Here is a 288,358-nt window from a genome sequence, read left to right on the forward strand (position 1 = left end):
TGCTTATTGTTAAGGACCAGAACATGAAAGTTGCCAATTGTACTCACTTGTGAGTCAGGAATTCTGAGGAAAGAGGCACAGAAGGCCAAGGTAATCAGTCTAAGCTTTATTAGGAAATTTCCTTAAAGGAGACTTTAGAGATAGCACCTCGCCTCAAGCAGCAAAGAACAGGGAATATATCCATGAAGAGACTTTGTTCCCAAGAAATAGATATACATACATACATACATACATACATACATAATACATACACAAACAAATAGGTGTATATGTAGATATGTATATGTGGGTGTGTTTTTTTAACCAAAATTACTTAAAGAGGGAGTGGATTATAAAAATTCAGAGCAGGGGAAGTTATGATTGAAATAACAGGATGTGTAAATGTTCAACCCAGACGTAAGTTGGCTGCCAGCCATACATCATTCTTGACCTAGCTAGAACATTTAAGAGTTTCTTACCCTTAACTGCAACTATGATCCATTTAACCCACAAATTCCCTAACTGAAACCATGATCCATTTAATCAACAAACTACTAGGTGTATACCCCAAAAGGATCAAGGAACAAGGAAAAGAACCCATATATACAAAAATATTTATAGTATCTGATTTTGTGGGAAATGGATGGAAAAAAATTATGGCATTTGAATATGAAGGAGTTCTTTTGTATTATAAGAAATTATGAAAGAGATAATTTCAAAAAAACTGGAAAGACTTGATTGATGTGGTTAGAACCACAAGAATAATGTATATAATAATAGCAATGTTGCAACTGATCATCAAAATGATCCACCACAGTTCCAAGGATTCATAATAAAAAATACTATTCAACCTAAGATAAAGATCTGAAGGACCCAGAATGTAGATCAAAACATGTTTTCTTACAGATAATGTTTTCTGAAGGTTTTAGATCGATACAGCTTATCATTTTAAGGAACACTCCCTTTATTCTTCTGCCCTCTAGTGTTTTTAATAGGAATGACTGTTCTATTTTGTCAGACTTTTTTTTGCCACTACTGAGAAAATCATGATTTCTATCATTTTTATTGTTGATATGGTCAATTATCATAATAGTTTTCCTAAGTTTTAACCAATTCTGCATTCCTTATATAAATTCCACCTGGTCATAGTGATTGATCCTTGCAATATATTACTGTAATTTCTTTATTAATATTTTATTTAAAATTTTGCATCAATATTCATTAGGGAAATTGGTCTATAGCTTTCCCCATTATTACTGACCCTTCCTGCTTTAGGTACAAATATTTATGCCACAAAAGAAATTTGGTATGACTCTTTCTTTTCCTATTTTTTCAAAATATATTAGTGATTTATATTGGGATTAGTTGTTCTTTTAATGTTTTGTAGAATTTGCTTGCAAATCCTAGGAAAATTTTTTCCTTAGGAAGTTCAATGATGGATTCTTTAATTTCTTTTTCTAAAATGGAATTATTTAAGTATTCTATTTTCCATCAATCTGGGCAATTTATAATTTTTAAATTTTCATCAATTTTGCTTAGATTGTCAGACTAATTGGCATATTATCAGGCAAAATAGCTCCTATTAATTATTTTAATTACCTTTCCAGTGGTTGTAAATTCACCCTTTTCATTTTGATACAATAATTTTGTTTTCTTCTTTCCTTTTTAAATCCAGTTACCCAGTGATTTATCAATTTTATTGGAACTTTTTTCATAAAAATAGCTAGTTTTATTTATTAGTTCAATGATTTTCTAAATTTCAGTTTTATTCATCTCTCCTTTTATTGTCAAGATTTCCAATTTAATGTTTAATTGGGGCTTTTTAATTTGTTCTTTTTCTATTTTTTAGTTGTATGTCCAGTTGATTGATCTTCTCTTGCTCTATATTATTTTTTGTTTGTTTGTTTTTTAAATTTATTTAAGGGGTAATGGGGTTAAGTGAGTGGTTTGTTGGGGGGGGGGGTTGGCAGTGATTTTTTGCAGTTTTTAAAGTGATTTGCCCAAGGTCACACAGCTAGGCAATTATTAAGTGTCTGATGCCAAATTTGAACTCAGGTCCTCCTGACTCCAGGGCCGGTGCTCTATCCACTGTGCCACCTAGCTGCCCCTATTTCTCTATTTTATTGATTATCTCTATTTTATTTATAGCATTTAGAAATATAAAATTTCCTCTAAGTGCTGCTCCTTTTGCATCCCAAAAATTTTACACTAGATGAAGAGGTGGTCACCATTCTCTAGGAAGAAGTTCCTGTGGAAGCCATAGGATACCAAAAAACTTCACAACTATAAGGGGGAGAGACACAGGATTCCTAGCCCCGCTGTTTTTCTATTATTATTATTATTATGGTCTCTTATTAAAAGATTTAGACTCCAAAGGTTAGCAATAAGCTGCCAATAATAATGAATATCTGAAATAAGGATTTGGTTGTCAAGATATGAAAGTGACAAATTCATAAACCATTCACACCACCCAGAACTCTACCCACTGAGATGAGTGACCAGGTCTTGCATCCATTACAAGTCTTTCCTATGCTGGATTGTATGGTGGTTACTTTCCTTTTTTTTTAATTGATATTTTATTTTTCTAATTATATGTTATAAATCTTTTTCAACATTCATCTACATGAATATGCATATTTTTAAGTTACATGATTTCCTTCTACCCTCCTTTCACACCCCCCACCCTTCAGTGGTGAATAGTCAAGTGAATATTGTACATACACATTCAAATTTAACATGTTTACAGATTAGTCATTTTCGGTATAAGGAATTAGGATTAAGGGAAAAGAGAAATCCGTGGGATAGGAAAAAAATATTTAAGAGAAATTTTTAACAAGTGAGTGTAATATTCACTCAGATTCTGTAGAGTTGGGGTTTTTTTTTTTTGTTTTCTTTCTTCAGGATGGGGATGGCATTGTCCATAGCTGTTTCCTAGGGTTTCACGAGCTTTCTGAACTGCTGAGAAGAGCTGCATCCATCAAGGTTGATCAAATCACAATGCTGTTGTTAAGGTATACAATGTTCTCTTTGTTCTACTCCCTTCACTCAGCATCAGTTCTTGTAAGTCACTCCATGCTTCTCTAGAGTCTGACCATTGGGGTGGCTAGGTGGCACAGTGGATAGAGCACTGGTCCTGGAGTCAGGAGTACCTGAGTTCAAATTTGGTCTCAGACACTTAATAATTACCTAGCTGTGTGGCCTTGGGCAAGCCACTTAACCCCATTTGCCTTGCAAAAAACCTAAAAAAAAAAATCTAGAGTCTGACCATTTATAATCATAAATTTCTTATAAAGCAATAATATTCTATTACAGTCATATATCATAATTTATTCAGCCATTCCCCAATTGATGGGCATTCCCTCAATTTCCATTTCTCTGTAGTGGTTACTTTCTAAGAGGGTATTACTTAGTTCCTAGGTTCTATACACAATCAGAAGACTTCTAGCTACTGTATACCACCATATGATATCTAATCATCTTTTTACTCCATCTTTTATATCTGTTATGCCCTTCTCATACTAAAGTATGAGTGATGAGAGATTTATCCAATTTGCTTATTTATTGGGATTACCTAATTTCTAACTAAGCCAAATAGTAGGACCAGGTGTAATGCCAAAATCTTGGTTTTATTTTGGGGTTTTTTTTTTGTTTGATTCAGAGATAAAAGTAGTCAACAAACAACTAACAAAAGAATATTTATTTAGACCAAATATAACAAAAATATGCAACAAAGATAGAGGGTCTCTTAGTTTCTATAGAAACAGCAATCCTTGGGGTAGCTAGGTGGTGCAGTAGATAGAGCACCGGCCCTGGAGTCAGGAGTACCTGAGTTCAAATCTGGCCTCAGACACATAATAATTACCTAGCTGTGTGGCCTTGGGCAAGCCACTTAACCCCCACTGCCTTGCAAAAACTAAAAAAAAAAAAAAAGCAATCCTTTTCTCTATATTTGAACTTGTTAATTAAGCAGGTCAGGGTGTACTGGTCCTTAGACATCTAAATCTCCCAAGTCAATGAGACTCAAACAACACTGCGGTAGAGCTTTTTATTTATTCCCCTAATCAGAGAGAGAAGGATCAGTCAGTTTCTTAGGACAGCTTTGTTAATGTTTAAGGAAAGCTACTCTCTGTTTAGAGCTCTGGTTCTATTACAGCATCCTAAAATAATGTGTCTTGAATTCTGAGCCTAAGCCTCAAAGAAAAGAAGTGGAAAATGAATAAAAAGGACAATTTCAAGCTATTCCTTCAAATAACCCAAGATAAAAAGTTATCAAACAGAAGTAGACCACTTTCAGATTACATAGAGAAATGAAATATTTATTTTTATGCGACAGGGGATAGAGAAAGCCATTAGTACAAGGTGGGATAGTCATTTGAATACAATTTTAAATATTTATTTTTAAAAACACATTTTTGAGAATCATTGAATGTCAATTAGAGCAGCAATGGACTAACAAGTCAAAGAAACAAAAGATAAAAGGTGAAAAATCAGAAGTGTAGGAAGATGTGAATATTTCAGGGAACCAAGAAGCTCCCTTTTCAAAGAGAATTGAATTCAGAGGTTCAAAGAACAGGTTAAAAAAAAGGAAAGTGTTCCCCAGACTCTTTTTTTTTTCAGGGCAATGGGGTTAAGTGGCTTACCCAAGGCCACACAGCTAGGTAATTATTAAGTGTCTGAGACTGAATTTGAACTCAGGTCCTCTTGACTCTAGGGTTGGTGCTCTATCCACTGTGCCACCTAGCTGCCTCCCCACAGATTCTTCTTGTAGAGCACTTCCCCCTGCTGTTCTTGCTGAGAATTAATTTATTTAGGCATAATTGCTAGAGCATTTTAGAGAAGAAAAGAAAAGAATAATAATGAATGAAAACAATTTACTGAGATGAAACTCAATAGAGATGAATGTAATGTCTTGTATTTTGAATACATAAAAAACTTCACCACTATAAGGTGGAGAGACATAATCCAGTTTAGAAAATGATTAAAGAATGAATATTCATTTATTTAACGAATAAGCATTTACTAAGGGCTTAAGTATAAAATACAGGGAATACAAATAAAAAAGATACTCCCTATTTTCAATAAGCTCACATTTTAGTAAAGAAGATTCCACATATGAGAAGAGTTGGTTGTAAATCATATGTAAAGATGCCATTGGGTCCTTAGAATTCAGCAGGAAAGTAAATGGTTTAGCAACTTCTTCAATGTAATTTCTCCTGATAAAATTTCAACAAGGATGACTAGTATCAGCCAATGAGAGACCAATCCTCATGAGCATGTGCAGCAACCTCTGCCTGATGCAATTTCTTTGTGGACTTGAACATGTGCAGACTTTGTTTTTGGATGGCTTACTATGTGAAAGAAAATGAGACTTTTTAATTGACTGCCAAAACAGAAAAGATCTTGCACCCAAAAGATACTAATTAGTCAAGGTCAGATTTGCTATAATTCTCTGGAAAGCTTTGGGTCCTTGCCATGTGGGATCTCCAGGTGACTCATGAAATATAAGCCTCTGTTATTTGCTTCTCTATATTATTTTTTCAGCAATTTGGATTTGGAAATAGCTATGATTTTATGAGTTTTAGAAGATTGAAATGACAAGTCACCAGAGGTCTGGGAAAGTGAATCCAAACTAGTTTTTTATGGCAGTCAAGGCAAGGAGGAGGTGAGATCTCTATGACCTGATTGAGATTTAAGTCAGACAAGAGGGAATAGCAATTCATCAGTGCCACATTCATCAATGAACTTGGTGAAGCAAATATCTTATTAGCAACCTCTTTAAGTTTTAGTACACTGTCCCTAGAGATCAAGAGGGAAGATAGGGGAAGATTTGCTTTCCCCATTCCCACCTCAGGTTTTGTGGGTAATATTTGTACTTCTATTTTTACACTGTCTTCTCAATGAATATCCCTTTGTAAAAGAAAATTGATGTTAATTGGTTAAATAACACTGGATCACTGGTGATTGATTTTGGGTTGTATATAACAAAATGGAGGAAAGACTTCATTCCTATCCTTCAAGGATACCCCTAAAATCCTGAAGGAAAGATATAACCTTGCTCAGAGACCCAATATCTTTATAAGATTGGGAGTTGGGAGAAGCATCCTTGAAGTTCATAAAGGACTTAATCAGGGAAAGTAAGTCCAAAAATGTTGATAAAATCATATCCACTTCTGATGTTGAACCATTTGAAAGTGCCAAGCACTTAAGTGACAAGAACTTACTTTTCCAAACCTTTAGTGGCTAAGACTATGAAGGAAATAAGTTGAAAGAATTCATATAAGTTGCCATTTTGCATTCCAGAATAATAGCTTAGAGGACTGGGCTAGAAGTATCATCTGTGGTCAGAGAACAGGTAGAAAGGATATTGCCAGTCCTGGAGCTTTTGAGTGGTTGGTGGTGGTAGTAGCAAGGAAGTTAGACTCCTTCTCCATAATGATTGCTCCTCTCAATGATGGTTTCAGGACCTGAATTGGAAGTCAGACCAGTCCTTGGGAGAATATGCTATTCTCAAGGTTCTTGGATTCAGGGTCCTGGGCTAATCCCCATTGAAGTATAAGGGGAGCTGGTACTGTAGGTAACAACAGTGGTTTGGCTTGCCTGGAATATGCTATCTCCCATCTCTTCCTTAGGATGCCTTATTACTTCCATCTGGAAGTAATGTATTTTTATAGACTTCAAGCTCAATATGAGTTCACACTGTGATGTAGCCAAAAAATCTAAATCAATCTTGGACTATATTAATGGAGGCATAGCTTATGGGAAGAGGAAAGTGACTGTCCTATCTACACTACTTTGTCATGCCCTCATCAGACCTCACCTGGAGTACCATGGTTTAAGAAAAACATTGATAAGCTGGAGAGGTGTCCAGAGGAAGGCAACCCATCTTGGAGACTGGAAGAGAAATCTAGTCCATGTCTTTGATTATTAGGAGAAAGACCACACTCACATTGTGTTCAGTAGTTGGGGGGTGAAAAGAGCTGGCAAGGTTCACATCTGCTGAACATGAGCAGTCTTTCTTATAGGTTTTTTTGGAAGAGCCTCTCAAATATCTATATCTAAGGGTTCTGAAACAAATCCTAACCGGTCAACTCCAAGTACTACTACTGTTGATTTCTTAGTATTGGAAATAATTTTATCATTCAGCTCTCTAAAGATACAAAGTTTAAAATCTTAAAAATTCCTTTCATACTGTTTCTTTGAATGGAGTCTTAAAAACTATTTTCTTTATCCTTTCTCTGAAACCTCTTAATCTCTCTCCAGTTATGATAGATAATAATGCCAAATGTTAACATTTTATCCCCTTTTATTTAAGATAATGTATCTGGGATGGTTTGGAGTGCTTCCCAGGGGGCCAAACACACACTTTCTTCCTTTTCCATAGGAACAAATCCTCATGCTTTTTATTAAAGTACATAAGTGATCCAGCAACTTCTGGTCATTTGGCTCTTGTGACTAGGGGGACTCATTGGAGGTGATTAGAAACTGAACCCAGAACCACTGATTCAGTAGGCTATAAAGAAAGATTTCCTTTTTTTTCTGACTATGCCAGCTCTCCCTTGGACTAATAGAGGAGATGGAAGATTTCTCATCTTTTCCCCTAGCAGCAGAAATGCCGGCCACAAATGCCACAGTATCCACAAACATTCTTGCTAGAAACTGAATCTCCAGCTGCTTTTATCTTTCTTATCTTAGCAGAGTTATGTGACCTGCATGCAAGGATGCTAAATAATGGGTGTTTTCAGCCTTAGAAGCTACTTTATGAGAACAAGAGTTCTTGGGTTCTGAGTAGATGCGAGCTGCCTAGCAAAATATACTTCCTACAACTATAGAATTTGATGGAGTTGAAGGCTTCTCCACTGACAAGATCATCCTAAACATGAATGGAAAAAGGAGTCATGCCTTGCTGGTGGGTAAGTTTGAATCTTATGAATTGCTTGTACTGAAGACCTGAGTAAGTTTTGAGGTGTCTTTTTTTTTTTAGGTTTTTGCAAGGCAATGGGGGTAAGTGGCTTGCCCAAGGCCACACAGCTAGGTAATTATTAAGTGTCTGAGGCCGGATTTGGACTCAGGTACTCCTGACTCCAGGGCTGGTGATCTATCCACTGAACCACCTAGCCATCCCTGAGTAAGTTTCTTTATCTTCCAAAGCCATTATTGAGTGGGTTTAACTAAATTGTAGCATAATCTCAACTGGATCCTACTGCAACAATTCAATTCTTTTACACCTCCCCAAATAATTCACTTTCCACACACCCACAATTTCTGTTCCTAATTTTTTTCATCCTCCTTCAAATTTGCCATGTTACCTTTCCCCAAATTTTCTCAGTTAAGGACCTTACCACACTACACTGTAAAAAACTGAGATCCAAGCTCTCTCTCTTCTCTCCTCCTCATTTCAAATCATTTAAAAATCTTTCCCCACTTCCTTCACTCCCAGCTTTCATGAAAAGATGACTCTTTTCCTTGAAAACTCCTCTACAAGCAACTTTGGACTTAGCTTATTATATCTTTCCTGGCAAGCAGATCCCCCTCTATCCTAGTCACTCATTCTCTAAATGTCAAATTCTCCCTATCTGCTGGCTTCTACCCTGTTTCTTACAAACATGTCTTTGTGTCCCCATTCCAAAATTCAAACCAAAGTAAAATAAGACAAAAATCGAATTAATTTAATCCTGCCATCCCTCCTAGCTATTGTCCTAGAACTCTCCTCCCCTTCCTGGTTGAATTCCTTGAGGAAGTCATCTCCAGTTTGTCCTTCCACTTCTTTCATTCACTCTTCAAAACCCTCTACAATCTGATTTCCAAACACCATTTCCCTTATACAGCTAATCTCTGCAGAGTCACCAGTGAACTATTAAAAGTCAAATCTTTTCTCAATCCTCATCGTTCTTAACTTCTCAGCAGCCTTTGGTACTCTTGATCATCTCTTTTCCTAGATGCTGTCTCCTCATCCAGAGTAGTGGAGGAAGCATCAGTCAGAAAAGAAAAGACAAAAGACATGAAAGAAAACAGCAGAAGGCAGAAGATGAGGGGTGAAGAGAGTTAACTAAATCTATAAACACCCTCAGTTCTTTTTCAGCTCCTAACATGGCCTGGGGAGAAACAGAGTTCATATGCCTCATAATGTGATAAATATTTGACATATGGTTTTATTCATCACTCAGTGTGAGTCGCACAGTGAAAGTTTAAGGCACACCCAAACCCAATTTAACTCAGAGGTACCCATGGAATGTAATATACTTCTAGTGTTCCTTAAAACACTTAGACATTCACATTCCCCATCCCTCCACCTTCCCATCTTCCAATTCAAATTCTCTTTTCCTCTCTTATTCCTTGTTCCCTTCTTTGTCTTAGCTTTAGCCAAAGTCACTATACATAATTAATAGGAAGCATTGATAAATGTTGATTTATTGGTTTCAATCTAACATGTCTCCTTTTAAAAAAATATACTTATAGAAAGTTAAGAGCTTAATCCTATCTTGATAAGAAGCACGCCCCCCACCCCCATATGCTCAAGAAATCTCTAACCAAAAACAAAAAAAAGGGAGAAGAGGGAAGGTCTCAAGAATTAAAGAGGAAAGAAGATACAAGAATTATTTGGCTAACAGATAGGAATGAAAGGAAAGAGAAGAAAAAAGAGAGGGGGGGGGGAAGAGATGCTTCAATATCTACTAAAGCCAGTGGCCTGAGGCAGAGAAGCAAACATGCCAGCTGACACACAAATGTTCTTAGAATTTATACTTTTTAGGAATACAATGTTTATTCACAAATGTGCATTTCTTTGCTCTAGATTGGTGTTTAAAATTTCAGAGTTTCCCTAAAGAATAGTAATACTCACAATGCAAGTACCCACCAAAAAGCAAAAAGCAAACAAACAAAAACAACTAAGAAGTGCTGTCTTGCATTAATTCCTGGAACACAAACATTACTGTGTTTCATAATACTTCCCTTTGACCCAGGTCACAGACTAGTTATTGTTATCCGACTTTCCAGATTCACATTAGGTGAGAAAAACAAAGAATAAAATTGGGAAGGGATGTAGACTTTAAATCAAAGAGAACATAAAGAGCTTGGAACATCAAAATGATCAAAGTAAAGGGTAGACCAATCTGGTTTTTTTTACCTAAAGTATACCATGTGACTAAAATGGCAGCGTCAGAATGGCTGCTTACAAAACTTCTCGATCCATGACCTACCCTGAATAATACTGCACACAAATGTTTATTATGTACCCATTGTGTATTAAATTAGCACTTTGCTGAGGAGAATGTGGAATATAAAAGTATTCTCAAGACACTTAAAACTCAATAGATGAAGGGGTAGCTAGGTGGCACAGTGGATAGAGCACCAGCCCTGGAGTTAGGAGTACCTGAGTTCAAATCCAGCCTCAGACACTTAATGATTACCTAGCTGTATGACCTTGGACAAGTCACTTAACCCCATTGCCTTGCAAAAAAACTCAATTGATGAAACAAGATAAACATCCTTAAAGTGGTCAAAAACATAAAATTAATATATAATTAAGAAACATTTGAAGTTAAATCTTAAGAAAAGAGCCAATATTAAAAATCCCTGATTTCAAACATATATATAATATACAAATACTCAAAGCTTAGACAGCATATAAGATGAACTAGATAAGCCACGATTGGAATTTGCTTCTGAATGAGTATATCTTGGGGGGGGGGGTTAAGTATAGCTTAAAAGGAGGTTAAGGCCTTGCATAGTATATTGAAATGTTACATTGATGTATGGAAATCCAAGAAAGATACTGGCAAACATGTTTTTTGTCCTTTGATCTCAAAGAAAACCTTGACATCAGGAAGGTGACACCATGACAAACATATAAATTGGATTTGAGTGAGGGGAGTTGGGCTAAGTCACCAGACTCTCCGAGCCATCTGGATCCAGTGGCCAGATATGAAACAGGACAACTGGAGATTACCTTGGAGATACAAGGCAGTCAGGGTTAAGTAACTTGCCCAAGGTCACACAGCTAGAAAGCATCAAATGTCTGAGGCTGGATTTGAATTCCCATCCTCCTGATTGCAAAGCCAATGTTCTACCCACTAAGCCACCTAGCTGCCCTAACATGGTGGATAATATTTGGGTGAAGATTAACGAAGGTAAAAATAGAATTGATTTTGTCATCAAAGTAAACTTCAGACAAACAGAAAAAGGAACTGGATAATGGGAGCTTTGAGAAACAAATTATAAGCCTGGTGCAGAGGGATACTATAGATGAGAAATTTCAATTAACCAGACATAGAGTCTTTGTATTAATCAAAAGCAGAGCTATAAGTAACTTTTTGACTTGCCTTAATAACAATATAATAATTTAATTCTTCAACAGGTAAAAGAATCATCAAGGAGAAAATTATAATGTGAATCTGATTCTCACTAAAATGGAGCTGTTTATTGAGATGAAAAGGTTGAAAACATTGTGGGAAAGTGACCACTCCCTCCTATAGTTCGTGATAGAAAAGACTAAAATCTGGCATAGATTGACATAGGCCCCAGATCTGGGAGAAAGCAAATTTCTCTTTTTTTGTTCTGTTGTTGTTGTTATTTTGGGGAGAGGAGAACAAATTTCAAAGGATTCAGAAACAAGTTAAGTAAGATCCCATGGATAAGAATTCTACATGGAAAAAACAGACCAGAAGAATTGGGGAAATCCTTTGAAGGAAATTTTCTGAAAAAACTAAACTCAGTATACCAACAATTCACCAACAAATTTCATTTTTTTAAAAAAAAAATACGTGTATATAAGTTAGAGGAAAATATCAAGTAGCAGAAGATGAAAAAAAAGTGAGAGAGATTTGATTGATTAGGAGTAAAACAAAGAAAGCATTTCAGCTTTATCCCTGAGAAGAAATCAAGCCTAGGGTCAATGTCTGCCTGGCCTTCCTGACACCTTTTTCTCAGTCCTTATCTTTCTGATACTCTCTGTAGCCTTTGACTCTGTAGATCAGAGATGTCAAAAACCTGGCCCAAAGACCCCATATGGACTACAACACTCCCAAGTACAACTGAACCACATTAAAAATAATTGGAAAATATTTAACAAAATCAATAAAAATACAACAAAACATAGATAATATGCCATTTAAAAAATCACAAAATGTTTCTTGATTATAGTGTATGATTATGAAGTGAATAAATTTATCACTGTTTTTACCAAGTCTTATTTGTTAGCATTGTTAGTGTAGCAATAGTTAATTTTTAAAAATAATTTTCCATTCCAAAGTATATAGTTGCTATTAGTAATTTTGGAGGAGGCAAGCGGTAATTTGCATGATAATTTGGTGGTTGTCTTGGAAGAAGCTCAGAGCAGAGTGGTAGGGAGAGGAATGTTGGGAGGGAAGCTCAATTTGGCACATGTAATGGAAATTGAAGATGTTTATAGCACATGGAAGGCAATCTTACATACAAACACACAAGCACAGTTCACAGCCAAGTTCCTGTCTTTGCAAATCACCATCTATTTTAGGTGGAAAATGTAGAAATAATGTTTCATTATAAAGAACTTCATAACATTTTTAGTATTTGAAGGGCTATTAGTAAAGTGTAGAAATGTCTATTATCTTTTGAACAGTAGCTATTATTATGGCACTATATATATTACAAATTTTACTTTCACTAAGCATCTTGTGATACACCCAACACTTAGTCATGCCATCAACTTCTTTGCATAGGTACTCATCTTCCTATGCAATAATTGAATCATAGGGTATGCGGGGTGTTCATGGAGGATTATGCACCTTTGGTGTCCACCTTATACTCAAATCTCATCTATGACCCCAAGAAGATATAGAATGCCCAGCGGTCACAGCCCAATAGAGCCACCTCCACAGATAGGGAGAGTTAGAGGAATGTCTATCCCAAGATTGTGAACACTTCCCACTATGGAATAGGCAGAAGAGAACAATCTGATCCAACAGTCATGAAGAGCACAAAGTAGGTACTGTGAAGTGTTTAGAACTTGATCAGACATCAAAGATCCAAGGTCATCTACTGAATCTTGGGCCATCACCAGGTGGTGAAAGCCATTGAAATTCTTTGTCCCAAAATAGTTACAACTCTTCAAAATATTTTATTATCATGAAACATTGTTGTGGAAAATATTAATGAAATTGCCAGTGATATCAGGGGAAAACAAGTCAAAACTGGAAAATTAAGTGATTTTTTCAATTGAAGTCAGTGAAAATAAGTATATTAATAGATGGACTCAAGTAGCCATATTTATTCATACATGTGACCAAAATCTTAGTGAATAAAAAATTTCTTGTTATTCTTTCTTTTAATGACACTACCACAGTTGAAGAAAGTACATGAACTTTTAGAAAAGTACAATTTAAAATTCTCAAAACATGTGTTAGGTTACAGATTATGCAATAGCAATGACAGAAAAGATAAATAGATTTATAGCTAAATTATTAGCTAAGCAGAATAAAAATGCTCCTGATAGAGAGTTTCACCATGTTCATTCTATGCTCAGAAGTGGTGGAAATGGAGAAGGTACAGAAGTCTGTTAATAAAACAGTGAATTCATTCATTCTCAAGGATTAAATCAACAAGTTTCTTTATTACTTTAGAAAATGAAAGTGAATAGAAAGATTTATTTCATTATACAAAAGTTAGATTATTTTACTATTATAAGATTTTGAAATGATTTTAACTATTTTGATTTTATTCAAAATGTTTTTAGAAATGAAAGGAGGGGCAGCTAGGTGGTGTAGTGGATAGAGCACAGGTCCTGGAGTCAGGAGCACCTGAGTTCAAATACGGCTTCAGACACTTAATAATTACCTAGCTGTGTGGCCTTGGGCAAGCCACTTAACCAGGTTGTCTTGCAAAAACCTTAAAAAAAAAGGATCAAGGCAGCTAGGTGGTGCAATGGATCGAGCACTGGCTCTGGAGAGTCAGGAGGACCCAAGTTCAAATTCAACCTCAGACATTTAATAATTACCTAGCTGTGTGATCTTGGTCAAATCACTTTAAAAACTGCAAAAAAATCACTGCCAAACAACAACAACAACAACAATAACAAAAAAAGAAATGAAAGAATTGTCACCAGAACCACTTAATAATAAAAAACTCAGGATCTTATTTTCATTATAGATATTACAGGACATTTTCACGAGTTGAATTCAATTCTATGCAATAAAAATTGCCCATTACTTCCTTTCTCTCCATGAGTTCCTCTCTATTCTTTGTTTGATGACTCTTAGTCATAGTTAGGAAAGGTGTTCCTTCCCTGTTTCATTAATTTATTTGATATGTGACCTTTTATATCTGAGTAACATATTCATTTGGAATTTATTGTGCTACATGATGTAAAGGGTTGGCATAAACCAAATTCTGCTCAACTTCCTTCCCATTTCCCATGAACAGTTTTGGTCAAATAGTGACTATTTATTGCCAGAAATTATGGATTTATCAAACACTGTATAGCTATGTTTGTTTATATCTCTGTGAATGATTAATCTGTTCTATTGATCAATTTCTCTATTTTTTTAAAACCATACCTAATCATTTTGATAATTACTGCTTTGTAGTATAATTTAGGGTCTGGTACTGCTGCAAATTTTTTCTTATCTTTTTCCCCCCCAGTATTTTTCTTGAGATTCTTCAAATTCCTCCAAATTAAATTTGTTCTTATATTTTGTGGATCTATTACATAATCTTTTATTTATTAATGTCATTCAATAAGTGAATTGATTTAAGTAGTTTTATCATTTTTACTATGGTGAAAGTCTAGTCATGAATAATTAATATCTCATCAATATTGTATAGCTATTGTTATTCTTTTTAAAAGTGTTTTTTAGATGTAGTTGTATAATTTTTCTATGTCTAGGAATATTCTCATATATTTTATACATTCTGCATAAATTTGAATGGTAATTCTATCCATATCTTTTCCTGCTAAGTTTTGTGGATAAAATATAGAATATTTAGTAATTTATGCAGATTTATTCTATCTGGGCAGTTAAGTGGTACAGTGGATACAGTACCAGACCTAGCGTTGAGAAGAGCTGTGTTAAAATAGTCTCAGACCCTTACTGTGTGACACTGGGGTAAGTCAGTTAACCCTGATTGCTTCAGTTTCTTTATCTGCAAAATGAGCTGGAGAGGGAAATGGCAAACCATTCCAATATCTCTGCCAAGAAAACCCCAAATGGGAACATGAAGTTGGACAGGACTAAAATGTATGACAATAAATTAGATATCTTGCTATTGTGCTAATTAATGTTCCAAATTATTTTGGATAAATCTCCAGACTTCTTTAAGTACACTATCATATCATCTGCAAAAAAGAAATTAATTTTTTACCTATACTTTCCCCCCATATTTATTGTGATTTTATTTTTATGGTTTGTATTTCTAGAAACAAGTAATAGTGGCGTTGATGGATATCTTTGTGAATCTCTGATCTAATTAGTGTTTCTCCATTAAAGTCTATGCTTGATAATGGTTTTAAAACTAGATAATATTTAACATAGTAAGAAGAGATAAATTAATATTGTTGTTTTTAATGTTTTAATAGGAATGAATATTGTATTTTTCAAAACCTTTTTCTATACCTATTTGATATAATAATGTGACTATTATTTTTATGACTATGATGTATTATATTTATAGTTTTACTAATATTGAAGCCCAATCTAGATATAAATTCAAACTAATCATGCTATATAATCTTTCTAATATGTTTTTGTAACCTTTTTGCTAACAGTGTATTCAATATTTTACATTAATATTCATTAGAGATTTTGATATAGACTTCTTTCTCTGCTTAAATATTCTGACTTCAAGATTATATTTGGGAAAAACTGAAAGAATTTGGATAGAATCATTTGTTTTACTTTTTCAAATTCTTTTTTAATGTTTTAAGTGTCTTTTTATTTATTTTTAGCATTCTTTTCTTTTTTAATTTTTGAGTTCCAAATTCTTTCCTTCCCTCCTACTCATTCTACCACCCAGTGAGAAGGCAAGCAATATGATATCAATTAAACATGTGAAACCAGGAAAAACATATTTCTGCATTAGCCATATTTTTAAAAAAATAAAGTAAGAAAATTATATTTCAATTTGCACTAGAGTTTGCTAGTTCTCTCTCTGGAGGTGGATAGTATTTTTTTCATCATGAGTTCTATGGAATTGTCTTCAATAATTTTGTAGATTAGAGCAGTCAAATGATCTTCCAGATCTTCTCACTTTACTCTGCATCAATTCATAAAAGCCCCCATGTTTTTTTCTGAAACCACTCCCCTCATCATTTTCCACAGCACAATAGTATCCTATCACAATCTCATACCACAATTTGTTCAGCCATTCCCCAACTGGTAAGTATCCCCTCGATTTCAATCCTTTGAACACAAAAAGAGCTGCTATAAATATTTTAGAACATATATGTCCTCCTTTTTCTTTTAGCTCTTTGGGAAACAGATCTAGTATAGTGGTGTTGCTGGGTCAAAGGATATATTATAAAGTTTTAAAGCCCTTTGGGGCTACTTTTAAACTATTTTCTAGAATGCTTGGACCAATTCACTACTCCACCAACAATTTGTTAGTGAACCTATTTTTCCTCAGATCTTCCAGGATTTGTCACTTCATGATGGGGTACTTTAGAATTATTTAAATTTGCTTTTCTCTAATAAATAGGGATTTAGAGCATTTTTTCATATGACTATTGATAGCTTTTCTTTTTCTGAAAACTGCCTATTTATATCCTTTGACCATTACTAATCAATTGGAGAAGGGCACTTATTTTATAAGCTTACATCAGTTCTATTCTCAGTAAATATACTTAAAATGAGACTTTTATCATAGAAACTCACTGTAAAACATTTTTATATATTTACTCCATTGTCTATGTTAATTTTTGGCAAATGTAGATTCACTAAGCTCTTCCTTGTTTGTCTGTTTTATGTGAAAAAATATTCTCCATTCTTCCTCTTCCTTCTTCCTCCTCCCAGTGCATCCCTCTTTCTCACCCCTTCAGATTTTTGGAGATCATTTCAAGAAAATCAGCTTATATCCATGTCATCTGTCTATGCAGACTCTTTCTAACTGCCCTGATAATGACAAAGTTCTTAGGAGAAGAAGTGTCTTCTTCTTATATAGGAAAGTAAGCATTTAACTTAATTGGGTCCCTCTTTACTGTTTGCCTTTTTATGTTTCTCTTGTGTCTTGTGTATGAATGTCAAAATTTCTACTTACCTCTGGTCTTTTCATCAGGAATGCTTGCAAGTCCTCCATTTCCTTGAATATCTATATTTTCCCCTGAAGGATTATACTCATTTTTGCTGTACAGGTTATACATGGTTGTAATATCTCCTTTGCCTTCCAGAATATCATATTCTAAGCCCTGTGCTTTTTGTAATGTGGAAGCTGTTAAATTTTGTAGAATATTGACTATCAATCTACAATATTTGAATTGTTTCTTTCTCACTGTTTAAAGTATTTTCTTTTTTTGCCTGGCAGCTCTGGAATTTTTCTGTAATATCCCTAGGAGCTTTCATTTTAGAATCTCTTTCACAAAGTAATCAATCAGTTCTTTCAATTGCCATTTGAGCCTCTAAATCTATCATGGCAATTCTCCTTGATAATTTCTTTAAATATGATAGCTAAACTCTTTTTTATCTTTGTCTCTCTTTAATATATTTTCCATATCAGTTGCTGTTCTGATGAGATTTTCTTCTATTTTTCTTTCATTCTTTTGTCTTCATTTTACTGTTTCTTGATGTCTCATAGTCATTAGCTTCTATTTTTCCCCATTCAAATTTAAAGGAATTATATTCTTCAGTGAAATTTCGTACCTCTTTTACCATTTGCCCAATTCTATTTTTTAAAATGTTATTTTCTTCAATATTTTTTGCAGCTTTTACCAAGCTCTTAATTCTCTTTTCATAATTTTCCTGCAACTCTCTCATTTCTTTCCCAATAATTCTTCTTTTCCTCTCTTTTCTTTAACTCTTCCAAAAATTCTTGTTGGGCTTAGATCCAAGTAGCATTTTTCTTTGAGACTTTTAATAGCTGTTTTTCACCTTGTTATTTTCTCCTGAGTTTATGTTTTGATCTTCCTTACCACAATAGTCAAAATTTTTTTTATGGTCAAATTTGTTGTTGTTGTTGTTGTTTGCTAATTTTCCAGTCTATACTGTGCTCACCTAGGGGCAAGGAAGCTCTTCCCTAGCTTCAGGCTTTTTCTTTATACTGTTTTCAGAGTTAGTTTTGGGGTCTGCAAGTTTTTGGTGCTTCCAAGATGTTATGATCTGGAGAGATGAGTGGTCATTGCTCTCCTGGTCTGTTTTCTGGTCTTACCAGGAATGGCAATTGATTCCCTAGCAACTGCAAGTGCTAGTTTTTTGTTTTTTATTTTTTTCTTATCTTGGAACTGTAACCAGAACTCCTACTCTCTAATGACTGACCTCTAGCACTCCTCCCTGCCCTGAAACTGCAACTCAGAACTGCAAATGGACAATAGAGTTTCCAATCAGTGCCAGTTGTACCCAGTACCAACAAAATATCCTCTGTAATCTCATTCTGACCAGTTGTCTGACCCCTTCACTCTCTCTGGAATGGGAGTTCCTGAAACTTCTGTTGCTGTTGCTACCACTTTGTGTTTGGACTCTGGACAAGCTTCCACCCTAGTGTCACAAGCTTCTGTCAGTCTCCTAAGAAGAAAAAATTCTGTTGACCTCCTTTTGTTGACTCTCCTACTCCAAAATTTAATTTCAGGCATTATTTTTAAGTTGTTTGGAGAGCAATGTTGAGAGAATTCAACTAGGCTATCTCTAACCTGCCATGTTCCTTAAATTATAGCTTAAGGAAAACCCAGACTCAGCATTCTGTCAAATTCTTTATGTAATATTGAAATAAATGTTCTTTAAAGGTTTGATAAAATTTACCTGTAAATCAATCTGATCCTGAACCACCCCCTTCCCCACATTAGGAATTCATTTCTGGCTTTATTTTCTTTTTCTGAGGTTATTTTATTTAAATCCTATATTTATCACTCTGACAATCTGTGTTTCTTGTATTTTCGTAAACATTCATTTAAGTTTTGTTGCCATGTAATAGACAAAATATCTTCTAATTTCTTTTTCATTTCTTCTTTTCCTGATTCTACTCCTCTTTCTAAATCTATCCCTCCCTTCTTCTAATTTCCTTGATGGTATTTCTACACTAAACTCTGTGTGGTGTGTGTGTGTGTGTGTGTGTGTGTGTGTGTGTGTGTGTGTGTGTGAGAGAGAGAGAGAGAGAGAGAGAGACAGACAGAGAGAGAGAGAGAGAGAGAGAGAGAGAGACAGAGAGAGAGAGAGAGAGAGAGAGAGAGAGAAAGGATTGAAAGAGAAAGAGATTCATTTGCCCAGTTCAGATAAAAGTGATTTGCATTCTCCCATTCTTGCCTTGGGCAAGCCACTTAACCCCATTGCCTTAAAAAACTGAAAAAAAAAATCATTAAAATAAGACAAAACATTGTCATGCTCTATGATTGAAGTAAGTCCTTCAATGAAAAGATTGGGTTTACAAAAACTCATCTTGCTGAGTTCAAATCTCCCCTCAGTATGTGACTCTGGACAAGTCACTTAAGTTTGACTGCCTCAGTTTCCTCATCTGTAAAATGAGCTGGAGAAGGAAATGGAAAAATCACTTTATCTTTGCCAAGAAAATCTCAGAAGTAGTCACGAAGAATCAGATATGACTGAATAATAATAATTTCATCTATTGGAATGGGGTCACAAAGAATCAGACATGACTGAATAGCAATAGCAACAATTTACCTTTGTAGGTTTCTCTTGACTCTTGTTTTCACATTTTATAATTTCTACTCAACTCTAATCTTTTCATCAGGAATGCACAATAATCCTCTATTCCATTAATGATTCCCCTCCACCACTCCACATATTTTTTTTCCTTCTGTAAGATCTAACTCAGTCTTTCAGGGTAAGTTATTTATATTTGTTAGGTTTTTATTTTGCTTTTGGAATGTTGTATTCTAATATATGAGGCTTAGATGACCTGAATTCATTATCCTGTACAGGTACTAATAGTAAAATGATGGGCAAGAAATTTAATGTCTCTTATTCTCTTATTCTTGGACTTTATGGCCTTTCTAAGATCCCTTCCAATTCTAAATCATATAATCTTAAGATTATCCTACCTTCATAGCAGTTAATTCTAAATCTTGTATGATCCTTACTATGGATTCTAGATACTTGAACTCTTTTCTCTCTCTTGCTTTGAACTGGAAGTGATTTTGGTTCTGACATTCCTGAAAATTTTAAACTGGGGGGTTTCTTTAAGGAGGTGACTTGTGGATTCTTTCTGTTTTCACTTTGCTCTCTGATTCTAATGGAATGAATATTTTTCATTTATGATTTCTTGGAATATGATATTCAAAATTCTTCCTTGGTCATGGTTTTCATGGAATCTGATGATTTTTAAATTTCCTTACTTTGATTTATTTTTCAGATCAGTTGTTTTTGATAGTTGAAACCTTCCATTTTCTTTTTTTAATCTAACATTTATCTTAGTTCTAATATTTCTACCTCCAAAAGTTGATAGTCTATTTTTCAAAAAGTCTACCATTTAATAAGTTTTCTTTTTTCTCTTATAAACTATTTTCCTACTAATTGAGTTCTTTTTTCCCATATATGATCCAGTTAACTAATTTTCCTAGAATTATGCCATATGCATTTTAATAAATATTGTATCTATCCCTGTGTCTCAGTTGGGGTTCCACATCCAGTGGAACTGACCACTCAGAATCTCCTACATGAACATAATTGACTACTTCTTAGGCTTAACCATTCACCCAGTTTTTAATCCATACACAATTCTCATCTCCCTGTTTTGGTCCCTTATGAATCATTAAGCTTAAAATATTCCCTATGTTTCAGGGTCTGGTTCAGAGCTCTAACTACCACAGACTTGCCCCTTGGTACTGACAACTGTGATAGTTAATGCTTTCTCCTTACTGTGATCTTGAGCTGGTCATCTCTTTGAATAATAATCATCCACTAACCTCTTTAGAAATGCTCTAGGAAAGGGCAATGAAGCAGCATTGGATGAGGAAGGAGTAAGAGGGCCTGCCCTCTTTCCCCTCATAAATTTACCCATAGTCAAACATTCTCTTTTGAAACCTATCTTCCAAATTCGCTGTCTTCTATGAGAGCACAAATCAGACTCTGAAGGATAGTTCTCCCCCTGCCCCTAACTGATTTGCTCTAGCTGCTATGATGTCTAGTTCCAACTCTCATTAGGATATAGTCTATTATTTTATTATATTTAATAAATTACTTCATTCTTTTGTAATATATAAGTTCCTTTATGAACTCTATTGTCTTATGTTTCTTCTTTTCATAGACCCAAATCTTGATCAATTAAATAGTCTTTCAACCAAGTTTTCTTCAAATGCCCAGCATGACGTGCCCTCCTCAGAGGGTGCTGTGTTCTATGAACAAGGCAGAATTGAAGCAACTCCAAAGAAATGTAAGAAGTGTAAGTTTAGAGTACCTACCTCAGATATTCATATGGACTATTTGTGCCTGACCTGTGGTAGAGCCTTCCAAGCTCATATTGTATAGTTGGACACACTATAACTCATCTCGAACATAGTGATGCCATGTTGGTTTTCTTTGATAACAAAGAAACAACCAACTAAGCAATATAAATATAATTATAATTATACACACACATATAATATATATATTTTATATATATATATATATATAATATATATATACACACATACTAGCACAATCTTTGAAACAAGAATTAATTACCCTGTTACAGCATTGTTTCTATATTCAAGGGAAATTCCAGTTTAGTCTATATATAATGCTATTTGCTATTTGAAATTCTCAGGAGGTATAGGGAAAGAGCTCCCAAAAAATGTATTTTTCCAGAAATAATAATAGCTTACATTCATATAAGACAATCTTGCAAGGTAAGTAGAGCACCTATTTATAGAAGAGGAAGCTGAAGGTCACAGAAGACCTACAATTCAAGGTCAAAGAAATATATAGACGATGGCAATGACTCTAAACTCCAAGACCTAAATAAAATTTGGTTTGGACTGCCCTCTTGTAAGCCAACTTCACTAATTCTTTTCTAAAAAAAAAAATTAGGCATAGATTTTAATTCACAGGTTATTTCAAAAGTTCACAGGTTAGAACCCTAACCCTAACCCTAACTAACTGAAAAAAAAAAGTTCACAGGTTAGGGGCAGCTAGGTGGCATAGTACATCAAGCACCAGTCCTGAAGTCAGGATGACCGGAGTTCAAATCCAGCCCCAGACACTTAATAATTACTTAGCTGTGTGAACTTGAGCAGATTTAACCCCATTGCCTAGCAAAAAACTAAAAAAAAAAAAATAAGTTCACAGGTTGCTGCAAAAAGTTCACAAGTTACTACAAAATGCTCATAGGTTAGGTTCTTTAGAAAGGTAAAGAGATTAAGTTTAAGCAAAGAAGCAACGGCTACAAGCTGGGCTGGGGAGAACAGCAAAGACTGTTAAGAAAGGGGAAAAAATGGAAAGGCCATGAGATAGGATTAGATCAACATGGAAAAGAGTCATTAAGTTTGGGGATGATACTCCCTCAGAGCAGAATGGCCTCCAAAGAAACAGGAGCAAGCTGGGGATAGGGGATAGTAAAGGGCATAGGGGAGTGAGAGGTTATTTAGGGAAATCATACTCCCCCAGAGCAGGCTGGTCTCCCAAAGAAGTCAAGCAACTCAACTGAGAAGTGAGCAAGTTTTTAAGGAGGACATGGGGAGATGTAGGTGGGAGCAGGTAGCTCAGAGAACAGAGATGTGATATTGAGAGATATGTTGATTAGGGACAGTAGCTCAAAAAACAGAGATAAGGTCATTAGGGATATGTGCCGAGAAGGCAGAGATTCATTGCTTATTGATAGAGGCTTGTTTTGTGCCTAGGGTCAGGAATTCATCAGAGTCCTTGCCAGGGAAAGGCAAGGGACTTTACTAAAAGTTCATTGATTTCATCTCATTACTTGGATCATGAAACGGCAGTGGTCATGGCATCTGTGTTAATGGAAGATACATGGACAGCTGTAAAGGGAACAGATTAATTATAGAACAGATTTTTCTTAACATTTCCCCCTACTTCAGTTTCTTCCCATTACTCTTGTATTCCTTGTGGTCAGTATATTTTTTTCTCTGATGCTCTACTTAGATTTCTTGTAGCATTATTCTTTTTCCTTTCAGATTACTGTTTATTTTTCTCTTAAGCCATGGTAGTTCAATATGTTCCAGCATTTTTTTCCTGTTAGCTAATATAATTAGCCTCAATTTCTCTATTGGAGCTTTGTATTTTGGTTATTCTCTATTCATTTCTCTTGTTTTGATAGATTGACAGGTCATGCTTAGTTCTGGATATTCTCCCTAACACTAGGCTCAGGCTTCTGTAGAAGTTTCTGGGTTTTAGCTCTACCTCCTGGAGACTCTACATGTATTTTGCCTTTGGTTCTTTCTTTGTCTCCTTCCCTGGTCTAGAGTTAATCCCTTACTGGGAATCTGACAAGCTTGGATATGGATGGGTACCCTCTTTTAAGATGCCAGCTACTTATCTCTCCAGGTGAGACCTGGGCCTTTTTTCCCTCCAGTTTCTGCTCTGGGGAGTGTCAGATCTAGTCCTGTTGCTGTTGAGGATACCTAGTGATGACCTATGTGAGTTTGGCTTGCTATATCCCCGGTTACCCTGTGTTTGGTCATAATGATAGAAAGGGTCCATCAATCCTGAGGAAATTGGAAGATAGAATTCGATTAACTTGCCTAGGCTGCAATGCAGCAGAACAGATTCAGACAGAAGATAGTACTATACATTAAAGTTCCATTAACAGGTCATTTTTCCTAACATTCCAGACTATAGTGAGGCCAAACAATGTCACAAAGTTTTACGAGACTTCTTGTTGAGGTCTGGAAGATCAAGCTTCGTTTATTCTAGTTGCATAAGAGACAGCCCCAAAGGGCAATCTTCTTAATGACAGGAAATTAATGATACTGTCCCAAAGATCAGGGTTATTTAAGTGGAAAAATTCACAACTGTCCCTAGAGGTTTAAAAGCTCAAATTTTTTAATTCACAGGCTTGCAAAGTTCACATGTATTACAGACCACAAGCAGTTTACAGATTTAAGTCATCTGGAAAGACATCAAGTTACTTGAAGACAGATTGAATAACAAGGTATAGACAAGAATGCCTGAGGGAAAGAGAAAGGGAATAGAAAGACAGCCATAAGAAATGACTGGGCTCAGACCCACGGGGGTCCAGCCCTGGAATTGAACCCATATTATCATATATGGGTCCAGAAAGAAGAAATTTCATTGAGAAGAGAGACAGAGACAGAGATGTGGGAGAGAGGTACAGATGAGAGAGAGACAGAGACAGAGAGACAGAGAGAGAGACAGAGAGAGAGACAGGCAGACAGAGAGACAGACAGACAAAAGGATGGTGGGAGGGAGGGAGGGAGAGGGAGAAAACATAGAGGAAAGGAAGTAGAAGGAAACAGCAGAAAGCCCAAGAGTGGAAAAGAGCAGAGCAGAAAAACTTAGAGATCCAGTCACATGGAAATGGGGCCAATATTGTTCCAGAGGAATAACCAGAGCACATGAGTCAGGCTTAGAGAAAGAGAAAGAGTGACAATCCTGTGAGAATCCAGAGAAGATTAGCATATGTTGGGGGGGGGGGGGGTTCAATCAAAATTTTATTTTATTTGTCCAATTACAAGCAAAGGTATTTTCCCCTTAAATTATTAAACCTCATTGAATATTCATATCATAAATTCAGGAGGAAAAAAGATAGGGATGATTTTATGGGTTCTCAAACACTGCTATGATTGTTAGGACCATATAATGATGCTTATAAACAAAAATAAAAGTCCTGATTAAATTCTTTTACAGTTAAATTATATATTATCTTTATGTATGTCCACTTAGCACACTAATTTAATATGGAGTGATGGGATTCAGCTGGGTTGCATTGATTCAGTAGAATTGATACCTAATTTTATATTGGGGGGAAAAACCACAGTTGTTAACATTGCACTTGCACCTGACAGCTGCCCAATGTGGAAATCACAAATCTCCATTCCTTGCTCTTTTTTATTCATCTATGCAACATCATTTTCCATGCACCCATAGTAATGTTTATTCTGTCCATAGGTGAAAAAAAAATGATGGAACTATTCTTGTAATTATCTATTTATTCATTTCTTAAAACTCATTATACCTTTCATGAAATACATTTTAATTCCTTCATTTTTGTTACTTCAATAAACATATAATGTATAGAGAAAAAGTGCCATACAACCAGTGGGTGACAAGCTGTCGTTTGTTTCTGCTCTGTGTTACACCCAAATTCCCTGAAATATTATGAATGCTCTGATGATGTTCCCCGAATGGTGAAATGAATGGTGAAAAGCTGGGATACAATAAACCACTATAAATATAGATTTCAAGGATTATTTTTATCACCCATTTCGAAAGCCAAGAAAATGTTAGAAAAACAGAACAGGTAGAATGAGTTTTGGTTCTGCATTTGTTCCAAGATTGGCTGCTGTGGTCATGTGTCTGCTTTTGCTTCATAAGGATACATTTGCTTACTATGGGTAATATAACATAATTTAGCTTTGTATATCTTTTTTATTCTTATTTGAGTATTAAATGCATGAAATATTAAACTACCTTTTGATATATCTTTTTGTATACTTAAAAAGGACATTTGCATTAGGGCAAAGAGTGGGTTTGTTACTTTATTTGAATTCTACCACTGCTGATATGGTATGTCATTCTACTGGGAATTGGGAAAAATTAGGAATTTTGAGAATTGGAAAAAGGTAATTTTCAATTTCTTAAAATCAGGTGAGTACTCAACTATATATATATATATATATATATATATATATATATATATATATGTACACACACACACACACACACACACACACTGTTTCAGAGATCAAGGACAATTCTGAGAGACCTGCTATGGATAATGCCATCATGTTCAGAGAAAAAACTATGGAGTCTGAATGTAGAGCAAAGTTACATTCATGTTTTTAAAAGTGAATTTTTTCTTTCTTTTTTGCTCATGATTTTTTCTTTCCCCTTCATTCTAATTCCTTTTTCACAACATGAGTGATATGAAAATATGTTAAACAATTTTACATACACAACTTTTACCATTGTTTGCTACCATGGGGAAGGGGGAGGGAAGGGAGGATGGTAGAAAAATGTGGAACTCATAGATCTGCAAATAGATAGATGCTGAAAACTACCTTTGCTTGTAATTGGAAAAATAAAATAACATTTCGATTGGAAAAAAACCCTAACATATGCTAGATATTCATTTTTATAACTATCCTTAAAGTTTATGTTAGGGAAAGGGAGCTATTTTCTGAATGTTGTAATACAAGACCCTTTGGATCAGATGTGTACAACCCATAGCCTCATTCAGCCCTCAAAGTTCATTCATGCAGCATTATTACTTTTTATTATAGTACTCTGGTAACAAGGATTACATTGCAGTCATAAACAAATATTAAATTCTATATGCGGTCCATGACAACTTTTTGTTGGGTTAGGCAGCTCTGAAGACTTAAAAGGTTGAACACCCAAGTTTTGGATCATTTGATGGATCATACAAAGAGAAAAGAGCCAAGGAATCACTAGGATTCCCAGTTGCAGCAGGAAGAAGAAAATTAAAAAGAATAATTAGTTTTAATTAGAGGGAACCCTGCTGACAATTGGAATTTCTGTTTGACACAGAGTTGAAACATAATAGCTTCTGTTTACCTTAGGGATTGGCAGGAATTTGTTAATTGCTAATCAAAGACAAATGAAAGTGTCATACCAAGAAAGGAAGAAGAAAGCGCTCCATCAATTAATGCACTTATTTAGGAGTCCCCAGCTTAGAAAACAAGTGTAGAAAATGGGCAGTTACAAATATACCCTATAGCAGAGATTCTTTACCTGGAGTCTATAAAATTTTAAATTTTTTTCAAATTAAAAATTAGATAACTGTATTTCAATATAAATGATTCCCTTTGTAACTCATTTTATTTTATACATTTAAAAGACTTCATCAGACCAAAATAGGTCAATGATAAAAAAGTTAAGAACCCTGTACTTTAGTAACAGAAACAAAGAAGTAAATGTCTTACTCCAAGAAATCATGAAAAGCAAGGGGAATTTTGTTAGTGGTAGAGAAAATTCTGTTTGCATTTCGGAAAATACCAAACAACAGTAAAGCACAGTTGGTTTCCATCTTAGATTAGGTGAAAGAGCTTTAGGAATGTATCTCTACCCTTAAGGATTCTGCTTTATTTTTGTTTGGACCTGTGATTTTAGATGCAGTGTGGAAACTTTCTATTTCCACTGGCTGGATTGACAAATCATCTAGTGTTAAAGTTTCCTGGGGCATTTAGAGGTTAAGTTGTTTTCCCTTAGTCACACAACTAACAAGTATTAGAAGCAACACTTGAAACCAGTTATTCCTACCAGCAGCACCTGCTGTATCAATGAAATGCCACCACAGTGCTTCTCACTCTTCAAATATTAGGATTCTTTCTTGTTTGAATGAATGAATGAATGAAAAAAATTTCAAGAGTTGAAAAAAAAGAAAAAAGTTGAATGACAAGAGGGTAAAATAAATTTACCAGAAGAAAGAAATGAATAAAGACTATTGAATTGAAGAGGAAGAATAAATCTGTCTTGGAGCAACTTTGATAATAAGAGAATAAATATTAGAAGAATATTTTTACAAAGACATTTTTTGTTCTGACATTTTCCAGTGGTGTCTGAATTCTGTTTGACTGCATTTGAGGTTTTCTTTTCAAAGATACTGAAGGGGTTTGCTATTTCCTTTTTCAGTTCATTTAACAAATGAGAAAACCGAGACAAACAAGGTTAAATGTCTTACTCAGGGTCACAGAGTAAGGACATTTATGAGGCAAAATATTTTAAAATGTAATACAGAGACTGTAAAAATTAAAATGTAAAGCATAGAAACTATGAATTATTATTATTAGAATCCTGATATTTGAATCTACACTTAAAAAATAAAATAAAGCTTGTGTCTTCTAGAATTGGCACACTAATTTGTGACTGTGACTTGGTCTAGTTTTTTGACAGAGAGGTTAGAGATTTTCAAGTCTTCGCAAAGAGTGAAAAGCGGCATCATTACAATAGAAGTAGTTTCTTATTCTTCAAAAGTTGATGAGTCAAATACATAGGTAGCAGCTAAGAGATTATCCAGGGATAATTGGAGGAAACAGGAATACCAAAATATTTATTTGTCAGGTTGACATAAATATCTTTCAGGAGTACTTGTAGAAAGTAAAGACTTCCTGATACTCATAAAACCTAATTATCATTACTTACTACTGCTGACTCATATAAAACATATTGTCTAAAGAAATCTAGAGAGCATCTCTAAGAATTACAAAATGATGTGAACTGCTCCAACCTTTCTGGAAAGCAATCTGGAATTATGTTCAAAGAGCAATAAAAATGTGCATACCCTTTGACTCAGCAGTACCACTATTGGGTCTGTATCCTGAAGAGATCATGAAAAAGAGCAAAAATTCCACAGGTACAAAAATATTTATACCAGATGTCTGTAGTGGCAAAGAATTGGAAATTGAGAGGATGCCCATCAGTTGGGGAATGGCTAAACAATTGTGGTGTATGAATGTGATGGAATACTATTGTCCTGTGAGAAATCATGAGGGATTTCAGAAAAGCCTGGAAAGACTTAAAATGAATTGATGTTGAATGAAATGAGCAGAACCAGAAGAACATTATACACATTAATAGCAAAATGTGGTAATAATCAACCATGATGGACTTCTTCATTTCAGCAGTAAAAAATCAAAGACAATTCTAAAAAGACATAATGGGAAATACTATCCATATCCTGAGAGGAACTGGATTTTAAATGAAGCTTGTTATTTTTAAAAGTTGTCCTATATATTGTCACCTTTTTCTCTCTTAAAAATTTTTTTCTTGGTGTGGCTGGGTGGCATAGTAGATAGAGCACTGGCCCTAGAGTCAGGAGTACCTGAGTTCAAATCCAGCCTCAGACACTTAATAAGTACCTAGCTGTGTGGCCTTTGAGCAAGCCACTTAACCTCCTTTGCCTTGTAAAAACCCAAAAAAACCCAAATTTCTTCCATTTGGACCTGATTTTTCTTTCACAACATGATTGATATGGATCTTTGTTTTTAGCATGGTTATAAATGTAGAGTCTATATCAGATTGCTTTCTGTTGGAGGAGGGGGAGGGAAGGGAGGAAGGGAGGGAGAAAAATCTAAAACTCAAAACCTTGGGAAAAAATGATTTGTAAGGATTAAAAAATGAGAAAAGCAAACATACTTTGAAGACCTTCATTACCAACTGTGGGTATCCAATAAACATCCCAAAATCAATATGTCCAAAACAAAATTTACCTTTCTTTTCTCTCAAACCCTCTTCCTAGCTTCCTGGCTTAATTATTATCCTTAAAGATACCACCAGAGGGGTAGCTAGGTGGCACAGTGAATAGAGCACCAGCCCTGGAGTCAGGACACCTAAATTAAATTACCTATCTGTATGACCTTGGGCAAGTCACTTAACACCATTGTCTTGCAAAAAACAATAACAACATAGGTATCACCAGCCTCTCAGTCACCAACTAGGCAAAAATTCCCTATTAAAAACTTGTAATCTCATTATCAAACAGAGAGGTTGATAACACTACTGGAAAGTGGTCTGGAAGAAATTAGTTTTAGACCAAAACTTAACAACATATTACACAAAACAGTTTAAAAGGATACATGGCCTTAATATTTTAAAATTTGTAAAATTTATATCTATCATAGCTATGGCTAGGAGATGTATTCTTAAGCAAATAAGATACCGAAGCTAAAACAGATAGCTGATTACTTGAAACCAAAAGTTTCAGCATGGTCAACATTAATGCATCTAGGATAAGAAAAAAAATCTTTGTACCATATTTTTCTCTAATAATGATCTCATATCCAAGGTACATAAATAATGAAATATAAATGTGTGTGTACACACACACATATAATATATGGAGAATGTGAGAGAGAGAGAGAGAGAGAGAGAGAGAGAGAGAGAGAAAGCAAACTGTCTAAAAATAGACACTAATTTAGTTTGCTGGTAACAAATATAAATCTCCCCATAACAATAACCACAGGATGGCACTGACATCCTGGAGGGGAAGGTTCCTATGCTTTGTGGAGGTCTTTAGCATACTGATAAGGCACAAAAGGACTGAGTCAGGAGGGGACACTCCTCCAGACCTAATGGAATTTCTGATTGCTCCTCTCCACCCTAAAGAACATCCCATAAAGCATGTCCTGAGTTGGCGCCTACTCCCTTGATGGGCGAGTCCAAGAGCAGCTTTATCAGATCTGGCCTTCTGATTTATGACTCTAGAGAACCAATAAACAATATGTTAATCTAATTTTGTTTGTTCTTTCTTAGAACCAATTTTAGAGGCTAACACATGTTAAACTAATTCCCTTTGTTCCTTATTAGGACAAACTCTGGAGGTTAACTCTATGTTAGTTTAATTTTTTATTAAAGCAAAAGTCATGAACTATATGTATATGTATGTGTATATATAAATATATACATATATTCTCAAAAGAAAAACTGTATAGTATTCACAGCACAGGAAAGAATGCTCCAAATCACTAACAGCAGAAGAAATTCAAATCAAAACAGCCTTGAGATTTCATTTCACAGTCAACAAATTGCCAAAAAAAAAAAAGGTAGCAGTTAATATAAGAGGGATCATGGAAGGATAGATTTACTAATACTTTCTTACTGGAGATATGAAATGGTCTAACCATTTTAGAAAGCAATCTGGAAATAAGCAAATAAAATTAATAAAATGTCCAAATCTGTTTAAAACAAATTGTTTTATTTTCAGTTCAAAGAATAAAAAGAAACTGCCATAACAGTATAATAAAAAAGATGATTGGATATGAAATTATAAATCTATCATGTACAACTTGCTATTCTCTCTAAAAATTTAACAAAATAATCATATAAATTTCTTTCCCCCCCTTTTTTCTTATCTCTTCCCACCCCCACTCTAGAAATGGCTGTCTTTAGGCATAAATAGATATGTGTAAGTATGCATATTTTATATATGTAAAATTATTCTATACATACTTCTGCATCAGTTCTTTCTCTGGATGCAGATATCTCTTTTTATATGTCCTTTATTTTTAATTTGTGCATTTATAATAGTCAAAATGACCTTGTTGCTCTAAATCATTATTCACCAATGTTGATTCTGGGAAAATGGTAGAGTAGGTCAGAAATTTCCAGATTCTGCAGATTTCCTTCACAGACAGAAAATCACCACTAAATGAACTTAGAGCAGCAAAAAATAAAGGAGTAAAGCAGTAAGATAACTTGAGAAGACATCAGGAAAGTCTCCAGGGGCAGTCTTGGTTTCATTGAAGTATAGTCATCTGGAGTTCTAATCCACTGAATCAACAAACAGTAGGCCCTGAGGAATGCAGCCTAGGGCTCGAGAAATTTCACCTCAACTTTCACATTATTCAGGCTCAAGAAGCTTCACCTCAAGAACTTTTATCTAAAAAAACAGCACAGAGTGAGGGAAGATGCAAGGAACCCTGACCAGACATTATCCTGGCCTACAGTTGTAGATGAGGAGGAGTGAGCACCAGCATGGTGAGTGTAGAGAACAAGAAAAATAATATTAAGCTTCTAAAAAATAAAATAAGACAAATTAAAAAATTAAAATGTGTAAGCCAAGGAAAAAGAACCTGTCCATTAGAGATACTTTTGGTATAAAATAATATCTGGGTTCATTTTCAGAGGAGAATAGTGAAAGGGGAAAAAAAGACCCTCCTAACTGGAAAAGTAATGGTTAAATGGTCAAAAGTCCAAAAAGAAATCTTAGAACTTAAAAAAGAATTTAAAAATCAAATCAGAGAAAATGAGGAAAAAATAGAAAAAAAGGAATTCAAGAATATTATAAAAAGAAAGTTAATCAATTGGAAAAAGAGATCTAAAACTGTGAGGAAGAAAATAAAAAGGAATCGAAAGTCAAATAAAAAAGAGAAAAAAATTGGAAAAAATAAAAACAATTCAAAACAATTATGAAATGAAAGTTAACCAATTAGAAAAGGAGATACAAAAATCTTAAGGTAAAAAAACTCCTTGAAAGCTAGAATTGGGCAAGAGGAATTAATTGATGTTATAAAACATCAAGATATAATAAACTAGAAAAAAATAGAAGAGAATCTGAAACATCTTATTAGAAAAACAATTGATCTGAAGAACAGATCAAGAAGAGACAACATAAGAATTGTCAGACTACCTGAAAGTTATGATCAAAAAAAGGATTGGGATGTAATATTGCCAGAAATTATTAAGGAAAACTGCCCTGAAAGTAAAGTAGAAATAGAAAGAATTAACTGATCATCACCTTGGAAAAGATCTAAGGAAGAAAACTTATAGGAATGTCAACCAAGTTTCAAAATTTCCAGGTTAAATAAAAAATATTGCAAGCAACAAGAAAAAGAACAATTTAAATGGTACAGAAAAGCAATCAGGATTTCACAAGACCTAGCAGCTTTTACACTAAAAAAAACTACGGACCTTAGAATTATGTTTTGAAGTACAAAGAAGTTAGAGCTATAGCCAAGAATATCTTATCCAGTAAAGTTGAGTATAATCTTGACTGGGAAAAAAAGGGGCATTAGATGAACTGAAAGACTTCCAAATATTTTTAACAAAAAAGACCAGAACTAGATAGAAAATTCTACATAAAAAAATCCAGAATAGACACTATTAAAGATTAATTATAAGGTACCAATTAAAGCCAAGCTGTTTACTTCTGATATATGGAAATGTTGTTAATTATCATATATTAATATTAGAAATAGTATTCTTAAAACTGTTAGCATTACTAAGGTAGTCTGAAAGAAAGATTGGGGCAGAGTTGTGAATGATGAAGTGATTCTAAAAAATAAAACTGGACAGGCAAAGGTTAAAAGGAGAAATTATCTAATGAAAACAGGACATGAAAGGAAGGGGAAGCAGGTGGCGTAGAGAGCTGGTAATATTGTAATCTGATTCTCATCTGGGTTACAGAGGTTTAGAAGTTTTCTGAATTTATAGGAAGGTGAGTAAACTGGGGGATAGGGGAGGGGAGGGACTTTTAGAAGGGTGTATAGATTAAGATTAGGAGTGTGGAGTGAATAGATAAAATAATAATAAGTAAGCACTTTTAAGAGGGATTGTAAAACAGGAGTAAAAGGATAAGGGGTGAAGATAAGGTTAACAAGGATAGAGTGAAAAGAGGTTATAAAGGAAAGTAGTGAAAAAAAAACTTGGCATAAACCAATATTTTACCATTTACCAAGATAAAATCAAAATGGAAACATGACCTATATATAAAGAGAAATTTTACAAGAAAATTAGAAGATCATGGAACATATGACTTATCAAATTTAAGAATAGGCAAATAGTCATGGATAGAGAGCAAAGTTAGGTGAAAATGGATAATTTCAATTACATGAAATTAAAAAAGATTTTGTATAAATGAGACAAATGTAGCCAGGATTAGAAGAAAAGCAGAAAATGGGGGGGGGGATTTATATATATATATATATATATATATATATATATATATATATATATATATATATATAGTTTATCAGATATCTTGCAATTCAAATATATAAAGAACTTAGTCAAATCTATACAACTATAATTCATTCACCAATTGATAAATATGCTGCTACTTGGTCTATTTCCAAAGATGATTAGGGAAAAAGGAAAAGATCGATATATGTATAACTCTTCTCTTTGTGGTAGCAAAGAACTTGAAAGAGCAAGGATGCCCATCAGTTGGGTAATGGCTAAACAAATGATTGTGATGGAGTAATGGCTAAACAAATGATTGTGATGGAGTACTACTGTGCTATAAGAAATGATGAGCTTAATGATTTTAGAAAATTATGAAAGACCTGCATGAAATAATGAGGAGTGAAGTGAGTAGAACCAATAGAACACTTGTATAAAGTAACAAGAATATTTTTTAAGAACTATATGAGACTATAAAAGATATATGGAGAAAGATGCTATCCAGGGAATGAAATGATAAACAAAAGTTTGTAAAGAATGATTTTACAAATATAAACCTATTTGAGTCTAATTTGACCTAGCCATCTCTAGGGTGGGTGCGGGGAGGGGAAAAATAAAAAGAAACTTATGTGATAATTTTCTTGTATATTTGAAAGGCATTGCAAGTTGTTCACAGTGGATTTGTATTTTCATACGCTACCATCTTTTTTATTGACTTGTTAAGAAATGTTTTATTGTACTATGCTATGGAAATTCCATATATCAAAAATAAAAATTTTAAAATATTGCTGTCTTCTTATCCTTTGAACCACATTCTTTGAAACCACTGATAAGAAGAAAATTTCCATGTATTCCAAAATCCTCATAGCAGCATTTTTTGTGATAGCTAAAAACTGGAAAGAAAGTAGATGGCTAAACAAATTATGGTACATGAACTTAGTGGAATATATTACTGCAATATAAGAAATTATGCATGTGCTGAATAAAGAGAAGGATAAACAGATCTATGTGAAATGATGAAAATTGAAGTAAGAAAATACCTATACAATACAACAAAACAAACATATATAAATGTAACAAAATTATAAAACACAGCTTAAATGAAGAGATATGAGAAGATACCCCCTATTCACCCCTTTTAAGTCTAAGCAATGAGATGAGGTCAATGAAGCCTGCCCCTAAAATATTTTGCCTCTCCCTGGCAAGGTAAATCTCTCTCCCAGGCATAAAACAAGCCCTTATCAACAAAATAATGAAAACCTTAAGTCTTTAACTTATCACCCTTCATCTATATATCCCTAATCTCTGCTCTCTGAATTACTGTACCCTATAATTACCTGTATTTACCTATAATAATATACTCTTTAAAAACTCATGTGCTGGGGCAACTAGGTGGCACAGTTGATAGAGCACCAACCCTAGAGTCAGGAGTACCTGAGTTCAAATCCAGCCTCAGACACTTAATAATGACCTAGCTGTGTGGCCTTGGGCAAGCCACATAACCCCATTTGCCTTGCAAAAACCTAAACAAACAAACAAAAAACAAACTCCTGTGCTCTCAGTTGAGTTGCTTGGCTTCCTTTGGAGCTTGGGTTGCTCTGCCGAAGTGTGACCCCCCAAATAACCTCTCATGTCCCTATACCTTTAATTACTACTAACCCCTGAATGTTCCTCTTCCTTAGAACAGCAGTGGAGGAATGTGATGACCCAAAATAACCTTTCATACCCTTATGTTCTTTACTACTTATTCCTTGATTGCTGCTTTCTTTGAGAGAGCAGCCACTAGTAGGGAGGGAGATTCCCTAGGTAACTTCTCATGCTCCTGTCCCTTTCCATACTGCTCATCCTCTCATGGCAGCATAGGTGACTTAAGTTGTTTAGGTTGATAGGAAACAACTTCCAACTACCTCTACTTTTCCTCTCCCTTAAGTTTCTGCTAATCACAGCAATATAAATTGTTGTATAAATATAAATATAAAATACAAACCTTTTAGTCTATAAAATTACTTCTGGGTCAAAGTCAGTCTTTAACTTGAAATTTGTAATGTTCTGATGAACCTTCAGCAACAGCAGCAGTGGATATGAAATAAATTAATAACTTATTCACTGTCCAATGAGTGTTTTTACTCTGCAGAAGGATATATCAAATGGTAGTTTAATATTTCATACATTTAATACTAAAATAAGAACAATAAAAGAGATACACAAAAGTAGATTATGTTTTTTACTCACAGTGAGCAAACATCCACATGGAGTAAAAGCAGCCATGTGACCACTGTAGTTAATGTTGGAACATATGCAGAACCAAAGCACATTCTACAAATTCTAACTTTTTTTTTTCCTTTTACTTCTATGGCTTCCAAAATGGGAAATAAGCTAACCTTTGAAATCTATATTTCTATTGGTTCATTGTGTCCCAGTTTCCTACTGGTTTCACCATTCAGGAAACACCAGCACACTCATAGTATCTCAGGGAATTTTGAGTTTAACACAAAGAAGGAACAAATGACAGCTTGTTACTCCCTGGTTGTTTGGCACTTTTTCTCTTCACACATCATATGTTTGTTTACTGAAGTTACAAAAATGAGGGAATTAAAATGTAGTATTTCATCAAAGGTATAATGAGTTTTAAGAAATGAATTACAAGCATGTAAATTTGTGATTTCCACATTGGGCAGCTTCTGAGACGCCCACCTTAGAGAAAACTCCGCTTATAAGTGCCTTTTTAACAACTAGTTCACTAAACTCAACATGAAATTAGGTATCGGTTCTGCAAAACCAGTGTGAACCAGCTGAATTCCACCACTGTTTAGCTGGCTATATATAGCATATGGTACATATTTTATAACATATCATATGTTTTATGGTACGATTGTTATATTTTTCTAGTGTATTTATGGGGTAGCTACAGTATAGTAGATAGAGCACTGGACCTGGAGTCATGAAGATCTGAATCCAAATCTGGCCTCAGACATTTGCTATGTTATCCTGGACAAGTCACTTAACACCTAGTTGCCTCAATTCCTCATTTGTAAAATGAGGACACACTGAAGGAAATGGAAAGTTTTGTCAGACATAACTAAATAATAAAACAACATATTTTATAGTATATGTAATATACCATATATTTAAGTTTAATATTTATGTTGGTACAATGGTATTTAATTTTATCTTCTTTTTTAAAAGAATGGGGAAAGTTCCATAGCTGATGGAAGTTTCTAGGATTTCAGCAAACTCCAGTACCTGTAAAGACCATTATGCATGAAGTCTATCTAACCAGGCAACATCACCATCTAGCGGTGAGAATCTTCAAATTTCAGCAAGATGTCAGTTATGGGATCTGCAGGGAGTGTCCTTAAAAATAGAAATATATAGGACCATAGCATTTTAAAAACAGAAGGGGTCATAGAGCTCATAGATTTAAATTTACAAGTACCTCATTTAACGCAGGAGAACTTAACATTTTTGTGTCATTTTTAATGCATAAAATAAAATATATAGGGTTGTGAAGGGAATAATTATATTAAAATCCAATTAGGAAAATTAAAAAAAAAACTAGTTCCAGATTTCTGAGTCACAAGATGAGCAAGATGGAGGACTAGATATTTTTTCTCATCTCCTCATTCTCTCAAAATCTCTCCAAAAGAGAAAATATTCCCCAAAGGTAAAACAACTGCAGTTATCTCCATGGTTTAGGACACTTAAATCTGAAAATAAAGCTTAAAAAAATTTTTTTTAAACCATGAACTGATGCTTATCCTAAGATTATTCATTATCCCTTTCTCCACTGAGAATCTTGCCACCAACAGCAAGACTTACACTGGTCAACTAAAGGACTCAACACACAAGGACTTGCAATAAAACCTAGCCCCAAACCTGGGGACCTCTAATCCTTTTTCTTCCAGTGGCTTAATGGAAGAGCCCAAAGTAGCTATCTTGAAATCTTTGCTTCCATGAAGAATATAGGGAAAAAATTGCTTAGAGAATTACAAAGGTTGAGAGCCAGAAAACGAGGTCTTGAAGAGAAGAGAAGAGAAGAGAAGAGAAGAGAAGAGAAGAGAAGAGAAGAGAAGAGAAGAGAAGAGAAGAGAAGAGAAGAGAAGAGAAGAGAAAAAAAGAAGAGAGACAAGGTCTCTCTGAAAAGGGGCACAAAAAAATTAAATTTAAATAAATAATATTTAGTACTAGTTGAAAGAGGAGAGACAAAGGAGAATCTATGCAATAATGAAAAAGGGGGAGGGGAGGCATTATTAAATAACCAGATAAAAGTATCAAAACCTTTCATTTAGTATTAGTTAAAAAAAAAAAAGAAGAGTGGAAAAGAGAGGATGAGAAACAATAAGTCTGTAAGTCAGCATAAACCGATAAAACATAAATTTCCTAGAGGAAAAACTCCTGGATTGCTTTTAAAAACATATTGCTGGAAAAAAAAACAGAAAAAATATCTAGAAGAAAACACACACTCCATTCCATACTGCATTCTAAATAGATGCACAACCTAAAAAATTAAAGACATGGAGATCACATACATCTTACTGCTATGAGTGGAAGATTCAGTATTTTTTATTTTTCTAAAAACCTATTTTAATGAATGTTTCTTTTTAATTAAATTTATTTATTTTTCCAATTTCATGCAAAGATAGCTCTCAACATTCTTTTTTTTTTTTTTGGTAAGATTTTGAGTTCCACATTTATTTCCATTCCCATCCCCTCCCCTTGACAGTGAATAATCTGATATAGGTTACATATGTATAACTATGTTAAGTCTATTTCCATATTAGTCATGTTATGAAAGAAGAATCAGAACAAAAGGGGGAAAACCACAAGAGGGGAAAAAAATACAGTATAAACAAATTTTAAAAATTTGAAATAGTATGCTTTTGTCTGCATTCAGATTCCATAGTCCCTGGATGGCATTTTCCATCACAAGTCCTTTAGAATTGTCTTTGATCATTGTACTGTTGAGGAGAGCTAAGTATCATAGTTGATCATCACAAAATGTTGCTATTAATGTATACAATGTTCTTCTGGTTCTGCTCACTTCATTCAGCATCATTTCATGCAAGTCTTTCCAGGCTTTTCTAAAGTCCACCTATTTATGATTTCTTACAGAACAACAGTACTCTATCACATTCATATAAATGGAAATGTTTCTATGCATTTCATTTTCTTAAAACAAGAATGATAAACATAATTTATCTTTATTTCTCAGAATCATCTTTATGGACATACATAATTATATTTTATTACATTGTATTACATTATATTTGTTATATTATGTTGTTATATTATTATACTTATTGTTATACTTTACAGAAATTCCATAAGAACTATTGAAGTGATTGATGCTAACTGTAGAACAGTTTCTTTCATTTTAAAATTTAATTTCTAAAAAAAAAAGCTTATATTTATTTTGACCTATTTAAAAAAAATATGTACTGAATGTTCTTCCTTCAGAGCCTCCCCAACTCATTGAGAAAAAAAATATAATGACCATTGTAAATGTGAAACATGCCAAAAATATTTCCATATTAGCAATATTGACCCCCAAAAGCAAGAAAAATAAAGTGAAAAAATTATTCTTCAATCTGTATTCAGACTTCATCAATTCTCTCTATGGATATAGATAGTAGTTTTTTTAAATCATGCATCCTTAAGAATTGTCTTGGATCATTGTTTTGATCAGAGTAACTCATTCAAAAAACATTACAATATTGCTATTAACATGTGAATGATCTCTTCTCACTTCTCTTTGCATTAAATTTCTTATAGCACAATAGTATTCCATTGGAATCATATGTGCCAGAATTTGTTTAGTCACCTGATTAATGAGAATCCCCTCAAGATTTTTCTTTGCCACCACAAAAAGAACTATAAATATTTTTTTTGTGTATATATATATATATATATATATATATATATATATATGAAGGATAAAAAGGAAAAGGATATATATATATCCTTTTCCTTTTGTTTTCTTTGGAATACAGACCTGAAATAGTGCCATAGTACCAAATTGTTCTCCAGAATAGTTGGATCAATTGATAACTCTACTTTAATGCATTAGTGTCCCTATCTCCTTCAGATTCTGTAGTTTTTCTTTTATGTAATAATAGCCACTCTGAAAGGTATGAGGTGTTACTTCAAAATTGTTTTAGTTTTATTTCTTTTATCAATAGTGATTTAGAGCATTTTTTCATAGGATTTAGATATGATGACATAGTTTTAATTCGGTGTTCTGAAAACTGATCATCTACCAGTTGAGGAATGGTTTTTATTTTTATAAATTTTACAAATTTAGTTCAATTTCCTATACATCTGAGATATTATTAGAGATGCTTGCTATAAAATCCATCCCATCCCACCCCCATCTTCCTCTTGTTCTAATCACTGCAATGATTTTGGTGGTGCAAAAACGTTTTTATTTCCCATGATCTTCTCTATCTGGTTTAGTTACAATTTTTTCTTAGTCATAGCTCTTAGAGGAAGAATTTTCCATGTGCCCCTACTTTGCATGCAATAATATGCTTTATAATCTAAATCATTTACCCATCTTAGTATTTGGTGAAAGATGCTGGTCTATCTATAGGTTTTGCTAAATTGCTTTACAGTTTTCTCAGAAATTTTTGTCAAATAATGAAATCTTATCCCAAAAGTTTGGATTTTTGATTATCAAATACTAAATTCCAATGATCATTTACTACTGAATATTGTATAACTAATCTATTCCACTGATCTATCATTCTGTTTCTTGGCCAGTATGAGGTTATTTTGAAGATCACTATTTTATAATAGGTTCTGTTTTTTGCAAGGCAGTGGGGTTAAGTGACTTGCCCAAGGTTATATAGCTAGGTAATTACTAAGTGTCTGAGGTTGAATTAAGACTCAGGTCCTCCTGAATCCAGGGCTGCTGCTGTATATAATATGGTCTGAAATCTGATACTGTCAGGTCACTTTTCCTTTGATATTATTGAGTTTTTGCTCTTTCAGATGAATTTTGTCATTTTTCTAGCTCATTACAATAATTGATAGTTTGATTGGTATGGCACTGAATAAGTGAATTAATTTAGGTAGACCTGTCATTTCAATTATATTGGTTTGATGTGCCCTAAGCAATTACTACTTCTAGTTGTTTGAATCTGTTTTTATTTGTGTAAAAGGTATGTTGTGCTTGCTTTCATATAGTACATAGATGGAGATGCATTATTAACAAGACATAGAGATAATTGGACAAGTTAAAATAACTGAATACATGAAGCTGCAAGTCTTCTGAACAAGCATAATCTATGCACCAGGGCTAAGAAATGAAATGAAGTAGTCTAGTTGGAAAAAAAAAAATGGGTGTGTGTGTATCTCTCCCCCCCTTTCCTTTTTTCTTTTGAATTTTTTTGTTGTTTTTGTTTTCTGTAGCAATCATTTGGATTTCTTTGGATAGCATGCCTCTGATAAACTTATTATGGAGAAATCGCATCATCTTGCAAGATCTAATCAACCTTGTTATTCATGCTTCATCAATACCCTCTGCCTCTCTGGAAGGTGGAGGCATAAATTCCTCCATTTTAGAAGGGGAACAGGATTAACAGATTCTTAAAAGAAGAATAACAAAGTATTCACAATTATGTGAAAGAATGCTCTTAATTAGTAATAATGAAGGGTGCAAATGAAAATAACTCTAACAATTTACTAGGTTTTTCTGAAAACATCCCATTTGTCATTTGTCATCAACCAATAGTAGATCCTGGAAGGGCTGTGGAATGATAGGCATACTAATATATAGGTAGTGGAGTTTCAACATGGAGAGGTTAAGCTAGAAAGCAATTTGGATTTATATAAATAAGATTGACTAAAACTTCTATACCCCTTGAACAAGAAACTATTGATAAAAAAAGAAAACCACAACACATACCAAAATATTTATGAGCACTTTTTGTAATAGAAAAGAATTAAAAACAAAGTGGTTCTAGTCCTTCATTATCAGAGACAAAATGACATCACTATGTTTGAGACAAATTACAGTGTATCCTACTGTGGCTGATCAGACCAAAACAAGCTCAGAATGCTCTTCCACAGGTTGGGCACAAATAGTCCATGTGAACACCTGGGGTGGTTACTCTAAACTTACAGATGTCACATTTCCTTTGAGTTGCTTCCTCATAGAGTGCTGCACCCTCATTGATGAATGCACGCTATGCTGGGCAGTCCTGTACCAGTAAAAATAAAGTAGACCCTTACTGACTCTGGTAAGGCTAAATTGTGGAACTTGAATGTATTGGAACATTATTTTACTGTAAAAATGATGTATGTGATAAATACAAAGAAGCATAGATGGAATCCTTGTGATGCCAAATAAAGTGGTAGGCAGGGCCTCCATTAGAAAGCCACAATTGCGGACAGCTAGGTGGCACAGGGGCTAGAGCACCAGCCCTGGAGGCAGGAGTACCTGAATTCAAATTTGACCTCAGACACTTAATAATTGCCTAGTTATATGACCTTGGGCAAGTCACTTAACCCCATTGCCTTAAATAAATAAAAAAAAATTTTTAAGTCACAATTGCAATGTAGATTTTTAAGTATGTTTCCATAAACAGGAGAATTTTAAACTGAGAGATTAATAACACACCTGTAAATGGATCCCTTCATCTAGTAGCAATAAACCCTTGTGGCATAAATGCCACCATTGTAGGGAATCCTTTCCTTACTTTCCCATTTTAGTGACTAAATGGATGATGGACTGGACTGGAGAGAATCTTGTGGAAAAAAAGAAAACAATAGAATATAATTGCCCAAGCATGAAGAAATAAGGAAAGAGATTTGATAAATGTAGCCTCCCTCTAAGAAAGTGTCTGAGCAGTAGAACTACATGATATGATGAATCAGATGGTCTCTCCAGATCCAGGCCATGGCCAGGAAGCTATTTCAAAGAAGCTGGGATCAATCAGGTTTCAGGGGAAGTATGGGATGGGGAGGAAGCTCTACCAGGGATGCCATTAGAAAGAGCCAAAGGAAGTTGTGTGTGGGGAAGATGGGTAAGCATAAAGGCATCTGTGGCATAAACCTTTTGGGATATAAGTTGATACTGAGGTTCTCATCCTACCACTGTCCTATCAAACTTCCCCCTCACTGAGACCTTCATTAAGGGAATGATACAAAGTCTTTGCTTCCTTAGAGACCTGTAAGGGGTTGGTCTTATCTTTTCCAGAACCTAAATAAATATTCTTCCTCAACTTCATCCAATGATTCATAATTACCACTGAGTCAACTAAGGTATCTCATTTCTTCTAAGTAAATACTTCATAATTATACAATAACAATTTCTCTTCCTTTGTGCTATTAGAAAGCAAGACATTCCCCCAAAATACCACCCCTTGGTATCCTAAGTCTTTTATGGAAAGGGGAATTGAGTCCAGGCCATTATGGAGTCCTTTGAAGGTCAGAACCTTGAGCCTGAAGAAGAGAACTATGTTCCAAAACATTCCATCAGACAAGTTTTTCTGGACACTATCCAAGAAACTACTAGTAGAGAGTACTCTTTCCACAGTAACATCTACTTGTCAAGAACGTGGCTTCTTGGATGTTGCTCTTCAGTGCAACCCTGTCATCCTCATAAGAAAGTTCGTTCCATTTTGTCATTTATGGACAGATTGAGGGTCACTTCAATCAGGAATAGCTGTCTTGTCCTTAGTGAAAGGACATATGATTCTGGGCCCAGCACAACATTGTATCACCACCCAAATGTCCAAATTGACACTGGACTCATTTCCCAATCTCTGTTACTCTATAATTTCAACCTGGTTTTTTAGCATGTCTCTGATGACAGCTGACATGTCTCACAAATAAACCTTAAAGAAAAGGTTACTGGGTAATAGTGAAAAGGGAAGAATCTGGAAGAGGCAATGGGGAACAAGGAGTATTCCAATTCTCCCACCTCAAATAGAGTTGAGGGGGAGAGAGGAAAAGTGCATTCAGTTCTAGATAGGAAGCTATGCCCTTGGTGGGAAGCAAGGACTCAGTGAGAGATAGAAAATGAAAGGAGTAGCAAAGCAAAAGATTTCAGATGAAAGCAAATTTCATCAGGTTTCCAAGCTGGTACAGTGGAAAAGGTGAATAGCTTTTGACTGGGTCTGTGGGGTGAGTGGGTTGAGGAAACAGGAATAAGGAATTGATGAAATGATGACCCACAGAGGTCCAGAATCACTGGACTGTGTAGAGTATGAGTGGGTGGGAGTTTCTTGTTAATCATTAAGTGAAGAATATCTTCCTTTTTTTCACCAGAAGCTAAAGAGGATGCAAGGAGCAGGGTCTGATAGAAGGCCTTGACATTATCTCTTTACACTCCTACTAATGGTTGGACATCAGGCAGAAAAGTCATCTCTCCTCTTCCTATAGGAGACTAACAGCACAAGTTGAAAGGTGCATAGGTAGAAATGGTCAGAGACCCCCCCCCCTTCCCAAATTCTCCTCTTCTCTTCCCTCTGGAAGCTAGAAATCAGGCAGGAGATAACTACAGCACAAGATAGAAAGCCTGCAGTCAGATGGAATCAGTCAGACCATCCCCCCTCCCCACCCCCCAATCCCACTCCTTCTCTGCAGAGGCCCATCCTTACATTCTTAAGAGGTTGAAAATCAGGAAGGATATAGGTACTACAAGATGAAAAGCTGCTTCTCTTCCTGCAGGAGACATCCACTCCAAGAAATGGAAGGCTTGCCTCCTCTCATCTTCCTTTATGTAAAGTATGATACCTATTCTTCAGAGACCATTCACTAGCTAATAAGCATATTCAGTTAGCCACAACAGGAACTTTCTACCTCATTTCATTCTATGGTTATTGTTTTCTATTGATTGATGAACAGGATTGACAAATTCTTAAAAGAATGTGAAAGAATGCTCTTAATTGCTAATAACGAGGAGTGCAAATATGATTCTTTATAAGTTGTTAACCAACTTCACGTAGTGACAAAATATCCAATCAAGTTCAATCACAGGTTTGAGATTACATGTGGGAAGAATTATTGGGAAAAGAGTAATATTGAAAATAAGACTTTGCATAAAAGCAAAAGAAATTTGGTCATGCAGCAGATGCCATCTATAAATTAATAGAAGGGAGGATGTTGGGAGTTTTGGGGGAAAGGTATGCTGATTTGTTTTTGCCCAAGTCCTGTCTGTAAGGGTCAATCTAAAGGTGGCTCAATGGGAGAGAACAGACATCTCCATCATCTCCTCTATTCTTCTACAAGGGAGACTGATTCCTGCCAGAAGGGCAAGTAGGAGGCTGAGGGCAAGGATCGGTCCCCCTACTCTCCTCAGAGAGAGGGGGCATCAGATTAGCATTATATCTAGGGGCAGCTAGGTGGCACGGTGGATAGAGCACCAGCCCTGGAGTCAGGAGTACCTGAGTTCAAATCAGGCCTCAGACACTTAATAATTACCTAGCTGTGTGGCCTTGGGCAAGCCACTGAACCCTGTCTGCATTGCAAAAAAAAATACCTAAAACCAAAAAAAAAAATTCAAAGAATTATATCTAGTCCTTTAACTTCCACAGGACTAGGAATCGTAATATTTTAATGTCATATTAATTTAAATGCAATATTAAACCAAACTGATTGATCTTCCTTAAGGAGGAAGGTGGGCTCCCACCAAATGCCAGCTCCACCATTGAATACACACAAAAAATAGAAAAATAAATTCATTTATTCAAAACATAGAGAAAATAGAAATAAGAAAAAATATAAATGGGAATATGTTATTAGAGTAAATAAGCTTTCTCAATGGGGGTGATAACTTCGTCTAAGAATCAAATCTCATCCAAAGAGAAATCTTCCTCAAGTCTGGTTATGTTTGCAGTTCTACATGTCAGCTTGCCCCCCCAAATCTTTCTCCTTTCATGGCTGAAATCTTGTCTCATTCTCTCCATGCTGGAAGCCAGAAGAAATCAGACCTCTCTCCTCTCCTTCCCCCTGTTCCTTTTTTCAGGTCTGGGGAGAGTCTCAGACTCGAGGGTCACCCTAGGTTGGAACAGGGATCATTCCTGGCACCGGAACCCCCTAGGATGGCATTCCAGGTGAACAGCAGCAGGAGGGGGTGAGGCTTGGCCCGGGCCTTCCCGCCTCCTCCACCCAGACCTTGGCCAGAGAGGGCCCGCACACACAGCGTCTGCGGGCGGCTGGGCACCCTCTGGGCCGGGTGGCCACCACTGGCACGTGCGCGCCATCCTTGGCAACATCTAAAGGTCTGGCGCCAGGAAGTGCCGGGTGCAAAGGGGGCTTCCTGAGCATCCCACACGTGCCAGGAAAGGCCTGATGGGGAGCGAGGCCGCTTTGGCTCACTCTCTGTCCATACTTGAGACCGGGGGGCTGTTTTGTACCCACTGAACAGCTTTGGCAATGGGGGCTGGTGGGAGCTGAAGGCGGGCTTTTTGAAGGAGGCCAAGGGGGGGGGGGTGAATGGCCTTTTCTAAAAGGCATTTATGGCTAAAAGGATCCAAACGGATAATCCCGCCTTCTCTGGGGAAAGCCCGGAATCCTTAAAGGGGAAAGAGGGGCGGAAGTGAGAAGGACTCCGAACGCGATTAGACAACAATGCCCGCGCCTTGGGGGCAGCTCTGCGCAGGCTCCGGGCGACGCGCGCGCTCCGGGGACTTACGGGCTCGTCCCTGAGGCCGCCCCAAGCTGCGCACGCGCGGATAGAGATGGCGCAGGGGGGCTGGGCCCCGCCACGTTTTCCTACTCCATCGTACCGACACGTGGGACGGGGTGCTTTCCGGGAGGTATACGAACCGGCCGAGGATACGTTCCTGTTGCTGGATGCCTTGGAGGCAGCGGCCGCGGAGCTGATGGGGTGAGAGAGTGGGAGCAGAGCCGGGGGCAGGAAGGAAAGGGAGGGGGAAGAAGGACTCTGCCGGAAAGGAGCGGCCCGGGGCGGAAAGCGGGACCGGAAGCGGAAGAGGTGACGTGGGCATGACGTGGGGGTGACGTGGGCGGCGCGGCTGGAAATGCCAGGTCAGCTGGCGGTTTACCTTCAGAATAAAGATAATAAGTAATATAATAGTGGGAAAAGGCTGACTTTGCCTATTTTAGCACGTTCTCAAATCTTGCGGTTCGGTTGTTTTTTCCCAGTCTTGTCCAACTCGACGGAAAATGGTCCGTGGCCCCGTTTGAGATTTTTTTGGGCAAAGATGCTGGGGCGGTATGTCCATTGGCTTCAACATTTCATTCAACTGAGGCAAAGTGGGTTAAGTACTTGCCCGGGGTCACATAGCTAGTAAGTCTGAGGCTGGATTTGAACTCAACCCCATTCCAGATCCGGCACACCGTGCCCCTGGCTCCAATTTGAAGTGTTCTTTATTAATGAAGGAGATTTAACAAAAAAAATATGTGTGTGTGTGTGTGTGTGTGTGTGTGTGTGTGTGTTTAAGCGCAATTTAACAGACCCCTGTGGTTTAGAATTTATTTTCGGTGTCAGAACCAATCTAATGATATAATAGGAGTGGCTATCCATGACTTTAAGTAATAAGAAGCAAAAAAAAAATGGAGATGGCCTGGATGACTAATCCTTTGTTAAAACTTTTAGGATTGGGGTTTGTTTAGTGTTAATGTAAATGTTGAGGTGTTTATAGTTAGCCTCATTAAAAAGCCCACCTTCAGCTCTCTCAAATCACCTACCACCTTAATCTCTTTTTTTTTTTAGTTTTTGCAAGGCAGTGGGATTTAGTGGCTTATTAAGTGTCTGAGGCGGGATTTGAACTTAGGTCCTCCTGATTCCAGGGCGGATGCTCCTTCCACTGCACCACTTAGCCGCCCCTCTTCTTTTTTTTAAAATTAAAATGACACTTTTATTTTACCTGGGTTTTTTTTTTGTTCACCCTAATCTCTTCTAATGAGCATTCTGATGATGTGATCTTTTCTTTGGCAATCACGACTTCAACAAATAATAATATCAATACTTAGCATTTATTATAGTGTTTTAATGTTTTCAAGGTACTTTACAAATATCTCATTTGATCCTCACAATCTTGGGAAGAACGTATTATCTCTCCATTTTAATTTATTATCAATTTTATTTTCAGTTACAAATTCTCACTCTCCCTGCCCATTAAGACAAGAAAATACAAAACTCAGTACAAGTAAGCAGTTGTGCAAAACATTTTCACATCCCAAATTATACTTAAATCTGCCGCCTGAGTCCATCAGTTCTCCATCTCAAGAGAAATAGCGTATTTTCATCCTGAGTCCTTTGGGATTGTGCTTGGGTTGTATTGATCAAGACTGCTAAATTTTTGGTTGGGTTGTTTTTTTTTTTGTGGGGCAATGGAGTTAAGTGACTTGCCCAAGGTCAGTTAGTTGTGAGTGGATGAAGTTAAATTTGAACTCAGATCCTCCTGACTTCAGGACTTCAGAACCAATGCTTCATCGAGGGCTACCTGGCTGCCCCATTGTTGGTTATCTTTATATTGCTATTTCTTTGTAAATTATTCTCCTAATTCTGTTCACCTCATTTTGCACCTGTTCATATAAGTCTTTACAGGCTTTTCTGAAACCATCCCCTTCACCATTTCAGCAAAGTCATGTTGTATTACATATATACATGTATATATGGGTATACACAAACACACACATATACTCACACACACATTATATAAAATATTTAGACAGTCTCAAGTGATGACCACCCTGTCAATTTTCAATTTTTTCCATCACAACAAGGGCAATATCTTTATATTCATGGGTTCTTTTTCCTTTTCCTTTGATCTCTTTGGGGTCCAGATTTAGTAGTGTGATTGCTGGCATTTTCAAAGAATATGCACAGTTTAATAGCTTTTAAGACATAGTTACAAATTTTTTTCCCAGAATAGTTGGACTAGTTCACAACTCCACCAACATTTTATAAGTGGACCTACTTTTTCACATTTCCTCCAGCATTTGTCATTTTCCTTTTTCAATCCAAATGTGAAGTGTACCACAGGGTTGTTTTAATTTGAATTACTCTATTAGTGATTTAGAGGAATTTTAATATAACTTGGGAGCTTTGACTTCTTCCTCTGAAAACTGCCTATTCATAACTTTTAGTCATTTCTCATTTGGGGGATAGCTTAGTTTAGATAGTTTAGTTCAATTTTCTGTATGTTTTAAAAATGAGACCTTAATCCAAGAAATTTGCTGCAAAAATCTCCCCCTTTCCCAGTTTTCTGATTGTCTTCTAGTTTTTAGCTGCAATGGTTTTATTTGGTTTTTTGTTTTTGTTTTTTTTTTTTAGATTTTTGCAAGGCAAATGGGGTTGTGGCTTGCCCAAGTCCACACAGCTAGGTAATTATTAAGTGTCTGAGACCGGATTCGAACCCAGGTACTCCTGACTCCAGGGAGCTTTATCCACAGCGCCACCTAGCCTCCCCTTATTGGTTTTATTTGTATATAGTTTTAATATTATGTAAGCAAAATTATCCATCCTCTCTCATGTGAATCTCTATAGCATGAGGTCATAACCTCTTTCCCTGATCATAGAACTTAAAAGGAAATTTTTTCCATGCCTCACTAATTATTTTTTTATGATTTTGACCTTTATATTATATATAAATCATGTGCCCACTTTCATTTCACTGAACTTTTATTAAGGCACTGGGAATACAAATAAGAAAAAGAGATAGTTCCTATAGTTAAAGAGATTAAATCTGGAGTAGGAGGTGGGGGCGAACATGGAGAGGTAGGTGGAGGGTGTGGAGACTATACCAAAGAAAGCAGATAAGGGGGGGCGGCTAGGTGGCGCAGTGGACTAAGCACCAGCCCTGGAGTCAGAAGTACCAGGATTCAAATCGGTCTCAGACACTTAATAATTATCTAGCTGTGTGGCCTTGGGCAAGCCACTTAACCCTATTTGCCTTGCAAAAAACCTAAAAAAACAAAGCAGATAAGGGATCCACAGTTTATCTTGGAATATGGTCTATTCCTACTTTCAAGCTATTGTCTAATTTCTGAACAGTTTTAATTAAATATGAGTATTTGCCACAATAGCTGGGATATTTGGGTTGATCATACACTGAGTTACTGTGCTCATTTGCTTTTGTATACTGTGTGCCTAATCTGTTCCATTGCTCCACTAGATATCATTTTTTTTCTGTTTTAAAAATTTATTTAGTATTTTATTTTTCTCCAATTACATGTAAAAACAATTAACATTTGTTTTTAATTGAAGTTCTGGGGGCGGCTAGGTGGTGCAGTGGATAGAGCACCAACCCTGGAATCAGAAGTACCTGAGTTCAAATCCTGCCTCAGACACTTAACCTAGCCAGGGGCAAGCCACTTAACCCCATTGCCTTGCAAAAAACAAAAAAAACAAAAAAACTAAAAAAAAAACATGCTTCAATCTGTATTCAGACACCATCAGTTCTTGTCTGGGGTGGATAGCATGTTTCATCTATAAGTCCTTCAGAGTTGTCTTGGATCTTTGTATTACTGAGAATTGCTAAGTCATTCACAACTGTTACTTTGCCTATTATCTTGCTGATATTTTGTACATAGTACATTTCACTTTGCATCAGCTTCTCTAAGTCTTTTTTTAAAAATTATATAAATATTTTATTTATTTTCTAATAATATACAGTAGTCGTTTCTAAATCATTTTTTGACAAGGTCTTTCCCTCCCGCTTCCTCCCTTCCCTCTCCCTCTCCCCCCATAGAAGGCAATCTGTTAATCTTTACATTGTTTCCATGATATACATAGATCAAAATTGAATGTGTTGAGAGAAAAAACATATCCATAAGGAAGAAAGAAAATATTAGAGATAGAAAAATTATGTAATACATAAGACAACTTTTCTAAAAATTGAAGATAATAGTCTTTGGTCTTCATTCAAACTCCACAGTACCTTCTCCTGCATACAGATGGCATTCTCTATCTTCACTTCTACATGTGTTGCTGAAAAAAGGTGGAGAAAATTATGCAAACTGTGACTGGGTCTATTACAAATTCATTTTACCAAACTCGATTTAGACCCTCACAGGCAATTCTATTCTTACCTCCCTTATCAATTCTCTATTCGATTCTTCATAGCAACTCTTTCAAACCTTTTCATCTTTCTCAAAAATTCTTTCTACTTTCTCTGTCGAGGACCAGTTGAGGAGTTGAGGATGAAAGCTAGGTTGGGCACCTGAGGGACTGGAAGAATAGTATTACCCTCTTCAATAATTAGGAAGATGGAAGATGATGGGTTGGTAACGTTTTCGAAGTAAAGAAGATAATTAGTGATAACTGAATACTTTATAAATAAAAGAACTTTTAAAATTTTGTAGATATAGTGAAATTTATATGCTGGAATTTAAACATTCATATTTATTTGTAATGAAACAAAGAACTGGGTTTCTTTAGATACATTTTGATTGGATGTGTTATCTTTTTAATAATAATTGTCTCTTATTCCAAAATATTTTAGAATTGCTTACAAATGTAAGCTGTATTTATGCCATGTAAGGAACTGATTTTCTTATTCTGATTATTTATGATGTTGTAATAGCTCAAAACTTCCAATAGGAGGTATAAATAATACTGCAACATGGTTTGATTTTTAAAATAAATAGGCTGGCATCACAGCAAAAAAAAAGTGCTCAGAAAGTATGCACAGTTATATTGTGAACAAAATTGAGGACATAAAATAATATTAAAAAGAAACAAAATAATATTAAAACTGTCAGAAGACCAGATGGTGATATTAAAAACTCCAATCTCAGAAAAGGAAATAGATCTAACTATAAAGGAAAAAGTCCCTGGACCTGAGGGAGAAGTCTGTCGAACTTTTAAAGAACAGTTAATACCTATACTTCACAATTTATCCTCAGAATTAAGGTCCTTACCACAATCCTTTTACTGAGACAAATAAGTCCTAATACCTAAAACAAAGAAATATAAAATATGGAAAGAAAACTGTTGGTTAATATAATTAATGAATATTGACTTAAAATTTTATATAAAATCCTTTCCAACAGGCTATAGTGAGTTATCTAAGAAATCATCCATCATGATCAAGTGAGACCGATAATCTGGGTATGTCATTCAACATACTATTTAAAGCCAAAATATTCAAAACCACACAATTAGCTTAACAGATGCAGAAAAAAAATCTTTGATGGAGTACAGTACTTTTATGATTAAATACCCAACAAATTATGGGCATAGAAGGATATTTTTTTAAATATCTTAAATAGCATCTGTCTAGAACCAAAACAAGCATCATAAGCAGTGGACATTCACCAGAACCTTTGCTAATAAAAACAGGCATAAAACAAGGATTTCCATGCTCTTCATTATATATAGTTCTGGAAATACTATCAATAACAGTAAGACAAGAAAGAAATTAAATAAAAATAGGTAAAGAGGAAATAAAAGTACCCCTTTTTGCTGATGATGTGTGGGTTTTCTTGGAAAGCAGAGGGATTCAAATGATAATTGCCCAGAAAAGTTGCAGTCTATGAAAAAAATCCTCAAAAATCTTATAATAAAATGTAAGAAGCAATAAAAGATAGAAAATACATTTTCATAGTATACTTCCTAATATACTACATAAAATATATAAAGCACTTAGGAATCAAATTCCCAGATTTATATAGATTCAATTACAAAGGGTCCCTTAAAGAAATAAAGATCATCTTAGAGCTGGAAAAAACTCCGTGCTCCATGGCTAGACCATACCAATATGATAAAGATGACAATACTGCTAAAATTAACTTAACACCTTTTGTGTTAACTTTTTAAATGTATCAATAAGTTGTGCTGATTTTTTTTTTTAACCTCTTTCTAAAGCAAAAAGACTTCACTCTTTGTCATATGGGATGGTTCTGGGGAGGGGAGGGAGAGGGATACACATAGGATACTTGGTGATGTAAGAAATAGAAAACATCAATAAAAATAATTTTTAAAAAACAATTATGGACTGCCTTCAAAAGGATGGTATGCTCCAGAGTTGATTTGTTTGTTGATGGATTTGGTCAAAATGTGTTTGTCAGTAATGATTGTATTGTAAAGAAAAACGACTTTGAAAAACTTAGGAAAGATTGGCACAATGACTAGCCACAATCGATTAGATACTACTCAGTAACTCAGTGTAGATTGAGATATTTTTTTCTTTGAAACATGACCGGTTGGTTTTGCTTGATTATACATGTGTGTAACATAAGTTTTGTTTTTCTTGCTTTTACAATTAGGGGAATGAAAAAAAAGGCTAAGCAAGAGAATGCAGATCTGAAAATGAAATAAAATTTAATTATAGGAAAAAGGTGGATATGTCCATAAGAGAATTACTCATGCCATCAGAAAAAGTTGATTTGGGGTTCTTGTTATTTCTAGATACATAATTTATATAGATAAATATAATAAAATAATTTGGAATTTATTTTAGATTCTGATTTGTAATTTCATATGATTTGGGCAACCTCTTTCTACTAGTGCAGAGGTTACTTTCTATAATTTAGATAGCCATAGGGAGTTGCTGGAGACAAAGAGCTCAGGTGAATTTGTCACTGTAATACACCAATGTATGAAGGGTAATTTTTCAAGTTTACAATTGTGCTCCTCTATCCATTACACCACATATCTCTCTTGAAATTAATATTAAGTTCTTAATTTGGATGAAAATATAAAAGTACTAGCCTCAGACATGCAAAAAGAAAAAATAGACAAGCAAATATTTCAGTGTTTCACCAAAGTCTGAGGCTCTTTACTTAACACCATGTAGGGAATTCCTTTGTCACTCTAAATTAGAACCAAGGATCCTTCAACTTTCTAATACACATATTATAGGGAAAAAAAAACTTCTAAAGTTTTTAAAAACCTAGTAAAATTAACATGGTAAATATTCCTATTTTGTCAAGGAATAAGTATCCAGTTGTATAATATTTTACTGAATTTATCTTAAAACCATCTAGAGATACCACAAATATACATAAGACACTTTTTGCATACACAGAATAATTCTGGAATTTTGAGCTTTACAGTATTAAGTATAAAAAGATTATGAGTATTTTTGCATATGCATATAATATTAACTTTCTATAGGGGGATGACAGAACAGTAAAGATTTATGCTAAAACTTGTGGGTCACATTATTTTATAACTAAATACAACATTTTCACTTCAGAGTAGAGATATGCCTTGAAATTGGAGCAGGATCTGGCATCGTATCTGCATTCCTGGCTTCAATTATTGGCCCTCAGGCTTTATATATGTAAGTATAATTTCACCAGTTATTCTGAAGAGTATATTAAGTAATTAATCATTAACATTTACAAGAGAACATATTTTTAATTGCAAAAGTTAAAACATGTAATTGACTCAAGATTGAATAATATAATATGCCTTTTCTGACAAAAATATATACATATATGTATAACATGAATTTGGGTCTAAATGATTCATCTATAGGTTTTTAAGAGAAATGATATATAAATTTCCTTCTCTTTCTAATATTCTGCAATTCTAAACAATTTTATAGTGATACCAAGTTGTCAGGATAAGAAAGTCACAAATGTGCATCTACATTTTCTTATACTTAGAAAAAATTAAACATTTCTTGATTTCTTTCGTCAGTTTGATTCTAAAAAGGTTATTTGTTGTTATTAAAAAGGTTATTACTTTGTTTTTTATCTTTTTTATAGGTGTACTGATATCAACCCCAAAGCAGTTGACTGTACCTTGGAGACAGCACTGTGTAATAGAGTTCACATTCAGCCAGTAATTACAGATTTGGTGAGAGTAGTCCTTTTCCTACAGTACAGTCCTATACTACTGGTATAAAATAAAAAATTCTCCCCAACTTTTAAAAAGGTATAGACTGGTACAGGGAGACATAAAGAGCCAATCACAGTGAATAGAATCAGAAGATCTGAGTTAAGATTTTGCTTTTGACACTTGACTGTGGGAGTTATTTAACTTATCTTGACCAAGTCAACTACCTCACTTTTTCATCTGGAGTCTTCTGAGTCCTGTGGCCAGATATGAATCAGGATGACTGGAAATGGCCCTGGATGCCTGGAGGCAATCAGGGTGAAATTGTTCATTGCTCCTGTCAACCTGACTCCCAAGGCCTGTGCTCTATCTACCTAGCTGAAATGAATTTATTGACTCAAAAAAGTCATCTTTTTAAAAAAATTTTCAATCAAAAAATAGACTGGATTTTAAATATTTATGAAATGCAACTATTTCTGTTTCCAACTTGCCATAATCTGGCATTTGCCTACTTCATTTTACAAAAATTTACTGACATGCGCAATCTGCATTGTTGAACATCAATAGCATACCCAAACATTTTATGCTTATTTTGATGAATCGGTTTCCATGTTCTAAAAAATTTATATTTTGTGCAAATTTATGTGAGATTTAAGATGAAAATGTGTGATTGGACAATGTTTTAGCTCCTGAGCCAGTTATGCTCTGCAGTACACTAAACACATCATTTCTTCTGTAAGAATACAAGTGACATTGTAGGCACTGACATTTAACCACAAAGTTCAGTTGACAATTTTGATTTGTATCTAGGCCAAAGGATTGCTACCAAGGCTATTCAGGAAAGTTGATCTTCTGGTATTTAACCCACCCTATGTAGTAACACCTTCTGAAGAGGTAAGAGCTATATAAAAATTTAAAATGACCATTATCTTTAGGTTTCTTAACATTGGCTAGTATTTAATGAATTTTATTATGTCATCATTCACATCTCTCCACTATGGGGTAGCATCAATGAAAATGGTACCTATACCTCCCTCCATCATTACATAGTTAGATGGATAAAAACTGCTGCAGAATGAACAAGTGTTGCTCCCAGTGCTGCCCCACATAGGTCCTGATTAGAACTGGTGGTAAGAGATGGAAGAATAAAGAGCTGACCCACTGCCAAATGCTCTCAGAGACTTTAGAACTCCTTTATTACAGGACCCACCATTTCCTCCTGGTCAGAGCGCCAATCCCTCTCATAAGGATTGTGAATGAAGTTTAAATTAGTGACTTCCTTCACCATTATGACTGTCATTGAACCTCTCATCCTTTGCTTCAATTAACTTTGTTGCTACTAGCCAATTCCCATCTCCTTCTGGAAGAAGTTAAACTATTCCTGTCATTTTAATCTCTGGTTCTTCACTGCTACACAGCAATCTGTTTATTCATTTATGAAATACTAGTACACACTTTATAGTGACTAAGCTACTTTAAACTTGAGTTTCTTCTCAAGACCCTAATTCTACCCTATTCAGCAGATGACCTTACCTTGATAAAATCAAAGCTATCCATGGTGAAGCTCTCTTAGTTTTTGGTTTTAGGTCTATTCCTAAATGTTTACTTTGTAAACATTCACAAAAAAAGTAGTGCAGCTTGGAGAAATATTCAGAAGGCTAAGTTATCCCCACTAAATTAAATTCTTCCTCCTCACATGAGGTTTTCATATATATATTTCATGGTTTTCAGAAACATTCATAAGATTCAGCCAGGGAATGGAATATAGTCTTTCATTTATCATACAGAGCAACAGTAACTTAAAATGTTGGAAGATAGGGGCAGCTAGGTGGCACAGTGGATAGAGCACCAGCCCTGGAGTCAGGAGGAGCTAAGTTCAAATCAAACCACAGACACTTAATAATTGCCTGTGTGACCTTAACCCCATTGCCTAAAATAAAATTAAAAAAAAAAAATGCTGTGCATCAGCCACTGCTGGATGCTGAGAATACAGACTCAACTGTGAAATCATTTCTATGCTTTGGAAGCTTCTATTGTATTCTGAAATGGGATTGGTGGCCATGAAGATAGGTCATGGCACAAGGCACCTCAGAGATGGTGAAAAGAACATAGAGTTGAGTAAGAGCAATAAAGTGCCCTCACTGTGTCATTCACTGTGCTGAATGCCTGTAGTTGGGTAATACTGGTCTGATTCATATTCTTAGTATCAAAAGATGAAATGTAGATAGGAGCGGGAATATGCATATGGCAAAAGGACATTTAGTAAAATCTCCAGAATATTATGGGATTTGAAGAATGGATTGGGGTTGTCAGGTTAGAGGAAAAAATAAACTAAGGGAGTTTCCTTTCACTTACTATTCAGGACAGTTTAGACAAGGCAGAATTTCAAAGTTTAGTGGACATGATCAGAAAAACATAAAATGTATTGTATAAATAGGTACAAAGTAAAGGATCAGAACCCACAATGGCTGAAGTAATGTGAAAATATTTAGGAGGTATTTTTACTGATTAATTACAATGACTAATCTTGATCCCAGAATGCTAAGATGGTGAAAATATGCCTTCTCCCCTTAGTAAAAAGGGTAAGATTAGAGGGATAGATACTGGTCAAGATACTGGGTCAAGTCATGTTCACAACTATTTGATGACATTTTTTTTTAAGGTTTTTGCAAGGCAAATGGGGTTAAGTGGCTTGCCCAAGGCCATACAGCTAGGTAATTATTAAGTGTCTGAGGCCAAATTTTAACTCAGGGACTCCTGACTCCAGGGCTGGTGCTCTGTCCACTGCGCCACCTAGCCACCCTGACATATTACCTTTTAATTTTTAAAGTTTTTTAGAAGTTTGAGATTGCCCTCTCAATTCTACCTTTTAGAATCCCCCTTTTCCCGCAAAGCTTAATAGTACCACCCCCTTCATGATGCCTCTCCTGATTCTATTCCCTATTTGTGCTCTCTTCCCTTCTCTGTTACTCCTTGAACTTTTTGAGCTCTCTACTCCTTTCACTCCCAATTCTGTTTTATTTTTTTGTTTATATTATAGGATGGAAGTTCTTGAAGTTATTTTTGTCTTTGTATAATATTGTGAGAATGATGTTTTGTATATTTTATTTGTTTAACTGAACTGCAGTGGGTATATGTTTCTCAAAGATCAATCAAATTGAGAGATTAGAAAACTACTACTAATAACCAAAGATTATATGTCCTTCAAATATTAAAGTTAAGTTAGGATTAGCCTTCTAGGAATTAGGTTTTATCCTAACATGTGACAGTCATAAAAATCTTGCTCAATAATAGAGGAAAACATAGGTATGGACTTTATAAATGACAAATACTGGAATTAAAATATTAGAACTTTAGAACTGGAAGAAACACATTGTGCTCCTTGCTTTACAGGTAAGGATACAAAGGTTCAGAGAATCATATTTTAAGGGACAGAAAAAGGCTCATCTTTATAGGGTTATTCACTACTGTACATAATAAAAATCACATTACCAGGGCAGCTAGGTGGCACAGTGGATAGAGCACCAGCCCTGGAGTCAGGAGTACCTGGGTTCAAATCCGATCTCGGACACTTAAAAATTACCTAGCTGTATGGCCTTGGACAAGCCACTTAACCCCATTTGCCTTGCAAAAAAACCTAAAAAATAAAAAAAAATTGATTCTTAAAAAAAATCACATTATCAATAAAGATAATCAACATCAAGTTCACAGCAATGAATTGTTTCTCTTCCTTGATCTTACAAAAGGCCTCACTCCAGCTCTAAATACTAAAGGTGGGGGAAAAAACCCCTTCAAGTCCCACCTATAACAGGGAATACCCAGATTGTGATACAGGATACCTGTCCACAAATAAATATAAATACCTAGATAGTGATTAATAAGAAGGCCCATTTTTTATCTCTCTTTGATTCAAAGGTATCGGTGATCATGGCAAAGTGAAGGTAAGAATTAAGGTAGACTTAACCTGAGATTGCTTGAGTTGTCAGATTCTGTATGGAGGATTTATAGGATAAAATGGGTAAAAACACACCAGATGAGAAAACATAGCTGAGTTATTAATCTGTGGGAGGGAACACCCACTTATAAGATCACACATCCACCAAAGTATTACCCCCATTTTTCTTTGCAACCTGGTAAACCATATCAATTCTGAACCCTCCACTATTGAAGGAACATAGCTGCTATCACAGCTCTTTAAGATTTTACCACCTTGATGATGATCATGGGTCATTTGTAATGTATCTGTTCAAACTTTTACTTCCAGAATCTAATAGTTGGGTCATCTTTGGACCTGAAGCAATAAGGATATGTTTTGGGGTTTTTTAAAGTGTATTTTTGCATATTTTCTTATACCATATCTGGTTTCTCAAGAGCAGGATAAATGTGTATAGAAGCTAATTTATATTCCCAACAAAGTTTTGCTGCTATTTACGTATTCTCAACAAACAATAAAAATCTAAGGTTAATTAAAAATTTCAGTAGTTTGGAGTTCCAGACATAATTTTAATTAAATAAAAATCAAAAGATTCTTTCCAACTGATAACACAGGTAGGAAGTCATGGAATTGAGGCTGCTTGGGCTGGTGGCAGAAATGGCCGAGAAGTCATGGACAGATTCTTCCCTTTGGCTGCAGACCTACTATCACCAGAAGGATTTTTTTTTTTAGTTACCATTAAAGAAAACAATCCAGGTAATAAAGTTGAGTTTATCTTTCAATGGTTTGCTTATCTGAAATTATATAACAAAGCTTTCAAACATAAAACAATGGGATATTAACATTGGAGAAGGACGGGATAAAGTAGGTTTTTAATGCTGTTTAATTGGATATATTAGGTAGTTTTATTTTACTCATTTTAAAAACAAAACTCATTTTGCCTGAGTTTCTCAAATATGTATACTGCTATTTAGTCATAAAAAAAATGTAACTTTTTCTAGGCACTACATCCTCATTACATTGAACTTCTCTAGTCATCCTGACTTCACTTATATATGTAACTGATCAGTTCTTGTTATTATCTACCCTACCTTTATTTCTATCTCCATAATTATGCTATTATGAATGACCATAGGTCAAGAATATCAAAGGAATCAAAGAAAGAATGTGAAGAAAGGCAGACTAGCAGTACCAAAGTTCAAATTATATTACAAAGTGGTAATTATTCAATACTATCTAGTACTGGCCAAAAAATACAGTGGTGAACCAGTGGAATAGATTGAGTATTCAATACACAGTAGCAAAGCAAATGGCCAGAGTAATATAATGTTTGATAAACCAAAGATCCGAGCTTTTGAAGCAGAACTCACTGTTTCACAGAAACATCTGGGAAAACTGGAAAACAGTCTGGCAGAAGCTAGGCATACATCAATTTCTCACATCACATATCAAGATAAGGTCAAAATAGGTACATGATTTAGATGTAAAGAATGATAAAAGCAAATTAGGAGAGCACGGAAAAATTTACCTCTCAGATGTAGGAATAAGATTAGAGTTCATGATGTAAAAAAGTAAGTAGTGGATAGAGCACAGGCCCTGGAGTCAGGACCTGAATTCAAATCCGGCCTCAGGCCTTAAAGAAAATTTAAAAAGTTTGGGAAGATGAAGTAGATAATTTTGATTACACAAAATTAAAGTTTTTGCACAAACAAAAGCATTGTAGCCAATATTAGAAGGAAATCGGGTAATTGGGGAGGAAATTTTGACCAAGATTCTCTGATGAAGGTCTCATTTCTCAAAAATATAGGGAACTGGGGCAGCTAGGTGGCGTAGTGGATAAAGCACCGGCCCTGGAGTTCAAATCTGGTCTCAGACACTTAATAATTACCTAGCTGTGTGACCTTGGGCAAGCCACTTAATCCCATTTGTCTTGCAAAAACCTAAAAAAAAAATATAGGGAACCAAGCCAAATTTATAAATATAACATTCCCCAATTGATAAATGGTCAGAGGATATGAACAAGTCAAAGAAATCAAAGCTATTAACAGTCATGTGAAAAAATGCTTTAAAGTGCTCATTGAAGAAATACAAATTAGAACAACTCTAAGGAACTACTTATCAGATTGACCAACAACATGGCAGAAAAGTGACAGACCCTGGAGGGGATGTGGAAAAATAGGTGTACTAATGCACTGTTGGTAGAGTTGTTAACTGGTATGACCTTTCTGGAGAACAATTTGGAACTATGCTCAAAGAGCTATAAAACTCTACACCAAGCAATACCACTACTAGGTTTGTAACCCTGAGAAATCAAAGAAAAAGTACATGTAGTGTGTGTGTGTGTACATATACAAATATATCAGTTCTTATTGTGGTGGCAAAGAATTGGAGGATGTCCACCAATTGGGAGTGCTTGAACAAGTGGTATATGACTGTGATAGTACTAGTGTGCTGTAAGAAATGAACATAGCTGTGTGACCTTGGGCAAGCCACTTAATCCCATTACCTTCAAAAAACAAAAAAATGAGTAGGAATGGTGTCAGAAAAATCTGCAAAGACTTATATGAATTGTTAGAGTGAAGTGAGCAAAACAGTAAATATCAACTGTGAAAAAACAACTATTGTGATCAATACAATGTTCCAAGACTGTGTGAAAGGACTAATAATAAAAAATGCTTCTCACCTCCAGAGAACTAACAAACTCTCAAATTGAAGTAAATTGTTCTTCACTTCCTTTAATAATGATGTTTTTTTAAAACAATATGGCTAATATAGAACTTCTCATGGAAAATGAATATCATATTGCTTGTCTTCTCAATGGGCAGAGAAGGATCTATTGTTTGGGGTGGTTGGGTTTTTGGGGTTTGTTTTTTTTTTTTGGTTTTTGCAAGACAGTGGGGTTAAGTAGCTTGCCCAAGGCCACACAGCTAGGTACTAAGTGTCTGAGGCTGGATTTGAACTCAGGTCCTCCTTAGAGCCAGTGCTCTATCCATTGTGCCACCTAGCACCCTGAAGGACCTGTTTTGATGGGAGTTTTCACACATGGTAAAATTTCCCATACCAATGAAATAGAGACCCTCACACTCTTGTCTCACAAAGTTGCACTTTTTTTTTCATATCTTGATTTCAATTTATGTTCCTTACATTTGAAATTAGGATCTCTGTTTCAATGCTTTTTCTTTTCTAAGGGTTCATTTCTTCAAAAACAAATATACATTCTATTCCAGTAAAATTCATTTTTCTATTATCAGAAACAAATGCTGTTTTCTTAGCACAGATATTGAACACTAATAAGGAGTCCAATTTACTAACACTAAACATTTCTTTACTATCATATTTTTGGTGTAATATTTGAATGGATCTGTGATCTCATCAATTTCAAAGTTCCCTCCAATGATCAAGATGTAATTCATCCTGTAACTGTTGTCCATCTTTCCATGCTATTCACCACAAGGGGTCCACTAACATTTTTGTTATATAATTGCATATTAAAATGAACATTTTAGATTAATAAACTATAAATATTTTTTACAAAATATAAATATATGCACACTTAACATGTTTACACATACATATTTATATAATTTTTATAGATAAGATGGTAGACTGATTGATTGATTGATTGATTGATTGCCTCTTTACTTCATGAGATGACCCTGGGTTTTTCTCAAAGGCTATGCCAGCAAAGCAAGAGTTTGCCAGTTTACAGTTTGGGAAGGCTTTAATAGTATGGCTCTAGCAAAAGAATAAATCTGTTTTTTGGGGAACAACGCAGCTAATATGGAGAGATTTAAAGGTAATTTAAAATCCTGTGATTATAATCTTGCTATATTTTTTTCAGCAAGTATCAGGTAAACATTACGAAAGTAGTTAATGTGATTTTATATTTAATTTCAATTTCAGATGAAATTATGGAAACAATGAAGAAATATGGTTTACAAGGCATAAGGGTACTTTCCAGACAAGCAGGAGGAGAAATTCTTTCAATCCTAAAGTTCAACAAGTTCTAAAAACGTTATATGAAATGTTTAATCACTGGTATACTTTTAAAGCCAAAGTTATTCCAAGAGCCAGGTAAAGAATTGGAGTGTGGTTTTTAAGTGTTGAAAACAAGTTAGGTAAACCAAGTTAAATCAGTGTTGGTTTTTTTTAGGTTTTTGCAAGGTAGATGGGGTTAAGTGGCTTGCCCAAGGTCACACAGCTAAGTAATTATTATTAAGTGTCTGAGGCCAGATTTGAACTCAGGGACTCCTGACTCCACGACCAGTGCTGTATCCACTGTGCCACCTAGCTGCCTCTCTGAACTATAAGCAAAGTCAGAGTGGTTTATTGAACATCGTCTAAAAACGTTAGGGCAGCTAGGTGGTGCAGTGGATAGAAACCAGCCCTGGAGTCATGAGGACTTAAATTCAAATGTGGCCTCAGACACTTAATAATTACCTAGCTGTGTGACCTTGCAAAAAAAAAGAAAAATGTATATTCCTAGCAAATGTCACTGTCACTAAGTAATGAAGAAGGGTTTGACAGTTGTTGTTAGATGATTCAATCATGTTAAGGTAAAGTATGATCCTATGAACCTATGAATCATAACAAGCCAGCCCCTTCTATGAAGGCTAGCTACTCCTTGCTAAGGGATTCTTGTCCAAAGTAGTATATGTAATGAACACCTGAATTAAATTTACATATTCCTGTTCATTAACAGTTATGCATTTTTGTTTTAAAAATCATTTTTAAATCTCTGCCAAACATATTTTTGCTCTTCTGAAGGAAATCACATCCTTTTGGAATTTTATTGTGGTTTTTCTAAATAATTCTTTTAAGGGATTTGAGTGATAGGACAAGGAAGGATAGGGTCTAGTATGATTTTTTATAGGGAACTCCAGAATGAGGATGAGGAAATTCAATGAATGCAGATTAGCACCAGAATTTTAAGACACTTAAACAAGCTGCTTGGAGTACTGAAAGATTAAGTGATTTTCCCAGGATCAGAGAGTGTGTCTAGTTGGATCTGAACGCAGTTCACCATGCCACACTAGTTCTCATTTAATCAATATGAATTATAAAAAATATTTTGTGAATGCTACATCATGATTTCAGGAGAACAAAAAAAATAGTATATTACTACCCCATCCTATCAGAAAGGTTATGGACTTGAAATTTAGAAGGATTTGGGTTTTTAAATTATTTTTATTATTATTGATTTGCAGAGGACTGGGTAAGAAAAAGGGATAAGCTAATTTAATTGGAAAAAAATACTAAAATTTAATTTAAAAAAATTTTGGGACAAATTTTTTCTAAAAATTGGCAGCATAGAATTGATGGCATTTCATGTCACTGATATGACAAAATGGCTTAATATCCACATATAGTATGTAGAATGTAATTTCCCACACCAAGAACATTTGTGTTTTACTTTTTTGAACTGTTTAATGGAACTTAGGTTATTTGTACAAATGCTTAATTAAGCACAATTATGAAATGTTATTCTTGACTAGAAAAATAACTTTATATCTTTACAGAGTGTAAGAGGATACACTATCAAATGATATTCTAAAAATAAAACTGCTACATTGCATTTATAACCATAAAAAGTAGGTATTCCATTCATCCCATAAATGAACAGCAGTGAACAGTGAATCCCAAAAAGTTATTTTTAAAAAATTCCTTTGGCTCCTGAAGTAAAACAAGATGAACAGTCATTCTAGAATAATTCTTCCATCATTGTGGAATTATGGGTATAAACATGCTACATAACTTATATATTTATTACCAGTGGGTAACATTTCAACTTTTGTAACTTAAGTATAATGACAGAAGTGAGATTGGATTTTTTAAGTCATAGTATATTCAAATATTTCACAAATGCCTGAAGACATCTTAGCACTTTGATTTTTTTTTAAGTTTTAACTAACTTATACTGCTAAAAGTTATTATTAGGGTTTTTAAAAAGTAGTTAAGAGAAAACTTGAGGGGCGGCTAGGTGGCACAGTGGATAAAGCACGGCCCTGGAGTCAGGAGTACCTGGGTTCAAATCCAGTCTCAGACACTTAATAATTACCTATCTGTGTGGCCTTGGGCAAGCCACTTAACCCCATTTGCCTTGCAAAAACCTAAAGAGAGAGAGAGAGAGAACTTGATATTGAAACACATTTTAGCACCTGTCAACTCCTTTTTTTAATCTTGGATTTCAAAAAGCTTCTTTAAATCCAATTAAAATTTTTAATTAAATACAAAGGAGATGAGGTTGAAAAACTGAATTCATTGTTTGAGAGAAACAAAGAATAGGTCATCTCTCAAACTAAGTGTCTGAAAGCAGTCTGCTTATTTCCACTAATAAATCTATTTAATCTATGAAATTCTTCCCCTCCATCAGTAAAAGAATTTAGACTAGCAAAGAAGTTTAAAATTTTGAAGTTGTATTTCTTTTGGTTCAGTTTTTCAGTCATTTGTAACCCTATTTGGAGTTTTATTGACAAAGGTACTGCCATTTCCTTCTCTAGTTCATTTTACAGATGAGACAAACAAATAAGTGTCTTAACCAGAGTCACAATCAGTATCTGAGGTGAGACTAGAATGGATTCCAGACCTGGCATTTCTATCCACTGTACTATCTAGTTGTCCCAAAACTAAATTAGCATAATTAGGATTATTACTTTTCTAATAATCTGTAATTCTTTTATGTTCCACACAGCATGCTATATATAATTAAACCATATACACATAAATTATTTATTTTCAAATTTATTTTTAAATGCAAATTAAAATAAACTGAGCTTTGTACATTGTAAATTTGTCAATATTTTATGCCAAAGAAAAGCTTCCAAATGTTTTACAAAACAATATAGAGGTAAGTAAACTTTATTTTAGGATCATCATAAAAATCAATGAAATTTTCTTTTAGATCCTATTCAGAAATAATGGTTTCTTTCAGCACTTAAAATGTTTGGGAGTAATAGAGCAAAATATCTTTTTTTTCAGAAAAATGTTTCCCGGCACAGTGGACAAGTAGATTTGTTGCTAGACGTAAACCATTTGTACTGCAAAAGATGATAAAATAAATATTAAAAAACATTTCAAAGACAACAGAACACCAAAGTTGCTTTCTTGTAGCAATAAGCCTATCAACTTTCATCTCTTATGTCAACCTCTTCATAAGCATACAACCAAAAAGATCTTTTCCTTGTTTGACTCTTTTAGACTAGTCACTTGAAATAGAGTTCAATAATATTCCTAGTCTACTAGGTAATACTGATAAAAATTTTTGCTTTTGTGTCTTAAGTATCATATATCCTTTGCATTTTTTTTCTAATCTTACCAAACAAGCTGAATGGAATTTTTTCTTGCATGTTCTGCAAGCTTTCTTGGGAAGAGAATAGTTGAAACCATGAATGACAGAAAAACAAATCATGCAATCTTCAACACCCTCAAAACGTTTGTCCACATTATTTTTCCATAATGCCAAACCTTCCATAATACTTCCATTCTAGCAAGAAAGGGAAAAAAAGTACAATATCAGTCAGAGAATGTGCTTTTATAACCAAAACTGTTTGCTTTTCAAATGTCTTCCCACTTTGGGGAAACCAGATAGTAGCTCTGATTTAGTTTGGAAAGCTAATCAATATTGCAGTTGAAACTCACCTGATGAGTGAGGTATGTGCTTAGCTGTAGCATCCAGTTACGCCACTGCTGAACTGCCACTCCAACTCTTTTTCCACTTTCCACTGTTATCGAGCCCAGTGGATAATTCAAAGGAAGCTGAATGATAAGTTCAATGAATATATCATCAACTGAATAAGTAGCAATGACTTCTCTTGTGGTAGAACGAGCTTTTACCTGGAAGAAAAAGAACAACAATCTTCAAACCAAAATTGCTATAGGAGTACTCAAAGGTTTTAAGAAAAACTGATACATAAGAATTTCCTATTTATAAATGTAGTCTTTGATAAGACTCGTATCAAGAAACAATTATGCTTATATGCAAGACACCATCCTAAGTGCCGGGGGAACAGAAATTATTAATACATAGAATTGTGAAGCTGGTAGTCTAGATATGAAGCACAAAAATATAGGGTATGAATGTCTTGCACACTGTACTCATATGAATGAAGGTACTGACTTCATTACAATCAACATTTTCTAGTCTTGATATACTCACAAATACAATCTTTCACTTTAAAAACAAGATAAAAGTAACATTCATAAAATTTTAATTTAATGATTTTTATATACTTAAATATAGTTTTGAAAGTTAAAAAATATACTAACCGTCATGCCATTAAATAGCTGTGTACTTGTTTGTACAGAAGAGATTTCTTGAAAAGATAGCATATTGCTCACATACTTGCTTGTAAATTTATCTACAACATTGAAAACACGCTTCTCACAGCTATTCCACCACAGTCTAACCATAGCTGGCAAATCTTTTAATGTGATTTGATAGACAGAACAAGCCAAGTGGGGAATCTGTGACGTAAGGGTTGCTGTTTCTGGGGGAGAAAAAAAAATCTTAGTTATCTGTGTATATCTACATGTGTACACACACACAGATACGCATATCACACACATATCTAAAAGATGTTCATTTTCCTTAAAATTCATTGGCAACAAAACCACCAAATGCAAAGAAGATCTAGCTCCCAGTGCTGTCAGCTGACTTATTTTTTTTTTGTCTTTCGCATGCAGAATGAACCATGAGCCAAATTTAGTTTTGGCAACTAAGAAGCAAATACTTTTATCTCCTAGAATTGCCATCTGTGTATAAATAAGACTCATCAGGTTTATCTACTAATTCAGAAGAACATTTCTTAGCTTAGTTTTTATACTGGGGAGTTCATACACTGGTAAAAATCACAGATCCATTAAGGAAAAAAGACTAGATTTTCATCAGTTTTAATGAAAGAAGCTAAATAGTTTAAAAGTGTCTCAATTTCTTTTATACTCTACATTTTAAATATGACTTGATTGCATACCAAACTGGTAAATTTTTTTAAATGGGTAAAAAAGTGAAAACTCTTTGTTAAGTGAGGAGACACAAGAATTTGAAATGAAAACACTTCCAATAGAGAAGTGAAATATTCTCTGGCACCTCATGTTCTCTTTTCTACCTAACTTAGTAGTTTCTTAAGGGACTATGCCTAATTTCATCTTTACATCTCTAATATTTAACATGCTTTTAAAGTTCCTTATTAGGCAATCCAATTTATCTTCATAGATCACTCATCTAGGCATATCTCTAGCTGAACGGGGGTCATTTTTAGCGTGTGTGTGTGTGTGTGTGTGTGTGTGTGTATTTATATATTTTGTAAATGGGGTTTTTTGTTTTTTTAAAAGATGGGCTGGAAATGCAGTGGCTGCAAATGGGCCCAAACTACTGATCAGGCAACGGAGATATGCTCCTTTTTTGACCTATGCCAGTTCTCCCTCCCTTAGGGTACCTAATTCAACCCCATATTCCCATCAGCTCATCATTTTAGTGCTGGATTTAATGCTAACACATAGCTCAATAAAAGTCAGCATTCCCAATCTCGAGATTTTGTGAGCATTAACCTCTCTGGAAGTAGGGATTTTAGGTATGCAAAACCACATCTAGCTCTTATCTACTAAAATCTTATAGGTTTATCATGCTAAAGAATTCAGAATTAACCATATTCAATGACCACTACAATCCCTGTTCTGTACAGAACCAAAAAAAATATGGTTTCTCCTTTCCTATTTGGATGAGAAATTCTGGAACATCTTAAATGTCAGTTTTCTGTCAGTAATTATGATTTCTCTTGACTTTGAGACTAAAGAAAAAGGTATCCCCCCCCCCCAAATTAAGTTCTTTCCCTGGAAGAATGTGTGTGTGTAGTGTGAAGCAGAGAATAAAAACAATTTACTGACCTCTGACATGTAAATGGAGCTCTTCTGTAAAGAATGTTTTAGTTTCCTTATTCGGGAGCTCAACAGCTGTCCCTACATAGGTGGGTATTTCTGGCATAAGTCTGAACAGGTGATAGAGCAGCTTATTCAAACTCTTTGTCCTTCTAAGGTACAATGAATAAAGAGCACGAAGCTGATGGAGAAAAAAGTCATGTTAGCAATTCTAGGTTAAATTATAATGAGAAACACAAAAAAACAGATAAAGCAAGGTATGAAAATGGGGGGGAGTGGGGTTCAAATCTCACCTCCAACTGACCTACCTATGTATAACCTGAGTCGGGTCATTTAATGTCCATGGACTTTAGTGTTCTCATTTGCAAAATGAGAGGTGCTGAGCTAGCTGTAAAGTTTCTTTGAATTCTAAATCTATGCTCTCATGAAGTAATTCAAAAAATGAGGATAGAAGCCTGAACAATAACTTAGATACTACTAAGTGAAATGATATTCCTGACTTTTTCAAAATTATTTTGATAACATCACTCCTCTAATTAAAAATCCTACCAGTTTTCAATTGCTATTTGCATCAAATATAATTTAACTTTGCACTATGATTATACATTGTCTTCCAGCTTACTCAAGCAATGCTGTGAACAGGGTAGGAACATTAGCAAATCCTTCCTCAGAGACTTAATAGCTGTATGTTGCTGGGCAATGACTTAACCTCTCTCAGCCTGAGTCTCCTGGTCTGTAAAATGGGACTAATAAACATAGTTATCCACCAGAATTGTTGTGTAAATCAAGTCAATATATGTAAAGTGCTTTGTTAAATATTGTAAGTATTATTATATATAGATGCTATGATACTTTCATCACCTCAACCTAGATTCTGAGGCAGACAGCAAACCTGCTTGTCTATTATTTAAAACTTATTTATTAATTTCCAAGTTTTCATTTGTCATGCACTTGCTTAGAAAGTTCTTTACACTAAACTATATCCTTTTCTTCTTTCAAATCTCTCATTACTACCTGTCTAGGCTGTTCGAATAGCCTCCTAATCCATATCCAGTCTTGCCCCATACTCCAATCATGTGACTTCATGTGACTGCCAGATTTACATTCCTTACATGCACAAATCTGATAATACTCTGCTTGAAACCCTTCAATAAATGTAGAATGAAAAAATTCAAGTTAGTCTGACATTCAAGGCCCTTCATGATTTAATGCCACCCTATCACATTCTATGCTCTAAACTGTAGTATTCAAAAATTCCCTGTATGTAGTTGGTAATTTCTTGTATTTTTGCTCATACCATTCCCCTGTATTAGAATACCATTTTTACCTTTAACTGTTTCTGTCTATCTATCAAAATCTTACTCATTCTTCAAGACCTAATTCAAATGTCACCTCCAATAAGTCTCACATAATTTCCCCAGTTGCTATGGATCTTTCCTCCTTCAAACTTTTCATAGTACTTTGTTACCTCTCTTATGTACTTATTGTTATAATTGTTACCTCCTCAGATTTTTCTGTTCAATAACCCCCCCTCAGAATGCATTATTTTTTAGAAGCAAACATTTACATGAATGCAAAATGTATTTTAAATGAATATGAAATGTATACAAGATAATTTCCTGGAGAAAGATATAGGTCTAATATTGAAGGGCAGTTCGTGAACAGAGTTGGAATTCAGGATGGCATACTGGGAAATTGGGGAAGAGTGGAACAGGTTATGAGGCTAATATGGAAGAAGAGAGCAGGGTAAACAATGAAAGGAGCTTCAATCTAGATAGATCACAATTCAGAAACAAAGAGATTTTCAGTGGTACCATAGCTGTAGGGCCAGCAGTATCAAACAAGCTGCCCTGCAATCCCAACACTCCTAAGTGTGGCAAATTAAGATTATAAGTGGGAAATATTTAACAAAATAAAAAATATAACTCAATCTAGATTGTGTGGTTTTCTAAGTCAAAGTTAGCCTGCAAGGGTTATTTTGGGTTTAGAGGCCCTGGTTCTTTCTGAGACCATTCCTAAAAAAGGTAATAAGATTTGACTGTCAATCCATGAGAAAGAGGGGGAATAAATCAGAGAGTGTGTTGTGTTGAGAGACCATAAGTATGGCTGCAGGTCAGATGTCCAGTTCCTGATCCTGACCATGGTAGAGAGATAAATGAAGTCCTGGACCAGATTGATTATAGAAGAGTGAGGTCTGTTTCAGGAATGACTGTCATAAGCCTCATCCTATGATGGAAGGATATACCCCATAAGGAAAGATAAAATTACTCACCCTTGTGCCTACCTTTCTCTGTCCCAGTCCCCCAACTATACTCTGTATATACATGCTACTTGTTTATTGAAATGAAAACAATGCTGAAATTCCTGCTCAAGCTCACTCATCCTGAAGCCTTCCCTGAATACCCTTCCCCCATCCACATTTGATCATATTTCTATTATTTACATTTACCACAATTTTATTTGTAGGTGTTTTTAAATATTTAAAAGATCAGGCTGAACTCTGAGAACTGGAATCGCAGCAGATCAATTTTCATAAACCCTACACTGAGATAGAGTGCTAAAAATATAATGGATGCTCAAAAGGGGACTTGAATAGTACAATTATCTGATTAAAATTTGGTTCCGAAAATTCCCTGATGGAAAAGTCAAAAGGAAAGAAAAACTGAACTCAAAATCCAAGAAACCTAGGTCTGGGTCTCAGCTCTACCATTTATGATCTGTGCAACTGGAATAATGACATTTACTTTCTCAGAGCCTGAGTTTTCTTATCTATAACTGAGGTTAATACCTGATGCATATGGTTGCTTTATGTTTCATGAATGTAAATAATTACTGTGATATTCAAGTTCACTGTTTTAGAAAATAGTTTTTCCAAAACTGGTGGATTGGACTTTTTGTTAATTGGGGAATGGGGAGGAAAAGGAAAGAATGGAAGAAGAGGAAAAAGGTTTTGTTCAGAGTTATTTGAATTTTGAGGTTTTTTTAAATCTACTGATAAACAATCAGGGTCAATTTGGGGCTGTCTGCAATGGAGAATACCATCTGTATCCAGAGAAAGAATTGTGGAGTTTGCTGGGCACATTAACTTAGAAAAAAAAACTATTACATTTTTATGTAATTTTGCTATCTCTTATACTTTATTTTTCTTCCTTAAGGATAAGACTTCTCTCTCATCACATTCAACTTTAGATCAATGTATACTATAGAAATAATGTAAAGACTAACAGACTGCCTTCTGTGGGGGTGGGGGAGGGAAGCAAGATTGGGGGGAAATTGTAAAACTCAAAATAAATAAAATCTTTCTAGAATGACAAAAAAAATCTTCTGCTAACAAAGATTGGTTGTAATCTTTCTTTTCAATGCCTCAGGCAACTCTCTAAAACTTAGGAACTAAGGTATGTTGGGAGAGGAAGCTCCCTGCACCAATGAAATTATGGTCTAGACCAAAAAATAAATACATAAAAAGCAAACTAAAACAGCAACAAAACCTATCACACAATTTCATTAATGTTAATTCTAGATCATTTTAATTGATTTCTTTGAACTATGATCACATAAACTAAATTTGATAAAATAAAATCTCAATAACAAATAAGTAGTTCAAAGAACTTATTAAAGATGAAAAAGAATTTTTGGTGGAAACTAGGTATTCACAGTCTGAAGAAAATAAGTCAACAAACTGATATAATAATGCAATGCATTATTATCATAGAATAAACAATAATGAACCTAAGGAACTCAGAAAAACATTCAAGATTTCTATGAAATGATACAGAATGAAGAATCAAAAGGACAATATTAACAGTGGATCACCAAAGTGTATAGGAAGTCACTAAAAAAATTGAGATTTAGATTAAATGCAGTAGTCAGTCTTGGCTCCAGAAAACTAAAAATAAAGCATACAACCTTCCTCTTTATTCCAAGTTGATAAAGGGGTTTAGAGTGTTTTATCAGTCAAGTTATCTGAACTTTCTATATTAAAATCAGCAAAGTGTTATTCAACCCAGCCATGTGGACTAGGGAAGGACACAATGTACATAGTAACATTTATCTTGAAGGAAAGGGGACTAATATCTATCTGGGATGAGTCCTTTCCCTCCAAAAGCTACTTGGGGCAGGGACTACAGTCTATTAAAAACAAATTCCACAGTAATTTGAAGGAGGCTAGGGCAACTCCTCAGGAGTATATACTCAAACAGGGAAGAGTGAGAAAGTGAACATGTATAATAAGGATGGGGGTGAAAGAAGGAAATAAGGAACGGGAGGTTGGAAGAATATGTAAGGAAGATTAAAAACACTAGGTTCAAAGTTATTCAGATAAGATGAAAATCCACTTTCCTGACTTTCTTTTAGTGGGTTATAAAGAATAAGAGGGGGCAGAGCTAATGACTTTGTACATACCTGAGATGTAGCTGCTTTGAAAAAAGTAAGTATTAATTTCCATGTCAGGAGGTACCCCAAAACATAACAGAACTCCTCACTCAATGGCTGAATGACAGCAAACTCTCCAACAGGGTAACATTCCAGAATATTTTCTAATAAATCTTCCAAGATGCCAAGAACAGTCATCAAAGCTATGGGTGGTGACCTAGAAATTAATAATAAATTATAGATTATGGAATATTTTCTAAAATTTAAATCTATCTTCAGAACCAATTTACTATCAAATTTCCCATTATTTAAATACTTCAGTCTCCTTAAATTACATTTTTAAATTCAAGATACAAGAAGGCAATTATGCAAACTGAAAGGAAATTTATGCAAGTAACCCAGTTCATTCCAAACCAAAACTTCTTTCACCTTACTAAGGTTATTTTCCTTTTTAACCATATAAAGGCTTTAAAAAAAAAGAAAATAGTAATTTTGGTACTTAAGTTCTTAAACAGTGCAAGCAAAACATTTTTTCTTATAATGATCATTTATACTGCATTATGATAATTATCAGAAGGAGAATAATATGTTTCACTTATATAAGGTTTCATGAACTGTTTGGTGCATATTCTTCTACTGATATTGAATATAATTTGTTGTAAAGTGTACTGAAGCTGTTAAAGTTACAAAGTTTATCTCTCTAAAAGCAACTTCATGATAAGCCCTCCAAAATTTAGGTTGGTTGGCCTTCATATGACAGACATGAAAACCATAACTAGATCTGTACAAAGAGCATTTCTAGCTTTCCCAGAAATGCCAAAGCTTGTAACCTATTTGCAATAACTCTAGAAAACCCATATCAGGACGAGGATTAGAGTTTTTATATAAGCTTATACATATGAAACAATTATCTAATATTTAAGAGAGAACAAACAGTTGGAAACGTTCTCAGATTTAATATTCATCAAGATTAAGAAAGATTCAAACTTTTATTTCTCCCAAAGATTAATTGTGGGTAAGTTAGTAGCAATGTTTTCTCATTATGAAAGGAGAATGGATGAAGTATATATATATTTTGTCCTATTCTTGGTTCCCATCTTCCTTGGTCTGTGCCACCTAGCCGCCCCAAGAGGACTGATTATTAAAAAAACAAGGGGCAGCTAGGTGGCGCAGTGGATAGAGCACCGGCCCTGGAGTCAGGAGTACCTGAGTTCAAATCCGACCTCAGACACTTAATTACCTAGCTGTGTGGCCTTGGGCAAGCCACTTAACCCCATTTGCCTTGCAAAAACCTAAAAATAAAAAAAAAATGTAAAAATTTAAACAAAAAACAAAAAAATAAGCCTTAAAAAAGAAACAAATTTATCGGGTAATTAAACTTTTCAAATTCATATTAGTCTATGTTCAACACATATTACTGCCCTCAAAGAGTCTAGAAGAAACATACAACATACACAGACGAATATATGAAATAGTTTGAAGAAGAAACCCGCCAAATCATATCTTAACTTCTATTTAAAGTCAATTCTTCTTGATTCTCATGCAACAAAGCTGAAGGCAGGATGTCCAAAAGGATGAGGTTTCTCTATGTTGAATCTAAAGGAAGTACACTCTATTTCTGTCCTTAGGATAATGCTTGGCATACAATAAGCAATTAATAAATCATTTTTCCATTCACTCCCTTTGAAGTCTTTTAATAAATGCCAGGATATCTAATTAAACAAAAAAGCATCTAAGTGGTTAAGTGCCTAAAGCCTTGGACCTTGAGTAAAAAAGACCCAAGTTTGAATTCAACCTCAGATACTAGCTGTATAACCCTGGACAAGTCACTTGACTTTTGTTTGCTTCTGTTTCAACATCTGTAAAATGGTGGTAATATTAGCACCTATATATAGGGTTGTTGTGAAGACTGAATTACATTAATATTGGTAAAGTGCTTAACACAAAATAGGCTCTATATGAATGTTTATTACCTTCCTTCTTATTAAATTGGAGATCATTTGAAGTGACTTTAGAAAAAGAAAATAAATCTCTCACTGAGTACTTGTAGGAACAGAGTGAGTCATCCAACCTCCATGGTCTTCTTCATCTCTAAAATTTTAGAGATCCCTAAAGTTTTATGATCCCTGAAGTCCCTCTCATTTACAGTCCTAAAGTTCCTTCTATGATCCTACAACTGTCTAGTGTTTTTACTGTTCATTAAAAAAACATAGTTGGCCTGAGTCCTTATTTTACCTATGTAAGTAGCTTACCTGGTCTTTGATGAAACTATAATCAAAATTTGGGAGAAAAAATTTCTAGACAAAAAAAAGAAATTTAGAAAGCAATATAATTTATAAATTAACTATTAAATTGTGTGGCCTAAAAACTAAGTTTTAAATGTCAGAGTCAGAGAAAAATTTCCAATGAGTCCTGACAACTTTAAAAGATGAAAAAAAAAGGCAAATTAATGTGATGGAAGAGCTAAAGACTGAAGCTAAAACCCGCCAGCCAGATTTCATGATTGGCTCCACTAAATAGCCTTTGGGGAAGTCACTTCCTTTCTATCCTCTGTTTCCACATCTGTAAAATGAGCAATCTAGACTAATGATTTCCTCAAATCTTTAAAATTCCATGGCTGTGCAACTCCTTTGCCAGGTCTTTGAGGTGCCCAATTTCGACATCTCTTATACAGTCTTCTATTATTGCCAAGGTAATCTAACCAATGGGAATAAACAGCACTGGCTCTAGAGTCAGAGAACCTGGGTTCAAATTTCACCTTTAACACTTACTGTATGACTTTGGCAATTCGCTTAATCTCTTTGGAACTCAAGATTCCTCATCTACAAAATGAGAGGATTATACTAGATACTCTATGAGGTCCCTTCTAGTCCTTTATCTATGATTCTATGAGGCTATTAGCTTACTCAATTCTCAGAAGTTACTTTCTAATTCACTGACAATTTTTGAACTTTTGAATTTTTGAACAGTCCCTTCTATTAATTCATATCCTCAGTATTAATGTCAGACAAACAGTAATTAATTAATACTTGTTCATTTGATCTAAGTAATTTACAATTAATAATGCATCCAGGAGATTGGTATAGTGAATTAAGAATTGACTTTGCATTCAGGATAACTTGGGAGTTCAAGTTCCAACTCTGGCACATATATTGGCTATATGACACTGGGTAGTCATGCTACCTTGACAACTTCTAAAGATGGCAGTTTGTTAGAAGACAGCCTAGCTGCATTGTTGAAGAGGATTTTCTCTGAGAAGAAATCCAGATTTATGTACTAAATGAAATCTCATGCCTTGAAATACAACAATAAAACCAAGCCAAATTTTTCCTAACCTTTAAGAAATTTCCGAACTAACTTAATTTTGCTTTTTAAGAAAAAGTTAAGTGTCACAGAGGTTCACAAAACCTTATACATTATACTGATTTGATTTATCTGTAAAATATTTAACAACTTATTGAATGGGAATTTTAAAAGTAATAACTATAAGCCATTAAAAAGAGCTAACTAAAATTAAAATTTTTAAAATCTCACAAGGCAGGTTCTTCTTCTTCATCAACATATGATTTAAGATCATCATCATCAAATCTTGGCAATTCAGGCATCAACCTAATGGATGAAGGAAACATTAACTTAAATTTTTTTTCCTGTATGCTCAGTTTTATACACACACACACACACACACACATAGGATTAACAACTTTTATTTTTTACTAGAAAATTAAGTTTAAATAATGCATGAGGACAAATTTTCTGAAACCATGTAAATGCATATATGTAGTTAAGCTATCATATAGCTAGAACTTATATGAAGTGATTTACAATGAAGCTGAATAACCCACATAATAATCCCATATAATTAACAAATGTGAATAAGGTCAACATTGAGAGACAACAAAATTGCTTTTTAACTTTGATGTTCAAGGACATTCCTCTTCCCCAAACCACCTACTCTCTTCTGCAAACAATAAAGCAGTTCACTTGGATTTTTGGGGGGTTAGTATCTGCTCTGTTAAAACAAAAATATATCAGTTTATTTTAAAATTAATAGAGAACAATTTTTTTAAATCATAAAAACACAACATTTTTACTACTAAATATTAACTCTGTCAATGTGAATATATTTTAAGGTCATGTATTTCTGTATTTGTTCATCTTTAACTTCACATAAATTTGTTTTCAAATAATTTGCTTAGAAATTTTTTTAAAGTAAGCAACAATAATTAAAAAGAAATAAATATGTGTTTGGAAGTAAGACTTTGATTTTAAATACCTCTTTATCAGTCAAATAAGGGTGAAGGACTAGATGAACTTTAAGACACCATCCAATTCTGTAATAATTCTATAATTAGTTTTATAAAATAATGCTATGACTTGAAAAAGTAGGTGTATCTAAGTGGTGCAGTAAGGAGACTGCTGGACCTTTAAGTCAGGAAAACTTTACTTCAAATTGAGTTTCACAGACTTATTAGTTGTATGACTGGAAAAGTCACTTATACATTAATTGAATACTTACTTATATAACATATGATAAACTGCAATCTGCACAGGTCTAGCTCTGAAGTGAAGTAATGGGGCAAGTGTATTTAACAAAGTCTGGAGATGTTCTGGAAGATTTGTCCTTTGGTCAGGTGTTACTCTAACAGCAAGTTTGTGATTGAGCAGTTGATCCTTTGAGATGTATGTTAGTGTTTCGCCCAAAGGTATCAGCACTGAATTCTGAAAAGATGTTTCAGATATATCTTTGCTTTCTTCTAATAAAGAAAAACAAAACAAAAAGATCCCATGAGGCAGTTACTAAAACTGATCCTTGAAAGAAAAATCAATGGATAGCTGTGGAATTGTATTAATACCAGGTAAATTAAATAAAGTGAGTTGTTTTATTACCTAGACATACAAATACAATATTATGGCCTTCACCTTTGTTTTTATGCTGTTGATTCTTTTTTTTAAAGTCTTCTATTGAGTTTAGATATTCTTACTATGTCTTCAGATGAGTATTATTATTCAACTTAATTTTGCAATAGTCTTTGGCCAAAAGAAGTATTCTGTCCTAACCTTCCTCTCTCTCCACAGATATGTGTGTGTGTGTGTGTGTGTGTGTGCACGCGCGCACGCATGTGTGTGTATTTATTTCCCTTCCCCCAATTTTTTTTAATTAATGGGTAGAAGTAATTAGGTCAGTTTTTTCATTGGGGTACATGAATGACAGTAAAAATTTAAATAGCACAAAGCTTTGTACCTAGAAAATGCTTCATTTGTATCTTTTAAAAGTCTGAACTTTGTTTTGCTCTCACCCCTACACTCTGTGGTTTTTGTTAATTTTATACACTTTATTTTTTCCTGAAATGTTAAAACATTTTTAAAATTTTTTTTAAGTTTTGGGTTCCAAATTCTATCTCTCCTTCCCTCCCTTTTCCTCTTTCCCTCTCCCTAAGACAATAAGCAATCAGATGATTACACATATGCAACTATGAAAAACATTTTCATATCAGTAATTTTGTACAAAAAAGTATCAAAAAAGTGAAAAATAGCATGTTCCAGACTACTCAAACATCATCAGCTTTTTCTCTAGAGATGGATAATATGCTTTATCATTAGTCCTTTAGTATTGTCTTAGATCAGTGTAATGCTGAGAATAGTGAAGTCATTCTGTTCACTTTACTCTGCCTCAGTTCACACAAGTCTTTCCAGGTTTTCTGAAAGCATCCTATTCATTTTTTATAGCACTGTAACATTCCATCAAAATCATATATATAATCATTTTTTTTGTCCTTGTCCAATTGATGAATGTCCCTTTGATTTCCAATTCTTAACCACCACAAAAAGAGCTGCTATAAATACTTTTTTGACAAATAGGTTCCCCATCCTTTTTTTTTTAACTCTGGGATAAAGATCTATAAGTGCTAACCTATTTTTTTAAGTATTCAATCTACTATCATTTTCTTCCCTCATTAACAGTTATAATTCAATGTTTCTTTTATTTAAAAAACAATCTAAGATTAGGCCTCCCTGATGTAAAAAGCAGAGGAATTTTGAAATTTCCTAAACAACTAAATGCCCATTTGCATCTTTGCATAACACCAAAGTTCCTTTGATTCAGATCATTCTCTATCTGTTTTTCTTTTTTCTCCACAGGGAACTTCTTAGAGGCAGCTAGATGGCACATTGGATGAGCACTGGCCCTGGAGTCAGGAGAACCTGAGTTTGGATCTGGCCTCAGACACTTAATAATTTCCTAGCTGTGTGACCTTGGGCAAGTCATTCTTAACCCCGGCCCTGGAGTCAGGAGAACCTGAGTTTGGATCCAGCCTCAGACACTTAATAATTTCCTAGCTGTGTGACCTTGGGCAAGTCATTCTTAACCCCATTGCCTTAAATAGATAAAAAAATTTAAAAAACTGGGAACTATTTATATACTATAGAACTCAAAAGAAAAAGAAATGGTTTGGGAAAGACTTTATATAATACACATAGTTACTGACTAGACTTTGATGGTAAGTGTTTTCACAGCACTTGTATTCCAACTGGCTCTCCTAACATGATCAACAAATTCACAGTAATAAGTGGCAAGTCAAACAAACTTTCTAATTAGAACTAAGGTTTGACTGTTTATGGCACTTTAAAAAAAGTTAAGTAGGAGAGGTAAATATTTTTGTCATATTAGGGAAAAAAAGGGTTTGTGTCACTACTGGGTCTATACCCTGAAGAGATCATGAAAAGGGTAAAAAAACATCACTTGTACAAAAATATTTATAGCAGTTCTGTTTGTGGTAGCAAAAAATTGGAAACTGAATGTTATGGAGCACTATTGTTCTATTAGAAACCAAGAGAGATGGGAATTCAGAGAAGCCTAGAAGGATTTGCAAGAACTGATGTTGAGCAATTTGAGCAGAACCAGAATACTATACACCATTAACAGCAACATGGGGTTGATAATCAAACTTGATGGACTTGCTCATTTCATCAGTGCAACAATCAGGGACAATTTTAGGTTATCTGCGATGGAGAATACCATCTGTATCCAAAGAAATAATTGTAGAGTTTAAACAAAGACCATTACCTTTAACTTAAAAAAAAGTTATCTTACTATGCAATTTTGCTTTCTTGTATTTTGTTTTCCTTAACGATATGATTTCACATTCAATTTTTAGATCAATATATAGCATGGAAATAAACTAGAGATTATCAGACTGCCTTCTTTAGAGGGTGGGGGGAGGGAAGCAAGATTAGGGAAAAATTTGTAAAATTCAAAAAATAAAAATATCACAAGAGAAAAAAGGTTTGTGAAGTGAGAGAATCAGGAGATTAATGTACACAGTAACAGCACTACTTTAAGGATGATCAACTATAAAAGACCAGACAATGATTCAAGAAAACTGTTGAAAAGTGTTATTCACCACTGCAGAGAAAACTACTTAACTCTGAGTGCACAGTGAAATAATTTTTTCAATTTCTTTTGGTCTTATATATATTGGATGATTTCACAGTGGGTGGGGGAGAACTGGAGGGAGAGAAATTGGAACTCAAAATTTAAAAAGAACATTAAATACTAAGTTTTAGGGGAAAAGAAAATAAAAGGTTTATTTCTGTACACTCTCTTCCTTCCTGCAAATGTTTTAGTTGGAATTTTCTGTCGAGTTCGTGTGTTCAACTCCTAAGTTATAAATTGTTATCATATTATCTGAATGCTATAAAAAGCAACACAGCTGCTACAATCTCTACTTTCAGCATTCTTTGACTCACAGCATTCTTCATCTTACCCTTTCCATACTTCAAAATTTATTATACCATTTCAATTTCTTTTAATTTCAATTTTTTATATGTTAATCTAGAGTTATGAATCTATAGATAATTTTACAGATAAATCTCATGAATAGCATGCTACCATTTCAAAAATAGGACACTATTTCACTTTTTACTTGCCTGTAATCTTCACCAAAAGAGGTAAAAGTAAATTGTGTATGCCTTCGGAAAAAAACTCATGCCATTCACTGATGAGGTTTACAGGAAGGTTGCTGCTTATGGAACTGAAATACGCACTCAGAGTACAAGCCAGATCACAGCTAACACAGGCAAACAGTTGCACAAGTGGAACAGAATACAGTGCATGATTTTCACTGGTTGTCTGGAATAAAAATCAGGTAGAATTAAAAGCAAACTTCTAACTATTAAAATCAGTCAAAATAATAGCAACGTATTTACATTCTACTTTTAAATATTTTTTAATGAAAGTTATTTTTATTTTATAGAAGAAATACCTTCAAAGAATACAAATGACAGAATCATAGAGGACCATGACAAAAAAAAAAACAACAGAGATGAATACTGATTATAACTTATTACCACAACAGAAGAGGATTCATTTCAATGGTCAGCTTCTTGGGCAGTTAACAATGATTATAGACACAGAAACAAATCCATTATGTTGCAATACACTGAATGAACCAACCTTTTAACTTTTTTTGCTTTTGATGGACATATTCAGGGTGTTTCTTAAATAAGAGTATTAACACTGAAACCATTACACTTAATCACTTTCTCCTTAGAATCATAGGGCAGAATATTCTTTGTTAGGTAACACAGTGACTGGGAAAATGAAAACTAGTAAAAGGACCATCTTAAGACTTTAGGATTCTATTTTTAGGCTGAGTATTCCTTGTCTGGAACATTTTTAGTGACTATACATTCCATTTAATGAGTGTGAAGCATGGTATGGCAAGTTTCACTATTTTAGCAACTGAGAAACAATGGTGTTTAACTTCTGAAAAATCATGGCTACCTCCTATCTTGTTTCAGGGATTCTGCTGCCATCACCTTAAAGGTTCCAGCTCTTGGCTTTTTTTTTTTAATTCTTGAGCTAGGATAGTCAGAGGACAGGATACAGCAGGGGTGAAGGTGGCTCTTCAATATGGTTAATTCCTGCCACAGACGCACAGTACCTGACCTATCTTCCTCACATCCCTGTTTATCATTTAACTAAATTTCCTCTCCTTGTTATGGTCCCACTGATTTGAAGAATCAACAAAACAGAGAAGGTAGAGGAAGGCAGAACAAAGGAGGGGTGGGAAGCACAAAACAAACCAGGTGAGTGAAGGAGTTACTTTTAAATATTATAAAACATTTCAGGAATATTATCTCATTCAATCCTTAAAATAATCAAATGAAAAAGAAAATGCACAATATTTCTTAAAAGTAGGAAAACTGAGGTTTAGAGAAGTGACTTACCTGGGATCACATAAACCATTTTTATAAATTATTTTTTTCAATCAGCAAAAAAAAGTACCTTTTCTCACTTCCCTCCCCTTACCCTCCCTTCCTCTCTTGCCTTCCCCAATCCAAGGCCAAGGCCAAAAGAAAACAAACTCTGTTAGAAATTACTAATATGGAAAGATGTTAAACATGATGGCACATGTACCACTTTTACCAGATTGCTAACTGTCATGGGGGGAGGGGGGAAGGGAAGAGAGTATGGTAGAAAAATGTGAAACTCATAAACTTACAAATGGATGAATACTAAAAGCCACCTTTGCATGCAATTGGGAAAAAAAATTAAAAAGAAATATATATATATATATATATATGTATACATATATACATACACACACACACACACACATATATATGGGGCGGCTAGGTGGCACAGTGAATAGAGCACTGGCCTTGGAGTCAGGAGTACCTGGGTTCAAATCCAACTTAAGACACTTAATAATTACCTAGCTGTGTGGCCTTGGGCAAGCCGCTTAACCCCATTGCCTTGAAAAATACATATAAAAAAATATATATATGTATATGCATATATATGTGTATATGTATGTGTGTGTATATATATATATATATATATATATATATATATATATATATATATATATATATTCAAGCAAAACAAATTTCTACATTGGCCATGTCTAAAAGGGAAAAAAAAACTATTTTACTCTGGTTCCTTGGAAACTATTCCCTTCATCATTTCTTAAACCATTATAGTAATCCATCATATTAATATATAATATTTTTTTCAGTCATTTCCCAATTAATGGGGACCCACTTCCCTCACATTCCTATTCTTTGTAACCTCAAAAAAAGTTATAAATAGGTATTATCCTTAAGAGTTTGCTATGCTCGGGATGAATGTTTCCTTTTTCTGCTCTCCAATTTCCCCTTCTCCTTTTCTCCTATTTTCCTGTTGAATAAAATATAGTACTGTGCCTAACACCTGTGAGTATTGTATGTAGTCTTTCTTCCCTCCTTTTGACTAGTTCAAGTAAGAATAAGGTTTCATGTGTCAGCTGCTCCCATACTTATTCCTTTAAAAAAAAACCTTTATTTCTGCTCACTTCCTTCTCCATTTAGGTCTTTTCTCAGCACATGGTATTCCACTACAATCATATATAACTCATTTAGCCATTCTCCAAATAATGATCACCCCCTCAATTTCCAATTCTTTTCTCCCACAAAAAGAACTGCTATAAATATTTTTTGTACATATAGTTCCTTTTCGTTTGATCTCTTGGGATACAGTCTTAGTAGTGCTATTGCTGTATATTGTTATATACAATCTTATTAATTCTTTGCACATAGTTCCAAACTGTTCTCCAGAATGGTTAAACCAGAACACAAATCCATCAACAGAGCTTTAGGGTATCTATTTTCCCCCTTCTCCTCCAACATTTGTTACTTCCTTTTCTGTCATGTTACCCAATCAGATGTGTGTGGGGTAGTACCCTCAAAGTTGCTTCTTCTGTTTGTCCTTCTCTTTTTATACTGTCCCTCTTCTAAAGCATGCTTTTCTTCTGACCATTGCTTCCCTGAATCCAGCCCTCTCTCTTATTCCTTTTTCCCTCCTATTTCCCTGTTAGGTGAGAACTCAATTTATTTATAATCTTCTCACTTTTAACTCATTCCATTGAGAATTAGATTCAAGTACTGAATGTTAACCACCAGCCCCCTTTCCCCTATATCTCCCTCCACCATAAAAATCTTTCATTTGTTTTGTTGGTGTTGCCAGCACCTAGCACAGTGCCTGTCAAGAAACAGGCAAAAATAACAAATACTTGTTAATGATTAGTTGATCACTACTAATATACTTCTGTAGAGTACTTGCAATTCCATTGTATGATATTTTGGGGAATATATACATTCCTAAAAAGCTAAGAAATATGATGTGAAAAGACTCTTGCTTTAAGGAACAAAGCTGAAAAGAAATTTCATAGCAGAAGGTAATGAGAAAAAGCACTTGAAGAGAAAAACAATAGCATCAGAATACGTGGTTTGTGAGCAATTTTTTATCCTTCATTTTATTAATTAATTGATATAACTGATGCATAAGTGAGAGAGAGAAAATAATAGAAATAAAATACATATGAAATAGGAAGTCCTAGATTTTAGTCTTTTTACTAGATTTATGAATTTTAGCAAGTCATATGAGAGTAACTTTCATTTGTAAATGAGAATACTATATATATTCATATGTATACACTTAACTAATAAACAATTATTTTTACACATTAGAGAATTATTTATGCTTATGTGGAAATAAAAGAAAACCTATTACCTCTAACCAAGCCAACATTGAGCACATGATGAAGTCCCAGTCATCATCCACCAAAAGAGATGAAGAATACTTCAGTAATATGGAAAGCAAGTGGATTATTTCTATATTTAAACCAAGCAGTTGAGGACTTGTTTCTTTCAAACAGCTGTAACAAAAACATGAAAGATTAAAAATATTCTTAAGTAGCAAAAAACTAAAGAAATTCATTTGAACTTCATCATTAGCCTTTAGATAACTATCTTGGATTTAATATTCTACAATATTATTAGTTTAACAAGTGATTTTTAGAAATGTATTTTATATACAGAAAAAAGAGAAATAGAATAATGCATGACCTACCAACTGAAAAGAAAAATATCTTCGTGGTCATTCTTCCATGACATTATAATTTTTAGAATTCCATAAAGTTTCTCTCTACCATCGATGCTTCCCTTTTTCAGACAAGAATTCAAAATGGAAAGATATCCAAAACTTCCTAAAGAAAAGCCAATGTAAAAATGATACAGCTATTATGTTATATAACATTTATTCTTTTAAAGAATAAATCTCTTCACTAATGAATAATTATTACAAGAAATTTACAGAGTACCTACATAGAGTCAAGCAACTTCTTTAGATTTAAGAATAGGAATAAAAACTAGACCAGAGAGCTCCTAAAGGAGAAAACTCCTAGAACTCATTCAGGTGAGCACTAGTGTCAAGAATGGAATGTTAGTCCAGTGGTCCTGATGTGGAGACCAGCTTCTGGCTCTCTAGTCTCTAATCCATGTTGATTCTCGATTTTAACTTCAAAATTAATAAGAAACTGATTTAGTTATATTCTATACCTTTGGAATTTAGTTCCTACTATGTCAAAGAAGGGGAAAATATCTAATTCTTTTACAAATGTGTTAATTTTAAAAATATTTCCTCTATTTTTCTCTATCTTCCAAATTTCATTTCCCTCTATATGACATGCATAAAAAAAACATACTTCATGGTGATTTCTATGTACAATAAATGAAATTTAATTGTTATTATTCAACCTAAATAATAGTACAGTATAGAGAATCAGTGAATCAATCAATGGAGTAGAGAAACAGTGAATGGTCCAAGAAGAAACACAGTATGTTTCTCTCTTCCTTCACATTATGGCAATTCATAGCTACCAAGGGAAGAGATGCTTTGAAGATACAGTGAGAAAGGTCTTAAACTAGCAATCAGGAGACCTGTACATTTAGAGCTAAAAAACAAAGTTTAATGCTCTGAGAATAATGATCAAGTTAAAAGTACTGCTAAGTGATCATGTTATAAGAGACAGAATAAAATGGAAGTGAGTGGTTGATAATCCAATGAGAAATGAGATTAACCTGATTTCAGGAATAGAGATTTCTTTCTAAATCATATACTCACAAAATAACAGAGATGCTCTCAAAGCTTATCAAAAAAGATGACTACATTTCTTCAATCATATGGGTACAAATGATCACTAGTCTTTCAACTCTTGAGGAATAATATTATATTAGACAATTTCAATTATCCAGATATATATACTGGAGTTCAAAAAGAAAGCAGCTAATAATTTCCTGATCTGAATTACTAAAAAATTCATCCTTCAGAAGGCAGAGAATCAAAAGGGGAAAATTTTCCTTTTGACAAACAACCTGGATGAGGATTGATGAAAATTTTGAGGGAAAATTTCAACTGCTTCCTAGAGCTTAGAATACATAAGAAAGCCAGTATAAGAAAGCCATTGATATATCCCCGAGATTTTCAAAGAGGAGATTTTAAAAGGTTCAGGGGAAGACTATGTAGAATTCTATGGACTAAAATTCTCCGAACAAAAGCAGGCCCAATGGGATGGGATGCTCTTGAATGAAATTCAGAAAACACAGGAAAATCTTACAATAAGGAGGAAAAGTTTGTCTGAAACAACCAGTGTGGATTCCCAGCAAACTCACATATCAACCTAAGCTATGTATACAACATGGAAATGAGAGTAAATAACAGAGGGTAAGCATAAAAGTGTGGAATGATACTGTATAAATATCAAGACCATTGTATGGGTTTGGCTAAAAGAATAAGTGACAAGACAAGGTAGAAAACTAATTTGTTCTAAATTTATTTCTCTGCCAAGGAGAATGACCTCTGAATGGATAAAAAGAAGAAAATGGCTAAGTGAAGAGATAATTAAGAGACTAATGGGAAAAATTCAGAGAAGCATGAAAAATTCTGGATAAACTGATAAGCAGAATCAAAAGGATTAGTAAATCAAAAGAATGCTAAAAAGGAAGCTGAAGTGTGGGTAAAAATTATGATGGTTCACAGAAAGAAGTAATGAAAATATATATTCTTTAGAGCAGAGAAGTATGAGGAAAGGTCCATTGGTCAAAATACTGAATACACTGTTAGATATGGTCATGTGTCAAATGCATTTGTTTAATTTCTTTATGCATTTCTTTGGTATGAGAAAAGTAGATTTTTCTATTTCCCCTTTTAATGGATTAATGTAAATATTAACTTAGATTTCTTTACTATACAAACACACACACACACACACTCACACACTCATACAGAGAACAGAGTGCCAAAGTTCAGAATGAACTAAGACTAGCAAGGAAATACAGTGACAACAAAAAGATGGATATTTTTGTTTTGTTTTGGTTTTGGGGTGGGAGGGAAGTTGTGTTATTGAATTGAGGGAAAAGAAACAGCTCAAAGAATGGGTAGGATCACTGTATGGGAATGGCTAAAAGAGAAAGTGACAAGACAAGATAGAAAATTACTTAGTTCTAAATTCATTTCTCTGCAAAGGAGAATGACCTCTGAATGGTAAAAAGAAGAAAATGGCTAAGTGAAAAAATAATTAAGAAAGAACCTCCACCCTTAACAAATTCAAATGTCCTATCCTAGATGAAAATATAAAAGATATAATCATAAAAGAACTGACAAATGATACTGCAGAGCCAATGTCAATGATATGTGAAAGATAGTAGAGAAAGGAAAGGGCAAAGGGAGATTCACTGGAGAGGCCAAATGTACTGGTTTTCAAAGAATAGAAAAGAATGTTTAGAATAGTAGAGCAGGGACAGCTAGGTGGCACAATGGATAGGAGCACAGGACCTGGAATCAGGAGAAACTGAGCTCAAATTCGGCCTCAGATTAATAGTTGCCTAGCTGTGTAACCTTGGGCAAGTCACTTAACCCCAATGCCTTGAATAAATAAATTTTTAAATAATTTGAAAAAAATAAAATAATAGAGCAATTTGAATGGAATAAATTCAACAAAGTATTAATTTATAGAAAAGGAAGTAATGATTATAAAAAGCAGTATAACTTCATCAATAATGTCATACCTTGGGGCAGTTGGGTGGCACAATAGATAGAGCACTGGCCCTGGAGTCAAGAGGATCTGAGACACTTAATAATTACCTCTGTGACCTTGGGTAAATCACTTAACCCCATTGCCTTGCAAAAAAAAAAAAGTAAAAAAAGTCAGACCTTACAAAACTTACTTCCTTTTCTACTAAGTTATTAAACTACTAAAGCAGAGCAATGTCATAGTTTGTCTAGATATTAGCAATGTATTTGTTTGCCATTTTCGTGAAAAAGATGGGAAAATGTGGTAAACTAAAAGGAATAGAAATGGTTAATGGTCAGAACTCTCAACATGATAGTACAAGTGAGCAGAACTTAAAAAAACAATTTATATAACTTTCATCTTATAAAGAAAAACAACTTTGAAACTGAGAACTCTAATCAATGCAATGATAAACTATGACTCTAGAGGGCTGATGATGAAGCACATCATTCACTCCTGACAAAAGTGACTAATAGATAGAAGATGCAGAACAGGGCATACATTTAAATTTTTTTCTTTTCCTTAACTATGTTTATTTCTTACAAAAGTATGGTTTTTCTTTTTCCAATGATGAAGACATGAAATTACAAAGACAGAAAAAAAGGGGTTTCTGGCATTTTTTTTTTCCTTTAAAGGAAGAAAACAGAATAGAAGGAAGCTGAGAAAGAAGCTATTTGGACACAAAAGCTACAGTTTTAACTCATATATTTGATAGTACAAGATGTAATCTGCAATTTTACATACAATCCTACTGTCAGCTCTAAGTATATGGAAATACCCATTTTATTTGGTATCTCCTAAGTTAGATGGAATAAGCCAGAATAAGTTAGACAATTTAAATCAGAATAAAAACAACAAAAACACCTGAGAGAACATGTCTAGTAGAATGCCTTAGGAATCTAGGCTAGAGTTTATGCTCTTTAACATTTTTGAAAGACAAGTGAAGATGTAAAAAAGTTTTGCCAGGTAAGAAAACTAGACTGAACAGAACAAAACAAAATTCAAGAGGGACAAATTTCAAAGTGGGTTCAAAAAAATCAACTTCAAGAGCATAATAATAATAATAATAATATAGAATATACACAATCAGATGGATAGTGGATTGTCTAAAAAATGATCTGGCGGGTTTGGTGGATTTAAGCTCAATTAGTTAAAAGGGTCAATATGGGTGTGAAAAAAGTTATGAAACTGGGCTACATTAAGAGAAGCAAAACTTTCAGGAATAAGAAGTTAAGAGATCCATTTATACCCTTCCTTGGTCAGAACATATCAAAAATACTGTGTTCTGTTCTAGGAAACCCAGTTAAAGAATAATATTTTTCAAATGGAGAACATAAAAAAGAAAACAAGAGCAGTAAAGGAATTCATGCCTTTAACTTATGAAAATTAGTTTACAGAACAGGAAATATTTAGCTTGGAGAAAGAAAAGATTTGAGGATAACATGATAGCTGTTTCAGAAAACTGTAAGCAATGAGCAGATAATGCAGAAGCAAACTTAGTCTGGATCTTAAGACAAAATGTCCTCACAATTATTCCACAAGTGGAATAGTCTGATGAAGCAATTAGTGTGCTTCCATTCAGTAGAAGTCTTCAAATAATGGTTGAATAACCAGGTGCTGCATGTGCTGCAGGGAGAATTCTTTTTTTGGCTATGTGTGGAACCAAAGAGACACTGAGATACCTTACAATTGTGAAATTCTGTGATTTTATCATCTGAGTTCTCAAAACCACTGAACAACTTGGCTTTCTTATCTATAAAATCAAAGGATTTATGAGCTAAACAAAAGGAATCTCCAAGTTATTCAATAATATTGTTAGGGTATTCTATGTTCATAAATGAAGAGCCCACTATAAGACTTCCTTATGATGGTATGTAGCAAAGGCACTCTTCTACCACAAAAATAATCAAGAGATCATCCAGTAATATACACTTTCCTGTTTCTTGTATGTCACATATTCTATTTCTTAATTAACTTTTAATCCTAAAAATAAATATTATTTCCAGTCATAACTACTCAATGGAATTCAGATAGACATTAATGTTTTAAAAATAACTTACCATCAATATTACAAAGATCTTTCTTTGTACATGTCATAAGTCTAGCTGTACAATGGTTAACCAGTTCTTCCTTATCTTCTAAAGGCAAAAATGGAGAGAGACTCTGAACAGTATGCAAACTACCTTCTGTTACTGGAAAAAACCTGTCCACAGAGGGGGAAAAATATGTAACAGAAAGAATTTTTAAAATAGCAGTGCTACTGTACATCTGTATAGTTAATTCAGAAAAAAATACCAAATATTCATCCCTCAATTCAAATCACATAATTCATCAAGAGAAATGCAACAAAACTCTGACCAAATACAATGGTTAAGAGAAAACACAGGATATATTATTCATTTCTGCTAACTGTTATTATCTTTTTCTTATTTATGTTTTGTTTTGCACTTTTTAGACAGTCTTCCTATCTCACCCACACCTGGAAGGAGAGTAACCCACTCATGGGTCCTCTAATGTATTGTTGTTATAAATCTGTCTGATTTGTACCCCCAGTAGAGAACAAATACCCCCTACAAAAGACATTCCTTGAAAAACAGCTAATACTGATTAGTATGAAGTTTATGATCAGTCTTATTTCCACCCTTATTTTGCAGCCTGATGGTCTCCCATTGCCACACTGCCATATTAGTTGTATTAGTTAGTTGTAATAGGGTGGATACCCTAAAAACATTATCCACTATATCTCAGATGAGAGCTCAAGCTATCCATTGGCCTCTATGTTCCTGGCTTCCCTCACCACACCTGGCATGAACTGACTGTTTTCATAAGAGATAAGAGGATAATGAGCAATCACTTCCAAGTAGGAAGGAGAGGAAAAGAGAAAAAGTGCTCTCAAGGAGGTCTTTGATTTGGGCCTTGAACAAAAAATTGGTATTTTAAACTATGAAATGACAGAAAAGATATTGGAAATTCCAGGTATTTAGAATGACTTGAGAAAATATGGAAGTGTAAAAAAATAAATCCCAGATTTATTCAGAAAACAAGGAGTAATTTGGTTTGGCTGGGAAAATAAAAGGCACAGAGTAGGTTAATCAAAGATAGGATAGGTGTGGAGTGTCCTGAAGATGAAAATCCAATAAGCAGCCTGAAACCATAGAAGGTTTCTAAGTAAGAATGATGCTCAAAGCTCTCCTTTAGGAACTCAGAATTGATAATGTTTGACAGATGATTGGAGACTTGAAAATGTTCTACAGACTACTGCAACAATGAAAATTAGAATCATTTAAGTTACTGTGCAAGAAGCAATAACGGCATCCTGTAGATCAATTCCAGTCCTCCTATCTGTTTTGCCCAGCTCCTGATCTAAAAATGGTTTTTATCGTTTAAAAAAAAATTTTACTCTATTTTTAAAATAAAGTTCCATTGTATTTTAAAATGTTTATTAGCTTATTTGGGGCAGGCCTTAGTGTATTGACCACTGGCTTAAATTATGGACAGTAGTAATAAGAATATAAAGTAGGTGATAGCTTTGAGAATTTTTGTATTATTATAATCAATAGAACTCAGCAAATGATAAACTTATCCACAAAGAATTTTGTAGTAGAAACCTTGGAGTGTGGGTCTGGAGCTTGGGAAAAAGTAAGTCATTCACTAAATAAACTAAATAACTAAAGCCATCAGAGCAGTTATCATTATCAAAGAGAATTTTTAAAAGTCAATAATAGATCCTAGAAAAAAATATGCATTAGGGAGGCAGAGGGGAAAAAAAGGAGAAAGAGTACTCAGGAGAAATAAAGAAAGAAACAGTTGAGTGAACTGTTGTGGTAGTCAAAAGAGCAATAATCAAACAGAAGGCTATGTGATTACTGAAACATTACAGAGAAGTAGAGGACAATAACTGTAAAAGGATCACAGAAGTTAGCAATTAAGTCACTGAAATCCTTGACAAAAAATAACAAATGTAGGTGTCCTGAAGTCATATTGTCAAGGATTAAGGAATAATGGCACTAATAGAAAAGGTATAAAGTAATGTAAGAATCAAATGGCCTCATTTTAATATGCTTAGTAGCTGTGAATGGGACAAGCCACAAAGTTGTTAATGAAGCTTTAGAACATGGTAGGTTAAGGGAAAGTCTTTCTTTCAAAGTATGGGGGAATACATGCTTATAGACAAAAAAGGAAGTTGCTGGGAGAGTGGGAAAAGTCAGATACAACAGGGGAAAAGGGATTAATATTAATGACAGCAAGATCAAAGGAGAGAAGATATGGAATGAAAAAGACAGATTAAAAAAACACCTTAAACAAGGACTATCCCCCTCTGAGATAGTAAAGAAGAAAGAAAATAAAGGAAAAAAAAAAATTCTGAGTTGGGGGGAACTCATATCAGAAGTTAGTACATTATACTATACTGAAACTAGCTAGCAAAGTGATTTCTTTAAATACTTGTGATAATAACAATAACACAAATGGGGACTTCAACATGTACCAAAAAACAAAAAGTTTAGCGCATGGTTAGCCATGCCTTAGGGCAAAATAATAAAGGACTTTAGAAAGGGTGGGAGAGAATACTTTAAATTGGGGCAATCAGAGAAAGGAGGTGATAATGATCTTTCCACTACATCACAGTTTGTTTGATATATTTGCTCTTCAATATTTTAACTTTTACATTTCATTACATTTCTTGGTATGTGACTAGAAAATATTTCTAGTCATAGAGTTTAATTAAGAGTTTAATTCAAAAGTCACTTAACAAAGTAATTCTAAACATTTACTGCCTAACTTTCTTAAACAGTTCCAAGAAAAGTTTATTTAAATACAGTGTTCTTTTAAGAGCAAAGGAAAATAGAGATCTGCTTCTGCTACTTTCATCAAGCCCCCGCCCCCCAATTCAGTCACCTTACCTTTAAAAAAGTAATACAGTCAATACAAAAACTGAGATGAGTTTTGGTTCAAAGAAATCAGACTCGAAATACAATGTTTATACAAGCAAAAAGTGATGGCAAAATCAAAAAATCACTTTCTCCAAAAAAGAATTCAGATGACATTTGAAAAAAAAAAAGAATATTCCTTATAAAAATGCTATATTTTTAAAAATACAACTTACCTTTCCTAAAACTATGTAAGTTCATTAGCTCATTTCAATAAATGGCACATGGAGATTTAAAAATGTTCCGCAGACTATTGGAACAATGAAAACTAGAATCATTTAAGTTACTGTGCAAGAGACAATAAAGGTATCCTGTAGATCAATTCCAGTCCTCCTAAGGAGGACCTAATTATAAAGTATAATAATTAAAAATTAAAATACCCTTCTGTTGTTTTATAAAGCTGTTTAACTTCATCTGGTAAAATGTTCTTAGAATGCATCAGTTTAGAAATAGTTAGAGCCCAAAGTGTACCAGTGTCCCTGGACCTAAAAGAAAACAATGAGAAAATTACAAAACAAAAAATTATTTTTCTAAAATTTATTACTGGTTTTTAAAACTGGCTATAAAAGACACCTTAATAAAATATCTCTTTCACAATACAAATAAAACAACTTTGATGCCTCATATTTTTTAATTTGGCAAAAGAAAAGGTCTACGCTGAAGAGGCTGTGAGAAGGTAGAAACAAATTCACTGCCAATAGAGCTGTTAACCAATCCAAATATTTTATAAACTCAAATGGAACTTTACTACAAAAGATACTAAATAATTTAAACTCTTTGATCAAATGATTCCCAATTGCCTATGTACCAAAATATACACAGCAGTAGTATTTTTAAAAGCAAAAAACTAGAAACAAAATGAGCTCAACAATTATAGAGAATGGCTTAATTATATGTAGCATATGAAAGTAATGAAAATACTGGCATGAATTAATGCAGAACCAGTATACAATGTACACAATTATGACAATAACATAAATGAAGACAATAAAATTCAGGTTAAATATAATAATGCGAGTTTAAAATCTGTAAAGTAAAGAATAGACTTTCCTTTTTGTTAACAAATAGTCAATTACAAAAACAAAATGGTTTGAAGTATTAGGCTGTTTTACTATTTTGATTTTAATGAAAAGGTTCTGTAGCAGATAGCAAAGTGGAGAAAAAATACCAAACATGTCAACTTAATGTTTTTCTTTAAGTTCTCCACACAGGGCATCTAATTACTCTATGTCTATATATCTGTATGTTTATTTATTTACTGCCAAAGTCAAAAGTATTATTTCCTTAAGCTTCTGGTATTCTCACTAGCAAACTATTATCTCTACTTTATATCACCTAACAAACTAAATTTCCAAAGGGATCTAGAATCTCCAAGTTGTATGGGAAGTAGTAGAATGGAAGTTAAGGTCAGGTTTAGGGATGTATTTATTACATGGGTGGCCACCAATTGGAGAATGACTAAACAAACAGTGTTACAGGAAAACAGTAAAATATTACTGTTACAGGTGAAATAAAGAAAAATATAGATTCAAAGAAATCTGGGAAATATTTTAAAAGAAATCATAGCAAATATAAAAATACATCTATATGTACGCACATACACACACACATATATATGTATATAGACATATATAAAACATCTCAATCTCACTCCAACTACAAAATAGATGTATATAAACTTTATGTGATTTTTTAAACAACACTGAAAGAGGCAATGCAAATCTTATTCTAATTTTTATTGAGCCTTGGGGATAGTAAGTGACTTTTCCACAACTGGAAAGCTATGATTGACTAAAGAAGACTCACATTTTACTACCTACACTGAAGTATTATCTTCAATACAGTTACCATCTTTCTCAAGATAAAGACATTTAAATCAATTCTCCTAGTGAAAAGGCAACAAATGAAGTCAGCTCCATATCTCCTGACAGCCCACATCATAGAGAAGTCAGGAACTATAATGTCTTCTTACCTGATAAAAATCAATTTTAGCAGTCCAGGTAGCTTGCTAAGTACACATAAATCATCATAAATAATACCCATTCCTTGAAGCATCTCACGAAATTCAATCAGCATGCTAGATGGATTTTCTAATTCTTCACACCACTGCAATGCATAGAGCAATTCTGCAACTAATGAAAAGGATAAGATCAAACTAAAAAATGTACAATTAATATTTCATAAATATTTCAGCTATTTCCATTTGCCCAATCGCACTTGCCAACACTGAGCATTTTGATTATTCCTATCAAAATATCATAAGGACCAGGGGCAGCTAGGTGGCCCAGTGAATAGAGCACTAGCCTTGGAGTCAGGAGTACCTTGGGTTCAAATCTGACCTCAGACACTTAATAATTACCTAGCCATGTAGCCTTGGGCAAGCTACTTAACCCCTTGCATGAAAAAAATCTAAAAAAAAAAACATAAGGACCATATGAAATACAAATACAGACCTAGAATAAGAAGTTTAAATGGATTTTTCAGAGCCACAGATTTAAAGATGAAGTCTTATTTTTGCATTTAGAAAAGTTCACTTGTTAGGCAAAGAACAAGTGCTAGGCTCTTACCCTTGCCCTGACCTTTTCACTATGAACAATTAGCTAGCTGTACCACTTATGTTTCAACTTCTTATTCCTTCCACAATACGTGTCTACTCTCCTATCAGTAATCTCAAAGTTGTGTGGGGGGAAAAAATGAAATTTTTTTAAAATTTTATCTTTTGATATAGTTTAAGTTCAAAATTGTTGTGTTCCTTTTTCTGCCTCCTACTCCCTACTAGATAAGACATATCTTAATCTACATCTATCTATATATCAAAACTATGCATGCTTCTATTTATCAATTTTTTTTTCTGGAAGTGAATAGAATCTTACTTCACAGATCTTTGGTAGATGATTTGTTTATAATACTAAGAATAGGTCAGTCATGCACAGTTAGTGTTCAAACAATATTGCTGTCACTGTACTTAATGTTCTCTTGGTTCTGCTCATTTCACTCTTCATTATTTCTTGCAAGTCTTCAAATTTTTCTAAAATTAACAATATAATTTCTTACAACATATCAATATTACATCACAACCATATACCATAACATAACCACTACAATATACCAGTCGTTCCCCAATTGATAGATTCCCCTCAAATTCAGTTCTTTGCCATACAAAAAAAGTTGCCATAAATATTTTAGAACATATAGATTCTTTTCATTTTTTGCCCATCACCTTGGGAAACAAGAATACTGGAAATGATAATGCTAATGAAAACTCTCTGGAAATAATTCCAGAGTGGTCTCCAAAATGGTTTCATAGTTTCATCAACAGTATATCAATGTCACAATTTTTCCACATCCTTTCCAACATCTTTCATTGTCCCCCTCTATCATTTTAGTCAATCTGATAGGTGAGGTGATAGCTCAAAACTGATTTGAAGGTTTTTTTAACTGAAATTTTATTTTTCCAATTACATGCAAAGGCGGTTTTCAATATTCATCCATTTTCAAATTTATGAGTTCCACATTTTTCTACCATCCTCTTTTCTTTCCTCCCCTCCCCAAGGAAGTGAACAATCTGGTAAAAGTTTAACATGTACAATCATGTTTAGCATATTGCCATGTTAGTGATCCATGTGAAAGAGGATTTAGAACTAAGAGAAAAAAAGAATGAGAAAGAAAGGAAAAATACAAAGTTTTTAAAAAGTAAACATAGTATGCTTTGCTCTGCATTCAGATCCCATATTTTCCTTCTCTGGATGTATTGTCCATAGCAGGTCTCTCAGAATTGTCCTTGCTCTCTGAACTTCGGAGAGGAAATGTATTAATCATAGTTGATGATCACATAATGTTGTTGTTAATGTATACGATGTCCTCTTGGTTCTGCTCATTTCACTGTATCAATTCATGCAAATTTTTCCATGCTTCTCTAAAGATCAACCATAGTTTTTTCTATACAGCTAGCTTTCAATTCTTCATCCAAAATCTGCCTCTTCATATCCTTTGATCATGTAGCAATAGAATTATTCATGTTTTTACAAATTTGAAAAGTTCTCTATATATCTGCAATGAGTTTTCTAAGAAACTATAAAACTTTTCCCCCAATTTTCTGCTTTCCTTCTAATCTTGGCTACATTGGCTTTAATTGTACAAAACATTTTTAATCAAAATTAATCACTTTAAATATCAGAATGCTTGATTATATATCTTATAACTGGTTTATTTATGAAATGTTCTATACATAAATCTGATAGATAATATGTTCCACGTTCTTCTAATATACTTATACCTTTCCCTTTTGTATCTAGCTTACCAATCCAGTTTGACCATATCTTGATAAAATATTAGTCTGTACCTAATTTCTGCCAGACTTTTTTTTCCCCAGGGCCAGAGATCTCTATTTTCAGTTGCAGCTTTTTGTACATAAATGAGAAAAACCAAAAAACTCCAAAGATGACCCTTACTCCTTTCTCAGTTTGACCGAGGATGAGGAAATCTACCTCCTCTGCCTCTCTAAAGTTTGGGATGGGAGAGGAGGTAGGTTTTTTGTCTTGTTGCCTGGTTCTCTATTTATACACACACACACACACACACATATATTTAAGTTGATGGTGAATCTCCAAGGCTTCCTTATCCTGGGGTCTGTCTGAGTTTCCAGTGGGATCCATAATCTTAGTTATGGTTAGGGAACTCATTCTGCACCTTTGGGGGGGAGACATTCAGCCCCCCCCCCCCTTAAATTCACCTTTCCCTCTTTTATGACCTTTGTTTTAATTTAATTTCATGTTTCCAAAGGTGTAGGAATGTTCTCACCAACAATAAAGGTTGTGAATCCTATGTATGTCCATAGGGAAACAGAGAGTGCCTCATCTACTTGGTTTTCTTGACATCTTTATTTGAAAGATGAAGCTTTTGTCTTCTTTGCCTCCTTTGCTGGTTCTGAGGAGAGTTGGCATCCAATGTCCAGTTTCACTATGATTCTGGCTTTGAGGAGGAGTGTATGTGTGATATTTTGAGGATTTGTTCAGATGTTGCAGCCATAGGCCAAGAGCAAATTTGGTTCGCATACTGACCCTCTCCTCATCCTGCTGTGTGTTCTGAGATTTCCGGAGTAGGGTAGATGTAGGCAGGTCCAGGCTTTGGGTCACATCTCCCTGAAGCTCTACTGCCTGAACACAGGGTGGCAGGTACTGAGACAGAGATTCAGACATGTCTGGTCCATCTTCAGAGGCTGCCACTGGGGTTAAGTGATTTGCAGGGTCACACAGCTTAGGTAATTATTAAATGTCTTAGATCTGTTTTGACCTCAGGTCCTCCTGACTCCAGGGCTTATGCTCTCTATCACCTTTTAAATACTCTAGGGATAATATTTTTCTAAGGATACTCATTTCTGGTTTGTTTAATTTCTTTTTCTAAAAATAGGTTGTTTTTCCAACCCTATCTCAGAAAAAGAAATTCAACAAGCCACCACTGAATTCCCTAAGAAAAAAATCTCCAGGGTCTGATGGATTCACAAGTGAATTCTACCAAACATTTAAGGAAAAATTGGTTCCAATTCTATATAAACTCTTTGGAAAAAATGGAGAAAGATGGAACTCGGCCTAACTCTTTCTATGAAATGAATATGGTGCTATTAACTAAAACAGGAAGAGTTAAAACAGAGAAAGAAAATTATAGACCTATCTCCCTGATGAATATAGATGCAAAAATCTTAAATAAAATCTTAGCAAAACAACAAGCTATCACTAGGATAATACATTATGATCAAGTAGGATTTATCACAGGAATGCAGGATTGGTTCAGTATCAGGAAAACTGTTAGTATACTCAATTATATGAACAACAAACCTATCAGAAATTATATGATTATATCAACAGATGCTGAAAAAGGTTTTGAGAAAATACAGCACCCATTCCTACTAAAAACACTAGAGAGTGTAGAAATAAATAGACTGTTCCTTGGAATAATTAGCAGTATCTGTCTGAAACCATCAATAAGCATTATATTCAATGGGGAGAGGCTAGAGGCATTCCCAATAACATCAGGGGTGAAACAAGGGTGCCCATTATCACCACTACTATTCAATATCATATTAGAAATGTTAGCTTCACCAATCAGAGAAGAAAAAGAAATTGAAGGAATTAGAATTGGGAAGGAAGAGACAAAACTCTCACTCTTTGCAGTTGACATGATGGTCTACCTAGAGAATCCCAAGAAATCATCCAAAAACATACTGGAAACAATTATCAACTTTAGAAAAGTTGTAGGTTATAAAATAAACCCTCATAAATCCTTAACTTTTCTATATATGTCTAGCAAGATACAGCAGGAAGAGCTAGAAAGAGAAATCCCATTCAAAGTAACCTCAGACAATATAAAATACCTGGCAGTCTATTTGCCAAGACATACTAAGAAACTTTTTCAAAACAATTATAAAACACTTCTCACACAAATTAAATCAAATTTAAATAACTGGGCAAATATCAACTGCTCATGGATAGGTAGAGCTAATATAATAAAACTGACAATTCTACCAAAACTAAACTACCTATTTAGTGCCCTACCAATCAAAATTCCAAAAAATTACTTCAATGAGTTAGAAAAAATTTTAAGTAAATTCATATGGAGAAATAAAAAGTCAAAAATTTCCAGGAGCTTAATGAAAAAAAGTGCAAAAGAAGGGGGCTTAGCCCTACCTCATCTAAAATTACATTATAAAGCATCAGTCATCAAAATTGTGTGGTATTGGCTAAGAAATAGAGTGGTGGACCAGTGGAATAGACTAGGTGCAAAAGTAGGAGATGATTATAGTAATCTGCTATTTGATAAACCCAAAGAGTCCAGCTATTGAGATAAAAACTCCCTCTTCAATAAAAACTGCTGGGAAAATTGAAGTTAGTATGGAAGAAACTTAGATTAGAACAACACCTCACACCCTATACCAAGATAAGATCCAAATAGTTACAGGACTTAGACATAAACCAACTAGATGATTACATTAAATTAAAAGGCTTCTGCACAGATAAAACCACTGTAACCAAGATCAAAAGAATTGTATATTGAAAAACAATCTTTACAACTAATGATTCTGACAAAGGACTCATTTCTAAAATATACAGAGAACTGAGTCATAGTTGTTAAAACAAAAAGCCATTCCCCAATTGACCAATTGTCAAAGGATATGCAAAGGCAATTTACAGATGAGGAGATCAAAACAAGCCATAGTCATATGAAAAATTGCACTAAATCATTAATTATTATAGAAATGCAAATTAGAGCTTCTCTGAGGTACCACCTCACACCTCTCAGATTGGCCAATATGACCAGGAAGGATAATGATCATTGTTGGAAGGGTTGTAGGAAATCTGGGACACTATTACACTGTTGGTGGAGCTGTGAACTCACCCAACCTTTCTGAAGAGAAATTTGGAACTACACCCAAAGGGCAACAAAAATGAGCATACCCTTTGACCCAGCAATACCACTACTAGGTCTATACTCTGAAGAGATGATGAAAAAGGGTAAAAACATCACTTGTAAAAAAATATTTATAGCAGCCCTGTTTGTGGTGGCAAAGAATTGGAAATCAAGTAAATGTCCTTCAATTGGGGAATGGCTTAGCAAACTGTGGTATATGTATGTCATGGAACAATAATGTTCTATTAGAAACAAGGAGGGATGGGATTTCAGGGAAGCCTGGAGGGATTTTCATGAACTGATGCTGAGTGAGATGAGCAGAACCAGAAAAACACTGTACACCCTAACAGCAACATGGGGGTGACTTCAACCCTGAAGGACTCACTCATTCCATCAGTACAACAACCAGGGACAATTTTGGGTTGTCTGCAAAGGAGAGTGCCATCTGTATCCAGATAAAGAGCCTTGAAGTTTGAATAAAGTTCAAGGACTATTCCCTTTAATTTTTTTTTTTCGGTTTTTGCAAGGCAAACGGGGTTAAGTGGCTTGCCCAAGGCCATACAGCTAGGTAATTATTAAGTGTCTGAGACCAGATTTGAACCCAGGTACTCCTGATTCCAGGGCTGGTGCTTTATCCACTACGCCACCTAGCAGCCCCTATTCCCTTTAATTTTAGAAAAAAACAGATATCTTATTGTCTGATCTTGTTACCTCTTTAGACTTCTTGTCTCTTCCTTAAGGATATGATTTCTCTCTCATCACACTCAATTTGGATCAATGTATAACATGGAAACAAAGTAAAGAGTGACAGATTGCTTTCCGTGGGGGAGTGGGGGGAGGGAAAATTGTAAAACTCAAATAATATCTTTTAAAAAAAAGATATGATTTCTCTGTCATCACATTCAATTAAGATCAATGTATAACATGGAACCAATGTAAATACTAACAGAATGCCCTGGGGCGGGGGGGGGGGGGGAGCAAGAATGGGGGAAGAAATGTAAAACTCAAAAAATAAAATCTTTCTTTAAAAAAACTATCCTAAAAAAATAATTAAAAATAGGCTGTTTTTCTATAGTTAGAAAAAAAAATAAAAATTTTCTGGAAAAAAAAAGATCAAGAATATCAAGGGAATTAATGAAAAAAAAATTCAAAGGAAGGTAGCCAAAGCCATACCAGATCCAAAACTATTATAAAGAAGCAGCTATCAAAACTATTTTGCTACTGGTAAGAATGAGAGGAGTAGGGCAGCTAGGTGCTATAGTGGATAGAGCCTAGTTCTGGAGTCAAGAGGACCTGAATTCAAATCCTGGGGCGGCTAGGTGGCGTAGTGGATAAAGCACCGGCCTTGGAGTCAGGAGTACCTGGGTTCAAATCCGGTCTCAGACACTTAATAATTACCTAGCTGTGTGGCCTTGGGCAAGTCACTTAACCCCATTTGCCTTGCAAAAACCTAAAAAAAAAATCCTTAATAATTGCCTAGCTGTGTGACCTTCAGCAAGTCACTTAACCTCACTACCTTAAATAAATGAAATTAAAAAAAAATTAAACATATACCAACATGTCATACCCTATACAATGATAAGGTCAAAATAGGTCCATGACTTCAAAATAAAGGGTGATACCATAAGTCAATCGGGGAAGAAGGAATAAGTAATTTGTCAGAGTTACGGAAAAGGGAGGAATTTAAGGCCAAAGAAGAGTTAGAGAACATTATAAAATGCAATATGGGTAATTTTGATTATACTGAATTAAAAAAAATTTATACAAATAAAACCACTGCAACTAAGATTAAAAGGAATGCAGAAAGATGGAAAACAATTTTCAAAGTTAGCATTTCTGATAAGGGTGTCGTTTCTAAAATAGAGAACTGAGTCAAACTGTTAATACTCCCAATATGAACAGGCACATCTCAGATGAATAAAGCTACCTACAGTCATAAGAATCTGTGGGGCAGTAAGTCTTAAGTGACTTGCCCAAGGTCACACAACTAGTATCAAGTGTCTGAGTTCACATTTGAACTCAAGTCCTCCTGATTCCAAGGTTGGTGTTCTAACCACTCCACTATGCCCAAGGGGCAATAAAACTGCAGATTTTTTGATCCAGCAATAGCATAAGGTTTGTATTTCAAAGAGATCATAAAAAAGGACAAAAGACATACATGTACAAAAATATTTATAACAGATCTTTCTGTAGTGACAAAAAACTGGAAATTGAGGGTGTGCCCAACAAATATGGAATGGCTGAACAAATTGCAGCATATGAATGTCAAGGAGTCCTATTGTTCTGTAAAAAACCATTATTAGCAGGAGGGCTTCAGAAGACTTACATGAACTGATACTACGTAAAGTGAGCAGAACCAGATGAATATTGTACACATTAACTGCCACACTGTGAATGAATAGCTATGATACTTAGCTCCTTTCAGCAGTACAAGTATCACAAGAATTCTAAAGGATTCCTGATGGAAAATACTATTCACATCCAAAGAAAGAATTATGGAATCTGAATTGCAGACCAAAGCATACATTTTCAGGTAAAATTTTTTTTTTTGTTTTATATTTTCCCCCCTCTCATGGGCTTCTTTGTCTTTTGTTCTGATTCTTCTTTCACAACATGACTATTATAAAAAATGTTCAACATAATTATACATGTATAACCTATAAGATTGCTTTTTGTCAGGAGAAAATAAGGGAAAGGGAGAAAAATGTGGAACTCAAAATATTACCCAAAAATGAACGTTAAAAAACTAACTTTGAATATAAATAGAAAAAGAAATTTTTTAAAGGAAAAAAGCTTTAGTTGATCTTTAAATGTCTGGTAGAATTCACCTATAAATCCACCTGGTCACAATGCTTTTCTAAACATGCTCATTTATGTTTAATTTCTTTTACAAAAATAGGGTTTTTTTTAAATAGAACTAGAAAAAATAATAAACTATCTGGAAGAAAAAAAGATTAACATCAAGGGAATTAATGAAAAAAAAGCAAAGTAAGTTAGTCTAGCTATACCAGACCTAAAATTACATTATAATGCTATTTGGTATTGGCTAAGAAATAAAGTGAAGGATCAATTAAATATGTTAAGCTCACAAGACATAGTAGTAAATAACTATACTAATCTACTGTTTCGTAAAACTGAAGGCTCCAGTTCCTGGAATAAGAACTCACTGTTTGATAAATACGGCTAGGGAAACTGGTAAATAGTATGGTACAAACTATACACTTCATATTCTGTACAAAGGTAAGGACAAAATGCATACAACATTTAGACATAAAAGGTAATACCTTAAACCAATTAGGAGAACAAGGAACATATTATCTGTCAGATCTAAGGAAAAGGGAACAGTTTATGACCAAAGAAGAGACTGAGAACATTATAGGATGAAAAATGGCTAATTTTAATTACATTAAATTGAAAACTTTTTACACAAACAAATACAACTAAGACTAGACAGAAAGCAATTCTGTCTAGGAAAAAATTTTTAGTGAGTGTTTCTAATAAAGAACTCACTTCTAAAATAGAGAACTGGGTCAAATTTATAAGACTTCAATCATTCCCCAATTGAAAATATGGTCAAAAGATATGAATAGTCAGGTTTCAAATGAAGAAATCAAAGCTATATACATATACACATGTGTATGTATGTATGTATGTATGTATGTATATATATATATATATATCTCCTTATGAAAAGATGTTCACAGTCTCTATTAATTAGATAAATCTATTAGATTGGCTAATATGGTTGTAAAGGAAAATTATCAATGTTGGAAAGGATGTGGGAAAACTGGGGCACTAATACACTGTTGGTAGAATTGTTAACTAATCCAACTATTTGGAGAATAATTTGGAACTATGCCCAAAGGACAATAAAACTGTGCATACCCTTTGACTCAGCAATAATACTACTAGGTCACAAAAAAGAGGCAAAGACCCACATGAACAAGAATATTCAGAGCTGTTCTTTTTGTGGTGGCAAAGAACTGGAAATTGAGAGAGTGCCCATCAATTGAAGACTGGTTGAAGAGGCTGTGTTGTAAGACTATAATGGAATATTATTTTTCTGTAAGAAAGCATGAACAGACAGATTGCAGAAAAAGCTGGAAAGGAACAGCTAGGTGGTGGAGTGGTTGGAGCACTATCCCTGGATTCAAGAGGACTTGAGTTCAAATATGAACTCAGACACTTCATACTTAGTAGTTGTGTGACATTGGGCAAGTCACTTAAGACTCACTGCCCCACAAAAACAAACCTGGAAAGATTTACATGATATGATGCTGAAAGAAGTGAGTAGAATCAGGAGAATATCATTCACTTTTAAGAGCTGCACTGTGTGATGATCAACTATAATAGACTTGGCTTTACTCAGCAATATAGCAATCAAAAACAATTCTAAAAGACCTATGATGGAAAAATGCCATGCACATCCAGAGGAAAAAACTGTAGAATCTGAAAAACAAATCAACATACTACTTTCCACCTTTTTTTAGGGTTGGTTTTTTTTTTTTTTGCACAAGGCAATGTGGTTAAGTGGCTTGCCCAAGGCCACACAGCTAGGTATTATTAAGTGTCTGAAGGCGGATTTGAACTCAGGTACTAATGACTCCAGGACTGGTACTCTATCCACTGTGCCACCTAGCTGCCCCTACTTTCCACCTTTTAAAAATCTTTTTGCTTTTATCTTTTGTGATTTTCCTTTTTTTGTTGTTCTAATTCTTCTTTCACAACATGACTAATATGGAAAATATATGCAACTTGATTATACATGTATAATCTATATCAGATTTCTTACTATCCCAGAGTGGGTAATGGAAGAAGGGAGGGAGAAAACTTTTACAAAAATGAATGCTGAAAATTATCTTTACATATAAATTGTAAAAACAAATTTAAAAATTTAAAACTAGATTATTTAGGCTCTCTATTGTTTCTCTCTCTTTTTTTTTGGTTTTTTTGCAAGGCAAATGGGGTTAAGTGGCTTGCCCAAGGCCACATGGCTAGGTAATTATTAAGTGTCTGAGACCGGATTTGAACCCAGGTACTCCTGACTCCAGGGCCGGTGCTTTATCCACTGCGCCACCTAGCTGCCCCTATTGTTTCTCTTAATCTAGGCAGTTCAGACATTTTTTTACTATTCTTCCAATTCACTTAAATTGCTAAATTTACTGGCATGAGATGGCATAAAATGCATCTTCATTAGTGTATAGTCACACTTTTTATTTTTGACACCAGCTGTTTTTTCTTTTTTTAGTAATATTAACCAATATAACGTTGCTTTTTAAAATTGGTTTTTAGCATTTATTGATTTATGTTCAATTTTATTCTCATTTAATTTCTAAGATTTACAATTTGACATTTAATTGGCGGGTTTTGTCTTGTCTAGTTTTTTTTTAAACTGCATGCCAAATCATTGATCTACTCTTTCTCTATTTTAATATCAGCATTTAAAAATATAAATTTTCCTGATTATTAATTTTTGCTGCATCCCATGGGTTTTGGTGTATTACTTGGACTGTCATTTTCTTTAATAAAATTATTTGTTTCTATGATTTTTTTTAAAGGCAATGGGGTTAAGTGGCTTGCCCAAAGCCACAAAGCTAGGTAATTATTAAGTCTCTGAGGCCAGATTTGAACTCAGGTACTCCTGATTCCAGGGTCAGTGCTCTATCCATTGCACCACCTAGCTGCCCCTCTATGATTTATTTTTAAACTTATTCATTCTTTTAAGGTGAGATAACTTTCCAATAAATTTATATTACGTTTCCAGAATCATTAAATAATTTTTATTGCATTATGATCTGAAAAGGATGTATTTACAATTTCTGCTGTTATGCATTTAAATGTTTTATGTCCTAACAGTTATATTTTTTAATTAATAGTATTTTTTCCCAATTATGTGTAACAACAGTTTTCAATATTTATTTTTGTAAGATTTTGATGGCCAAACTTTTCTTCTTCCTTCCCTCTCCCCAAAACAGCAAGTAATCAGATAAAGATTATACATGTACAATCATGGTTTTTTTTGTTTTTTTATTTCTGTATATTTTATACAAAATCTATTCCACTGATCTGCCACTCTTTTGTCCAGTTATCAGATAGTTTCTTTTTTAACCCAAATGACTTAATTTTTCCAATTACATGTTATGAACATTTTTCAACATTCATCCACATGCATATGCATATTTACAAGTAACATAATTTCCTTTCACTCTCCCTTTCTACCCACCTCCCCTCAATGGTAATCTGGTAGACATGTTCAATCATGTTAAATGCCTTAAGAGTCAGGAAAAACACAGAAAAGAAAGATAAAAATAAATTTAAAAAGTGAAAATTGTATACTTTAATCTGCATTCTGATTGCATTCAGAATCTTTCTCTGGATGTAGATGGTATTTTTTCAACCCAAGTCCTTTGTAACTGTCTCTGATCACTGTATTTTTTAGAAGAGATAAGTCTAACTGATCATCATACAATATTGATGATAATGTCCAGAATGTTCTCCTGGTTCTGTTCATTTCCCTCAATCTAAGTCCAGGTTTTCCTGAAATCTGCTTGCTCATGACTTTCTTATAGCTCAATAGTGTTTCAATACATAAATAAAGCACAACTAGTTCAGTCACTTCCCAAATAATAGGTATCCACTCAATTTCCAAGTCTTTGGCATCACAAAAAAGAGCTGTTATATTTTTGTATAGGTGAATCCTTTCCTTTTTATAATCTCTTTGGAATTCAGATCCTAGTAATGGTATTGCTAGATAAAAGGGTAATACATCTTTATTGCCCTTTGGGCATATTTCCAAATTTTTCTCCAAAATCGTTTGATTAGTTTATAACTCCACCAGCAGTGAATTAGTGCCCCAGTTTTCCCACATCCTCTCCAAGCTTTATCATTTCCCTTTTCTGTCATATTAGTCAATCTGATAGATATGAGGTGGTACCTCAGAGTTGTTTTAATTTATATTTCCCTAATTAATAGGGACTGCAAGTATTTTATATAATGCTTTGATTTCTTCATTTGAAATTGTCTATTCATATCATTTGACCATGTATCAACTGAGGAATGACTTGAATTCTTATAATTCTCAGTTCTCTATATACTATAGAAATGAGTCTTTATCAAGAACACTGGCTGTAAAATTTGTTTCCCAGATTTCTGCTTTCTTTCTAATCTTAACTGCACTGGTTTTGTTTGTGGCAAAGTTTTCAATTTAATTTAATTTGAATTATCCATTTTACATTTTATAATGTTTTCTATCTCTTCTTTGGCTTTAACTTCTTCCCCTCTCCACTGATCTAACAGATAAACTATTTCTTCCTCTCTTAATTGGCTTATGGTATCACCTTTTATGTCTAAACCATGTACCCATTTCAATCTTAACTTTATATGGAGTAAGATGTGGTCTATGCCTGGTTTCAGTTACACTATTTTCCAGTTTTCCCAGTTGTTTTTGTCAAATTGTGAGTTCTTATCACAGAAGCTAGTCTTTGGTTTTATCAGCCAGTAGTTTAGTATAGTTAGCTATTATTGTGTCTTGTGAACCTAACCTAATCCATTGATCCTCCACTCTTATTTCTTAGCCAGTACGAAACAACTTTGTTTTATTTTCCAATGACACACCAAGATGGTTTTCAACATTCATCTTTTTGCAAGCTTTTAAGAGCTCCATATTTTTCTGCCACCTTCCCTTCTCTCCTCCCACCCCATACAAAATAGTTTGAATGATTGCCACTTTATACTATAGCTTTAGATATGGTAGGGTTATGCTACATCTTCATTTTCTCTCCATTAATTCTCTTGATATTTTTAAGCTTGTTCTTTCAGATAATTTTACTACTTTTTTTGAACTGTATAAAATACTATCTTAGTAGTTTGATTGGTATTGTACTTAATAATATATTTATTAAGGCAGAATTGTCATTATAATTGACACAATTCCAATTATTTAGATTATATTTGTGTGAAGGGTTTTGTAATTGTGTTCATATAGTGCTTGAGATTGTCTTGGCAAGTAGACTCCAAGGATTTTATAATGTCTACAATTACTCTAAATGGAATTTCTCCTTCTATTTCTTGCTGTTGGGCTGATAATGTAAAGAAATATAAATGATTTATGTGGATTTATTTTATATTCTGCAACTTTACTGAAGTTAATTTTTCCAAGTAGTTTTTTAGCTGATTCTAAGTATAACATCATATCATCAACGAGTAATAGTTTTGTTTCTTCATTGCGTGTTCTCATTCCTTCAATTTCCTTTTCTTTTTATTGTTAAAGCTAACAATTCTTATACAATATTGAACAATACTGGTGATAATGGGCATCTTAGTTTTACACCAATCTAATAGGAAAGCTTAGAGCTTATACCCCATTACATATAATACTTGCTGAAGGATTTTAAACAGATATTGCTTATAATTGAGAAAAACTTCAGATTCCTGTTCTCTAGTGTTTTTTTGTTTTGTTTTGTTTTTGGTTTTTTGGTAAGGCAAATGGGGTTAAGTGGCTTGCCCAAGGCCATACAGCTAGGCAATTAAGGGTCTGAGGGCAGATTTGAACTCAAGTACTCCTGACTCCAGGGTCGGTGCCACTGTGCCACCTAACTGCCCCCTTCTCTTGTGTTTCTAATAGGAATGGGTGCTGTATTTTGTCAACAGTTTTTTCACCAACTATGGAGACAATCATATGATTTCTGATAGTTTCTTAATGATATGCTCAATTATGCTGATAGTTTTCTTAATATTGAACCAGCCCTAAATTCCCAGTATAGATTCTTATCTAGTCATAGTGAGTGTATCATCATCCTGGTGATAAATAGCTGTAATCTCTTTATATCAATATTCATTAAGAAAATTGGTCTATAATTTTCTGTTTTGGCTCTTTGTGGTTTATTATCAGCAAAAAGAATTTGGTAGAATCTTTACCTATTTTTCCAAATATTTCTTATAAAATGGGAATTCATTGTTCTTTAAATGTTTCAGAGAATTCACTTTCAAATCCATCCGGCCCTGGAGATATTTTCCTTAGGGAATTCATTGAATACTTTTCAATTTCTTTTTCTAAAATGAGGTTAAGGTATTTTATTTCTTCTGTTACTCTAGGCAATTTATATTTTTATATTCATCATCATTTTATTATTTTATATTCATCTATTTTACTTGACTGTCAGATGTATTGACTAACAGGCAAAATAATTTCAAATTATTGCCTTTATATTTCCCCTTCCTTCCTTATCATTTTTGATAATGTAATTTGGCTTTTTTAAAAAATCAAATTAACCAAAGGTCTACCTATTTTATTGGGGTTTTTTTTCATAAAACCAACCTGAGTTTTGTTTATCAGTTGAATAGTTTTCTTTCAATTTTTTAATCTCTCCTTTGAGTTTCAATATTTCTGATATGGGGATTTTTAATCTATTGTTTTTCTAGCTTTTTAAATTGAATGCCCAAGCCATTGATCTGCTCTTATCCTATTTTATTGAAGTAAACATTTAGAGATAAAATTTACCCCAAAAACTGCTTTGGCTGAGTCTCATAAGTTTTGGTATATTATCTCATTATTGTCATCCTAGAGGATGAAATTACTAATTTTTTTTTGTTGTTGTATGACCCACTCATTCTTTAGGACTAGATTATTGTTTCTCAATTAAATTTTAATCTACTTTTCCACAGTCCTTTATTATATAATTACTAAAAAGGATACATTCAATATTTCTGCCTTTTTGGATTTGAAACTTTTCTTGCCCTACTACATGATTCATTTTTATGTAGATGTCATGTACTACTGAGATAAAGGTATATTCCTTCCTATCCCTATTTACTTTTTTCTACTTGGTGCATATGTTTAATATGGGTTTTAATTTACTGTCTATCATACCTTTTAGCAAGATGTAGTTTTCTTATCTCTTTTAATTAGGCCCATTTTTGCTTTGCTAACATCAGGACTGCTATCCCACTTTTTTTTTTACTTCAACTCAAGCAAAATATATTTTGCTCCAGTCTTTCCCCTTTTACTAGTGTTTATCTTTCTGCTTCTAATATGTTTCTTGTAAACATATTTTTTTAAGATTCTAGTTTTTAATCTACTCTTCTATCTGCTTCTATTATATGGGATAATTCATCCCATTCACATTCATGGTCATAATTATTGTGTATTTTCCTCCTTCCTATTTTCCCCCTTTTTTTATACTTTTTTCCTTTACTTTCATTCTATCCCTCCTTCTCAGCAGTGTTTTGTTTCTGACTACCACCTGTCTCTCTGCCCCCCTCCCCTTCTATCAGTTCCCCCTTTTCTTTCCCTTTTCTCCTGTTATTTCTACTTACCCTTCTATCAGCTCCCCATTTTATCTTCCTTTCCTCTCCTATTTCTGCCCTCCCTTCTATAAGCCCCTCCCCTCCCCTTTTCTCTCCTACTTCCCTATAGGGTAAGATAAATTTCTAAACCCAACTGTGTATGTCATTCCATTTTTGATCCAAAAAAAAAATTCAAGTGGTGCTAACCCCCCCCTTCATTCCCTATACTGTTAATAGATCCTTTTGATACACTCTTCTGCCTCCCCATTTCCTCTTCTCCCAATACAATCCTTTTCTTTTGTTTTAATTTTTTAAATCATCACATGAAGATCAACTTATACTCATATCTTCTATTTGTACACCTTTCTAACTGCCCCAATAGTGATATAGTTCTCAAGATTTACAAATTATCACCTTCCCATGTAAGAACGTAAACAGTTTAATCTTATTGAATAACATGTTTATTTTCTTTCCTGTTTACCTTTTTTTTATTCATCTCTTGATCTCGTATTTGAAGATTGAATATTCTGTTCACTTCTGGTCTGTTCATCAGGGATGTTTGAAAATACCCTATTTGAATGAACATCCATCTTATGCTCAATTTTGCTTGGTAGTGGATTCTGGGTTGTAATCCAAGCTCCTATGCCTTCCAGAATATCATTTTCCAATCTCCAATCCTTTAATGTTGAAGTTTTTGCTAAATCTTAAATTATCCTGACTGTGGCACCTTGCTATTGAATTGTTTTTTTCCTGGCTGCTTGCAGTATATTCTACTTGACTGTGAATTCTAGAATTTGGCTATAATATTCCTTGGAAGTCTTCATTTTAGGATCTAATTCAGGAGACGATTTGATGGATTTTTTTCAATGACTATTTTACCTTCTGGTTCTAGGATATATCAGGGAAATTTTCTTTGATCAATTTCTTAAAAGATACTGTCCAAGGCTTTTTTCATCCATGGCTTTCAAATATATCAAAAATTCTTAAAATTATCTCTCTAGAATCTATTTTTCTAGATCAGTTGTTTTTCCAATGAGAAATTTTACATCTTTTTTTCCATTCCTTTGGTTTTGTTTGACTGATTCTTCATGTTTTACAGTTAATAGCTTCCAGTTGCCCAATTCTAATTTTTAAGGAATTATTTTCTTCAGTTAATTTTTCTAACTTCCATTTGGTCAATTCCACTTTTAAAGGAGTTGTTTTCTTCAGTCAATTTTTGTGCTTCCTTTTCCAAACTATTGATTTATCTCCTGTCTATCTCATTTCTTTTCCAGTAATTCTTCTACCTCTCTTGATTTTTAAAATGCTTTTGAAGCACTTCAAAAGAGATTTTGGGGTTTGAGACCAATACATATTCCTCTTTGAAGTTTACAGGTAGGTATTTTGCCACTGCTTTCCTCTGTAGAGTTCACCTTCTGATCATTGTCATCACTATAGTAACTTTCTATAGTTGGGATTCTTTGTGGTCTTTTGCTCTTTTTTAAAAAAAGGTTGAGTTCCTAGGGAACAGGGGGCACTGTCCCAAGTTTCTTGTGCTAAGTGCTGGCTCACTGTCCTGGGTTGCCCAGTCTAGTTAGTTGTGCCTGTTGTACTAGGGTTCCAGGTCTTGCTATTTGCCTTTTGCATTAAGGCTGGAACCTGTTAAATAGCTAGCCTCCTCTGCCAACACTAAGTAGTCTCAGTAGATGATCTGTGGAGGCAGCTAGGAGCTGGCTTCTCCGTACCCCGCCTGTGGACTGGACTTCCCTTCCACTCAAGTAAGACAGACTTTCCTAAAGCCTTTTCAAAATGTTTTCAGCTGGACAATTGCTCCACTCTATCCAGAAACCTTTTAGAGAATCAATTTGTTATTTCTGAGGAAAACTGGGGGAGAGCTCAAGCAGCTTTCTAGTTTCTCTCTAAATCTTGGCTCCAAAATTTTTTTAGAGGAACATGTACCACTGAGAAAAAGGTCTATTCCTTTTTATTGCCATTCAATTCCCTCCAAAAATATCTAATTTATCTAAGATTCTATTTATCTCTTTGTGTTTTTAATTTAAAGTTCTTAGAGGTAAAGTTTGAAGTCCCCCACTATAATAGTTTTTCTATTCATTTCCACCTGTAATTCATTTAGCTTTTCCTTTTAAAAATTTGAATTTTATAGCATTCCAAGTACACGTTTAATAGTGATATTATTGCTTTAACTAGAGTACCTTTTAACATAAAGTAATTGCCCTATTTATCTCTTTTTTTATATTTTAGCTTTAACTTTCACATTTGTTTTTAACTGCTTCTTGAGGGTCTAGTCTTTTCTGCAATAAAACCTGAAAATCCTTTAATTTGTTATTCATTGTTTTTCTTCACAATTTTTTTTTTTAGGTTTTTGCAAGGCAAATGGGGTTAAGTGGCTTGCCCAAGGCCACACAGCTAGGTAATTATTAAGTGTTTGAGATCGGATTTAAACCCAGGTAATCCTGACTCCAGGGCAGGTGCTTTATCTACTGCGCCACCTAGCTGCCCCCCTCTGCGCAATATTAAACTCAGCTTTACTAGGTAAAAATGTTCTTAAAACCAGCTCCTTTGTCAGAATATCTTGCTGTGGGGTGGGGGGGAGTAAGATTGGAAGAAAAATTGTAAACCTCAAAACTCAAGTAAAATCTTAAAAAAAAGAATTTTTTGGCAAAAAAAATCTCGCTGCAAACCCTTCAATCTTTTAATATAAAAGCTGCTAAATCTTGTACTACCCTGATCCAAAGGGCTACAGTATTTAAATTATTTCTTTCTAGTTCCTTGTAGAATTTTCTCCTTGACCTGAGAGCTTCGAAACGTAGCTATAATATTTCTGTGAGTTTTCATTTTGGTTTTTCTTTCAGGTTTTTCCACTTTCTATTTTACACTAGCTCTAGAACTTCAGGGATATTTCCTTAATTTCTTTAAGTATAATGTCTAGACTCTTTTGGATCACAATTTTCATAGTCCAACAATTCTCATATTGTCTCTCCTTGAAATGTTTTCCAGGTCAGTTATTTTTGCAATGAGATTATTTCAATTTCTTTCATTTTTTCATTCTTTTGAGTTTGTTTTATTATTTCTAAGTATCTTGTGAAGTCATTAGTTTCTGCTTACCCAATTCTATTTTTAAGGAATATTTTCTTTCATAAATCTTTGACTTTTTCCAACTGCCTTTTTTTCATAATTTTCTAATCATTACTCTAGTTTTCTCCTAATTTTTCTTCAATTTATTTTATTTTTCAAGTGCTTTTTAATCTCTTCTAAGAACTCTGCACTTGTAAAGAATTTACATTTTTCTTTGAAGTTTTAGAAAGGAGCTGTTTTGACTTTAATTCTTTTGAGTTTGAACCCAGAGTTTCTCTAGCAGCTTTACTTACTGGTTGTTTATGTTATATAATATAGAGGCTGACTTTATATTAAAGTCAGGCTCTAATTCCAGGGTGTGGCAGACGTTTCAGACATCAGATTTTTTTAGGCTATTGTTTCTGAACTCTATCTGGGGACTTGATCTCAGATACTCTGCCCCAGAGTCACAGTTAGGGTCCCCAACACTGCTGTCATCACAAAGGCTCTTAATACTCCCTGCCATCACTCCTGTGACAGCAGGTTTTGTCCGCTCATCCCTAAGCCCTGGAATTGAAAGCTGGAACTACACTTTTCAGCAAACTACAAAGCTAGCCGAGCCCAGACTCTCCAATACTGCCCTCACCACTGCCTTAATCCTCCTTACCCACCACAGTCTGGGACTGCAGCTGGTCAACATACCTGGGACCCACATCCAGCATCAAAAGAGGGTCTAGAATCTTACCCTGATCAACTGTCTGATCTTATATACTCTTTGAGATCCCCACATTCCTGGGGCACAAGGTCCTGAATCTGAAGCAACTGCCTATACAACTGTCTCAGGGCTTTGGGCTTGGTGATTTGTTGGTATCTGGCCCCAAGGTACCAGCATTTCACTCAGACCCACCACCATCCTAGGAGGTTACATATTTTCTAATGCTCACCCAAGCTTAGGCTGAATAATTGCTTCACCTAAACATTTATTTCTTCTTTAAATTTCATTTTTAAGACATTTTAAATTAAATTATTTTAATTATTAATTTAAATTATTTAAGACATTATTTTAAATTATTTGAGAATTTAGGACAGCCAGGTAATTTCCTGTCTTATTCTGCATATTTTCCCAGAATCCCCCCCAGAAGAATTTCTAATTCTAAGTCCTCCAAATTTCTAATACAACCAATTTTTCAAAAGCCCTACACAGACAAAATAGCCAGCCATGTTACTATTTGGATCTCTATCTTAATTTTAAAAATATAGAAAAACAGAATTTGATGAAGTTTCAAGAAGAGCAACAATCTGAAGTAGAAAACTGGTATTCCTATGAAATTATTGGCAGTATTTTTAAAAAGTATAGAATTTCTAACTAACCACTGCAATCTTCTCATATATCATTTTCTATAATTGAGTTATGGAACTCAACAATTCAATTCATTAAACATTTATTATGATGAGATCCTTTTTGATAATTACATAACTAATTTCTCCATGGCTAAGACCCATGACAGACTTAGAGTTTAAAATATTCTAATACTTTGATTTCCAGTTTAATATCTTTAAGCTTATGTCTTTCAAGTTCCCTCATCACTCAATGTTGCATTCAAAGAACTAAGAATTTAGTGTTTATTATCCCTTTTCATACATTTTATGTAACCAGGATCCTTATTTTGATCACAAAGCAATACTTACTTATTTTTTCAGTTTTATTATCTTCGAGAATTATTTCCTCTTTCATAGTCAACAAGACTATCTTGCTTAATAATGCTGTGGTACACAAATGACTGGGAAGTTTCATTGTACTATGTTCTTTGAAATCCATTCTAGAATGCTCATAGTTCAAACTCAGTCTTCCCTCCAAAAGAGGTTTGTGTAACCACTGTTAATGCAAAGGGGAAAAAAGTGAGAGATACAAATTTTCTTGAAAAACTGAAAAAATTTGATCAGGGGATATTTATAATATAATAATGAAAGTCCAAAATTATACTATAACAAAGGTTTACATTAAAAGTCAAAGAACAAGTGGAAAGTTTTACCACTCTTACCAGATTAGGTGGTAAGTAAAGTAAGAAGAAAGTAGTTTGAAAGAAACCAAATAATCATTAAAAGGGTTCTGAAGGAAACACAGTTTAAATGAAGTTTTCAGTCTCTAATATACCTGTGTAGAAAGAGAATGTCTCATATTTTCCCATTCATTATCACTTGGCATTATGTTTTCAACATAAAATCTCAGCAGAAAAGGTGAATTATAAGCTTCTAGAAGATTACTGAGTAAGTCATCTACAGTGGACATCAAAACTTGAAGGCTAAAAACAAAAAATATACTGCAATTAGACTATTACTTTTATTTAAGGACATATATATATATATATGGGTATCTTTATTGAACTAGAAAGATAAACAGGTTCATTGATTTTCCTGCATCATATAAATTCATGAATGAGAAATATAATATAGGTTTTGTCTAATTTTAAATTTCATGTTTTATTCACTTCTCTTGAAACAGTATCACGTATCTAAGAAGAATTTTATGACGACAAGGAAAATGCAGAGGGAAAATATTACCTTCTCACCCTGAGAATTTTAGACTATTCTGTAGCTGACTTCTAGAGTAGATCTGAACCCAGTTTGTGTCTAGTTATACCTGTAACCTGAAAAACCACCATTTCAGAAATACTGGGACCAGGATATCAAAAGGTACTCCCAACAAGAGCAGACCTCTTTTAAGCCTGTCCTAAAAAAGAGATGAATTTATCACATTTGCAAGGATAAACTCCTTCCAAAATCCAATTACTCTTAAAGGAACAGAATGGTAGCATTTAATATTTATTAGCAAAAAATCATCATTGAAGAAACTTTTATTAATTCTATACTAATATACAAGCATGTACACAAATCAACAAGGTTCAATGTTTTGTCAAGAATTATAAAAAAAAAAAAGACCAAGTTGAAGAGTATAGAGTACTTGCCTTTTGACATCCAAGGATGTTGACTGAATTTGTTTCTTGAGCCAAACAGCAGATGAGTACAGGAAGGTGCTCTGCTTATCTGCATTTCCAAACTGAAGAACCAGTGGATGTAAGCCACATAACCAAGTATGCCTCAGTTTACAGACAAGAAAGTCTAAAAACAAGCAGCAAAAATGGGATTTGTAATTCAAGATGTCCAAATTCATCTGAATCTGGCCTAGGTTTACAATAGGTTTCTGTTTTTTAAAGTATCATTTAAACAGAAAAACATTCAACTGCCAAGAATTTCTTTATCACAAGACAAAGAATTTCTTTACCATGAGCCTAATACAAGTATGTACATAAATACAATTGAAATGATTTCCCACTTAGAGTTCATTACAAGACTTTGTTTTTAAAGGTGAGAAAAACACTACCATGATTTCCAAAGTGAATACTAATAAAGGTATTTTTAAAAGTCTATATTCTGGGGGCAGAGCAAAGATGGCTCTGCAAAGGCAGGTATTCTCAAAAGCTCTCTTCCACAATGCTCGATCTTAAAATTACGACTCTAACCAAATTCTAGAGTGGCAAAATCCACACAAAGAGTGAGTGAAATAATTTTCTAGTCAAAGATAATGTAGAAGATTCACGGAAAAGTTCTGTTGCACCAGGGTTGGAAGGGGCTGCAGCACAGGTAGAGTAGGGTCATGATGCACCTGAACGAACAAATCTCAGCCTTCCAGGAATAGCCCACAGGGCACCTAGGTTCCTGGGTTCATGGCAACCAGAAGGGTTTCTAGGCCTCCTAAACCAGGGATGGCTCAGGACAACATGGAAGGTTAGCAGTAAAACTGCTAGAGTGAGCATGGAGCCCAGTGCAGCTCAGACCTCAGCAAAAACCTGGCACTGGAAACAGGGAAACAGAAGCAGGCCTGCAGAGTCACCCAGCAGAGCTATACGGCCCACAGTACTTAGCCCACAGATGGTAAGGGGGTAGGGGGACACTATCTCCACTATCCCTGGGACAGGACTTTGTGCAGGCCCTGTCATAGGGCAGCAGGGACCCTCCTCACAGCTCCAAAGTGGAGGGAATACTTGTGGTCATCCACAGACCAGAGCACAGGCCAGGAGAGCAGGCAGAGCCTCTCATAAGATGTTAATGGAATTGAGGTCTTGGGGGATAGGACTGTGTGTGAGTGTCCCAAAACCACTCAAAAGCTTGGAAAGTACATAAACCAGGGCACAGGTTGGGGAAATGAATAAACAGAAAAAAAGAATCTGACCACAGATAATTACTTTGATCCCACGGAGGATCAAAACTCACATTCAGATAATGACAAAGTCCAAACTTCTATATCTAAAGCCTCCAAGAAAAATAAGATTTGGTCTCAGGCTACGGAAGAGCCCAAAAAAGATTTTGAAATCAAGTAAGAGAGGTAGAGGAAAAGTTTGGAAGAGAAATGAGAAGTGCAGGAAAATCATGAAAACCAAGTCAGCAGGGCAGCTAGGTGGTGCAGTGGATTGAACACTGGTCCTGGAGTCAGGAAGACCTGGGTTCAAATCCAGCCTCAAACACTTATTAATTACCTAGCTGTGTAACCTTGGGCAAGTAACTTAACCCCACTGCCTTAAATTAAAAAAAAAAAACACAACAAAACGACAAAGACAAAAAAGCCAGCAACTTGGTGAAGGAGATATCAAATCCGACCTCAGACACTTAATAATTATCTAGCTGTGTGGCCTTGGACAAGCCACTTAACCCCATTGCCTTGCAAAAAAAAGAAAAGAAAAGAAAAGAAAAAACGGTTTGGGAAAAAGCAGTCCAAAATATCAATGAAGAGGAAAAATGCCTTAAAAAGCAGAATTGACCAGATGAAAAAGGATATAATATAAGAAAACTCTGGGAAGATAAGGGAAGATGATGACTTTGTGAGAAATCAAGAAACAATAAAAACAAAACCAAAAGAATGAAAAACTTGAAGAAAATGTGAAATATCTCACTGGAAAAACAACTGACCTGGAAAACATACAGGAGAGAATTTAAAAAATTAGTGGACTATCTCTCATGACTAGAAAAAGAGCCTTGATTTCACTTTTGAAGAATTTCTCTAGGAAAATTGCCCTGATATCCTAGAAGCAGAAAGTAAAATAGAAATTGAGGGAATCCATCAATCATCTGAAAGAGATCCCCCTTCAAGTAAACGTCCTTCAATTGGGGAATGTCTTACTTAGCAAACTGTGGTATATGTATGTCATGGAACACTATTGTTCTATTAGAAACCAGGAGGGACAGGATTTCAGGGAAGCCTGGAGGGATTTTCATGAACTGATGCTGAGTGAGATGAGCAGAACCAGAAAAACACTACACCCTAACAGCAACATGGGAGTGATGTTCAACCTTGAAGGACTTGCTCATTACATCAGTACAACAATCGGGAACAATTTTGGGCTGTCTGCAAAGGAGAGTGCCATCTGTATCCAGATAAGGAGCTGTGGAGTTTGAACAAAGTGCAAGGACTATTCCTTTTAATTTAGAAAAAAACAGATATCTTTTTGTCTGATCTTGTTACCTCTTAGACTTCTCTTCTCTTCTTTAAGGATATGATTTCTCTGTCATCACACCCAATTTGGATCAAGGTACAACATGGAAACAAAGACTGACAGAGTGCTTTCTGTGGGGGGGGGGGTAAGCAAGATTGGGGGGAAATTGTAAAACTCTAATATCTTTAATAAAAATAAATTAAAAAAAAAAAAGAGATTCCCCAAAAAACCTATCGGGAACATTACAGCCAAATTCTAGAACTCCCAAGTCAAAGAGAAAATATTACAAGTAGTCGGAAAGAAACAATTCAAATATCATGACACTACAATTAGGATTATACAGGATTTAGCAGTATCTACATAAAGGCCTATAGGGCTTGGAATATGGTATTCCAGGAGGCAAAAGAGCTTAGATTATAACCGTGAATCAAGTAGCCAGCATAACTGAACATCATCAGGGCAACTAGGTGGCTCAATGGAGGAGCACCAGCCCTGGAGACAGGAGGATCTGAGTTCAAATTCGGTCACAGATCCTTAATAATTGCCTAGCTATGTGACCTTGGGCAAATCACTCAAACCTATTGCCTTGCAAAAAAGAAAAAAATAATAATAGTAATAATAAAACTGAATATCCTCTTTCAGGTGAAAAGATGGACATGCAATGAAACAAGGGAATTTCAAACTTTCATGTTGAGAAAACCAGAACTGAACAGAAAGCTTGATTTTCAGGTACAGAACTCAAGTGAAGCATAGAATGGGTGGACAAGAAGGGCACATCATGAGGAATTTAATGATGTTGAACTGCTATTTCTGCATGGGAAGATACTGATATTTCATATGAACCTTCTCATTTATTAGAGCAATTAGAAGGAACATATATAGACAAGGCACAGGAGAGAGAGCTGAATATGAAAGTATAATACATAATAGTAAGGATGGAAGTCAATGGGCTAAAAAAGGAATATATACTAGACAAGAGGGAAAGGAGAGGTGGAATAGGCTAGGATATTTCACATAAAGAGTCAAAAAAAAGCTTTTGCAATACTGTGGAACAGGGGAAGGTAAGGGGGAATGAATGAGCCTTCATTCTCACTGGAAATGGCTCAGAGAGCAAACAACATACACATTCAATAGAGTATGGAAATCTACTGTAGGGGCAGCTGGTGGTGCAGTGTGATAGAGCACTGACCCTGGAATCAGGAGGACCTGAGTTCAATTCTAGCCTTAGACATTTAATAATGACTTAGCTGTATGATCATGATCAAGTCTATTAACCCCAATGCCTTGCAAAAATCAAATCTATCTTACCCTAGAGGAAAAAGGAAGGGAAGGAGATGGGAGAAAAGGGAAGGGGGAAGGACAGGGAGGACTGTAGGTGATAGAGGAGAGGGAAGATCATGGGAGAGGGCAGTCAGATACAACACACTTTTTTTAAAATTTTTTGCAGGGTAGTGGGGTTGGGTAGCTTGCCCTGGGTCACACAGCTGGGATGATCATTGGATGTATGGGGCCAGATTTGGGTTCAGGTCCTCCTGACTCCATGGCCGGTGCTCCGTACCACTGTACCACCTGGCTGCCTCACAACACCCTTTTGAGGAGAGAGGGAAGGGAATAGAATAAATGGGAGTGAGGAGGAATTAGATGAAGGGAAATACAGTTAGCAATAGCAACTGTAGGAAAAAAATATTGAAGCAACTTCTCCGATGGCCTTATGATAAAGAATACAATCCACCCCAGAGACATAGCTGATGGTATCTGAACACTGAAGTACAATTTTTTTTCTCCATTTTTCATGAGGTTTTTCTACCTTTGTGGGGGGGACAGGGCATTATGCTTACTTCTACAACAAAACTATTATAATAATGCATAAATAAATAAATAATTTTTTAAATAAAAAATTATTTTAAAAAGTCTACATTCCATGGAATTGTGAACTAATCCAATCATTCTGGAGAACAACATGGAACAATAAAACTAATGCTACCCTTGGGGTCCCAGCAATACCAATACATATCTAAAATAAATTAGAAAAAAATTAGAAAAGTTTCATATGTTCCAAAATATAACAACTCTTTCCCAAAAGAATTAGAAATTGAGGGGATGTCCATCAATTAGGTATATGAATGTTATGAAGTACTATAAATTTAAAAAAGTCTGTATTCCATGGAATTGTGAATTAATCCAACCATTCTGGAGAACAATATGGTACAAAAAAAACTAATGATACCCTTGGACCCAGCAATACCAATACCAGGCCTATATCCAAAATAAATTAGAAAAAATTAGAAAAGTTTCAATGTTCCAAAATATAACAGCTCTTTTCCAAAAGAATTAGAAATTGAGGGGATGCCCATCAATTAGGTGTATAAATGTTATAAAGTACTACTGCTCTAGTGGTCAGACTTTGGAGAAGAATGGAAAGAATTACATTAACAGAATATGAGTGAAGGAAGTAGAACTAAGAGAATATTGTAAATATTAACAACAACATTGTGAGCTGACCAACTAGGATAGTGCAGCTCTGCTCAGCAGTTCAGAGATCTAGGACGATCCTGGGACACCTGTTATGGATAATGCCGTCCACATCCAGAGGAAAAAAAAAATCATAAAAATGTGAATGGATATTATGTTTACTTTTAAAAAAACTTCTCTTATGTTTTTCTTTCATATTCCATAGTTTTCTTTCATTTTCCTAAGTTATAATTCCTCATACACAAAATGATTATTATGTAAACATGTTTAACACAAATTTACATGTACAATTTTTACCATACTGTTGGCCGATAAGGGGAGGTGGAGTGGGAAGGGAAGGTGGTAGAAAAAGGTATAACATAAGTATGTAAGTGAATGAATGTTGGAAAACCTTTATAACAAGTAATTCGAAAAATAAAATATGAGGCAGTGTGGTGCTGCAAAATAAGCAATGAGAATAAAACTTTTTTTTTTAAAGTTCTGGTGCTAACACTAATCATGAACTTTGGGAATTTACTTCCTTTCTTCAATCTAATATTCTATAATTCTCAAAATAGTATATTATCACATGTCAACCTATGACTCTGAATGGCTAAAATAAATTAAACACAAAAACAGGAATGTCATTTTCTGAGATACTTTAAGTGTAAAAATCATAGTAGTAAACCATATGATATCTCAAAATCCTTTTCTAGCCTAACATTTATTATGAAATAATCAATAAATATTAATACCTATGTGCAAGCCATAGTGTTAAATTCTGGGTAGAAAAAATGGAAGTGAAACTATTTCTCAAGAACCTATTTACACTGTTCAAAAATATTTATTGCAGCTCTTTGTGTAGTGGCAAAGAAGTGGAAATTGAGGGGATACCCATCAATCAGGGAATGGCTGAACAAGTTATGAATGTTATGTTACTATCACTACTACTACTAATGTTACTATTGTTCTATAAGAAATCATGAATGGTCAGTTTTAGAGATACATGGAAAAGAATTACATGAACCAATGCTGAGTGAAGGGAGCAGAACCAAGAGAACCCTGTACACATTAACAACACTGTGAGATTATCAACTATGATGGATGCAGGAACTCTCAGCAGTTCAGGGATAAGGACAACCCTAAGAGAACTGCTTTGGACAATGCCATTCACATCCAGAGGAGAAAAACCACAGAATCTGAATGCATACTTTTTTTTCACTTTTTAAAACTTCTGTTTTTTCCTTCCTATCTCATGGTTTTCTTTCTCTCCCCATAGTTATAATTCCTTTTTCATAAAATAACTAATGAGCAAATATTTTAAACACAATTGTACAAGTACAACTTTTACCTGCTCTATTAAATGAGAAGGTTCATATGAATATTATCGGTTATCATTTTTCTATGCAGGAATACATGCAGTTAATCATCAATAAGTCCCTCATATGTTCCCCTTCTCCTCCACTCTCTATGCTTCACCTGAGTCCTGTATTTGAAGATCAAACTTTCTGTTCAGCTCTGGCCATTCCAACAGGAACATTTGAAATTCCTCTGGTTCATTGGATAGGTTTTCAAGATTCATCCATTTACAAATTTATGAATTACACATTTTTCTACCTCCTCCTCTCTATGGCATTTAATAGAGCAGGTAGGAGTTTTTGTAGATGAAGCACAGGAGAGAACTGAATTTGAAGATATAATATAATGTAAAAATGGAGTCAATGGCCAAAAGGGAAATGTAATGGGAGAAAGAAAAAAGGAAAGGTGGAATAGGCTAAGATATTTCATATAATAAAATTTTTTTTATTATTACAATGAGCTATTGCAATGATATGGAAGGGAGGAAGGCAAGGGGAAATGAGGGAACCTTTGCTTTCATCAGAGGTGGCTAGGAGAGGAAACAGCATATATACTCAATGGGGCATACACATCTAGAGTAAGAAGGAGAGAACGGGGACAGGGTGAAGGGGGGGACATGAGTGATGAAGCAAAAGATGACACCGGGCGGGAAGAGTGGTCAGATATAACACATTTTCTTTTTTACTTCTTGCAAGGGGCTGGGATTGGATGGCCTGTCCGGGACCATAAGGCTGGGTGGATGCTGGGCCTAAGGGGTGGTATGTGGGCTCGGAGCCTCTTGGCCCCAGGGCCAGTGATCAGTCCACTGCACCACTCAGCTACCCTACAGCACATTTAAGAAGAGGGACAGAGTGAAAGGAGAGAGAAAATATAGTATATGGTAGTGGTGAGGTATGAATGGAGGGAGTGCGATCAGCAATGGCAATGGTGGAAAAATATGGAAGTAGCTTTTGCAATGGACTTATCATAAAGAATGTGATCCACCCATGACAAGAGCTGGAGGTGTTGCAACAAAGACTGAAGCACATTTATTATTATTATTACTATTACTATTACTACTATTATTATTATTATTATTATTATTATCATTATTATTATTATTGGGGGTTGCAGGGCAAATAGGGCTGAGTGGCTGCACAGCTGGATGACTGTTGGGTGTCTGAGGCCAGATCTGGACCTAGGTGCTCCTGACTCCAGAGCTGGTGCTCTGTACGCTGCGCCACCTGGCCACCCTCTATTATTATTATTATCATTATTATTATTATTATTATTATTATTATTGTTGTTGTTATTTTATTTGGGGTATTTTTGTTTTTTGGGAGGGTTTTTTGGTTTTTGCAGGACAGTGGGGTTGGGGTAGCTTGCCCAGGGTCACACAGCTGGGTGATTGTTGGTAGTCTGGGGCTGGATTTGGGCTCGGGTGCTCCTAGCTCCAGGACCGGTGCTCCATCCACTGCACCACCCAGCTGCACCAATTATTATTATTTTTTTTTAATTTTAATTTTTTTCCTTTATTGCTCATGCGGGTCTATATTTTTGAGGGGAGAGGGGGGGTATTATGTTAACTCTTAAACAAGAATATTTTAGCAACATATAAAAAAATTTATACAAAAATAAGAATAAATAAATAAGAAAAAAGAAAAACTATCATAGCATGAAACTGGAAAAATAAAACAAAATTTCAATGAAAAAACCAAACAGGTATATTTTCATGGGAGAATAATCAGACTGACTTTTTTAGATGTTTTATCTACAGTAATACTTAAGCCTCACATATAAAAACAGAAATATGGTAAATATTTCTAACTTCTAAAACAATGTTTTAATTTTCACATTTATAGCATGTACAAATGTACTTTCCAGCAACCAAGATGAATTTCTCAAGAACAGTGTTAAAAAAAAACTATTCAGAAATATATATATATATATATGTGTGTGTGTGTGTGTGTGTGTGTTACCTGATAACTGTGCAAAATCCTGGTTCTGAGCACACAACTGAAAGATGGTCAATAACAACTCTTCAGATGATGGCATTAAACAACATCCTTTCATAGAGCTAAAAAAGTTAGAGGCCACATCACAGATGAAAGATACTTGTGACTCAGTATTTACAGTTTCTGAAATAGTTTTTGCTTTGGATAGAGCTGCATTAAGTTTGCTGATAATTCTTTCAACATAAGCTTCTCCAATCAAATAATCTGCAAAAAAATTAAAAACAAATAAAAAATAAATAATATCACTGCATTTTCAAGCAGCTCTTTACACATTTTTATTATTCGTAATTCTTTTTCATCCAAATAATTCTCCAAATATGTAGGTAGTAGGGACAAATAGGTGACACAGTGGATAGAGCACAGGCCCTGGAGTCAGAAGAACCTGAGTTCAAATCCAGCCTCAGACAACAACTAGTAGTGTGACCTTGGGCAAGTCACTCAACTCCATTGCCTTGCAAAAACAAAAACTAGGTAGCACAGAATGGGATGGCAAATAGAGTTGGTTTTCAGAGTTAGAAAGAGGTTCTATGTTATCATGGGCAAGCCAATTAACCAATCAGTGGCCCAGCAAGTCTCTAAGACTTTAAGTTAAGTTGACTAGTCTTCAATAATGGAAGAAGATTCTAGTCCATATTAATTAATTAGAAATACAGACCAAAAAGGAAATTAACATATATAAGCATAAACACACATACACACACACACACACACACACACACAACAGAAAACTCAAGATAAACTATTCAATCTACATTCTCAAACTTAGCTCAAAAGTACATGATAAAAATGTTGATACTCTATAAGTAGATAAGCTTAAAAAAATCAAGTTAAAAAAAATTAAATTTCTTCCAAATAATGTTAAAAGGATTAATAATTAAAAGATGCATACATCAGATCCTGAAAATTATCTCTTTACATATAAATAATAAAAGTCTTATGGCTTCTCTAGGCCCACAATCAATAATCAGGATCACTGCCTTGTCGTGGCAGAGATTTGCATAGCACAATGGAACTTATGAGCTATGCCATGCAGAGTTACTCAAGACAGAAAATCATAGAGAGTTCTAATTAAAAAGTGATATACTGGAGAAAGAAATGGCAAACCACTCTAGTATCTTTATCTAGAAAACCTCAGGGACATTACTAAGATGATAAAAAGAGATGACAATGGAAGATGAGCCCCTCATGTAAGAAGATGTACAATACTCTACTGCAAACAAAAAAACAGAAGACAACTACAAGTGGCTCCAATATTAATGAAGCGGCTGGGACAAAGCCAAAGGGAAACTCAGAAGAAGATGTGTCCGGCAACAAAAGGGAAGTCCAATGATGTAAAGATAAATACTGCTTAGGAACATGCAATGTAAGATCTATGAATAAAGGTTTAAACTGGATATGGTCAAACAGGAAATGGAAAGACTAAAACTGACATACTTAAGTGTCAAAGAACTAAATGAATGGGAATGAGTAAATAGGTGATCACTACATATACTACTATGAGCAAAACTTCTTTAGAAGAAAGGGAGTAGCTCTCTTGATAGTTAATAGCTCTAGCCACTGATGCCAAAGAGACTAGAGTTGATCAGTTCCCAGAAGACCTACAACATTTTACACAGATAGCCCCCCCAAAAAAATATCACATTGATCACAGGGGATTGGAATATTAAAAGCAGGGAAATCAAAAGATAATTGGTATAATAGGCAAATTTAAGGCAGGACAGAGACTGAGAAATTTTGTAAAGATACTACCTTGCTAGACATAACAAACATTTTTTCAACACCCCAAAAGGTGACATGGATATCCCCAGATGGTAAATATCAAAATTAGACTGATTACAAAAGTTCCAGTCAAAGATGGAGCTCTGTATCCAACCGATTAAAACAAGAGCTGGAGCTGAGTGTGGCTCAGCAAATGAGTTTAAATTCCAGACTTAAATGAAGAAAGTAGGAAAAACTATCAGACCATATAAATATGACTTAAATAATATCCCTTATAAATATGAAGTAGAGGTGATAAATAAATTTAGGAGGTTAGACCTGGTAAAGTGTCTGAAGAACTATGGACAGAGGTTTATAATAATGTACTGGAGGTAGCAACAAAAACATTTCAAAGAAAAAGGAAGAACAATAAAGCAAAATGACTGTCTGATGAGGTTTTAAAACAGCTGAGGAAAGAAGCAAAAGGAAAGTTATAAGGAGATAGGGAAAGTTATGCTCAACAAAATGTAGAATTCCAGAGAATACCAAGAAGAGAGAAGGTTTTCTTAAATGAGCAATGCAAGAGCTAGAAGAGAACATTGAAAAATTAGAACTATCAAGGGAATGTTTCATTCAACAATGAACATAACACAAGACAAAAACAGTAGGCACTTAACAGAAGTAGAAGAGATTATGAAGAAGTAGCAAGAATATAGAGAATTATTTTAATATCACCAATATGGTAATATTTTAAAATCAACAATAATCATAATGTTGTGACTGCTGATTGAGATACAGGAATTCTTGAAAATGAAGTCAAGCAGACATTAGGAAGGTTAGTGAAGGTGATGAAATTCTAGCTAAGCTATTTAAAATCCTAAAGATGGTAAGATTTAAGTGCTGCACTCAATATTCCAGCAAATTTGGAAAACTCAAAGGAGCCACTGAACTGGAAAAAGTTTGTTACAATCCTAAATAAAAGAATTTCCAAAGAATGTTCAAATTACCAAACAAGTGCAAATCATTTTACATACCAGCAATATTATGCTTAAGGATTTAAATTAGGCTTTAGCAACGTAAGAACTAAAAATTACCTGAATAGCAGGTTGCTTTTCCAAGAGGTAGAGGAACCAGAGACAAAAGGGTCAATATTCTCTGTATTATGGAAAGCAAGGCAGTTTCAGAAAATCATCTACTTTATTTCATTGACAACATTAAAGTCTGTGACTGAGTGGATCACTACAAAATATGGGAACCTCTAAAGCTATGGAAATATTAGATCACCTTACTTGTCTCTCCTAAGGAAGCTGGTAAGGGCCAAGATACAACTATTAGAATCAAACACAAAACAACTAAATGACTTAGGAATGGAAAGCCAGTATGACAGATTGTATATTGTCACCTCATTTCTTTTATTACTATTATTTATTTTTTTATTTTTTTATAATTTTGCAAGGCAAATGGGGTTAAGTGGCTTGCCCAAGGCCACACAGCTAGGTAATTATTAAATGTCTGAGGCCTGAGATTTGAACTCAGGTACTCCTGATTCCAGGGTGGGTGCTCTATCCACTGTGCAACCTAGCTGTCCTGACCTCATTTTTTTTTTTAAGATTTTGCAAGGCAAAAGGGGTTAAGTGGCTTGCCCAAGGCCACACAGCTAGGTAATTACTAAGTGTCTGAGACCGGATTTGAACCCAGGTACTCCTGACCCCAAGGACGGTGCTTTATCCACTATGCCACCTAGCCGCCCCCCAACCTCATTTATTTTAACTTTATGCAGAGCATATTGTGTGAAATAGCAGGCTAGCTAAATCAAAAGTCAAAATTAAAGTTGCATGAGAGATATATCAACAATCTCAGCTATGTAGATAATGTCACTGATGGCAGAAAGTGAATAGGAAACTTAAGCCTCTTGATGAGGGTGAAAAAAGAAAAGTATAAAAACAGACTAGAAACTTAAAAACATCAAAAAAACAAAGATCTTGGTAAAATAGAGGTAAAAAAATGGAAGCAGTATCAGATTTTATACTCTTGGAAACCATGAAATTAAGACACTTGCTCCTTGGTAGGAAAGCTATGGAAAATTTGGACAACATATTAATAAGGCAAAGACATAAATTGCTGACAAAGGTCCATATAATCAAAGCTATGGTTTTTCCACTACCAATGTACAGTTATGACTATAAGAAAAGTTGAGTAATGCAGAACTGATGATTTTAAGCTATGCTGAAGAAGACTTTTAAGAGTCCCTTGGAAAGCAAGGAGATCAAAAGAAGTCTCTTTTTATAGAAATTAAGCTGAAGCTTAAATACTTTGGCCAAACAATGAGAAGATGGAATTAACTGGAAAAAATCCTGATGTTGGGAAATATTGAAGAAAAAAAGGAAAAGAGGACAGCCAAGGATGAGATATATAGGGTTATACATACAACAAACACGAACATGGACAAAGTAGAAGACAGAAGGGCCATGCATGTTATAGTCCATAGAATCACAAAGAGTCACACATAACTGAACAAGAACAGAACAAGAACATAACTGAAACTGACCAATTCTAGATTTTCCAAAAAAGTGATCCCCAATTGGCAAGATAAATCTATAAATGAACGTACCATTTTTAACATGCTGAGACAATACCAAACTTAACAGGGTCCATCTTTCTGAGGTAAAGGATTCTGAAGATATTGCAACTTCCAAGTCCTGATTACATAAATGATCAGCCAAAGTTACCAATTTCTCTCCTAGGATATCTCCCTTTAGCCAAGTAGATACTAACATGTGTTTATCGGAACTAGAACATGCCTGAAAGCATAAAAGTAAAGGTAAGCATTAGCAAGATTTATGCCAAAGATATCTAAGCTTATTAAATTCACTGACTTTCCTAAAATGACATTTTCATGTCAGTTCCTTGCCTAGAAAACTTCAATAATTCACCACTATCTGAAGAAAAATAACAGCACTTTAACGTTTGTAAAGAGTTTTCTTGGGGGCAGCTAGGTGGTGCAATGGATAGAGCACTGGCCCTGGAGTCAGGAGTACCTGAGTTCAAATCCTGCACTTAAAAAAATAAAAAAAGTTTTCTTTACAGCAACCTACCTTATAAGATAAGTAGTACATATGAGTCTACTAGTCCCACTCTACTGATGATGAACCTGAGGCTTTGGGAGATTGAATGACTTGCCCATGAGCATACAGTCATTAAGTATCTGAGGCAGAATGTGAAGACAAGTCATATGTCACATGATATCCCTAATATCCAATTTCCAAACTCCTAAATTAATCCTAATCAGCCTTTCAAACTTTGGCCTCCTGTTATTTTTTAAATAAATAACTTCTGTTCCATTTAGGCTCATCTAATGTCATACTCTCTTCTCTAAAGTGCATGTTATTTAATAGCTATCTAATGCTACCACCCCACCATGGAAAGTCTACTGATTAAAATATTCTGCAACTACTTCAGACAGTAATGATCACTCCCCTCTCTGAAAAAATCTTGTCTATACCTCTGATTTGGGAATTTACTACTCATAGGACATTCTGTATTTTCATGTTCCCAATGCATGTCTTCTTCCCAAACAGATATGGGCTGTTCTAATAATATATTCCCCATAGAGATTAGCACTAAGCATACTTTATCTCCACCCAAAATCTCGATGAATTAATTTTAAATAAAAAAACTTAACAAATGCTATTTTCTGGTTCTTTAATTTTACCAAAAATAGTAAATTTTAGTAAAATTAAAGAGCACTTGATGTATAATAGTGGCACGTTACTTCTGAATTAAAGGTTGAAATTACATTGCCATGAAAAGAAAAAAGGGGGAAAAAAAAAAGAAAAACTTAGGCCCAGAAGCATGTTATGAGCCCAGATGTTTAACAGCAAATGACCGATCTTCAGGGGAAAAAAATCCATCAATCCATTCCAGAAACATGCTGATCCATGTTCCTCATGCGCCTTTTGTTTGGGGGGATTGAGGAAGAAGGGAAATTGCAACTTGGTTCATTTCAAAGCAATCTGAAAAAAAAAACATCCAAAAACCAAGTGCGGATTGGGAAATGCCTTACAAATCATTCTTTGGAAATAATTTCTTTTTAAATATGGGTTAAATGGGTTAAATAGTACAAAAGCTAAGCTTAACATGTTCTATTCCTGGCTTGTCACTAAATTGCTACATAACCTAAGTATCTTTTTGGCTTCTATTTCCTCATATGTCAAATGAGATAATTAAATTGTTTAACTTCTTTTTTTTGTTGTTTTTTTTCCAAGGCAATGGGGTTGAGTGACTTGCCCAAGGTCACACAGCTAGGCAATTAAGTGACTGAGGTTGAATTTGAACTCAGATCCTCCTCACTCCAGGGTGGGTGCTCTATCCATTACACCACCTAACTGCCCAAAATTATGTAACTTCCAATGTCCCTTTTGTGTCTACTATTCTAAGGCTTTTTGTTCTTAAAAAAAAAAAAGCTTACTTTGGGGGCGGCTAGGTGGCACAGTGGATAAAAGCACCAGCCCTGGTGTACCTGGAGTTCAGGAGTACCTGGGTTCAAATCTGGTCTCAAACACTTAATAATTACCTAGCTGTGTGGCCTTGGACAAGCTACTTAACCCCATCTGCCTTGCAAAAACCTTAAAAAAAAAGCTTACTTTGGAATCCTCTTTAGATTATAGATGATTCCATTTAACTAGTCATCAATTTAATTTTTTTTTACAGATATGAAGACTGATATTAAATGGATTGTTCAATACATTCAAAATAACATGAAAACTATGCTACAATAGTAGTAGATGCCTGTTGATCTAAGGAGCAAATCTATAAAAAAAAAAATTTAACTCCTTAGAAATTTAAATCTCACAATTAAAACCATACTATGAAAAAGGAAAAATTTTGAGAGGGCAACCACAAAAATGCCTTTTATCATGCTTGGGCATCATTAAGAAATGATACAAATCATTTCTCTGGTGATAAAGATATTCGATCTGTGGTTTCAATGGTAAAATTAACTTCTGAATGAGGCAACACCCTTTACCAATACAGGGAAAACCTTTCTGCAACAAATAAGTCTTAAAAACAGGATCACCTAGCTAATATGTATCAGAAGTGGATATTGAATCTAAGTCTTACTGCCTTTAAGATTGTCACAGTACCCACTAAATCACACTATCTCTCATAAAACTCTCCATGCAGAATAAAAAAAAATGAAGGGATTATAGGGAAATATTGTTACAATTATAGTACTGCCTAATTGAAAAAAATTAAGATTCAAAAGCAACTCTTACAAAATTTTTATCAATGTAATGATCAAACACAATTCTAATGGACTGACAATGAAGCATACTATCTACTTCACTACTAAAGAGAGATGGACTCAAGGTGCAAAATAAGAGAAAAATTCTTTTAGACATGACCAATATGGGAATTTTTTTCTTTAATCATGTATATTTGTTACAAAGGTTTTGTTTTCTTTTCATTGGTTGCAAGGATAGAAAAGAAAAATATTACATGAAAAAATTTTAATTAAAACACGATGAATAATTTGCTGTACTAATGTAAATAATGAAACTGAATTTTAAAAAATTTAGGGCATGATCAATAAGGGAATTCATTTTGCTTGACAAAAAAGATTTTTTTTATAAGGTGTTTGGTTTTTCCTCTCAATAGGAAAAGAGACAGTAAAGAAATAAAATATTTTTGATATTGAAATCAAAATTAATTTTTTAAAAAACTGCACACTGGTAAACAAATCTTTGCCTTCCCCCCTAGAATGTGAAGGAGTTTTCAAAATGTGCTCTCTTTTTTCCTATTTAAAGCCTAGCCAGAACAAATTACAAAAAATAATAATAATAACGATGATGATGATGATCTTCCACTAATGAATTTGATGGCAGGAAATACATTCCTGAATTATGAGAGGAAGGATTTAGTAATGTGAAATTTTGACACACTACAACATTGGTAAATAAATATGGAAAGAAACTTTACTGATCACTGACTTATAAATAAACTCTTATGTTTGGTGGATACTAATTGTTTTTATAAACCGACAAACAATCATAGAAGAAAAATGAAGAAAATACCTTTCGTATAATCCGAAGAAGAATATTCCATTTCAGGTCCAACTATTGAATGAGGAAAAAATAATTACTTACAATTCACTAATAGGACAAAAAACAACTTCTAAAATATCAACACTACTATTATGGCATAAGCAAAATTAAAATTAGCTAGGAAAGCCACTTAAAAGTCATAAGACTGGGAATTAACAGTTTCCTAAATTCAAAGAATCCATTCATAGTCTATGGACTAATGGCAAATAACTAAAAGAATTTATTACTAAATTCTCATATAAGATCACAGAATTATGAAATTAGAGGATCCTCATAAATCAACTAAGTTCTGCAACTTCTCTGAAGGTATTTGTCTAACTTATTTACTTTTAATATTTTCAGTAACAGAGAACTATGTACCAAAGTCACTCATTGGCTCTAATAATGATGAAATTTTCTGAAATTTCAATCTGTAGTTCCTAGTTTTATCCTTCACAGACAAACAAAACAAATTTAATCCCTCTTGTACATGAGCAAGTCCTTCAGATATCTGAAGACAGCTAACAAGTCTCTAAGTCTTTTTTTAACAGACATCCCACATTTGTTTAACTTTCCAATAATGATCAATATCATATTCTTTAATTTAGCCTTAGACAAAAAGAGTAACCATGCTCCAGTGCTTAACAGTTTCTAGTATATAGCAAGCATTTAATAAAAAGTCTGACTTGATAAATGACTATGAGAATGCAGTGTAGTCCAAAAAAATAACTCTGAATTTCCACTTATTCCATAAACTTTTAAAATGTATGTGAAATGACATGCTAATCTAAAAGAAAAAGGTCAATAATAATAATAGCTACTATTTACATAAAGTACTTTAAGTTTTACAAAGCTAACATTATCTCATTTAATCTTTACAGCAACCCTGTGACATAGTACTATCCATTTTAATGGGTAAGAAAATAGGGGTACAGGAAGGCTAAATGACTTGCTCATAGCTATACATGGCCACTCTATGTCCAGAAGTGAGAGTCAACCTAGCAATACCTTTGTTAAATCATCCAATATAATTTTTCTTTCTGTATCAGTTTCACAGCAACAGAGAATACTGTACAAAATATCAACCAGAAAGTCAGAGTTTTCCTTCTTGTTTTCACCAAGCCAATTCATTAATCTGTGATACAAAAACTGTATTGCAGGATTGTCCCGGATAGGTTTTACTATTTCCTGCGGTACTGGAACAAGGTCCTTATTGGACTTATTTTTTTCATTTGCTAAGTCCAGCAGAGCTTGAAATAGTTGACATGAAGAGAAAGAGTTGAGAAGAGAAGCCAAAAAGCCTAAATGCTTTTCTGACTTCAGTTCACTGATGTATGCAATACTCAGTTCTGCAAGTCTACAAACTAAGTCATTCAAAGGTCCTTTGTCTTGATGAGTTATAGGAACTGGAAGTTTCTCATCCCAACAGAATTCAGAGTCATCAATATCCTCCTCTTCAGGTATTTGTATTTTGTTCTCTGTGCTAGTTTCGGGTACATCATCCATACATTTGATCTTGGAAACTTTTTTTTTGCTTTGTACCCAAGTGTTTTCTGCCTTCTGAAGAACTTCCAATAAGGTTGATATTCCCAATAATGATTTTACATCAATTTCTTGATTACTAATTTTCTCAAGACAAATGTCTGATAAACTTATCCAAAAAGTTTTCAGCACATTCTTCAAACTATTCATTACTGAATCATCTTCTTGCTTTTCTACTTTAGTTTCCCAGGAATTTAGTGTTTCTGCCAACTGATCAAAGAGCTGTTCATTCTGCAGTCTTGGCTCTTTCAGTGCCGTGTCAACAAATGGGATCAACTAAAAATGAAAGGTAAAAAAAATCAAATTCTGAAAAGAATAAATTTAAGTGATACTGACAAACTGTGAAAACAGACAATTGGGGGTCAGGGCTAGGTAGTGCAGTAGACAGAGCACTGGCCCTGGAGTCAGGAGTCCCTGAGTTCAAATCTAGCCTCAGACATTAAATTACCTAGCTGTGTGGCCTTGGGCAAGCCACTTAACCCCATTGCCTGGCAAAAACCTTAAAAAAAAAAAAAAAAAAAAAGAAACAAGACAATTGTTGAAAAATATATTTCTCCCTACAATTCTAAAAGTTAAAGATTAATTAGAATTTCTTAAATACTTCTTTACCTTATTTTTAACCAGAAATGTCATTTTTCTTAAGTGTAAGGAGTTCCTAGTGAGGAATTTCACTCTACTAATATAAACTGGGGGCAGTGAAAGGTTAAGTGACTTATTCAGGATCACATAACCAACATAATTTTTCTGATTCTGAGGTCAGCTCTCTATTTTTGCATTAAAGAACATAGCCTCTCTCAGACAAGAAAAAAATGAAGGTTTCTCTGTATAAATGTGTTTAATCCAAAACTTTTCATTTCACTGGAATAGCGTATAGTTAATTCCCAACTTCATCATAATTTTAGACTTGGACATAATAATTGTAGAATTCTGAATTTATCTAATCAATATGTTACTTAATGAATAAGTAGGGTTAAGTTAAAATATTATAAACATCATTAATATTAAAAGGTAAAAAGAGTAATGGTGACATTGTATGATGATCAACTATGATAGACTTGGATCTTCTCAACAAAACAACGATCAAAGACAGAATATTCTAAGATTTGTGAATGAAAATGCTATACACATCCAGATAAAGAACTAAGAAATCTGAATCAGATCAACGCATACTATTTTCACTTAAAAAAATTTTTTTTTCTTGTGGTTTTTCACTTTTGTTCTGATTCTTCTTTCACAGTATGACTGATATGTAAATATGTATAATACAATTCGATTGTGCAAATATAACCCTTATCAGATCACATACTATCTTGGGGAGGGAAGGATGAGAGGGAAGAGAATTTTTAAAAAAATGTTAAAAACTATCTTTATATATAATTGGAAAAATAAATGAATAAAAAATTAAGATAAAACATTTTAAAATAAGTTATTTTTATTTTATAAATACCTGATCATTGATAAGCATCTCTTGCATTTTTATGGATCCTTCTTTTTCACCTAAATTTTGTTGCATTATAAACCGTAAACATTCAAAAAATGCAGATATTATTGCTGAGCACTCTGAATGGCTGGTTAGGATTCGTTCTGTTGATAGTCTAAGAAATAATAAATTTTGTGATAAGAACAATAATCTTGCCTCTCTGACTACTGAATTGTCTCATACTCTTATAGTTAATTAAGAAAATGGCACGAAATGTAGACACTAAAGAAAGTATTCTACCAACACCAAAATGATAATTCCTAAAACTACTAAACAATGTGAAGTACTTAGGAATCATGGTCTGTTTAAGATTGAAAGAACTTTTGGTGATGGGATAAAAGGGAGCTTAGAGGACATCTAGACCAACTCCCTCAATTTACTGATGAGAAAATAAGATTCTCCTCCCCAAAATTAATTGATTTATTCAAGGTCACATAGTTAATAATACTTATATTCAATTAGCTTAAATATTTTTATTGATTCTGAGCATCTGAAAAGGGAGCAATTAAAATTTAAAACCACAGAAATCTGAGAGAAAATTTTTTTGGTAAAAAAACATTTTTCATTAATGTTAACATTTAGGTAGTACTTTAAATTGTGTTTTCCCATTTTATACTCACAACTCTAAATGGGTAGATAATTCAAGTATTATTATTCCTATTTTAAAGAGAAAAAAACCTATATCTTAAATGATTTTCCTGATAACATTTACAGAACTGTAGAGTAACAAAGCTAGAATTTCAAAATTCTTATTTCAAATCAGATTGCTTTTTCCACTAAATAACCTTGTCTCTCAAACTAACTTAAATGTAAATAAGCAAATAATCTTGCACAAATTAAAAAAAATTTTTGAAGAAAAAGTTAAAATAAAGACATTTTTAATCAAAATAAGTTAAAATAAAAAACTTAAGACATTTTTAATCACCATTATAATGAACTGAATTCTCATTATTTGTTGCACTTAGATCACCACTTTAAAAAAATTAATTATACTGATGAATTACTTAATATCTTGTCTACCCTGGATCCTATTTCTCAAAATGTTACCAAACTAATCTATTTGGCAAAATACACTTACTTTTTTATCTTAGTATATTTGACTTTGTTGTTTTGAGTGACCTGTTGTTTATGTAATATTATGAGAATTTCAAAGAAAAAATATTAGATTGTGATTTTAAAAATATTTAAGAAAGCATTTAAGATCAGAGATTGAGAGCTGAAAGAGATCTCAGAAGATTCTAGCTCAAGCTTCTCATTGTGTCTTATGAAAAGTGAAAATGTTTTTGTGCAAAGATATTTATCGTAAAATAATTTCATGAATATTTTAATGTCTCAAATGAGTTGAAAAGGGATTCATTTTAATAAACATTGCCAAAATTATTATAAAGAAATACTTTTTAATGGAATTTTGAATAGTTTGAGAGAGAAAATTATATGTATAGTACATATAATATGTACTATACATCTGAGGAATCATATCTCTTTATCAACAATTTGGAATAATGCTCCATGAGGTCTAGAAAAGTAAAGTGACTTACCCAAAATCAAAGAGGTAGTAATAAATGAAGATCTAGGATTCCAACCTAGATAATCCTGACTCCAAATTCAACATTTCCACTACACTGAATAGATTATCAAAATATTTGAAGAATCTTAATCATGGGATTACAGAATCAGAGCCAAGAAACTTCTTGGACCTCACTGAGACTAAACTATCTCAACTGACAGAACTGAGACTAGGAGAGTGTAAGTGACTTGTCCAGAGTCACATGACTAATAAATATCCAATGTAGCATATGAACTTGAGTCTTTCTGACTGTAATATCATACTATCTGCTATACTTACAAAGTCGTAAGTGTAAAAGATTACAGACTATTAAATGTTATCCAGTTCTACTTCCTGATTCTGTAAAAGAGAAAAATGAAATCCAGAACATTTAAATCAATTGCCTAAGACACAATGACAAAAGTAGAATTTGAACTTTCTAACTCTTGATTCAACAATGATTGGGGGGGGGGGGGACAGCTAGATGATGTAGCGGACATAGCACCAGTCCTAGAGTCAGGAGGACCTAAGTTCAAATCTGACCTTAGACACTTAATAACTGCCTAGCTGTGTGACCAAGGGCAAGTCACTGAACCCCATTGCCTTAAATAAATAAAATTAAATTAAAAAATAAACAATAATTAGTAAATCATCTAACCCTCTTATTAGGCTTCCATACTATACCACTGAATATTAACTAACAAGAAAGTATATTAATATAAAGTGCTCCCTCATTCAGACCAAAGAACACCTATAAAGTTACACATTTATTTCCAAAACACAAAAATATAACTATGGCATTTTATATATGGAGACACATTGTATTTCTTTTTCTATTTCCAAAAAAAAAAAAAATCAATTTGTACTGTAACAATCAAGAGTTAGGTCATCTTACCCTTTAGTTATATGAGTGAAAAAATTTCTGAAGAATTCGAAGTTCAAGTCTGTAGGAGAGGTAGGGATCTTGCTAATAAAAGGCAAAAGATAAGGATATATAACTGGAGCTAGACCTCTTCCTCCTTCCCTAAGAATAGTTGACAGTTTGGGAAATACACTTTTTTTTGCATTTACATGAATCCAACAGTCCTTTCAAAAAAAAGAAAAAACAAGGAATCATTTAATTCAGGGGAAAAAAAATGCAGATTGAGTCATACCATAAGCATTAGTCATAATCAAGATATAGTCAAAATCAAAACATAAATCTGATAAAAGTTAACTTGAATAAGCATTTGGTTGTAAGTTATTAGGTATTAATGGTTGCTGCTTTAAATAAGAAACTAAATACCACAAGGCACTTAACCCCATTGCCTTGCAAAAAAAAAACCCAAACAAGCCAAATACAAGTTTTGCAAATTGTATTTCTATATTTAAATTAAAATTCGTAACAGGATTTAAAAGAAGCTTCTTCTACTATCTTTTAATTTTCATAATATATTTCTTTAAAGTTAGATACAAATACTAATTAAAGTTAGATACTAATCCATTAATGAACAAGGGACAAAAATAATTTTGGAACTGTCTTACATACCTCGATGGTACTAAGGATGTAAAGCACAGCTTCCCAAAGAGGTGGACAAACCAATGGATCAATTTCATCAATGTTAACAAGAACTGCAGGAGATATTTTAGATGATTCAGCTTTCATAGACTCAGGAATATACTGACAAAAAGCAGATATTAACTCGAAAAAAGCTGAACGAACCTAAAAGACACAACAAGAAGAAGTAATATAAAGTTATAAACACTTGAAAAACTGTGCTAAAACTAAGGCCTAGTTTCTTTTTCATTTCTCCATTAAATACACATAAATATACAAATTAAGTACAAGGTTAAGTTCTTTTGTTTATGGTTAGAAAAATAAGAGCACATTGAAGAGCAATAAAAATTTCCAAACCTATTAATCAGAATTTTGATTAATTCTAATTTCCATAAAAATATAGGAAAATATGAATGGCTCTGGGATCTCGTGAACAGACAAGTGAATCTCTACAAAAATAAGGTGTGCAAATGTCAAATATATTTACAACCAAAAGTATTAATGACTAATAAAAGACATAATTTAATTCAAATAAGCAATCAGAACTGATCAGAGAAATTTAATAGGTATTACTCAAGTCATTATCTAAAAAGGAAAAAAAGATAAGATAGGCATCAAAATTTAAAAAGGACCAAAAAATGGGGCAGCTAGGTGGCAAAGTAGATAGAGCACCAGCCCTGAAGTCAGGAGAACTTGAGTTCAAATCCAGCCTCAGACACTTAATAATTACCAAACTGTGTGACCTTGGGCAAGCCACTTAATCCCACTGCCTTGCAAAAATAAACAAACAAAACAAATAAATAAGCCAAAATATACCTGAGGTGAACAATGCTTTCCAAACTTCCAAAATTTGTTCTGTGATAGAAGAGGTTTGAGTTTCTCTTCTAGAGAGGCAATCTCATTAGGAGGCAACATGCAAAGCAGTTTCTTTAAAGCCAACAGGGAAGAAGTTAAAATTCGATAATATTTGGCTTCTCTTTCTTCTTCTGGAACAGTTCTTAATTTGAAAGGGGTGAGGGACAGGGATAATGGAATATGTATTAAATATGTACAAAACAAATAATAAAGATAATTACTTATATCATTAAGTACAAATGCTCATTAAAAAATCCTTACAGCAACTACCCAATTAATCAACAAGTATATATTAATTATCTATTTATTTACTATCTGTCAATTATGCTAAGACAAAAGTGAGATAATCCTTGTCCTCAAGGACCTTACATTCCAGGGGAGAAATAGAATGTACATATAAGCATTTACATGATATGTGCCTTACCATAGTGCCTTACATAATATAATCAAGAGATTTTAGTTGGGTTGAAGGACTCAAATCATCACTACTAAGCTGATTAGCATGGGATTTTAATTGGGACTTAAAGGAAGCCATGGAAATCAATAAGCAGAGACAAGGAGGGAAAGCATTCCAGGGACAGGGAATAGCCATAAAAAATGTACAGAACCAAGAGATCAGTATCTTGTTCATGAAACAGCAAAAAGCAGGTACATTTAGCCAGAGAAGAAGTTATAGAGGAACAAATTCACATATGCTATTTTTGAAATCAAAACACAGTTATTTTTGAAATCAAAATTTAATTCTGAAAACGTTAACAGGTGCTTTTGCACACTAAAGTTCTTTTCAAAACAAAGTTCAAATACTATGGAAATTAGGTCTTCCATTCTTTATAAGTTACCAATTTTAAGGGTCAGAAATGATAATTATTTAAGTCATATAATGGAAAAAAGGCAGCCATTTTACCTAGAAATTACAATCATATTCATTTCTGACTATACCCTCACTTCTCCTTCCTTGGAAGGAAAAAAAAGAACCTTAACAAAACATTAAAAAAGTAACAACAATAAACAAAGAAAGCCTATCTTTTGTTTTTCCTATGTGGCAAGTGTAATGGAGAAAATATACTTGGATAAAAATTATTTTCACATGAAATTATTGTGCATGAAAATAATTTGGTATAGCAATGCTAGTAAATAAAACCTACATTTAGAAGTCATCTTTAACTTAAATTTCCACTTAATGAATAACTAATTATATCAAGGTGAGCTCACAGTAATAAAAGCAGACTTTTAATATGAAATAGAAACATAGCATAACTTACTGTGGGTCACTAAGTGTATCTGGTGTTTCTTTTAGAAGATGATCCTGTAGCACCTACACAAAGTTAAAAAAACCCACCATAATCATTGAAGAGATTTAATTGCACAATAAATGAAGAGTAGAAATAGCATAGATTTGTGAAGTTACTAATCTTGTAACACTCATTTTTAATAAGATTTTCACGCTCTTCTTTAGCAAAATTATTTCCAGAGTTGCTACAAAGTAGCAAAAAAACTGATCTGAGTTTTTCCTCTTTCTTCTAGGGTTTATACAAAATAGAATACACATTTTACATAAACATCATTTAGTCAACCATCTCAATTAAAAGATTGCAAAACTCAGAAGGGAAAAAAAAATTTATGAACAGACAAAATAATGTCACCTGACCATAAAAAAAATCATATATTTTACCCAAAAAATGACATTTCATGTCCTTAATTCACAAATTTCATTGTGTTCCCAATTAACAGCTTCAAATTAGAAAGGAAACAGCATGACAGATAACTGATAAAGGCATATTGACAATGCAGCAATAAGTGACAGCGGAAAAGCAAAAGAGTTTGAAAACTAATCTGAGTAGACTTAAAGTCATTATCAATAAATGATTACTAAGAACTTACTTAATGCAAAGTATTGACAGACAATGCAAGAGATGAAAAGATTAAAATAAAAGCTAACCCATATATATATGCTTGCTTGGCATACTTTTCTGGTTTCCTTTACATATACCAGAAAAGTATGCCAAGCAAGCTCAAATACAACACTGATAGATACTTATTAAGAACCTAATGAGTACCCAAGAACTCAAGAATTATCACTCATTCAGTTATGGGGACAAATAGTCCAAAAAGAAATCTCAATGGCCTATAAAGAGTATCAGTGCATTTATTTCTTGTATAGTGGGTTGTGTTTTTTTACCTGAAGAAATTATGCTAAGTACAATAACTAATCCTGACAATACTGTTGAATCATTCAAGCAAAAAGATAACTAACCAAATAAAGATCCTATACATTAAAATATTCATAGCAATATTTTTTAAAAAACAAATGGGGCCCCAAATCGAGCAATGGTTAAAATACATTGTGATAGAACAATAGACTATTAAAGACATTCCACATACAAGGAAATCAGAGAGACAGGGGAAGGTTAATATAGAACGAAGTAAACAGAACCAACCAATAAAAACAATATACACAGTGACAACAATGTAAATGAAAAAGTAATAAAGTGAAGCTATATGATATAAAATTTCCCCATCTAGTCCCACAAAAACATAAAAATTATACTAGCTTAAATAAGAGTCAAGAAATCCAATGAGAAACAAATCATTTCTTCCACCTCAGAAGTGAATTAAAAGATAGCTTGAGGCCCTCAGGCAAAAGGAAAGGGATCCACTAGCAAAGCCAATCCTAGAGCAGGCAAATAAGTCAACAGGAAACCTCTCTTTGCAAACAGAGATGAGTCAAAGCCTCATGCAGAAATCAGGGTTCTATAGGTAGAAACACTGAGCAGGAAGGCTCCTCTATAAAAACCTCAGAGTAGTGAGAAACACACAACACAGAAAGCATGAGGAGCAGTGGCTAACACTGTAGGTGCAACAGACAGTCAATCAACAAGCACTTATTATTAAGTAATGCCACATAAGATCCTAAAGATTTAAGTGCTCTGAACATCACAGATTTAAGGAGAAAAAAAGTCAATACAAGAAATCAGGGAAAGCCAACATTGAGCTTCATGTGAATTGTACAAAGGAAATTTCACACACACACACACACACACACACACTACAACAATACAGTAAATTTAAAAGAGAAATGAGAAGAAACAAGGAAGTGGAAAGGGAGATTGAAAAGGAAAAGAGAACAGAAGCAAAACAAATTTCCATGTCAGAGGGGGAGGATCACAAAGGATAGACTAAAAGAAAGTGAAAACGTTTTTTGTTCTTTTACTCATTACGTTTTTAAAATTAAGCTGTTTAGTATTCCAGCTTAATTTTAAAGAAAGAATGAGTAAAAGAACAAAAATTTCATCAAGCAAAAGAGACAAGATATCAAAGCTTGGTGGATGTGGCTAAAATAGTCCAAAGAGTAAAACTTATATTTTTAAAAGTTTTCATCAGCAACACATGAAAAAATAAACTCAAGGAGTGGGGACACTGTTTTAAAAATACAACAAAAACAAAATTTAAAAACTCAATTAAAGTAGAAATTGTGAAAATAAAAGAAGAAAATAAAATCTAACACAAAAAAATTGATAAAACTATTATTTTTTCTGAGAAAATTATAAAATAAACAGCTATTTTGTATTTTAAAGAGAGGAAAATTAAATTCTAAAATGAACAAAGAGAATTCGCAATTGAAGAGAAATTAAAAATTTATCAGAAACTCCCCTACCACTATATGCTAATAAAATGGGCATTTTTTTTTTTAGGTTTTTGCAAGGCAATGGGGTTAAGTGGCTTGCCCAAGGCCACCCGGCTAGGAAATTATTAAGTGCCTGGGACCAGATTTGAACGCAGGTACTCCTGACTCCAGGGCCAGTGCTTTATCTACTGTGCCACCTAGATGCCCCAAAACTGGCATTTTTAGAGGAAATGAATGGATTTTGCAAATACATAAAATACTTTGAATTAACTAAAGAAATATTAACTAAAGAAATATTGTATCATTAAAATAATTGAACAAATAATAATCCAAAGGGGGGGAAAAAACCCTCCAGAACAAGATAGCGTTTAACAAACATATGAACAATTAACATATATGTTCATATATGAACAAAAACACTTTGCAAGAATAGGAAAAGGTACCCTTTCTAATGATATAGAACTGGTATCTAAATGAGAGAAAAAGCAGAGAAAAAGACTCAAACAAAAATTCTTAAAATTCAATTAGGGACTACAGTGAAATCAAAGAAGTAAATGGTTCCAACAAAACCTCTGAAACCTATCCAGATAACTCTGGAGTATATTTTTCCCAGTTAAGGATCCCTGGCATAGAGTGCTGAGCATAGTGAGGAGAGTGAAGAGAGACTGCCAAGCTCTGTCCTCGAAACAGGACTCTAGGGTTCTGACCACATTCAGATCCTGATCAAAGTCTAGGGCCCCCCCACCTAAGCCCCATGGCAGAGGGAGGTGCTTATGGTCATTCACAAACCAGGAGGGAAGACAGAGCCTCACACACGGAGATCCTTGTAGGGGTGTCCCACTAATACTCATCAGGAAGCACCCCAAAACCAGGCTCAGGCTGGGAAAATGAGTAAGCAGAGAAAAAGGAGGAACACCACTGAGAAATACTTTGCCAGTGATCCTAAGGATCAAAACACTCAGTCTGAAGATGAGGAAGCACAAGCTCCTGCATCTAAAGACTCCAAGAAAAATGGAAATTGGGGTCAGGCTATAACAGAGCTCAAAAAGACTTTGAAAATCAAGTGAGAGAGATAGAAGAAAAATTGGGAAAAGAAATGAGAGAGGGGCAGCTAGGTGGCGTAGTGGATAAAGCAACTGGCCTTGGAGTTAAGAGTACCTGGGTTCAAATCCGGTCTCAGACACTTAATAATTACCTAGCTGTGTCGCCTTGGGCAAGCCACTTTACCTCATTTGCCTTGCAAAAACCTTTAAAAAAAAAAAAAGAAATGAGAGAGATGCAGGAAAAAAACATGAAAAAGAAGTCAGCAACTTAATCAAGGAGATCCAAAAACAAAATAACATGCTAAAAACCAGCTTAGGTCAAATGGATAAAAGTTACTGAGGAGAAGAATGCTTTAAAAAGCAGAATTGGCCAGATGGAAAATGAAAAAGGAAAGCTCTCTGAGGAAAACAAATCCTTGACAAAGAATAGAACTCAAGGAGATTGCTGATTTTACGAGAAATTGGGACTCAATACTTCAAAACCAAAAGAATGAAAAATTAGAAGAAAATGTGAAACATCTCATTGAAAAAACAACTGATATGGAAAACAGATTTAGGAAAGATAATTTAAAAATTATTGGAATACCTGAAAGTCATGATCAGGAAAAGAGCCTTGACATCATTTTCAAAGAATTCCTACAAGAAAACTGCCCAGATATCCTAGAAGCAGAGGGCAAAATAGAAATGGAGAGAATCCACAGATCCCCCCAAGAAAGAGATCCCAAAAAAACCAACCTCCAGGAATATTATAGCCAAGTTCCAGAACTCCCAAGTTGAAGAGAAAATATTATAAGCAGCCAGAAGGACACAATTCAAATACCGTGGAGCTGCAGTCAGGATCACACAGGACTTAGCAGCAACTACATCAAAAGCTCATAGGGCTTGGAATATAATATTCCAGAAGGCAAAAGAGTTCAGAATGCAACTGAGAATCAACTACTCAGCAAAACTGAATGTCTTCTTCCAGGGAAAAAGATAGACTTTCAATGAACCAGAGGAATTTCAAATGTTCCTGTTGGAATGGCCAGAGCTGAACAGAAGGTTTGATCTTCAAATACAGGACTCAGGTAAAGCATGGAGATTGGAGGAGAAGAGGAAAATATGAGAGACTTCATGATGATGAACTTCATGTATTCTTGTATAGAAAAATGACACTGATAATACTCATATGAACCTTCTCATTTAATAGAGCAGGTAGAGGGAGCTTTTATAGATGAAGCACAGAAGAAAGCTGAATTTGAAGATATAATGTGGTATAAAAATGGAGTCAATAGAAAAAAAGGGAAATGTAATGGGAGAAAGAAAAAGGGGAGGAGAAATAGGCTAAGATACTTCATATAATAAGATATGGAAGGGGGGAAGGCGAGGGGGAATGAGGGAATCTTCGCTCTCATCAGAGGTGGCTAGGAGAGGAAACAGCATATATACTCAATGGGGTATAGGCATCTGGAGTAAGGAGAGGGGGGACAGGGGGAAGGGGTGGGGATGTGAGTGATGGAGGAGAGGATGGACCATGGCGGGGAGAGAGTGGTCAAATATAACACATTTGCTTTTTTACTTCTTGGAAGGGGCTGGGATTGGATGGCCTGTCTGGGACCACAGGGCTGGGTGGATGCTGGGCCTAAGGGGTGGTATGTGAGCTTGGGGCCTCTTGACCCCAGGGCCAGGGAGTTGTCTGCTACAGCAGAGACAGAGTGAAAGGAAAGAGAAAATATAGTACATGGTAGTAGAGAAGTATGTATGGAGGGAGTCGTGATCAGCAATGGCAACAGTGGAAAAATATGGAAGTAACTTTTGTGATGGACTTATAAAGAATGTGATCCACCCACGACAGAGCTGGTGGTGTTGGAACACAGACTGAAGCACATTTATTATTATCATCATCATTATTATTTTGGGAGGAGGTTGCAGGGCAAATGGGGCTGGGTGGCCTGCCTGGGGCCGCATAGCTGGGTGATTGTTGGGTGTCTGAGGCCGGATTTAGACCTGAGTGCTCCTGGCTCAAGGGCCGGTCTCTGTCCTCCACCCAGCCACCCCTACTATTATTATTTTATTCTGGGTCTTTTTTTTGGGGGGGGGTTGCAGGGCAATGGGTTGGGGTGGCTTGCATGCGGTCACACAGCTGGGTGATTTTTGGGTATATGGGGCCAGATTTGGGCTGGGGTGCTCCTGGCTCCAGAGCTGGTGCTCCATCCACTGCACTACCTGGCCATACCTACAATTATTACTATTATTTTTTAATTTTAATTTTTTCTCTCTCCCCTTTATCGCTCATGAGAGTCTATATTTTTGGGGGTGGAGGGGCTATTATGTTTACTCTTAAACAAAAATATTTTATTAATATATAAAAAACATTATTTGTACAAAATTAGAATAAATAAATTAATTTATATAAAAAAAGAATGCCTGGTATAAACAAATGAACATTGATATAAAAGTTTTAAATGAAAATTTGGAAGTAGGATACAATATTTTAGGAAAAATATATGGGGCGGCTAGGTGGCGCAGTGGATAAAGCACCAGCCCTGGAGTCAGGAGTACCTGGGTTCAAATCTGGTCTCAGACACTTAATAATTACCTATCTGTGTAGCCTTGGGCAAGCCACTTAATCCCATTTGCCTTGCAAAAACCTAAAAAAAAACCTTCTCATTAAAAAAAAAAAGAAAAGAAAAATATACATTATGACCAGTATCGATTTATACTGGGAATGTAAATGTAAAATTGGCTCAATAAAAGGAATATAAATATAACAAACTCATAAAGAATAAAAGACAATTTAAACTTTTTTGAGAAAATCCAATACCCATTTCTGTTGAAAAACCAAACTAGAAAAACCTAAATATAAATGCACTTTTCCTATGTATTGTAAAAAATATCTATCTAGGGGCATCTGGGTGATGTGGGTGGATAGTGTACTAGCCCTGCAGTGAAGTCAGGAGGACCTGAGTTCAAATATGACCTCAGACACTTGATAATTACCTAGCTGTGTATCCTTGGCAAGTCACTTAACCCCACTACCTTGCCTATAAAAACCCCCAAACCAAAAATAATTTATCTATAACTATTATATGAAGAAAAGTAAGAGGCTTTTCCAATAGGATGAGGTAAAATAAGGATGCCATTATCACCACTAGCATTTAACAGTGCCTGGAACATAGGAGGTCTCTTCTAGAAATGCAAGCTACAGAAATAAGTAAAGAGAAAACAAAATTACCACTTTTTGTAGCAATAAGACAATAGAACCTTTAGGAAAAGTATGAGTAAAAAAACTGACAAACTTCCTAAAAACTTGAACAGAATATGAGAAACCAATAATTCCATGATTCAACAATATTAAAACAAAATTAAAAGGCTAAAAAAAATAGAAAATGTATCTTGGAGCATAAAATAACTTTAATAATCATTGAACTATATGTATACCCATGAGCACAAATAAAACCTGGAGATCATATTTTAAGAAATGTTAAAAAAAAACTTTCCAGATCTCTCAGAACCAAGAAGTAAAGTGAAATAAGAATCCTCTGATCACCTCCTGAAAGAAATTCTAAAATGAAAACTCCTAGAAACAAAGGAAAAATACAGCAAGCAGCCAGAAAAAAAGAATGCAAGAAGAATCAGTTAAGATCATATGTAATTTGACAGTCACCATTATTAATGGATGGACAGTCTGAAATAAAATATTTCACACAAGCAGCAAAATTTAGTATGATCTTATGGGGGAAGAATGAAACATAAAATAGAGTTCTTTTTCATCTTGACGATCTTAAAAAAATGGAAATAGAAAGGGAGACAAACACACTGGAGGTGGGATGGGGGTAGGAAAGGAAGGTTAGAGAAAATTATCTTGCCTAATCAGCACAAGTAGATCTAAATATAAAAAACAGAGAAAGTGAACCTCACTTTCATCTGACTGGTCAGAAGTGGAAAGATACAGGAACTGGATGCAGAATTACACCCAACATGGAACTAGATGGGTGAAGGGAGAAGGGGAAATTAGAGAGACCATAGAATAAATGGAGAGATTTGTCCTAGGAAAACAATCTCTGAATAAGGAGAAGCAAAAATATTTACATTGCTCATTATGGAGAAGTAAAAAACAGTAATCTTATTTTCTGGAGAAACCACACAGGGCAAACACTCATATAAGATATCAAAGGAAGCAATACAAGGATACTCTCTAGGTCTCTGTAAAGAACTCTGGACAGTGGTCAAGGATTATTCAGTATATCTCTTCTGCATTAAAAAAGGCACTGTGCTCTATGAGAAAAGCAAAACTGCAGTAGCTCAAAAGAATGTAAGATGCACAAATTTAGATATCTCTTCATCCACATCATATGGTCTAGTTGTTCATAACCTGAGCTAGAGCCTTCTGAGTTCATCTGACCACCAAAGTCACACAGTTGTGTCATTTTGGTTCTCTTTGAGGATGAAGGTCAACCTCCTAAACTAAACTGGCTAAATAAATTCAATACACACTCAATCTTCATATTGGGAATGAGAATACTTCTTCTTTTCCAATGCTAATTTGAGACCCTCCTTCAGCTGAGATTCCCACTATCCAAATATATCAACAATACAGATCCTGGTGGCTATCATCTATGGACTGCACAGCATTTTCTTTCCTTTCTCATTTTTTAGTGCCTGGCTCACAATCTCTTTCCTCCTCATTACCTATATTTATATTAGGAGACATATCGACATACATGTTGTTACTCTCTCAAATACCTCTCAAATGGTTGTTGTTTTTCATTCTCAAAGAAGACCAAAATGATATCACTATGTTAAGAGAAAAGTTATAGTAGGCTTGACCAATACCAGCTCAGAATGCTCTACCACAGGTTGGACACCCTGTGCAGCTGGTGCTTTCTTTGATCTACTTCAATTCTACTTTGTTCACTGAGCACAGCACCTTCTCTGATAAGGGCCTGCCAAACCAAGTGGTCCTGTGCCAGTGTCTCCCATGATGCACAATCGATTCCAAAATTAAAAATTTTAACATATCACTTCTTTTTATCTACTCAATTCCTATGACCTGCTACTCCACTCCAGCTCTGCCTTAGAGATGGTCATACCCTTAGCCTTGTCATCATCTATAAAGTGTCCATACTTCCATATTCATGAACTTTGTAATCCCTTTAACTGATTATTATTTTCTATTATTCCTTCTTTTCCTATGTTTTATGGTCCTTAAGGTTGTTCTTGATCCTCATGGTGACTTAAATTTCCTCCAACATTCAGTTCATCATGTCATTGCCCTACACTAGCCAAGATATACTCTCTTCCTTTTTCTATCTTGAACCATTACTGAATTAACTAAACTTCACTCTCTATTCTCCTTTTCTCTATCTTACTTCAAATCACACTTGTAACAAGCCGCAAATCTGGATTATGTGCATTATCCTCCTTTGCTTTTCATGTGGAACTGAATAGAGCTGGAAGAAATCAAAAAAGATTTGCCTGGGCCCTCTACATATTTATGTGAACTAATCCTACTAGGGCCTTCATTATAACAAGGTAAAAAAGGTAAAGGTGTTCTCATAATTAACCTTCCCACTCTCCACAGCTACTGTTTCAAAATCTCATCATTCCTCAAACCCTCTGACACACCCTCTCTCCTATATAGTCACAAGGACACCTTGCAATTTCATACTTCATTGAAAAAAATGAGACTATTCACCAAGAACTGTCTCTTTTTTTACCCCTTTCCTCATTTCACAATCATTCTCTACTACCTCTTCACTTTGGTTTCAGACAAGAGGTTGTTTTGTGAGGCAAAGCCTTCTACAGCAACCCTTGATCCTCCTTTAAGTTTCTCCAGCAAATTGCCCTGTCATTTCCCCTTTCACCTTCACTTTCTCCATCTCCATTGGTTACTTTTTCCTACGACATATATGCATTGTCTACCCCATTCTTAAAAACCTTCACACTTGAGCCTACTAATAGAATGGAACTATTCTCTCATGGCCAAATGTCTTAAGAAAAACATCTACTATTGATGCTTCCACTTCCTCCTTTTCCACCATTTTCTAAACCCTTCTTAAAATATGGCTTCAATCCTCAACATTCAAATGAAACAGCTCTCTTCAAAATTATCAATGATCTCTTTTAAATTGCCAAATCAAAAAGCCTTTTTCCAATCCTGATTCTCTTTGACTTCCCTGAAGTATTTGATACCATGCATTGAAACTTTTCTTTTTCTATTCTCTCTCTTTAGGTTTTCATAAGACTGATTTGTTTCTCCTTTAAGTCACATTTTTCATCCTCAGTCTCCTTTGCTCTTTCTTAACCCATTTCATATCCTCCAACTGTATCCCCCAAGATTCTGTCCTGGTCCTCCTTACTTCGCTTGGTAATCTTATCAATTCCCATGGATTTAATCACCAATTTAATGACTCCCAGATCTACATATGCCAGCCCTGGTTTCTTTCCTGAGCTACTTATGAATCTCTAACTGCTTCTTGGATTATCTTAAACTCAATTTCCCTACAAGCACCTTACATTCATCATATCCAAAACAGAACTCATCATCTTTCCCCAAAAATCCTCCTTCACCCCTTTCCCTATGACTGTCCAGGACACAATATTCCTCTAAGTCACCAGATTCACAACCTCCAATATCAACCTATTCATGCTCACTCCAAGTACTCAATCCCTCTCCACAAAAACTTAGATATCTATCTTCTCCTCTCTAAATATACTGCCACAAACCCAGTTCAGGCTGTAATCCAAGTTACTTGCTTGGACTATTGCATTTGCAGGAGTAGTCTTCATTCCACAATCTCTCTCCACTTCACTGAGTGTCTAAGATGGTCTCCCCCATCTTTTTGAAAACAGAGGTGTAACAATATTGCAACCCTTCTCAATTAGCTCCAATGGCTTCCTATAACCTCCAGCATCAAATATAAACTCTCTAGTTTGCAACTAAAATCTAGTCATAACCTGTCCTCTTCTTAACTGTTCAGTCTTCCTACATCTTACTCCTCATTCCAACATATTCTGTAACAAAGCAACACTATTTCCTTAACCTGATACTTCATTTTCTATATCCATGCCTTTGAAAAGGGTGCCCTTCCTGCTTAAAATGCTCTATCCTTTCACTTGTGTTTTCATTTCCCTGGCTTCCCATTGAGTGTAATATTCCTTTTTTTTTAAGGTTTTTGCAAGGCAAATGGGGTTATTAAGTGGCTTGCCCAAGACCACACAGCTAGGTAATTATTAAGTGCTTGAGACCGCATTTGAACCCAGGTACTCCTGACTCCAGGGCTGGTGCTTTATCCACTGCGCCACCTAGCCACTCCCAGAATATTCCCTCTTAAAAGTTAATATCCGGGGCGGCTAGGTGGCGTAGTGGACAAAACACCAGCCTTGGAGTCAGGAGTACCTGGGTTCAAATCTGGTCTCAAACACTTAATAATTACCTAGCTGTGTGGCCTTGGGCAAGCCACTTAACCCCATTTGCCTTGCAAAAACCTAAAAAAAAAAAAAAAAAGTTAATATTGCTAGTGAAGTCCTCTCAGGGATTAAAAATCATTAAAACAAAGACAAACTATTCTTAGATTATTCTTACAAAAAAGAGGGAGAGACCTTGCATTCCAAGCCAGGAACCCTCCTGACTCTGTTTGGGCGGGATGACAGTGGACTATTTCCAGAGAGACCTTGCATTTTAGTCAGTCACCCATTTGATGATAAAACTATCTTAACTGGGAGAACAATAGACTGTTCCCATGAGGAAAAACCTTGCACTCCAAAGAAGCTCATAAGACTCCTCTTGTTTGATGATAAGTAGACTGTTCCTAGACCTTGTGTTCCTAGACAAGTTACATTACTTCAATTAGATAGTTATAATCCTGAAGGTTATTCTCACCATCTGGATGGTGAAGTAATTATTTTATGAAAACCTTTCATTCTTTTCTTTTTTGTTGGGGTGGATTTTCACAAGTGGAATGTAACTGTGAAGACTAACCAATGAGTCGACAGAGAGAGATGATAGGAAGGAGGAGGGGATAGAGTTTGACTTGTCTGACTGTCAATTCAGGGCAGCTCCTTGATCTTCACTACCTTTTTGACACTTGGAGTGTGCCCTTTTCTTGTTTTTTTTGCTCAGAGGAGTCTCTATATTTTTTAAAGTGGATTTTTATCCCACACACCTTCAAGACTCATCAAGAGGCAGTTAGGTAATACAGTAGAAAGAGTACTGGAGTTAGGAGGACCTGAGTTCAAATCCAACTTCAGACACTGTGTCAGCTGTGTTATCTTAAGCAAGTCACTTACCCCCTTAATGGCCTTGCCAAAAAAAATAAAAGACTCAAAACAAAAAAGACTCAACTTAAATCCCACCTTCTGTTGACTTTTCCAGGTTGCCCACCTCCCATGTTAATGCCCTTTGAGATTACCTTCATCTAATAATTTACATACATACATACATACCCATATATATACATATATATACATACACACATGTATGTGTACAACACACACAGAGAGCATACATGGATATTTACAGGAAGTTTACTAGAATGAATACTCCTTATGGAATATTTGGGAGTTTTTATCTTTGCTTTCTTTTTGTACCTCCAGCACATATTTACACAGTGTCTGGCACATAGTAAGTGCTTAGTAAATTCTGGCTGACTGACCAACTGGGAGGCAATAATTGAAGTAAAACAAGCACTGATCCTTGAGGATCAAAAGAAAAAAAAAAAGACTGTAAAGAACTGAAACCTAAGGGGTGCCTGGGGAATTCCCACAAAGTAGGAACCAAAAGAACAAAAGTAGAAGTTTCAACAATGACAACATAGAAAAAGGAAAACAATTCTGAAAAACTTAACAACTCAGGGGGCAGTTAGGTGGCACAGTGGATAGAGCACTAGCCTTAGAGTCAGGAGTATCTGAGTTCAAATCCAGCCTCAGACACTTAATAATTACCTAGCTGTATGGCCTTGGACAAGTCGCTTAACCCCATTGCCTTGCAAAAACTCAAAAAAAAAAAACTTAACAGTCTTAACAACTCTGATAAAAGCAATGACCAACTACCACCTTCAGACATTAGGGGCTCAAAATGAAGAAATGGACATGGCCATTGGATAGATCTGTTTTGCTTGATTAGATTTTCTTTCTAGGTTTGAGAGGGAGGGGAAAAAGGCTGAGAAAAAATAACCAATCGAAGGATATTGAAATGTTACATTTAAATGTACAAAAGAGAAAAAGAGAAACAGAGTAGGCTTCAGGAGAAAAACAGACAAGCGGGGCAGTCTTAAATGTTACATGTAGAATTTATTGTGTACTGTTTATAAAAGCAAGGGGTATGAAATGGAAATTCAGGATTTAATATATAATCCTCTTTTCTATATTCTGTTATATATATATAAAAAATGCTCATTTACCTTCAGAGGGAAAAAAAGAAAAATGAATATGATGAAAGGGTCAAAAGCTTGAATAAAACTTTTCTTTTTAAGTTATCCTGTGCTGCATAAAAAAAATGTGTAATGCATCTTATCAAAAATTTCTAACAAAAATGAATAAAAATAATTTTGTCATTTAAATGATGAAATTACTTTGCATTTACTTTGAACATATTTTTTATATTTGTATCTGTGTATTTGTTGCTTCTTTCCCAATACAATGTAAGCTCCTCAAAAGCATGGACTGTTTCAGTTTTCTTTGAAAACTCCGATTTCTAAGGATAGTTCCTGCTTAATAAAATGCTTTCTGAAAGAATGAACAAAAAATTTTGACAGACTTTTTTTTTCCTTTTCACCTTTATATAAGCTATCCCCCAAACCGAAACGCACTTACTCTTCACTTTTAAGTCTAGAATCATTTAACTTCTTTCCATGCTCAGCTCTGGTGCCTCCTTCTCATGTATTCAATTTTTGAAGCCAAGCAGACTTTTCCCAGAGCAAAACATACTTTTTTCTAATCCTGCTTATTTAAGTAAGTATCATTCTATATCTGGAATGTACTTCTTCCCTTCCAACCTCATCTCCACTTTTCTGAATTCTTACTTTGCTTTGAGAATCAGGGTGGATACATTGCTTCCAGGTAGCTTTCTCAAATCACCCTAGTTACCAGTGTTCTTTCCTACTTTCTTTTGGAGGACATACTGCTGACCCCATATTAAAATGTAAACTTATATTAGAGACTGTTTCAATTTTGTCTTTATCTCTCCAATGCCTAAAAATAACATGTAATAAGTACTCCATTAAGTCCTTACTGAATGAAATTACAAAACACAAATAGAAAATTGACAGAAAGTTTGCTTTTGAGAGAAGACTTGGTTTTCAAGTTCCATCTGTGATAAGAAACTGGGTCTTTATTTTCTTGGATTTTACTTCTTCTGCCTTCACTTTCCTCAACTATAAAATTGGGGGGGGGGGAGGTTTGGACTTGATGACCTCTATGATACCTTCCAGTTCTAAATCTATAACTCTATATCTTTTTAAAGTTTATTATTATTTTTTCTAGTTACATGTAGATAAGTTTTCAATATTTTTGTAAAATGTTCTACCTACCATCCTTCCCTCCCCCCTCCAAAGGCAGCAAGCAATCTGATATAGTTTATGCATGTACAATAACATCAAACATATTTCCATATTAGTCAAGCTATGAAAGAAGACTCAGAAGAACAAGAAAAAAACAAAAAATATTTTTAAAAAGTAAAAAAAATAAAATGTTTTGAGCTGCATTCAGACTCCATAATTCTTTCTCTGGATATGGATGGCATTTTCCATCACAAGTTTTTTAGAATTGTCTTTGATTATTGGGTTGCTGAGGAGAGTTGAGTCTATTATATAGTTGACCATCATACAACATTGGTGTTACTGTGTACAATGTTCTCCTGGTTCTGCTCCCTTCATTCTGCATCAGTTCATTGTCTTTCCAGGTTTTTCTAAAATCTGCATGCTCATTTCTTATAGAATAGTATACCATAACATTCATATATATCCTAACTTACTCAACCATTCCCCAACTGATGGACATTCCCTCAATTTCCAATTCTTTGCCACCACAAAAAAATATTTTTTGTGTAGGTGGGTTATATTTCCCCCTTTTCATATAATCTCTTTGGGACACAGACCAAATAGTGTTATTGCTGATCAAAGGGTTTGTACAGTTTTATAGCCCTATAGGCAAAGTGCCAAATTGCTCCCCAGAAAGACTGGATCAGTTCACAACTCTACCAACAATGAATAGTATACTAGTTTTCAAATTTCCCCCTCCAATGTTTAACATTTCCCTGTTCTGTCATATTAGCCATCTAATTACCCATCTTCATTAGTTAAAGAAGTAATCTAACTAAATGTTCTCTACTTTAATAAAATCACAAAGACATAGAAACACACACACACACACACACACACACATTAATAGAGATATAAACTTTTTTCAACTTACATTAATAATTTCATCTTTACAAAATACTAATGCTTCAGCCTGCTTGCTCGGAGGGAAAGCTGCTTGAAATGCCAGTTTTGCTGCAATTGCAGCTGGGGCATAAGTATCACATTGTGCCATTAGCCAATACCCCATAAGACTTTTTAAATTAGGTGCCAAATGTTTCTTTACTTTAAGGATAAGTTTTTCAAAAGCTTGTTGTGTGGCTTCTCGAACTCGACGATCAAAATCCTATTAAAAATACAAACAGGGTTAAAAATAATTAACTCATCCTCCTAAGACTGTCCTACATGCACAACTGATATATAACTGGAGTTATTTCTTTTATTTTTTTGAGGTGCTTCTTTTTAAGCAGTAGTAAGAAATCAAGAAAACAATTAGTGAATTTTGCTCAGCTGCCATAAAGAAATGTTTGTACAGTTAAATTTGTAGAATGCCTGGCAGCACAGTCTGGGTACTTAATAAATGCCTGATGAATTAAATTGAAGAGCACTCCACTATTAAAAAAACTAAACACCAACTAGAGTAAGACAATTTAATATGATCTTACAGGACAAGTGGCTGGTTTGTCTGAATTTTTCACTTCTCAAATAGTTAAGTTACTAGACGTAGTATAACCATAGTATAAAAATCATTGCTGGGATCTACTTCTTGCTGTGATGCTTATTTATTGGAAAGCCTAAATAACAAACTAACTTATATTTTATTTCCTTTATTCTTCAAGAAATAAACAAATAAGGATTTAGAATAAGTAATTTACAGGATGAGAAAAAGTATGTAAGTCTTTAGTTAGGATCTAAATTTATGTTAACATCTCTAAAAACATAGTTCCCATAGTCTATATAAAACACAGAATTCTTTTTCACTTTGCTTTCACAATTTTCCTCAAAATTCACTGCTCTTGGGGTGGCTAGGTGGCACAGTGGAGAGAGCACCAGCACTGGAGTCAGGAGTACCTGACTTCAAATCCGGCCCCAGACACTTAATAATTACCTAGCTGTGTGGCCTTGGGCAAGCCACTTAACCCCATTTGCCTTGCAAAAACCTAAAATAAAAAAGAGAATTCACCGCTCTTTTCAAAACCACATCAAAGGGAGATCACACAAATTTAACTGCATTCATTACTGTAACTAAAAAAAAAATATTGATTTTAAAACAAAAGTACTTTGTAGTACTTACAAGAGAGATTTTAGAATAAATTCTCGGCCAATATGGAAGAACACCTTTTACAATCTCCGTCTCCCTCTCATCACACATCGTCCCAAATTCCTGCATAGCCTAATGCAAAGTATCAATAGAGGAAAGGTTACTATTTATAGGAAACACATAAGTAGTACAATACCTTCATGGCATACTTGTCATGCTTATTTTGTTCAGTTTGGCAAAGTAATTTTAAATAATGTAAATGGAGCTTATATAAGGTGTGTATATAAGCGATCTCTGAATTTGGAAATACTTAAAGACATTCTCTTACAGACTAATAAGGAGTTTTTGACATTATATAAGAATCCTCATAATTTGAATTCACAATTATATTTCCTAATGTGTATCAAAATAGTCAAAATTCTAAAGAAATTCAAAAAAAATCAAAACAAACTAATTCATACATTGCCTGGAAGCAGAACTGGCTAACTAAGATACACAGTCAGACACACAAAATTTATGCTTCAGAAATATCACTTGGAAATATGAAAACCAAATCTAATTTTTCTTACAAACAACATAGCTAACACAAAAAGATATGCTACTGACTTTTTCTAATGGAACACCATTTTAATAAAAGGGCTTTTCTTGAATAATTTTTAGATAAAGAAATAAACTTGCTTTTAATTTTGTTGTGACATCTTTCTTAGAAAGTTTTCGTAGGACCATTCGGAAATCAGAATCCACCAGGCTGTCTATTTCTTCTGCTCCTTGAACAGCAGGAACATAGCCTAGGTCACTCTGAGATGACCCAAAGCCAATAAATCCAGGTACCGTTCCACGTTCTTTTGCAAGGAGTTCTGCAGCCCGTCCACTGCTTGAGGGCTGATAATAAGCAAAAAAAAAAAAAAAAAAAAGGCAGATCAGAGAATTATCTTCTAAAATCTAATAAATACCTTAAAATTATTCTCATTCTTTTGTTTTAGGTTTTTGCAAGGCAATGGGGTTAAATGGCTTGGGTAATTATTAAGTGTCTGAGGCCGAATTTGAACTCAGGTACTCCTGACTCCAAGACTGGTGCTCTATCCACTGCACCACCTAGCCACCCCATACTTGTCTTTTTGAACTGTCACATTTTCCAGAAATACTATACCCAGAGTATTTAGGAGGCTGGAAATGTGTCAAGGACAAAGCTCCTCCTGAGCTACCATTATTTATTATTTACACATTGGAAACCTTTTGTCCCTGGGAGTCAAAAACAAGCTCTAGTGAATCTGCAAGGAGCAACTGGGACCCTTGTTCATAAGCAGATCCATCATATCTTTATAATCTAGCAGTTCCCAAGGGAAACCAATGCTGTTTTTGCATCTTAACTATTCATGATTTCTCCTCCCTTGCCACTCTCATTTAGGTGGAAATCTGAGTTTCTCCTCCTCTTCTCTAGGTTGAAATTTCATAAATATGCAAGCTTCTGTTTGGATTGTGAAATCTTTCCCTTGGCATAAGGTTCTGCAAGCACATTCATTTTCCTTGTGATAAATCAAGTTGCATTCCAATGTTTCATGTTCTTGTGGTATTTTTTTTTTGGTTACCCTAATATTCATTTGAGAATTTTGTTTTTAGCCTGAGATTTAGGATATCAAACAGATTGCTATAGAATAGCCTAACTCAGCTTAGCAATACCAGATTTCAAACTACATATTACCCCAAGCATTAACCATGAAAACAATCCAGTACTGGTTAAGTAATTAGGTAGTAGACCAGTGGAAAAGATTAAGTACACAATAAAAACAGTAAGTACTCATAGTAATATAGTGTTTGATAAGCTAAAATATCTAAGCTTGGGGTCAAGAACTCACCATCTGACAAAAATTATTGGGAAAATTAGAAAGCAGTTCAGATGAAACCAGGTGTAGACCAACAAACAACTCACAAATCACATACTAAGATAAGATCAAAACAGATAAATGATTTAAACATACAGGGTGATGGTTGATATCTTAAGTAAATTAAGGGACAAGAGAAAAATGTATCTGTCAGATCTCTGGTTAAGGATAGAGTTTAGGACCAAACAAGATAAAGAATCAATCACGGTTAAGTAAAGTGAATAATTTTGATTCCATGATATTAAAAAGATTTTACACAAAATTAATGCAGTCAAAATTAGAAGTTAAACAGGAATGAGGGGGAAAAAAATTATACTAAGTCTCTCTGAAAAGGTCTATATAAGAACAACTATATAGAAAACTTAGCCAAATTTATAAAAACTAAGAGCCATTCCCCAATTGATAAAGGATATGAACTGGCGGTTTTCAAAAGAAAATCAAAGTTATTAATAATCACATAAAAAATGCACTAAAGCACCATTAAAGAAATGCAAGTTAACACTGAAGTACTACCCTCCCACCTATCAGAGTGGTTAACAAGATAGAAAAGGAGAAATGCTGGAGATGTGAAAAAGTAGGAACACTGAAGTTTGGCGGCAGATAGTTGTGAACTAATCCAACTATTCTGGACAACAATTTGGAACTATGTCCAAAGGGCTATATCTCTGACCCAGAAAAACTGGGTTTGTATACCAAAGAGATCACAGAAAAAGGACTTACCTGCTAAAAAAAAAAAAAATTATAGTAGCTCTTTCTGTGGTGGCAAAAAACTGGACATTCTTGAGAGGATGTCCATAAACTGGGGAATGGCTGAACAAACTGTGATATATGAATGTAATGGAATATTATTGTTCTAGAGGAAATGATGATTAAGTAGATTTCAGAAAAACCTGGAGAGACTTATACAAATTGATGCTGAGTGAAGTGAACAGTACCAGGAGAATATTGTATTCAGTAACAGCAATATTGTGCAGTGATCAACTATAATAGAATTAACCCTTCTCACAATACATGATCAGTCAAGTTTTGCTTACCATCCATATCCAGAGAAAGAATTATGCAGTCTGACTGCAGATCAAAGCACACTATTTTTGCTTCTTTAAATTGTCTTTTATTATGTCTTCTTTCTCATGGGGTTTTCCTTTGGTTCAGATTTTTCTTTCACAGCATGACTACTATGGAATGTAACATGATTGTGTAAGTATAACCTATATCAGATTGCTTGCTGTCTTCGGGAGGGAGGAAGGAAGGAAGGAGAAAACTTTACAAAAATGAGAGCTGAAAACTATCTTTATATAGAACTGGAAAAATAAATAAATAAAATATTATTTTAAAAAATTAAGTAAAACATAGGGAGCTTAGTGAATTTTGCTCAGCTGCCACAAAAAGATGCTTGCACAGCTGAATTTGTATAATGCCTGGCACATTCTGGGTACCTAGTAAAAGCCTCTTGAATTAAACTGAAGAGAACTCCATATTAAAAAAAAAACTAAACAACCAGAGTAAAACAAAACTAATTGGTTTGTGTACATTGCAACAACAGATACATTTAAATACATTCTTTTTAGCAAAAAATATTTTTATTTTCACTCCTCTTCCTCATCATTTCTAAAGCATTTGACATAATTGCCTATCCTTTCATTTCAGAAACTCCCCCTTTTCTGCAAGAGTTGTGGAGAAGATAAAGGACTGAGAGGTGTATATAAAATAAACCAACCTACTGCTCAAAATCTCCCTCAAAAACACTAATAGAAACACTAACAAAATTCTCATAAAAAATTGCTTCTGAGGGTAAAACCTTCAAAGAAACAAACAAAAAAAAAGCCCCAAGAGGCAAGGCCAAAATGGCAGAGTAGAAAGAAATGCAGCTAAGTTATTGTCCACAACTCCTCCAAACATCTATAAAACATATCAGCCCAAATCTAGATGAAAAAAATCCAGAAAAAGCTAATGAGTCCTTGTCTTTGTCTAGTCCAACTTGACAAAGGGAAAGAGACAGAGAAGACTGTAGTTGCTTGGGGGCAGTGACAGAAATGTGGGCATACAAGCACTACTTGCCCAGGGAGAAGGAGCATACCAGCAAAAATAAAAGAGGATCTCAAATCCATACTGGGGAACCTAAAAGATCCACAGAGGGTTACTACAGCAAGGACAGAAGCCAACTGAAAGCTTGTCATACACTCCCCAGTTCCAGATCATATGTAATAAATGCACAGCAGGGACAATTCCCCAAAAGGAGGACCAGATCAGACCTCCAAAAGTACTGCAGAGTCCAGTTCTAATATCAAGCTAAAAGTTAAAAACTAGTCTGAAGAATGAGCAAAAAAAAGAATCCCACCACAGAGACAGACACTCCAACCACAATGTCAGAAGAAGAAAATGATTTCAAAACATCTACAAGTAATGCCTCAGGAAAAAAGCACAGCTTGGGCACAAATTCAACCTGAATTCCTGAAAGAGATGAAGAGTTAAAAAATATCTTTATAAATGGGATGACAGTGCTTGAAGAAAAAAAAATGAGAAATAAAGAAAGAATTGGAAAGGGAATTAACAACTTGACAAATAGGTACAAAATTTTGCCCAAGTAACAACGTAACCTAAATCTTTAAAAATCGCTAATTTTAAAAAATCAATTGTTATAGTTATGAGAAAAAATAAAATTAACATTCAATATGAGGAAACAAAGTAATGAATATGATTAAATGAAGAATTTGGGGCAGGAAGCAAGCCATTGGAGTGAGGAGAACTAAAGTATAGCCCTCTCCCAAGACCTCTGACACAAAGAGAGAATGCAGCAGACTGATTTTTTTTTTACATTTTTTGTAAGGCAAATGGGGTTAAGTGGCTTGCCCAAGGCCACACAGCTAGGTAATCATTATTAAGCGTCTGAGGCTGGATTTGAACCCAGGTACTCCTGACTCCAGGGCCAGTGCTCTATCCACTGTGTCACCTAACTGCCCCAGCAGACTGATTTCTTAAGGGAAAAGCCAAGAACTCACTAAGTCATTTTTCCAAGACCTGGAGCTCAGACTGCTTCAGGGAACATCCCATAATCAGGGACTGAGTGACAGTTGAAAGGAGAGAGCCCTGAATGAGGGTACCAGGAAAAGATCCCAAGAGATTGAGTTTGGTACAGGTTACAAGTGTTATCTGGCAGCTCTCTCACCTACAACCTAGTGTAGTAGTCCTAACTCAGGGTGGGGGGGATGGAAAGGGAGAGAGGGAGGAAGAGAGGGTGTGAGTGTGTGTCTCTCTTTTATGCCCTGAGCAGAGCCACAGGTCAAAGGGGAACCAATATTCAATTGCTACACATCTGAACAGTCCATAATGCACCATGAGGCCAAGCCAACAAGATGACATGGCTAAACTTAGATCAGGAAATTGCACAGTTCAGACCAGGAAGGTAATGGATAGACTTCCTGCTCAATTATATTACTTTGACACACAAAGTTTGCACATCCTCAGTAGAAATGTGAAAAAGGAGAAAGAGGTAAAATGATAGAAGCTTAAGCCAGACATCAACCTAAAAATATACAGAGACCATAAGGTTCAAAGTTAGTAAGTGGAAGGGTTTAAAAAAAAAAAGGGACCCAACCATAACGAGCTATTATGGTGGTAAGGCAACCTTCGAGATCTAAATATAGATGCAGAAAATTACTCAAAAAACATTTTCAAATGAAGTCTCAAAGAAAAAAAATGCATCTAGACTCAGATCCAACAAGAATTGCTAGAAGAGGTAAAGCAAGAATTTTTTCTTGCTTTACAAAATTTACAAAATGATTTTAAAAACCAGTTGAAAAAAAAAGAAAGAATGGGGAAAGAAGAAGAAAAATATCAACAGAGATTAACTGCTTGAAAAAAAACAAAATCTTAATGATGAAAATAACTCTTGAAAATTAAAATTGGCCAAATGGAAGTTAATGACATAAGAAATCAAAAATAACAAAACAAAGTCAAAAGACCAAAAAAAAAAAAATAGAAAAAAAATTACATATCTCATGGGGAAAAGGTGGTCTACAAATCAGATCAAAGAAATGTAACCTAAGAATCACCTAAAAATCATGAACATTAAAAAAAGACTAGACATTTTATTTTCTTTTAAATCTTAATTACAATTGTGTGTATGTCTTTGTTTCTTGTAAATATATTATTGAAATCTGGTTTCTATCACACTCCGCTATCCTCTTCCATTTTATGGTAGAATTCATCCCATTCAGATTCACATCTGAAGACATGTAATAATACCCTTGTAGTTGCACATTTTTGATTTCCAACTGCATATTCTCATACTTGACCATTTCTTCCCCTATTCTATTTAAGAGTATGTTTTCCTTGTGTACCTCCCCTTACTTGACCCTGTCCCTCTTATTCCCACCTTTTTTTCTTCACCCCTTTCCTTCCTGTTGGCTAAAATGTATTTCTTTATCCAGTTATGTATCTATTCTTTTGGCCTTTAACCAGTTCAGATGAGAGTGAAGTTCACTTGTCATGCCCTTCCTCTTCACTACCATAGATATCTTGGAAAAAGAGGCAAAGAAGAAGCTGAAAGACTTCACCCTCCTAAAAAAAAAAATCACCAAATGAAAACTGGGACTATTAAAGCCAAAATTCAGAGGTCACAACAAGAAAAATACTAAAAGCAGTTAAAAAGAATTCAAGTACTGAGGAATCAGGCAAGATCACACAGGATTTAGCAGTTTCCTCAAAAAATAGAAGAAAACTGATAAGATAATCCAAAAAGCAAAGGAGCTGGGCTTATAAAATGAAAATAAGTAAAATAAAACTTTAAAAACCCTATCCAGCAAGAGAGTAAAATGACAAGAGAAAAAAATAACATTTAGTGAAATAGTTTTCAAAGAATTCTTGATGAAAGAAGATTGAATAGAAAATGTAACATGTAAACATAGGAATCAAGAGAATTATAAACAAACATGAGCAAAAAAATCACAAGAACTAAAGATTAAATTGTTTACATTATTTTATGGGGAAATGTATATAGCCCCTCAGCACTCAGAATCATCACCTGGAGTCATAGAAAGAGTTTAATTAGACAGAGGGGCTACATCTGACTCTGTTGTGTTTGAAAGATCTGAAAAGAATGAAATGGAGTGGATAGGGAAGAGGAATGCAATGGGGGGAGGGGTTAGGAAGGGAGAAGAGGAATGAGAACAATAATGTAAATGGAGAACATGAAAAAGAGTTTACATAAAGAATGATAGTGAAGAGGAGGGGCATGACAGATGAACTTCACTCTCAACTGAACTGGTTAAAGGCCAAAAGAATACATTCATAACTAGATTAAAAAAATACATTTTCGCCAACAGGAAGGAAAAGGGTGAAGAAAAAGATGGGAATAAGAGGGACAGGGTCAAGTAAGGGAGGGATTTGTCTGAAGAAAAACATACTCTTAAATGGAGCAGGGGAAGAAATGGTTAAGTGTGAGACTATAAAGTTAGAAATCAAAAATGTGAATCTGAATGGGATGAACTCTACAATAAAATGGAAGCATATAACTGAATGTGTTAGAAACCAGATTTCAACAATATATTTACAAGCAACAGAAAGACATACACACAATTAAAATGAGGGCCTGGAGAAGAATCTATTCTTATTCAGATGAAGTAACAAAGGAAGAGGTAATAATACTACTGAGACAAAAATCATAGTAAAAAAAAACTGAAGCTACATATTGTCAAAAGATATTCTAGACAATATCAAAACTAAAAATACACACAAATTGCATAGTATCTAAATTCTTAAAGGAAAAAGGAAAAATTAAATGAGATACAGGAAGAAATAGTAAAACTACAATAGCGAAGGGTCCAAAATTTACTTCTCTCAGACCTAGATAAACTGAACAACGAAGGAAGGAAGGAAGGAAAGGATGGAGGAATGAAGGAACAAATGGATTAAATAAGGCTATAGAGATCATTGGATTTGGAGCCTTTAAAATGATTAAATTCTGGCTCTGCCCCAACTGCTTGTAAAATCTTGGGTCCGACACTCCACTGTTAAAAAAAATAAGGAGGTTGACTGAGATGATCTTTAAAGGTTCCTTAAAGTTCTGAATCTCGGATCATATTTACATCTACAAAACTGAACTAAATCATCAACAGAAATGAACACTCTGTAGGACCTCACAAAAAAGGGAATGCTGCTATGATTTAGACTTTGCCTCCCTTAAAAATATTTCTCAAGACAGCTACTTAAAGTTACAACTATGTTATATCTTTCAAGGAATCTTATATGTTTTTGACATTCACAGGAAATAGCTTATTAGAGAAGATGTTTTTAAGAATCTACTTCCCTTTATCCAATTTTTTAAATAGTAAACAAATAATGAACTTAAGGGCATCTCATATTCCCTTATGAGTTTCCAAGTCTATTATAGAATCTCATTTGCAAAGATCTCATACTTTGAGAATTCTTTCAATGTGAGAATAATCTCAAAGATTAAAAATGGGAAAAAAGGCAATCAAGGTCTATGATTTTGTCGGCATCTTTTGAATTACCCCTTCTTTCAGATACCTGGAAAATAAATCTCAATACCTGGAAAATAAATCTCAATAATCTCAAAATTGTGTTGTCCTGCACACTTATTTTCTGTATATACTTCTAGTCTACCTGGATCTTCTAATCTTTGTTTCTCCACTTCTTGGCCTGATTATATTTTCTATGGGTAGTATATTCAGTGTAGTACCCATGGCTAAGATGGTAATGAGAAAGAGCATAGAGAAACAAGCCCAGCTCTCTCCGAAAAACCCCAGCAAATATCTTAAAGGACCCCAAAAAAAACCAATGACAAAGAAAACAATAAAGAACTAGTAACAAGAACTCCAACTAATATAGAACAGCAAAATAAAACAAATCAAAACAAAATACACACAGAGACTAACAAAGTGTTAACACCAGAAAAGCCAGTAAACTCAACATGACAAGCAGAGGTGGGGAGCCTACCAAGGTAGACAGTCCAAGTTCCCACAAATGAACATGAAGCAAGACTCCAAGCCTAGTTGATCAGATCAGAAACAAAGAACAGGCTGAGACAAAACTTGGTTTGAGGTAGAGAGTGAAGTTTAATAATAGCCACCTCATCTAGAGACTCTGCAGAAGTTGCACTCAGATTAAAGAGGGGGTAGGATCAAAAGAGACCTATTCAATCCATTCAAGTACTGGAGAGGAACTGGCTGACTGGCATTAAACACAAAAATTCCAATTCAGGAACTGAGGCAAAAAATACAAGCTAACAAAAGAAAATGCTCCACACAATGAAAAAATGTTATAGCTAAAGAGAAAACACAAGGGATATATCCAGAAAAAGAAAGGAACACCAAAACAAACAGAGCCCTCTGAGAAAAAAAAAATGGTTAGGCCACAAGGACTACTAGTATGTGGCTGGAGAAAATTAAGTATAAAAATTATTAGTAAGAGCTAAGTAAGAGCTGGTTTCTACTCTACTCTAGTGCTTATCATATTCATGTTTGCCCACAATTTGACATGCATTTGATACTTGCATCTGCTAAATCATACTGTTGTTATATGATGATACTGAATACAAGTACTAAAATAAGTAGCTTCATGGTGATTTTAAAGGGCTATGAATCTGGGAACACAATAGTTTCTAAAGAATTGGAATTTCAGGTGCTCAAAGATACATACTGATAACTCAAAGTTAAAACATTAAAAACATTAAATTTAATGTCAAATTTAAATAATTTTCCCCATGTTTGGTCCTATTTATCACATGTCAAAATGTATTTGTTTATGCACAAGATTTGACTTCCAAATCTTTACTAAGTCCTAATATCTTTACTTGATTCCTACCTACATAGCCCCTAATCTTATGGTTATCTCTATCTGGAAGGCATTTCAAATCACATATATCCAAATAAACATTAATCCCCCCCCCCCTTAAATCTACCTCTCCTCTAAGCTTCCTGGTTCCTGCTGTGGATATCCACAATCTTGCCAGACACCTGGGTTCACATTTCAGTGTCATTCCTGAACAACCCATTCTCTTCCTTCATCTTTCTTAATCTTATCCAATGCCAGCTCTGGTTGATTTTACTTCCATACCTCACATTCACCTTTTTTTCCATTCACTGCTACTATGTAGTTCAGGCTCTCATCTTCTCTTGCCTAAACTACTCTAATATCCTCATAATTTGATCTGTTTTCCAAATACAGTGATCTTTTCACTATACTACACTATCTCTTTAAACTAAATAAAAATACAGGAGGAGTCAGGGGCTGCTAGGTGGTACAGTAGATAGAGCACTGCCCTGAAGAAAGGAGGATCTGGGTTCAATTCCAGCCTCAAACAACTTGATACTTCCTAGCTGTGTGACCCTGGGCAAGTCACTTAAACGCACTGCTCCCCCCCCCAAAAAAAAACAAAAAGAAAAAAAGAAAAATTCTGGTGTCTATCCATTTTCATACTTAGGAACACTGAAAGAGACTGATATGCAGTAAAAATGGTAGAGTTAAAACTCTGATATAATGCCTTTTTGAAATTAACAAACATCCCTATGATAAAGGAATTAACTCAAATATTAGTAGTGTATAAAAGGATTTGGAGAGAAAAAAAAAATCAGTCAAGATGTCATCTAAATGGACTTGCTCATTTCATCAGTGCAACAATCAGGGACAATTTGAGGCTATCTGTTATCCAGAGAAACAACTGTGGAGTTTAAACAAAGACCAAGGGCCTTTAATTTAGGGAAAAAAACTGATATCTTATTGTCTGATCTTGCTATCTTTTATGTTTCTTCCTTAGGGATATGATTTCTCTCTCATCATATTCAATTCGGATCTATGTATACCATGGAAACAAAGTAAAGACTGGCAAATTACCTTCTGTGGGGGGTGGGGGGAAGAAGTAAGATTAGGGGGGAAAAACTGTGTAACTCAAAATAAATAAAATCTTTTTAAAAAACAGATGTCAGGGGCAGCTAGGTGGCGCAGTGGATATTACACCAGCCCTGGAGTCATGAGTACCTGAGTTCAAATCCGGCCTCAGACACTTAATAATTATCTAGTTGTGTGGCCTTGGGCAAGCCACTTAACCCCATTACCTTGCAAAAAAACAAAAACAAAAACAAAAAAAAAAAACAGATGTCATCTAAAGTAGGAAAAAAAATAAAACCCTGGACTTAACTAGAATCTACTTTAAAGCCCTAAAATACGGCTTTATTTTTTCAGTTTCTAATGTCTCAGGGTGTTTCATGAGGAATGAAAAAGAAAATAACGTTTAGTTTTAGCAAGGAGAAGGAAAACTGAATATGTGTATATATATATATATATACACACACATATATATACATATATCAGACATTTGAAATACTTGAAAAAATTTTAGGGTAAATTATCTATTCTCAAAGTTTTATAAATAGAGGGCAACTAGGTGGCACAGTGGATAGAGCACTGGCTCTGGATCATGTTCAAATCTGAGTTCAAATCTGCCCTCAGACATTTAATAATTATCTAGCTGTATGACCTTGAGCAAGTCACTTAACCCCACTGTCTTGTAAAAAAGTTTTATATATAGAAGCTTACACAGTATTTCAGATATATAACTTGTTAAAATTCTGACAACATAAATGCTAAAACCAATGAATAAGTAGTATATGATTATCAAACTTATTTCAATATAACTGTTCTCATTTTTAGTGGAAACTAACTTTTAACAAGTAATTCTTTTAACCAAGGGAAGCTTCCTAGCTGTAAATGGTAAATTTAAAAAAGGTCTAGAGGCTTAGGGTTGGGATTATCTGAAGTAGTTTCTTTATGTACAAAACAAAGTTGGTTAATATCATAATCTTTAAGACCACTTCTAATTATAATTCTTGAACTCATAAAAGGAGAAGACTATGTGAATATAAATGGAGAAAGAAAGAAACCACAAAAATAATTTGGAGTCATAAAAGATAAACTATTAAAAAGAGGTATAGGAAGAAGCCACTGTGATATAGTAATCGGAGCAATGAATTTGAAGACAAGTTAACAAGCATTTATTAAGCACTTACTAACAGGAGAGACACCCTGCTAACACTAAGGATATGAAGGTCAAAAATATCAGTCCCCACTTCACAGTCTAATAAGGGGAGATCACATTTAAACAAATAGGCAAAAATGAAATATAAACAAGATATTGGACATAATCTAAGAAAGTAGACAGAACAGTTTCTTGCAGGTGAGACTTGAAGTCAGGAGGCGGCAATGAGGAAGGAGAACATTCCAGACAAAGTCAAGAGATGGAAGGTCTTGTTTGTGGCAAGGTCCCTGTCCTTGTATGGTACAGGGTATAGGGCAGTAAGGCTGGAAAGGTAGAAAGAGTCAGGTTTTAAAAGCCGCAAGATTTCATATAGATCCTGAAGCATAAAAATCACTTTAGTTTGTTGAGGAGGTGTGTCCGGGTACTGGTGACACGGCCAGATCTGCCTTAATAAGAAAATAACTTTGGTGAATAAATGTATTACCTCCTGGAGGGAGGAGAGATTTATTACAGGCAGGGAGACCAACCAACCGGCAGGTTGCTACGCTAGTCAGGTGTGAGGGGATGAAGGCCTGAGCCCGGGTGGGGGCAGAGTGGGAGCAGAGGAGGGGGCTTCAATCAGTGGAATGTAGCCAAGGTTCTAGGATGGGTCTTTGCTATAGGTTGGATGGGAAGGGGCTATAGAGAGTGAGTGGAGGATGGTAAAGCCCTCAAAAATACCAGGGAAGTAAGCGGAGGGAAAGGTGTGGAGTTCGCTCTTGGGCATGTTGAGTTCCGGATGGACATCCAGGGTGAGATATCTGAAAGGCAGTTTGAGATGAACTTTCTGGAAAGGTCTCGGCAGAAAGATGACAATTAAATCCACGGAAGTCGAGGAGATCTCCGGGTGAATCGGTCTCGATGTTGCAAATTTTTTTAAAGGTTTAAATAATAAATGCCAGCAGCACTAAGAAACAAGTCAAGAAGCCCGGTATCTCTGAGGGCAACCGCATCCAGACCAAGCGCGGAAAAGCCGAGGAACGGTGAGAAAACGCTCTTCGTGAATTCTGGAAAAGCAGCAGGTGTTGCCGGAAACTTTCCCGAGGAGCGCGGCCTCGGGGCGCGAGTCCGCGGGGAGGGGGAGGCCAGGCACGAAGCGCCGAGCCCGGGCCGCCCCGGGCCAGGCGCCGAGGAAGGGGGGCCTCGGGCCTAAGATGGCCCCTGGAGTTCTCGCCGGGCGAACAGGGCCGTGGGAACGCCGGCGAGGAGCCGAGGGGCCCGGCCGCCCCCGCCCCGCCCGCCCCCTCTACTCACCCTCAAGTTCCCCTTCGTCCGCTGCTTGTTCTTCCCCCCCATGGCATCCGCCGCCGGCCACCGAGCGCCGCGACCCCCAGCCTTCGCGCCGACCCAATCACTCAGCCGCGAGAGCGACTTCCGGGCACGCAGCGCCCGCCGGAAGAGAGCTCCCCGGCGAACGCCCTCCCCTCCCCTCCCTCCCTCCCCTCCCCCCGCCCGCCGCTGGACGCCCCCCCCCAGCCTCTAGAAACGCCTTCCCCAGCTTTCTCTCCTCTGCCCGGAAACGTCACAGAGCGAAGCCCTGCCCCCAAACATTTTCAGCCAATAGAAACCCAGGCGTAGGTAGCTAGCGGGGGGAGGGGCGGGGATCCGGGGGGCGGGGCCAGAAACAAATGCGTCACTTCCGAGATGCCGGGCATCGGGTCTCCCTTGGCCACGTGAGCTCCTGCCCCGGGACATTCTGGACTCAGTGTACGCTGGTGGGGTTTATTCTTTTTGTTTTCTTTTTTTTTTTAGTTTTTTCAAGGCAATGGGGTGAAGTGGCTCGCCCAAGGCCACACAGCTAAGTAATTATTAAGTGTCTGAGGTCACATTTGAACTCAGGTCCTCCTGACTCCTGGGCCGGGGCTCTATCCACTGCGCCACCTAGCTGCCCCTAATATAGACTTCTAAAGGCTATTAACAAGTTTATGGTTTCATTCATAAAATGAATTTTTCATACATAAATGTTCATAACAAAAGTTCTTTAAAAGAAAAGCATGAGTCGCAAAATCAGTCACAAAACTTTAGAGCTACAAGGATACTGAAAACTACTCTATCATCCTTATTTTACAAATGAGATCCCAAGGTCAAAAGAGGGGAAATGATGAAAATGTAGTCACTGACCTCATAGATAATGAGAAATAAAAGGAAATTGCTTTGCTTTTTTTCCCACAGTAACACCAAAGAACTGTCCTTCCTTCAGTAAATTAATCTCATATGTACTTCATGTATGCCATTGTAAAATGAAAATACCTATAGCTCGAGAGTCCCAAGGAAATTCCTTGGAAAGCCTTAAAGTGATCTATATCCATATATCTACATATATGTATATATATAGAGAGAGAGATGTAGATAGATAGATAGATCTTTATATAAAGTGTAAATTTTGCCACTGATGCAAATTAGGTTTTTTCTATGAGGTTTTCAGTAAAACCTTGCCTGGGACTTTTAATATTGATCTTAATTGGGGTAACTAGGTTGCACAGTGGTTAGAACACCGGCCCTGGAGTCAGGAGGACCTGAGTACAAATCAAGCCTCAGACACTTAATAATTAATTACCTAGCTGTGTGACCTTGGGCCAGCCACATAACCTCTTTGCCTTGCAAAAACCTAAAAAAAATTTATCTTAATTAATTGTAATCCTCCATGTGTACATCTAGTCTTCTCTTGCTATTTACATTAGCCAACTTAAATTACAGTTCATACATGTCCTTGGGTATACTTTTTATATCACTTCTTATGTCTATGTCATAACATGCTGCAGTCTACTAACATCCACCACATATCTTTTCATTGAGTCTCCTGCAAATGCAATCACCAGCCAATAAGCATTTATTAAGCACTGCCAAGATTGGGATACAACAAAAGGTGAAAATCAAAAAAAAAAACAATCCAGTCCTCAAGTGGCTCAACATCTAAAGAGGGAGACATACTTCTTTTTCGTTGTTTAGAAACAAGATATACAAAGAATAAATTGGAGATAATCTCTGAAGGAAAGCACTGACATTAAGGGAAATTGGGAAAAGATTCTGTAGAAGGTGGTATTATAGCTAGCACTTAAATGCAGTAAAGGAAGCCAGTAGGTAGAGATTAAGAGGGAGAGGTAAGAGGGACAACAAATGAAAATGTGCTATTTGTTAAGAGAGGAACATCAAAGATACCCGTATCACTGAATTCTACATTCTGTGAATGGAAAGGCAGCTTATGAAAGCCTTTGAATGCCAAATAAAAGATCTTGGAGGTAACAAGGAAGCACTGAAATTTTAAATAAGAGGGTGACAGGATTAAGTAATGAAGTTTAGGGTTTGAGTAGTGAATGAATTCACAAAAAAGTCAAGACTCAGTTATAAAGGACATATAAATTTTATTTATGCAGTTGCAAGAGTTATTACATCCAGGCACAAACAGCTATTAGGGACATATGCTATTGCTTATGTAAGGGAATAGGGCATGGTGTTCATGTCAAAAGGGATAGGGCTTAGTACAGGCTTGGTTTAATGGATTATATTTAATGGATTACAAATACCCCAAAACACTTTGATGATGAGAGCCTAAGCCAGTGTAGTAGCAGTCAGAGCAGGGAAATGAAACCAAGATAGAATTTACAAAGTTTAACAACTGTCTGTATATTTTGAAGAAGAGAAGGGGAAGAAATAGTGAGGAGTCACAAGGATAATACCTAGTGTGATGGGGAATGGTAGCATCCTTAATATGAATAGGAAATTTAGGAAAGAAGGAAGAACCAAGGGGATAATAATGAATTCATTTTTGATAGGTTGAATTTAAGATAATCTAGTTCTGAATGTCTTAAGACAGTATGAAAATGTAAGACAAAGAGGAAACATTAGGTCTGGATAAGTAGATTTATGAATTATCAACATAGGTATGATAACTGAGTCCATGAGAACTGATGAGATCAAATGAAATCTTAAGAAGGAGAAAAGGGTCCAGGATAGAGCCCCAGGAGACACCTGCTATTAATACTGTTAATGGAGACTGAGTAGTTAGAAAGGTAAGGAGAACTATGGAAGAATAGTGTCATGAAAACCTAGAAAAAAAAAACAGTGCCAAAGATGAGAAGGGGATCAAAGAAAAAATAAAAAAAAATAAATAAGAACAACTTCAATAACATTAGAAAAATTAGATGTAATAGAATAGTGATGATTATCAAATAGGAATGGAAAGTTTTATATATTTTTCAGCCATGCATAACAGAATTACAAAAGTTGAGTTGTTTTAGGATATTAAAAATGTTTTAGGGATACACAAATGTGGGCATATTAAACATGCCCTTTCACTGATCACAATGTAATAAAAATTTGATTTAATAAGGTACTCTGAAGAAAGGAGTGACAGTTAATTAGAGTAAAAATAATTTAATCTTAAATATTTGGTGCGTCAAAGAACAAATCAGAGGAATGATAGAAAATTGTATCAAAAGAAATAATGATGAGATGTGCCGATGCTTTTCCTACTATTGAATGCTGTCATTGCTACAGTGGTTATTACTGCTAACTATTACCACTCAGGTTGCTACAGCTGCCTTCTGGCACTGCTACTGGGTCCTTTATAGAAGTCTGGTGTGACTACTTTGGGGCTCTGCTACTCCTGAACAGCCCCAAATGCCAGTGCAACAGCCCATTATGTTACCTTCTTGTTCCAGGTCCTGAGAACTGCTAATGCTCCCCTTTTCTTAGACAAATGCTGCTTGCTTGTTTTGGGGAATTTTTTTTAACATTCCTTTTTTTTTTTTTTTGAGTTCCAAAATATTATCCCTCCCTCCAGTTCCCCCTCAGCTCACTGAGAAGGCAAATAATATATTTGTTACACATGTGAAATCATGCAAAACATTTCCATGAGAATTATGTTGCCCCCCCCCAAAAGATAAGAAAATGAAAAAAAAATTATTTCTATTTGTACTCAGAGTTCATCAGTTCTCTCTCTGGTGGTAGGTAGCATTTTTCCTCATAAGTCCTTCTGGAACTATGTTGAATTATTTCTTGATAAGAGTAACTAAATCTAATCATCGTTAGAAAATTGTTGTTACTATATATAATATTCTCTTGGTTCTGTTCACTCTTTTCTTCAATTCATATAAATGTGCCTAGAGTTTTCAGAAAAAAAAATCTTGCTTTTTATTTTTAATAGCTCAGTAGTATTCTATGCACATTTTTTTAGCCAGAGTCCAATTATCTATTGGACTCAAGAATATCTAATTCTTAGCCACCACAGAAAGCTGCTATGATTTTTTTTAAGCATTTAAGTTTTTTACCTTTTTCTGTGATCTCTTTGGAATTCAGACCTAGTCATGCTGTGTCAAAGGGAATGCATACTCTTATAGCCCTTTGGGCATGGTTCCAAATTGTTCTTTAGATTGGTTGGACTAGTCCACAACTCCACCAACAGAGCATTAGTGTTCCTATTTTTCATATCCCTTCCAGCAACTTCCCTTTTCCTTTTCTATCATGTTAACCACTTTAAAATGCTGTAGAGCATTTTTTCATGTGATTATTGATAGTTTTGATTTTACCTTCTGAAAATTGCCTGTTCATATCCTTTAACTATCAATTGGGGAAATGGCCCTTAGTTTTTTTTAACTTTGGCTCATTTTTCTATATATTTTGAGAAATAAAACCTTCAGGAATAGCTAGGTGGCACAGTGGATACAGCACTGGCCTTGGATTCAAGAGAGACTGAGTTCAATTTCAGTATCAGATACTTGACACTTATTAGATGTGTGATCCTGGGCAAGTCATTTAATCCTGATTGCTGTTTAAAAAAATAGAAAAAGAAAAAAGAAATAAGGCCTTTATTAGAGAAACTTGATAAAAAAAATTTTTCCTAGTTTTTCATTTTCCTTCTAATTTTGGCTACATTAATTTTGTGAAAATCTTTAATTTCATGGAATCAAAATTATTCACTTTACTTCTCATAATTGATTCTATCTTTTGTTTGGTCATAAATTCTTTCCTTAAACATAGATCTGACAGGTAAATTTTTCCATCATCCTGTAATTTACTTATGATATCATCCTATAAGTCTACACCATTCATCCATTTTGACCTTATCTTGGTGTATATAGTATGTGATGCTGGTCTACATCTAGTTTCTGCCAAGTTTCTTTCAGTTTTGTCAACAATTTTTTGTCAAGTGATGAGATCTTTGAGTTAATCTGACACTGGATTAATATGGTCATTTGCCACTGTGTATTGTATACCTAAATCTATTCCATTGATATACCACATTGTTTTTAAATCAGAAACAGATTGTTTTTGATAATTACTGCTTTGTAATATACTTTGAAATCTGGAAGTGTTGGGCTATCTTTCACTTTTTTCCCATGGATTCCCTTCATATTCGACCTTTTGTTCTTCTTATAAAATTTATTTTTTTTCTAGCTTTATTAAAACAACTATTTAGTAGTTTGATTGGTATGATCATAAATAAGTAAATTAATTTAGGTTAAATTGTCATTTTTATTATATTGGTTCAGCTCACTCATAAGCAATTAATATTACTATAGTTGTTTAGATCTGTTTTTTATTTTTTTTTTAGGTATTGCTTTTTGTTTTTGTTTTTTTTTTTTGGAAAGGCAATGGGGGTTAAGTGGCTTGCCCAAGGCCACACAGCTAGGTAATTATTAAGTGTCTGAGGTCGGATTTGAACTCAGGTACTCCTGACTCCAGGGCTGGTGCTCTATCCACTGTGCCACCTAGCCACCCCTAGATCTGTTTTTATTTGTGTAAAAAGTGTTTTGGAACTGTGTTCATATAGTTCCTAAGTTTGTCTTGGCAGGTATACTCCCAAGTATTTTATGTGCAATGAAGAATACCATTTGTATACAGAGAAAGAATTATGGACTTTGAACAAAGATCAAAGACTATTACCGTCAAATTAGAGAAAAAAACGTTATATTATTATGTAATTTCGCTATCTCATACTTTATTTTTCTTCCTTAAGGATATGATTTCTCTGTCATCACATTCAACTAAGATCAATGTATGACACGGAACCAATGTAAAGGCTAACAGAATGCCTTCTGTGGAGGGTGGGGGGAGGGAAGCAAGAATGGGGGAGAAATGTAAAACTCAAATAAAATCTTTCTTTAAAAAAAGAAAAAAGTGAATATTCCTAGCAAAGTCCTCTCAGAGTTAAAAATCATTAAAACAAAAACAGACTATTACCCTTAGACCATTGTTAGAAGAAAGAGGGAGAGAGAGAGACCTTGCATTCCCAGTCAGACACCCTCCCGATTCTGCTAGGGAGTGAAACAGTGGACTATTTCCAGAAAGACCTTGCATTGATTCTGTTAGGGAGGGAAATAGTGGAATACTTCCAGAGAAGAGACCTTGCAGTTTTAGTTAGCCGCCTATTTGATAATAGACTGTGAGAACAGTAGCCTGCCTTCTCTTGTTTGATAAGTGCTAAACTAAGAAGACCTTGCATACTCAGATATTAATTCATTTAACAGAAGGTCATTAGAAATCTTCTGATACCCTCACCATCTGGATGGTGAGGTAATATTTTATGAAAAACCTTTTATTCTTCTTTTTGTTGCTGGGTAGATTTTTTTTGCGTAAAGATTGTATCTCTGATAACCTTAACCAATCAGGTTGGGAGGGGGGCTAGGGAGGGGGGAATCAGGCTAGGCCATATAATCTTGCTTGACTATTACCTCAGGGTAGCAACTTGATCTTCACTACCTTTGTGAGACTTGGAGTGTGCCCTTTTCTCGAGAAAAGCCAAAATAAACTTTCCTTTTTGCTCAGAGTTTCTATATTTTTTAAGTGGATTCTTGTCCCACACACTACTGTTTTGTTAGTAATATATGGAAATGCAGATGATTTTATATGTTTATCTTATATCCTATAACTTTGTTTGAATTGTTAATTATTTCAACTAGTTTTTTTTTAGTTGATTTGCTCGGGATCTTTAAGTCTATCATATTGTCTACAAAGTGATATTTTTGTTTTTTCTTTGCTTATTCTTATTGGTTCATTTTCTTTTTATTACTTTATTCCTACAACCAGTATTTCTACTACTACATTGAATAATAATGTGATAATGTACATTCTTGCTTCAACCCCGATCTTTTAGTTTTATCCCTATTTCAGAAAATGTTTGACTTCTAGGGCCAAGATGGCAGAGTAAGGAAGAAACCCTCTGAAGTTCCTCCAAACAACTAGAAAATCTACTCCAAATTGAGAAGCTTATTAGCACTACAGGAAAAGTCTATCACTTTAGGATAGGAGGAGAACAAGATCCAAGAGCAGCAAAAGCCAGTCTTGAAGCAGGGGACCTGCAGCAAGAAGCCAAGCCTGGAGCAAAGTACTAGAAAGGCCCCAGCCTTCTACAAATATGCAGCCTCCTAGGCAAAAGAACAATCTGTGCAGCACAGTAAAACCTCACCGCTGGCTTAGGCTACCACCAATGCCTTGACCCCAAATGCTGACCAGTAGTGAAACTCTGCCTGGCTAACTTCAAAACCCCACCCCTGTGACCTGCCAACAGAGACACCCTGTTTTCATGGTAACTCAATAGCAGAACCCTATCCTATTGTGGCAGATAAATAACATCTCTCCTCCAGGGCCAGTCACCAGAAAAACTGTTAGCATAGCAACCCAGCACCAAGGCCCCCACCCTGGGACAAACTAGCAGCTATACCTCACACCCAGAGGAGACCAATAAGGAGGTCCCAGCATAAGCCAAAGGAAAGCAAGCAGCTAAGTCCCCTAAGACCAGTGAAAGCCAACATTAAGGCCCTGACTCAGCATAGAAAACTTGGGACAGTGCAGGACCAGGGCCCAACTCTCACAAAAAATCATCAAGCCACTAGAAGCAGAAAAAAAAAAGAACAAAAAAAATAAAAATGAACTTTATATAAAGTTACAGAGAGAGGACCAAGGCATAAATTTAGAAAAGGATAATAATGCCAAAATGGTTGCATGTGAAGCCTCAAAAAAAAAATTGCTCTCAGACCCAAAAAGAGCTCCTTTAAGATTTTAAAAAAGAATTTCTAAAAAGGAAATTGGAGTAGAAGAAAAAATTGGGAAAAGAAATGAGAGTAATGTAAGAGAATCATGAAAAAAGAATCAATAGCATGGGAAAAGATACATAAAAATTTACTGAAGAAAATAACTTCCTAAAAAAAAGAATTGGCTAAATGGAAAAAAAAAGTACAAAAGATCACTGAAGAAAACAATTCCTTAATAATGAGAATTGAGCAAGTGGAAGTTAATGACTAAATGAGACATCAAGATACTGATAAAACAAAATCAAAAAAGGAAAAAAGAAAAATAGAAGAATAATGTGAAATTTCTCAATGGAAAAACAACTGACCTGGAAAATAGATCCAAGAGAGATAATATAAGAATTATTGGACCACCAAAAGTCATGTTAAAAAAAAAAGTCTGAACAACATCTTTTATGAAATTATCCAAGAAAACTGTCCTGTATATTGGAACCAGAGGACAAAATAAACCTGAAAGAGATCCCAAAATGAAAATTCTCCAGAACGTCATAGTCAAGTTCCAGATCAAGCAGGCAAAGAGAAATAATTCAAATAAGATGGAAGTAAAGTCAGGGTTAGGTGGCATTTGGCAGCTTACACATTAAAGTCTAGGACTTGGACCTTGATAAACCAGAAGGCAAAGGAATTAGGATTACAACAAAGAATCACCTACCCAGCAAAACTCAATATGATCTTTCAGGGGGGAAAAAAATGGACATATAATGAAATATAGAAGTCTTTCAAACATTCCTACTTAAAAGACCAAAACTGAATGAAAAATTTGAACTCCAAATACAAGACTGAAGGGAAACATAAAAAGGTAAAAAGAAACAAGAAAGAGAAAACACAAGAAATTCAGTAAGGTTAAGCTTTATATTTAAGAATTCACAGAATACAGAAAATATCTGTAATTCCTAAGAACTTTAGTATTATAAGGAGCAAGTAGACAGAGGTTATGGATGCAAAAAGTCTTTGATGGAATGATTACCCTCCCCCCAAAAAACAAAAACAAAATAAAGAATGAGAATTACACTGGAAAAAGAAATGGGCAGATTGAATGGGATAAGTTTTCTCACATAAAAGATGCATGAAAGAGCTATTAAAATGGTGGGGAAGATGAGAGGTGGTGTTGATGGTCAAAGTTTGAACTTCATTCTCATAAAAATTGGTTCAAAGGGAATAAACATACACACTCAATTGGATACAGAAAACTATCTTAACCCTATAAGGAAGTAAGAAGGGCCTGGGACAATAGAATTGATGGGGGGATTGATAAAAGGGAGGAGAAAAGGTGGTGATCAGAAGTAAAAAATCATGAGGGGAGAGAAGGTGGAATAAGAAAGGGGAATGAAGAAGGGAAAAATAGAATGGAGAGAAATACACAGTTATCATAACTATAGATGTGAATGAGATGAACTCACCCATAAAACAGAAGCAGGTAACAGAATAGGTTAAAAAAAAAAAGAATACTACACTATTCTGTTTAAAAGAAACACATTTGAATCAGGGTAAAGGAAAGGGGCTGGAGCAGAATTTATTATGCTTCAGTTGAAGCATTATCTCAAAGCAAAACGAAAAATAAAGCTAATTTAATAAGCTAAAGAAACTATATAATTTGTTAAAACACCATAGTCAATGAAGTCATTTCAATACTAAACATATATGTACCAAATGATATAGCTCTAATTTTTTGAAGAAGTTGTATGAGTTACAGGAGCATATAGGCAATAAAACAATACTAGTAGGGGAACTCAGTTTTCTACTTTCTCAGAATTAGATAAATCTAACCAAAAAATAAAGAAGGGGCAGCACCAGTCCTAGAGTCAGGAGGACCTGAATTCAAATTCAGCTTAGACACTTAATAATTACCTAGCTTGAGCAAGTCAACCCCATTGCCTTGCAAAAACTAAAAAAAGAAAAAAAAAAGAAAAATTAGAAAAGGAGATGAATAAAATTCTGGAAATGTTAGATATGATAGTTCTCTGAAGAAAACTGAATGGGGGTAGAAAGAATTATACCTTTATTCTCAGCTGTACATGGCTCTTATACAAGAACTGACCATGTTTTAAGACATAAAAACCTCACAACCAAATGCAGGAAAGCAAAATCGTAAATTCATCCATTTCATATATAATAATGCAATAAAGATTATATACAATAATGAACAATGGAAAGAGATAATTAAAATTAATTGAAAATTAATCAAATTCTAAAAATAAGTGACTTAAAGAACAAATCATAGAAACAAATGATAATTCCATTTTAAAAAATGACCAGAGAACAAAAGAAAACTTACAAGGAAGTAAAAAAAGATGAACAATTTGGAAAACAATATTTAATATTTATTAAATAATTTTTGAAATGCAAATTTTTGCTTTATATTATGATTCCTCTCATTGTTTTGCTGCACAAATAAAAGTGGTTTTTCTTATATCTAAAATTTAAAAAAACTTTTTAAATGAATTTAAAAAAATTATGAGACACAGGGTGGCTAGGTGGCACAGTGAATAGAGCACTGGCCTTGGAGTCAGGAGTGCCTGAGTTCAAATCCGGCCTCAGACACTTAATAATTACCTAGCTGTGTGAACTTGGGCAAGCCACTTAACCCCATTTGCCTTGCAAAAAAAAAAACCCTAAAAAAAAATAATGAGACAGCAAACCAAAACTTATGAGATGCAACCAAAGCAGTACTTGGTGCAAATTTTATATCTCTAATTCCTTTCATATAAATCAATTGGGCATTCAACTAAAAAAAGAACAAATTAAAAATCCCCAATTAAACACCAAATTGGGAATCCTGAAAGTCAAAGGAAAGATTTATAAAATTGAAAGTAAGAAAGCCAGAAAAATAAGAAACTGATTTTATGAGGGGAAAACCAATAAGATAGATAAACCATTGGCAAATTTGGTTTCAAACAAAAAGGAAAGAAGAAAACCAAATTACTAGTATCATATATGAGAAGGGTGAATGCACACAAGTGAAGAGGCAATTACAATTGTTAGGAGTTATTTTGCTCAATTATATGCCAATAAATTTGACAGTCTAAATGAAATGGATGAATATCTACAAAAAAATATAAATTACCCATATTAACAAAAGAAGACATAAAATAAATAATCCAGTCGTAGAAAAAGAAATTGAACAAGCCATCAATGAATTTACTAAAAAAAATTCCAACCACCAGATGAATTCTATTACAAACCAGGAAAGACCAAAATAGAGAAAGAAAATCATGGACCAATTTCCATAATGAATATTGATACAACAATTTTAAAAATACTAGCAAAGATATTACAGGATTGTAAGTCTGGATCAATATTAGGAAACTTATCATTATGATTACCATAATTACCATATAAATATCATATGATTTTCCAATAGATGCTGAAAAAGCCTTTGACAAAATATAGCTCTCATTCTTATTAAAATACTAGAGAACATAGAAATAACATAAAATGATATATTTATCTAAAAACATCAGCAAGCATTATCTGTAATGGGATAAGGTAGAAACCTTCCCAATACAATCAGGGTAAAACAGGGATGCCCATCATCACCTCTATTATTTAATATTGTACTTGAAATGCTAGCTATAGCAATAACAGAAGAAAAGTAAATTAATAGAATTCAAATGGGCAATGAGGAAACAAAATTATCATTCTTTTCAGGTGTAACACTTAGAAAATCCTAGAGAATCAATTAAAAAACTACTTGAAATTATTATAGCAAAAACAGCAACATGGGGGTGATAATCAACCTTGATGGACTTGCTCATCCCTACAGTGCAACAACCAGGGACAATTTTGGGCTATCTGCAATGGAGAATACCATCTGCATCCAGAGAAAGAATTATGGACTTTGAACAAAGACCAAAGACTATTACCTTCAAATTAGGGGGGAAAAATTATATTATTATGTAATTTTACTATCTCATACATTATTTTTTCTTCCTTAAGGATATGATATCTCTGTCATCACATTCAACTGAGATCAATGGTATAACATGGAACCAATGTAAAGACTAACAGAATGCCTTCATGGGGGGGAGGGAAGCAAGAATGGGCAAAAAGTTGTAAAATTCAAAATCAATAAAATCTTTCTTTAAAAAAAATCATTGTAGCAAAGTTGCAGGTTACACAATAAACTTATTCCCAGAAAGACTTGAATGAACAAATATTAAATGAAGTGAGCACTTCCGGCCAAGATGGCAGAGAGAAGACAGGCACAGTTCTAAAGTCTCCTGATCTCTTCCCCATCTATCACATGAAACAAACCTCTTAAAAGAAATTCGAACCAGGAAACCCAGAAAGAAAAGCCAGGAGAGGAAAATCTAGCTCAGGATTTGTCTCCTGCAGCAGCCTTGGCTGAGTACTGGCAGGTGAGTCTGAGCTCCGAGGGAAGATCAGCCCAGGATCAGCCAGATCAACAGCTGAATTGGAACCAGGAGTCTGAGGGCCTGAGAGCCGGACCTGCTGGATCAGCGGTGGGGCTGGACGAAGGGGGCTTGGGTCCGCGGGGAAGCAGAGGTGCTGGTGTTGGGGCTGTCCCCCTGGAGCTTGGGGAAGGGGCTGCGGGGAGAGGTCTGGTGTAGGAAAGCTGTGGACGCCATCCCTGGGCTCCTCAGGTCTGAGAAACTCTGAGCCCACGCCTCCATTGCACTGAGGTCTCCTCCCAAACAAATGCAAATTACTTCTGCCTCAGGCCCAGGTGTGTGAGCAAAAGAACCAGCCCAGCTGAGGAATGACCTCAGGCCAGGGAAAAGCCCACCATTGATTGAAGGCAAAAGAATTCAATAGCTCCAATTCTCTCCCTCAAGCAAAGGAAAAAGGCCTCTAAACCAAGGTCACAGACACTCCAGAGAAAGCAACCAGCACCTCCTACTGGCCAGCCAGAAAAACTGCACTCAGTAAAGCCTTTAGCTATCCCAAGCCTAGGTGAACCAGCACCCCCCCAACTCAAGGTCTTAGCATAATGAAGAAGGGTCAGCGGAAAGGTGGATCCATAGAAAAATTCCTAGAAGGGAAAGACCCCAACCCAGAGAGACCTGGAACATCTGAGGAGAATACAATCTGGTCTCCAGCACTTAAAGACTTCCTTGAAGAAATAAGGAAGGAGTTTAAAAATCAACGGGAAAATTTGGGGGAGACAATTAATACATTGCAACAAGAAAACAAAACCTTAGAAAGTAGAATTGGACAATTACAAAATGAGAATAATTCTCTCAGATCCTCAAATGAGCAAATGCAAAAAGAAATTAATTCTCTCAAAACCTCAATTGGTCAAATGGAAAGCTCTTTCAAAAGTAGAATTGACCAATTGGAAAAGGTTAATGAAGAAAACTCCTCCCCCCCAAAAAATAATGGAGTCTACAGAAACTAATGATTCCATGAGACAGCAAGAGTCAGTTAAAATCAAAAAATAGAAAAAATAGAAGCAAATGTGAAATACCTCATCAACAAAACTACTGACCTCAAGAATAGATCAAAGAGGGGCAACCTAAAAATTATAGGACTTCCTGAAAACATTGAAGAGAAAAAAAGCTTGGACTTAATAGTACAGGATCTAGTGATGGAAAACTGCCCTGACATCAAGGAATCGGAAGGCAAAGTAGTTATTGAAAGAGTACATCGATCCCCACCAGAAAAAGATCCTAAAATGAAAACACCAAGGAATGTTGTGGCCAAACTCCAGAACTCAGATAAAAGAGAAAATCCTGCAAGCAGCCAGAAAGAAACAATTTAAATATCAAGGAGCCACTGTAAGGATCATGCAGGACCTGGCTGCATCAACTTTAAGGGATCGAAGGGCCTGGAACGAGATATTTCGAAGAGCACAGGAGCTTGGAATGCAGCCAAGAATCTACTTTCCTACAAAGCTGAGCCTTCTCTTCCAGGGAAAAAGATGGACATTTAACAAAATGAAAGAATTCCAAAAATTTCTGATGAAAAGACCAGAGCTAAACAGAAAATTTGGATATCAAACAGGAGGTTCAAGAGACATATGAAAAGGTAAAAAAAAGGGGGGGGGGCGGTAAAAGGAAAAAAATGCAATCCAGTAAGTTGAAACTGGCTATATCCCAGCATGGGGGGGTAGAGACTCTCATAAATCCTGAGAAATGTAACTCTAACAGAGAGAATATACCTAGCCAGAAATGATGGACATCCATGACCTATCCATGAGACTGATATCTAATGGGATGTAACTGGCTTTAACTCCACTGGGGAGAAAGACTCTAATAACTCTCAGGAGTTTCAACAGAATATACTGAACTAGAAGGGACAGACACTCAGAATTTTCTATGACTTAGATAGATGATCTAAAAAAAAATACACTACCTCCCTAAAAAAGGGGGACAGGAAAGAGACGGGAGGAGGGAGGGGACTGAATGGGACAAATCTCATTACACTAAGAGGTACAAATAATCTATGGTAATAGAGGGGAAGAAGGGAGTAGAGGAGAAACACCTGAATCTTCTTCTCATCAGACTTGGCTTAAAGTCAACCTACACATACTCAGTTAATTTATAAAACATCTAACCTTTCAACTATTAAAAGGGAAAAAGGGGAGGGGGGAGGGTGAAAGGGAAGGGGAGTGGAGGAAATAAGGGGAAATAACAAAAGGAAGGGAAGGGAACAAGGAAAGGGGAAAGAAAGGGGAGAGTGTGATATAGGAGGGCAAACACACTGAAGGGGGTGGTATTCAAAAACAAAATACTGGGGAATATGGATAAAAGGGGGGAAGGGGGGAAAAATACGAACAGAGGGAAGATAGCACAGAGGGCAATAAAGAATTAGTAATCATAACCTTGAATGTGAATGGGATGAACTCTCCCTTAAAACATAAGCAAATAGCAGAGTGGATTAAAAACCAGAACCCTACAATATGCTGCTTACAAGAAACTCATTTGAAGCAGAGAGATACATATAGAGTAAAGGTAAAAGGTTGGAGTAAATGAAGTGAGCAGAAACAGAAAAATATTGTACACACCAACAGCAATATTGGGTGGTAATCAACTACGATGAACTTGTTCATTTGAGTAATACATTAATCAAAGATAATTCTAGAAGACTTATGACAGAAAATGCCATCCATATCTAAAAAAGGAACTATGGAATTTAAAACAAAGCTTACTATCTTAAATCTTTAAAGTTGTCTTATATATTATGTTTTTTCTCCTCTGAATTTTTTTCTGTTTCTATTTGATTCTTCTTTCACAACATAATTAATATGGATGTATGTTTAACATATAGTTATGACATAGTTATATACATATATGTATACTATTTATATAATATATTTTCTGTTAAGGGAGAGGGAAGGAAGGGAGGAAGGGAGAAAAATATGAAACTCAAAACCTTGCATAAAAAGATTATTAAAATTATCATGGTGTGTAGTTCGAAAACTAAATGATATATTCAAAAAGTAAATAAATAAGCCTATATAAATCATCAGTATTTCTATATATTGCCAACAAAGTCCAACAAGAAAAGATAGAAAGAGAAATTCTATTTAAAATAATTGTAAATAATATAAAATACTAAGAAATGTACCTACCAAGACAAAACCAGAAATTATATAACCACAACTATAAAACACTTTTCACACCAATAAAGTCAGATCTAAACATTTGGAAAATATTACTTGGGTAAATTGAGCCACTATAATAAAATTGATAATTTACCTTAATTAATCTATTCAGTGCCATACCAACCAAACTGTCAAAAATTATTTTATAGAGCTAGAAAAAACAGTAATAGAATTCATATGAAGAATAAAAGTTCAAGACTTTTAAGGGAATCAAAAAAATGAAAGAAGATAATTTTCTGTATTAGACATCAAGCTCTATTATAAAGAAGTAATTATCAAAACAATCAGGTACTGGCTAAGAAATAGAGTGGAGGATCAGTGAAATAGATTGGTACAAACTACATTATAGTAAATGACCATCTTAATCTAGCATAGGATGAACCCACAGATTCAAATTTTTAGAACAGGAACTTATTATTTGACAAAAACTGCTGAGAAAATTGCAAAATAGTATAGCAGAAACTAGTTATAGATCAACATCTCATACTGTATACCATGATAATGTCAAAATGGATACATGATTTTCACATAAAAGGTGATTCCTTATTCAAATTAAGAGAACATGAAATTTTTTTATCAAATTCATGGATAAGAAAAGAATTTTGGGTGAAAAAAAGATATAGAGAGAATTATAAAATGTAAAATAGATCATTTCATTATATAAAATTAAAAAGGTTTTTGTTACTATTATTTTTTTAAATTTTATTTTTTTTCTCTCCCCTTTATTACTCAAGTGAGTCTATATTTTTTTGGGGGAGGGGGCATTTTGTTTACTCTTAAACAAGAATAATTTATTAATGTATAAAAAAGACATTGTTTAGAGGCGGCTAGATGGCATAGTGGATAAAGCACTGGCCTTGGAGTCAGGAGTACCTGGGTTCAAATCTGGTCTCAGACACTTAATAATTACCTAGCTGTGTGGCCTTGGGCAAGCCACTTAACCCCATTTGCCTTGCAAAAACCTAAAAAAACCCATTGTTTGTACAAAATGAGAATAAATAAATATTAAATAAAAAGTTTTTGCACAAACAAAACAAATGCAACCAGAATTATGAGGAAAGCAGTAAACTGGAAAAGATACTGAAATAAGTATATCTGATAAAAATTTCTCAAATGTATAGAGAATGGAATCAAATTTATAAAAATATAAGCCATTGCCCTGTAGATAAATGGTCAAAGGATAAGAATAGATAGTTTTCAGACAAAGAAATCAAGACTATCTATAGTCATATGAAAAAAATGTTTTCTTTTCTTTTTTTACAGATTTTATTTATTTTGAGTTTTACAATTTCCCCCAATCTTACTTCCCTTCCCCCACCCCCCCACAGAAAGCAATTCATCAGTCTTTACATTGTTTCCATGTTGTACATTAATTCAAATTGAATGTGATGAGAGAGAAATCATATCCTTAAGGAAGAAAGATAAAATATAAGAGATAGCAAGATCAGACAATAAGCTATCAGTTTTTTTTTTCTAAATTAAAGTTAATAGTTCTTGGTCTTTGTTCAAACTCCACAGTTCTTTCTCTGGATACAGATGGTATTCTCCATTGCAGACAGCCCCAAATTGTCTCTGATTGTTGCACTGATGGAACAAGTGAGTCCATCAAGGTTGATCATCACCCCCATGTTGCTGTTAGGGTGTACAGTGTTTTTCTGGTTTTGCTCATCTCACTCAGCATCAGTTCATGCAAATTCCTCCAGGCTTCCCTGAATTCCCATCCCTCCTGGTTTCTAATAGAACAATAGTGTTCCATGACATACATATACCACAGTTTGCTAAGCTATTCCCCAATTGAAGGACATTTACTTGATTTCCAATTTAACAGGGCTGCTATGAATATTTTTGTACAAGTGATGTTTTAACCCTGAAAAAAATGTTCTAAGTCACTGAGAATTTTAAATTGAAAGAACTCTGAGGTACTACCTTATACCTATTAGATTGACCAATATGACAAAAGAGGAAAATACTGTTTGAATGGATGTTGAAGGAGTTATGGGAAAACTGGGACATTAATGCACTATTTGTAGAGTTATGAACTGACCCAAACATTCTGGAGAGCAATTTGATTATACCCAAAGGACTATAAATCTGTGCATACCCTTTGATCCAGTAATACTACTGCTATGTCTATATCCCAAAGACATCCAAAAAAAAGAGTCAGGGAAAATATTTGTATAAAAATATTTATAGTAACTCTATTTGTGGTGGCTAACAATTGGAAATAGATTGGAGAATGGCTAAACAATTGTGGTATATGATGATAATGGAGTATTAGTGTACTATAAGAAATGGCAAGCAAAAGGGTTTTAGAAAAACCTGAAAAGACTTATATGAACTGATGCATAGTGAAATAACAGAACCAGGAGAACTTTGTACATAGTAACAGCAGTATTGTTCAATGAAGAACTGAGAATGATTTAGCTATTCTTGCAATACAGTAATCCAAAATAATCCCAAAGGACTAATGATGACGCACACTATCTACCTCCAAAGGAAGAACTGATATTGTTTGAATACAGACTAAAGCATGTCATTTTTTGTTTTTTTTTCTTATTGAATTTTCTCATATAAAATGGTTAATATGGAAATGTCTTATATTTATAACCTTTTTTCTGATTGTTTACAGTTGGGGAGGAGGGATAGAATTGGGAACTCAAATCTTTTTTTTTTTTAGGTTTTTGCAAGGCAAAGGGGGTTAAGTGGCTTGCCCAAGGCCACACAGCTAGGTAATTATTAAGTGTCTGAGACCGGATTTGAACCCAGGTACTCCTGACTCCAAGGCCGGTGCTCTATCTACTACACCACCTAGCCGCCCCAGGGAACTCAAATCTTTAAATAAAAATGTTCTTTAAAAAGTTTCCTGGGCGTGGCTAGGTTGCGCAGTGGATAGAGCACCGGCCTTGGAGTCAGGAGTACCTGGGTTCAAATTCGGCCTCAGACACTTAATAATTACCTAGCTGTGTGGCCTTGGGCAAGCCACTTAAATCCCATTGCCTTACAAAAACCTAAAAACAAACAAAAAAATTTCCTGGGATTACACCCAAAGGGCAATAAAAATGTGCATAGCTTTTGATCCAGTAATACCACTACTGGGTCTATACCCTGAAGAGATCATAAAAAAAGGGTGAAAACATCACTTGTACAAAAATATTCACTGCAGCTCTGTTGTGGCAAAGAATTGGAAATGGAATGAATGTCCATTAATTGAGGAATGGCTGAACAAACTGTGGTATATGTACATTATAGAACACTATTGTTCTATTAGAAACCAGGAGGGATGGGAATTTAGGGAAGCCTGGAAGGATTTGCATGAACTGATGCTGAGTGAGATGAGCAGAACCAGAACATTATACACCCTAACAGCAATATGGAGGCGATGATCAATCTTAATGGACATGCTCATTCCATCAGTGCAACAATTAGGCCCAATTTTGGGGTATCTACGATGGAGAATACCATCTCTATCCAGAGAAAGAACTGTAGAGTTTGAACAAAGACCAGATACTATTACCTTTAATTTAAAAAAAAACCTGTTATCTTATAATGTGATTTTGCTATCTCTTATACTTCATTTTTTTCCTTAAGGATATGATTTCTCTCTCATCACATTCAATTTAGATCAATGTATACTATGGAAATAATGTAAAGACTAACAGACTGCCTTCTGTGGGGGTTGGGGGGAGGGAAGTGAGATTGGGGGCAAATTGTAAAATTCAAAATAAATTAATTAATTAAATTTAAAAAAAACAAAAAAACTTTCTTGGGGATGTTAAAATATTAAAGTGTTGACAAGTATCATATAATCAAAATGTCTCATAGCTGGGACTTGAACCAGGTCTTTCTGATTCTGATTTCAAAGTGAGCTCTCTATCTTATATTTTAAGAATACTAATAAATATTTTTAAATGATCCATCATTACCTTAATATGGGTATGACATAGGATCATGGAGAATTAAAGAATAAAATTATCTCATGTTAAAAGAAAAAATAATTGCTTTTGGTTTTAGATACTATTTATCATTTTCAGAATGGCTCCATTGGTTCCTGGGCAACTAGGTGTTGCAGTAGATAAAGCACTGGCCTTGGATTTAGGAGGATGGGAGTTTGAATTCAGTCCAGAAACTTGCCATTTACTAGCTATGTGACCTTGGGCATGCAGGGTCATCTCCAGTCATTCTGATTGATATCCAGTACTGTACCCTAGAGGAGAAAGTGAACTGGTGATTAGCGCAGCATCCCCCTTACTCAAATACAGTTCACATGCTTGTCATGGCATCACTTCTCTGATGTCATAGTCTTCTTCGAAAATGAAGGACAAATATTATTGAATCCTTTGTACTCTGGTCTTTTTATTAAATAACAATGACTTTTGTATTTTGTCAAAAACTTATTTTCAATTTTTGTGGTTTTTGTTTTTGATATGATCTATTATGCCTATAGATTTCCTAATATTAATTAGTGCTGCATCCCTTGAAAATGATACTTATAACATATTGTTGTAATTCTTTTTAAATATTTTATTTAAATTTTTGGCATCAATATTATTAGGAAATTTGTCTATAGTTTCCTTTCTCTATTTTTGTTCTTTGTGAATTAAATATCAAAACTATAATTATGTCATAAAAAGAATTTAATTGGTTTCCTTTATTTTTCAAATAGTTTTTCATATTATTGGGATTAATTGTTCCTTATATGTAAGCCATCCAGTCCTCAAGATTTTTTCTTAGGGGGGCAGCTGGGTGGTGCAATGGATAAAGCACTGGCCCTGGAGTCAGGAGTACCTGAGTTCAAATCCAGCCTCAGACACTTAATAATTACCTAGCTGTGTGGCCTTGGGCAAGCTGTTTAACCCCACTGTCTTTAAAAAATTTTTTTTTTTCTTAGGAAGCTTATTTATGACTTGTTAAATTTCTTTACCTAAAAAAAAGGATCATTTAAGTGTTTTATTTATGCTGTTTTGTTAATCTGGGTAATTTATATTTCTTAAAAAAACCATACATTTCACTTAAATCATTAGTTTTATTGGCATACAGTTGGACAAAATAGCTTCTAAAATCGCTTTAAATTTGTCTTAGTTGGTGGTGATTGCTGTTCACTTGTTTCAGTAATATCTGACTCTTCAGGACTCTATCTGGAGTTCTTGACAAAGATACTGAAATGGTTTTCCATTTCCTTCTCCAGTCATTGTTGGTACATCTAACTTTTTCATTTTTATACAGATAATTTAGTTTTCTTTCTTTTTTAAAAATTAATTTAAATAAAGGTCGATTTTATTGTTTGATTTTTTTCCCCATGAAATCAATTTCTAGTTTTATTTGTTAGCTTAATGGAGCTCTTTATTTTTAATTATATTAACTTCTACTTTGATTTTTCAGGATTTCTATTTTTGTGTTTAGTTTTATAATTTTAATTTGTTCTTTTTAATTTTTTAATTAATTGATTGCCCAATTTATTGATGTAGCATTTCTTTCTTTTTTAAAATCATGTAAACATTTAGAAATAGAAATTGGTATGTTCTCATTGTGGTCATCTTTAAGAAATTAGTCAGTTCCCTTGGTGTCTGCTAAATATTCCTACCACTTTGATAAGAAGATACCACTATGAGGTATATACTCCAAAGAAAGTGGGAAAGGATTCATATGTACAAAACATTTGTAGTAGAACTTTGTTTAGAACTAGAAACAAAGTGAACATCCATCAACAGGGGAATACTCAGTAAGCATCAAATAATTTAATCCTCATGGGAAAAAAATGACTTCTACAGATAATGGGCATTAATTCCTATGTCAATTGTGCATGTCTTGTGTTATATATGAGCAAGATAAAAAGATCAGATAATACATGATTCCTGCCCTCAAGAGTTATATAATTTAGTAGGGCAAGGAGATACTAATACAATAAGTCATTTAATAAACATTACATTTAATAAACAAATAAGTGCAAAATAAAGTGTTACATGAGACCTGGAGCAAGTTTTTCCAAGAAAAGGTTTCTTGTAGTATTTATTTAATATTTAAATGTTAATAGGCATTCAAAATGCAGAGAGATGTTAAATGAAGGCATTCCATATTCAGAAAATAAATGAGTCAATCTGAAGACCCCACATTATACATTGGACTGTAATAGTGTTGAACCTCTGTTCAAGTTATTCCCTACAACTTATGATGGAAAATACCATCCATATCCAGAGAAGGAGCTGTGGAGTTTAAATGAAGATCACAGCTTATTATCTTCAATTTTTAAAAGTTGTCTTATATACTATGTCATTTGTCCTCACTAATGTTTTCTTTCTTCCTTTTGGATCTGATTCTTCTCTCACAACACATTCAGTATCAGTCTGTGTTTGGTGTGGTTACAAATGTAAAGCCTGGAGGTGGCTAGGTGGCACAGTGAATAGAGCACTGGCCCTGGAGTAAGGAGTACCTGGGTTCAAATCTGGTCTCAGACACTTAATAATTACCTACCTATGTAGGACCTTGGGCAAGCCACTTCACACCATTTGCCTTGCAAAAAAAAAATCTAAAAAAAATGATCACAAATGTAAAGCCTGTATCAGATTGCTTTTGGTGGGGAGGGGGGAGGATCCTTGCAAAAAAAAGTGATTGGTAAAATCTACTGTTATATATAATTGAAAAAACAAAACATTTATTTTATTTTTAAATATTTTATTATTTTGAGTTTTATAATTTTTTCCCTAATCTTACTTCTCTCCCCCACTCCCACCCCAACACCCACAGATGGCAATTTGCCAGTCTTTATATTTTTCCATGGTATACACTGATCCAAATTGAATGTGATAAGACAAAACAGTTATTTTAAAAAATTGTTCCTTTTAGATGTCCATCAATTGGGGAATGACAGAGCAAGTTGTGGTATATGATTGTGAAGATGCTTTCCAAAAAATCTGGGAAGATTTACACAAGATTTATAAATAGAAAGGACATTGTATACACTATCAGTAATATTGTATGATGATCAATTGAATAACTTAGTTTTTTCCAGCAACACAATGATCCATTTCTGAAGGACTTATGATGAATTATATTATCCTCCAGAGATAGAACTGATGGGGTCTATAAATTGAAGCAAACTGTTACTTACTTTCTTTTTTATTCTTGGGTTTTATGGTATACACTTTCTTTTTCTTTTTCTTAAAATTAATTAATTTTTTTCCAATTATATGCAAAGATAGTTTTCAACATTCCAGTACATATACTTCCTAGTATATAGGTCTCCACAAATGTTGAATCAGTTGAATTCAATTAAGAATTTATCATAGGGTATTTTTACTAAGTGTGATATAGAAAAAATAGTTATAAGATAGTCTTCCTCAACCTGGAGTATACTTCTCCATTTGCACACAGAAGGGAGGATAAGCGCTCTCTCTCTCTCTCTCTCTCTCTCTCTCTCTCTCTTTTAGAGTTAGGAAAGATTTAAGTTCAATCCCATTCCTGTCACACTTCCCCCCCCCCCCACTTCTTGAAAATTATTTTCCTCTTGAACTTAAAAGCACCAAATAAAAATAGGTGTTTTCATACATCTAATAAAAAGGGATTATATATATTCTACATGAAACTGTAGCTCTTTATTATCTTTATTATACATTCTTTATCTTGCTTTCCTAAATATAGAAGTTGAACCTGTAGCTTACAAGGTTATCCTGCTTCTCTATGATTTTTTTGTGTATTCTCTTGGCTATATTTTTGGAAAATATGCCTCAATAACTTTTTTTTCTTTTCCTTTTTTTCTTTCTTGTCTTATCCTTCTGACCTTCCCATCCCTTCCATTAGAAACAAAAACAAAAACAAATCCCCTTGTAACAATTATGCCCAGTCAAGCAAAACAAAATTGTAGTTTAATTCTTGCATATCTAGTTATATTGTTGCATAATCATTTCATTGGCTTACTCTTTCTCTTTTTTATTGATGAAACCATATGGAGAGATCCATTTTCCCTTTATGATTATTTTAGCTGCATCTCATAAGTTGTAGTCATTTTTGACTGATGATATTTTCTGTTATTTCTATGATTTGTTCTTTTACCCACCAATTTTTTAGGATTGTTATTTATTCTTCTATTAATTTTAAATTATTTTTTCAAAGGTGCTTATAGGACATAATTTGTATTACACCATGTTCAGTAAAACATGTTTAAAAGTACTTCTCTCTTTCTGCTTTATATGTGCCTGTACCTAGTCAATTTTTGTGAAGATGCCATATACCAATCTCTTTCAGTAGTCACTACAGTAAGGTAAGAAAGAAGCATTAATTAAGCACCTTCTATGTTCTAGGCACTATACTAAACACTTTACGTATTATTTCATTTTATCCTTACAACAACCCTGGTAAGTAAAATCTATCATCCCCAATTTTACAGCTAAGGAACCTGAGGTAGACAAAAATTAAATGACTTGGCCAGGGCAACACAGCTGTTAGATATGTGAGGCCAGATTTCCATTTGTCTTCATGACTCTCAACCCAGCATTCTATCAATCATGCCACTCAGTTGCCTCCAGAGGTCTATCATCTCAATGTATTTTTGAAATTTTATATGGGTCTTTATTTTTGTTTAAGTATGAAAAGGGTACACTAAAATCTCCTACTATTATATTTTAAGTTTCTATTTCTCTCTAAAATTTGATGAACCTTTTGCTTATTTAAGGTTCATTTCATTTAACTGCTATGCTAATCTTTTTGTTTGTTTGTTTGTTTTTTGGTAAGCCTTTGTCTGGCATTCTAACAACATCCAACCCATTGTAGTTGCACTCTCCATAGTAATGTTGGAATGCCAGGCAGTTTACCTTAGTGTCTGGTATCTTCTCCTGCCAGGTGATCTTCAGAATCTTCCTAAGACAATTTAAATGGAAGCAATTCAGTTTCCTGACATGGCACTCGTTTCATGGGCACATAGCAATGAGGTCAGCACAATGGCTCAGTAGACCTTCAGTTTGGTAGTCAGTCTAATACCTCTTCTCTCCCACACTTTTTTTTTGTTTTTGCAAGGCATTGGGGTTAAGTGACTTGCCCAAGGTCACACAGCTAGGTAATTATTAAGTGTCTGAGGTCACATTTGAACTCCATCTCCTGATTCCAGGGCTGGTGCTCTATCCACTGTGCCACCTAGGTACTCTTCTCCCACACTTTCTTTTGGAGCCTCACAAATATCTAACTAGCTCTGGAAATGCAAGTGACAACCTCATTTTCAATGTGTGCCTCCTTGGAAACGATATTGCCAAGGTAAGTGAACTTGTCCACAGTATTCAAAACTTCCCCATTTGCTGTAATTGATGGTTCCACATATGGATGGTGTGGTGCTGGCTGATGGAGCACCTGTATTTCCTTGGTGTTAATTCTTAGACCAAAATTAGCAAAAGCAGAAGAGAATCTATCCATATTTTGTTGCATCTCAGCTTCGGAGGTTACACTGAGTGCATAATCATCTGCAAACAGAAGATCATGCAACACTTTCTACTTTGGTCTTGGCTTGTAGCTTTACAAGTTAAAAGAATTTGGCATCAGTGTGGAGAATTCAAAAAAGGCAAGTGTACACAAGGGGGTCAAAAGAAGCAATACTGAGACACTGAAGGTCTCATTGAAGAACTTTAGAATTAATTGTACAGCTTGGGAGACACTGGCTCAGGACCACCCAGCATGGCATGACCTCATCAGTGAGGGTACTGCGCTCTATGAAGGAGACAGAATTGAAGCAGCTCAAAAGAAATGTAAGTTTAGAGTACCCACCCCAGGTGTTCACATGGACTGTCTGTGCCCAACCTATGGTGGACCATTCCAAACTTGTATTGTCTGATTAGCCAGAGTCGGATACAGTGTAATTTGTCTCAAACATAGTAATGTCATTTTGGTCTTCTTCAATAAGGAAGGACAAGAACTAACTGTATGTATAGTAAATGATGTTGATTTGCTGTCTCAGGTGCCTTTAAGCATAATGTAGTTTTCCTTGTCTTTTTAGAAACCATTTTTACTATCAGTTTGTCTGAAATCATTATTAATACTCATATTGTTTTTAGTTTACCTGAGGAATAATAGATTTTACTCCATTTTCTTTATTTTAATTTTGTGAAACTTCCATTTTATTTTGTCAGGCTCATAGTCTCCCCCTCCAAACTCCACTATCTCCCCATCTACTTTGATAAAGCAAGAAACATAAAAATATGTATATGTAAGCAAAACAAATTCCTGAATTGGCTATGTCAAAGTAAAATTAGATCTCAATTTGTACATCACTTCTCTATCTAGAGAAGTTTCAAATATGGCTCTAATAACATAGTGTTGATTTCTGCTTTCTATTCTCTTTTGTTTTAAGGATGAATTCACCCTATTTATATTTACAGGTATGGTTGTTAATTATATATTTTCCTCCAGTCTGTCCTCTTGTGCTTTGTCCTTTCTTTACAAAGAGAATTATGGAGTAGTTTGCCCTAAACCTCATTTTATATAAATGACCCAATCTGTTTCTGATAATTTTCCCTCTATACTTCCCCTTCTCCAATCCCTGATCATAGATTTTTATTTTCTTTTTTTACTCCACCATCTGATGGAGTTTGTTTTGCTCAGGATTACTTCCTTACTTCCCTCTCTTTTAAATTCTCCTTTCCTGTCTTTATACCCCAGGTTATTTCCTTGTTGCTAGTGACTCTGTGTGCTTGTGTAAAAGTATCTATGTGTATGTGATCAACTTTCTTTTGTCTAATTCAGAAAAAATGAGGTTCATGGGATGCCCATTTTTTCCACTCCTTCCATTTTTTGTTCACCTTTTGATCTCACATGTAAGATTTCTTCCTTTTTTCTTTTCTCCCTCATGTTTCCCTTTTCCCATTTTCTTCTCTTTGTACCCTCAAAAAAGATAAAAACCATTCCAGGCTCTTCTCCTCCTGACTTATTTAACTTTCTCTGATACTTGAAGACATTAAGGTTCTGCTGAAACACTTTTTTCTTCTAATAATATAAAAATAGTTTGTTTTTATATTGTCTTATAATTGATCAAATGTGTGTATCTCTGTTTTTCAATTCCTGTGTTTCTATTTCAAAGTTTCTATTTAGTTTTGGCTTTTCATCAAGAATGCTTGGAGGGGAGCAGAGTCAAGATGGCAGAGTGAAGATGGCATTTTCCAGAAACTTCTTCCCCCAAAACTCCAAAAGCCAACAAATTATGACTCTAGCCAAAATTTAGAGGGGGGCAGAAGCCACAGAAAGACTGAGTGATACTTTTTCCCAGTCCAAGATAACTTAGAAGTTCCACAGGAAAGATGTGTCTCACCAGGATCAGGGGTTGGAAAAAAGCCATTGCCACAATGCAGCCCAGCCCAGCGATCAACAGCAAGAGCTTGAAGGGGCTGTGAGAGAACTCTGCTACACCAGAATGAGTATGGAGTGAGAAGCACCAGACACAGAACCTGCAGCTAGAATCAGGAGAAATCAGCCTGTGCCTCCAGAGCACACATAGCCCACAGATGGTAAAGGGGGTCAGGGGAGACTGCAGAAATCTCTCTGCTCACCCCCTGGGGCAGGACTCTGCTTTTTGCCCACACTCAGATCCAGGTTGCAGTTTGACCTTCCATACTAAGATAGCATGGCTCCTCCTCACAGCTCCAGGGCAGAAGGTAATCTACATATTAAAGCACAGGCAAGAGAGCATAAAGGTCCCAGTGGGGTATCCCCAAAAAACCCCAAAGCAGGGTCCCAATAATATTCAAAAGCTCAGGAAGCACCCCAAAACCAGGCACAGGATGGAGAAATGAGTAAACAGAGGAAAAAGAGGAACACCATTGAGAAAATCTTTTTCTATGATCCCAAGAATCCTCCTCAATTTGGACATGAGGAAGTACAAGCTTCTGCATCTAAAGACTCCATGAAGAATGGAAATTGGGATCAGGCTATGACAGAGCTCAAAAAAGATTTTGAAAATCAAGTAAGGAAGATAGAAGAAAAAGTGGGAAAAGAAATGAGAGAGATGCAGGAAAAACATGAAAAAGAGGTCAGCAGCTTAGTCAAAGAGATCCAAAGAAATGATGAAGAAAATAACATGTTAAAAACCAGCATATGTCAAATGGATGAAATAGTTTACAAAGCTATTGAGGAGAAGAATGCTTTACAAAGCAGAACTGGTCAGATGGAAAAGGAGATAAGAACCTTCTCTGAGGAAAACAAATCCTTCAGATGTAGATTGGAGCTAAAGGAAGCTGGTGACTTTATAAGAAGCCAAGACACAATTCTTCAACATCAAAAGAATGAAAAATTAGAAGAAAATGTGAAATACCTCATTGAAGAAACAACTTATCTGGAAAACAGATTCACGAAAAGATAATCTAAAAATTATTGGGATATCTGAAAGCCATGATCAGGAAAAGAACCTTGACCTCATTTTTACAAACTCCTACAGGAAAATTGCCCTGATATTCTAGAAGCAGAGGGCAAAATAGAAATTGAGAGAATCCATTGATCTCCTCCCAGCAAGAGACCCCCCCAAAAAAAAACCCAGGAATATTATAGCCAAGTTCCAGAATTCCCAAGTCAAAGAGAAAATATTACAAGCAGCCAGAAGGACAGAATTCAAATATCGTGGAGCTGCAGTCAGGATTACATAGGACTTAGCAGCAACTACATTAAGGGCTCATAGGGCTTGGAATATGATATTCTGGAAGGCAAAAGAGTTTGGAATGCAACCAAGAATCAACTACCCAGAAAAACTGAACATCCTCTTCCAGGGGAATATATGGACTTTCAGTGAACCAGGGGAATTTCAAATGTTCCTGTTGAAACTATCAAAGCTGAACAGAAAGTTCGACCTTCAAATACATGACTCAGGTGAAGCATAGAGAGTGGAGAAGGATAAAATATGATAGACTTAATGATGATGAACTGCATTTAGTCCTGCATAGAAAAATGATGCTGATGATACTCATATGAAACTTCTCATTTGATACAGCAGGTAGAAGGAACATTTATAGATGAAGTACAGGAGAGAGCTGAATTTTAAGATATAATATATTGTAAGGATGGAGTCAATGGATAAAAGGGAAATGCACTGGGAGTAAGGGAAAGGAGAGGTGGAATAGCCTAAGACATTTCATATAAAATATATATATATATTTACAATGAGCTTTTGCAATGATATGGAAGGGGGGAAGGCAAGGAGGAATGAGGGAACCTTCACTCTCATCGGAAATGACTCAGAGAGGACACAGCATACACACTCAATGGGGTATAGACATCTAGAGCGAAAAGGGGGGGAAGGGGGGGATGTGAGTGATAAAGGAGAGGGTAGATAATAGGAGAGAATAGTCAGATATAACACATTTTCTTTTTTACTTCTTGCAAGGGGCTGGAATTGGGTGGCCTGTCTGTAATCATGGGGCTGGGTGGTTGCTGGATCTGAGGGATGGTATGTAGGCTCAGGACCTCTTGGCCCCAGGGTTGGTGATCAGTCTGCTGTGCTGCTCAGCTACTCTACGGCACATTTTAGAAGAGGGACAGAGTGAAAGGAGAGAAAATATAATACATGGTAGGGGGGAGGAATGGATGGAGGGAATTAATAATCAGCAACAGCAACTGTGGAAAAATACTGAAGTAACTTCTGTGATGGACTTATGATTAAGGATGTGATCCACCAAAGGATGTTATCAGAACACAGACTGAAATGCATTTTTTCTTTTTTTTTTTACTTTATTTCTCATAAGTGTCTATCTTTTTTTGGGGGGAGGGGGCATTATTTTTACTTTTTTTTAGATGTTTTCAAGGCAATGGGGTTACGTGGCTTGCCCAAGGTCACAGGGCTTGGTAATTATCAAGTGTCTGAAGTCGGATTTGAACTCAGGTACTCCTGACTCCAGGGCTGGTGCTCTATTCACTGAGCCACCTAGTTGCCTCTTATGTTTACTTTTTTTTTAGGGTTTTTTTTTTTGCAAGGCAAACAGGGTTAAGTGGCTTGCCCAAGGCCACACAGGTAGGTAATTATTAAGTGTGTGAGACCGGATTTGAACCCAGGTACTCCTGACTCCAGGGCTGGTGCTTTATCCACTACGCCACCTAGCTGCCCCTATTATGTTTACTCTTAAACAAGAATATTTTAGTAATGTATAAAAAAAATCACATACAAAAATAATTTGTTGAATTGAATTAAAAAAATAATGGACATACAGGAGGGATGGGAATTCAGAGAAGCCTGGAAGGATTTGTATGAACTGATACTGAATGAGATGAGCAGAACCAGAAGAACATTGTACACCCTAACAGAAAAATAGGGGTGATGATCAACCTTAATGGACTTGCTCATACCAACAGTGTTGGGAGCCAGGGTCTCTAAGCTATTTGACACAGTCACAGCAAGAAGACTCAGGGCAGTCACACTGCCTGATGGAACAACATTTCCTTCTTCAATATATATATATATAGGGATTCCATGTATACCCATATTTATAGGTCTATTATTGATTGCAAAACTTACTCATTCTAATAGTGGAATGACTATAAAGGAAGGATTTCAGAGAAATTCCTTGAATAAAACAGATTGTGAACTCTGTCCAAATTTAACAGGATTGCCTCTCCCTGAGACATACAAAAGGCTTCAGCATTATGAAATCTTTGGAAGACACAGCACTGGGAGTTCCAGGGAGATGTCAGAATATATACAGGGAAACCAGATACAAGATGGGTCAGATAGAATTCCAGGGAAATTAACAGTTTTGCCCCCCTTATCATATAGAGGAATATATGATAAAGATGGTGAGAGAATAGTTAGTATAGGTAACCAATATGTGAACTCTAACAGCCTTAGTTTACTGGCAAAGAATAAAAAGTCATAGGAAACCGTAGCATCTACCAACAAGGGCTGAAAGGAAAATTAGTTATTGAAGGAGTCAACGGACAGGTGGACAAACATAACTACCCTCACTATAGGTTGTCAAGGGAGCATATCGAAAACATTACATATGTGCTACAAAAACATAGAAGCATTCCATTAAATTATATCAAAGATTATTCTAAGGAAAGTTCTGTTTAATCAATAACTTTACTATGCAGCAACAAACTAGGCAACAGGCAGGTTGAGGTCATCACGGTCTGGCAGGGACAAGAAAATTAATTACATGATTGATAATCACACTTGTAACCACTACATGATCAAACTTGTAACCATATGAACTATGTGATTAATGATGAAGATTGTATACTTTTGTAACCAAGGAAATGATTTTAGTTTGCTTGTTTCATATGATTCTAAGACTATAAAAATAAATCTAAGCAGCTGACAGTCAACCTGCTCCTGCCTTTACCCACTTGTTGACTCAACTCATTTCGCTGACTCTATCCCTCCTGTCAAGTTCCAAGGACCCTGCAGAGGCTGGACCCCCGCACAACAGGACGACAATCAGGCACAATTTTGGGATATCTGTGACAGAGAATGCCATCTGTATCCTGAGAAAGAATTGTGGAGTTTGGACAAAGACCAAAGACTATTACCTTTAATTAAAAAAAATGTTATCTTATTGTGTAATTCTGCTATATCTCATACTTTATGTTTCTTCCTTAAGGATATGATTTCTCTCTCATTACATTCAACTTAGATCAATGCATACCATGGAAACAATATAAAGACTAACAGACTGCCTTCTGTTGCGGGGGAGAGAAGCGAGATTAAGGGAAAAATTATAAAATTCAAAATAAAATCTTTCAAAAAATGAACATAATAAATGCTTGGAAATCCTTTAGTTTATTTAAGTTATTTTTCCCCCTTACACAATTATCAGTTTGAGGAAAGGGGATAAGGTTTTTCTTGGTTATAAGACACTTTAAAAAAGACTAAAAGTCTTTTGGAATAATGTAGTCAATTCAAGTCTGTTATGATCTTGACTGTAGCTCCTTTTTTTTTTTGCTTGCTTGTACTTTTTTTCTTTGACCTGGAAATGGTATTTTGGCTGATATGCTTGGGCATTTTCATTTTGAAATTTTATTCAGGAGGGAACCAGTGTTTTCTATTTTCACCTTGCCCTCTGGTTCCAAGAGATCTGACAGTATTCATTTATGAATTCTTCAAATAGGTAACCAAACCCTTTATCTTTTTTCTTCTAATGATTTTCAGATAGTCAATTGAAAAAAAAATTTAAAATATTTTTGAATTTTACAATTTCCCCCCCTAATCTCGCTTCCCTCCCCCAACCCTCCACAGAAAGCAGTCTGATAGTCTTTACATTGTTTCCATGCTATGCATTGATAGAAATCATATCCTTAAGGAAAAAATAAAGTATAAGAGATAGCAAAATTACATAATAAATTTTTTTAAAATTAGAGGTAATAATCTTTGGTCTTTGTTAAAACTCCACAGTTCTTTCTCTGGATACCGATGGTATTCTTCATCATGGATACCCCCAAATTGTCCATGATTGTTGTACTGATGAAATGAGCATGTCCATTAAGATTGATCATCAACCTCATGTTGCTGTTATGGTATACAATGTTCTCCTGGTTCTGCTCCAGAGAGTCAATTTTTGAATTACTACTCTTTGATGTTTCACATATATGTAGTAGAAAAAATATGTACATAACACATATTTTGTTTTTCAGTATATTGATTCTAACATTTCTTGTTCTGTTTGTCCTATTCCAATTTTTAGGAAGATTTCTGGGAAAGATTTGTGACTTTTTTTTCTAAGATTTTTTTCCTAATTCTTGCCATTCTTTCTTCCCTATTCATCCTATTCTTATATTGTGGCCAGGGCATTCTTTTCTCTGAAACTTTATTGGTAGAGTTATTCTGAGTTTACTACTTGGGCTTTTCTCAAGGTTATTCATGTTTTCTTTTGTTTTCTCATATTTTTATTCTCAGTTTCAGGATTAAGGATTTGTGCTTGGGTCAAACTGTGTTTCCATATTCCTGGATGGTACTGGATGTATGGTCTAGTTTGATCCTGAGATTGGTGAATAAGGATAGGTAGGCTGGGTCTTCCAAAGGAATTCTCTGAACTTATCTTCTTACAACACACATATGCCCCTCCAAGGTTTTACTCTATAGGACTACAGCCCTGGCAACTGATACATTGTTACTTCACCTTCTCCCTATCCTAATTTTTCTCTCCTTAATTTGGCAGTCATTTTGTGGATTCTGAACTGGACAGAGGCATCTTAATTGATTCTCTTAGATTTTATCATTATTCCTAATGATAATATTTTTAGAGTTTTACTATGGTGGGATGAAGTTGTAGGAAAAATACAGATCTGGGCTCCTCTGGGTCTTAATATGTCACCATCTGACCTACAAATTCCTGAACTCATACTTAAATATTATGGAGGGATTGGCCATCCCTTCACTTGGCCACTCAAAACATTACTTTCACTCACCAAGTTGAAGGAAGACTACGAGATAATCAGGTTTTCTTTTTCATGTCAAATCAGTCCTGGCTCATCACCTTTGAAATTACCTTATTGCTTCTCAATTAGATTTTTTTTTAATCAGCAGATAGTACCAAATCCTTAGTCATGCTATTTTCACCTTACCTTTTTGAGGTCAATTGGACTGAAACTAAGTAGAAGAGGACTTTTGTATGTTAGAGATCAGCGCAGATATAAAATATCTGCATGTGCTTCTAGAACTGGACTCTCAGAGTAGTCTTTTAATTCTGCTTTTAAAATATCATACCTGGGGGCAGCTAGGTGGTGCAGTGGATAGAGCACTGGCCTTGGAGTCAGTTGGATCTGAGTTCAAATCCTACCTCAGATACATTATAATTGCCTAGCTATGTGACCTTGGGAAAGTCACTTAACCCCATTGCCTTAAATAAAATTAAAAAAAATTATCATTGCCTAGAAAATTTTATTTAAATATTTAAAATATCATTGCCTATGTTCACTGACCAGAATTTTCACTTCCTTAAAGCATCCCAGGAATTTATTAGCTTTTTTTTGGCTACCAAAATGGGCTGCCGATTGACAATAAACCTAGAATTCATTAAAACACCCAAATCTTTTTTACTTGATTGCATTCCCGTCTAGTATTGTGAAATCATTTTCTTGAATACATTTATTTCTATTAAATTTCATAATATTCAGCTCAATGTTCTTACTAAAATATTTTTGGAGATATACTTAGCTTTATCATCTGTAGATTTGATAAGCATGTGACTGTCCCCTATATCTGGAAAGTTCTCTATTATCTCTGCCTCCTGGCTTCCTTCAAGTTCTAACTTCTATAGAAGAGGAAGGGAATGGCCAGCCAGAGTCATATAAAATCCTATAAATCATCTGGTCTGGCACTGCCCTGGCAACTCCAGGCAGGATTGAAAATTTAATAAATCTAGGAGCTTTTTAGAGATGAATTAAGTATTTGACTAAATATAGCAAACAAATGTTATAAATATCCAAATAGCCCTTTGCAATAAAAAGGTTCCTCATTCTTGTTCTACAGGAAGCCTTTTCTAATACTCAATTCTATATGTGATTATACATTGTTGTTTACCTGCTCTGTTTATGAGATTGTGACTTCTTTGAATGCAGGGACTTTCTTTTACTCTTTTTATTCCAGGTCCTTAGCAGTGTTGGGCAAATAGTAGCTACCATTAATGCCTTTATTCAAGTCCTTTAGGGTTCTTGGCAAAGATACCTTAGATTTGCCATTTCCTTCTCAAGGTTAGATGAAGAAACAGGTAACTAGAATTAAGTGATTTGCTCAGGGTCACACAGCTAGTATCTGTGACCAGGTTTGAACTCAGAAAGCAAGTCTTCTTGTCAGGTCTCACACATCTTGCCATTGTGCCACTTAGCTGTACTCTGTAGATTGCGCTGGCATACTACTTCTAATCTGTTAGAGCCATTAATATACTATTCTTTAAATATAGCTATTGGATCAATTCCAAATTTATTATCTAACTCATGTCTCCCCATATTTTCCATTAAAAAGATTTTTTTTCCTTTTCCTACTGCTATTACTCTTATCTGTTTAGGTTGAAATAACACAAATAGAGTCCTTAATAGTTTCTCTGCCTGAACCAAACATAATATTGTTGGATTTGTATTCATGAAAAATGGGGTTCAAATTCCACTTAGGACATTTACTAACTTGTGTGACCAAGGACAAGTTCCTTATTCTTTTTGAGCTTATTTTCTCAACTATAAAATAAGCATATCTTCTATAAAATTGCTGTGACCGCAATCACTTATGCAAAGTACATATTGTTACCTACCCTGAATCATGGTGACAATGCATTCAACTTCATCAAACTGTATTTACAACAGGTCACTTACCCACTGCCTCTGGGACAAAGTCTGTTATTTTTATTGTTTTTTTTAGGTTGTCATTCTAAATCCATTTTAGCTATCCAATCTTATTTCCCAGCACGAAATTTCTATTTTACTTTTGTTCAATACATTTTGCCTTTTTAAAACTCTTCCCAATTTTCAGGACCAAGGTTCCTTCCTCCATAAGGACTTATCTAAATACTCAAGCTCACATTCATCTCTTCTTAGTCTAGTTTACTATAAAACTGTTTATAATCACTCATCTTGGAACTGCCTTGCTTCATTTAATAGCTCCATGCATTTACCTTATTTTTCTCCCCTGTATATTTCACTAGACTTAAAAATGGAAATATATTTTAAACATATATGTTTTCCACATATTTAACAGTCTACAAAAAGTATTCACTTGAATTTAATTATGGAAGGCCTTCGGTATAGTTTTGATGTGATGCAATAGCTAGATTCAAATAAAGTAGTCATATGAGACCTACATTAAAGTCTGATTCCTTATTCAGGAGATAAAGATGACCCTCAGTTCAACTGGGTTTATTTTGGGTCAGAATTGTATGTGCTATTCTCTGCTACTTTAAAAAAAAATACATAAGAGTCAAAACATTACTTCAAAACTTTCTTGATTGTCAGGGTGGCATCCAGCTTAGCCTGTGCTGACACTGGCTTTCCTTACTGCCTATGGACTTTTGATTAACATTCTGTGCAGTTCTGGGATCCTTTACCTTTGTGCTTTTTTTTTAGATTTTAATAGAGGAAGTCTGTGGGAGCTGAGCTATCTATCTTATTCAGGTAGCCATCTTGACTGGAAGAGTCAGTCTGAAGTTTAAAGTATCCATTAATCTCTCAACAAGTGTAAAGAAATGAAAATTCAAAAGTCCATGAGTGGCCAAAAAAAAAAAAACCCCGTCTAAATGTATACTTTATTTAACTACTGACCCTCTATGCCAAAATAAATCCGAAAAACATCAGCACATCCCCTGGCATTTAAAAATTGATAAAGCTGACCCAAATCCATGTGATTTCCTCTGTTCCCGTTTGTTTCAAAAATTTTTTCTTCAAAATTAAAAAATTTTCTTTGTTTTTCCATTTCATTATGTGTGCCATCAAAAGTAATGTCCTCTCGATGACGAATTAAAATTCTCTTCCATGATAATCTTCGGAGTCTGGAAAGAAATTTTCAAAGAATAAATTTCTAAAATGTTAAATATATTCAGGAACTTTTTAAAATAGAAGCTATACAAAGAATTTGACTTACTACCCATTTTTTGGAGCAAAGAAATCTATTGCTGCTCAATGAATTTGCATGAGGTGAAAAGCATTGTATAAGAATAAGGATAGATGATCATAGATTTAGATAGGGGAAAAGATCATCATTTTAGAGATAAGGAAACTGAGATTCAGACAGATGAAGTGATGTGCTTTTGGTTGTACAAAGTCAAATTATCAGAAACAGAATCAGAATGTAGTTCAGTAGCAGATTATTGTGCATCAGAATTTTCTGTTTGTTTTAGTTTTACTTTTAAGTCAGTTATTTCATTTCTGATCATTATGATTCTGTAAAATAAGTATGACAATACTTATACTACTTTACAAGGTAATTGTGAATAAATTGTAAAAATGAGGTATTCTCTAAGTAATCATTATTATTGAGATAGGATGATGTGCTGGAAAGAACACTGGACATGGATTAATTCTAACATTTACTAATTGTATGATCTTAGGCAACTCATCTAACTCTCCATGCCTCATTTACCTCAGGGTAATTATAATTGTCCTATCTTTCCTTTAAGGTTATTTCAAAAATCAACTAAGACAAAGTCTATGAAAGTTGTAAAAATGTAGGTTATGGGGTGGCTAGGTGGCACAGTGGATAAAGCACCGGCCCTGGAGTCAGGAGTACCTGGGTTCAAATACGGTCTCAGAAACTTAATAATTACCTAGCTGTGTGGCCTTGGGCAAGCCACTTAACCCCCTTGCCTTGCAAAAACCTAAAAAAAAAAATGTAGATTATTTAGTAACTACATTTTTATACAGATATGATTGACATGTCCAGATCTCTGAGACAAAAAAGAAGAAATATATGAAGAAGATCACAAGCCTGACCCAGAGGAATAATATTGCCCCCCCCCCCCCGGACTGCTGTAAGTATTAAATGAGATAATAGTTGTAAAGCACCTAGCAGAGTAACCTGGTACTATTAGGTACTTTCTTTTTTCCTCTCTGCTTCAATAATTTCATTCTTGGAGAGATGAAGAAACCAACAAGGAGAAATTCTATTTTGGAACTGGTTGCTGGGGTAGAATGCTAGTAAAAATTGGAGGCAAGGTGATGGGGAAATTACAAACCCTTAGAATCCTAGGTCAAGCATAATCTGCTCTATACCCTAAATTCTGGGAAAGCAGTCTTTAAAGTGTTTCATTACTAGAACAGATAGGATTTCAGACAAATTCTACAGAGGAATTCAGCTGAGGAGGAATCAGAAATTTGTATGAATAACTTTTGTAAGAGACAAAGAGAAACAATCCCAACGTAAAGAAAAAACTGGATTTGTCTGAAGAGACTGGATTGGATGCACAAGGAATGTTGGATTCCATCAAAAGATGGAAGTGAGAGCAGATAATCAAATGAAAACTTTAATAATAGTAGACTTCTGAATGACCCGAATGAACCTGACAGGAAAAGCTAATAACAAGAAAAAGATTTTTCAAGTTATACCAAGGAAAAAAAGAGAGGGATGATGGTGGAAACTATACAAACAAATAATTTGGAACAGAAAGAAGGTTCGGTTATTTTACTTCTTTTTTCTCTACCAAGATCAACCTTTGAATATGAAAGGCCAGAATGAAAAATAGATAACAGTGAATTGAAACACAAGATTGTAGACTAAGATGAACTATGCTCTTGGGAATCCACAAAATAGACAAATGTGATTGCTGAGCCACTGTCAATGATTTATGAAACACTGTAGTGAATGAGAGATATACTTCACCCTGGTGAAATGCGAACATCCTAGACTTTAAAAAAGACAAGGACCTAGATTCAACAACCTACAGGCCAGGGAGCTTGGCTTTGATTATTTGGAAAATTCTAGATCATTACAATAATAGTTTGAAAATCTATATTATTGTAGAATTGATGATAGTACAAGATGGATCTGGAACTAGATGAATGGCCAGATTTATGTGCCAGCGACTCATTCTTGGCCATGAGCTGAGACAACTAACACTTTGAAATTACATAGATGGTCAGAATCCTAACAGTCTTGAGTTTAATCTAGAGAGATGAAATTTAACAGGGATAAATGTTAAATCATAGATCTAGGGTCAAGATATCAATTTCAAAATATAAGATGGGAGATACAGTAGGTGGACTATTATTAAGTCAGTGGTGTCAAAAAAACCAAACATGCTAATATGATATTGGTCTACATTAAGAGAAACAGCTTCCAGCAATAAGGTACTGTGTATTGTGTCTTTGTCAAACTTCATGTGTCTTTAGTATTGTATTCCATTTGGGTGGGACAGTTTCCAAAGAACAACCAGGATGATAAAAGGTTCTATGTCCTAAAAGGATCAGTCAGTTGAAGAAACTGGCTAAACTTGTTCCATTTGGCCCTTGAGGGCAGAAATAGGACTAATGTATAGAAGGTTTCAAAAACTCAAAATTAGCCTTGATGTCAGGAAAAACTTTCTAATAATTAAAATTATCCATAATTGGAATGGATGGCCTCAGGAGCCAAGAATTGCCAAGGTTAGACTTGTTTCAAAAGGTAAAAGCTGGATACCATTTGTTTGGCATATCTGTCATAGTGATTCTTTTCTGATTAAGAGTTGGATTACATGGCCTCCAACATCCCTTGCAGTAAGTTGTTGTATTCTGTAATTCTGATTCTATACATGAAACTAATTTAAAATATACCTTTCACTTATTGCCACTCTCATTAGAGGATATTAAAAATGATAAAAATGAATGTACTTTTCATAGCCTAAAAGTATCAGAGGCAGGACAGATATTGAGCTGTGAAGGCAACATCTGTCCTGAAGTGGTCTTTCCAGAACACAGATGGATGATCAAAATTGATAGTGAATACTTATAATTATGGAAACCATTTTTATAATGTTCTCTCAGCACTCCCAGTTTTGGAGGTATATGGCTTATAAAATATTACTAGTTCAGATGGGGCACAGGAATTTTATGGAATGGAATTTTAGACCTAGAAAGAAACTTCAGATATCTATTTCAATAGCCTACAGTTAGCCCTGACAATCCTAAGGTCATAGAAATTGGTATACCAATATGTATACCTGTTTTCTTTTTAACAAAATGAAAATGATGAAATTAATTTAAAATCAGAATCAAAATTAAGACTAGATTCAACCTTTCAGTTGAAAATGCAGTATGTCAATTCAATGAACATTATTAAGCTACATATGTAAGACAATAGGGAGCATTATATAGAATTCAAAAAGGAAGACCTAGTTTAGGTCTTATATAGAGTAACTTTGAGAGAATCAGCAAGTCACTTAACTTCTCATTACCCTTGGCAACGAACCAAGACTTTAAGTGGTAGACAAGTTGCTGATTTGGACTAGTGGAATTACCCACACTAATTGGCATCACAGTGCCAGACCAAAATATGTAAGCAAGGTGATAGGGAAACCAAAAAAGATAGGTGAGTAGCTTCAAATAATGAGGGTTGAGTGGGATGGGATAAGCACAAGGACAAGTGAGAAACGTGAAAAAGAGAAATCTTTCTATCCTTAAGAGTGCTGTCCCAAACTTATTTGTTCCTTCTTTTTTCCTCCTGTTTATTAGTCAAAACTTATCAGACTGGGCAAAAAGCAAACACATACCTACCTTTGCTGAACTTATTCAGATGATGCATCTTTGGGGTATTAAGAAAATTGAGATCATTTGCTGTGAGCCCCTTTTTTTCCTCAAAATCATTTAAATTTGTCTTCCCATTTTGTTCTCCATGCCTACATTCTCTGATGCTATGGTTTTTCTTATCAAGATCTAAATATGCCCTCAATCCCATCTACTCCAAATTTTTCAGCAGCTTGGCTTATCATTTAATCTGAAATCTTTACCTATTGTTTCCCTATTTGTTTCAAATATGCTCAAATCTTGCCATCCATAAAATCAAAAAAATCCCTTTCATTACATTTACCATGCCCCTCAAATCATTATTCTATTACTCTCCTCTCTTTCTCAAACTCATAGAAAATGCTGACTGCACCCAATGCCTCTGCTTCTTCCCTTCTTATTTAGTCCTCAACATTTTGCAATCTGGTTTCTGATGCTCTGACTCAATTGAAACTGCTTTCCAAAGTTACTCTTAGGTTTTTTTTTTTTGTTTTTGCAAGGCAATGGGGTTAAGTAGCTTGCCCAAGGCCACACAGCTAGGTAATTATTAAGTGTCTGAGGTCCGATTTGAACTCAGGTACTCCTGACTCCAGGGCCAGTACTCTATCCACTGCGCCACCTAGCCGCCCCCCAAAATTACTCTTAATTGCCAAATCTTATGTTTCTTTCTCAGTCTTCATTTCTTCTGACCCTCAGGCTGCATTTGACACTTTTTAATCAATCTTTCCTTTAAGATATTTTCTCCTTTGATTTTCATGACCCTACTCTCTCATGGTTCTTTCCTTACCTTTTCTTTTTAGTTCAACTTCCATATCAGGACTTCTAATTATCAGTATAAACCAAGATTCCATCCTGGGATCTCTTTTATTTTCTCTCTACATTCTTAGTACCTCTTTGCTTCTCACAACTTATATAGATGAGTCACAGATCTATAAATCAAGCCACAGTTTCCCTCTTGAGTTCTAGTCCCACATCAATGGGACCTACTGAACATTTTACACTGGATGTTCTAGACACATTTTAAATTCATCATATTCCCAAAAGAATGACATCTTACACCCTTTTCCAAATGATCCTATTTATGTTCAAAATTCATAATCTTATTTCCAACTCATTTTCACTCATCCCATATATTTGATTAGTCACCCCTTCTTGCCATTTTCTGTTTCTACTTATCTCACATCCACTCTTTTTCTCTACTCACACAGTCACCATCTTTAAATCCCTCATCACTTTTGTCCTAGATTACTGCAATGGAGTCCCTGTTTCAAGTGTCTCCCCACTTCAACTCTATTCTCCACAGATGAAAAGTGATTTTCTTTAACTGCAGATTTGACCACGTCAATTCCCTCCTCAGTAAATTGCAGTGGTTCTGTTGCCTTTTGGCCAAAACATAAATTCCCCTGAATTTCACAATTTGACTTCAATGCTTCTTTACATCTCATCATACATTAATCTTCTTTCAGCATTCTACAGTTTAGTTAAATTAGGATTTTCTTGTTTCCTTCTACATAGAACTACACCTCCAATTAACTGGCCCTGGTTGCCCCCATAAATGAAATGTACTTCCTTTTCACCTTCACTTCATAACTTCCTTCAAAGCACAGCTCAAATGCTACCTTTTAGAAGAAACCTTTCCTGATTCCTCCAATTGCTAATACTTGCCTAGCTATGTCCCCTATTTTTTTCCTGTACATACTTATATGTAAACATAGGATTGATTTGTACATATCACGAGTACAAGTTCCTTAAAAACAACAAATATTTCATTTTTGTCTTTGAATCTCTAGGACATAGTACTTAGCACATAGAAGGCAATTAATTCTTAATTTATTATTACTTAATAACAAATAAAGCATCATGAGTTGAATGAAGATATAGAGGAAAAAAACAAAACAAACCTTGCCCAGAACTCTTCGCATGTACTTTGTGAACCTTCAACACAAATAATGCCAGGCTTCCCAGGCATGCTAAACCCAGAGAGGGAGAGATCTTTTGCCCATTCCATAATATTTTTCCTTTTCTGTTTATTGTAAATATGATGGCTATAGATCCAAAGTCTGGTAAAAATGACATCCGCTGAATAAGTTGGATTTGTGTTAATGCTAGTAGAAGATGTAGGTTCTCTTTTGATATAAGTTGATGCATGTTCTTTAACCCATTCTGTTGCATTTAATATACAGACTTCCCCACAGTATCTTTTCTGAAGGTATGCAGTTAGGTCTGTGTTTAGCTGGGACTGCTGGGTTCTATTTAATGAAGGTGATCTGATGAAAAATATAAGCAGAGAAAATCTTTCTTAATTTTCTTAGACCAAATCTCCCATTATTAACAATATATTTGAGTTCTTTACTGTAATTTTTGGCAAAGAGTTTCTATAACATTTGTTGCTGTACATTCTATTACATACCGAACAATAATTTCAGGCAGAATTTCAGGATACTGAAAAGGGAGGGCACAAGATAAAGAAAATATAACCTGAAAACAGAGAACAATGTTTTAGGACTTTGTACTAACAACTGATAAGTCTACATTTCCTTTAAAAATGAAAGTGAATTACCATAGAGTCATCAGAAATCTCTAGTTTTATATTTATGGTAAAGTGAACTTTTGAAGACGGAACTTCTTTAGTTCTCATTTCCACATACTCTTTCAGTTCTGCTAAAGCCAGATGATCATGTACTAGGAATTCATTTTCATCAGGAAACATACTAGAGAGCAGGTCTAATTCAGACAGCTGAGCTTCAGCTTGCTTTATTTCAGTCATTATAGGCTGTTTGGGGGAAATGAAATAAAAAAAGGAGATATTTTAAAAGCATAATTTCTGATAAAACAAATATAAAAGAATTAGGCTTTCTAAATTAAGATTGTTATTTAACTATAGCTATTATTTCTCCTTCACCTGAACTTCAGTTGTAATTTTTAGGGTGGTCAAGGTTTTCAAGTAGTGAAGGGGCCTGGTGTAGAGATTATGCTCCACCTGCTAAATGTACTGGTAAGGAAGTTAAGTGTCCTAGAAGTTCATAGATCATAGCAATAAATCTTGCATAGCTGAGTGGGAGGAGAGAGGAAGAAGGGGCAGAGTAAAGTCAGACCCATCCCTCTTCACACCCTCTAGTCGCTGTCCTTCTCTGGTCTCCCTTTTAATTCTGACATCTGAACCTCTTTGTTGTAGCATAGTAGAAAGATAACTGGATTCATTATAGTCAAAGACCCTAGTTTCGAATTCTTGTTCTACTTTTGACTTTGGGCAAGTTAAGGCCCCCTGAGCTGCTCTTTTTTAGGGTCTTTTAGTTAGAATGGACAGAGGGCTGAAGAAGAAACAGTCAATATGGGAGATTTTCCATGATGTATGGGCTCTTTAGAAGTAAGTTTGGAAGGAATCTGAAAAGAATGGTTCACAGATTTAGAACTGGATCTCAAAGGAACTTTGGAAGTCCTCTAATTCAAGCCTCTTTTAATAGATGCCCGATGCCCAGAAGATTAAAGAGACTGACTTGCCCAAAGTCAAAAGAGAGTAGAACAAGAATTCGAAACTAGGGTCTTTGACTATAATGAATCCAGTTATGTTTCTACTATCCTACAACAGAGAAAGAGGTCCAGATGTCAGAATTAAAAGGGGAGACCAGAGAAGGACAGCGACTAGAGGGTGTGAAGAGGGATGGGTCTGACTTTCCTGTGCCCCTACTCCTCCCAGTCAAGTCACACAATTGAGAGAGGGGGGGGAGCTGTCAGATTGGGGGGGGGGGGTAAAGGTGGCTCTGCACCTCCTGGACGTCGGAATAACACTGTGGGATGCGTGTGCGCCATACCAGACCCCCTCGCGCTACTCAGGCTGATGGAGGATTTTTTTAAGGTTTTTTTTTTTTGCAAGGGAATGAAGTTAAGTGTCTTGCCCAAGGCCACACAGCTAGGTCATTATTAAGCGTCAGAGGCCGCATTTGAACCCAGGTACTCCTGACTCCAGGGCCGGCGCTCTATGCACCGGAGGGTTTTTGGCCGCTTTCTTCCATGCTCACCTAAGATTTCGGTTCCAGGTGAGAATCCATAATCCATAACCCCCTTATTCCCCACGTCCCCTGCCGCCAGGTTGGCGCTCCCGGAAAGGTCCCCCCCCCAGCCGTTTTCCTGCGTGGGTAAAGACCCACGTGCACCCGGGCTCTTCGGTGAGGTGGTCTAGAATCCAATCTGCGCGCCCCGGCCCCGGCAGGCCCCTCTCTGACTTTACCTGAGGGACGGCCGCGCGACTCCCCAGCCCGGGGCGCGGGACTTCCGGCTCGGCCGCCGAGCGTGCGCGCGCATCCCGAGCAGGCCGTGCCGGCCGTGCCGCCCGCGCCGCCCGGCCTGGAAGATGCGGGCCTTTAGTTCCTATCCCATCATGCCCCTTTCCGGAAATTAACGCCGCCGGGCCGGGCCGTTTCTGCCTTCCGACTCTGCCCCGGCGGAGTCGTCACTTTTCCGAGGTGGGGCCGCGGGGGGATCGCCGACTCCTCAGAGGCGCAGCGATGGGAGCAGTTTCTGCGGGTGAGTCCCATTTCTCTGGACACGCCGTCACAAGTAGGAGGGTGAACCTCACACGCGTCCCTGCCTTCCCCCAGCCCCGCCGGCGCGGCTCTTCTCAGGGCCTTTTCCTTCTTCGACTTCTTTGGCCCCACTGCGGGCTCTTCCGTCCTACTGGCTGCGTGATGCGTCAGTTAAGCGAATTGTCCAATGAGGGAAGTCGGCGGCGGCCTCGCCTTATCGCAATTGATCCGTGCGCTGGCTTTGAGACCTTGAAGTTGCAGAGTTGCCGGGTGGCACCGTTGGGGTGGGTCGGGGGACGCTGGTGGCCAGCTCCGGGGAACCACGTGGTAGGGAGAGCATGTGGGATAGCTTCACGTGGTGCTGGTGCCCGGACCTACCGGCTCTGACCCGGCGAAGAGCGGGCACCCCTGCCAACTGCGTGGAAATGGGATTTGGACTTAAGGCGGTTAACGTCTCCCGGCCTGCTTCCTGCTCCAAGTGCAGCCCTGCGATTAGACAAGATTCTGAAATCTTGTGCTCCTCTAGCAACCTATGGCCAAGAGCTAGTGATAATCATACTCAAAGGAGATCTTATGATTACATTTAAACATTTTTATTTTTATTTTTTATTTAATTTCTTTTATTCTTTTACTTATAATTATATTTTGAGGGAGGAGAAGTTGACCGAGAGGGAGAGGAATGAGACAGAAAAGGATGTGAGCCTAGACTTGTCTAACTGGTTGAGGTGTGGCGTGGGTTTCCTTAAATGTATAATTTACCTAAGGTCATTTCCCTTAAAACTCTCAGACTTTTTGGCATTAATAGATCTGATGATGCTCTTTGACTTACAATGTGTATTTGAAGCACCATACTTGCCCTCGTGAATGTTTTCTATAGTTATAAAGTGTTATGTACTGTATTTCTTTATTGCAGGATTAATTCAAGAACTTTCTTAACCTCAGCAATGCAATGCTTAGTGTGGACTAAGAAGCTTATGTAGTAGTGGAAAGAGTACTGACCTGGGATCATGGGATCCATCTGCCAATACCTAGCTATGTTAGCCTATGTGAAATTAAAGGATCGAATTTTTCTTCTAGTCCTAATATAGGATACAGATAAATGAAAGATGTAGGAGGGCAAATACCTCCTTTCCTCTTTTTTCCTATTCTCCCATGCCTGATTTTTCTTCTTCCTAATGGTTCTGTCCTAAGTCTCTATACTTTACTCACTAATATTATAATTTTTCTCCTAGAATATCTTCTTATGGTATATTGGATAGTTCAGTCCTAAATATTTATTCATTACTAACTATACGCCAATATTCTGCTAAATGCTGTAAGAAAATAAAAAAGAATAAAATAGAATCTTCAGTCAACAAACATTTATTACATACTTGCTGTGTATGTTACAGTTTGGGGATTCAGAGGCAAAAATGAAACTGTTCTTTCTCCCAAGAAAGTTATATTCTTGATGAAGACAATAGATACATATATAAATATATAAAAGATACATATAAATTAGATACAAAAAGTAGCTTTGGATGGGAAAGCACTAGCAGCTGAGGGAAGTAGGAAAGGCTTCCTGCAGAAATCAGCACTTGAGCTGAATTTTGGAGAATTCCAAGAGTTAGAGGTAAGGAAGGATAGTATTCATGGAGGACATTGCCAAGAGTCAGACACAGAAGTTTGTATATCAGTGAGAGAGAGCAAGTATTTCAATATGGTTGGACGTGGAGGGGAACTAATGTGTAAAAAGGCTAAAGAGGTGGAAGGGGCTAGGTTTTGAAGAGGATTGAATGCCTGGTGAAGTTTTTATTTGCTCCTAGTGATAATATGGAGCAACAGGTGTTTATTTAATTGATTTGGGATGGGATGACATGATCAAATTTAGGTGTTTATTTAATTGATTTGGAATGGGATGACATAATCAGATTTGTGTTTAGTAAGATCACTGTGGTGACTGAAATGGAAGATGGGTTGAAATGTGGAAAGACTTGGGTATAGGGAGACCATTACAAGGTTGTAACAATCCAAATCAAAAGGAATGAGAGCCTAAATTAGGATGGTAGCTGTGTAAATTGAGAGAAGAGGATATAGGAGATGGAGAGATAGAACAAAGGAATTACAAAAAAATAACTGCTAAGTTTTGAACTTGGGAGATTTGAAGTATAATAATGATAAAAAGAATGAAAGCTAGCATTTATAATGCTTTACAAATAGTATCTCACTTTACCATTACAAAAATCCAGGGAAGTAGGTGTTGTTTTACAGATAAGGAAACCGGGCAAATGAAGGTTAAGGGTCTGAGATCACACAGGAAGTATCTGAGGTCAGATTTGAATTCTGATCTTATTTCCTCTCTAAGTCTCACATTTTTTTCCCTTGGTACCACTTAGGTACCTCAACAGTTTAGTGGAACCCTTAACAGTTAGGGATGTTTGCAAGAAGGAATAGTTTTTCTGAAGTGTCAACTAGTTGACTCTTAATAGGCAGCTTGTGATACAAAATTGGCCCTCATGAAAGCATTTAGGGCTGATACATTGATCTGAGTGGATACATTTGTATTAGGATACATTATCCTCTGAGAGGATACATAGTAGCCCAAGCTAATGGTATGACTTGAATGCTAGTGTGAATTGCACCAGAGAAGAAAAAAAGCCAATGTGAATTAGAAGAGTCAGAAAAGGCATCATGGGAGATTTGACATTTAACCTAGAGATCTTGGAGGATGTGTAAGATTTGGTTAGATAGAGAAGAATAGGTGAAGTCATAATATAAGCAAAGGAATGGAGGTAAGAATAAATGTTATGTCCAGGGAGAATGTTACCTTGTTTGTACTGGAAACAACATTGTACTAGGATTTAGAAGACTAGCTACTAGGTTTATTACTTAATTGCTGTATAATATTGTAAAAGTTATAATTTTCTTGAGCTTCAGTTTCCTTGTGTAATATTTTTCTTCTTGATATTCAAGACTATGGGACGCAAATGAACTTTTCATGATTTCATTGTCACCTCTCTGCTGATGATTCTCAGATCTCACTGAAACTGCTTCTCTTTCCTAAGCTCCATGTCCAAATTTTCAACTGCCTGCTTGTGGGACATCTCCAAATGGATATGGTTATAGTTACCATCGTCTCAAACTCAATTGAATTAATTATCTTTTCTCCCCAAAAGGAACAACACTAACTAACAACTAACAAACAAAATCCCTTTTTGCCCAGCTTCTCTATTTCTAAAAGTATCAATTTGTAGTGGTTTGGACAGAAAAAATTTTGATTTTTATGAAGTTGACTACCCAAATAAGTTGGAGTGTAATAAGAGGTTAACTAGCTGCTCTGATAATCAATTGAAAACCAAAAATCAATCCCTACTCTATGCTAGACCCAGGCAAAAATTGAGATAGTTTTTGCCCTTGAAGGAGCTTATGATTTTAAATCTATATCCTCAGGTACTGAAAAAATTGGCAAATGTGAATGCTAAACTACTGTAAAAAATATCGAAGCATCCTGGAGAATATTTGAGGTACTATTGCTTGAAAGGGCAAATCTCTCAATTTTCAAAACAGGCAAAAGAATAGGATCTATTAACTATAGACCAGTGAGTTTGACTGCAAATTGCTGGCAAATCCTATATACAATTTAAAGAAGACATGATCACAATGAACTAGTTTGGCATTAGGTAATGGTGGTGTTGATCATGTTAGCAGCAACAGGAACTAGTATTTATAAACCACTTCAAGTTTTGCAAAGTGCTTTCTAAATACTTTCGATTTTGGAACTGAACTCCACACCTGTGGGCTTATCCCTAGTTGCTTTTTCAGTAGACTACTGCTGGACTACTATTATCAGCTACCTGGAAAACACTACAGATCCAGAGGTCCTAAGGAATAAACTTTGAGTCCTCCCTAGTAGGGACTCATCCAGCAGCTAAAATACATTTAGAAATTACTTTGGTCAATGACCTTTCCATCCCCTAAGTTAATTAGGGGAATATGGGATCAGGAAGAAAGGGGATATAATCATAGGAATGGGGGAGAAGAGGGTCACTGTAAATGTTTACAATGCAAAAAAGATAATAGAATGAAGTTGGTTTTGTTTTGAGGTATAAGATCAAATGACCTGCCAAGCAAGGGTCACCCATATAGTAAGTAGTTGAGACCAGATTTTATTTTATTTAATTATATTTTTTTTAGGTTTTTTTTTTTGCAAGGCAAATGGGGTTAAGTGGCTTGCCCAAGGCCACACAGCTAGGTAATTATTAAATGTGTGAGACCGGATTTGAACCCAGGTACTCCTGACTCCAGGGCCGGTGCTTTATCCACTACTCCACCTAGCTGCCCCGAGACCAGATTTTAACTCAGGTTCTCTCAAATCTAGGCCCACTACTCACACTCACTCTCTCTCTCTCTCTCTCTCTCTCTCTCTCTCTCTCTCTCTCTCTCAATTCTGCTATCTAGGTGCCCCAACAGAATGAAATGTAGAAGAATGAGAAGAATTTACAAATTAGCAGAATAGTGTTGAACATATAGAATCTGTAGTAATTTTTTAAAAGAAACAAATGGTCTGAAATGAAGATTTCAGTTCTTGTAATTTTTAACTTATTCAATTTTTTACATTTTTAGATACACTTTCCTTCTAGATAATCTTTCTCAGCTTTTATAACACTGCTTTCTTGTGATTCTCTTTTTACCTGTCTGACATTCCTCTCCCCTGTGCCTTTTCCTCTATATGCATAGGGCTATCCCTCCAAATCCTATTCAAAGTTCTCTTCTTTTCTCTCTCTCTATAATTTCTTGATTATCTCATCAGTTCCTATGGGTACAGTTATGTCTTTCAAAATGACTGCCCCTGGTTTCTGGATTGGGGCCCATAGGTTCCATTCCCCTCCTGTCCTTTTGGATAGGGTAAGCAGGCCTTGTTTGTTACCTCTGCAGTCTAGGATTTCCCCATTATTGAAATTCTGTATTGACTGGGGCTAGACCTATCCTCTCCAATCCTTGGCTTCCCTAGTTGAGATTGGAATAGATATATAATAATGAAGTTCCCTTGATTTACAGAATGAAACCCTGAGTGTTTCTGTGAAGATTGTTTCAGTATATTTTAAATGATTTGGTTTGTACATACTGTTTAGGCATACTATGGAATAGAAAGCATCCCTAGATGTCATCAAATCCAACTTTATATTTGATTTTACAATTTATTTTGATATTTTATTTTTAATTTTTAATCTTCCAAATTGTTCTTAGTTTTTAGAGTATAATGAAAACTTTAGTTCACATTCCTTAAGGGGAACACAGAGGTGACCTAGGGAAGTTGGGACTTTTTTTTTAATATTTTAAAGTATCATCTTCAGTAAGACCTTTTATCAAGAATTGAGTTTGATGTAGTTAAAAGAGAACTAGATTGAGAATCAGGAGGTATAAGTACTTTTGGTTTTTTAGTCCTGTAATCCAAGGCAAATCATTTAAATTTAGCTGAAGAGTTAAATAAAATGAGAATAATAATACTTGTCATATCTAAGGATTAAGTGAGATAATATATGTGAAAATTGAAATTATGGTATTTTAGGTATGTCTTGTTATGTTTCTGCTTCACAAAAATAATATATACATATACTCACATGGTTATTATGGTAACTTTTTCTTATGTTCTAGGAGATTCTTTATGCCTTATTAGGTAATCTGCAGAGTGCTAACATGGGAAGGAAACGTACAAAGGGAAAAACTGTACTGGCTGATGATACTGCTGAAATTTTAGGTATAGTCGATTGAATTTTATTTATTGATTGGAGGGGGTATTCTTTATGTCTCAAAATATGTTTTCTACTGTATTTCTCCATTAAAATAGAATGAAGCATTTTGACTCTAGAAGGAAAATGGCAGGATTTTATGTTATGTGTATATCTATATATATTTATAAACCAAAAACATTTTAAGTATGATAAAAGTTTTGTTAAATATTCTGCACAATTACATTAAATTAAAAAGCTTTTGCACAGATAAAACCACTGTAACCAAGATAAAAAGAAACGTAGTAAATTGGGAAAGAATCTTTACAACTAATGATTCTGACAAAGGACTCATTTCTAAAATATACAGAGACCTGAGTCATATTTTTAAAACAAAAAGCCATTCCCCAATTGACAAATGATCAAAGGATATGCAAAGGCAATTTACAGATGAGGAGATCAAAGCAATCCATAGCCATATGAAAAATTGTTCTAAATCATTAATTATTAGTGAAATGCAAATTAAGGCTTCTCTGAGGTACCACCTCACACCTCTCAGATTGGCCAATATGACCAGGAAGAATAATGATCATTGTTGGAAGGGTTGTGGGAAGTCTGGGACACTATTACACTGTTGGTGGAGCCGTGAACTCATCCAACCCTTCTGGAGAGCTATTTGGAACTACACCCAAAGGGCAACAAAAATGTGCATACCCTTTGACCCAGCAGTATCACTACTGGGTCTATACCCTGAAGAGATGATGAAAAAGGGTAAAAACATTACTTGTACAAAAATATTTATAGCAGCCCTGTTTGTGGTGGCAAAGAATTGGAAATCAAGTAAATGTCCTTCAATTGGGGAATGACTTAGCAAACTGTGGTATATGTATGTCATGGAACACTATTGTTTATTAGAAACCAGGAGGGATGGGATTTCAGGGAAGCCTGGAGGGATTTTCATGAACTGATGCTGAGTGAGATGAGCAGAACCAGAAAAACACTGTACACTCTAACAGCAACATGGGAGTGATGATCAACCTTGAAGGACTTGCTCATTCCATCAGTGCAACAATCGGGAGCAATTTTGGGCTGTCTGCAAAGGAGAGTCCCATCTGTATCCAGATAAACAGCTGTGGAATTTGAACAAAGTTCAAGGACTATTTCCCTTTAATTTAGAAAAACACAGATATCTTATTGTCTGATCTTGTTACCTCTTAGATTTCTTGTCTCTTCTCTAAGGATATGATTTCTCTCTCATCACACCCAATTTGGATCAAGGTACAACATGGAAACAAAGACTGACAGATTGCTTTCTGTGGGAGGATGGGGGAGGGAAGTAAGATTGGGGGGAAATTGTGAAACTCAAATAATATCTTTAATAAAAAATTAATTAAAAAAATAAATATCCTGCACAAATAAAGTCATAGTTTTTGTTTTGTACTTAAGAACTGAAAGGTTTTTTTCAAAATTTCTGTATTTATTTGCAAAATTTCTATATTCTATGGAATATATGCATAGTACATTCTGACCCAATTTTAGTTTTCAACATAATGATGTGCTGTGCAGTTGTTTTTAGACTTACTTGCCATATGCCATAAAGGAAGTTTTGAAGATTGAGTTTGAATTTTTTGTATGTATGATCGAAATTTCAAAAACAGTTTCCATTAACAAATTTCATATTTCTTTTTTTCTTTTTTTAAAAACAGGACATCTATGCAGACATATTCGAAAAGGATTAGAACAAAGTACTTTGAAAAAGTCTTTGATGAATGTGCAATGGAATGTTTGCCAAGAATGTAAAACTGACAACAGAACAAAGGATAAGCCTGAAGGGGAGAATGAAGAAAACCCTTCAATCTGGCTGTGTCTTAAATGTGGCCATCAGGTACTATTTTGATTATATTTTTTTTTGTGAGGTAGCATAATGTAATGGAGTTAGGAAACCTTGGTTCAATTTTTTCCTTAAAATTGTGGGATTGTGTGTCTTTAACTTCTGACAATCTTAATTTCCTCATTATAAATTGGAGATTGTACTGATTAACTTACAAAGTTGCTGTAAAGAAAGCTCCTTACCAATTTTCAGGTGTTATATAATTGTTAATTATGTGACAAGTAAAATTAATAAAGGCAAGTGAGTTACCTATGACTCGTATAACCTAACAAAGTGGGTCAGATTGACAATCTCAGTAAAGACAGCAACCCCAGTGAGAAAGAGACCTTTATGAACTCATAACAAAGAAAAGGTCTTGGTAGGTGTGGAGAAAAAGTGATAGATTAAAGAGCCGAGGCAGGAACATTACAATTGACCATACTAAGAAAGGTGGACTAGCATTCAGATGAAACTAATTATTGCCCTTCTCTGGACAATTAAGGAATGTTCATTGTTTTTTGGGTTCCTTCTATATCTTGTTGTCTTTGCTAGAGGATCAAACTACCAGACTTGCCTTCTTCCTGGAGGAGATAAAAATTCTCCTAATTGTACAAGGACAGATTTACCTTTTGGTGATGATTCCAGGTTAACTTGTGGGGTTTTAAGAGACTGGGCTGCCTGTAGGAGAGAGAACTTTACTTTTTATTATAGCTTGAAATTAACTCAAAGGGGGAGCCAAAGTATTTGAGGATGTAGAAAGATAATTCTTAACTTAAGTTTGAATGTATTGTACTAAGCTTCATCAGTAGTCTCTTGTCTGCAATGAATAACAGTTACAATAATTTCATTTATGTTACCACCTCTGTATTTCCCTTGGGAACAGTATATATCTTGCTATAGGAATAATATTTTTCCAAAAATAAAACAGTATGTACCCCTGCGCAAAGAACCCTTCTCATGCTTGGTATACTCATCTCAGTTGTCAAAACTTACAGTTATCAAAACTAAATTTTAATTCATTTTATTTTCCTTTCCTCCAGTGTAAATTTTTAGTGAGAGAAGATTGGACTAGCAGTATGAGGAAGTAGAGAAATCAATTGTATAAATTTTCAAAGTGACAAGTTTGGAACCACTATTTTAGATATTTAGCTCCATGTAGACTATCTAAGATAAATTAGATTTGCTTAGTATCCTAGTAAGGAGGGGTGGCTAGGTGGCACAGTGGATAGAGCACTGGCCCTGGAGTTAGGAGTACCTGAGTTCAAATCCAGCCTCAGACACTTAATAATATAATTACCTAGTTGTATGGCCTTGGGCAAACCACTTAACCCCATTTGCCTTGAAAAAACCTAAAAAAAAAGTATCCTACTAAGGCATTCAGTTTTTTAGTTCAGGAAGTGAAGATGACCTCATGTTGGGAATAGCCTTTTACCCCGTGTTGAACTTGTGGGTTAATTGTTGACCTGCTAGGTCCTTGTGCTTACCTTCATCTCCAGGAGTTGGACTCCCCTGGATTTTTGAGGTTCTGAGCACAGTTTTTAAAAACAAATTTAATTCAATTAATTGTTTTAATATTATGAAATAAAAGTATGCAAACTTTTCATATGGTACCATTTACTGTTTGTAAATAGAATACATTTCTCCTTTTAGCAAACTGCATCACTCCATAGCTGAGGCACAAAATTTTTGTTTCATTAGCTCTTGTATAATCCTATGTAAATTTTCATCTTTTAATTCAGGACAGTTTCTATACATCCTGAATTATTAAATTTTATTTTATTTTATTTTTTTAAAGAAAGATTTTATTTATTTTGAGTTACAATTTTTCCCTGATTCTTGCTTTCCTCCCCCCACCCCCCACAGAAGGCATTTTGGTTAGTCTTTACATTGTTTCTATGGTTAAACATTGCTCTAAATGGAATGTAATGAGAAATCATATCCTTAAGGAAGAAAAATAAAGTATAAGAGATAACAAAATTACATAACATAGTTTTTTTTTTTTTTTGCTAAATTGAAGGTAATAGTCTTTTGTCTTTGTTCAAACTCCACAATTCTTTCTCCAGATACAGATGGTATTCTCCATCTCAAATAGCTCAAAATTGTCCCCAACTGTTGGACTGATGGAAAGAGCAAGTCCATAAAGGTTGATCATCACCCCCATGTGGCTGTTAGGGTGTACAATGGTCTTCTGGTTCTTCTCATCTTGTTCAGCATCAGTTCATATACATCCCTTTAAAAAAAAAAAGAAACTAACATTAAAATTAATTTCCCTCCAGACATGCTCTATCGAACTGTTAGGCTAGCAACCATAGTTTGAACAAAGAGATTTTCAGTGTATCACTTGGTTACTTCTTAGAAGCAACAGCTACACTGGAAAAAAGATGGGCAAAAAATGTGCAGCTGTTCAGAGTCACTGTTTTTTTTTTTTTGAGATGATCAACCTTGAAATTTTTCTTTATTTAATGTTTATTCTAATTTTGTACAAATAATGTTTTTTATACATTAGTAAAATATTCTTGTTTAAAGTAAACAAAATACCCCCTCTCCCCCAAAAATATAGACTCGCTTGAGCGATAAGTAAAGGGGAGAGAAAAAAATTAAAATTAAAATAAAAAAAATAGTAATAATTGTAGGTATGGCCAGGTGGTGCAGTGGACAGAACACCAGCCAAGGAGCCAGGAGCACCTGAGCCCATATCTGGCTCCGTTCACCCAACAGTCACCCAGCTGTGTGACATGCAAGCCACCCCAACCCCACTGCCCTGCAAAAACTAAAAAAAGGGGAAAAAACCCCAAATAAAATAAAATAGTAATAATAGTAGGGGCGGCTGGGTGGTGGACAGAGCACTGGCCCTTGAGCCAGGAGCACCTGGGTCCAAATCCGGCTTCAGACACCCAATGATCACCCTGATATGCAGCCCCAGGCAGGCCATCCTGCCCCATTTGCCCTGCACCCCCCAAAAAATAATAATAATAAAAAATGTGCTTCAGTCTATGTTCCAACACCACCAACTCTGTCACAGGTGGATCACATTTTTTATGATAAGTCCATCACAAAAGTTACTTCCATATTTTTCCACTGTTGCCATTGCTGATCGCAGCTCCTTCCTTTCGTACTTCTCCACTACCATGTACTATATTTTCTCTCTCCTTTCACTCTGTCTCTGCTGTAGGGTAGCTGAGTGGCACAGCAGACAGATCCCTGGCCCTAGGGCCAAGAGGCCCCAAGCCCCCATACCACCCCTTAGGCCCAGCATCTACCCAGCCCTATGGTCCTGTACAGGCTTTCCAGTCCCAGCCCCTTGCAAGAAGTAAAAAAGAAAATGTGTTATATCTGACCACTCTGCCCCCATGGTCCATCCTCTCCTCCATCATTTACATCCCCACCCCTTCCCCCTGTCCCCCCGTCCTTCTTACTCCAGATGCCTATACCCCATTGAGTATATATGCTGTTTCCTCTCCTAACCACCTCTGATGAGAGCAAAGATTCCCTCATTCCTCCTTGCCTTCCCTCCCCTTCCATATCATTGCAGTAGCTCATTGTAATAAAGAAAAATCTTATTATATGAAATATCTTGGCCTATTCCCTCTCTCCTTTTTCTTTCTCCCATTACATTTCCTTTTTTTCTATTGACTCCCATTTTTACACCATATTTTATCTTCAAATTCATTCAGCTTTCTTCTGTGCTTCATCTATAAAAGCTCCTTCTACCTGCTCTGTTAATTTAGAAGGTTCATATGAGTATTATCAGTGTCATTTTTCTATACAGGAATACATGCAGTTCATCATCATTAAGTCTCTCATATTTTCCCCTTTTCCTCCAATCTCTATGCTTCACCTAAGTCCTGTATTTGAAGATCAAACCTTCTGTTCAGCTCTGGCCATTCCAACAGGAATATTTGAAATTCCCCTGGTTCACTGAAAGTCCATCTTTTTCACTGGAAGAGGACTTCAGTTTTGCTGGGTAGTTGATTCTCGGTTGCATTCTAAGCTCTTTTGCCTTCTGGAATATTATATTCCAAGCCCTACGAGCTTTTAATGTAGTTGCTGCTAAGTCCTGTGAGATCCTGATTGAAGCTCCACGGTATTTGAATTGTGTCCTTCTGGCTGCTTGTAATATTTTCTCTTTGACTTGGGAGTTCTGGAACTTGGCTATAATATTCCTGGGGGTTGGTTTTTTGGGATCTCTTTCTCTGGGGGATTGGTGGATTCTCTTTATTTCTATTTTGCCCTCTGCTTCTAGGATATCAGGGCAATTTTCCTGTAGGAATTCTTTGAAAATGATGTCAAGGCTCTTTTCCTGATCATGACTTTCAGGTATTCCAATAATTTTTAAATTATCTTTCCTAAGTCTGTTTTCCATATCAGTTGTTTTTTCAATGAGATGTTTCACATTTTCTTCTAATTTTTCATTCTTTTGGTTTTGAAGTATTGAGTCCTGATTTCTCCTAAATACAGCAATCTTCCTGAGTTCTATTCTTTGTCTGAAGGATTTATTTTCCTCAGAGAGCTTCCTTATCTCTTTTTCCATCTGGCCAATTTTGCTTTTTAAAGCATTCTTCTCCTCAATAACTTTGTGAATTGTTTTATCCATTTGACCTAAACTGGTTTTTAGCATGCTATTTTCTTTAGCATTTTTTTTTTTGGATTTCCTTGACTAAGCTGCTGACTTCGTTTTCATGTTTTTCCCTGCATCTCTCTCATTTCTTTTCCCAGTTTTTCTTCTAACTCCCTCATTTGATTTTCAAAGTCTTTTTTGAGCTCTGTCATAGCCTGAGCCCAGTTTCTGTTTTTCTTGGAGTCTTTAGATGCAGGAGCTTGTGCTTCCTTATATTCAGACTGAGTATTTTGATCCTTCTTGAGCTCTTAGGCAAAATATTTCTCAATGGTGTTCCTCTTTTTTCTCTGCTTGCTCATTTTCCCAGCCTAAGCCTGGTTTTGGGGTGCTTCCTGAACTTTTGGGACACTCCCACAAGGATCTCAGTGTGTGTGAGGCTCTGTCCTCCCTTGTGGTCTGTGAATGACCATAAGTGCCCCCCTCTGCCTCAGGGTTGAGGTGGGGGGGCACCTGCTGTTCTATGGGGGGGGCCTAGACTGCGATCAGGATCTGAATGTAGTCAGAACCCCAGTGTTCTGTTCCAGGGGCAGAGGATAGAGCTCAGCAGTCTCTCTTCACTCCCCTAGGTTCAATGGGCTCATGCCCTGGGGGCTCCTGCTTACCGGCTCTGCCTGTTTCTGTTTCCTGTGTGCCCTAAGGGTTGTCCCCCTGCTTGCTGCTATGAGCTGTGGCTCCCAGCACCCTGGGGCTGCCTCCAGGAGGCTGAAGTTCTTTCTCTCTGGCGGGCCACCCCTCTGGCTGGCTGCCTCTCCAACACTGGGGAGCAGAGCCTTTTTGCTCTTTTCCAGGTTACTTTGGGTAGGAGAACTACCTTACTGGGTCCCTCTGTGGGTTCTGTCTCTTGAAAATTCAGTTAGAGTCCTTAGTTTATAAGTTTTATGAGAGAGCACCTAAGAGACTTCCGCTCTTGTCGCCATCTTGGCTCTGCCCCCCCCCCAGAGTCCACTTCTCAGATATAATTGGACATGTATTTATATTTATCTGTCCATATATACATACATGCATACACACATATGTGTATATATTTGTACATATACATACCATACACTTAAATATGAACTTATATACAATATGTACACATATATGCATATATAAACTTATATACCATATATACATGTATATGATATCTCAGGACAGAATGTTAGAGACCTCAGAAGCTTGGGGTCTCCTTGTCTAGGCTAGTTGAGCTGTTTTCATTACATCATCTCCTCATGATTTCCAGGGTTCTGCTGTGTGTTCCCAGATCAGCCTAGGACTTTTTCAGAGTTCTTTCTCTCTTTTTCCTTCCAGGCTCAGTGTTACAGTGCTTAGCAAGCTACATGTGTCACTAATAGATCTGGGTCACAGCTAACTTGTTGCTTATGCTGGTACTGACATTGCTGATAATTTTCTTCTCTATTGCCTATGGATTTCTGGATTACTTTTTTGTGTAATTTTATTGTAGTTGCTCATTAAATTTCTTGATAATTATTCAGCTGGGTGCAATTTTTTGGTTTTTGTTGGAGTTAAGTGTCCCAAAGCAAATTCCAGAGCCTTATAGTCAATCCTTTTACCCTTGTTCTCCCTCTCTTAACTTCATTCTTACATCATCATCAGTTGCCTGCTGGACATTCCCAGTTGGATGTCCCATTAGTGTCTCAAACTCAGCATGTTCAAAATGAAATTCATTTTAAACTTAATTCTTCACTATACTCCTCTAGTTTTATTGTTTCTAGTCACTTGGGTTTGCAGCCTCAAAGTCATTCTTGACTCTTTCTTATTCATTACATGTGTTTTCAACCATTTGTCAAGTTTTATTGTTTCTACAAAAGTTCTTCCATCTCTCTACTCCCATAGCTTTCTCTGTCTGTTATCTGTATCATCACAACAATGTCCTAAATGGTATCTTTATTTCCAATATTTACCTTCCAGTCTTTCCAGTACATAGCCACAAATGAATATTTCTTTGTAGTGGCCCAAAATTGGAAAATAAGGAAGTGCATACTGGGGAATGGCTAAACAAATAGCAGAATGTCATTTTCCTACAAGAAATGACTTAAGTGGATAGTTTAGAGGGAACTTGGTAAACCTTTGAACTGATTCAGAGTGAAGTGAGCAGAAATAGAACAGTTGAATGAAATCGTTATATAGTTTTTCCTCTTTGATGACAAAACTTGAAAGACCTTAGGACTTTAATGCTAGTAATAATAAAAGATGAGTCCAGAAGACTGATGAAAAAACATGCCATTCAGGGCAGCTAGGTGGCGCAGTGGATAGAGCACCGGCCCTGGAGTCAGGAGTACCTGAGTTCAAATCCGGCCTCAGACACTTAATAATTACCTAGCTGTGTGGCCTTGGGCACGCCACTTAACCCCACCGCCTTGCAAAAAAAAAAAATAAAGAAAGGGAAAAAAAAAGAAAAATCATGCCATTCACTTCCTTCCAGAGAAGTGATGAACTTAAAATTCAGCCTGAAATATCCATTCAGGCATGATTAATATAGGATTTTGATTTTGATTTCTTGTGAGACTAAGAATGGTAAGAGTTTTTTTTTATTTCTTGAGGATCAGTTAGGGAATAGATTATAAATGCACATAAAAATAAATATTTATAAAAATTAATATTTCTAAAACAATTCTGATAAATTTAATACCATTCTTAAAAATTACCATTGACTCCCTATTGCTTCTGGAACTCAAGTTCTTAATCTGGAGTCCATGAACTTCTTTCAGAAAATTTTGATATTTATCTTTCATTATAATTGTGATCCTATATATTTTATGCATTTAAAATGTCATCCTGAGAAGTAATCTCTTCGCTTCATCAAGCTGCCAAAGGGACCATGACACAGATAAAAATTAGAACTCCTACTCTAGAGTTAAATATGCAGACTTCTTAACCTGATATTTAATCTTTCAAAATATGGCTCTCAGCTAGCTTTTAGGGTTTGTTTTTATATCCTTTCCTTTTATGAACTTCGTTCTAGTCAGACTCATCCACTAATTGTTCTTTAAACTTGACATTCTTAACTCCTCTCTCTGTTCGCTTGCATATAGTGATTTTCATGTTTGGAATACATAATACTCCCTACTTACCTTCACCTTTTAGGATCCCTGGGTTTCCACAGTGTCCTATTGTCAGCAATTTGTAAATTTTTTCCTGATTCCAGAGGCTCACTCCCCAGAGTACTATACCTTTTATTAATTCTTTAATGGTTATAGGCTTCCTCTCAGCAGAATGTAAGATCCTTAAGAACAAGAACTGTTTCAATTTTATCTTTGAATCCCTAGTACTTTGCTTTGGGCTTTTGTATATTCTTTTTGAGTCCTTCCAGTCACGTCTGACTCTATGACCCCATTTGGGGTTTTCTTGGCAAAGGTATTGGAGTGGTTATTTACACTTGAGGAACTGAGGCAAACAGGGTTAAGTCACTTATCCAGGGTTGCTAGTAAGTGTCTGAGGCCACTCAGGTCCTCTTGACTCAAGGGTCGGTGCTCTGTCCACTGCACCACCTAGCTGTTCAGAAATAATTTTTGTTCTCTATGACTTCATGTCTATGGGGTTTTCTTGGCAAAGATACAGGAGAGGTTTGCTATTTCCTTCTCTAATTCATTTTACAGATGAGAAAACTGAGGCAAAAAGGATTATGACTTGCCCAAAGGCACACAAGCTAGCAAGTGTCTGAGGCTAAATTTCAATTCAGGTCCTTCTGACTCCAGGCCCAGCACTATATCCACTATTCCATCTAGTTGCCCCAGAGTTTAGTGACTTGTCCAGGGTCTCATAGCCAAGTGTCTGAGACTAGATTTGAATTCATGAAGAGGAGTCTTCCTGACTACAGTCCTGGCTCTCTATCTGTCGTGCCTCTTAGCTGCCATGCTTTGTATGTAGTGGGTTCTTAATATTTATTGCACTGAATTGAAAAGAATAAGTGAAAGATAAAGATGATAAACTGAGATTAGGAATGGAAAGAGGGAATGATTGTGAGAAATACTTTTAGTACATGACATTTTTATTTTATAAATTTCTACATACATATAAAGAACATATTTATATATATGTTGTATACATAAGTAAAATGAACTTGACAGTCAACAATACACATGAACATTTCCACAAAGTTAAAGAAAAAGATTGCTTTTAAAGCCATTGATGTAGTACATATATCTTGTTTTTTTAACACATATTAAATTTAACCTAATACCAAAATATCTTAGCTATCTTCTGTGATTTTTAAAAAATGTTTTATTTACCTTCTTTTCTTTTTTTCCTCCCTTTCCCCCATCATTATACCTCCCCATAATACTCCATTGAAAAGACCTCCCTTTTAGTGAGTGACTATGTATCTGATTTTTTTCCTCATACTTGAATTTTGGACTGAATTACTTTGGAGACAGTTAAGTTTTTGTTCTTGTTCATGTTAGCTTTTGGATTTTTGCATAAATTTTTGTAATTTTCAGCTTCTTACTTTCATTAGGGTTGTGGCAGAGATTCTCAAGAACAACATGCTTTCAAGCATTATAACACACCAAGATCAGAACCTCATTGTTTGGTGCTTTGTTTGTACAACTGGAGTGTGTGGTGAGTTTGGGGAACAATTGAACACATTTGATTGCAAAAGACTTTGAATTAATGAGGATAGATATATTTGAAAATCTTTAAGAAGTAAACAGTTATCTGAATGCACAATATATTTTGGAAAGATAGACTATATAGTAATTTCTGATAGCATTTTAGTTAATAAAAATGTTAGGAAATATTGTTGTTGTTTATTGTATACCTCTTTATACCAAAGTGATAACAATTCAGTGTAAAAATTCAAAGATGTTGAGAATAAATGATAGTATCAACAAAATTATTGCAGGGAAACAAAGAAATTATATTGTATTCTAATGTTATATTGTATTCTAATGTGTTCAGTTGCATAGAATAATGATTGAAAGAAATTTCTCCACCCTGGCTTTTCAAATAGGATTGACCCAACATATATTACTTAATTGTAAGGACTGGTAAATATATTGATGTTGAATTTTGCTTTGAAATCGGTTTATACAAAACTCATTAACATTTTTCATTCCAAATCGTCATTCCACTAATAGGTTAAGTTTGGATTTTTGTTGATATTAGAATGTTTTTGAAATCTTGCCTGTCTTCATAATAAAAACAACTTTATTCAGATGTACAGAAAACTAAAACAAACTTTGCTTATGTTATATGACAAAAATGCTTTTCATTTTTTTATAAGATTTGACATCTAAAGTTAATGTCTTAATTCTAAGACCTTTGAGGTTTGGTTTTTTGTTTTGTTTTGTTTTGGTTTTGGTCATTGTTTTCTTCTGGTACTTTTTGGGAGGCAGGTGTTACTTGTGTGAGGAGGAGGTCCAATATAGCAGCTCAAGTCGATTGGGTCAACTTGTGGATTATATTAGAAAACAAACCAATGTCAAAACTCCAAGACCAGGTAAAGTCTTGTAGTGAATATATATTTTTAAATAATTGCTCTACATTTATGCAGATGGGTGAATCTTATGTTTAGGGTTTAGATCTAACTCTTATCATTAAATATTGAATTCTTATAAGAAATGCTCGTAATAAAGTCTTTAAAAATTCATGCTGTGGGGTATACAGTGGTATAATTATCTCATGTAAAAAATACACTTTTCATAAATAATATTCAAAACCTAATGCAGATTTTACTATATCAGATTGCAAAATCAGATTTCAAATAGTGGCATTACCTATTAATTCATTGGAATGACATGTATTCCCTGTATTATTCATGCTCACTTGCTTCTTTGACTCATATTCATTTCAGATGTAATTGTATTTAAATGAATGTAAAAAGGCTAAATATGTTCAAATATGAGACCATTGCAGATGTTTGCCTTGTATTGTTTTTCATTGTCATCTATTTTAATAATAAAACAATGAGTTGTTGTTAATGATGTATTGAGACTGCAAATGCCATAGTATGATATTGAACTTTTGTTTTAATTTGCATTTGAGTGGTAAAGTTAAGTTGACCTTGACATTTTATTAGAATTTTTTGGTCTGCTGCCTTCCCTTTGTCAATTCATAGCTTTGGATTTTGGAAAGTTGCATTTTTAAAAAATTTTCTCTTGCATATTACTTTGTGTCTACATTCTTCACTATTTTTTAAGAAGAGCAATGAAAAGGAATAAAACCACAAATTTATATATCTCTTCATGCTCTTCAGTTTCAAAACTAGTACTTAGATCATTTTAACAAATTTCCTTCAATTCAACAAATTAAAAATTAATAAAAATTTCTCCCATTTACATAGCACTTCTCACAAACTTTGTGATGTAAGTGGAAGAGTTAGTAGGATGACTTTAGCAGAATTTTTTTCCCTTGGGAACTGTTAGACTATGAAGATATGATAGTCTGCTTATCTATAAGGGTCCTAGCTACACAAACCATTTGTTAATCTGGTTCAGATTAACTGGTGCTTATCTTGTGGCTGATTCAAACCTCAGGGACACATTGAGAGTTTTAGGAGTGGAAGTTAAGCCAGCATGGAAAGGAATAGGGCCAGGATGGGGAGGTCTTTATACTTATTCTGGCTCCTGCATTCTTGTTCTGGCTTCTGGTATCTTAAGAAGACCGCTTAAGTTGGATTCAGAGCAGCAGACAGAACAATCACACTCTGAAATTGCTTATGATCTAATGGAGTGTATTGACATATTTACAGATAGGTGTGATATAAAGTAGAATGTGATAAAGACAAAAAGAGATTCAGGCAGAGTTGTGTGGCAAAATTTGAGAAAGTGAGTAGGCATTTCCCCTCATTTTCATTTGAGGAGAACTTCAGGAAAGAAGCTTCAAGAACTGGGTCTTGAGGAAAGATGAGAATTTCAACAAGCCAGGCAGGATAAAACATACAGGATGGTCTTCATGAATGTGTAAATGACAAGATGGAGTAGCAACTGATGTGAGGGAAGGATGAGAGAGGAGGAGGAATAATTCCTCCAGTAGGAGGAATAATGTGGAGTGTTTCAGAGAAGTCTAAAGAAAATAAAGTCTGAGAAAAGGTCACTGAATGTCTTATTTAAAAGAATAGAAGTAACATTTGGAAGGAGTTGAAGAATAAGAATTAACCAGTAAAATAAATATTTATTAAATATCGACTATATGCCAGGCACTGTTCTAAGCTCTGGGGATGCAAGAAAAGTAAATACAGACAACCCCTGCCCTCAAGCAACTTACAATCTAATGAGGGAGGACAGTACAGAAAAAGAAACTGAAAGGGAGAGGGTGTTGGCTGTCCTGCCATAGGTACATGAAGTTCATTTAGTCAAAAACAGGCAGAGCAGCTGCTAGAAAGTGAAGAAATGGAATCAGTGAGTTTAGAACTCTGGTTTTGGAAATCGAAGTAGTGAAGGAGCAGAGTTGTATAAGACATTAGGATGAAAGAAAGATTGGTTGGTTTGGTTAAAGCTTATTGGTAGGCATTGATAAAGAATCCAGAAGAAAAGTAGAGATTGAAGATGAAAGATGGTAGTGGAAGAAGTCTAATTTGTCTTATGTCACTAAAAGCAAAGGAGAAGTTAGGTGGAAATATAGAGAGATTTTGAAATAGATGTGGTGATTCATGATAAATGACCTTAATTCAGATAAATGAAAAACAGGCCACATTCTAAAAGAAGGGTATATGGGTTGGGAGCTTAAGGAAAGGTCTGAAATAGTTCCATTGAGATTATGATAGGGAATCATAAATGCACAAAAGTAACTACTGGAAACTTTATTAATTCATTTATACTTGACATTATCAGTTCTGTAAATTAAAAAACTAATAAAATCAGATTGGTTCGGGTTGAATTATATTGTTAAAATTCAAAAATGTAGCTGTACTTTTATTAATTCTTTATGTAACAATGAATGTTTTACACATTGCTTAAACCTTTTTTTTTAGCATCAAAAGATCAAGGGAAAACTGAAATTGAAAACAAAAAATTAGAAAAAGATAGCAAAAATGAACAGGAAAAAGAGAAAAAGGAAAATATGACTAAAGAAAATTCTCCATTGAATTCTGCTATTCAAGTGACCGTGAAAGGACTCAGTAATTTGGGGAATACATGTTTCTTTAATGCAGTTATGCAGGTGATCAAATGTTAAATACTTATCTTTATGCTGTTCACCATTTTATAAAGCTTGTTTATAAAAATGTTCAAGTATTTTATAAAATATTTAATTGCATCTCATGAGATAAAATTAATGTAATGTTTTACTTTTCTCTGACTTTGTGTATGACTTTGCTATAATATCATTTATATTAAATTTAGTGGCTCTTTGATGTCATATATGTGGATTACCAAGAGTGCAAACTACCTCTTCATCCTGTGTGCAGTGATCTCCCAAAAATCAATAAATAGAGACTTATTTAAGATCCTGGGGCCCTTCCTCTAGATATTTTGGCATTACTTAGGTTATTAATAGAACAATACTTTAGGTATCAATAGAAATTAAACTTTGCTCTTAATATTTTGATATTCCAACTCCTTTCCTAGGCTTGCATTTATAATTAGTTTTGTGCTACTTCTGGTGCACAAATGCTGATAATTTGCTCCATATGTTGTTCTCTGTGTTTCTCCCATTGCCCTTTTAGTGAGCTGCTACTTCTTGGATTCAGAGACTAGCTTTCTGTGTTTTAGATCCAGGTAGCATAGTTGGAAGAACTTTTTTTCTTTAAAAGAGACTATTTACTACCAGCTCGGATAGCCAGCTTAGAATCAGGAAGTCCTGGCTTTGTCAAGCTCCACTGCTGATATACTGATCTTGGGCAAATCACTTCTAAAAAAAAAAAAAGTTATTTATTAATTTATTTTTGCAAGGCAGCAGGGTTAAGTGACTTGGCCAAGGTCAACACCGATAGGTAATTATTAAGTGTCTGAGGGTGGGTTTGAACATAGGTCCTCCTGATTCCAGGGCTGGTGCACTGTACCACCTAACTACTCCAGGGCAAGTCCCTTTTAACTTCTTAGTGTCCTAGGTAACTTTCTAAGACTGTATGTTATAGAACAGTTCCTGAAAAGTATTTGGCAGTCAAAATTTTTTCATCAAGAGCTCCACAGACCAAACTCTAAATTGAAATTGAAATAAAATTTATGACCTTATAGTTTCATTTTAATTATAGAAGTTAAATATAAATGTTGGAGTAAGAGGTAAAAACTGATAGTTATGTGTGAATGAATTACCTGCTTGTTCAAATCAGTGGGATTTTGAAAAATGGATCTTCATGTTAACTAGATTATAAATGAGTAAACATTTACTTTACACCCACTGATAAATGAACCAAGAATTACTTTTAGAGTTTAATTTGTATCCCTCTGTTACTAAATCGAGGTAAGTCAGTTTGTGATGATTAGTATTTTCATTCAAATGTGAGAGTTGGACATGTTTAGGGAATTTAGTGCTACCTTTAGAAAATTTTTTCTAATTTATTTTATTGGTGCAATGCTGATATTGAACAAACTGAAAAAAATGTTAAATGGAAAACAGAATTCTTAGGAAGATACTCAAATTTATAGTTCATGAGCCTAAATCTGAAAGTAGTTTGAATGTCTTATGGCTACTAGATTGCTTAAATTTGAAAGTATAATATAATTGTATGAAATCCTAATACAATTCAATTTCAAGAAAGAAATACATTTGTAACATTTTGATATGATAGGTATGATTACCTGGTGTATCTGAAGAAGCTTTTGTCATTTTTCAAATAAAGCTACTATATTTTCTTGGAGGTATAATTCTTTTGTTGTTTTCTTTTACAATTTACTTTACCTAAGTCTTAACATAAGAAATGGAAACCCTCATCTTTTTGCTTTCTGTTCTGGTTAATTTCATACTTTTCATCTAAAGTAATTTGTCTTTTTTCATGTACCATTCTTTTCCAGAATTTGTCACAGACTCTAGTACTAAGAGAACTATTAAAGGAAGTAAAAATGTCTGGAACTATAGTGAAAATTGAACCACCTGATTTATCCCTAACAGTATGTATTTTTATTTATATTTATAGTGAAAATTTTCTTTCTTTGAAATTATCTTCTAAGATTAAAAAAATATTTTTATGTAGATATTCAATGTGATGTTCTTGGCCCCCAAGTTCATAACATTTATAGGTTAATAAAATGAATTAAATGATCATGAAACTTTAAAAATAGTTTTTAAGAGTTGTATATTATATGCATATCTTTATGTCTGCTTATTTATGTTTTATTCTAGGGAATGCCACTGTCACAGATACCTTGACAAGCACTGCAAAAAATGCATGTTGTTCATATATAAAAGGAAATAATTATTTTATTACCCTTATTTTATCTTGTATTAATTCATGCATTCTGTACCCATCAGTCTATAAATGAAATAAACACTTTTAAAATTAAAAATTGTGAAGATAAACACTTAAAACTATAAGGCCTAGGGGCAGCTAGGCGATGCAGTGGAAATCTGGCCTCAGATCCTCAATAATTACCTAGCTGTGTGATCTTAGGCAAATCACTTAACTCCACTGCCTTGCAAAAACTCAAAACAAAACAAAAAAACACTATAAGGCCTAAGCAAAAATATGGTGGAGTGAGGGACCTGGGTTTGAATCTTGTCTCTGACAACTTGTTGTTTGTCCTTCTTTCTCAAAGAGGACTGTAACACCAGGGAGGTGATGTCATGACATGCATGTGAATTGGATTTGAGTTTGGGGGGGATGGGTGCTGTGCTAAGTCACCAGCCTCACTTTCTATTAAGGAGTCATCTGGATCCAGTGACTAGTATGAATCAGGATGCATGGAGATGGCCCAGATAGGAGGCAATCCGTGTTAAGTGACTTGCCCAAGGTCACACAGCTAATACATGTCAATGCCTAAGGGCACATTTGAACTCAGGTTCTGCTGACTCCAGGGCTGGTGCTCTATCCACTGCGCCACCTAGCTGCCTCTCTATCAACTTATCATTTGTGTAACTATAGGCAAGTTGCTTTCTGGGTTAAAGTTTCCTCATCTGTAAAGTAAAGGCATGGGATGGTTTCCATGATATCTTCTGTTTCTTTGTTGCTATAAATGTCTTAAATAGGTTATTATGCTAATGTTGATTAAAAAAGCAATTTTCATTTTTTTGCATTCAGGAACCTCTTGAAATAAACCTTGAACCTCCAGGTCCACTTACATCAGCCATGTGCCAATTTCTTAATGAAATGCATGAAACCAAAAGGGGAATTGTGACACCTAAAGAGCTATTTTCTCAGGTCTGTAAAAAGTGAGTACCTGTTCAGATTGTATATTGAACACATGAATAGGACACTACCCTATAACACATTTTTCTTAGGAATAATATAGAAAAGATTTATATTCTGTTAGATGAGCATTATGTTTCTTGTAAAAATTGGGTCATCTAAAGAAGGTAGCAGATTAAATAGAAATTAAAATAAACTGGGAAGATTATAAAATCAGAGATATAATTATTGGGTTTTTAAATTGTGGTTTCATATTTTAGTAGTTTTTCTTTTTTCTTTTTTTGTTAATATAAATAGAGCAGTACGATTTAAAGGTGCCCAACAGCAAGATAGTCAGGAACTACTTCGATATCTACTGGATGGGATGAGAGCAGAAGAAATACAGGTACACCTATCATTGTCTTTTTATAGTCTGATCACTTATTTTATCATTGAGTTAGAAATGAATTTTTTTCAAGGTCAGTAATGAATGACTAAAACATTTATTAAATGCTTATTATGTAAAAACATTTTGTTAAGTCCTATGAATACAAATAGACACAGTCCTTGCTCTCCAGGAGATCATCTTCTAATGGGGAGACAGCATATGGAAGGGTTCAGCAGCAAGATGTGAGAAAGTCCCATAATCTAAGTGCAATGGCAAAGCAGATGATAATGTTTTTTCTTTAATGTCATTTCCAATTGATAAAATCATAGCTCTTTGTGATATTCAACCATTTGACAGTGCCAAGGAATTTGGTGAGGAGAACTTTCTTTTCTGGGTCTTCAGTAGATGTGGCTGTAGCACAGTTGTAAAGCTTACATCTCCACTGGAATTGCTTCTCAAGATGATGGCATTAGGTTGGGACCATTGCTATTTCCAAGACTCTTGGATTCAGAGTCCTGTACTATGTCCATTAGAGTCTGAGAGAAAAATATGAAGCCTGGACCCTAGCAGGTCTGTGGGTTTGGAGGATGCCTTTCCCAAGGCTCTTGGGCTCAGGGTCCTAGACTGTGTCCATCAGAGTGGTTAGGGTGGTTATGGTTTGAATTGCTTGGCACAGGTTTATTTCTTTTTCTCGTAGGGTGTCCCATTGCTTCAGCTAGGCTGGCCCACTTACCTGTTAGTGGTAGTGCAGTGATGAAGCACAAATTTGGTTCTTGCATTTCTTGGAATTTTTCACTCCATTATCTGTTTAATTAAAAACTTTTAGAAGGAATTAGAAAACAATATGATTTCAGTTTCTTAATGTTTTAATAATTATTAAATATCATCAATTTTACTTTGGTGACATTTTTCATTTCTTTTAAGGGTTTTTAGTTCACCAAAAAAATGGTGAAATGTGGAAGAAATTGTCAATAAAAGCTGTGTTTGATTAGCCCCTCAGATACTGGTTCTTTTTACTGTAACAGTTTTTAAGGACTATTAAAATCACTACTCCAGAATACCCACGATGACACGTGCTTTTCCCCATCTCTTGATACAGGTGACACACTGAGGTGCAGAATGAGACATATATTTGTAGGCAGCCAATGTCTGGATTTCTTTTGCCTGACTATGACTTTTTACAAAGGATACATTTTCATTTCTTTTGGGGTTTAGATTGATCATGTTAATGTCCTTAAAAAGAAGAAAAGAACATTGAGATATACGGTTTTTGTTTTAAGTATATAGACAAGCAGAAGGAAGTTCAGAGGAACATGCAAACAAACAAGGCCGCTTTGGGATTAACATGTTGAATTTATGATGAAATTTTTTTAAAAGTCATAATCCTTTTTCCTCTCTCCTTTGAATATAGAAATGTTTGTTGATATGTCTCTGATTCAGTAAAGCAAGAACTTTTGATCAGTTAACTAAAAAAAGGATAATTGAGCAGATAATTTCTTAAGCATTAGAAATAATTTGAATATTAGACCCCCTTTCCATATTTTTAGTAGGATCTTGTTAGAAGACCTTTTACTCAGTTATTTTTGTTACATATTGTAAAAAAATACATATGGAAATATAAAAGAGGAATGGCTTGCTAATTGAGATACTTCAGTTCTTATCCTGACCAATAAGTTCACTCTTAGAAATGGGAAAATAAAAAATGATTAGTTCTTACAATTGTTTTATTATTGATAGTATTTTATAGGCCTCTTTAAAAAATGTGATTGTGCAGAAATTACTAAAACATAATCATAGTATATGTACCCATTTCATTATTTTCAGAGAGTAAGCACTGGTATTCTTAAAGCATTTGGCAATTCTACTGAAAAATTAGATGAAGAACTTAAAAAGAAAATTAAAGGTAATGTCTGATTTCAAGAATGCAAATACCAAAGTAAAATTCATTTTTGTTTTCTTAGCTATTTTTTTAGATATTGGGTTGCTACCATATTTTTGTTTTGAGGATTTTTTATATATAGAACCTTTTATGCTTGAACCTTGCTGTCAGTCACTGAAGCAATTCAAATATGGAAATAACCAGAAAAAGAAATTATGGTGTGCTTTAGTTGTATAAAAATATGTATTAGGGAAGTCAAACCTGTGGCTATCCCCATTTTGCCTGTTTTACATAACTTAAAAGTTTTAGAAGTTGCTTTAGCATTTATTTTTTACTTCTTGATGATGCCCTTTGGGACTAGGCCAGTAAAACAGGTAATTGGTACAGCCCTGCTTTAGACACAGCTCTGTGTGACAAGTTGATAAATATTTACTGTCTGCAGAAAATGGTGACTTGGTTTAACTTTGTAATAAAGTAGAATAAGAACAGAGAAAATGACTTTTGACTTAAATTTGGTAGTTTTTTTATAAAAAATGTGTATCTTCTCAAAGGCTCATTTGCTGTTGTTTGTGCTCCCTGACCCATAATTGTCTTGTATGTTCTTTGGCTATATTTTGTATTTATTTATCTATGTATATACTGCTTCACTTCGGATGATGTAAGCTTTTTGAGAACAGGAATAAAATGTTTTCCTTTTTTTTCTTTGTATCCCACAAGTCTAACACATTGCCAGGTACAATGTAGGTGCTTGTTCAGTTGAATTGAAGGAAGTGCACTTATTCCTATAGTGCATTTTTATAATCATTTTAATTTGAGCAAAATTAATTAGTAAATCTACTTCCCTCCAAATCAGAATTTCTCATTTAATTCTAATAATTTAGATTCATAGAAATTTAAAGGTATGGGGGGAACTTTAGAAATTATGTTCTCCTCCATTTTTTTAAATGAAGTAACTGAGGTCCAGAGTGATTTGATTAAGGTCATGTTGTTAGACGGTAGAAGAACAAGGATTAGAAAATATTTCTTCTAACTCCTGGTTCTCCCTGTTCCTTGCACTACATTTCTACTTCAAGTTGATGCTATATTTCTCATTATATATTACAGGGCTGTCCAACCTTACTTTTAAAAGTTTTTTTAAAATTTATTTAAGGGGCAGTGGGATTAAGTGACTTGCCCAAGGTCACACAGCTAGACAATTATTAATTGACTGAGGTCAAATTTGAACTCAGGTCCTCCTGACTCCAGGGCCGGTGCTCTATCCACTGTCACCTAGCTGCCCCTTTAAAAATTTTTTATTGAAACAATAGACAATATATTTTGATTTGCCATTTTAGTGAGTGCTCTGCAGTGGCTCAGCTTTGTTTACTAAAGCGTATATTTAGTAAACCCACAGGGGGCCACATAAAATAGCACTCTGGGACTGCATCTTGAATATCCCTGATATGATATTGAATTTATGTTCCTAGAACATCTTTAGTTGGGTCAAGGGTAGAACTGTTTGGAAAGTTTGTTGATTAGCAGATCTTAAATTTCAAATAGTTTATAGGGGCTAATTGATACCATCTGACATACTGTTTTCATCTACTTTGTGTTAATTTTATAGTTATTTTGTTAAACCCTTTTTTTAATAGAGCATGAAAAAAAGAAGGCAATACCAAGCTTTGTGGATCGAATATTTGGTGGAGAGCTAACTAGTACAATCATGTGTGAGGAATGCAAAACTGTAAGTAGATTGTTTGCTTAGACTTGATTTATTCAATATATAAATTATCTACTCCGCAAATAATATTATAACTTTCAAACTCTGTTTTTATTAATAATATTTGTTTAGATTTTTGTGGTACTGTGTTAATATAAAGTTAATTTTAAAAGTTCTTGGGTCTACTCTGAAACATCTCTCAGTTACATGGTCATATTTCCTTCCATTAATTCAGCTTGGTGCTACAGTGGATATATTCTATATATTCTATATTATAATATAATATATATTATACAGATAATATAATGAAATAAAAACAGTATATTTTAATGACAATATATTTTAATTTAATAGGTAATTAATGTATATTGATAATATATTTTAAAATTATATTTCTACCTGAAGTATTTTTTGTTCCATGTATTTTGTCAATCTTACAGTACCACTAATAATCTCTTTTCAGTTACAGCAAAATTTATCCAAAGCATTGCTATTGTGTTTTTAGACAATGTAGGCATTCTGAGTTCTAGGCTTAGAGTCAGCCATTCCAATTTGCCCTTAGACCCTAATTAGCTTTGTGACTCTGGGCAAATCATTTAATCTTTGTCTGCTTCAGTTTCCTCAGCTGTAAAATTAAGATAATAACAGTTTGATGATATGAGAACCAAATGAGATAATTATAAAGTGCTTACCATAGCACTAAGTACTTAGTTGTTACTGTATAAGTGCTTATTCTTTACTCCTCTTTTAAAATAGATAAAACTTAATTTGTAATGCTTTAAGTAAAATTTTCTTTGCCTTTAAAAATGTTTTTTGCGTTTGGTTAAGGTCTCCTTGGTTCATGAATCTTTCCTTGATTTGTCTCTCCCTGTTTTAGATGATCAGGTAAGACTATTGAGTTTAATTTATATAAATTTTTTACCATTAGAAATATTAATTGAAGAAGATTTTTTATCATTAACTTCCTTTAAGGATGATAAATATTATTTGCAAAGTCCCCTGAAAATATTGAAAAGTGTTGAAAATTAATGTTTTATTTAACTAATATATTTTCTGAAACTCCCTTAAGAGTCTTATGTAACATGTTGTTTTTTATTAAAGATTTGATTTATTTTGAGTTTTACAAATTTTCCCCATCCCCGCCACAGAAAGCAATCTGTCAGTCTTTACATTGTTTCCATGTTGTACATTGATCCAAATTGAGTGTGTTGAGAGAGAAATCATATCCTTAAGGAAGAGACATAAAGTATAAGATAACAAGATAGCAGTTTTTTTTCCTAAATTAAAGGGAATAGTCCTTGAACATTGTTCAAACTCCACGGTTCTTACTCTGGATACAGATGGTATTCTCCATTGCAGACAGCCCAAATTGTCCCTGATTGTTGCACTGATGAAATAAGCATATCCATCAAGGTTAAACATTACCCCCAACATGTTATAACTTAATAAAATTAGAAATTATGCTGTTAGAACTCACTTCTTTTTAAAAGATGATAGAGAAGTGTTTATCTTCAATATATTTATTTTGTTTTTTTAGAGTAAACATTAGATACAAAAATGTCACAATAGAAGAGAGTTAGACTTGATTTAGTAAATAATGAGCAATCATAAATTAACTTAGAAATTAACTTAGAAACCCATTTCCTCATAATCATAGGCACTGAAACCACATTGACCTTAACTCCTTTTTGAAACAAGATTCCTTTTTTGAAACTATCATTTTCCTATCAAAAAAAGGAATTGCTACAAGTTTAAGGTTATATTTACCCCACCTAGACAACAGAATGCTTTTATTTAGAAACTTTTTTAGTTGTACTGCAAGTCTAATATATATTATATAGCTGATTAATTTTATTATATTATTGTTATACTTTTATTGCCTAGCTTTAAATCTCACAAACCAAATTCCTTTTTTCTTTTTGTTTAGAAGAACAATAATTTTTATCTTCATTAATTGTAATATTTTAGGAAATATCTATTAATAAGCTATAACATAAAAACATTTAGCAAAAATTAAGTTCTTTGGGAAATATTGTTACTAACTTTTAAAATTTATATTCTATTTTAAGAGTGGTAAGAAAAACATAAATGATAAAAATATTAAGAAAACACAGGAAGATGAAGATAAAGACAGTGAAGAAGAAAAAGATAACAATAGTTACATGAAAGAGAAGAATAATATTCCTTCTTGTACAAGTAAGCACTTGCAAAAAAAAGCGAAGAAGCAAGCCAAAAAGCAAGCAAAGGTTAGTAATTACAAAGAATAATCTTCTACTTTGTATTTTATAATGTGTTGTTTGATTTATAATTAAGATACTTTTGGGGCAGATTTCTCAGTTTATGAATAATTGTTTCATTTGTAAGGGAATCGATCATTTTTGACTTATGATAACATTTTTAAACTGTTATTTCCTGCCTGGAGTATTTTTGTTCTATGTCATTTGTTAGCCTTACAGTACCAATTCAGTTATAAGTAGATTACTTTTGGGTTTTTGCAAGGCAAATGGGGTTAAGTGGCTTGCCCAAGGCCACACAGCTAGGTAATTATTAAGTGTCTGAGACCGGATTTGAACCCAGGTACTCCTGACTCCAGGGCCGGTGCTTTATCCACTGCACCACCTAGCCTCCCATAAGTAGATTACTTTTGACTTGTGCTACATTTACTTGTGTTTCTATTAGTTTACTTTTACTGACATTTTTAAAAAGAACAGTAATGGGAGTCAGAAGACCTGGATTTGAATCTGTTTTGGGATGCTTACTAACTGGTCATAGACAAGTTACTTTTCTTAAAGATTCCAGTTTCTTTGGGGGCAGCCAGGTGGTGCAATGGTTTGAGAACCAGCCCTGAAGTTAAGAGGATCTGAGTTCAAATCCAGCCTCAGACACTTAATAATTACCTAGCTATATGACCCTGGGCAAGGCATTTATTTAACCCCATTGCCTTGTTAAAAGAAAAAAAAAAACAGGAAAAAAAAGATTCAGTTTTCCTCTGTAAAATGAGTTCTATAAACTCTTAGGGTTGTTCTGAGAAAAAGTTTTTGCAAACCTTTTTGCACAATACTACAGAAATAGATTATTGTTTTGTTATTGGTTTTATAGACATTATCTGCAAAACAATTATCTTTCCCTCTAAACCCTTGCCTCCCCTTGCTTTCTCTATTACTGTAGAAGGGAACACCACCCTCCCAGTCCCTTAATCTTCAAACCTAGGCGTCATCATGCCTCACCATCTCTCACATCCCTATATCCCATCTGTTGCCAAGGCCTGTTGATTTCGCCTCTGCAATATCTCCTAAATATACCCTTCTGACACTACCTCCATTCTTTGCAGACTTTCACCACTTTGATCCATGGTTATTGCAATAGCCTGCTGGAGGATGGACTTTCCTCAAGTCTCTCTTCCTACCCGTTTTATCTCTTATTGAACCACTAAACTGATTTTCCTAAAGCTTAGTCATTCTCCTCCCTCAACAACTTGTGACTTCAGATTGTCTCCAAAACCAAATGCTCTGTTAAACATTCAAAGCCCTTCACAACCTATCTCCACCCCTACTTTTCTAGTTTGTATTCACCTTCCTCCCCAACACTTACTCTTCAGAAACTGACACTTCTGGCCATTCCAAGAATAAGCTACTCCATCTCTTAGCTTCAGACGTTTTTTTCTGTCTCCCATTCCAAAATACTTTCCTTCCTCTTAACTCTCTTAATTTTAGCGACTTCTCTTTATTAATTATTTTCTATTTTTCCTATATATAGCTTGCTTTGTATATATTTGTTTGCATGTTGTCTTCCTTATTAGATTGTAAGCTCTTGGAGGTCAGGGGCTGTCTTCTGCCTCTTTTTATACCCCCAGTGCTCAGCATAGGACTAGGCCCATAGTAGGCATTTAATACATGTTTATTGATTGACTGATTTAGCCTCATTAAGATGTTGGTTCTATATATCATCATCATCATCATCATCATCTTATCCATTTTTCAAAGCTAAGCTCAACTTCCACCTCCATGACTGTTCCAATCCACAGTGATTAAACCCTTCTATAAAGTATTTACTATATTGCTTTTATTTCCTATTATACAAACCCCAGTGCTAAGCAGAATTTGGGCAATCGATTGTTTTTTTCCCTGTCTGTCTGTCTGTCTATCTATCTATCTATCTGTCTATATTTATATTTTTGTGCAAGTGATTTTTTTTATATATTACTAAAATATTGTTTTTTAAGAATAAACACAATACCCCCCCCCCCCCCCAAATATAGACCCTCATGAGAAATAAAGGAAAGGCAATCGATTGTTGATTGACTAATGGTCTTCTGGTCTAAGTGGCCCCAAATAGAAAAGCATGATTTAGTGTTGATGAACTCACTATTTTATGTTTTTTGCTTGTAAAGAGTCAGGACTAGGTTCTAGGTGCCGATTCACTTCTGCTAAATTTGTCTTTTCTTCATTAAGCAGCTTTACTTGTTTTGTCTTTTGTCAAATTTTATGCTTTGTTTCACAGAACCAACGAAGGCAACAAAAAATTCAAGAAAAAAGTATTCAGTTAAATAATATCTGTACCCCTGAGTATCCTGAAGAACAACACATTAATAAAACTTTACCTCAAGAAGAAATGGATAATGAATCTAACTGCATTTCACAAGAAAAAGAAGAAGTTGAAGAGAGTTGCTTAAATCAAAAAGATATAAGAGACAAAGAAAATACCACAGATGCTTTTCCAGAAAATCCAAATTTTGCAGAAGAGGAAAATATAAAAAATGTAAATGATGCAGATGACTCTCTGAGTGTTTCTTTTCCTGTTGAATGTGCTAGTAATTTAAATGGTATATATCTCAAGAAAGAGAGTGATGAAGAAGGGGATCTTGCCAGTGATTTTAAAAACCTTAAATTGGATACACTTCTTCAGCCTGATGAAATAAATATAGAGATTTTTAATGACACTTATCCTGTTGGGAAAAAGATCTATGAAGTAGTAAATGAAGTTCCAGAAACTGCTTTTTGTACTCTAGCAAACAGGGAAGCTATGAATATTGAGGAATGTTCAATCTATCATTGTTTATATCAGTTTACTAGTAACGAGAAACTTCAAGGTTCAAACAAACTACTTTGTGATGTTTGTACACAGAGACATAATAATGGACCAAAGACAGATATTAAAGGTAATATTTTCCCAAGTGTAAATTTTTTTTAAAAATATATATTTCTTAATTATAACTTTCCATAGCAAGCATTCCCTTCTTTCTCTTATATGCCTTCATTTATTTACTCTCACTGAAGTCTGGTTTCACCCAGAAAATATTACATCTCTGACCATCCTTCTCCAGCACTTACTGTACCTTCACCAAACTTCCTGACATATTGGGTCCTTAAAGGGGTCCTTAAAAGAGTACTCCTAATTTCTCCAATGATATTTCTAAGAATCTCTTTTTGCTGATATAACTCAACAACCTCTCCTTTCAGTCATTTTATTGAAATTTTCCTCTCCATTCAACTTATGGTGGCTGTTTTATACTGATCCCATTTTCAGAGTTCATTGACTATCTTCTACTTCCCAAAGACTACTCTTTAACTCAGAGATTTTAACATCTGTTTGAATATCACCTGAATCTCATGAATAATTCTTCATTCCACCTCAACTATACACAGGAATGGTAGTCATAATCTGGATCTCACCATCTCACTCTTTGTTTTCTTAATCAAAAAATTTGCCTTATACTTCACCTCTTCTCATCTTATTTTTCACCTTCATAATTTCTAATCCCTCTTCTCCTTAGTTCATTATCAAACTTGCCATCCCTTTTCAGACTTTCCTTTTTCCAATAATAATTAATAACTACTTAACTGTAGTCTAATATTGAATTACTATCCCCTTGTCCTGTCACCGCCTATGCCTTGCTTGTCAACAGCTCTGGATTATTCCTACCATTTGCTTCCTCTGCTTTCATACACTTGCAATTGAATGGAGCTGGAAGAAGTCATACACCATTTTCCTGGGTACGCTATAAATTCTTATTATCCAACTTCAACTGGATCCCACTTGTAATATGGTATTCATTTTACTCCTTGATTCTCAATCTCACCTAGAGGATAAGAGATCAAACCTTCTGTCTTAGGCCTTCCAAAATTACTACAACCCACATTCTGTCAGTTGATAGAACATATTTTATTTAAAAAACTGAAGCTGTTTGCTATGAGCTCCCTCTTTTCCCTCATCTTAATATAGTTTGACACCGCCCCATTTTCTCCTTTCTGTAGTATGACCAACCACTGCATGTACCCTTTATCCCATATCCTGTTGCCTTTATCCTTATTCATCCCTCCTCACTGTTCTACATTTTCCATCTTTCCTATTTACTGATTGTGCCTGTGCTACTTTCAGACATACACAAGTCTCCTATCAAAAAATCTTCACTAAACTTTACTTCTCTCCACTCTCTCAAATTAGCATTCTATCTTATCTCCTCCTCCCATTCTTATCCAAACTCCTATAAACTTATTTGTCTTTTTTTCTTAGTCCTAAAACTTTAGTCTAGCTTCTGACCTCCTTAATCAACTGAAATTACTCTTGAATTCACCAGTGATCTCTTAATTCAAAATTCCGATAGTCTTTTCTTAATCCTCTTCCTTCTTGACACAACTAACCTCTTCTGACACTGTGCTCCTTGTTCTCTCCCTACATATCCACCTTTTCCTCAATCTCTTTGACATCCTCTGTATCTTTCCTCTTCCCTGGGTCTACTTTTCCCTCTGCACATTGTCTCTTGCTGACCTTATCAGCTTTCATAGATTTAATTATCAGTTCAATGAAAAAACTCACATATCTAAATCCTTAGATGTAGTCTTTTTGAAGTCTTTTTTACTGAGTTTCAGTTACATAGGTAGACAAATCATACTGAATGCCTAATAGAACTCATATTCATCATTGACCCCCAAATCAATACTTTTTCAAACTCCTGTATCTGTCAAGGACATCACCAGGTTTGTAGCCTCAGCAGTATCCTCCACCTTGTATTTCTAATTATTTGTTGAATTTTTATATTTCCACAAAAGCTCACACATCCAATTTCCCTAGATACTCATCTAGTTGCCACCTTAGTTCAGATCCAGGTTATTGTTTGGTTATTACAATGATCTCTCCAATTGGTGTCTCTCCCAAGTTTTTCCCCACTAGTCTGTTCTTTCACACAGTTGCCAAAATGATTTTCCTTTAAGAGCATATCTTGCCAGGTCACTTCCCCACTCACAAAACTCCAGTAGCTCCCAGTTACTTTAAGTAGCAAATTTAAACTCCTGCTTGGTTTATATGGCACTTACAAACTGACTTCAACTTATCTTGCCAGCTTCTGCTTCTCCATTCTGTAATCCAGCCCAACTGGCCTTCTCTTAATCCTTCAGAATGACACTCCCATTTTACACTTACATTGCCTTGTTTTCACACTGGCTGTTGCTCCTTGTCTTTGTCTTATAGTGGGACTATAAGTACCACCTTAATACATGAAACCTTTCTCAGTCCTCCTAACTGCTAGTGCCCTCCCTTCAAAAATAACCTTTTATCTTGTCTCTTGTGTGCTTATGTGTATGCTCTTTACAAGTTAAAATGTAAGAGAACATTTAGAGTAGGAAGTTTTCTCTTGTATTTGTATCCTTGGTACCTTAGAGAGTTCCTGGCACATTGTAGGTTTGTTGACTGATTTTTTTTCCCCCAGCATTTTTGAGGAGACTGGAAACAGGTCCAAGCCAGGACTCTTGTGAGTTGTCTCCTTTCACATATGCCTAGAAAAAAGCTATTTTAGCAGCACTTCTGTTTTTCTTCAGGTGTTTGATGTGCTACAGAAAGTGCTGTCTTTCAGACTTCTGGTGGCTTTTTTTTCTTTAGGTGAAAAGAAGCATGTTTACACTAATGCCAAAAAGCAGATGCTGATTTCTCTGGCTCCTCCCATTCTGACTCTTCATTTAAAGAGATTTCAACAGGTATCTGTCCGTGCTTGCTTAATATTGTTTCTTATCTTTGTCAGTAGTCTCATCTTTAAAGTAGTGAACTTTTGAGATAGAAGTCTGGTAGATTGTGATTGTGATTTGGGAGGACCTGAGTTCAAATTTGGCCTCAGACACTTGATAATTACCTAGCTGTGTGATCTTGGGCAAGTCACTTTAACTCCATTGACTTTCCCTGGTTTTGTTCTAGTGGAGGTTAGGACAGTGAGGATTTAGACCTAGGAATACATATGTAAGTAGGTAGGAGAAGGTAAGGTTCAATAAGTAATTTTGTAGACTGAATTATAAACTGCTGTCCTAAACTTCTAAGAGAGTTTGGTGAATAAGAGCACTGGACCTAGTTTCAGGAAAACCCAGGTTCAAATTCAGTTTCTTATATGCAAAGCCACTTTAACCGAATGCTTGAGTTTTCCTCATTTGTAAAATAGACATTATAGCACTTAACTTACAGGATTTTTGATTTTTTTTTTAACGTGCCCAAGGGTCAAACTTTTTGCTTTTTTTTTTTAGATTTTGCAAGGCAATGGGGTTAAGTAGCTTGCCCAAGGCCACACGGCTAGGTTAATAAGTGTCTGAGACCTGATTTGAACCCAGGTACTCCTGACTCCAAGGCCGGTGCTCTATCCACTGCGCCACCTAGCCGCCCCGACTCACAGGATTTTTATGAGAATCAAGGTAATCTATACAAAAGCACTTTGTAAACTTAAAACATAAATGCTATCATTATTGCTTTGGGTCCTCTGGTTTACTTGAGCAAAGGCAGATAACCTATTGAAGCTTTAGATTTCATGACCCTTAAAATCATTCTGAATGATACTGGCTAATTTTTTAAAAGTTAGAAATCAGTTAGAAGCAATTTTAGAGCTCATCTAAGTCTGCCCATTAATAAATGAGGAAATTTAGGTCTAGGTCTAGACAGCTAATGATCTTGCTGGTTATTGGCAAAGGTGGGACACCTTGGGCTTCTTAATCCTTGACTAAACCACACACAAAACTAGTAGTTTTACTTATGCATAGCACTGAATTTTTTTTTTTAATTTTAGGAAAATAAACTATACTGTCTCTTTATAGGCTGGTCTTAATCTGTGCAAAGTTAACAAGCATATAAAGTTTCCAGGTGTGATAGATTTGGCTCCTTTTTGTACCATAAAGTGTAAGGTAAGTAAATGTAGTTCTTATATTTAAAATACAGCTTATATTATCAGTTGAGTTCACATAAGCATGAAATATGATTATGGTTGGGTGATGGGAGGCTTTTTAAATTCAAAAGCAGTAAACTGAAAGTGAGTCCTAAACAAAAATGACAGAAAGCCTTCAACATTTTTGGATAGATACTATATAATTATGAGAAGATATAGAGTACTGCACTTTTCAGATGGAATTTGGATTAATTAACCTAATTTGAAATCTTTCAATTATTTATAGAATGTTGCTGAAGGAAATACAAAAGTGTTGTATTCTTTATATGGAGTTGTTGAACACAGTGGTACTATGAGGTGGGGACATTATACTGCCTATGTGAAGACAAGAACTTCAAATAGTCATCTTTATGATCTTGTTCTTGATGGAACTAGTCCACAAGGTAAATATTTGGAAATATTTATTATTACTTTAATAGGAAAAATACTTACACCTGTATATTAATCCTGATTTAAAATTTTCTTTTTCATAGAATTTGAAAATGAATCAACAAAGGGACAGTGGTTTCATATCAGTGACACACATGTACAAGCTGTGCCTGCAACTAAGGTTCTAAATTCACAAGCTTACCTCCTATTTTATGAACGAATTAATTAATCTGAAAAAGAATTCCATTCAATGATTTTTTGGTTTTTAATTTTTAAAGATACAGCTAAAGACAACTTCAATCATGTTCACATAAATTTGAATATTCCAGGAAAGATCATGTGTCCTGGAATGCTGCAGGGAAAAATGCTAAAAAGAATCGCAAGTAACAAATGTTTGTTTTTGTGATTGACAAGAAAAATAAAGATACCATTGACTGGTTTAATAATTTTAAGACTGCTGTGTTGAAACTTGACAATTTTAATTTAATTCTTACAAAATTAACACTAATTCATCTACATTTTTTTTTTTTTTTTTTTTTGCAAGGCAAATGGGGTTAAAGTGGCTTGCCCAAGGCTACACAGCTAGGCAATTATTAAGTGTCTGAGACCGGATTTGAACCCAGGTACTCCTGACTCCAGGGCCGGTGCTTTACCCACTGCGCCACCTAGCCGCCCCCATCTACATGTTTCTAACAGTGTGGTGACTTATTTGGACAAAGGACTGATGAGGAACCTTGTGAATTATCTCCTGGATATTTCAGCTAACAATAGTAGAATGGAATAATGGAATTAGTTTTATTTTGTAGGTTTTTGGATCTGAGACCATGATTAAAGAAGACAGCCAGGGGTTATTCATCTATCTACTCTCATAAACCCCTTATTATCAAAATCAAAAGCTTCCCTGAGCTGGGAAGGAGACAGAAAGAGACAGGGAAAGGGAAAGAAGTCCTCCAATCCAGGCCTACTCCTCTCCAGCAAAGGACCTCCTTCCAACCATGCCTCTTTCTAGGAGGAACCATGTCTTTGAAAGTCTCCCTCCTCTCCCCAATTCCAGGGGAAATGCTTAAAGAGAGGCCCAGATTGGTCAGACTTTTGCTTTCTTCAGCAGACAGGACCATCACAGACACATTATACTTTCCCTTATTTTTAACATTTAAATTTATAGCATTCAATAAGTAGCTCTTTTCAAGGGACAAACAGGATGAGACCTTGGGAAAGAACCTTCTAAAGATAAGGACAGCAAAGTGGAGGTACTGAAGCTGTTCTTCACCTTAGTAAAATAAGCTAATAATAAACTAATGAATTTTTTTTGTTCATAAATATTTTTATGCCAATTTAACAAACTTTAAACATTAAATGAAAAGATTTGTTAAAGGACATGAGAGGCAAATGAAAATGTTGAAAATACTCAAATGGCTTTCCCATTTTGGAGACATGCGTCAGTTAAAATGGTCAGAACCAACCACACAAAAAGTAAAGGTGAAACGATACTGGCCATAAAAATTTGATAATATTTATTTATCATCTTGGAATACAAACAGGATCTTTTAAGATGTCCAGTTAATCTGCTCAGTCATTTTGATCATCATCCCAATCTTTTTTTCCTGTTGGAGGTTTTGGCCCACCAGCTGGTCTTGCCATGATTATCTGTTTTAAAAAAACAACACAGAAAAACTTTTTAATGATTCCAGTTTTAATGTCATCCAATATATTGTATATAAATGCAAAATAATATTTCTAAATATAATCAGGTAATGTGAGATACTTTATTTTCTTCCCCTAATTTTATGTTACCACAAACAATCTTGGCAGATTGTCACCCCTAGCCCACCTTTGAAGCAAAACCTGCTATTATTGTCAGATGATATTTGAATCAAATAATCCATCTTATTATAAAATAAGTCACTGCTTTTACTACAAGTACCTTGAATAAAAACTTCAGATCTTACACTTCTCAAAAATTGGGGTGACATTTCTTTCTTGTCAAGGACCACTCCTTTTATTCTCTAAGATCACAGACTAAGATCTTTCATGGTTCTAGATATAATCTGAAATACTCTCCCTATTTATAATGACCATATCACATTTTTCAAATTCCATTACTTAAATCAGTTAAATTAACTTTTCAATTATTAGAATTTTATTTTTTTTTAACTCACCTGGTCAACTCTGAGTACAGTAACTGCAGCATTAGTAGCCAACTTGATAGCCCAATATTTACCAAGGTAAGTATCTAAAATGCCAGCTTCCAACATGTCCTTTACTGCAGCAGTTTCAGCCTGCCAGTAAAACAAACTAGGTTTATTTTTCATTCTAAATGTGTATACACCCCAAATGCAAATTAGAAGCTACAAAAAATAATCATTTTTTAGAAGCTTTGCTACTTAAGTAATGAAACCTGTATTCTTAAATATGTTAGTAGAATCAATTGAGTTTCAAAAGAAAATAGTTGTCTTCCAACCTCAATATCTAATCCAACATTTTTGTTTCCTTCTTGATGTACTGCATAAAGTTTAGAGATCACTTCATTAGCCTTAACTCCAGAATTTTCTGCCAGTGCCCGAGGAATAGCTTCAAATGCTTCTGCAAATTTCTTGATGGCATATTGTTCAAGTCCAGGACATGTCTAAAACAAAATACAATGTTTTTAGTATTTTAATTTTGACCAAAGTAGAAATGAACACTCAAGAAACTGGTATACCTCTCCATAAGACGTGATCTGTTTGGCCAATTCAATTTCTGTTGCTCCACCTCCAGGCAAAAGTCGCTTATCCTATAATGAAGGACACACTAAGAATTCAAATTCGTAGTAGTTTGATATTTGGATTAAAAACAAAATATTCATTTGTAAAAAAACAGTGCTCCAACATTGGCAAATTATCCAACTAAAGAGAACTTCAAAGCTACTGCTTGGGAGGTGGGAGGGAGGGGTGGCGTATCATTAGAAATAAGGTAGTGGCAAGAAAAAGTATGCTTAGATTATTTTTAGGATCTGAGAGATATCAAGACATGCTAAAGATTTACTACTGTGTTTATATTTAACCAAGCAATTTGTTTTCACATACCCTTGTGAGAACTTTGAAAGTATTAACACCATCATCAACTGCCCTTTCTATGTCATCCATTAGATTATCTGTAGAACCTCGAAGCACTATAGTAGAAATGGCACCGTCTTCTTTTTCTGTAAGAATCGAAAGATTGGTTTGTTTTTATTTAAGGTAAATGAAAAAACACTGTCAACCAGAAACATTTTTCAAAGACATACTTACCATGCTTAAAAACAACCACTTGTGTGTCTCCAACCTCTGATAAATAAACACTGTCACAATGGCCCATTTCTTCAAGTACAGGAGGAGTCTGGAAAATTTTTTTCTTTTTACTAATATAGTCAAAGTACTAAAAACATTCCAAACATAAATAATTCAACTTACCAGTCTAGGAAGGGCAATAGCACCAACAGTTTTACACAGTCTTCGGAGATCCCATTTTGAATTCAACCTTGTAACAACAAAATGAATCTGTAATTCACTGTTAGGAAGTACCTTTTTTGTGCTAATATTAACAGACTGCACGTGAAACCCCAATTTTCTACCACAAATACTTGTCATTTTTTTTTGGGGGGCGGGGGGTGGCACCCTGCAGGAACAGAAGGAATGGTTTTAGAATCGATGAGTGTTTAAATTCCAGATCTGGCACACACTATCTATCTGTATGACCTTAGACAAATAATAAACTAGTTCTTAAGTTTCTTCTTCTTCTGTAAGATGGGAGTAGGGAAAAGGAAGCATGTTGGAAAGCTATCTAAGGTGTCTTAAAATGCCAAAACTATGATCTAAAGAATAATGATCTATATTATATGTGTGCCTTCACACTTAAAAGGAAGGGCATACACTCTTCAGTGCATCAAAAACAATTGGAAAGAGAAATATAAAAACACCAAATGTAAATTATAGAATTTCTCAATCCTCCATATAATTTCTATTTCTAAATATGCACTTAAATTGAACAGTCAAAGCCTATATATTTTAAGAAAGCATAAGCTCTGATTTAACTAAAGCTAGTTCTTAGATCAAACATGTGATCCATACAGATTTGATCTTGTACAAATTTCTATTTCTTCAGTGAAGGTGGCAGAGCAATGGAAAAAGGGTCACACCACAATTTTCAAATTTCTGAATTGAATTACTGGAACTCTAACCTTGTTCAACCAAACTGTAGTACTGAACCCCATCTATAAAATTCAGACTACTTAAAGCTGAGATCTATTTTATTTATACTCTCTGGTATTATTTATTTTTCACTTTTTTTGGTAAGGCAATGGGGTTAAGTGACTTGCTCAAGATCACAAGCTAGGTAATTATAGTAATTATCTGAGGCTAGATTTGAACTCATGTTCTCCTGACTCCTGATGCTTTATCTACTGTGCCACCTAGCTACACCGCTGAGATGAAATCTGAATGAGACAAAAACCAAAAAGTTTTCATGGGCTAAACACACTGGGCTTAAAATGAAATTTAATAGGGTTAAATGCAAAGTTTTACATGAATTCCAAAATACAAGCTAGCAGACAAAAGTTTTATAGAAACTTATCTAAAAAAGATCTAGTCATTTTAGCAGGTGTTAAGAAGTAACCCCTGTAATATGGCAACCAAAAAAAAAAAGTTTAGGCTACACCAAAAGACATCACTTGTGGCTAGGTTAAGTTTACTTTTATATATCCATTATTTGCCTTCCTAGGGAAAACACACCTTTAGCTTCAACTTCATTTCATTTTTGCTTCATTTAAGAACTGATAGGGGCAGTTAGGAAGTATAATGGATAAAGCATCAGCCCTGGAGTCAGGAGGACCTGAGTTCAAATCTAACCTCAGACAATTACCTAGCTTAATATTTGAGCAATCATGCCTCCTCTCCATTGACATTTGGCAGTGAATATGGTGAGTAAACATCAAAAAGCATCACCAAAAAAAAAACCAAAATCCTGAATTCTTGTAACTTGACAGAAAATAAAAAGGTCATCAGTGGGAGAATTGTTTCCAAATCAATAGTTTTTGAAGCATCAACACAGGTCAAAATCAGTACCAAATTAGAAGAATAAAGATGAAGACACTGCCTGGAGTTACCACAACTTTTAATTTGTATTCAAAAAGCAGAAAAAAACAAAAGGATACTAACAAGGAGACCAAATGATCCTTGGGAATTGCCTTGATACTTCTTTTTCCTGTTAAGCAGGGATAAATAGAAGCCAAAGACAATACCAGTTCAGTATGACCAATTGCCAAATCCAGCTAGTTATTTTTTGTATAGGCCATGATCTAAGAAATATTTTGATTATGAATTGTTTTTTAAATTGATAATATTTATGAAAAAGCTTTACTTGTAATGTGAAAATTATTTAGTAACTAATTTTGTACACTATTCCCTTCCATCTCACTAAGTGTCTCAATTTTTGAATTATTTTTTTTTGGATTTTTTTCAAAGCAATGGGGTTAAGTGGCTTGCCCAAGGCCACACAGCTAGGTAATTATTAAGTGTCTGAGGTTGGAGTTGAACCCAGGTCCTCCTGACTCCAAGGCTTTATTTGCTGTGCCACCTAGCTTCTCTGAATTTTTTTTTGTGCCACATTGTGTAGACAAAGTTTGCCTATTGGCCAGATTACTGTATGCATCTAATGGGTAATTTACTGAATTATTCCACAGCTTGAACCAGCACTAGAAATGAAAACTAAGAAATCACTTATTAACCGAAGTTAAAAAGGGGAAATAACTCACTCAGACTAGAAGAAAGAAAAAATATATAAGATCAGCTTTTGGGCAGATGAAAAGGCCTAGAAATATCAAAGGTATAGGAACTAGGTGGATGTCAAAAATTCAAAAATTTCCAGAGTGTACCAGTAGATCAAAAACTGCCCATAGGACATAATGTCAATTTGGATGCTAAGGTCTGGTATTTCTCCACCACAACAGGAATAAGAATTGGCAATTCCCATTTCATCCAATAGGTGAGAGCAGTCAGTCAGGTTCCTTTTCAGCCCAATAGAACTTTTAGGCCTGGACTGCATTTGGGACACTGTATATCACTTTTTTTCATTTTTTATTTTTTGCAAGGCCATGGGGTTAAGTGGCTTGCCTAAGGCCACACGGCTAGGTAATTATTAAGTGTCTGAGGCTGGATTTGAACTCAGGTACTCCTGACTCCGAGGCCAATGGCTCTATCCACTGCACCACCTAGCTGCCCCCGTATATCACTTTAAATGATTTCAAATTATTTCCTGTTAAAGAATGCCCCAAATAACCAGTAGCCTTCAGATTATGCTAAGTGGATACATTAAAAGCATAGAATACCACAATTATTTAGAATCAAAACTCCATGTAACTCAGAGGTCATAAATTTGCTATATCATATTACCAACAAAGGCTAGTTTCTAAAGAGTTTTTTTAAATATAACACCAAGGAAATGTATGATCAGAAAATGGGTTGAAAGGGCTGTTCATGGGACAAGGTGGGCATAAGAAGACAGTTTAAATTTTACTGTTATCCATGGAATTCTATTTCAGTAGTTGTTAACAACTGGGAGGAGTGGGAATAGGGGTAGTAAAAGAGGCCCTGATTAAAAAGTGTCTGAGGCCGGATTTGAACTCAGGTACTCCTGACTCCAGGGTCGGTGCTCTATCCACTACGCCACCTAGCCACCTGACATTTTAATTCCTAATATGGTAAATATTAGCTCTAACCCATATAATTAACAAAAACTCATTGGGGAGGGCTCAGTTTTTAAAAGCATAAAGGGATTTGAAAACCACTGTCCTAGTAGGAGACTTTAAACTTGAGTAGATCTTTTATTTAGGACTTATGGAAGGATATTGCAAAGTGTCACTGGTTTCTGCAAACACACCCCAAACACACTTTATATCAAGACTGGGTTTTTTTTTTTTTTTGCATTTTATAATATGCAAGTGATCCTTTTTAAAAAATATAAGACATTTAAAAATATAGAAATTCTTACCTGACCAACATTATATTGTATTTGTTGGCATAATGAAGAGCCATATCTGCAACTTTGCCACCTGTTACTATAACATTTGCACCAGAATCAGCAATAGCTTTAACTTGTGAATCCATAAGATTTTCTTCTCCTTTGCTAAAATTCATCAGTTCTTCTGCAGTCTTTATCAGTACTGTTCCCTGTCAAGATAAAATTTCATTTAAAGTATGAAAAACCATTAAAATATTTTTTCATATGTAATTTCCTATTTGTATATTCTGAAAATTCAACTTGGTTCTCTCCCCCATCTTTCATAATCTAAAAAAAGTTGCACAAGAAGACCCTTTCTGTGTTCCTCAAACTTCAGTCTCCTGGGCTAAATAATTCTCAAGACCATGGAATCCCTAGATCCAAGATTACTGTTGAAATTTTGCAGTAGAGAATAATGCATGCATCCTGGTGCTGGAAGTTTATAGGCCTTATATTCAAATGTATACTTATTTTATATAGTTTGGTGTAGATTATTGTATACTATTATATTTAAGGAAATGTCACCCACACAAAAATAGTTACAATGGTTAATCATATCCTTTTAGGAATTGAATTTTTTATTATCCTTTTCCTAAGTTCCCAAGTATAAAGGTTATGATTAAACACATTTACATTTCCTATAAGGCAAGAAATATCTCATTTGAGCCTACAATAATCCTGAGTAGGTGCTAATTATTTTATCCCCATTTTACTGATAAGATAATTTGGATCAGGAAGAGATTACTTACTTGCCCTGGGTCATAATTAATTTTGCCTGGGGTGGAATTTAAATTTAGGTCTTCCAGACTCCAAGTACAGGAGTATGGGACTCAGCTGCCTCTAAAAGACTGCACCCAGTTTTTGAAAGTAATGTTCTGGCTATTATTTTAGAAAATAAATGCACATCTTCACAACTAGAATTCCTAGGTTGAGATCTACTAACCTTAGTTTCAGTTATCATGCCATCAAAAGGACAAGAGTATACTGCTATTTTAGCATCTTTCACAGAGGTTACATCACCTTCAGTTTCTTTCTTAAAAACCATACCATGCAATACTGAAGAGGAATAGATGCCAGAGCCCTATGAAAAAAAAGATAATATCCTGAGACCACACATGAACAAATATAGAACATAAATAGCTAGGATCCAAATGAACTAAACAGAATGCTCCCCACCCCTCCCAACCACTTTTTAATAGTTACAATATTCCTATCCAATGAATATATCTGAAAATTTAATAAACTTTATCAGCTTGATTTAAAGCGGCACTACCCTCAAATATTCAGATAATTCTTCTGTGACCCAGAAGAATTGCTATTTTGAATGGAAAAAATTTATTACTTCACAGTGAAGTTAATGATAAAGCTCTTAATTTAGCTATTCTATCCCTAAAACATCATATATAGTCCCCTTTCAGGTTCATACTTTAAATATTCCAATCTGGAAGGCTATCAGAGAGTACACTTCACTGACATGGCCTTTAAGAACGAGTCCATCCATATACTAAAATTAGAGTAAAAACTTAATGCATAATAGACAAGTACTATTTTACTTTGCTGAGATGGCAATTTGCCAACTTCAGTTCATTCTGGAACAGTGTCAGTTTATTCTACTGTTGTCCAATAAACACCACTAAAAAGAAAAAACAAATTTTAATGTCTGAATCCAAAAATGTAAAATTACCATATTTTGAATTAATGACTAGAATTCCTGCAATTAAAAATTACCCAAATGATAGAAAGTAATATCCAAATAATAACTGGGACTTGTATTCAAGGCATTCCACAGATATCAGTGTACCTCCACTATGCTATTCAGGTTATTTCGGACAATCTCTAAATATCCTAAATATCAAAATTAAGCACATAAAGGGTTAAAAAATTAAGTTAAATAATGGCTTTCCTATGCCCAAAGTTACAGGTAAAAATTTAACAAAATGTTTTGCTAAATTATAATGAAATATGATTTTCACAACTTACCAGAATTTTACACACTCTGATATTATCAACATTGAAGTGACCAGAATCAGGAAAAATAGATACTGTTAAAGAAATAAGATCAATTAACCATCAGCCAAGTGCCAGGTATGCTAGGGATATAAGTTCAAAGAATGAAACAATTCTTTTTTTAAATTTTTATTTATTTTTTAGGTTTCCGTGTCTGAGACTGGATTTGAACCCAGGCACTCCTGACTCCAGGTTCGGTGCTTTATCCACTGTGCCACCTAGCCACCCCATGAAACAATTCTTACTCTCAGAGAACCTGTCTTATGAGGGAGACAAGTACATACATTAACCGAACACATACAGGATAAATACAAAACGAAAAAAAAGTAAATATATTCAAGTATGGCAGAGAGGGCACTAGGCAACTTGAAGAAGGGAGGGTAAGGGAAGGCTTCATGCAAAAGATGGAGCTTGAGGTGTCTTAAAGGGAAGAGTTGACCCCTGTGAAACAGAGAAAGTAATGAAGTACATTCTAGGCATGGAGGGAGTAAGGGATTCCATGGGAAGGAGAGTAATGAAAAATGAGGCTGAAAAGATTAGTTGGGGCTAGGTTGTGAAATGGCTCAATTAAAAGCTTTAAAAGACAATTTTTATAACTAGTATTTCTGACAAAAGACTCATTTCTAAAATATACAGAGAACTGAGTCAAATTTTTTTAAAAAAACAAGCCATTCATTCCCCAGTGGTCAAAGGATATGCAGAGGCAATTTACAGATGAAGAAATCAGTGATCCATAGTCACATGAAAAATTTCTCTAAATCACTACACATTAGAGAAATGCAAATTAAAGCATCTCTGAAGTACCATCTCACACCTCTCAGACTGGCCATATAAGACTAGAAAGGATAATGATCAATGTTGGAAGGGATGTGGGAAATCTGGGACAATAATACATTGTTGGTAGACCTGTGAACTCACCCAACTTTTCTGGAGAGCAATTTGGAATTATGCCCAAAGGGCAACAAATATTTGTATGCCCTTTGATCCAGCAACACTACCACTGGATCTATATCCTGAAGAGATTATGGGAAAGGGTAAAATGATCACAAAAATATTCATAGCAGCTCTGTTTGCGGTGGCAAAGAATTGTAAATTGAGTCAATGTCCTTCAATTGGGGAATGGCTTAGCAAACTGTGGTATATGTATGTCATGGAACATTATTGTTCTACTAGAGACCAGGAAGGATGGGAATTCAGGGAAGCCTGAAAGGATCTGCATAAACTGATGCTGAATGAGATGAGCAAAACCAGAAAAACACTGTACACCCTAACAGCAACCCGGGGGTGATGATCAACCTTGATGGACTCGCTCATTCCATCAGTGAAACAATCAGGCACAATTTTGGGGAATCTGCAATGGAGAATACCATCTGTATCCAGAGAAAGAACCGTGGAGTTTGAACAAGACCAAAATCTACTACCTTTAATTAAAACAAAAAACAAAACCAAAAAACCAAAAAAACAAAAGTTATCTCATGTAATTTTGCTATCTCTTATACTTTTTCTTTCTTAAGGATATGATTTCTCTCTCATCACATTCAACTTAGATTAATGTATACCACAGAAATAATGTAAAGAATAACAGACTGCCTTCTGTGGAGGGAAGGAAGGGAGATTAGGGGAAAAATTGTAAAATTCAAAATAAAAAAAAGCTTTAAAAGAAAAGGAAGGGGCAGCTAGGTGGTGCAATGGATAGTGCACTGGCCCTGGGGTTAAGAAGACGCAAGTTCAAATCTGGCCTCAGACACTTAATAATTACCTAGCCGTGTCACTTAACCCCCATTGTCTTGCAAAAAGAAAAAACAAAAGAAAAGTAAGAGACATGATAGAGGAAGGATATATTTTTGATCCCAGAGACAACAGATTAGTTAACTGCTTAAGTAGGACAGTCACTAATCAGATCTGTGCTTTAAGAAAATAACTTTGGTAGCAGTATAAAGAATAGAAGGAAATGAATGAAGACTTGAGAAAAGAGAAACTAAAACGGCAGCTGTTGGATAGTGGAAGTTTGGTGATGGCTTTGCCAAAAATAGTTAATTCTTTTAAGATGTCTCTGGGACATACTGAAGATCAGAGAGAAGACTGGAGGTGGATATGTAGACCTGAAAGTCACCTACAGGAGATGACAGTTTAGTCTAAGGGAGCTGATGAAGTTACCTGAGAAAGAGGGGGAAAAATCCTTAGTGAATAAATATTACAATAACTTGGCATGATGTAGATGACAAAGTCAGTAAAAGAGACTGAAACAAATCAGTACCATGAAAAACAAGAGAGAATATTCAGGAGGAAAGAAGGTGGCTACAAAGGGGGTTGAGAAGCATTAGGAATGAGAAAAGATATTTAAAGTCAATATCTAAGTTATCACTGCTAACTTTGCAAAATACCACAAACATCCAGACAACTAAGAAAACTGGTTCATTTTTTACAGTTTAAATAAAAATGAAAAGCAAAAGGACCTTGAAATGAGTATCCCCCCCCCCCCAAGTTGTTAATCTCCAGATCAGATTCAATAATTAAATAGCATTACCAGACAGTGAGGTTGCATCTTAATCTTAACAGGAGTTAAGAGTTCTCAAGACAGGGTATAAAGCATAACTTCAACAAAACAAAAACAAATTACAACCACACAATTACACCTGAATATCCCTAATGCCTAAAATAAAAAATCTGGTCTCTTTAAAAATAAGGCAGTCTCTAAAGAAAACAGATGGTTCTGAGATGGTTGCTACAGAAAAAACTTACATAAAAAAAAATTCATTGGGAAAAAAATTCATTCTTATGTTTAAGTATGATTTTTAAGGGGTAATTAATTATACCACCATAGAGCTTTTTTATTCCTGTTTCACAATGAGGAGAAAGTTCAAGAAATTAAAAGAACACAGAAGGCATCTTCTGTAGGTAGGAAGGTACACTAAGACTATCCCACCTTTTAGCTCTACTGGTCTAGTGAGAAATATTTAAAAAAATTAAATAAATTCAAATCAAATAAAGTCACTATGCTGCCCTACAGGGATCCTGGTCAGTGGTCTCATTTTTATTTTAGTTTGAAATCACTGGTCTAAAGGGCATGAAGAGATACTTTTTTCCACAGATTTTTTAATAACTAAATCAGAAAGATTTTATTTATTTTGAGTTTTACAATTTTCCCTCATTCTTGCTTCCCTCCCCCCACATAAGCCATTGTTAGTCTTTACAATGTTTCCATGGTATACATTGATCTCAGTTGAATGTGATGAGAGAGAAATCATATCCTTAAGGAAGAAAAATAAAGTATAAGAGACAGCAAATTACATAATAAGATAATGTCCCCCCCCCAATTGAAGGTAGTAAGTCTTTGGTCTTTGTTCAAACCTCACAACTCTTTCTCTGGATACAGACGGTATTCTCTGGTATGGAGATTCTTACTATAATGATATACTTCATATGAAAGATGTATGAGAGAAAAGATTCCTGTTTTCTATCTGACACCCATTCCATGACATTTAAGTCATTTGAATGATTCCCCTTCTTTAGTCACCCCCTTTTTGTTCCAAGCACACATACAGAAATACAGACACACACATTTGAACAAACTTCACTATCAGTTTTGCCACACAACTAGGTAATTATTAAGTGTCTCAGGTCAGATTTGAACTCAGGTACTCCTGACTCAGAATTCCTGATTCCACCCACTGTGCCACCTAGCTGCCCCTCACTATCAGTTTTTAACAACTAAACCAAACTATTCAGAGCTTGAACTTTTCAAGAAAAAGGGTTGTGTAAGTTTATTAAAATTTTCTTACCACATGCCTGGGAAATAAGCTTTGCCAAAAAGACTTCACTTCCATATTGCTTGCTCATAATGGAGGTCTGAAGCAAAGCTGAGACTTCATCAACATCTCTAAGATTTTTTGCAGAACAACAGACCAAATCAGGAAGAATTTCATGGGCTTTTCTGCAAGCTATTTCATAACCTTCTATGACCTAAATATAAAGGACAATAATTATCTTTACAAATAATAAACAAACCTATGATTTTAAATTATTTTGATGTTCTAATATGATGCTATATCATTTCACAAAATGCCTATGCTGAAGTCAAAGCAGGAGCAACAACTGTAAACAAGAAAACTATCAAGTGATGAGTCCAGTGAATTCAGGTCTTTCTGACTCCAGAGGTGCTCTATCCACTTTGCCACCTAGCCACACCAAGAAAATATTCTTAAAGGGTTTCATGTATAAGTATGATTTTACTAAGCATAGCAACCAGGGAATTGGAGGAGGTCTGCTACCAACACAAGTGCTAACAGCTGATTAAAATTTCTTAAGGTCCCTACTCTCAAATTTTGAGCAAGGCGAAGCACTAAGGCCAACACCTGAGTCATATCAATACAAGTTAGGCATACCTGTAGATTTGGGGGCTAAGAGGTAGCAAGGATGGGAATAGGGTCACATATTTACTAAAACAGCAGAGGCAATGGTATCGAGACCAGAGAGAGAGAGAACAGGACTCAGCAAGGCCTGCCTAAACCATCCAAGAGGACAGGAGGGAGAGGAATTTGATCCAAGTCAGATTTCCAATTATGAAACTGAGTTTAAATACATAAGTTAACAAAATAAAAAAATTTTTTTTAGGTATTTGGCAAGGCAATGGGGTTATGTGGCTTGCCCAAGGTCACACAGCTTAAGTGTATGAGGCCAGATTTGAATTCAGGTCCTCCTGACTCCAGGGCCAGTGCTCTATCCACTGCACCACCCTAGCTGCCCCCACAATAAAATTCTTAATGCAATTTAAAAAATTCTATGAATTAAGAGAATACCAAGAGGTAAACTAGAAAAAGTCAGTATTTCAAAATAAATAGTATTTCAGAGAAAAGAATGACTTGACCACAATAGTACTAGGAGGAAATGAAACAAAAAGAGGCAAAATTGGAAGAAAAAATAACTTAGAATAAAAAATGAAAAACCTTTTACTACCTTTCTGAATAACAAACCAGTTCTTGAAAATAACCTTGAATTGAATTTGAAAAGAAATTTCTTTCTTTTTTTCTTTTAGTTTTTTTTTGGTAAGGCAATGGGGTTAAGTGGCTTGCCCAAGGCCACACAGCTAGGTAATTATTAAGTGTCTGAGGCCAGATTTGAACTCAAGTACTCCTGACTCCAGGATCAGTGCTCTATCCACTGCGCTGCCATGTTTATTTCTTTAATTTCTGATTCCAAAGTCTCCAGCTTCAGCACAAAAGTTAACCACTTCAACTGTGCATGATGCTTTACTCGTGAATCCTTTGCTCCTTTTCTTATACCTGCCCTAATATACATATTCTCTGCATACAGTTGAAGGAAGTGTCTCTAATTTCTTCATGATATAATCTTTTACATTTGGATCCTGTATCCATTTGGAGAAAATATTGAGGGATAAAGTGAGATGTGGGCCAAATCTAATTTTGGCCAAATTGTTTTCCAATTTGTCCATCAATTTTTATTGATTACTGAATATTTGTCCTGGTTGATAGCATTGGATTTACTGATCATTATGCTACAATGCTCAATTGTTTTGTTTTGAGTAGCTTATTTCCTTTCTTTATCACTTTTCCACTTTAGTTCTGGTACTAAGAAGCTCCTATCCATGGGGGCAATCAGGTAGTACAGAGAATAGACACCAGCCCTAGAGTCAGGAGGACCTGAGTTCAAATGCAGCCTCAGACACTTAATTACCTAGCTCTATGTCCTGGACAAATCACTTAACCTCATTTTCATGCAAAAAACAAACTAAAGAAGCTCCTATCCTTTTTTTATATGTATTTGTTATTTCCCAGAGATTTTTGAACTTTTATTCTTCTAGTCTAGATGAATTATATAGCATTACTTTTTGTAGTTTGGTTGATATCACACTTAATTGGTAAGTTAATTGCCATTTCCATTGTATATAACATAGCCTATCATGAGATATTAATTTCTGATTATTTAAATGTTCTTTTTTAAAAGAAGCAATTCCTATTAGTCTTGCTAGATAAGACCCCCAGATGTTTTATAGTAATGTAGTGATTTTGAATAAATTTTTTTGTCATTCTGATTCAAATTTGTTAATGTACATTGGTGATATATTCTTATATCTCCTTCTTTACTAAAGTTGATAACTTTTTAGTTGATTCTAGGTAGAGTTTCTTATAAACTGTCATCATCTGAAAAAAAAAGTGATAATTGTGTTTTCTACTATTATTTCTTTAATTTCTTACTATGTTACCATTTCTAGAATATATCAAATAGTGTTGGCAATTAGCATTCTTGTGCAGAATAGACATATTTATGGATATGGTCAATGTGAGAATTCATATAGTTTGACTGTATAATTTGAATACAAAGATTTTTTTTTGAAGGAAGAACAGAAGAAAGGCCACAAAGAAGCTCAAAAGAAGCAGGATGGATTTTCATTTATAATAAACAAGCTCTATGTAGTACAGAAGAACAGATTTATTTATGATCCTTTAATCTTTTCTATGTTTATTTTATTTGTTTTAAGTTCAAACATTTAAAAAAGGAAATAAGGAAAGAGAAAATGTTTGACTAAAAGAGTAGAAAATGGAGGAAAAAAACAAGTCTTCCTTTACCACTGATGTTACTGGAAAAAACATTTCTCTGCTGTAGATTAATTTTGGTGGTTATTTTTAGATATTTACTTCTACAAAGAAAACTCCATTTTTTCCTACCATTACTACTATTATTATTATTATTATTAATTTTTGCAAGGCAATGGGATTAAGGCCACACAGCTAGGTAATTATGAGGCCTGATTTGAACTCAGGTATTCCTGACTCCAGGGTCGGTGCTCTATCCACTGTGCTACTTAGCCGCCCCACTTTTTTATTATTTTAAATAGGAATGGAACCTTGTTAAAACTCTCTACATATACTGATAATGATTTTTAAAATAATTTTATTAATATATCTTTGCATTTAGTCATTAATAAAGCTTTCTTTATTCTTATGATTTTTACCATTAGCACATTTTAAAAATAAAAGTTTTGTAGGATTCCATCACCTTTTCTGAATAATTATGGTGCATGAAATGTAACATTATTACAATGTAAGAACTTTGGAAAGGGATGGATTCAGAGAAGTTTGTGAGGACTTGTAAGCTAAACGAGGTAAGCAGGACTAGAAAAATTATTTAAGTACAGCACTGTAAAGGATAATGAAATGAATATTCATAACCCCAAAAGACTGATGACTAAGCACATTTCCCACCACTGGGAAAAGAGGGTATAGATATGACCAATAAAACAATTTGCTTGCTTGACATATATTTGTTATAGGAGAATGATATAGCAAATAATGAGAGTGATATCCCCCCAAAGACCATCAGAGAAAAACAGAATACTATTTAGAAGAGCAGAAGGTAGTTCAGAGGTAGACATATATAATAAGAAAAAGGCCTAATCTAAGCATGTACACTTTAAATACACTGTAGATTCACTTTTAAAAGCAATTCTTTCTCTGGTCTTTATATATGGAAACAGGCATTTAAAAAATTAAAAACATAAACAACAAATATAGAAAAATCAGAGGTCCAATACATTTATGGCCTATACTGCATTAAAACTAGTAACAAACAATAAGCAAATTTAGGTTCTCAAGAAAATGTAAGATTTAAAAGGGTAGACAGATACTTACTGATGTTGTTCTAAAATTGTATTTTAAATGAGAGCAAATTACAAGCAGAAATACTTGCCTCTGAAACAGAGAGGCCAATTCTCAGGAGTTCTTCGGCTAACTCTAGAAGTGCCCCAGCAAACACAAGGACAAAATTTGTGCCATCCCCAACCTCCTGCTCTTGCATGTGAGAGGCCATCACAATCATTTTTGCAGCAGGATGCTGTACCTATTGAATTTTAATTGAAAAGTTAAATTTTTCCTTGAAGCACGGTCTCCATTTTAAAACCTCCAATATGCTCAATTTAAGTCTACATTTCATTTCACTGAAGTAATTATATTAATAAGGTCAAGAATGAATGTTCAATCTTCCTATAGGAGAGTTATCATCATACTTTTTCTGTAGAAATTTTAATTTTACACTTCATTCCTAATAAAAACAGGCAGGACGATTGTAAAAATAACACCATCCATTTATGAACTGAAAGTGAATCAACTGAAAACTGAGCCAAGTCTCAAGAGACACTGTGACAGGAACCATAATTAGGATTTTTCAAATAAAAAAGCACATAAAACTAAAGGGGGAAAAACCTTACCCAAATAATATCCTTAAGCCCAAATATGTCACTATATTAAAACAGGCACAAAACTAATGTTCAGAATAACAACCATTAGTCATTAAGAAAATGCTCAGTCTATAAACACAAGTCAGGAAAGCCTTTAATTTTGATGACATTTCCAAGAACGTGTTTAAAATACATGCTAAATCTTAAAAAAAAACCCTCTACATCATTCACTGAAAATACTGTTAGAAGAAGCATTACTTTACTGGTAATAATGGAATGAAACTTAACATTTACCATGTGTACTAAAGAAATATGAAGGCAGATGAAAAACGAAAAAACAAAAACAACCAAACCCCAAAACAAAACTCAGTCCTATATTGTCTCAATAATGTCAAAACTGGCTTGGCTTTTCTTCATTAATGTTACTATATTGACCAATCTTGGAACTGTGGAAGGGTAGACTGTTTCTGTACTCTTATCTATAGAAGTCAGGCCTTAGGATTCATCAGGTAGAATTAATGACAAAGGACTGCTATCTATATATAGTCAATAAAAATATTATTAAGAGTTCCTGATGATTCTATGATCATCAATGTAGGTAGTCCTTAAAAAGAGGACAGCTGTCTCCAAACCTATGTAATTCCTGACCATGTCCTTCCCACAAATTCTCCAAATAAAATGTACCCAAAATGCGGTGGCTCTTAACATTCTGGAATGTACCTATTAGTCCTAATTCTTTCCAAGACTAGCTTATGTCCTTTTCTTTTCAAATAGGTTATACATTTATGTCACACCTTGAGCAAACGACATTGTAGATAAGGGATAACTGCTTACATCCACTGTATTTCTACATTATCCTTTGTATTAATTCTTCAGAGAATATGGTGTAACCAGAAGAATACTTGTTGGTTTTAATATAGGAGCTGTATGTCAGTAAACAGCTTGAGACCTTTGAAAGTGTTGTGTATTTTCCCAATTGTAATTCATTCCTTTTTTCCTTTTATTCAATTCTGGTTCCAGGTCATTGTCTATCTGCAGTGTCTGTCCAGGATACATAAACTAATGGACTGTCCAATGAATAAATGTTACAATTTGGTCAATATACATTCTCAATTCATTTTTACCTCAAGAATCTTTCATAAATTATTCCCTATCAATTACTTATACTGCCAAACTATTAATTTCCAAGGTATATAACTATAGGAAAATAGAAAAATTGTATGAAGCTCCTTCCAAGCAGTTAATGGATTTCAGTAAATCCTTGTAATTTTCCAAATGGGCTGAAAGAAATTCCTAAAATCCAGCTTCCTGCACACTTATACTTACTGAAAATCCTCCATTATACTAAGTAAAAGGCATTTCTAGAAAACAGTTTTTACTATTGATTCTAACAAAGAATCCTTACTTACTTCTAACTCTCTTAAAATAGTTGCTGCATCATTTGTCACAAAGAGCTTCTCCAGATGATTGATAACCATTTTGTTCATTCCTAAAAATAACACAGCAATTAATATTTCTATATCCCTTTAAATCTTAAAAGTTTTAAGGGTTACAATCTAAAACACCCTGACAAGTACTGCCTTCCCTAGATACCCATAAATCATACATTTTAATTATTTACTCTTTTTACTGCTTCATCTTGAAGGCTAACTCCCCCCATATTTTTCCTATAAAACCTTACTGGTCTACCCAAGTCAAAACGACCTCTTCTACCTATGAAATCCTGGTATCATTTATTGTCTGCAAAGACCCTTCAGAGAGCATCAAAGTTATGCATTTCCTTTTAGAGATGAAGAAACTGAGGCCTAGAGAGAAAATGATTAGCCCAAGATCACATACTTATCTTTTTATTTCAGAAAATTGTGTCATGGAATCTTTTGAGGGCAAAGCTATTTCATTTGCTTTTTTAAAATCTTATTTCTACTAATATTCCAGGAAATAGCACTTCTTAGATATAACATGTATAATAAAAATAAGGTCAAGTTATTAAAAATGTTCTTAGTAAGTAAATTAGCGGCACTAACCCCTGCTTTTTCAATTTGGGGTTCATATCCCAAATCTCTTACATAATGCCTTAAAAAATTTAAATTAGTTTTCCTATAACTTTAAATAACCATAAAATGAAACTTAAAACAATAAGCAGTAACTAGTAGTGAGTTATTTAGCATTACCATTTGGTCCATATGCTGTACGGGTAGTCTGGGCAAGCTCCTTACATGCTTGTATATTCCTATACACAGCTTCCTCTAATCCTGAATAATGCTTCAAAAGAAAAACAGTTAAAGAAAAAAGTGTACTTATTCGTTTTTATACAAGATCCTGTCCCTTCCCTGCCCACTCCCAGCACCTCACATGTAACAAAGACTCCATTTAGCATCTTAAACATAAAGGACATTGATTGTTTTTTAGAATTATGGGTCAGTTTAGGCATCAAAACATGCTACTCTTCTCAAAATGGCAGTGAAAAGAGTAAGATAATTATTTGCTAATTAACTTAATTATATTATTTCAATTTCAAAGAATCATTAGATCGAAAACTTTTCCCTTACTATGATTTTCAAATCTTACTCCAAGATTTTTGAGGAACTTCAGATTTTAATTCAGAAAATAGGGGCATTTTATTTTAACAGGAGAGATTCTGTATGCACAAATAAGTACTTGCTGCACAAAACTACTGCACTTCTAAGAAGTTCTTTGGAGCAGGATCCTCCTATTACAGATGAGAAAACTGAGGTTCAAAGAATTTTAAGTGATCTTCATTAGTCATATATCTACTAAACATCTAAGATTTGAACTCAACACCAGAAGAACTCCTATTAATCCAGATTATGACCACACACTTCACCCTTTAATGTCTCAGGCAATTTTCAATCTTTTTGGCATGGTAACAAAGGCAGAATATGTTATGGTCTTGATATGTAAATGCTCTTGATTCTCAGGGCAGACAATGCTCTCTATTCACTACAATAAAATACTGCTCTTCATAATAGGGGCTTAATAAACATGGAATTATGTGGAACCATACAGTAAATTTTATTGTAATTATCACAAATATTGAGTTCTTCATTCAAATGTATTTTCTTTGACTACATAATTTACAAAGACAAATTTCTTAAGTTTCTATTAAAGAACTTTTCAAACAAGCATCTGAAAGGAACCGTATATCTCAATGCTAAGCTTGCAAGACCCAGACTTTTCAATGATATTTAGCTGTTGCTTTATACCTCTATACAAAACCTGAACTCTTTCAAAATATTCTTTCACTCTGCTGCAGAAATTACATATCCAGATATCTAATTCAGCATAAGCAAGTTATCCAGTTAAAATGTCAAAATAAAAGAGAAAGTATCATAATGTTAAAAGAATTTCTTACCTATATCCCTGACATTATATGGAAGATCAGACTTTAAGATCATGATTTACAGTCTGGCAAGGTAAGGTTAGGTTAAGACTAATTCTAAACTTTTGGGAGAAAGGGAAGTTAAAATCATGGATTAAAATAATTTCAGAACTAGTTTGTCAAGACTTTGGTTTAAGTCTAGATTAAAACATTTACCATGAAACTATGGAAGGAGTCAAATAATTGGAGCCTCAGTTTACTTAAAGGAACATGGAGACAATAAAAATGAGGTGTTGTGAGATACGCTAGCAGACATGGAAGCTATTTAGAGCTGGAAGTGACATCAGAGACCACCTTCATTTTACAAATAAATAGGTCGAGGTCAAGGTCCTATATAGTAAACATCAGAAGAGAGATTTATACCCTGGTCTTGCCTAGAAAAGAGTCTCCCAAATTTGTTTTTTTTCTCTTATCCATTCACACATTTACAGGGTCACGGTTAAAAAATCTTCAACCGTACCTATTAGAGCAGCGTGATTAAATAAATGCTGCTACTTCTTTCCCTCATAATCTCATCCCTAAATCCATACCAAGTTTCCCCATTTCCCCTATTAAACGGATTGTGAAGGGCAAAGAAGCCCTCTTCCCGGGAAAGCATGTCCCCGGGTGGCGCCCCCAGAGCACGTGACCAGCTCCCGAGGCGAGCGCCCAGACCCCGGATCACGTCGCGTGGATCGCTCAAGCCCCGTTTCCTCTTCCCCCCCGCCCCCATTTCTGGAACCTTCTCCTTCCTGGCGGCCGGGCCTGCAGGCGCCCGCCCAGCCACACCGGTCCGCCTTTTTTATCCTCTAAGCGCAGCGGCCCGCACTGAGCCAACTTTCTCCCCCTACTAATCTCATCCGCTTACTTTAGCTCCTTCTTTCAGCATCTGGGCGAAGCCCGGAGCCTTGGGAACGTGGAGCGCCATAGCTGGGCGGTAACTATGGACCGCAACGAACAAGGTGGCGAGCACACCGGAGAAAAAGCACGCACTGGCCGCTGGGAAGGCTGCGCGCGCAGCGCGCCACGCCCCTCCCCTTCCACCCTCTCACTTCCTCTTCTTCCCGTCCTTTGGCCCGCCCCCCCGCAGGCCCGGCCGGCGCGCTCGGCTTCTGGGCGTGGTCGGCCCGATCTCGGCCGGAGAAAGAAGCGCCGGCGGCTGCGGCGCCGCGGGCACCGCCTCCTCTCTCCGTCCAGCCTCGTCCCTGTCCCCGGCGGAGGGTTGCGTCACGCCCAGGCTCCGCCCCAGCCTTCCTCTCCGGCCGCAGTGTCGGTGACGTCATGGGCTGCCGGTAACTGACGAGCCTCGGTGCTGCCGTCTCCTGAGCCCCGTCCGACACAAAGGCGGCCCCTCAAACTTACCTTTCCCCGCTTTTCCCGAATTTCCCTGTCGCTATGGGAAATACCCCCTTACCCGGGTCTGAAACCTGTGAAATCCCAGCTTATCCGACCCCCCTCACACCTTGTCAGCTCTTCCTCCTAGACCTCCGCCACGCATCCCTCCCTCTGGGCAGGTAGCCACGATCCAGACCACTTGGACCATATTGCTGCTATTTAATCTCCCTGACTCGCCTATTTGCCCTCCCATCCATATTAAATACAAACCATCAAAATGTTCAGCTCTAAGGTTGACACTCCCCTGGTCAGTAAACTCCAGGAGTTCCTTAACCCTGTTTTCTTTCGTTTTTTTTTTTTCGGTTTAGATTTTTTCAAGGCAAATGGGGTTAAGTGGCTTGCCCGAGACCACACAGCTAGGTAATTATTAAGTGTCTGAGGTCGGATTTGAACTCAGATACTCTTGACTCCAGGGCTGGTGCTCTATCCACTGCGCCACCTAGCACCCCATTGCTTTTTTGTTTTTTAAATTTAACCCTGTTTTTTTTCAATGTTCAAATAGATACTTTCCATTCAGCATCGTAATAGCTAACATTTATATAATGTTTAAGATTGACTGTTTTTCATATGTTACAACAAACTGTCAAATGCCACTTTCTACATGCTAGTGTTTCCCTGCTAAAATTACCTGCTATTTATTTTGCATATTCTAATTAGGACCTTGTCTCTAGATAGATTGTGAATTCTTTCATTTAATGAATCAATCAAGCAGCAAGCAGTTTTCAAATGCTTACTAGTTGTCATACAATGTATTACACAATAGGAATGCAAATACAAAGAATAAAACAAATTCTACCGGGACCTTACCTTTTAATAGGTTAAAGTAAATACTTTTAAATAGCAGTTCCTCGAAGGTTCCTTTCTCCAACTCTTTTGGTGGCTAGGTCCCCAGAGTATTTCTAACTATCAGGGTTCTAGAGATAGCTTCAAAGCTGCTAAGGGTTAAAGTGCTTGCTTACTAGCTCCCAACCTGCATGTTCCCTATTAGCAGTCACCATTAATTAGGTTTTAAGGTATTTACTAAACAAAAATAGCAAGGACAGCTACAGAAAAATCTTGAATTGGTGCATATTCTCCCTTTATGCAAACATGTGTGTATATATATATATATATATATATATATATATATATATAGAGAGAGAGAGAGAGAGAGAGAGAGAGAGAGAGAGAGAGAATGAGCTCAACTTGAGAGTTCATGTGATGGTTATTGGAAGTTCTTTATTTCCTTCACAGAATTCTTATTCTGTCTTTGAAAAGTTTGAAGCTGATTTTCCTTTGAGCAGGATTTCTTAACATTATATGTCTAGTAAAACCTCAGAATAATGTATTTAAGTGCATAAAATTCAATGAAATACATGGGTTATGAAGTATTTAGTTAGCAGAATGTTAAAAAAAAGTTCACAGATCCTAGGTAAAGAAGCTATTAATGTTTTCCCAAATGATAAATGGTCAAAAGATATGAACAGAAAGTTTTCAAATGAAAATTATTATTGATTAGAGAAATGCAAATTAAAATGACTGTAAGGTCCCACTTTACACTTATCAGATTGGCTAAAATGACAAAAAGGGAAAATGATCAATGTTGGAGAGGATATGGGAAGATTGGAACATTAAAACATTGTGGAATTGTGAATTGAGTTAACTGTGGAAAGCAATTTGGAACTATGCCCAATGAGCAGTGAAACTGATAATATATCCTTTGATCCAACAAAGCCAATACTAGGCCTATTTATCAAAGAAGTCATAAAAAAAAGGATAAGTCCTACATGTTCAAAAAATATTTGTAGCAGTTCTTTTTGTAGTGGCAAAGACCTGGAAATTGAGGGGATCCCTGAACAATGACTGAACAAGTTATGGTGTATGAATGTTATGGAGTACTATGCTATAAGCAACTATAAATGGTCAGACTTGAGAGAGGCATAAAAAGAATTACATGAACTTAAGCTGAGTGAAGGGAGAAGAACCAAGAGAACATTGTACACATTAATAACAACTTTGTGAGTTGTTCAACTATGATGGATGCAGCTCCTCTCAGTAGTTCAAAGGGCTAGGACAACCCTGGGAGACCTGTTATGGACAATGCCTAAAAAACCCCACCACAATCTGTATATATGCTATATTCTAAAACTTCTCTCATGTTTTTCCTTCCTATCTCATGGTTTTCCCTGAGACCTAATTCCTCTAATATGTAAATGTATTGAACACAAATGTACACACACACACACACACACACACACACACACAACTGTAGGAGGGGAGGGAATGGAGAATGTAACTTACAAATTTGCAAATGGATGAATGTTGAAAAAAGTCATAACATGTAATTAGAAAAATAAAATATCAATTTTTCAAAAAAAAATGTAAGGCAGTTGGGTTAAGTGACTTGCCCAAGGTCACACAGCTGGGTAACTGTTAAGTTGTCTGAGGCTGGATTTGAATTCAGGTCCTCCTGAGTCCAGGACTGGTGCTTTATCCACTGTGCCACCCAGCTTCCCCTAAAATATCAATTTGAATAAAAAAAATTAATATCCCTTTTTTTTATCTTGGTGTGTCTTTCAGTTCCCAAAGCAGACATTGCCATCAGTCATGTTAGCCCTGACCAAAAGATCAAAGAGCCATAGCAGCTGTGTAACTACTGTTAACTTTAAAAAATACCCATTACCTACTTCAAGGGACACTTCTGCCACCCCTGGTTGCTAGTGGGATAGACTTCTTGTGACTCATGCATCTCCAAAACATAGTTTTATTTCTGGAAAGGAAATATTCCTTGGAGTTTATTGAGTATGGGAGTCATGTAACTTGACCTACAATTAAGGAAAATTACTTTGACAACACTTTGTAGACCGCACTGGAGTAGGACAAAGAGACTAATTAGGAAGCTGTTACAATAATCTACTCGAGAAGCAGTGAACACAGGGAGTGCAGGAGCTGGATGTGAGAGCTGTTGTAGACATTTTAAGGTATGGCAACTGACTGAGAGTAGGGATTGTTCCACTTTTGTCTTTGTATTCATTTTTACACAATGATCAGCACATATTAGGTCCTTAATATCAAGTATTGATAGAATTTACAAGGGTTGAATTTGGTGGGGCAGAACACTAATGTTGCATAAGACTGAAAAGTATAGTGTATCCTGATTGTGGAGCTCTTAAATGACAGATAAAGCGTCCTGAATTTGGAAGGTATTGAAGAGTTAAGCAAGGAAATATCATAGACATATAAATTAGGAAGATTATTTTGGAAGTTATTTGAGACATGAATTGGGTAAGGGGAGATGAAGAGACAACCTTTCCCCTAGCCTGCCAGATGAAGGAACAGATGGAAACCCAGTATAATTCTCTCTCCAACACCCTTGAAGACCTTGAACTTCTTTCCCTAACAGTTCATTTCTCTTCCTGTGCTTGTAATATTTAATGAGTAATCATTAAATACTCTCAGATCCATCTCAATTCCACATCCAATCCAACCAGCCTACATTTTTCCACTCTGCCCTGTGGGATTTCTAAGCCATAACTAACACACTTCCTCTTATCCTGTATGTTTCTTTTGTAATCTTTCCTTCTATTAGCTCTCAGTAAACCCTGCCAATGACTAATGATGCTGAATTGTGGGCTATCCTCCCCAACAATAGTTGTGCCTTCTCTCATCATCTCTTTTCCCCCACTGATGCTAGATACCTTGCTCTCCATTGTTATCTTCAGACTCTCCATTTTGCCTCTATCATTCAGAAATTTTTTTTGAAATCTACACAATTAAAAATTTCTACAAAATGAAAAATTTGATAATTGTTGTTACCTCCAAGTCAGTAAACAACTTTTCTCATGGCTCCCCATCTTATACTCCTCTTTAATTCCTACCCTTAATCCTAGGAGACTTTAATAGCTAAGAGAGATGGTCTCTCAAATTCCATAACTTCTATTTCCTCAACCTCCTCCTCCTTCACTCAACCTTAGCCATATGTAGACATTCACATGCTAGATCTACCATTAGTAAAAGAGTATCATCTCCCTAATTAGAAACTCTGAGATTTCCTTATCTAACAATAATTTCCTATTTCACCTCTCCTGAAGTTTTACTCTCCCTGTATTTGTTCTTGCTTCACCCAGAAACATTTCTTCCTTCTACCCTTTGGTACTTTCTCAGGCCCTTCCTCTGATTAAACTTCTCTCTAACTCCAACCTCATCCCAATAGTTTTCCCAACCCTACATTATTCTCTCTACTCCTTTTAAGAAAAATTAATTTTTTCCAATTACATGCAAAGGTAGTTTTTAACATTCATCCATTTACAAGTTTATGAGTTTCATATTTTTCTACCACCTTACCTTAACTCCCTCTCCTTACAGCAGTAAACAACCTGGTAAAAATTGTACATGTACAATTGTGTTTAACATATTTCCAGATTGGTGATGGTTTGAAGGAAGAATTAGAACTAAGGGGAGAAAAAACCTTGAGAAAGAAAGAAAAAGCATAAAGAAAGTTTTAAAACGTGAACATAATATGCTTTGCTCTGCATTCAGATTCAATAGTTTTTTCTCTGAAAGTATATGACCTTTTCATAATAGATCTCTTAGGATTGTCCTTGATCACTGAGCTTCTAAGAGTTCCTGCATACACCATAGTCAATCATCTCCTAATGCTGTTTTTTAGATTTTGCAAGGCAATGGGATTAAGTGGCTTGCCCAAGGCCACACGACTAGGTAATTATTAAGTGTCTGAGGCCAAATTTGAACTCAGGTACTCCTGACTTCAAGGCCAGTGCTCTATCCACTGTGCCACCTAGCTGCCCCCGCTGCTGTTGTTAATCTGTACAATATTCTCTTGGATCTGCTCACTTCACTCAGCATCAGTTTATGCAAATCTTTCCATGCTTCCCTAAAGTCCGATCACTTTTGATTTCTAACAGAATAATAGTACTCCATAATATTTATATAACTTAACTTGTTTAGTCATTCCCCAATTGATGCGTATTCCCTCAATTTCCAATTCTTTGCCACTTCAAAAAGAACTTCTATATTTTTTGAACATGTGGGTCTTTCCCCTTTTTTTTAATGATCTCTTTGGGTTATAGACCTAGTGGTGTATTGTTGGATCAAAGGATATGCACAGTTTTATGGTCCTTTGGGCATAGTTCCAAATTGCTCTCCAGAATGGTTAGATCAATTCACAACTCCACCAACATCAATGTCCCAATCATTCCACAACATCTCCAATACTGATCATTTCCCTTTTTTGTCATCTTACCCAATCTGATGGATGTGAAGTTTTAAGTTGTTTGAATTCACATTTCTCTAATCAATAATGATTTAGAGCATTTTTTCATATGACTATAAGTAGCTTTAATTTTTTTGGGGGGGTTTGCAAGGCAATGGGGTTATGTGGCTTGCCCAAGGTCACAGAACTGGGTAATTTTTAAGTGTCTGAGGCTGGATTTGAACTCAGGTACTCCTGACTCCAGGGCCGGTGCTCTATTCACTGTGCCATCTAGCCGCTTCCCTTTTCTATCATTTGACAAAAATAAATTTATTTATTATTTTTCCAAATACATGCAAAGATAATTTTCAACATTCTTTTGTAAGATTTTAAGTTTCACATTTTTCTCTTTCCTCTTGACAGTGAGTAATCTGATAAAGATTATATATGCAGAGCTATGTTAAACATATTTCCATTTCAGTCATGTTGTGAACAAAGAATCAAATCAAGAGGGAAATAAAACCGTGATAGGAGAAAAAAGCATAGAACAAATTTAAAAAATTGAAAATAGTATTCTTTGGGGGTGGCTAGGTGGCGCAGTGGACAGAGCACCAGCCTTGGAGTCAGAAGTACCTGAGTTCAAATCCAGCCTCAGACAATAATTACCTAGCTGTGTGGTCTTGGGCAGGCCACTTAACCCCATTTGCCTTGTAAAAACCTAAAAAAAAGGTAGTATTCTTTGGTCTTCATTAAGACTCCATAATTCTTTCTTTGGAAGTGGATGGTATTTTCTGTCACAAGTCCTTTAAATATCTTTGATCATTGTACAGTTGAAAGCAGCTAAGTCTATCATAATTGATAATCTCACAATGTTGCTATTAATGTGTACAATTTCTGCCCACTTCACTTAGCATTAGTTCATGCAAATCTTTCCAGGCTTTTCTAAAGTCTGCTTATTAATGATTTCTTACACAACTTGTTCAACCATCACTTCAATTTCCAAATCTTTGCCACTACAAAAAGAGCTGTTATACATACTTTTTGTACATGTAGTCTTTCCCCCTTTTTATAATATCTTTGGGATACAGACCTAGTAATGGTATTGCTGAATCAAAAAGTATATACAGCTTTATTGCTTTTTGGGCATAGCTCCAAATTGTTTTCCAGAATGGTTGGAATAAGTTCACAACACCACTAACAATACATTAATTATCCCAGTCTTCCCACGTCTCCTCCAAAATTGATCATATTTTCCTTTTTTTTCATATTGGTCAATCTTATAAGTATGAGGTGGTACTTCAGAACTGTCTTAATTTAAATTTCAATAATAATTTAGCCACTCATGATTTCTTACAGAACAATAATACTCCGTCACATTCATATACCATAATTTGTTCAGTCATTCCCCAATTGATGGGCATCCCATCAATTTCCAATTTTCTTGCCACTAGAAAAAGAGCTTCTATAAATATTGTTGTACATGGGAGTCTTTTCCCCTTTTTTATGATCTCTTTAGGATACAGATCTAGTGGTGGTATTTCTGGGTCAATTTATCAAATATTTAAAGAACAATTAATCCCAATGCTATATAAACTATTAGGAAAAGCAGGCAAAAAAAGAATCCTTCCAAATTCTTTTGAAGATGCACATATGGTTTTGATATCAAAATTGGGAAGAATGAAACTAGAGAAAGTAAACTATAAATCAACTTCCCTTTACTGATTCAGATATTTTAAGTAAAATACCAACAAAGAGATTACAGCAATTTATTACAAGGATCATATAATATAAAGTGAGATTCATTTCAGTAAATCAATATTAGGAAGATTATTTGGTTAATTGACCATATCAATAACAAACCAACAGAAATTATATGATTTTCTCAATAGATGCAGAAAAAGTTCAAGAAGCCATTCCTTTTAAAAACACTAGAGGGCAAAAGTATAAAGGAAGAATTCCTCAAAATGATGAGCAATATCTATTCTAAAACCACCAACAAACTATCTGTAATGGGGATAAGTTAGAAGTGTTCTCAGTAAGTTCAAGGTTGAGCAAGGATGCCCATTATTACTACTTTTATTCAATATTATACTTGAAATCCTAGCTGTAGCAATAAGAGAAGAAAAAGAAATTGAAGGAATTAGAATAGGTAATGAGGAAACAAAACTATCACTCTTTTCAGATTATATAATGAGATACTTAGAGAATCCTAGAGAATCGGTCAGAAAACTAGTTGAAATAATTAGCAACCTTAGCAAAATTGCAGAATAGAAAATATATCCACATAGTCTTTTTTTTTTTTTTTAGGTTTTTTTGTAAGGCAAACGGGGTTAAGTGGCTTGCCCAAGGCCACACAGCTAGGTAATTATTGAGTGTCTGAGACCGGATTTGAACCCAGGTACTCCTGACTCCAGGGCCGGTGCTTTATCCACTACACTACCTAGCCGCCCCCACTATCCACACAGTCTTGCAGGAAGAGATAGAAAGCAAAATTCTGGTTGAAATAATTGTAGACAATATAAAATACTTGGGAGTTTACTTTGCCAAGAGAAGAAATTGAATGAATGCAATTTAAAAAGCACTTTTCACATAAATAAAGTCAGATATATAAACAATTGGAAAAATATCAATTGTTCTTGGGAAGGTCAAGTCAATATAAGATGACAATTGTACCTAAATTAATTTTCTTATTTAGTGCTATACTAATCAAACCATCAAAAATTATTTTATAGAAGGGGCAGCTAGGTGGTGCAGTGGATAAAGCACCGGCCCTGGAGTCAGGAGTACCTGGTTTCAAATCCGGTCTCAGACACTCAATAATTATCTAGCTGTGTGGCCTTGGGCAAGCCACTTAACCCCGTTTGCCTTGCAAAAACCTAAAAAAAATTATTTTATAGAACCAAAAAAAAATTATAATGAAATTCATGTGGAAAAACAAAAGGTCAAGAATATCAAAGGAATTACTGAAAAATGTGATCTCATACTATGTTATAAAATGTTAATCATCAAAACAATCTAGTACTGGCTAACTAATATGAGTAGTGGATCAGGGGAATAGATTAGTTATGCAATATACAGTGGAAAATGACCATATCAACCTACTGTTTGGTAAACCCAAAGACTTAAGATTTTGGGACAAAAACTTACTATTTGACAAATATTTCTTTCTTTCTTTATTTTTTTGAATTTTGCAATTTTCCCCCAACCTCACTTCCCTCCCCCAGCCCCCCATAGAAGGCAGACTGATAGTCTTTAAATTGCTTCCATGCTAAATATTGATCAAATTTGAATGTGTTGAGAGAAAAATCATATCCTTAAGGAAAAAATAAAACATAGGAGATAGCAAAATTATGTAATACATACTTTTTTTTAAAAAAAATTGAAGATAATAGTCTTTGATCTTTGTTCAAACTCCAAAATTCTTTCTTTGTATAGAGATGGTATTGTCCATCACAGATATCCTAAAATTGTCCCTGATTATTGCACTGATGAAATGAGCAAGTCCATTAAGGTCGATTATCACCCCCATGATGCTGTTATGGTGTACAATGTTCTTCTGGCTCTGCTCATCTCTCTCAGCATCAGTTCATGCAAGTCTTTCCAGGCTTCTCTGAATTCCTATCACTCCTGGTTTCTAATAGAACAAAAGTGTTCCATAATGTACATATACTATAATTTGTTCAGCCATTCCCCAATTGATGGACATTCACTTGATTTCTAATTCTTTGCTACCACACACAAAGAGCTACTGTGAATATTTTTGTATAAGTGATGTTTTTACCCTTTTTCATGATCTCTTCAGGGTGTAGACAGAGTACTGGTATTGCTGGATTAAAGGATATGAATATTTTTATTGCCCTTTGAGTGTAATTTTAAATTACTTCTAGAAAGTTTGGATCATTTCACAGCTCCACCAACAATGTATTAGTTGACAAAAATTTCTAGGAAAACTAGAAAACAGTATGACAGAAACTAGGTATAGACCATTATTTTACATCAGAAACCAAGATAAGTTCAAAATGGGTGCACAATTTAGACATAAAGGCTGATAATATAAGCAACTCAACTGAGCATGGAATAGTTTACCTTCCAGATCTATAGAGATGGGGAGAATTTATGACCAAGAGATAGAAATCATTGTGGGATGTAAAATGGATAATTTTGATTATATTAAATTCAAAAGTTTTTCCACAAACAAAATCAATGCAGCTAAGATTAGTAGGAAAGCAGAAAACTGGGAAACAATTTTTATAGCAAGTGTCTGTGATAAAGGTCTCATTGTTCAAATTTATAAGAATACAAGTCATTCCCCAACTGATAAATGGGGAGTAAGGATATAGTTTTCAGATAGAAGTTATCTATAGTCATAAGAAAAAATGCTCTGTCCCTGTAGATTAGAGAAGTGCTAATTAAAACAACTCTGAGGTACCACTTCATATCTATCAGATTGGCTGATCAGAAAAGGAAAATGACATGTGATGGAGGAGATGGGAGAAAACTGGTTCACTAATACACTGTTGGTGGAGTTGTAAATTGATTCTATCTTTTGGGGAGCAATTTGTAACTATGCCCAAATGACCATAATACTGTGCATAATTTTGACCTATTAAAACACTACTACATCTGTATACAAGATAACTATTTTTGCCAAAATATTTATAGCAGCTCTTTTTTGTCTTTGCTAAGAATTGGAAATTGAAGGGATGTTTATCAATTGGGGAATGACTGAATATTCTGTGGAACATAATTGTAATGAAATATTCTTATAAGAAATGATAATCAGAATGCCCTCAGGAAAAACTTGGAAAGTCTTACATGAACTGATGCAAAGTGAAGTGAGCAGAACCAGTACACTGTACATAGTAACAGCCATATTGTATCATGATTAATGCTGAATGAATTAGCTGTTCTTAGCAAAACAATGATCTAAGTCATTTCCAAAACACTCATGATAAAAATTCATATCCACCTCCAGAGAAAGAGCTGATGGAGTCTGAATACATCAGCATGCTATTTTTCCTTTCATTTTTATGATTTTTTTGGGGGGGATGGTGTCTGTGTTTTCATTGATAGCATGGCTAATATGGAGATATGTTTTGTATGATTTGTCCATGTGTAACACAACCAGGTGCTTATCATCTTGGGGAGGAGGAAGAAAGGTAGAGAGAGAATTTGGGACTCAAAATTTTCAAGGATTAATGTTGAAATTGTTTTTACATCTAATTGGGTAAAAAAATATTTTAAAAATTAAAACAAATGATTATACTGATTCACACTTCTACCAACAACATATGAGTATGACATCTTTTCTCAGTGCATCCAACACGAGTTCCATTTTTTGTCATCTTTGCTAGTTTTCAGAGTCTGAAAAAAGCTTTACTATTGTTTTGTTATTTATTCAGAACTTTTTTTTCTGAAATCGTTGCAATTCTTCTTTTGAGAATTGTTGGTTCTTATCCTTTGATGACTTATCTATTGAGGAAGGACTCTTGGTTTCCCATTTTGTAATAATAACAACTAGCCTTTTTAATAGCACCTATTATGTAAATATGCTCAGTACTTTATAAATATTATCTCATTCGATTCTCTCAACAATCCTGAGAGATAGGGAGATATTGCTATCACTATTTTCCAGATATGCGACTGAGGCAGACAGAAGTTGACTCTAGCCTAGGATCAAACAGCTAGTTACTGAGGTTTTTCATTTGAACACAGGTGTTCTTGACTTCAGGCCCACCATTTTATCCACTGAGCTACTTAAAAAAATAATAATAATGAAAAAAATATACCAAAATTTCTGGGATGCAGCTAATGGGGGAAATCATATCTATAAAAACATACTTTCACAAAATAGAAAAAAGAGGATTAATGAACTCAGTATGAATTTTAATAACTTAGAAAGCCAATAAATTTAAAATAAGTACAAATTAGGTGATTTTAAAAATTAGAAGATAATAGGTAAATTTTTAACAAAAAATCATAGAAAGTATTAGAAATAAAATCTGTTCTTTGAAAATAACTAATAAAATTGATAAACCCTTAGCCAATAAGGTTGAAAAGAATAGAAAATTAAATTAACAAAATAGCAAAAGAACAAGATAAAATCATAGTAAAACCAGAAGAAATAAAAAGAGTAACAACATACTAATCTAACAAACTGAAAACACAAAAGAAACAGAAATATGTTCAAAAATTTAAAAAATACCTTTAAACCTATCAAGATCGATCAGATAGAGATCTTAATTTACTCTCAGGAAAGGAAATAGATTTAGCTCCAAAAGGACTGAAAAAGAGAAAAAAACTCTTGATCCTTATGGATTCACAAGAAAATTCATCAGATTATCAGTTTCTGGGAATAATTTATGAAATACGGGTAAACCATTATATAATCAGCAAATAGGGAGAGTTTTATCTTCTTTATGTTTATCTTCACATTTTTTATTTCTTTTTTTTTCAATTACTGTTCCTAGGATTTCTTGCCTAAGGTATCACAGCTAGAAAATATCAAGGATCTGATGCTACATTTGAACTTAGGTTGTCCTGACTCCAGGACAGGTGCTCTACTTCACCACCTAGCTGCCCCTATTCCTAGTATTCCTAGAACTTTACATTTTGTAAAGTATTTTGTAGATTACTTGTTGTAACCCCATGATTATGGGGTTTTTATCCTATTTGTCTCTCTTTTTTATTTTACTGAATTGTAATTTTAATCTATTAGCATGAGAGTTAGACTTCTTTTTTCTTCCAGTTGTTTTAATGTTTTTGTTTTATTTGTTGCTTATTTTTTTTTAAGTTGGAATTCCCCTCTCTTTTCTTTCCCCCAGTTTCAGTTTCTCTTTACCTCCTTACCTGCTCCCCTATAAATTTTATCTTTTCTGGAACTAATTGAAAGATTTCTTCTTCACTGTTAAGCTTTGACTATCTCCCAACTCTCCTCTTCATTTTACTTGCAATTCCATTTAATAATTTAGTCCCAGAAAGCATTGATTCATCTGAGGTTCTATTCTGTGAGATTTAATCCATAATAAGACCTGAAAGGGCCTGTTTTTTCACCATCATTTCTGTTTACCTTTTAATTTCATCTTTGTCTCCTGGTTTACTTTCAGAATCTCTTAATATTTTTTGTTATTTTGTTGTTGTCCTTGGTTGCCCTATTTGTTTATCTTTCTTGTGTTTTGTATTATGATTTATTCAGATCTAGTATTCTTTTTAGAAGTTATTTTAGAAGTTATTTTTTGAATACCTCCTTTTTATTTTTTTCAGGAATGATTGGTCTTAGTTTTGCAGAATATGTCACCTTTGATGTTTATTAACACATTATTCCATTTCTTCCTTCAATTCTTGGGGGTTTAAAATAGTCTATGTTATTTGAATTTCCTTTCCTTTAAATTCAAAGATCTTTCTCCTGGTTGCTTGAAGAATTTATGTTTTTCTTTGGAATTATTAAACTTAATTAAAGGGTGGCTAGGTGGTGTAGTGGATAAAGTACCGGCCTTAGAATCAGTAGTACCTGGGTTCAAATCCAGTCTTAGACACTTAATAATTGCCTAGCTGTGTGGTCTTGGGCAAGCTACTTAACCCCCATTTGCCTTGCAAAAAAAAAACAAACCTAAAAAAACCTTAATTATTATGTTTCTTAGAGTGTTAATACCTAAGTTGATTTGTTTTTCTGTGTTCAGACATTCCCTGACTATTTTCTTGTATTATTTCTTTCATTAAGTAATTAAAGTAATTTTTTTGACTTGTCACATTCTTCTGAGAAACTTCTTATCCTTAAGTTGTCTCCATGCATTTCCTCTCTAAGATTGATAGTTTGCTTGAATAAAGATCATGTTTTCTTTTAATAATATTGCTTTTCTATTCTAGATGGGACTTGAAGATCAGAGAGACCAGAAGAATATGAAGAGGGAGGGAATTCCAGGCATGGGGGTCAGTTGGTAAAATTACTTGATTGGGCAATGGGAGGAGCAAGAAACCAATGTCCCTGGAGATCACAAGAATAACAGAATTTCAGATGCTGAATGGATCCATCAGATTTCAAAAGACTCTCCTTTGCCTTTGAAGCTCCTTAGTCAGGTAGACCCCACTACTTCCTAACACAGTCTATCCTTTTTTTTGGCAAGGTAGTGGGGTTGAGTGACTTGCCCAAGGTCACACAGTTAGTTGTTAAGCATATGAGCTCACATTTGAACTCGAGTCCTCCTGACTCCAGGGCAGGGGCTCTATCCACTGTGCCACCTCTCTGCCCTGAGAGTCTATTCTTCTTTTTGAAAACCTCTACTCATTTGGATTATATGAAGTCTAAATGTATTTTAAAAACAAACAAAATTCAATAACAAAAAACACTTCCACACTTTGCCCTTAGTTCTACTTTCTGAGAGCAAATGAAACAACTCATCATTCTTCCACAAAAAATAATATTGCTTTTCTGCTTCTCTTTTTTTAGATTGTTTTTCACTGTTGTATATTTTCATTCTCTCTGAGTTTTATAACTATTCTTTCTGGTTCTGCTCCTATTTGTTGGACCTCTCTTGCTGAGTGTTCTTTGCTGAATAAAGATCAAGGTCATGCTCAATAAAAGTGAGTATCCCACAAGACTCTGTCCTGGACCCTTGATTTCTATATTATTTCAATTGGTGATCTTATCAATGCACATAGATTTGATTATCATCTCTAATGTTGAGGATTCTAAAAAATCTATTTATCCCTAATCTTTCCCTCCCAGTTCTATTCCTAACTTTCTCTCAATTTCAAAACCATTTCTCTTCTATTGAGGTCTCAATCTTTAACTTTTCTCAATTCTTGGGGTTTCATTTTTTTTTGGAACAGCCTCCTTAGCAACTCACTATGGAATATTACTCCATATATTCTGCCCCTCTTCTCCCGTGGATGAATTCCTCCTAAAGTATTCACTTTGAGGAAGGACTCACGCTGGCCTGCCTCTATTCCGTTTCTGACTTTGCTCCTGAATTTCTCAGGACTTTATAACTGTGCTTCTTAGCTTTTGGCTCATCCTCTTGTGGGTTGTTTTCTTCTATTAGAGGGTAAAGTCCTTGGGGGAATGGACTTCTTCTTTTAGCTGATATTTATATTCTCAAGACAGTAGAGTTTCTGGCACCTATTAGGTGCTTCATAAATATTTTCTTCTATTCTTCCTTCTTTTCTCCATTTCTTTCTCCCTCCCTTCTTCTTTCCCTCCCTTCTTAATTCCACTCATTGGAGGAGAGTGATTAGCCAATGCTCCAAGCTTGTGACAGTGAGAGGAGTTGGTGAGAGCTAAAGAGAGATCTGAGATCTTTTGGCATCTAGTTTTGAGAGAGAAGAGGTGGGATTCTATCTCTCTTTCTAATCTCTAATTTCTCAGAGGAGGAAAAAGACTTGGAAGAAGCTAACATGAGGGGCTGTCAGTATCTATCATGCTATTACCCCTAGCTTGTTGTATTGGAGAATTTCCTTTAGAGTTAGATATGAAATTCTCTTTCTTTTGATTAGACTGAACTATCTATCTTCCTTCAAGCGGTATTGTCTAGTATGTATTCTCCTATGTATACTTGCTTTGATTTTGTTTTGACTTTGAAAAATGAGTTCTGTGTTCATTATAGATTTGTCATTTTGGTGGAGGGGGTCAAATCTTGGATATAAAGCTTGGGGACATCCTTTCTCATTAAAAAATAGCCATCAGAACTTGAACTTGAACATAAAATTTATGTCCCCTAGGCTGATAAATATTTAAGGGAACAAATAGTTCTAATTCTAGCCTAGTACTTCCTCTTTCTGAAAAAGAGCAAGAGTCACATTCTGGTCCCAGCATTCTCCTTCTTCTGTTAGGAATTAAAGTCTTTCTTGGGGATGAATGTGGGTGGGGTGGGTGGGTGGGGCTAGGGATATCTATTTTTGCCTCCCTTTAAACCATCTTTAGACAGACTCAAGTGGACATACATAACCTACATGAATAAAACAAAATAGCACCATACTTAATTTTCCTTCCTTCCTTCCTTCCTTCCTTCCTTCCTTCCTTCCTTCCTTCCTTCCTTCCTTCCTTCCTTCCTTTGATATCCAAATCACAAATCACATTAAACATCTAGAATTGAACTTCCTGTAGAAATCTTAAACTCAACATGTCTGTAATTAGGGTCATTAACTTTTCTCTCATATTTTTCCCTCTTCCTAACTTCTTGATTACTTTTGACTATTATTGTTAACTATTTTATTTTTTATCACTTATTTAAGGTTTTTGCAAGGCAATGGGGGTAAGTGGTTTGCCCAAGGCCACACAGATAGGTAATTATTAAGTGTCTGAGGATGAATTTGAACTCAGGTACTCCTGGCTCCAGAGCTGGTGCTCTATCCACTGCACCACCTAGCCACCCCTGTTAACTCTTTTATTACTTCCTAACTCCTTTATTACTTTATCACTTTTGAGAGTACCACCATTATCCCAGTCATTCAGGTTTGCAAACTAGTGGTCACCCCTCAACACCTTATTATCTCTCATCTCCTGTGTCAATCAGTTGCTAAATCATGTTCAGTCTGTCTTTGTAATATCTCTCCCACATGCCTCTTCCTCAAATCTGATGTTGCCACCATCCTGGTACAGATCTTCATCATTGGTTCTTGTTATTCATTATTGAAGAAGACCAAAATGACATCACTATGTTTGAGAGAAATTACAGTGTGTACGACAGAGATTGATCAGCCCAATATGAGCTCACAATGCTCTATCACAGGTCGGGCATAAATAGTCCATATGAACACTTGGGG

General features: G+C 35.0%; 5 protein-coding genes across 14 annotated transcripts; 2 read left to right on the forward strand and 3 right to left on the reverse strand.

Moving 5' to 3' along the window:
- Positions 1 to 46,245: 46,245 nt before the first annotated feature.
- HEMK2 (HemK methyltransferase 2, ETF1 glutamine and histone H4 lysine) lies at positions 46,246 to 65,320 on the forward strand. Of its 2 annotated transcripts, XR_012473987.1 has the most exons (7): positions 46,246 to 46,479; positions 53,762 to 53,848; positions 54,279 to 54,369; positions 55,159 to 55,242; positions 58,897 to 59,038; positions 62,186 to 62,356; positions 65,261 to 65,320. XR_012473987.1 is itself a non-coding variant. In XM_074213955.1 (6 exons), exons 1-6 carry the CDS (start codon positions 46,331 to 46,333, stop codon positions 62,290 to 62,292), a joined length of 660 nt encoding a protein of 219 aa, XP_074070056.1. In that variant the 5' UTR covers positions 46,247 to 46,330; the 3' UTR covers positions 62,293 to 65,320. The 2 variants fall into 2 exon arrangements, 1 of the variants encoding a protein (XP_074070056.1); XM_074213955.1 differs by having other exon boundaries at positions 46,247 to 46,479; positions 62,186 to 65,320.
- LTN1 (listerin E3 ubiquitin protein ligase 1) lies at positions 65,034 to 169,699 on the reverse strand. 4 transcript variants are annotated; one of them, XM_074213952.1, is made up of 30 exons: positions 169,500 to 169,699; positions 157,008 to 157,211; positions 156,363 to 156,461; positions 155,184 to 155,414; positions 140,384 to 140,436; positions 139,083 to 139,263; positions 138,258 to 138,431; positions 137,625 to 137,815; positions 135,151 to 135,298; positions 133,170 to 133,979; positions 132,153 to 132,194; positions 128,690 to 128,879; positions 124,345 to 124,584; positions 116,054 to 116,207; positions 115,243 to 115,390; positions 114,777 to 114,963; positions 94,318 to 94,477; positions 92,726 to 92,830; positions 89,478 to 89,620; positions 84,417 to 84,552; positions 84,078 to 84,222; positions 80,453 to 80,654; positions 77,043 to 77,277; positions 76,061 to 76,135; positions 72,557 to 72,743; positions 68,165 to 68,336; positions 66,548 to 66,768; positions 65,921 to 66,115; positions 65,598 to 65,765; positions 65,034 to 65,319 (listed from the first exon to the last, which is right to left on the reverse strand). In XM_074213952.1, exons 1-30 carry the CDS (start codon positions 169,539 to 169,541, stop codon positions 65,257 to 65,259), a joined length of 5,301 nt encoding a protein of 1,766 aa, XP_074070053.1. In that variant the 5' UTR covers positions 169,542 to 169,699; the 3' UTR covers positions 65,034 to 65,256. The 4 variants fall into 4 exon arrangements, with proteins under 4 accessions (XP_074070053.1, XP_074070052.1, XP_074070054.1 ...); XM_074213951.1 differs by having other exon boundaries at positions 77,043 to 77,280; XM_074213953.1 differs by lacking the exon at positions 124,345 to 124,584 and having other exon boundaries at positions 77,043 to 77,280.
- A 35,308-nt stretch (positions 169,700 to 205,007) lies between these two features.
- RWDD2B (RWD domain containing 2B) lies at positions 205,008 to 213,667 on the reverse strand. Of its 3 annotated transcripts, none has more exons than XM_074213961.1 (5): positions 213,196 to 213,667; positions 211,528 to 211,740; positions 211,378 to 211,445; positions 210,869 to 211,234; positions 205,008 to 205,264 (listed from the first exon to the last, which is right to left on the reverse strand). In XM_074213961.1, exons 2-5 carry the CDS (start codon positions 211,732 to 211,734, stop codon positions 205,030 to 205,032), a joined length of 876 nt encoding a protein of 291 aa, XP_074070062.1. In that variant the 5' UTR covers positions 211,735 to 211,740; positions 213,196 to 213,667; the 3' UTR covers positions 205,008 to 205,029. The 3 variants fall into 3 exon arrangements, with proteins under 3 accessions (XP_074070062.1, XP_074070064.1, XP_074070063.1); XM_074213963.1 differs by lacking the exon at positions 213,196 to 213,667 and adding an exon at positions 212,987 to 213,180; XM_074213962.1 differs by lacking the exon at positions 213,196 to 213,667 and having other exon boundaries at positions 211,528 to 212,038.
- USP16 (ubiquitin specific peptidase 16) lies at positions 206,483 to 250,950 on the forward strand. Of its 4 annotated transcripts, none has more exons than XM_074213957.1 (18): positions 206,483 to 206,881; positions 219,125 to 219,227; positions 220,905 to 221,083; positions 230,143 to 230,246; positions 231,023 to 231,126; positions 233,599 to 233,786; positions 235,580 to 235,675; positions 236,803 to 236,933; positions 237,208 to 237,295; positions 239,102 to 239,180; positions 240,788 to 240,879; positions 241,684 to 241,740; positions 242,925 to 243,101; positions 245,356 to 246,013; positions 248,731 to 248,825; positions 249,921 to 250,007; positions 250,275 to 250,431; positions 250,522 to 250,947. In XM_074213957.1, exons 2-18 carry the CDS (start codon positions 219,167 to 219,169, stop codon positions 250,644 to 250,646), a joined length of 2,478 nt encoding a protein of 825 aa, XP_074070058.1. In that variant the 5' UTR covers positions 206,483 to 206,881; positions 219,125 to 219,166; the 3' UTR covers positions 250,647 to 250,947. The 4 variants fall into 4 exon arrangements, with proteins under 4 accessions (XP_074070058.1, XP_074070057.1, XP_074070059.1 ...); XM_074213956.1 differs by lacking the exon at positions 206,483 to 206,881 and adding an exon at positions 213,321 to 213,491; XM_074213958.1 differs by lacking the exon at positions 206,483 to 206,881 and adding an exon at positions 213,756 to 213,774.
- Positions 250,951 to 251,916: 966 nt separating this feature from the next.
- Positions 251,917 to 272,020, reverse strand: CCT8 (chaperonin containing TCP1 subunit 8). Its single transcript, XM_074213960.1, has 15 exons — positions 271,880 to 272,020; positions 269,804 to 269,894; positions 269,042 to 269,121; positions 267,146 to 267,295; positions 263,221 to 263,401; positions 259,412 to 259,473; positions 258,375 to 258,512; positions 257,423 to 257,601; positions 253,849 to 253,915; positions 253,687 to 253,774; positions 253,483 to 253,598; positions 253,119 to 253,190; positions 252,879 to 253,043; positions 252,577 to 252,696; positions 251,917 to 252,064 (listed from the first exon to the last, which is right to left on the reverse strand). Exons 1-15 carry the CDS (start codon positions 271,937 to 271,939, stop codon positions 251,987 to 251,989), a joined length of 1,647 nt encoding a protein of 548 aa, XP_074070061.1. The 5' UTR covers positions 271,940 to 272,020; the 3' UTR covers positions 251,917 to 251,986.
- Positions 272,021 to 288,358: the final 16,338 nt, after the last annotated feature.

This window comes from Macrotis lagotis, chromosome 1 (assembly GCF_037893015.1).
Source record: "Macrotis lagotis isolate mMagLag1 chromosome 1, bilby.v1.9.chrom.fasta, whole genome shotgun sequence".
In the NCBI taxonomy this organism is placed as follows: domain Eukaryota; kingdom Metazoa; phylum Chordata; class Mammalia; order Peramelemorphia; family Peramelidae; genus Macrotis; species Macrotis lagotis.

What these genes read in the sequence shown, in the direction of transcription:
- USP16 (XM_074213957.1), top strand. Translation starts at nt 219,167, where the DNA reads ATGGGAAGGAAACGTACAAAGGGAAAAACTGTACTGGCTGATGATACT. An exon ending in TCTTTAATGCAGTTATGCAG is followed by an intron (nt 233,787 to 235,579) that starts GTGATCAAATGT and finishes ATTCTTTTCCAG; the next exon opens with AATTTGTCACAGACTCTAGT. An exon ending in TTTTCTCAGGTCTGTAAAAA is followed by an intron (nt 236,934 to 237,207) that starts GTGAGTACCTGT and finishes TAATATAAATAG; the next exon opens with AGCAGTACGATTTAAAGGTG.
- LTN1 (XM_074213951.1), bottom strand. Translation starts at nt 169,541, where the DNA reads ATGGGGGGGAAGAACAAGCAGCGGACGAAGGGGAACTTGAGG. An exon ending in TTCACTCATATAACTAAAGG is followed by an intron (nt 135,299 to 137,624) that starts GTAAGATGACCT and finishes ATTATTTCTTAG; the next exon opens with ACTATCAACAGAACGAATCC. An exon ending in TTCTTCGGATTATACGAAAG is followed by an intron (nt 128,880 to 132,152) that starts GTATTTTCTTCA and finishes TTATGCTTTCAG; the next exon opens with GCATGTTCTAGTTCCGATAA.
- CCT8 (XM_074213960.1), bottom strand. Translation starts at nt 271,939, where the DNA reads ATGGCGCTCCACGTTCCCAAGGCTCCGGGCTTCGCCCAGATGCTGAAA. An exon ending in CTATTGCCCTTCCTAGACTG is followed by an intron (nt 253,775 to 253,848) that starts GTAAGTTGAATT and finishes AAAATTTTCCAG; the next exon opens with ACTCCTCCTGTACTTGAAGA. An exon ending in CTGTACTCAGAGTTGACCAG is followed by an intron (nt 252,065 to 252,576) that starts GTGAGTTAAAAA and finishes TTTTTAAAACAG; the next exon opens with ATAATCATGGCAAGACCAGC.
- RWDD2B (XM_074213961.1), bottom strand. Translation starts at nt 211,734, where the DNA reads ATGACTGAAATAAAGCAAGCTGAAGCTCAGCTGTCTGAATTAGACCTG. An exon ending in CTGCCTGAAATTATTGTTCG is followed by an intron (nt 211,235 to 211,377) that starts GTATGTAATAGA and finishes ATTTTTCATCAG; the next exon opens with ATCACCTTCATTAAATAGAA. An exon ending in TGCGAAGAGTTCTGGGCAAG is followed by an intron (nt 205,265 to 210,868) that starts GTTTGTTTTGTT and finishes ATTTCTTTCCAG; the next exon opens with ACTCCGAAGATTATCATGGA.
- HEMK2 (XM_074213955.1), top strand. Translation starts at nt 46,331, where the DNA reads ATGGCGCAGGGGGGCTGGGCCCCGCCACGTTTTCCTACTCCATCGTAC. An exon ending in GCGGCCGCGGAGCTGATGGG is followed by an intron (nt 46,480 to 53,761) that starts GTGAGAGAGTGG and finishes TTTTCACTTCAG; the next exon opens with AGTAGAGATATGCCTTGAAA. An exon ending in GGCCCTCAGGCTTTATATAT is followed by an intron (nt 53,849 to 54,278) that starts GTAAGTATAATT and finishes TCTTTTTTATAG; the next exon opens with GTGTACTGATATCAACCCCA.